The sequence below is a fragment of the Triplophysa dalaica genome, chromosome 20, assembly GCF_015846415.1.
Source record: "Triplophysa dalaica isolate WHDGS20190420 chromosome 20, ASM1584641v1, whole genome shotgun sequence".
NCBI lineage: Eukaryota > Metazoa > Chordata > Actinopteri > Cypriniformes > Nemacheilidae > Triplophysa > Triplophysa dalaica.
In genome coordinates, this window is record NC_079561.1 from 752415 (window position 1) to 1040772 (window position 288358).

Consider the following 288358-nt stretch of genomic DNA (forward strand, 5'->3'; position numbering starts at 1 on the left):
GGACGCACTTTAATCTCGACTGCTTTGATATCGAATAAAGCAACTCGAGGTTTCTCTTCTGTCAGCTCATGAACACAGTTCAAGTTGAAGTTGTCCACTTTAACAATCAACTGATTTCAAGAGTGCCAAATCACTACAGAAAATGTGCTCATTTATTTACATAATCTCTTATTTATTCATAACTTTATTGACTTAACAAAGTCTCACATGTCCAACTTAATCATCACACAGCAGCCAGTGTGCCAGACTCACTTTTCGTTTTTTTTATCTCACAAATGTCTGTCTTTCTCTCTCTCCCTTATCTCTTTCACTTCGGCCCTCTGTTATTTACTCTCAAACAAAACACAGACTGGTTTTCTGAAAGTCGGTGAGACCTCCAGAAAAGGGTTCGATTGCAGGTTCGTGAAGAGTTTCCAGAATTCTGACTTTTCTCGACCTGAAAACACGCACACACACAGAGGAAGACACAAACTCAACCGACCCCCGATATGGACATCCAGTCCAAAGCCTATTCTGCAAGTGATCTGGCAGCGCTTTTAAAAGTGCCTAGGTGCCGAGGGGCGATTGGGCTGTATTTTTGGAACAGCGTTGGGATCTGGTAGCCTTGTTGGGACTGCTAAAACATATCCTGCAGCACCAAGTGCAAAGAGGGGAGGCAGGGAGAGGGGAGAGGGGTCGAAAGCCATGAAAGACCACTGGCTCGACGATTCAAATAAATAGTAAACTGGGAAAAACCTGTAACTTAAAAAAGCAATAATCCCTCTCCCAAGCAATTTAAACAACGACACGTTTTAAAAGAAGTTTATTCATTTACGATACAAGAATAATAACTAAAGCAAAACAAGATTTAAACATTGTCGAGGATATACTTCTCAAGGATGCGCGAGCACTACGCTTTTGTAAGTTCAACACAAGTGAAAGCTTTTTCAATTTACGCGTTTATGGAAAAATATTTAATTCTCTATTATGATCTTAACGCAGGGCTTCAGTTCTTCTTTTTAAGTCGTTAAGTGTTCATTTTTACATTTTAAATTGTTAAGTTCAGAGCAGTTTCACTGAAGAGTGATGAGTGGAGGTCGCTTTGAATTTGATGATGGCGGCGCGTATTGTGGCGGATGGGAGGGTGGTAAAGCGCACGGGCACGGGATCTGCACCGGACCCAAAGGACAAGGAGAGTTCTCCGGATCCTGGAATTACGGGTTCGAGGTGGTGGGAGTCTACACCTGGCCGAGTGGAAACACCTACGAAGGGTACTGGTCGCAGGGAAAACGCCACGGTTTAGGTGTGGAGACCAAGGGACATTGGGTTTACAAGGGAGAGTGGACGCACGGATTTAAAGGGAGGTACGGGACGCGTTTTAGCCAAGGCAGTGGTGCCAAATACGAGGGCACTTGGAATAACGGATTGCAGGACGGTTATGGCACGGAGACATATGCGGATGGCGGTAAGTCTGGAAAAGGATCTTGTATAAATGTGAACTCGCATATTAAAACTTGGATTTTATGAGATTTAGAGCAGTGTTATTACGCCACTCTAAGGATTCTTGTAAACTTGTCTTTTCTTAAGAAAATCTCTATTTATTCAGTGTAATTATCATAGATTCACTAGTGAACTTTAGTCGTGTACATGTATGGTTTACAATCTTGGAATCCTGGTGTGGCCACAGATGGTCTTTTGGGTACATGCCCATTGCTGAGAAACATTTGCCAGTGGAGGGTGGGTGGTTACAAATCCTTTTCTTTTTGAATGTGTGGCATGAAAATGTAAAAGAACCCATTCACAAGTGGCAATTATGTCCTTCACGTACCCTCCTGCGTTTCCAACAAGACTTCCATTTCTCTTCAATTTCCAGACTTGTTTTTGTTCTTTCAGGCATTAAGTGTCAGTTTAGTCACTCTCTTGCATTTCTTTCTAATAAGCATTCTTCACATTACAGATAAACATTTAAATGCAGAACTTCAAAAAGCAAACAAAAAGATACCTTTGTCAGAATTCACATACTTTTGTGTAACGCTGCCTTCATTTACTTATCCTCAAGTTGTTCCATATCTGAATATCTTCATATTTTTCGTATGGAAGTAAACGATTGCCAAGAACTGTTTGGTTACACGTATTCTTTAAGTATCTTTCTCTGTGTTAATCACATCAAAGACATTTATGTAGATTTGGAACAAGTCGTGGGTAAATAAATGATAACAGAACTAGTATTTCTTGGTGAACTGTGAAGGGTGTGCCAATAGTGTATGTCTTCTGTATACTGTGTCTTTTGAGCTGGTAGCTGAGTCATCACAGTTAGCTATGTGATTAAGGCACAATAATAGCCGGTCTGTCCCTTAGGACTAATGGAGCTCAGACATGTGTTGCATGACAGGACCGGACACACAAGTCCCTATGACAAAAATAACTGCACGTGGTTTATTACTTCAGACAAAGATAAGAATCATATGGTTTGCCAGCGGTACCGCCGTTAATACCATCATCTCACGTGTCTAAAGTTATGTGTACAGTAAGTTTAAAAGTAGTTTAATGCAATCTTCATGGTTGCTTGTAGTTTCAATTTTGTCAAGGAATATTTGGAGTATTAAATTAAGTGTTTGTTAAGTAATAAATCTTTCACACTTATTATGGGTATGCATTGGTGCATCATAGCATGATGTATTATATGTTGAGTTATTTGTAATTCTTTGATTATAAAATGTGTCAGTTTTGTTTGTAGAGCACCTTTTACTGTCCAAAAGATTTTCAATGGGCTGAAGCGCATTGCTTAAAAGCTTGTTGAATCATGAGAGTTCCTGTTTAACAAACATCATTGTTTCTTATAAGTCACCTGCTGTCTTAAAATATTGGTTAATGTCTAACATGCTTTGGTTATTGTCACTGCAGGAACCTTCCAGGGCCAGTTTACAGGTGGCATGCGACATGGCTACGGCGTACGCCAGAGCGTCCCTTACGGCATGGCCGCCGTGGTGCAGTCTCCTCTCCGAAACTCTCTAAGCTCCCTGAGAAGTGAACACAGCAATGGCACCTTACCGCAACAGGACATACCGGTCATCACCACCACAAACGCGTCCGACCAGGAAGCCTTGGTCAACACGCCCCTTGGGCCATCCCGTGGTGGCTTTGCCCTCACCCTTCACGTGGACCCCGACACTGTCAAGCCAAAGAAAAGAGGCCTTTTCCAGCGTGGCTCGCTGCTGGGCAAGCTGAAGAAATCTGACTCGAGAACATCTCTGTCCAGTCAGAAGAGCAAGATCAGCTTTTTACGCAGCGAGTCAGCACTCAGTTCCGCCGCCAGCGATGCCAATTCAACCATTAGTCTGGGCGAAAGCGAAGGGGAGGGCGAGGGTCACGAGTTTCCCCCCGTTGAGTCGGATATCGACGCCACCACCACTGAAGTCTACATGGGCGAATGGAAGAACGACAAGCGCTCGGGTTATGGGATCAGCGAACGCTCGAGTGGGCTCAAATATGAGGGCGAGTGGCTGAACAACCAGCGTCACGGGTATGGATGCACCACCTTCGCGGAGGGAGGCAAAGAAGAGGGCAAGTATGTTAACAACATGCTGGTGAAGTCGGTGAAGAAGAAGGTCATTCAGTTGAGGGGCGCCAAGATAAAGCAGAAGGTGGAGCGGAGTCTGGAGGGAGCTCAGAGGGCGGCTGCCATAGCCAAGCAGAAGGGAGAAATCGCCAACTCAAGGTGAGAAGATATATAGATAGGAATGATAAAAACCGCTTTGTTGACACTTGATAGCAAACTGCGTCTGTCAACGTCGTTAAATGCACGTATGATTATCAAATGTTTCTGTACAGTTGTGTAGACCCAAACATAATAATTGCAAAAGTCAGACAATACAACAAGACCGTTGCTAACACAGTTACCATAGTTTTAAAACTTGCCATATTGAGTTAATACAACAAATAAAAACACAAACCAACACATTCTCAATTGTAAAAGGTTATCCCATTTCTTCAGGATTTGAAATCTCTGCGATGTACTATTCTGGATAATACATTGACAGCAAGAAATGTTGACCTTTCCAAGATGGCAGACGTGTCAAATGTAGCATTTATGTAATGTGTATTCATATCTGTATAAATCCTTTGACTCTGACCTCGTGTCAGACGCTTGAGTATGAGTGATGTGAACTACACAACACTGTAATACTGAAAAAGGATTTTTGTTTCAAATGTGCCTTACATGGCTCTTTACACACCCTCAAAGGGAAGCTTAATCGTTTATATGTGTCAAATGTTCCATCTGAGCTTTGTCTAGTTTGTAGCATGTTCTCATCCATTCAACACATACAGTTCATTACCCAAAAGCAACTTTGGATATGTTTGTGCGTTTTCTTCATCTAAACAAAACTTAACTTTGACTACTCCTGAGATGTAAAAATCTTCATTACCATTAACCATTTAACAAAAAAAGTAATTTGTGTTCCTGCTCTTTCTATCTACTGTATGGTGTGTTGCAACTGTACTGTTATGTTTGTTAATGTTTTGGTGTTGATTTTTCTCTCTCCTCACTGTCTGGCTTGATGTCAGGAGTTTATTTGTCTTAGCTCGTAATGCTAAGATCAGATTTCTGTCTACACAAAAATGTCTGGTCTTATATCAAACATTTAAATTATGACATTGATGTGTTTAGGAACAATAGGCCCTTTGTTAGAACAACCTTTATGCAACCCTCCAAATGTATGCAACTTTTTTGTTATGCTGATGTTTGGCTTAATAATTTGCGATGAGAACAATGAAACATTTTCCAAGGTTATCATGTGCAATCTAATTTAAGTCTGCTGTCAGGACGTCGTCTTTAAAATCATTTTAATGGGACGAGCACCAACACATCGGCGTGCGTCTATTGCCTGAGAGAACCCAGGGCTGTTTGTCTTTGGTTTGTGGATCTCCTTACAAGGAGGAAAGATTTTATCAAAGTCACCGCACCTGAAATTGCCCCGCTGTTTATACGAGTGAGGATAGAAAAGATAAACTGCAGATGCTGTCAGGAGCGTTTGGAAATCTAAATATTTTTCACGGAGGTATTATTAGTGTCAGTGTCTTAGACTCTTCTACATGATATGTGGAGCCGGTCGAGCCATAAAGACGCCATGAATAGAAAAGACATTCATGCTCTTCTAAGAGTCTGTTTGTTCTTGCATTTGGAAGAACATTCTGGAGACTAACAGTGAGGTGGCATGGTGTTGATTTTTCTCACCACGTCTCTATTCTGGCTGGCAGATCCATGTTGTGTCGACATTAGTTTTTTGGCGATTCAGTAAGGCCTGATGTGAAATTTGGTATTCTTTACATGCAAAACGTGTCTTTTTCACCTTCACTAAAGTCTTTTGTTCATCTCACATCAGTCAGCACTGGTGTTAATACGGTATACAAGGAATGTGCATTGATGCTGGATGTGAGTTGTCATAATGTCAAGATTACAGAACAAACATGATATATAATATTTGATGAATTTTGTTACTTTTGAGATTCACATTTTGTACGCAAAACTGTCCCACGTTTTACTCCTTCTGTCTCTAACCGTAAAAAATCCAACATGCAAAATGTTCTCCCTACAAAGATAAATAAGTAACTTGAACATAGCATTTTAAGTAAAAGAGTCAAATGATTGTTTTGCATTTACTGAACAAAATGAGCCTAAACATGTTTCTAACAAAGATTATTTTGTTGACTGGACTCAGTTTCTCAAGTTTTTTGACAAAATGCGTCAGAAAGTTTTCCCAACTAACAAAACAGTGTATTCTGAACAAGCAATATTGCAAGAGTTTGAAAGTTCCCAAGATGCTTTGCAGCATGTTCAATTCTGTGTTTCTAATTACTTTTTCTTTTAAAGATTAGAGTTTTAGTTTTTGCTGGCTTAATTTATGCTTTAATATCGTTGTTACTGTTTGTTATCTGTTGAGTTTAGAGTTCTTTTAATGAATGATGGTATTTGATTGACACCATGGTTGAGATTTGTGTGTTCAATGTTGATGTTGAAATGACTGTAAAGCCCGCATCTAAACACTCAACACAAACTGCTTAAACAGTTATTTGATCAATGTTTGGGTCTGTTTGAGTCAGAAAACATTAACAATAAGACAAAAATATTTGTAACAATAACAGTAATTGGTGTGACAATAAAATCTTTATGATAAAAAGAGGAAATCAGCATTACATAAAAAAACTAATTTAAGTTGGCTAAACAAAGGATCATTACTTTGAATAATTAAATAATATACGTTGAGTCAACACAAAAGTCTTACTGCATCAGTTTGCCACATTTTTTTATGTTGGCTCTTTTTTCTTTACAGTGCTGTAATGGTGCTCGAGGTTACATTTACTTTACATAATGTGAAACCCCCTGTCTGCAGCTTAATGGCCTCCCGTTCCCAGTTCCACCAATGTGGTGAGATCAAAGTTAAAAATAGTGGACAGCGTGCGGTTCGTTCATTGGGGTCCAGGTCCAGGTTAACTTCTTTGCTCTATGGTGGTGTATTTAGAATAGCAGAGGGTTCTGAGTGGAAGTTGAGGGTCCTGGGGGTCGTGGCTCTGGGTGTAAATGACGCACTTGGGTCTGGTGTCAGAATGGAGGCCTGCCTAAAAAAGGACAGGCACTGTTGCTATATCACAATCACAGAAGAATGCGACAGCTGATAGGCCCCAGCTTCTCAGACAGTAACACAGACAGACCTCGTTCTTCAGTTAAAAAACTCGCTAGATGATGAAACATCCCAACATTAGATATATATCTGTGCATAGTTTTATGTAGTATTGACTTCAATAAGGAAATCAATCTTGTTGGGGAGAGTAACATGTTCTGCTATAAGTATGCGTGTTGATTAGTTTCATCTTTTTTGGATGTTGTTCATTTTACAGCTTCAACCAAACAAAATCTCTTTCCGTAAAGTCTGTAAGATGCTTCACTATTATTTCATTATGTACTGTAATAGTTTCATTTGAGCTTGTCTGGGCTTTAGCTGAGAGGTGCGTCAGCAATGGTGTCAGATCATTTTGAGGACATAAATATTGTCCAGCCCGCAAATAAGTGAGAAGGCTTGAAGTATATAAGTGTTCAACCTCATGCGTAGTTTCTCAGCTCGGGCTTCAACACTGAGAGGAAGTGTTCTGTTCTGTTCTGTTTTCATTGCAGTGGCTCCCTGTTAAGCTTTGAGTGGATTTTAAAAGACTTGTTTTACTGTATAAATCGCTTTACAATCTTACCCCTGCCTACTTCTCGAGCGATCTCTTAGGTCTGAACATTTAAAAACTTAAAAATTGCCAGAGCCGGCCCTGTTATGGAACAACCTTCCGATTGTGATTCATACAGAATCTTCTCTGTCTTATTTTAAATCCCTGTTGAAGTCGTACTTATTGGATAAAATTAAGACAAGCTAAAATTTTGACGCCTTGCTCTTGTTTCATTATTTAAGAATTTTTAAATTCATTATATTTATTATAATTGTAGCGGCACAAATATAACCACAGCCGCTAAGGAGCTGAGTGAGGAACTTTGTGACTCGTCAATCATTGTAACTCTTGCATCTTCCTGTTTATCAAGCTACGATAAATATACGGTCAAAAAAAAATATTCGCTCCCGCATCTTTCCTTCCAAACACATACCGCCACAGGTGTTTAAACATGACATGATTCAGGACACTCCCCCTTTCCCCTCATCACATGAAAGGCACTTCACACGCCTCCTACAATAATCCTTTTGTAAGAATCTGTTATTCTGTGTTTTGTTAAATTTATCATAAATTTGATGCAATCAAATGTCAGAAAAATGAGACCAGTAACCAGAAGAATTGATGTTATGGAATTACATAGCTGAAAATGTTTTTGGTTTAATTTAAATTCCAATTTTAAGATTAGAAGTTTTTATTTGGGGGATGACAAGCGGTGCACCCAACACGAAAACGTTTGAGAACCACTGGTGGTGTGTGAAAGTGGCCAACATTGTGTAGATTAATCTTGTAAATAACATAAGACATGTCAGAGGGTGGATCCATGTTAAAGGAGCAATGTGCAGATTTTAGCGGCATCTAGCAGCGAGTTTGCAAATTGCAACAAACATCTCACTCCACCCCTCGCTTTCGAAGCACCAAGGCAACAAAAACAGGACAAAGATGTCGTCACGTTTTCGCTGCTTTGCTGAGAGAGATATGATATATATGAATTGCGTTCTGTAGAGCAATTTTTTAGAGCTACTGTAGAAACAACATGAAGAATTTCATCTACAGTGTGAGAAGATATAACTCATTCTAAGGTAATAAAAACATAACGCTTCATTATCTAAGGTCTTTATGGACATCTGAACACATCATTATTTTGTTTATAGGGTTGGGAGAAAAATCGTTTCACATATGAATCGCGATTCAGTCTTCTAGCGATTCAAATCGATTCAATGTCTGACAACAGAAAATAATAATTGAATGGCTTTATTGGGCACTTATTTGCAATAAAATACAATATGTGACGGTTCAAAGACCAGAAGCCAAAGTGCCAACACTAGTCTGACTCTGAGTGCAAATGCAATGTAATGACGTTTTTATATGCTGATTGTATGTCAAGGAAGGATTTTGAATCGAATTGTGACCCTGAGAATCAATTCTGAATCGATCGCGAGGGACCAAAGGATTCCCACCCCTTTGCATTTCTGTCAATAGATCCTCCAAAAAAAATCACTCACTGGACCTTTAAACAATATCGTGTATTGTCATTCATTGTACAGCTTCGGTGGGGTCAGTGATGGGATTCTGCTCAGCTTGATTTAATCTTGAAGTATGTGAAAAAATATGATGTTTTTGAGAGAGAGAGAGAGAGAGAGAGAGAGTCAAGTCAACTACTTTGACTCCAATTGAACAGTTTTCTAACAGCAATGGCGGAACTTCCCGGAAGTTACTAGAAATGCATGGAACTAAACAGACCAACTGAGGTGCACTTCTAACCCATTGAATAATAAAGTGAAAGAAATTTTAAAGAGCAAACACAAAACATAACTTCCTGCAACTATCTGAAGGCTTCACGTGACACGCAAACTTCCGTTGGCACAACTCTCTCTCTCAATGGCTCTGGTTGTGACCTTTACCTGTGATTACGAGATATCTGTCTTCCCCTGTTCAAGGAGATACTGTAGGACTTGGTCTTGTATGAGTGAAATAGCTGCCCGCAGAGATGTCCACCAAGTGTCTGAGAGATTTTGATGTTTCATAATAGAACAAAAAATATTTGTTCTACTTTTTCTAGTCTACTACTATAATACTAAAGTATATAACTATTATACGAAATAAGCTGAATATTGTTAGATGTTTTTGATGGTTGTGGTGCACATTAGACTTGCAAGTCAAAACGACTGATTTTCATGTATGAATTTGTAACTATCTAGTAAACTGATCACATCATTTTCACTCTGCGGTAAATTGAGATTTGTATTAGATTAGGTTCTGCACGAATGAATCAACGCACGGCAACAGTCTGTCTAGAACAGACCGATACATCTGCGCACATGGCTAGGCTTCACAATTTATTAAAAGCTTATTTTTAGATATTGATATTAAATATTGATACTAGTAACTTGTGAGTGCTTTTAATCAATTAAATCAAAATCTTTGTTTGCTGATTTGGGTACAGCAAAGTGTTTCACACTCATTATACTCACTATACAGTAATTACTTGACTAGACAGTAAGATAGTTGTGGATGCATCTTTTTGATTCAACACTCGTTCTTTTGAGAACCACATTCACAACAGGGTCTGTAAGCGGTCGTGCTATTTTAGACTATTTTAGATAACATTACATTACAGTATGGAAAATACCTCTGCACCGAAAAATAAGTAGGGGGTTTCTCTTATATGTGACACTGGACAACAAAACCAGTCTTGAGAAGAACAGTAACATTTTTAGTAATCACCAAAAATACAGGGTATGGGTAAAAATGACAGATTTTTATTTTTGGCCCAAAATCATGAGGATATTAAGTAAAGATCATGTTGTATGTAGATAGTTTATAATTCCTACCTTAAATATATACTTTATTTTTGTGAGATGGTCTGCTACAGTGACTCAACTTCAAATGCGATTTTCTCAATATTTTGCTTTTTTTGCTTTGTAAAACACACCAGATAGTGTCCTATCCTAACAAACCACATATCAATAGAAAGCTTATTTCTTCAGCTTTCAGATGATGTCAAAATCTAAATTTTGAAAAATTGACCCTTAAGACTGATCTTGTCGTCAAAGGTCAAATATATTCGTTAAATGAGCAAATGTTCATTAATCATGTTAGTGTGAACATCACAATACACAGAAATATTTTTTTGTTGGATAGACCAAGGGTTTTCAACTATGATGTCAAGGACCCCCAAATATGATGAACCTTATGGGAAGGACCCTCATCTGAAAATACATATCCAACTATTTTTGTATGTACAGTATAAAGAAACATGTTTGATAAATAAGTGTGATGTTCTAAAAGTAATGTACAGTTTTTTTACAGTCATATTTTATTGTATTTATTGTATTTTACTGTATTGACTTTCATAGTTTTTTCATGACAGCTTTATAAAGAACTTTCTAAATAATACGCATGAAGCAAATAAGAAGACATGAACACTTAGAAATAAAAATATGCACTTTGTCCTCAAAATAAATTCTGGGGACCGCTCGGAACCTTCTGGAGGACCCCTGTGTCCCTGGACACCTGTTTGAAAACCCCTGCCATAGACAGTAAATATCATCATAATTGCCAGTTATTATCTTTTGTGCCATATGTGGAAAGATATTGGTAAATACAAAGTTTTTCAATTAAAATGAACATTTATTGATCTTCTGTGTGATAGTTTTTCTTTGTCATCATCAGCATATAACATAAATAATTGACATTTGCTCATGAATCATTTTGTATTTGTAAATGCACACAGTGTGTGCGCTAGAGAATATACGGTGGCTTTCCTTAAAGTGGCACAGCAGTACTCGTATCTCTCTGTGAGGTGCTGGGTGTTAAAAGATTGATTTATTTTAGTTCCTGCTCAATGGGAGAAGAGGACACCCTCTTCTGCTTTAAATAACTCCAGGCCATACGACCCTCGCCACACATCTTCCTCCAGGAGTTGATTCAAACACTCCTTGGTTTCTCTTGAATGTTTTCATGTCTTAGTGGTTTCCAGTACTGGGACGGTTCATGCATAGGCTTCTCTGAGGGGATATTAATGTTGCTTTTGTTTAGTGCAGACAACTGCTAACCCCTCTCTCCAAATAAAGACGAGGCAGGAATGTCTCCAAGTGCTCTGGGAAACATTATTCCAAATGCCATAAAGCAAACACTCGGTTGTCTTTATATCCAACCAACAGTACAGTTGAACTGCATCAGACCTGCTTGTGTCTTTGTCATCATAGGACATTACCGTTGTCACTAAATCTGAAATAAACACAGCTTTCTGTTCTTAGCGTGGCACTGAAACGCTGCCAGAATGAGTTGTGTTTGTATCTGTTGTTGGTAGGTATTCACATTACATGCTTCTGGATTTCTATTTTGGTTTTATTGATGCTACAAAATCTGGTATAAAACCTCAACCACAGAGCGTGTGCTGGCAACCCCAGAGTTCAAATACTTTTACTCATTCAATATTTACCATGAGTGTATTGTATGTCACATAGAAAAGTATAGACAGAGATTTAAAGAGCCACGAAACACCAAACAACATTTATTTAGATGTAAACATATTTGGTTTTGTTGCACATCATAGAAAACACTGTTAGCAACTGTTAGTTATTATGATAGAGAAAACTAGTTCATTTCTTGCTTTTTTGCTCTATTTTTGCCTTGCGTGTTTAAAATCCTCATCTGGCCAACATCAAAGGATGTGACATGGCGATGTACTATAGTACATCCAAAACGCGTCTGTGTATCGTTATTATTCATGAGACTGTGTTTTCTTGACAAATGAGAAGATATTTCTCCTAATTATTCACAACAGCGCCTTGTGATTGGAGCGCTCGTCTCCCATGCAGGAACCTTCGCCGGTTTTTAACGACTCTTCTTCTCACAGCGTTCAGGCTACCTTTAAATGCATTTCTCAAAAATGACAGCGAGGTAGAATGTAGATGAAAGGGGAGGTTTCATGACACTTTAAATGAATGTGTGTTTCAAGTTTGTTTAAATTCTAAGGAAAGCATTTGTTAATACGCTCCTATCCTAGTTAAATGTGAGGAATCATTAAGTCATTCATTGAATGGACTCATTTCTCAAACAACTTTTAGTGCTAAAGTGCTATCGTCAGAGCCGGAGATTGGCTGAAAAGACTCCATAACGGTAAAACTCAACATATTGACTCTGGGGGAGCTGGAGAATGAGACTATTTCCAAATAGAGTGGAATGTTCCTTTAACATACCTAAACAACGACTGGGGAAAATTACATTTCTGTCGAAATGTTCTCAATAAACACTAGCCACTGTAAAAAAGCGGCTCTTATTCCACGGATAAAGTGAATAATTTCACGTTAAGCATTTTCTCCCGCGTGAGTCCAGGCTATACTGTAAGGAAGAGAAGAATTTACGTACCTGAACAACGACCAGGGACAACCAAATTATTTTATATCACCTACGTATATCAAACACAAGCATGATATCAGAAAAAAATTCTGTTCTCAGTTTTAAATCTTAAGAGATATTGACTGCAGACACGGCATAACTCAGACTCAGTTTGAGATATTGTTGATGCAAGAGACTTGAGCAGAAATTTCCATTTGCTGTCCATTTAATCTCATTTATGTCTACAAGCAATATTAAAGAGATGGTTTAGATTGAGAAACAGTTTAGATATTGCAGTCACATCAAATTTACTCAAAACTACAAATATGAGTCTAACCCTACATGACTTTATCTCATTTCACAGAACGGCTCATGCCAAAACCAAAGGAGACGCCGCAGAACAATCTGCCCACGCAGCCAACAATGAATCTAGCATTGCCCGCGTGGTTGCCAGAGAGCTTTCTCCATCTTTTCATCAACCAGGTAGGTAGAAGACTCTCAATGTAGCAGGTACAAGCGTTGATGCAGGTGAAAGTTCAGATTTACAGTACGGCGGCAGAACAGACACTGCCGTTTATGGCCTCATGTGAACATCTCTTTGTCCCGTAGTGCTTCATTGTGTCTTTTTTAAATTAAAGGCACAGCAGCAACCCGGCAATGGACAAATGATTTAGTTTAAGCCAATAGGAACTTCAGAATGAGTCAAGTGTATTGTGCTTGCATTCTAATGCATGTGTCACATCGTGTCTCAGGTCCAGAGTATCTGAAAAAGCGTGCCCTGCAGGAAGTGGCCGAGAGTAATGAAAACGCTGACACAGGGATGCACGAGCCGGTGTTAGGCGAGGATTCCGCACCAACACCCCCGGACAGCCCATTCATGCACGAGAATGAAAGCCTGAGACCAGGCTCCGCCCCTCCGCGCACCCCCTCGCCCACTCCCGGCATCATCCCTCGGGCCTCAAGCAAAGACGCTCCAAACCTACTGAGTCCTGGTAGCTGGAACGGAGAGAAGACCAGCAGAGGCAGCAGTCGAACAGGCAGCAGGTCCAGCACTCCGTCCTCCAACCATGCCGCTCCGCCTGCCCTCGCCCCCGAGGACCGGGTCCCGTCCCGTACCCCCAGCCGCCAGAGCATCAAAGCCGAGCAGGGATCCGACATGGAAATCCAAACCCTGCAGAAAATGAAGATGGAGTCAAAAGCGGCGGAACCCACCCATGCCGCCACACCGGTAAGAACCAGCCTCGTCGTTTCTACTGACGATGAAGAACCGCCTCGCCACGCCTCCAAGCCGCAGGCCAAAGCAGTCACTCCTGAGATGAAGCCAGCCCAAGTCAAACACAGGGCTGAAACAAAGGAGCTCGTGTATGAGCCTCCGGCCTCTGTGATGGTAAGCAAGTCAGAGTCCATGACAGAGGTGAGGGAGGAGAAGAAAGCAACCAACAAATTTGAATGGAAACCTTCACCGAAACGAGAACCAACCCCTGCCCCTAAAGCTGCTCCGAAGCCTGAGCCCATGCCAGTGCCTACACCAGAACCCAAACCTCTGGTCAAGGCGTCTGAGAAACCAGTTGGCAAGGTGGAGGCCAGGAATGAAATGAGGCAGAGGTCAATGGTGAAAGTCCCCAGTGAAACGGCACAGGAGTCGATGGAGCTGGATGAGGTACGACAAACAAGTCTAAATGCTTTAGCATTATTTCTGGTAACAAATGAGGTCCTGTGTGAGTATTTAAAGTGGACATGGAGGGTAGTTCAGTCCTTACTACAAAAATGTTAGGAATTTTTATCATATTGGTTAAAATATCACACTGTTCATGCACATGCAGATAGAAATGTTTTACTTTAGATTTCTTTCAAATGATAGCATTCATATTTTTTAAGGGATAGCTCACCCAAAAATGATTTTGTCCACATTTACTTTCTTCCTGCCGCAGAACACAAAAGAAGTTCACTTGCCCATTCACTTCCATTGGTTTTATGTCAATGCATAGAAGTGAATAGGTCACATCGCTGTTTGGTTACCAACATTCTTCAAAATATCTTCTTTTGTGTTCTGCGGTAGAAAGAAAGTCATACAGGATTGAAATGACAAGAGGGTGAGTTAATGATGATAGAATATTGCATGTTCACTCCTTGTCCCATTTAAAGGTGCAGTTTGTAACAATTTTAAATTAAAAATCCATAAACCACTAGGTGTTGTTATATATTATGTTAAGCGGAGTACTTACAATATCTCAAATGTTTCCAATAACTTGTAAATTATAAGAAAATCTATATTCTAAACAGTGATAAGGCGGTTCTGTGCAGTCCCCTGTCAATGTCGTCATATCCGCGTTCCCCTTTGTTACCATTTTTACTGATGTAGAAACCGCATGACAACAGTGTCGTGGACAAATGCTGAAGTAGAGTCTAGTGTCTATCAAGCCACTCACTTGTTTCGAGCACTCACTTATTTATGGACCACAATTATTCTCAACATTTATAAAACTTTACCTCATCTGCTAACATGATTTCTTGTTCTCATCTGATTGATGGTCATGAACGGTGGAGTTGAAGATAACGGATCCCGTCATTCCACGCTCCTTCACAGCGTCATCAAGCCACGGCATTGTTGTTGTTCTGATCATGCGCCCTCTAGTGGCGGTTTTTACAAACTCCACCTTTAAAGTCTGAAACATTAAATTAGGATTCACACTCAACTATGTCCCTTTAAGACTCATAATCTATAAATTTATAAGATATACAAACAGCTGCTTTGAATGTGCATCTTTGAAATAACCAAGGTGCAATTTGCTTTCAATAATAACTGAATGTCGATTCTGCGCACAATGGCCATTCTGTGTTAGCATCAGATGTCCTCCCAGCGGGCTGTGGTATGAGAGAACCCTTTCTTCTTAACTCAAAAGCAGACTGGAACACGTCTGCTCTGGCGACCACAGCTGAGAAGGACAGATTGGGTTTCTGGACATTCAGCCCTGGCTCTAGTCCTTCAGCCGCATTTTTCACAATCTGCGCAAGGCTGAGCCTCGAAATGACAAATTCTCACCTTGAGAAAGTCCCTTGTGTTCCTTAGAAACCCAATATCGCTTTGCATTGCAGTGACATCTTGTGGTTAAGCATAGATTCTGGTCAGCTGTTGTCCGTATAGTGTGCACATAAAACCTTACAGCGATAGGATTAAACAGGTTTTTGGTTTTATTATAAAGGTTTATTTTCGCTTATTTCTACAGTATTGTTTATGATATTTGAAATAAAGAACACTAACAGACATTTTTTCTCAGGCGCCGAACACGATTATGATCTGCATGGTTATATTCCTGAACATTGGTTTGGCCATTTTGTTTGTTCACATTTTGTCATGAGGCAACAAAGCGTAAGGTAAGTTGCATTTATATACTGTACAGCAGCGGAAAAAATCAAGAGAGCAATTCAAAGTTTCTTTTTTATTTGAAAATGTACTATTTAACGGTATGTGTATAGGTAAAATTGTCATTCTTGTTTCATTCTGTGAACTACTACCACATTTTTTTCAAACTTTTTACTGAAAATCTTATTTTTATTTGAAGAAAAGTCAGACTGGAGAAGCAGATCAAAATTAAAGAAAAGATGCTCTGTATTTTTTCAGACCTCAGATAATGCAAAGAAATACAACAACAACATACATAGGTATTTTGGAAAAGTTCTAGAAAAATAAAAATTTTAGAATGGTCTCTTGCTTTTTTCCACTGCTTTAGTAATGTTCATTGCACCGATAGACCCTCAGAATTCATTCTATGAATAATGCAAAAAAATGTTTAATTGACTGTTCTACCTTGTGACTTTATGGGTATCATTTCACCTTTTTCCAGCCAAAACCACCCAGGTGAAAGAATGTAGCGTGTGGAGCTGTGACGATGCTGCGCGCTCCATTAGCAGCTCTGTTGTTGTGATATCGAGTTTCAGAGAGTCCCTCCTGAGCTGCTCTAAAGATGGCCGTCATCTGCAGTTGGACTGAGTTGTCTGACCGTGAGAGAGAAAAGCAACTGTACACATTTGCTTGGAAGGATACCGCTGCATTTAATAGTTCTGTGGAAGTCTAACTCCGTTCGCTTGTCAATAGAGAAACATAAATATCTGTTGTAAGGGCTACTTTGTATTGTGTACATGTTAAAAATAATATATAATAATAGGACATGTCACTTGGCATTTAATATTCATATTTGGAGAATAAACATAAATACAGTTATGACATAAAATGGATCAATCCTGTTTTTCTGTTTATTTTAGTGTAAAACCAGAACTCTATGATATAAGACCGGGTGGTGTTGTAACCAAAGTTTGGTTTTGAAATTCTATATGGAAATGCACATTTTATCAAATGTCTTAAAATCCCCCTCCATAATAAAGCGCAACATGCCTGTATAATAAAAGTGTGCCATTAAAACATGCAAGTATATTCACAGCGAAAGAACAAAAAGTTGTACAGTATTCATCGAAATGGATCGTTTGCTTATGAAATGCTTACAAAAATGTTGTGGGAAAGTTCTACTGAAAAAAGGTATAATCAAGACAAACATGATGAAGGTATCATATTTTCTGCAACCCTCCTTTACAGATCTAATGGATCTCAACAGTTGATCTGAGATGCTGAATCAAGAATGTAAAAACACAACCTTTTCTTGAATGGAACATAACAAAGTGTGTTACTGTGAATTTGTGACACTTTGGTGTCAGTTTGTGCTTGAAGTTCTTCCTCATTTTTCTGCCTGTATTAGAAATAAAATAGTATGCAACAATGTTGAAACCGGGCTGTGCAACAACTCAGTGCAAATGTATGTGTCCTACATTTTATATGCATGTGTGCACATTTGTGTGTTTTTGTACATTTCTTAATTATTAACTTTCCATCAGCACATTTGTTCTGAAAATAATTTCTAATTTCATAGTTTTATATAATGCGCTCAGTTTAGCCAACACAGAATAGCAAATAATACCTCGCACGTGTGAAGAGATTATATTTAATTAAACTCTCCAACAAAATGTTATTTGTTTAATAAATAAAGGGATATAAATTAAACTCAGTATTAATTCAAATCTCTTTTGTTTATTCTGTGGAGCTCTATATGTTACAAATATAGGTTTTTTGATTAAATATCCCCAGTGAAATTTATGTTGTTGTATCCACTAGCTTTAATATCATCAGACTGTTTTAGTGTTATTTTAATCATATAGTTTAAGTTGTCCTGACAAAAATCTCATGTATAAAGACAAAAGAGAATTGTAGACGCACAATCATATTTGCAATAACCATTTCACTTCAAACATCAAATTCAAATAAATGTTTTTAATCTGCAAAGCTGTCATTTTCTAGACTTTTCTCTTTATTACAACTTAACATTGTTACAGTGCATCTCTGAATTTTCTGCAGTTTTTCCTTCTGACCGCTCAAACCCTTGAGACTTGACTTCCGTCAACGTTGTATCTTCTTACATCCAAGGAACGGCAAACAAGGGAGAACAAAGAAAATATATTTAAACTTCACCTGTCCACCACTTTGACGTATCCTCCCCTGACAGGGTCTGAATGCCAAGACCAATTTTAGATTAGGGTGGTGAACCGGTCACTCTTCATGTCTCTTACCCTGGAACATTCACTTGGATGTAGTGCTCTTTTGCCAAGACAGAAGTATTAAATAATGTTATGAGCAACAGACAGCCTACACAAGAGATTGGATGAGAACTGACATCTACACTGCAACACTGCCCCCTGCATGAAACACTTCAAAACAGACCAAACTGAACTGTGATGTGGGGCATTTCCAAGCTTAACTATTTTAAACAGTTAATGAAATTATATTTCTAGGATAGACTAGTGAGCCTAGAAACAATAAGGGAACAACAAACATTGAATAAATTGAATAAAAGCCATGTGTTTCAATTAAATACACTTGAACAAGTTGGCCAAAGTTTGGCTTGAGAAGTCATATTATAGTGATAATTCTCCTAAAACCAAAGTAATGACAACTAGACACTTTACAAGCTTAATTTATTAGCATATAAGTGGAATTGACCTTTTACTGAAGTTCAGAACTCAAAGGAAAGTAAAGAACATACAAAAATGACGGACAAGAAACATTTAGAAACAAAAGAAGAAAACCTAATACTCTTCCCCCTCATCCTCCCCTTCCACACTATCAGCACCAACCTCCTCATAATCTTTCTCCAGGGCGGCCATGTCCTCTCTGGCCTCTGAGAACTCTCCCTCCTCCATACCCTCACCCACATACCAGTGCACAAAGGCACGCTTGGCATACATCAGATCAAACTTATGATCCAGACGGGCCCAGGCCTCAGCGATAGCTGTGGTGTTGCTCAGCATGCACACGGCCCTCTGCACCTTGGCCAGGTCACCACCCGGTACAACAGTGGGGGGCTGGTAGTTGATACCCACTTTGAAACCAGTGGGGCACCAGTCCACAAACTGGATGGTGCGCTTGGTCTTAATATTGGCGATTGCAGCGTTCACATCTTTGGGCACCACGTCACCACGGTACAGCAGACAGCAAGCCATGTACTTGCCGTGACGTGGGTCACATTTCACCATCTGATTGGCCGGCTCGAAGCAAGCGTTGGTGATTTCAGCCACAGTGAGCTGCTCGTGGTAAGCCTTCTCTGCTGAGATCACTGGGGCATATGTAGCCAATGGGAAGTGGATACGAGGGTAGGGCACCAAGTTGGTCTGGAACTCAGTTAGATCGACATTGAGGGCACCATCAAACCTGAGAGAGGCTGTGATGGAGGACACGATCTGACTGATCAACCTGTTGAGGTTGGTGTAACTAGGACGCTCGATGTCGAGGTTCCTACGGCAGATATCGTAAATGGCCTCATTGTCTACCATGAAGGCACAGTCAGAGTGTTCTAGGGTGGTGTGTGTGGTCAGAATGGCGTTGTAGGGCTCTACCACAGCAGTAGAGACTTGAGGGGCGGGGTAGATGGAGAACTCAAGCTTGGACTTCTTGCCATAGTCAACAGACAGACGCTCCATCAGCAGAGAGGTGAAGCCGGAACCGGTTCCACCACCAAAGCTGTGGAAGACCAAGAACCCCTGAAGGCCTGTACACTGGTCAGCCTGAAGGACGATATTTAAAGAAAATAATTTAATTCATCTACACACAATTGCATGTTAAATCATAATATTCTTTTGTTTTTTTTAAACATACCAATTTGCGAATCCTGTCTAAAACAAGATCAATGAGCTCTTTGCCGATGGTGTAGTGACCACGAGCGTAGTTGTTAGCAGCATCTTCCTTTCCTGTGATGAGCTGCTCGGGGTGGAACAGCTGACGGTAAGTTCCAGTACGTACCTCATCTGTACACATGGATCATTAACAAATGTTAAAAACCTGACATGAGTGATAGAAATGATAGAAAATGAAGTTTCCTCCTCTCACCGATGACGGTGGGCTCCAGATCTACAAACACAGCCCTGGGGACGTGCTTTCCTGCTCCCGTCTCACTGAAGAATGTGTTGAAAGAATCATCTCCTCTACCGATGGTCTTGTCGCTGGGCATCTGCCCATCCGGCTGAATGCCGTGCTCAAGACAATAGAGCTCCCAGCATGCATTGCCGATCTGTACACCAGCCTGACCTACGTGGACTGAGATACACTCACGCTGTGGAGAAAAAGGGCACAGCTTTAAATCAAAAAGCACTCGCACTAGAAAGAGATTAATACTATAGTTACTGTATTCACACAATGATGACCAATGTCTTCTTTGTGCAAATGTTTAGGCTCTACAAAGTTACCAACAGGCTCTTTGAAGTGCATGTCATTGTGAACATTTATTTTATCATACAAACCTTTTGTTTAAGGAAAAATGCCTTTGATGCAAATCAGAAACTGCTGCAGATGCAAAACCCCTGACCACACAAACAGCTGATGATACAGATCAGGCCTTATTTCAAAGGGAGGGGCGCGCCTCTATTCTGTTGCTTCACTGATGCATTGAATTGTTAAACCAGGAGCACACAGGCAGTGTTACATGATGTTATCTGTCATTAAAATAAGATCCTCAATTACTACTTAAAGCTAATTTCTCGTTATAAGTTAAGATGAAACATAACAAGACGTGTTCTTGACAGGTTTTGTGAGGTACACTGTGAAATATTTTAATACCAGTCCGAACAAAAAAGTGATGACATACGTCTTAAAATAAGGAGGTTGGGTAGGGGGCATCACAGCCAAGTTCAACAGATAATCCAAACCTCAATTGGTACAAAAAACATTTCACAGCTTTAGACGGGACACTAATGGACAAACTGAAAAGACTCAAGCTTAGTCACGAGGAAACCCACTTAACCCGAATGACACAACAGCGCAAGAATTTCATTAAGTTTAACCCGACCCCACGTGCGCCTGACTCACTTCCGGTGCCGGACCCACTTCTCGCGCATCACGATAGAGAAGTGACTTCGCATTATCGTTGGAACAAAGGAGGATATGTGTACAGTTGCACATCCTCTTCACGATCGACGTTTGCGATTTATCTTTATTTTTAGATAGAGGCAGAAAACGGGAAATTTTCCACAAGCTTCTTCTAAATTTCCTTTTAAATATTAGAAGAAAAACATTTTTTCCCCCTGAAACGTTTAACCGGTAAAACTCGTAAAAGTAGTGCTTTGTGAAAATAAGGATAAAAGTCAAGTCACGAGTTACAGTGTCTAGACAACTGAATAGAATGACATAAAGCTGTTTTATATATAAACGTACAAAAACAACAGATCACTTATAGTAATTAAAAACTGGTAAAATACGGAACTTAAAAAGCAGTTCAAAGACAAATAACTTCATGTTACCACAGAATTTTTGAATTATTAACGAAAGCTCATGACATCACTTTTAAAAGGCGAACGTTACACAACGAAGAAAGATTTCTTACCATGTTCGAGATAGGAGTATTGGCTCAAGGAAGAAGATTGAATAGGTTTTCTGTTATAAATACTCTCACAGGTTGACTGTTATGAGTCGGATGAGAGAAAGAAGTACCCAAAAATGTGGGGTGGGAGTATTTGTACCGTTCCAGTCTGTCGTCACTAGGCGGAGCGCGTGAGGAGACGTTTTGCTTTCCGTCGCACGTCTATTGGTCTATTTGAGATTTGGCCCCGCCCCATTGGCAGATTCCGCCTTTTGAAAGATAACCTCATTCGTGAAGATTGTAAGAGGAGTGACGAAGCTGAGTGAAAACGGTTATTAATCATAAGACAGTTTAACTATCATTAAAATGAAGATAATGATGTTCTTTTGTTGTTCTTTTACGAGCAAATAAAAGTATTTTTTGTCTTTAATGTGTATAATGTTGGGTGTGATGCACTTAACAATTACAAGCATTTAGCAATCTTTTTAACCGTTCTCTTAAAATACTTTAATTGTACAGTACCTGTTAGGCAAGTCTTTATATTATTTAGTTACAAAAAATATATTTTTAAAAGCATTGATGTCATTACTTACACATTTTGTGTGAGAACACTGTAACAGCCTGTAAATGGTTTTAATCTTCATAAATGAATAAGGTATGTGCCACCCCTACAGTTTTCTTGTGAAGAGGGAAACATAACGCTTCTTTCATAACATTTGCATGAAATGTTATATTTATGTACCACGCGCTTACAAAGACTATATTGTTCAGATGAAAATGTATCTGTAGAGATCTTATCTGTTTTACACAGAATCATCATCGTAACTTTCATTATTAATGCTTTCATATGGTTGTCATTTTCTATAAGAATGCTTAAAATGTCATTTTATTTTTAAGACTAATTGTTATAAAATGATGGTTGGTTTATAAAACATCTGTCCTTTAATTTTTCTGGTGTTTATAACAACATTGTTTATACAGGCAAAATGAAACATTAAGTACAACCTAGATCAGGGATCTCCAACCTTTTTGTAAACGAGGGTCACCTGAAGAGATAAAATCATCTAGAGGGCTACTTGTTGATAAAATACTTTCAAACTTTAAATATGTGATCCTCGTTTTTCAGCTCATTGGATCAAATTGAGTTTTCTTCACATATTTTTGCACTCGAATATATTGAAGCTTAAAACGTGCTAATAATAACATTTCATGACGATGTATAGAATATAGAATTCATGCGGGCCACCAGGTGCCCGCGGGTAACACGATGGAGTATATATTGTTGTGTGTGTGTGTAGATATATATACAAATACAACAATTAAAAAATTGACACAAATTTGTTAGTTTAAAAAGGAGATTTATTTTTTTCAGAGATGTAACCATGCCATTATTTTTTGTGGCTTTCACTTTTTGACCTCCTCAAATCATGATTTCAAACTAAAAAATTTAATATTCCTCTCCCTCCTCCTCTCCTTCGCCCTCAACAGAATCAACACCAACCTCCTCATAATCTTTCTCCAGGGCGGCCATGTCCTCTCTGGCCTCTGAGAACTCTCCCTCCTCCATACCCTCACCCACATACCAGTGCACAAAGGCACGCTTGGCATACATCAGATCAAACTTATGATCCAGACGGGCCCAGGCCTCAGCGATAGCTGTGGTGTTGCTCAGCATGCACACGGCCCTCTGAACCTTGGCCAGGTCACCACCCGGTACAACAGTGGGGGGCTGGTAGTTGATACCCACTTTGAAACCAGTGGGGCACCAGTCCACAAACTGGATGGTGCGCTTGGTCTTGATGGTGGCGATTGCAGCGTTCACATCTTTGGGCACCACGTCACCACGGTACAGCAGACAGCAAGCCATGTACTTGCCGTGACGTGGGTCACATTTCACCATCTGATTGGCCGGCTCGAAGCAAGCGTTGGTAATTTCAGACACAGAGAGCTGCTCGTGGTAAGCCTTCTCTGCTGAGATCACTGGGGCATATGTAGCCAATGGGAAGTGGATACGAGGGTACGGCACCAAGTTGGTCTGGAACTCAGTTAGATCGACATTGAGGGCACCATCAAACCTGAGAGAGGCTGTGATGGAGGACACGATCTGTCCGATGAGCCTGTTGAGGTTGGTGTAACTAGGACGCTCGATGTCGAGGTTCCTACGGCAGATATCGTAAATGGCCTCATTGTCTACCATGAAGGCACAGTCAGAGTGTTCTAGGGTGGTGTGTGTGGTCAGAATGGAGTTGTAGGGCTCTACCACAGCAGTAGAGACTTGTGGGGCGGGGTAGATGGAGAACTCAAGCTTGGACTTCTTGCCATAGTCAACAGACAGACGCTCCATCAGCAGAGAGGTGAAGCCGGAACCGGTTCCACCACCAAAGCTGTGGAAAACCAAGAACCCCTGAAGGCCTGTGCACTGGTCAGCCTGCAAAAGAAACATAAATTATATCTATATTCCAATAGATATAATAGTATTTATTATAGATCGTTTTTATTGAGTGTGGGTGCTGCTGTACTGCTACCTACCAGTTTGCGAATCCTGTCCAGAACCAGATCAATGATTTCTTTGCCGATGGTGTAGTGACCACGAGCGTAGTTGTTAGCAGCATCTTCCTTTCCTGTGATGAGCTGCTCGGGGTGGAACAGCTGACGGTAAGTTCCAGAGCGAACCTCATCTGTACACATGAATCATTAACAAATGTTAAAAACATTTATTTGAGTGATAGAATCTTAAATGATAAGATTTGAGGAAAATCCTCTCACCGATGACAGTGGGCTCCAGATCTACAAACACAGCCCTGGGGACGTGCTTTCCTGCTCCCGTCTCACTGAAGAATGTGTTGAAAGAATCATCTCCTCCACCGATGGTCTTGTCGCTGGGCATCTGCCCATCCGGCTGAATGCCGTGCTCAAGACAATAGAGCTCCCAGCATGCATTGCCGATCTGGACACCAGCCTGACCTACGTGGATAGAGATGCACTCACGCTGTGGAGAAAAATTCACACAACATTCAATGGTTGTTCCAGCAAGTCTTTCCACTGGAGTTCCATTTAATTTCGCCTAAGTGCATTGCAGTGAGATATTGTGACAGAGGAAGTGATCACATAACACCCACAAGCGACCCACAGAAGCCGGTTTACTGACTGGTACTGTGCATCAGTTGCATTAGGGATGCAGCCTACACCAGCACCATGAATATTTAACAGCGTCACCCACAGCCCTGAAATAAGATGCGACTTCTAGATATTTCACTGTTCTTCCGATTTTAAATGAATTTGACGTGATAAAACTGACGCAGAAAATGAACACGTCCTCTGGGAGGCGCCGGATCTCATTTTTTCGATGATTCAATGTGACACTGCACCGGACTGCGCGGACTCGGTTACACCCAGATATCTATGCGGTCCCTTTAATGTCTCGCGCCTTCGTGCATCACATCTCTAAAACCTTCTTGGGTTAAAAACGACGAACACCTTCAATTATCTACTTACATTAGTTAAGATGTTCACAATTTTACGCGTCGTGAATCATCTCATGCCACTGATGCCATTTCAAACACGTCACATCTGAGTTATTATGGATTGCAGAGGGGCATTTAAAATGATGAATATACACAGAAATATTATTTTTTCAATATTTCATTTTTTGACCACCCGAAGCGACAATGAATATTCCACACTTATAAGTCGGATAAAAATGGTGATCTGTATAAATAAATACCGTTTAGATTGAGATTCGGCTTACCATTGTAACTGGTTATTTAGATGGGCCGGGTGAGAGAAATGTCTTCGCGGTGAAATCTTACAGTTCGACAACGAGGGGTCGATGTAAGAAGAATAACGTAATGGTGGTCTGACATCACTTTATATATGCGCGTTGCCCTGGCGACTGCGTCTCCCACATTTTATTGGTCAAATGTGGGAAGATCTGACTAGTACGGAAAACCGGGAGCCTTTTGATTGGCTGTGAGGAAGATCAGGGCGGGTCAGCCGCCTCCCAAAACCTCACCCAGTTACACAGATACACAGAATCACGCTTTGCGGTGATTTTCATTCAAGATGTTTATTCGGGAATTATATATGTTGTTCAACAGCAGCTACTACATTAATGTTTTTTTTAACATCTGACAGAAAATTATATCTTTGCCAATGTTATTTTACCTAAGCATTTATTGTTATCATTAACCCTGCCATAAAAATGGCATATTATATCATACAATTTTACGAACTGTTTTGGATACAAAAAAGCATTACAGAAAAGCGGTTATGCACCTGCATCTTTGTGTATCTTGATCAACCCATTCTCCATCTGTTCTCTTTGATACCTTCTGCCCATCCTAAGAGTTTAGCCTGAGGTAAATGAGGATCTTATTCGTCTTATATTCTTTTCCAGTTTTTGACATTTGTACCTTTGTGCTAAAATCATTACCAATCATAATTTCATTCTAATGTTCGGTTATAAATGTAGGCCTTTGGGTTGACAGGCCCAGCACTGATGTGAGGAATATGGACCAGGGAATAACGGACACCAAACCCCCAAGTCCTCCTTCCAGGTTCCGTCCGTTGCTAGGTGATGAATAATGGAGTTGTAAACCAGTATCCTGGAGATAATACACAAATCCACATTAACTGCCATTATCTATAGATCACGTGACCCAGGATGAATAGCAGAACTCAGGGGGAGGATGCAGCTGCCCCATCAGGGAATAAGAGGAGGACTTCTTTTAACTCCCTCTCCTCCATCTGTTATCCAAGTACATTCGGTCATCTAGCATATCTCATAGATATAATTGTCAACAGAGCTGTGACTCAGGTTGGTTTTACATTGCTTGTAGGGTCCAAGACATATGGCAGTATGCATGGGTATTTAGTACATATATAACATTTAACATTGATATAAACTGTGATAAAATCAATGTTAGGCTACATGCCCCCTAAAATCATTTTTTCCATGTATATTTTGTTGATGAATAAACTCTGTACAATAGGTCACATTTATCAGAACATAAAAGTACATGAAAGAATGTGAGATTGAAATACCATACATTTTTTTTTCTTGATTTTTTTAATAACTTTTGAACTTTTTAATTTATAACATGAAACATTATTTTTAGTCTCTGAGTCACAATACCATGATGTAGCCTTTGAAAGACAATTCTGACTTGGGGATGTATGTTTCTCCATGATTAATTGCTTTGTTTCATATTAAATGACAAGCAAGCACATATAATATGAGTTATGTTTACGTATAGAATAAATATTTTAGAAAGCTATTCAGTGCTGTTATGCAGGATTCTAACAAACAATTTAACATATCAAATTCTTCACTGATTACCTTTTAAAACACAGATCCTTTCTAAAACAAAAGACTACAACACTTCCAAAATACATTTGGTATTTACTGGGTATATTACAATGAATAAATTACATTTATACTTTTACATTTATAATATCATACTTTATACATTGTCTTACTGTAATACACAATATATATCAATCACTGTACACTACGCACATTGTGTGTACATTCGCTGCTATTTATTTAGTTATTTGTAAATTTTGTGTCATTATCCTGTGTACACTACCCACATTGTGTACATTTGCTGCTGTGTATGATTATTATGTATATTACGTGTCATTTGTAGTGTTCTGGTGTAAAATTTGTACAGAAATGTTTACTGTGTAAATATGTAAAAAAATGTCTGTCTTACTGCCATGTTGGTTGGAACTGCACCCAAGTTTTTCACCTACTGTTGCACCTGTGTATATGGTTGAGTGACAATAAAGGATTTACCATTAATTGATTTTTTGATTTTGTAATGAATAGATTTATCACAGCTTGGGCAAATACCACTGCACCATTCTCACTGTCCCTCCCATTCTCCCATTGACAACATCAACAGAAGAGAAAACAATAAGACTGCAGGGCACACAGAACTTATTTTATATTGTGAATGATATTTCTGCCCTTCCATGCACTGTAGCTCATTCATATCACAAGGCTAAAAGGATTATTATGGTTTGTTTTAGATGTGAAGCAATGTGTTTACACGATTTAAGGTTCAAAAACTGTATATTCCACATACCTTTCATGTTTGTATCTCCTCTTTGCCCCGCCTCTCTGAAAAGGGAGGTGTGTTCTGATTGGCCAGTTAACCAGTGAGTAGTGATTGGTCTAATACTGCAAGGGTGTGAGGGAAATGTAACGCCTCTGACCATATTTGGAACATCAGGTTCCTCTTCAATTGAATTTAGTCAAATCAGACCACCGACTGATGTAGATTTGTGGTGGTGTGGTTACACGAGGCGTTCAGGCAGGTCTGGATGAGCATTCGCTTTTAGATAGAATGACTCTTTTGGCGCGAATAACATGACTGCTTTAAGAAACATTTATTATTGTTTATATTAATTTATTGTATTTATTGTTTTGTTAAATGTAATAAACTGGTATTAATGCCCTTATACATTTGGCCCTGTTATGTTGCAGACTTAATGTCAATCACACTCTAATACAGTTTTTCTCAATTGTTTACACACAAATTCTGGTACTTCAGACACAATGACCACAACATGTAACTCATTCACCAACCCCCTGAACCAATTCTGCTAAACTACAAGCACAGTTCCTGCTTTACACTCAAATTGCAGTTCTATAAAACACTTTTTTCAAAACACTACACACAATTCTCTGCTTTTGGCACAATTTTCATGCAGAAAATATCTTGTTTTCACAAGGAACACACTGCCATTCAAATATGCACACTGACTCATCACAAGGGCAAACACCCGTCACACAGTTTTACAATTAGCAATCAGAGCTTTAGCATAAAAAGGCAACAGGTGAGCTCTTCTGTTTTGGAGCAATGGATGCCAACATTGGAAACAGAGGCAGAGCCAGAGGAGTGAGAGTTAGAGGAGGAGTACGGGGAGGACGAGGACGGGGATGCCGAGGAGGACGAGGAAGGCCAAGGACTGTAATCTCTGATGAGATCTGAGCCACTTTGGTTGATCATGTGGTCAACCATGGTCTAACAATGAGGGAGGCTGGGCAAAGAGTACAGCCACATTTGAGCAGGTACACTGTAGCATCCATCATCCGGACTTTCCGAAATGAGAATAGGTAAGAAATCTACTCTCACTAGAAAATTGCAGTACTGCAAATCAATACAGTACTCAATGAGTACTGTTCTGTAGGACTGTAAAAATTCTGCAAATTATGTTTTAAGTATTTAGGAAATGTATACCTACATTGTATTTACAGTATTTTACTATTTGTTTGGCAGAACTGAAAGATTACCAACACAAGGTGGTCGGGAACGTGTTCTGTCTCCTGAACAGGAAACTGAAATCATAAACATGGTCCTAGAAAACAACGCCATAACATTACGGCAAATACAAAGAAAAATAATAGAAAACAATGACATGTTTCAAAGGGGGGGCACGGTGGCTTAGTGGTTAGCACGTTCGCCTCACACCTCCAGAGTTGGGGGTTCGATTCCCGCTTCCGACTTGTGTGTGTGGAGTTTGCATGTTCTCCCCGTGCCTCGGGGGTTTCCTCCGGGTACTCCGGTTTCCTCCCCTGGTCCAAAGACATGCATGGTAGGTTGATTGGCATCTCTGGAAAAATTGTCCGTAGGGTGTGAGTGCGTGAGTGAATGAGTGAGTGTGTGTGCCCTGCGATGGGTTGGCACTCCATCCAGGGTGTATCCTGTCTTGATGCCCGATGACTCCTGAGATAGGCGCAGGCTCCCCGTGACCCGAGGTAGTTCGGATAAAGCGGTAGAAAATGGATGGATGGATGGACATGTTTCAAAATATTGATAGGGTAAGCTTATCAACACTTGACCGTGCCTTGCGCAGAAATCATCTCAGGATGAAGCAGGTCTACAGAGTGCCATTCAGAGAGAGTCAAAGAATTGCGATATAACTATGTGCAAGTGAGTCCCACAATTGATGCATACTCTCAACACTGTATACAGTAAATTATACATATTTCAATATTGTAATCATAATGATTGTGCTTCACAATATTGACCACTCCGTGTCTATTTCTGAAATTGTCATGTGTGTTTCAGAGAGTCCTTGAGGTCGAGGTGGCTGCAGTGGAGCACCAGTTCATCTTCATTGATGAGGTTGGGTTCAACCTCACAAAAAGACGAAAGAGGGGAAGGAATATCATCGGCCAGCGTGCCATTGTTGAAGTCCCTGGCCAGCGCGGAGGGAACATCACAATGTGTGCAGCGATTACCCACCACGGCGTAATTCATCACCATGCTACCCTTGGCCCCTACAACACCGCCCATCTGATCACATTCCTTGACACCCTACACAACACACTCATTCCACCAGATCAGGTAGATGGCCCAGAGCAGCTCAGGTACGTTGTTATTTGGGACAACGTAAGTTTCCACAGGGCTGCTCTGGTTCGTAACTGGTTCACTGCCCACCCACGCTTTTTAGTTGCTTATCTCCCTCCATATTCTCCATTCCTCAATCCTATTGAGGAATTTTTTTCTGCCTGGAGATGGAAAGTGTATGACCGAAATCCACAAACGCGTATACCTCTTCTCCAAGCAATGGAGGACGCATGTGGAGATATAGCAGCTGATGCTTTCCATGGCTGGAATCGCCATGCTAGGCGATATTTCCCCCGCTGCTTGGCCAGGGAAAACATTGCTTGTGATGTGGATGAGGTGCTGTGGCCAGACCGCAACAGAAGAGAGGATGCAGCATAGTTTTTTTTGTTTGTTTTTTACTGTAACTGTATACAGTAAATTCTTCTGTTGTTTTGTATGTAGTGTATGTGCAACTTTGTGTTGGTTGGGAATGGGATGTACACTGTGTACATTGTTTTTGCGAGAAAAATAAAATAAAATTTACAGTAAAAAACAATATTCTCAAATATTTTACAACACACTCATGTTTGTACTCTGTGTAGTAAGTGTAACACTGAACCAAAAAAGGCCTAATTCAATTACAGTTTTTCTCAATTGTTTACACACAAATTCTGGTACTTCAGACACAATGACCACAACATGTAACTCATTCACCAACCCCCTGAACCAATTCTGCTAAACTACAAGCACAGTTCCTGCTTTACACTCAAATTGCAGTTCTATAAAACACTTTTTTCAAAACACTACACACAATTCTCTGCTTTTGGCACAATTTTCATGCAGAAAATATCTTGTTTTCACAAGGAACACACTGCCATTCAAATATGCACACTGACTCATCACAAGGGCAAACACCCGTCACACAGTTTTACAATTAGCAATCAGAGCTTTAGCATAAAAAGGCAACAGGTGAGCTCTTCTGTTTTGGAGCAATGGATGCCAACATTGGAAACAGAGGCAGAGCCAGAGGAGTGAGAGTTAGAGGACGAGGACGGGGAGGACGAGGAGGACGAGGAAGGCCAAGGACTGTAATCTCTGATGAGATCCGAGCCACTTTGGTTGATCATGTGGTCAACCATGGTCTAACAATGAGGGAGGCTGGGCAAAGAGTACAGCCACATTTGAGCAGGTTCACTGTAGCATCCATCATCCGGACTTTCCGAAATGAGAATAGGTAAGAAATCTACTCTCACTAGAAAATTGCAGTACTGCAAATCAATACAGTACTCAATGAGTACTGTTCTGTAGGACTGTAAAAATTCTGCAAATTATGTTTTAAGTATTTAGGAAATGTATACCTACATTGTATTTACAGTATTTTACTATTTGTTTGGCAGAACTGAAAGATTACCAACACAAGGTGGTCGGGAACGTGTTCTGTCTCCTGAACAGGAAACTGAAATCATAAACATGGTCCTAGAAAACAACGCCATAACATTACGGCAAATACAAAGAAAAATAATAGAAAACAATGACATGTTTCAAAATATTGATAGGGTAAGCTTATCAACACTTGACCGTGCCTTGCGCAGAAATCATCTCAGGATGAAGCAGGTCTACAGAGTGCCATTTGAACGCAATTCAGAGAGAGTCAAAGAATTGCGATATAACTATGTGCAAGTGAGTCCCACAATTGATGCATACTCTCAACACTGTATACAGTAAATTATACATATTTCAATATTGTAATCATAATGATTGTGCTTCACAATATTGACCACTCCGTGTCTATTTCTGAAATTGTCATGTGTGTTTCAGAGAGTCCTTGAGCTAGAGGTGGCTGCAGTGGAGCACCAGTTCATCTTCATTGATGAGGTTGGGTTCAACCTCACAAAAAGACGAAAGAGGGGAAGGAATATCATCGGCCAGCGTGCCATTGTTGAAGTCCCTGGCCAGCGCGGAGGGAACATCACAATGTGTGCAGCGATTACCCACCACGGCGTCATCCATCACCATGCTACCCTTGGCCCCTACAACACCGCCCATCTGATCACATTCCTTGACACCCTACACAACACACTCATTCCACCAGATCAGGTAGATGGCCCAGAGCAGCTCAGGTACGTTGTTATTTGGGACAACGTAAGTTTCCACAGGGCTGCTCTGGTTCGTAACTGGTTCACTGCCCACCCACGCTTTTTAGTTGCTTATCTCCCTCCATATTCTCCATTCCTCAATCCTATTGAGGAATTTTTTTCTGCCTGGAGATGGAAAGTGTATGACCGAAATCCACAAACGCGTATACCTCTTCTCCAAGCAATGGAGGACGCATGTGGAGATATAGCAGCTGATGCTTTCCATGGCTGGAATCGCCATGCTAGGCGATATTTCCCCCGCTGCTTGGCCAGGGAAAACATTGCTTGTGATGTGGATGAGGTGCTGTGGCCAGACCGCAACAGAAGAGAGGATGCAGCATAGTTTTTTTTGTTTGTTTTTTACTGTAACTGTATACAGTAAATTCTTCTGTTGTTTTGTATGTAGTGTATGTGCAACTTTGTGTTGGTTGGGAATGGGATGTACACTGTGTACATTGTTTTTGCGAGAAAAATAAAATAAAATTTACAGTAAAAAACAATATTCTCAAATATTTTACAACACACTCATGTTTGTACTCTGTGTAGTAAGTGTAACACTGAACCAAAAAAGGCCTAATTCAATTAAGTATTTTACATTCATCATAGTGTTTTACATTGAGCACATCAGTGTTCAGCTGGTTCTTATTAATGTCTATACAAATGATGGTTTGTGTGTGTCATTTGAAAACAAAATCCCATTTTGAGAAGAAATAAGATTGTTTTGAATGTAAAGTTTCATTTTGCTGGAGAACTGAGGGGTTTTGCCCATTGTGTGTGTTTTTTTGGATTTGTGTGTAGAGTTCTGAGAATATGAGGCATGCTTTCAGAAAATGTGTGTAAACAATTGAGAAAAACTGTAAGTATTTTACATTCATCATAGTGTTTTACATTGAGCACATCAGTGTTCAGCTGGTTCTTATTAATGTCTATACAAATGATGGTTTGTGTGTGTCATTTGAAAACAAAATCCCATTTTGAGAAGAAATAAGATTGTTTTGAATGTAAAGTTTCATTTTGCTGGAGAACTGAGGGGTTTTGCCCATTGTGTGTGTTTTTTTGGATTTGTGTGTAGAGTTCTGAGAATATGAGGCATGCTTTCAGAAAATGTGTGTAAACAATTGAGAAAAACTGTAATATGAAAATCTATAACATAAAGGAATTTTCCGTTGTTTTACTTGTATTTTACATTTTGCACTGCATTAAATTACATTTTAGCATGAATGGAAATGTCTCAGATTCTGTTTACTGCAGTGCACAACTCATTTAATCAAGGACTAAAAATCAATATCGCCAATAAGTCAGGCCTTAAAAACACCAGCTATGGGACAAGATGAAACAATGTCAAGTCAAAACATAACTGTATGCACATGTCAATGTATGTAGCTTATTACATGTTAAAGGAAGAAAAAGAGAATAAAATGATCTTGAAATTACCTTCATGTTTACCTTCGCACCACTAAATTTCCCTTAGAGGGTTCCAAAGAGTAGTCATTACATTATTTATCTGCACTTATAAAGGTAGAGACAAGGAAACACTAGCCTATGTTAAAATTGGTCGAAAGGGATGCAACTGTAATCCTGTTTTAATCACCCAGCGGCACTCTTTCTCTGGAGCTAGACTGTATTTGCTGACGACTGCATTTAGCCGAAAGCTATTAATTAGGTCCGGCAGTTTCTGTTCAACGTTTGCTCACTGATGCACACAGCTCTGTCTCACCTATCCTTTTCTCAAAATTGCAGATTTGAGAATCCCCTGCAGTGGTCCAGACAGACACACTTCAGAACAGAGTGAGAGAGAGAGAGAGAGAGAGAGAGGGAGAGAAAAAAAGAGCAATAGAGAAAGCTAGAGAGAGAGAGTTCTGTTCACGTGACATCGGCCCAAAATAAGAGAAAGAGACAGAGAAAGAGAGAGACAGAGAAAGAGAGAGATAGAGCGATAGAGAGAGCTATAGAGAGAGTGCGAGAGAGAGAATTCTGTTCACGAGACATCGGCCCAAAATAAGAGAGAGAGACAGAGAAAGAGAGAGAGAGAGATAGAGCGATAGAAAGAGCTATAGAGAGAGTGAGAGAGAGCGAGAGAGAGATAGAGAGAGTGTGAGAGAGATAGAGAGAGAGCGATAGAGAGAGAGTGATAGATAGAGAGTGATAGAGAGAGTGTGAGAGAAATAGAGAGAGAGCGAGAGAGAGAGAGTGATAGATAGAGAGTGATAGAGAGAGTGTGAGAGAAATAGAGAGAGAGCGAGAGAGAGAGAGTGATAGATAGAGAGTGATAGAGAGAGTGTGAGAGAAATAGAGAGAGAGCGATAGAGAGAGTGTGAGAGAAATAGAGAGAGAGCGAGAGAGAGAGAGTGATAGATAGAGAGTGATAGAGAGAGTGTGAGAGAAATAGAGAGAGAGCGATAGAGAGAGTGTGAGAGAAATAGAGAGAGAGCGAGAGAGAGAGAGTGATAGATAGAGAGTGATAGAGAGAGTGTGAGAGAAATAGAGAGAGAGCGATAGAGAGAGTGTGAGAGAAATAGAGAGAGAGCGAGAGAGAGAGAGTGATAGATAGAGAGTGATAGAGAGAGTGTGAGAGAAATAGAGAGAGAGCGATAGAGAGAGAGTGATAGATAGAGAGTGATAGAGAGAGTGTGAGAGAAATAGAGAGAGAGAGATAGAGAGAGTGTGAGAGAAATAGAGAGAGAGCGAGAGAGAGAGAGTGATAGATAGAGAGTGATAGAGAGAGTGTGAGAGAAATAGAGAGAGAGCGATAGAGAGAGTGTGAGAGAAATAGAGAGAGAGCGAGAGAGAGAGAGTGATAGATAGAGAGTGATAGAGAGAGTGTGAGAGAGATAGAGAGAGAGCGATAGAGAGAGAGTGATAGATAGAGAGTGATAGAGAGAGTGTGAGAGAAATAGAGAGAGAGCGAGAGAGCGATAGAGAGAGAGCGATAGAGAGAGTGCGAGAGAGATAGAGAGAGAGAGAGAGAGAGAGAGAGATAGAGAGAGTGTGAGAGAGATAGAGAGAGAGCGAGAGAGAGAGAGTGATAGATAGAGAGTGATAGAGAGAGTGTGAGAGAGATAGAGAGAGAGCGATAGAGAGAGAGTGATAGATAGAGAGTGATAGAGAGAGTGTGAGAGAAATAGAGAGAGAGCGAGAGAGAGAGAGTGATAGATAGAGAGTGATAGAGAGAGTGTGAGAGAGATAGAGAGAGAGCGATAGAGAGAGAGTGATAGATAGAGAGTGATAGAGAGAGTGTGAGAGAAATAGAGAGAGAGCGAGAGAGCGATAGAGAGAGAGCGATAGAGAGAGTGCGAGAGAGATAGAGAGAGAGAGAGAGAGAGAGATAGAGAGAGTGTGAGAGAGATAGAGAGAGAGAGAGAGAGAGAGTGTGAGAGAGATAGAGAGAGAGAGAGAGAGAAAGATAGAGAGAGTGTGAGAGAGATAGAGAGAGAGAGAGAGAGAGATAGAGAGAGTGTGAGAGAGATAGAGAGAGATAGAGAGAGAGAGAGCGATAGAGAGAGAGTGATAGATAGAGAGTGATAGAGAGAGTGTGAGAGAAATAGAGAGAGAGCGAGAGAGCGATAGAGAGAGTGCGAGAGAGATAGAGAGAGAGAGAGATAGAGAGAGAGAGTGTGAGAGAGATAGAGAGAGAGAGAGAGTGTGAGAGAGATAGAGAGAGAGAGAGAGAGAGAGAGATAGAGAGAGTGTGAGAGAGATAGAGAGAGAGAGAGAGAGAGAGAGAGAGAGATAGAGAGAGTGTGAGAGAGATAGAGAGAGGTAGAGAGAGAGAGAGAGAGAGAGAGAGAGAGTTCTGTTCACGTGACATCATCCAACAAAATCTAGGACAGAGAGGGAGGAGAGAGTGCAAATAGGACAGTGGATGGCCGTGGTACCATGAAACACTGAGCCTAATTGATTGACAGCATCTACAGTGTGACTGCATTTACATTAAGCTGTTTTACATGTAAAATGTAACGTATCGTTTATTTGGTAGAATCTACAAATATTTGTAAAAAATCATGTTATCACTTTATATGACTATATTTACTTTGCTAAGATATTTTGCCCTTGCAAATGTCATTTCAAGGCTTCTGTTGATGAAAAATAGCTTTTAGCATTTTGCCTTTAAGAGTAAACACTAAGTTAATAATATGACTCTTTTTTGTCATTGCTGTTTTTTCACCTATTAAAACTAAAACCTGAACATACATTTATAACAGGAAAAATCCGTTTTCTATGTCATGCATGTGAAAGGACCTCAAAATGTCCCACTGGAGACACAGGACACACACATGATCTACTGCTGTATGACTGACGTGCACGTGATGATATGTCATTATTTGTAGTTTTTGAGGTATCCCTATCCCGATATGAATGACATGAATAACAAAACAACAAACGCACAAAACACTAAAGGAATGTTCACTGGTCATTTATCTGATTTACATACCGGTGAGCACAGGCCGACAGTCTCTTTAATCTCCGATTGATCCTTCCATATTCTGACGTCATGACATTTCCCTCCCCCAGACATTGGCTCCTCCCCCTCAGCCTCAATCTTGAATAGGTACTCTCAGTATTCTCAACAATAAATAAATTTCCTGCCACTTGATACTCGCCTCATCGCTTTACCACTCCAGAAAAATGGTGAGTATGTTTTTTCATTTTATTCAATCGTAAGGTGGTTCTATAACAAGCAGTTATTTTCGCCTGTACATTTGCATACGGTTTAATCCTCTTCTGCTGCTTTTCAAAGCGGCTCAAGGGCTTTTCATCACCATTCCTTAAAATGGAGGAAGGGAGCGCAACTCTACGGCGTCGTGAAAAGATTTCTAATTATGCATATTAATATATATAGCACAAAATGTGAGGTCAAATGTTTGCGGTCACACAGGGTTCTGGTTGTAAAAACATTTGCAAAAGCGCACCAGATCACTCACATCCACACATTCATTCATAATGTAGCCGTTATTATCGGTTATAATGTTGTTATTAAAATAAGCATTCGTTTTTTAATATGCATATACACCTTCATGTATGCAGAAATAGTTTAATAGTGATATATTTCACATTTCACTTTCATCCTTTAGTGCGTAACGTTACACCTGTTTTATTACGTGCATTGCATTCGCACTCGTATCTCACATAATGCAATGACATGGAAAAATATATAATGATATGTTTTATTGTGATACGAACTAAATGCAAAAAAGAAAACGGTGTGTAATGCGCATGATTTAACGTTATTTATGTGCTCTGCACAATTTTTTCGTTTGCATTTCCAGCGTTGTTATAAATCACAGCGTTTTGTAATGAATGATTTTGATATAACGTAATGTCAAGGAAATTGCACAAAGATAATGCAAATCGTGTCCTTTGTCGGAGATTGAGCGAGAATTGAGATTTGCATCCTCCCCTCCTCCCATGCGCAGTGGGAGTAAACTGGGTGGGGACTGCAGCTGTCTGCAGAAGCTCATCTCTGTTCTGCAGCAAATGACTGCATTTCTATTCCTGTTCAGATTTTCAGCTGTCATAGTCTCCATTGCAATTTATATTGAATTGTATCATCATTTTGTTGAGATCTATTTATCTAATTAATATTATATTCCAAAATCATATTTGACATAATGCTGTTGAGATGGAAAATAATTAAGAAAATATTCTTAAATGGGGGAAGAATTAAGTAGAGGAAGAATTTTGTCAAAATGTGTATTGTTCTGGTATAATGTTTATTAAGACACGATCGAGCAAGCTGTTACGGTTTGGGTGGGGGCTTTGCTCTGTTCCACTGTCTACCTTGAATAAAGAGGACTGGCTCCTTTGTTCTTCCTTTTTGGTGGCCTCCGAGGACTTCCCCTCTTGTATGCTCAACCTTAAAGTAAATAAAAATAGTTTATGGTTGTTGAAGCAGTTGATTACGTTCTTCATTTAAAAGGAGGCGTTGAGACATTTACAGCACATTTGTGATTCAAGGGAATCTCAGTCAGATGTCTATTGTTGTGCCCAAATGCATGCTGATGTCAAAAGAGTGACGGTACAAAAGAAGCAGGTGTCTTTGTGAGCATCTTGAAAAGCGTCAACTGGCCGATCATGTTGTTAACAATAGAAACTGACTTACCTTTTCTTTTCACAGCGTGAGTGCATCTCTATCCACGTAGGTCAGGCTGGTGTCCAGATCGGCAATGCATGCTGGGAGCTCTATTGTCTTGAGCACGGCATTCAGCCGGATGGGCAGATGCCCAGCGACAAGACCATCGGTGGAGGAGATGATTCTTTCAACACATTCTTCAGTGAGACGGGAGCAGGAAAGCACGTCCCCAGGGCTGTGTTTGTAGATCTGGAGCCCACCGTCATCGGTAAGAGCACTGGATTTCATTTTATTTCCAATATAATTGGAGTGGTGAAGTGGAGATGGTGGTCTAGTGGGTTAAACCACTGAACTGGTAAATCAAAGGTTGCTGGTTCGATCCCAGCAGCCACCACCAGTGTATCCTTGAGCAAGACACGTTGCTCCAGGGGGATTGTCCCTGTAATAAGTGCACTGTAAGTCGCTTTGGATAAAAGCGTCTGCCAAATGATTAAATGTAATTGAAGTTCTTTTACTGAGGTCGGTTTTTTGAAAATGTTTTCTGATCTGTTCATCCAGACGAGGTACGAACCGGAACTTACCGTCAGCTGTTCCACCCCGAGCAGCTCATCACAGGAAAGGAAGATGCTGCTAACAACTACGCTCGTGGTCACTACACCATCGGCAAAGAAATCATTGATCTGGTTCTGGACAGGATTCGCAAACTGGTAGGTAGCAGTACAGCAGCACCCACACTCAATAAAAACGATCTATAATAAATACTATTATATCAATTGGAATATAGATATAATTTATGTTTCTTTTGCAGGCTGACCAGTGCACAGGCCTTCAGGGGTTCTTGGTCTTCCACAGCTTTGGTGGTGGAACCGGTTCCGGCTTCACCTCTCTGCTGATGGAGCGTCTGTCTGTTGACTATGGCAAGAAGTCCAAGCTTGAGTTCTCCATCTACCCCGCCCCACAAGTCTCTACTGCTGTGGTAGAGCCCTACAACTCCATTCTGACCACACACACCACCCTAGAACACTCTGACTGTGCCTTCATGGTAGACAATGAGGCCATTTACGATATCTGCCGTAGGAACCTCGACATCGAGCGTCCTAGTTACACCAACCTCAACAGGTTGATCAGTCAGATCGTGTCCTCCATCACAGCCTCTCTCAGGTTTGATGGTGCCCTCAATGTCGATCTAACTGAGTTCCAGACCAACTTGGTGCCGTACCCTCGTATCCACTTCCCATTGGCTACATATGCCCCAGTGATCTCATCAGAGAAGGCTTACCACGAGCAGCTCTCTGTGTCTGAAATCACCAATGCTTGCTTCGAGCCGGCCAATCAGATGGTGAAATGTGACCCACGTCACGGCAAGTACATGGCTTGCTGTCTGCTGTACCGTGGTGACGTGGTGCCCAAAGATGTGAACGCTGCAATCGCCACCATCAAGACCAAGCGCACCATCCAGTTTGTGGACTGGTGCCCCACTGGTTTCAAAGTGGGTATCAACTACCAGCCCCCCACTGTTGTACCAGGTGGTGACCTGGCCAAGGTGCAGAGGGCCGTGTGCATGCTGAGCAACACCACAGCTATCGCTGAGGCCTGGGCCCGTCTGGATCATAAGTTTGATCTGATGTATGCCAAGCGTGCCTTTGTGCACTGGTATGTGGGTGAGGGTATGGAGGAGGGAGAGTTCTCAGAGGCCAGAGAGGACATGGCCGCCCTGGAGAAAGATTATGAGGAGGTTGGTGTTGATTCTGTTGAGGGCGAAGGAGAGGAGGAGGGAGAGGAATATTAAAATGTTGAGTGAATGTCTGAAACTGAAGACAGTAGACCGTTAATTTACACACAATATACATAAGGTATTAAGTGTAAAGTCTACTCTTAAATGTCAGAGACAAACTCTTGATCAGTTGTCGTGTTATTATGGCCATTATGATTATTATTTGTGGAATTTTCTTGCCAAATTTTGAATTGTGACGAATAAAGTGAAGGTGATGTTGAAACCCTTTGTGTGGCGTTTTCTTTCATCTTTGACGTGAATTGGACTAGGTTTTTTCTTTAAGGAATTCTGCTAATCTGCTTAATAAACAATTTTAAGAGTGCACTTCATGACCTTTGACAGGTTTGGCTCTTAAACGCTTGGGATGAAGGAAAAGTAGATTAGTGGTCACACAGTAGACGGTATTAAGGCCAGTCGGGGTTTCTGGAGAGGTGTATGTGTGTTACAGCAGCAATAACAGTCAATCTTATTTCAAAAAATGAATTAAAACAGGTCATTTTAAAACACTTCATTGTAGAAATCTTTTCTAAATAATTGGAAATGTGTCATAGTGCAATTACAGGAGTGTTTCTGACATGGACGTGTGACAAAATGAAAGGCAGTATTGTATACATTGTCATATTTTATTCAATTGCATTAGAAAATAAATGAATGGCTGGGAATTCATTCCTAACTTGTATAAGATTTGGGTTCGATTTTTGCGTTTTTCGCATCCATAGCAAGCATTGCAAGAGCCCTTTCTTAACAATTCAGAGACACAGTACAAACGAGCGCCAAATACAGAAAAAACGCATACGAAAATTTCGGACTATATGTGCAAAGACCTCAAGACATCTCACACCATTCCTCATTTATGACCCGGTGTCTGCTGGTTCAACAGGCCCCAGAACAGGACTGGCACAGAACTTGTACCGGCACTTTTAGTCTGGCACACAGCTGGGGCTTCAATCAGCTTTTGATAGCCTTTAAGACGCCTGGAATAGTGAGAAAAAAACGAGGCCAGTTAATGTTCACACTGATTTGCTTACGTATTAAATTATTAAATGAAAGCTTTCGTGTAGCTCAGTGATAAAAGCATGGCACTAACAACAACAAGGTTGTGGGTTCGAATCCCAGGGGATCGCACATACTTAGAAACAAATGTATAAGATAATACAATGTCTCGCTTTGGATAAAAGCGTCTGCCATATGCATAAATGTAAATCTTAAAAACCCCAAAGGGATAGCTTGAATAATTCAGCAGCTATACCCGCCAAAAGATTTCAGAAAATTTTGTATACAAATACAGATACGCGCTCGTCAACAAAATCAGTTTAAGTTCACATACTTGTATGCATAGGCCACAGAGCCCAGCACTGACGCCATAGTCAAGATTCCCGATATGACAGCGATCACGCCTGCAGATGCAAACTTGGAACCTGCTGAATGTAATTGAGACATTGATTTATGATGATTTATCAACACAATAAGATCTAGGGATTGTGTTGAATAGCATACACAAATGCACACTTTAAAGCGAACGTACCTATGTTAATATTAACCCTGGCGTTTGCGACTGCCAGACTGTCATCATTGGTCATAGATACATTGATACAGAAGATCCCGGAGTCATTGAAAGAGTGCCTGAGGATGAGCTGGCAGTCTGCGGAGGGGCTTACGGCAGTGCAGATGGTCATAAACGGCACATGACAGTCTGCATCTGACACCACAGTGCACACTTCAGTGGGGGGGCTGAACAGAAAGAGGTCATGTGATCTGCATTAGAGCTCACGTCGTATTGCATTAAAGTCCCTCGTGGAATAAACAAACCCTTTTAGACTCTTGTAAGATGACGCTTCATATGCAGTATTTTCACCTTGTAAAAATGCACATTTCATTCAGGTCGAATGCTTTCTCACCTTCCTTGGCAGGTAACGGTGAAATCAACAATGTTACGCTCCATCTCTGTCAGCAAAAAACCCTCAGCTACAGCCACCTGGACAATCTGCACACTCTCGATGCCCTCTGAGAATGTTAACATGCATCATTTATCAAAGAGAAACTCTAATACGCCTCATAGAATATAAAACATAAACCAAATCTGACCGATTATTTCAATCTCAGTGGAGAAAGATCCGTAGCGGTAAATCACACAGCCGTCTGTGTTTGCTGCCTGACGCTTTATTATAACTCGTGCCTGATCTTCAACTGAGTCTTCTTCCAACATCATCTCGGTGACCGATGCTTTAAAAGTTAATTTACATTTTAGTTTTTTACATCAAAAGTGACTTCGTTTTATAAACGGAAACTAAAAACATGAAATTCACCGGTTGTTTCAGGCGTATCATCAACAGAGGCTGTAGGGTTGGCTTCAGTTGGCTGCTTTGGCGCACAGGATGGATCCGGTATGGCTGCTTGGATGACAATCCGGGGCCTGAAGGTACCAGATGTCACGTAAGTGTGGGTGACCGTGAGTTCTCTGGAGATAACAGTCCCACTGCGGTCTCCAAAATCCCAGTTAAAGGTGACATCTGATTGGCTCAGGTATTGGCTGGGGTCGTGAAGGGTGATGCTGAAGGCCACAGCCCTATTCTGGATGAATTTCTGGTCTTTTTCATCTTTGTCGTTCACTTGCGTCAAGGACACAGAGAAGGGAATCTGATCTAGAAACATACAGAGTTTGGATCTTATAATAAGTTGTTCAAATGTACGTTCAACATTTAGTAAACACACAAATGGTGAAAACCTTCAGCCAGGAAAAAATTAGGAGACCATCCATATTATGATTTAATCAGCATTTCTAGATGTATTGTGGCCATTCCAGTCCAGTGTCTGTTGAATTTGAACAAAATCGAAATCCAGGAGTGACATAAAGTCATCCAACAGCAATGTGAAAGAGTGACGGCTTGACAAGACACATGGAAACAGTGAGAAAAATCTTTTAGCACTTAGCCTTTTCTATGTTCAAATATTGTATAAAAGTGAATCTGAACTTGTTTTCTTTGCAGTATTTGAGGTCTGAAAAAATAAAGCGCATCGTTTCTGTTATTTTGACTTGTTTCTCCAGCGATCTACGCGAGACTAGTAGTTCACAGAATGAAACAAAAACGATAATTAACCTAAACACATACATATACATAGTAAATTCAGAAAAACAGAAAATAATTTATATTATTTTTTTACTGGCTGTATGTGTGTATACAGTATATATATATGTTTTAGAAAAGTAATTGTGAAAAATATCTTTGGAAATTCTTTGTGAAGTAAACAGTGATCAAGTAGAAACTGCATCATACAATGCAATTATAATTCTTTACTTGATGGTTCACAACCTTAACAGGTTTGAATTTGGTCCCTTGAGCGTGAAAAATGTTTGCAATATTAAAGGTGGTGAAATTCTTCAGCAAACTCTAAAATAAAATACAGGAGTTAACAAACTACACCGATTTGAGCTTATTTATAACAACCTACATCAATTATTTAACACTGGTTAGAGTTGGTTGTAGTTACAGTTTTAACTCTTTTTAAGTCTACGGTTTTTAAGTCTTTAAGAGTATCAATGTGTTAACACTTTCAATAGTTTAAAAATAACTCTATTGGGAGTGGAACCCATGAGACACTTTTAAAGTGTTAAAATAAACCCCCGTAGAATTATTTTGTGTTTTCATATTTTGCTGTGTACTCATATCTCTGTTTTTTAAGAAATGGTATAAACATTTTCCCAAAGTGTACAAACATGCATAAAAACATTACATTTGCTTTGGGTCATTTAGGTTGGACAAAGATACTCATATCATTATCTGAGAAGAAATATTGATCAGTGTTGACGTGCTGTTTGCATTACGCTGACCTGTGATACTGAACTGCGTGGTGGCATAACCAATAGGAATAAATTTATCTCTCTTCCTGTAGTGATAGATGACAACATCCATCGTATAAGAGCCAAGAGGAACATCATCTGTGGCGATAGTCAGTGATGAGGAAGGGCCGTCGCACACCTGCCAGTACTTCTCTGTGAGACACAATAAACAATAGTCAGGTGAGACAAACCAGGACGTGAAGTCTACCGTAAATGAAGTGTTTGTTCCTACCCCAGGTTTTCCACACAAAGACGTAGGGAGGTTTCTTATCCCTGAGATTGTGTAGAGGAGCGTGAGGGAATGCATCCACTAAATTCCCTTCAGGATAGACAGGTTCACCCTCACGGAGCTGCGTGCCTAGATCGATCATCAGACAATCGATTTTAAGAGTAAAACAGCCGGTCAAAATATTGACATGTTATACAAAGCATTCGCTTGGAATCCAACTCATGACCTTTGCGACACGTTGAGCCATGAAGCCCTGAACATACACTGTCAACTGTGTAAACAGTATGAACCATTATGTTTCTATGTTTATTGTTTACATTTCTGTAACATTTGGGAAAAGATTGCAGAAACACACCATTGATTGTGATGTTTTCAGCCCAAACCACTCGTCCGTCAGACCGGAGTTTTTGGTGTTGAGGGAACACGATGTCAATCGTAAAGGTGATTTTGGCACCGGTCAAGGTGGGTGCATCATTACTCACATCAAACTTCACTTCTCCACCTGCAGACGTACAGTAAGTGAAAAAGATGGAAGAAAGACAACAGTAAACAGCAGTCCCAGAGCAGAAATGACTTTATATTGTCTCTATTACCTCTCCAGCTGGTTTTGTATCGTGGATCTCCGTACTTCCACACAGGAAACTGTTTTGTATTCCATATCTGATATGGGTTGAGTCTGGAATTTGTGTTGGTCCTGTCAACATGTCCTTATGCAACCAGAAACATAATCAATATTTAAAATAGTGTGAGCCCTTAATCCTCCCCAAGAGGACCAGTGACCTACGATTGTACAGTTGGTGGAGGAAGATAGAGGCGAGAGAGCTTGAGCGGATAAAGATTTTCTGCAGTGTTACCCCAAATCTTTTGCATGTGATGCTTAGCTGCGCATGTGACCATACTTCTGGCACTAATGCGGAAGGGAGGGCTTTACTTTTTGAAGCACGCAGGCATTATAAAAACAGAAGGCAGTAAAAAGAACTTAAGCATCATAAGACAAAAGGTTTTATGTCGCTTTAGTCAAAACCTTGAGTTCTGGTAGCCTATCATGTATTTGGATAATTAATATGCTAAAACAGAGCAATCCTTTATGTGCTCTGTCATGTCTAAACACGTTTTAATAATTAAACTAATTTCAAACGTTATATGAAATGCAACTATATTTTTTAAGTCAGTTTAAAATGTTTCATTGAGATGACATTGAGGAGTTTTTTGAGTCATGTGGTAGATCCATTCTTTAAAAACTCATTTAACTTTCATGGATTATTCTAACCGGAAAAGATCTGATGTCTGATCTTCATAATGTCTACAGATGAATATAAGAAGGAGAAGGAAGGAGGAGATAAGGACATCTGCCTGAAGGCCTTAAGTATGACACAAGAGTGTTTTAAACTCAAAAGCTCTCCCACACAGAACAGCTTTTCTTAATTTTACATTCAATATACATTGTAACTGTAAAGAACTGTAAAGAATTTCTGTAGAAATTTCAGCATTATTGGCAGCAGTTTACCAGTAATTTACTGTAGATTTACATTTATGTAATCTACCGGCAGCAATTTGTTCAAAGATAAATGATCAGTAAACATTAACAAGTCGTTATCCTTACGGAAAATAACTATAAAATAACAGCTTCATGCAAAGCATTCTGGAAATCAAAATTAGAAACAAAATGCTGAAAAAGGTTTAGATTTCTGGCTCCCAGAATGCTTTGCATGGGGTTTTATTTAATCGGTATGCTGCTGTAAAGATAAAGAGTTTTTAATGTTTAATGTTCATTTATCTTTGAACAAACTGTTGCCAATAAATTTGATAAATATAAATCTACAGTAATTTACTCGCAACTATAGGTGTAAAACTACAGCAAAAATGTGTAGGTCTATCTTTTTAAATGACTTTGACTCATAATAACCTTTTTTAAAGCGGTAAATTCAATGGTCTTCACGGATTAATATTTATGATTCCTTCATCTTGCTATTATTTTTTCAACGGAACACAACATTGAATATTATTATAGCTACAATAACAAATACATGTAATATAATATGCATAATGTTTATAGATAAAAACATGCACGTTTACTTACTTGTTAGGGTCACAGAAAAGCAGGACAACAGCAAAAGTCTTGAAAGCAGCTTCATTTCTCCACCTTAAAGAATTCTGCAGTCTTCCACAGGGGCCTCGCTCTTTATATAGCAAAGCTTAACATCTCTGAATGAATAGCCACTCCCAAACCCCTAAAACTACACACACGCAGTATTCATGACGATGGAGTTATCAAATGATAAATTAAAAATGATTTGCAAAACGTTAAATAGGTAAAAATACTACATCTGACGTTTAGGGAATTACATTTTATTGTGACGGTCACATTAAGATCAATTTTGAATACTAACAAATGCAATAAAATGAGTTTTGACGCATATTGCTTCTACAGTTAATCATGTGTTCATTTTGAGATAACACAAGGAATGATGTTTAATGGAAACATGTTACAAGAATTTAAAGCTTAGAGAAGGTTTGCCAGAACTTTTATAAATAACGTTTACAGCAACCGAATCATGTGAGACGACCGACTCGAAGAACAATGAGCCCTGTTCAGATCTGTACTCTCATTCACTGAGTATATACTGAAGAACAGCCTCAATACAACAAACACTCATTCACAGGTTCACTTAAGAGAAATTAAGACATTTCTTTCTGACACAATAATAATAAATTCATATTATAAGATTAAACCTTTTCATTAAAATACCTACGGCTGTAATCCGTAATGTCTGTATTAACATGTGAATCAAACAATAAGTTACACATAATAGCTAGACAACTATGCCAGGAATGTAAAGTTCATCAGGATTACACCAGCTCTTGTGACTTCTTGCTTTACCCAGATTTTTAGTATCAAAAAAATATACCAGGTTTTAATGTTTAGCGTTCCTTGTGTTCTCATGTCTCTTTATTCCAGCACTGAATTCAAAGGCAAACCACTAAGGTATTGACATCAGGTGGAAGCAAAAGTGTAGTTGTATAAAAATCAGTCGTGTAAGAAGCATGTGCAGAATGTGTCACATTATAATATTTTACACTTTTGTTTTTTATAAAGACATCGACAAGTATGTTTCTCATAAAGCATTCATTTACAGAGTATATCAACCACATTTATAAAAGGAGTTCACAAAAATGCAAACCTTTACTTCTGACAAGAAACACCCTAACAATTCGATTACATTCAAAACCTGAGTTCATGTGGTACCACTATAAAACAGAAAACAGTATGTACATTTGATAAAACGCTTTCTTCTGAGAGATGCAAAGAAAATACAGTGGTGACATGAATTGCATTAGACCCACACAAATGCCTTCTCTTGAAACTAAATTGGTGAACATGCTGTTAAAACTCTCATTTTGACTACGAGCATCAGAAAGCTTGATGAGAAGTGCATTATATATAGGGGAATATATGCCAAGATTATGGAAAAACATCTTTTATAGCTTAAATTGTTTCATAGAATTCCACAAATGGCAACATTGGGAAAACGAGGTTATTGAGGAATCCCTGCTACAATCTTAATCAAAGAACGCAACATTTATTCAATCCACTCTCACAGTAGAAATTCCACGCTTCACGTTCTGTCTGCAAATTCAGCGATGAAGAGGCATGCCATGAAATCCACGGGATGAAAGCAATGACATAGTATCACAGGGATCCGTACTGTGATCTGCATTGTTGTGCTATTAACTGCATTCAATTACAAATTTGCTGCATGTACATGATTTCAGATATGAAGACTTGATTGCTTTGAAACATGTTTACATCCAGCTTCAATTAATAATGTGAATGATTTCACGAATCATGGCTAACGGATCTCTTTCCCACATGCAAAAATGACGTTGAGTGTAGTAACCTTCGTTTTTATCACATGATCACAGTTAAACAAACACACATTGCATGTTAAGCGTGCACTACATTCACTCGACCAGTGTCAATGAGCTATTGGCCAAAAATGAATGACAAACATTCAAACAAAGGCTAAGACACACTACAAGACGTTTGCTCAGATTTTCGGTCTGGACTCAGAAAGTCTGTGCCAGTCTGCACTTTGATCAGTTAGTGTGTTTCTACCTGAAACTTTCCAAAAATATCCATTCAAATTTTAAAAGACTTGTAGTGTATTTCAGCCATTAGGAGATCTTACAGTAGAAGGCCCATTTAATTTGATGGGAGACAAAAATTCAAGCTATAATTCATAAAAATGTGTAACGTTATGCATTCATAGAAATATTCAGGCGTAGATGTAGTTAGAAAGTTTAAGAATAGATTTGCTCTGTGCTTCATGTAGAACACTTGTTATCTGATCAATTCATTAAAAAGGTGCAATAAAAAAACTGACAGCAATATATATTTCTAGAAATGCACAGATACTAAAGATCTCCACCAACACCAATTAAATCTGCAGATACCGATAGTTTGGTGTTTATATTAACTCGACTATACATTCTTTCTGAATGTGATTTTCATATAACAACTATTAATAATAAACATCAAATTGGTGATACACCGAGGACAAATTCATAGCATTTCCCCGTCCTCTTTTCAATCTCATCCTGATCATTACTGCTTTTAAACTATTGGCCAATATCGTGAAAACAAAAAAACGCTTTAATGGACCAATTACTGCATGATATATTTCTTCTTCCCATTTGTTTTAATCAAATTAAATACGTAAATTCTGAATAAAGGACATATAGCAACTCCCCTCCATAAAACTTCTCAAAACCGACCCCATTTGGGTTTTCGTTAAAACTAAGAAAAACACAACAAATGAAACAGGCATAAGCAGGACATACTGTTTTAGTGTAAAATGAATGAGTGATTTTCTACAACCATTTAAAACAATGACTGCATTTGAGAATCCTAGATCAATCAGACATACTTGGTAAGTTAGGCATATTCTTGTTTTTGGAAAAATGTAAAAATAGGTTGTGTCGATTTCAGTCATTTACAGAATGAATACAATAAAGTTACAAAAAAAGACCACAAATATTTACCAAACAGAATAATAACATTACTTCAGTAACTACTCATATATTAGGAACATACACTTTGATGCAAACATGGGGATTTGTATGTCCGTTTTTTTTTTAAATACAAGACTTGTCAAGTAAATGCAGACTGGGAAGCAGGTTATATAGGACAGTATAAAAATAAATCCAGATATCATCTGAGATGCATTCAACGACTGCTAATAACTACTGCTTTAAAAGGCTAATAATAAATACCACAGTTGATAAAAAAGACACATATATTGTTAGCAAGACTTAAATTCATGTGTAAAACAAAAAAAACATGTATTTTCCTTTTTGTGTTCAAAGTTCTACTCGTTTTAAAAAGGACTTGTCCCTCTCATTCAGTTATACATACCCTTGATCCATTATGCATTTCAGTTATATAGCACTGTTATAAAACTGAGCGACATCAAAAATAGTATGTACATTTTTTTAAATAAATAACATTTTACTTCTTTTTTTTGCAATATTTTGTTCTATTTTAACATTATTGCCACAGGTGGGTTTTGTGAACACTCACACAAAACGAAAAGGACACGGAGGGGGAAAGTCAGACATATAAAAGGCTGAGATGGAAGGTACACATTACCTTGCTGTCAAACTGAGCATCACAGAAAATGAGACGCACGAGAGGAACCCAGAAGGACGGGTGATTTGATCAGCGCATGTGGACGGATGGCGAGAGCAGTGGAAGTTATTTGGGTAGCGGTGGCATGGGGGGAGGCGGTTCTGATGGGAGGGGAGGGGGCTGGGTTCCTCCACGAGCGCTACTGCTGTATCGGTACTCTCCGAACTGAGAGCGATAGTCAAAAATTTGAGGCTGTGTCGGCTGCACCCCCTGCGCGCTGAGCAGCGAGTTCAACATGTCAAACGTGTCCTGGTAATCGTTGGACTGACCGCCCGCGTTGTGGCCGTTGGTGTCGGCCTTATCCGCCTTGGAGTGTGAGTAGTTTCCCTGATGGTGCGAAAGGCTCAGCGAGGGGAGGATATCTGACCCGTGACCAAGTGAGTGGGAGGGCATGCTGGGTAGGGGCGGGAGCTGAAATGAGTTTCTGGAGGATTTGCTAGCTTTCGAGGGATGGGTGCCTGCCGAAGGCTCGGTCCCGTGAGTCCTTTTTCTGGATGAAGAGCTGCTTCGCACAGAGTCACCTGAGACCTTTTTGCTACTTGCACCGGTAGAATGTTTATGTGCCGAGGACGAAGATAAAGAACTGCTGGAGGACGAGTGGTGGTGATGATGGTGGTGATGATGGTGGTTGGAACGCTCTCTTGGTTTCTCTCGACTTTTACCGTCATCTCCTGATCCACCTCGCCTTTCCGGAACTCGTATTCGCACCCTAATGTCGTGTTCGGACCCCCGGCCACTGTGCCCCCCGCTTCCCGATTGGCCGGCCACAGGGAAGCGAATCGACCGTTCCTCCACCGGGATCTTCAGGACAATCGGCGAGGGGTTGCCAGAGTCAGAGGAACTAGAGGTGGACTGTTGTTGTTGGTGATGGTGGTGCTTATCCTTTCTTTGCTGGTTCATGAGCGCCTGGGCGGCTGTGGCGTATCCCTGCTTTACGCTGGCCTCCATGTTCAGTAGGTTACGCTTCTGCGCTGCCAGCTCGTCCGCGTGTTTTGCCCGGTACTCACTCAGAGAGACTTTGGCAGGTGCGTGGAGCTCATTGGAGGTCGCCAGCTCCTTGCCAGGAGGCTGCCACTGTTGGGATGACGCTCCGATGTTGAGATCATCTGCCGAGGAAGTCGAATCTGAGTGAGAGGCAGAGAGGCTCATCAGCCCAACGAGTGAGGTGTCAGATGATGCCATGGAGATCATGTTCATAATGGCTTCTGATTGGTCACCATCTTGCGCTTTTGACTTTTTGGCAGTTTGACTCGCTGCCTGATTCGCAAGAAACAAGAGACAAATTAAAGGATGCAGTTGGAAGTCAGAATACAAAAAAATTGTTAAATTAACCAAAAAAGTATGGTGTGAAATCGGGGCAAAATTCATACATGCACGGTGTACACCATCCACCCCCCATCCAGAATGAACAAATTTTAAATTAAAATGGGTTCTAACGCGTTCTATTGTCTCGTCAGCGTCTGGTGTAGACATGGTGTTACCGTAAAATGTATTACTATGTTTAAATGGGTCATATTGCGTAAATACGTGTTCTTCTGTGTCTTTGGTGTGTAATAAGTTGCCCATGCATGTATTAGACACGTAAAATTGCTAAACTTATCGGAACAAGTATATACCTATATATATATACACACAAGAATATGCCCAGGCCTGGTTGGAAGAGTGCTGAGAGGGATTGCTTTGCCTACGTTAACTTCCAAGCAGTCGCAAGCAGCGGGGGCCATCGGGCTCGGGCACAGCCTAGAGCAAGCTGGATATATGCGAGAACGCCCTAAAACAAATTGTTTTACGAGGCTGAATCCATCGGGATCCATTCGGCCAATCACAACGCACGGGGTAGCTGGCCAATCAGACCAGCGGTTTTCAAATCAATGAGCTTAGCTAAACATCGAGGCGTTTCAGAAAGGCAGGCCAGAGGAGCAACAGAAATGAACGGTATGTGAAAACTATTTGTGAAAACCGCGTAAACACACTGTATCACACCAAATAAACACAATAATGTTTGTTTTAGTCAAACAGACTTACTTTCCAGTTTCTAATGCGTTTTAAGCGGCTGGGTGTCTTCTCCAGGATCTGAAGGAACTCATTAGTGAGATCTGTTGAATTATAATCAAAATCTTTAAATCATGTGATAAAACATAATTTGAAGTTCAAAGATGTTTTCTCTTATACACTCAATAACAATCAATAGTTACAAAATCAGTGTTAAAGCCCCACTGCAATGCCATGGAACACGCAGCATTATTTGATGATGTAATATCGACTAAACAATGTAGAGGGCGTGAGACATATCGAGTGGCCCCGCCCCTTTTAAAATAACCAATAGCTTTTCGTTTATGGCACAATCAAGCTGTTTTTTTTGAGTGCACGTGCCAATGTCAGTTTTGAACACTTATGTCTTCTAAATGGGAATGTTGTCAGCGTGTGGGCACATCTCAGTTTACCGACATCCTTACGTCGAACATACTTTTAATAAGAGAATGTTCATTATGATTCCACTGGGGATTTAAACTGGAAGTAAACTGTTAAAGTACACAACAAACGCAGGAAAATCTCTATCATAGCCTCCCACATCCAGGGTTTTTCCTGCATAGAGAAATTGGAGGCCGCCGCCTCCATCAAATGTCATGCCGCCTTAGACTCTCGCCAATACTATGTTGGGTGTCTTCACAAGAAATGCTGCGTGCATTTAACAGACTGTCATTTGTAACTGCAGTTGCGGCATTACGCCACAGTAGAGGCGCTGTTTCGTTATCAGCACACTGAGGCACTAAAACAAGAGCTAGCTGTGATTCATGGCTGTTTGTTTGGCATCCAAGTACGTTTAATTTCTTGAAATTTCTTAAATTAACATGACGTACATCATTGTAATGTCTTTAGCTGTGCAGTTGGATCGTTGAATTAGCGTATACTGTACACAGCGACTTCTCCAGAATGAATGCACATTGGGCTCAGACTGACTCGCACATGAAGGACTCATTTAAACTATTGAACTTTTCAGTCACTAGCGAATATATAATCATTTAGTAAGACTAGTTAATTCAGTTGGCTTTAGTGGGCTGAAACTGATAAAAAGCTTTATTTGATTAAAAATACATTTCTGTATGGTTGAATAAAAGTAAATTTTATATAACTTAATAATTGTCCTTTTCATCTAATTTGATTAGAACTTTTATTATGTCAAAGTCACTTTGGTTAAGCCACTTAAAGGTACGGTAGGCTTTGTGTGTGTGTACATAACATTATCAGGATCAGGATGGCACCACCTGCAAAACCCTGCACATCTGTAGCATTCAACTTTCTTTCAGAACGGCTCCATTTACATACCATCCAACAGCTCAAGGGTCACTGTAGGGTCAACATATTCCCACCAGTGTTTGCTGTCTGTGGAAACTGGAATCTCCCAGTTGGACCATTTGCAGGCCAGATGAATACAAATGCAGGCTACGATGGGTGGGCTGTACTGCAAACAGAACGTAGTCAAGTGGAGACTGCGGTGATGAGATCCCCAACGATAACCGAAAACACACAAAAAAGAAAACCATCTGAGAAATCATTACTGAAATCCATAACTCATCCACATGAAAAGAAAACACAACATTATTGTCTTTGTAAGATGACCTCAATTATTTCAAGCGTTGTGCGCTAGTTGTATACTTAAGTTAAGCAAAGATATTCGACGCATAGAAATGTGCAGACATCGCAAAATGATCATCTTAAAGATAATACAGTATACCTGTAAAAAGAATATCATACCTGTTTGTTGCCATGAAATATGACGCCTGAGCCAAATCCTTACTCGCTGTTACCACGCCAACAAAAGAAAAAAATGACAAAATGAAACAACCAATTCTACGCCAATGTCTAATATTTCCAAATGAATGTTTGCCTTAAAACACGTGTGCTAAACATCAATGTAATGTAGGTTACGGCTAAAGAGCCTTACCTCGGACAAGCTGGGTGCACTTGACAACATGTGTGTGGGGATGATCAATGGTGATCTCAAATGCTGAAGAGAGAAAGGCAGATAAGAGGACTTTAGTTTAGGATTGAACTTTAGGTGAAACGTCTACAGATATATACATGAATGAGTGAGTGAATCACAAACACAGGTGTTCCTGTGCTCGAACGGTGAAACACGGTTTGAGGCGAACTCCATGCAAGTGCCTGTGGGCAATTTGGTTACAGTCAAAATCTTACAAACAAATGACCAAAATGGCACCAGGAGAGAAGTGCACGTCACTCAAACTGCTGGATATCAAAGCAAAACAGTGGCAATCGGGCTCTTAAAATTATTTTTAAAAATACACAAAAACGGCTCAAGTTAGGGCTGGGCAGTATGACAGTTTATACACCACAAGAATTCATGTGTTATATCGTTACGCAGTGGATGTATTTTCAGGGGCATTAGTGGGCAGAATTGCTTTGTTATGGCACTCAAGAGGTACGGGTGAAAAAAACGATTTCAGTCAAAACATGGAACATGCCATTACGTACCATAAAGTTATGTTGAACTTTAATGCGTTCTACCATATTAAGAGATTTGATTATATTGTGATGTATGTGCTGTAAAAATTTGATCATACCACCCATCCTTAGTTGACATCATTAAAAAACAGAAAGAATTCCAGTCGACAGGAAAATGACAAAGGCGAGACAATAACAATGAATCCTTAAATTGTCTTGTTGACTCCTGGGAATGTGCAGTGAATGTGGTTATTTGGTGCATTTCTCTAATATGGTGATTCACTGACCCATTCTCACCCCTCCAAACTTACCCAGGGTCTGGAGTATAATGCTCTCAAGAATGACCAGGTCCTGGGCTTGTTGCAGGTATGTCTGAGATTGAGAGGACAGGCAGATTACTCACATGGTCTCTTGGTCATGGACTACACGCTCACTCCCTCCCATCAAAACATCACGACCCTCTTTGAGCAACAAGCCATTCAGCACCTTATCACACTAAATATGGCAGCATGAGAAACCCACATAACGCTACTGAAGGATCTTAGTACCAACTTAACAGGAAAAATACAGACGATTATAAATATGCAACCTAAGAGGAAAAAATAAGTTTTAGCAGAAGTACAGAAATTTTCTTCCTCAGACTATGTGGGTCACACGACCTGTTAAAAAAAGTGGCGTTATTAAAAAGTCAAATTTGATCTAAGTATATAGACACGCATGCTCTGAAATTTATTTAGAGAATCAAAAAGCGAGCGTGAAATAAAAAAATCCACCACTCACAAAGCACCTATGAAAAAAGCCATTAAAATATCAATTAACAACCAAGATCACATGAAATACCTGCATGGTTTTAAACCGACTAGCTCAGCATAGTAACGGTGCAATACTTACATCACTTCTGGTGTCTGGCGGTGGGTCCTGAGGATTGAGACACGCATGAGTCACCTTGATCACATGCTCCAGCTTGCGGGGCTGTTCCTCCACCTTTGCTGCTAAAAACAGAGCTGCAGGGGCAATCACCTGTGAACCATGTGACATTAAAGGGGTGATTTAACGCTGTTTTATGCATTCTGACTTTTGTTAAACGTGCCGTCTTCTCATGCTTAACATGGTCACTTGTCAAAAAAGCAAGTTGGACGTATTACGTAGTATCTCGGTGCTCGATACACTCCCACAAGGCTCGTATAGGTTTGGGAAAGTTTTTTTCGAACATGAAAAGCAGTTACGTGACAACACTTCTCCCAGAAAAGCATGCCCTTGGCAAGGCGAAAGATATAGTCCCGCTTACGATCAAGATTGGCTGCGCTGTGGGCCTGCAGCTGCAGCTTGTTACTCTTGCGATAGTGAGAGAAGTTGAGGCGTGTTTGTTTGTTCAGAGCATTTCAGTGTTGGATGTTATATAAATGGTGGAAGTAACGCTGGATTTGCAGATTGTTTGAAACTGATAGAGGGAGCGGTCCCCACGCTAAAAGATGCCAGACATGAAGCGCACGCGCTAAGTGAAACTAAGTCATATGTCTGTGTTTTGTTGGCAATAGGCGCATAATGTAAACAACACAAATATATAGCAAATCAACAGTTTTGGAGGTATAACGCGATGATGTATTGTGTGCTCGTGATTTAGTTCCGCCAGAGGTCGGTACAGCTGTATCTCTCTTTCATAAATGTGATCAAACTAAATTAGAAGATACAAAGCATGCAATACTACTCTACAGGTTCTCAAGATTAATATGAGATTGGCAGAAACTGCACTTTAAACCGGACCTTTAAGATATAATGCATTCCAGACAAGCAAAAAACTGTCAAAAAACACCTATAAATATGAAAACTTACATTTCGATGGAAGCGGGTGAAGGACTGAATCATGTAGAATCGATGCATATACACAATGGCAGTGTTTATTGTGAGTAGTGACCTGTTCGTCTCAAATTAAGGATTATAGTGGCCTTCACAGTTCAGTAGTGAAAAACAACAACACAGAAAGTCAAACCTGTGATGTTTCAAAGACAGCTCAATACCTCCAAATGCATTATTGTAGACAATAGCTTAGTGAGTAACTTGCATGAAGCTGTAAAAGAAAGTGGACAAGAGTCTTACAAGAAATATTAATTTCCTTAACTAACGGACATTAAGACCCTAAAAACAAAGCTGCACCACTCATTTGGTCTCCTAAATGGCAATAAATAATGGGCAAATAAAGCTATGTCTAAACATGATATTAACCAGCATATGCATGGATTAGTATAGATAACATACAATCAAATAACGAACTTCAAACAAATCATAAAAGACCTAAACGATGTCAAAATGACCGTGGGAACAAGTGACACCGGCAGCGCTTTTGTTTGGTGGGAAACACCAGTTAGGCCTCGAGGCCTAAACTAAGCCAAAAAAATATAAACTAGGAAGCAGAAGTGCGTTTAACAGGTCCCACTAAACTAGTAACGCAACACATATGCGTGTTAGACGTTCCCAGAAATGTTTTAAATCATAATAATGGAGAAACACGCCACCATTCATGCCGCCCAAACCGGCTTCAGTTTCGAAAAGAAGCGACGAAATGAGAAAGATACACGTTGAGTCGCTGTCCCATGTCCTGCAGCAGGTTCGCGGCTTGCTGTCGGTACGAGAGCTCTTTGTCGGGATCAAGTCCCGATCGACGAGACGGACTGTTTTCGATTTGTTCGCGCGTGAAGTACCATTTATTGTTATTTACCGAAGGCGAAGGGAACGAAGCCGCCATTACTGAGAAGGACGATGTTTTAAAATCTATCTGCGTCACAGGAAGCACGTCATCGAGGGGTCGACCGCGACGTGATTTGACATTGAAGTTCCTGTGTAAAAAATCAAATAAATCGTTTTTTTCGGATTTTCTAACATTTGTTTTAGTTTTTAAAATTGATTTCATAGCTGGATGTAACTAACGTAATTTATTGTTTATTGTATCACATCCTAAACATAATGGAAGAATCCTATATTTCCACTACAGATTCAGTACGGGAATAAAAGCCCAAGCTCATGCTAAAATATGTTTTTAATGCGCCGTTTTCTGTTCGAATATGATAACGGAAAGATTACTACTTTTTATTTTGAGGGTTATGGGCTAATAATTATGAGTAAACTACTCACAACCAAATTATAAAGCAGTCCACACATACAATAGAACTTCGGAGATTTTTTTTTTTTTTAAACGTATGACAATTACTCCTTTAGGCTGTAATTTATTTCTGAATTATAGTACAATTTAGTACCACCATTTTGAATACATTGACTTTTTAAAAACATTAAATATTTATTATTTCAAATAATATTTCTGAAGAGCACTATAGCGCCACCCACTGAAGAACACGAGAAAAAACAACCTGTGACGAATGCGGAAGCGTTTGTGCATTTTGTTGAGCTGCTAATACACTGGCGTACAATTAAATAAAATGAGCGATTCAAAAGTTAAGAATACCAGCTCTGTTCCTATTGATGGATACAGCAATGTCCGTATTACATCAGTGTGGACTTTTCTGCAGTCTGTAAGTTTAAATTCTTTGTTTCGGGGTTTAGAAAAGGCTAACGTTACATGTGAATCTTGTCTTTCGGGATAGATCACGTTTAAAACAGGGGGAAGGGATCTGTTTTCATTGTATTTGATAAGAACAATACGTCGATGTTTTTTAGGTTGACTGGTCTGAGTCCTGGCTGATGGGGCTTCTGGCGTTTCATGTCATTTGTTTTGCTGTGACCGTCCTGAGCCGCAAGTACTATCGCCTTCAGATCGGCCAGTTTCTTGTGATGGGTGAGATTTTACTTTACTTTGTTACACACAGTTCCAGTTAAATATTTCATTAGAATGCTTTATCACGGTATCTGTAACACGTAACGTAATATTTTTTGACTAAAAACAAGATTTATTTGCTTGGGTCAGTTTTCTCATCAAGAAAATGCATTTGATTCAAGAATGTTTAGACATTTTTACTGGGAAACAAGAAAAAAGACAAAGTAAGAAAGTCATTTTTTGCAGTGTAGTCTTATGACTCGTGTCAGATTGCTCGGCCAAAATATAAAATCTTTTTAGGAGACACTTTAGATTGTGTTTCTTTAAACAAACATTTAACATGTTCTTTTCTCTCTTTGCAGTTGCTATGGTTTATACTGCAGAATATTTGAATGAACTGGCAGCAATAAATTGGAGGTGAGTGTCCACCGAATACAAGGGTTGAGGGTCACATTGTTTTGTTGTTTATGAAAGAGTCTGTATTTCTGTTTCTAGGTCTTTTTCAAGGTTCCAATATTTTGATTCGAAAGGAATGTTCATATCGCTAGTTTACTCCATCCCGCTTTTGCTCAACACAGTTATTATTGTGGTAAGCATTTCAACTTTCCATTTAAAACGATGATGTCGTACTATTAGATGTTTTTTCAATTCTTACAGAATTCAACAGAAATTTTAAACAGATTTTCTGTGTTTTAGGCTATGTGGGTATGTAGGACGTTTTCGACTATGGTTGAACTGAAGACTGTGCAATTAAATAGAAAGGCTGCCAGAGAGAAGCAAAAGAAAAGTCAATAGAAGACATGCAGAGAGACGGGACATGAACCGGACACATCCCAGTGGTGGAGGGAACATGTGGCACTCTCATTGAGATTTATACTGCTGATGGACAATTTCTCCACCTGCTAACATGCACAGCGATAAGACCTTATCAAAGGCAATATTAAAGAATGCCACGGATTTTACTATACAACTGCTTTTTGTGTATATATGCCATTTCAGTTATGTTTGCATTGAATTTTTAAAACATCCTTGTCTTTGACTTTGGTCATAATGAATGTGGGAATGTAAATTGTATATTTATGTCAATAAACAAGAATGCGTTTTTTAAGACATTATGGGGGGAAATTTTCGGACTCATTATTTCTTCTTGTTAGATTTTCAATAGTCAATTGTACGTGAAATAACTTCCTTTAACCAGAAGAGGGGGTTATCTGCCTATTGGCCAGGGTTTGACATAGAATATTGCAGTGCACCCTATACCAAAAGGATGCATATGTTATTATAAGTATCATAAGCAGTGTTTGGTGTAACTGCTTACTAAGTAATTAGTTACTGTTATTTATATAAGGGATTACTTGTATTTTTTTGCAATTTAATTACATTTGTAATAAAACAAAATACTTTGTGTAGTATATGCAATGTGCAATAGCAGAATTGACATCAAAATTAAAAGTCTAACTTTAAAATGTGTGCTTTAATGTATTATTCTCACATTTGTATACTTTGGACAGTTAAAATTAATACTTTATTTAGTTTTATATTATTTATCTGAATTAATTAAAAGAGCCGTTTCATGTCTATCCTTGAATCACTGAACTCATTAAGGTTGATGTAGGATATAGAAAGTCATTAAATGCCTTTTGGAGAGAGTAATATGTACAGTAATCTAATGACACTTGAATAACTTACCCAACACTGATCATGAGTAATATGGAACAGCTGATTGAACAGTGTATTTAAAAAAATATGTCCTTGATAGTTTTATGTTTAGAGTTTCTGACCTTTAATATATGAAATAGCATATTTGATCGGTGTAAAGATGAGGATATTGATCAGGTATGCTTTATGAAAGTGTACTTGTTTTAACAGCAGCCAACATACAAGTCCGTACTGGCCTCTGAGACCACTCTCCCAAAAGGTCAATAAAAGCACTGATGCCGCCACCTGAAAGTTTAAAGAGTGATTCTGTGTTTTAGAGTTTTGATGTGTGTTACATAACTTTCTTTCCTGCACTTGTCAGACTTCACGCTGACAAACTTTCCCAAGGTCCTGACATTGTTACTGTATGCCAACAATTTTCCAATTAACCTGTTCTTATAACTCCCGACTCTAATATAATCACAATGTTATAGAACTAAATTCCTCCCCCATCTTTTTCTCTGATGTCTGTGCAGCTGTGGATCTCACACACATCATCTGCAAACAATCCGCCTTAAAAACTCCGGTTGCTAAAGAGTCCAGTTAAAACAACGAGGAATGGACAAATATGCTCATATTTCTTTGCACTTAACCTCCTCCTCCCCAGAGAGACAATAGATGGTTTGCACATCAGAGATGAATGATGAGTTTTTAACGTTCCACGATATCAGGCCGACAGATAAAACGGGTGTAAAAATTCCAGTTACACTGATAACAGCGCGTGACCTTGAGAACTTATCTGTTGTATCTCAGATGGTCTGATAACCTTACCATTTTCTTGCATGTGATGTGAATATCAGCATCCATTATTCCATCTATTTATCAATTGTTTTAGTCATCAACCTCAGAAGTAAATATCTGTTTTCTGGGACGTCAACGAGTATTTGTAATCAACGTCATCATTTCCACTAAATGAAAATATCTCTTACATTACGATAAGTGCTGTGGGGAAGAGCAGTTCCGGTTAGCGTCACAGTACTTCCTGGATTATCGCGGGAGATCTGGCAAAATATTCTGACAGGCGTCAAAACCTTGAGCATACATACATACATGTTTTTAATTAATTAATTCCTCAATATAAGGTATTAATTATGCTTTCAAGAAACCCTTAAAGGGACAGTACACCTATAAAGTCATTCAATCAGCCCCTCTCCCAAAGCTTTATTTTGATTTGCCTAAGGGTAAATCACTTTCTTTCTTTCGTGGAACACAGGGATATAAGCGTACAAGGATATTGGACAACATGTTAGAGTCCGACCACCTCAGTCACCATTCACTTTCATTGTATGGAATGCAATGCAATGAAAGTGAATGGTGACTGAGGGGAAGCCCTAGCATTTCGCCTTTTGACCTCCAATGAATATAGAAAGTCAATACCATGACAGCATGCACAGTAAATGGTGAGAGTATTTGTATTTGTAGGTGAGCTATCCCTTTAACAGAGGTTTTTCTCAGCTGTATACGAGTGTGTCTGTGCCGTCTCCAGTTTCTCTGAAGGAATCACTCTGACGACACAGCGCTCTGACGGGAAACGTAGCGTCGGGATCACATGACTGGACAAAAGTGTGATGCAGTCAACGTTGGGGATGCTGGGAAGGCAGAGAGACCTGATTAGCTCTTAACGGCTGCCGAATGGTGTGACTGCCCTACTGTTCTGATAGCCTTCAAACCATCCCACAGGCGATCGATAGCTGTGATACGGTTACAGTAAACCACGCTGAGCGTAGAGAGCACAGAGAGGCATGCTGACAGAGAGCATGAGACAGGTTTATCCTCTGTTGTGCGAAAGAGATCAAGTGCAGGTGTTACTGAAGGAGGACAGTCATGCATCTGTCACGAAGTGAATGTATAGACACCAGAAGCTACTTTGGGACTATGCTTAGAATTGAATTGTCGATACTAGCACTTAATTTATGAATCATGACATTATTATTTCATGCCAGTACTTTGAAACTGAATAAATGTAAGAGATAAAGTTAAACGTCCAGTGTGTGAAATTTAGCGCCATCTAGCTGTGAGGTTGCACATTGCAATCAACAGCATGCTCCACCCCTCCCTTTAAAAGCACTACGGTGGCTAACAATGGACAAAGATGTTGTCACGTTTTCATTTATGCATTTAGCAGACACTTTTATCCAAAGCGACTTACATTGCGTTATCCTATACATTTTACATAGGTATTTTGCAATCCCCTGGGATCAAACCCACAACCTTGCGTTGTTAACGTAATGCTCTTACCACTGAGGTACAGGAAAGCTGTAGCTCAGGGGTAAGAGGTGGTTTTCACTTCTTTCCTGAAAGAGATAATATATTTATGAAACACGCTCTGTAGAGCAGTTTGTCCATTAAGGGCTCCTGTAGAAACAACATGGTGAATTCCATGTAAGGGGACCCGCGGTGTGTGTAGATAGAAATTACTCATTCTATGGTAATAAAAACATAACGCTTCATTATGAAAGCTCTTTATACACACCTGAACACATATATTATATTGCATTTCTGTTAATAGATCCTCCACAAAAAAGTCACACATTGGAGCTTTAAGTGTACTGTATGTTTTATTCATAATATGCAGTCTGAAGTCTGGGTTCATGCTGGTTTCTATCAGTATGTGGGTAATACAGATACTCTGCCAGGCCTAAATGATGGAAAACAGATATCTAGATGAAATCCGCCAAGCTGCCTAAAGCAAGAAATTGTAATTTTCGCTAGAAACAGTGAAGTCTTAAATAAATATTATTTGAGAAAGAAATCATTAAAATTCACAATCAAGATACAAATTTCTATAGACTATTGTACTGAAAGATTAAATGCTAATGTGGGGAATATGTGCAATATGAGAATAAAAATAACTTGGACTTGGGCCTAGCAACCCCTTAGCAACTGTATGGCAACGGCTTGGCAACTTTCCACAACACATTTTATTCATGTCTGCGTTGTGGGTCAAATGGTGTGGGAATGACCCAACATTATATGTGCCTTGCATGAAAGTTAAATTTAGCCCTGGTGCTAAATGCAGAAGTGATTGTGAAGCTTCAGTTGATCTGGGTTATGTCTCATCCACATGTGTTTTTATTACCAAATCCAATAGGTCATTACACTTACTCATGGCTTGTGTGTTCCAAGAACTTTATCAACGTCTCTGCGTGAAAAAAGAATTCTTGTCCTGATCTGATTCTGGGAGCCCAGAAAGTCTAGAGAGGAGCGGCTCTCATGTTTCATCCGTTTCGTCCTTTTGCTCTCTTGAAGTTTATCCTTTATTTAGACTTTATTATTTGGGAGAGGCTATACAACGATTTATTTTCTTTCGGGGAGGAAGAAACAGAACATTCCAGAACTGAACAGATATGTACCAGTCACTTTTCTCCGGGTTGGCTCTTTGGCCTGAGCTTTTTTTATCTAGACAAGATGTTGTTGAAATGGGCGTGTGAACAATCACAAATTGTTTTTCTTAGACAGCGTATGATTAAATAAAGAGTTTAATGCCTCCTGATTCCCAGATTATCTTCTGAGAAAAGGAAATCTCACACCCTAAACAATCTCTCTGCGCTCAGATTTGTCAAGTCTACATCAAATGTTGGAGATTTTAAAGGTCCACAAATCTAAAGCTCAATTCTCACTTTTTCAGACATTCTTCTGGGAAACGTCTTCTACTTTCCATCAGAAGGGGGTGAAGTGGGTGTGTCCGTCTGTTTCCAAAGATCTGACCACTCAACGGCCCACAGTTTGACCTTCTCTTCTGCTCCCTGCCATCTAATCTCGTTCTGTCCTGTATCATGTTAAAAGGACTTCCCTCCACAGAGCATCAATAGAGATGATAAAGGGTTCTCTGTGACTGAATATCGTTGTGTAGGCAGACTGCATGTATGACCTCTTTGAGAAGACGTTTGTGTGGGTGGGTGTCGGGTGCATTTGCACTTTAAAGGTTTAAGACGGTACAGCGATTACCCTTCGGTTTGATAAAACACACGGACACGCTTTTATGTTCGACCCACATGTACTGCTTTCTGACCTTTATATACAGGGAGGAGGGAATTCTGAACGAGAATAATAAGGGAAGATAGATGTTGGCAGAATAAATGAGACAGATATGAGAAACGAGAGTCATCCATGACTGTGTGCCTATTTGGGTGATGCCGGATCATCAGACCTCAATTCGACTGCTGGTTTGTCAGAGGTATTGTTCAAAATGTAATATTGTATTTTCAGATTTGAGGGGAAACATGCCTTGTCATCTTTCTGAATGTGTCATCTATTGAGTGAAACTCTATAGAGTGAATGTTGAGATTTCGTCTCATGTTTCTCTGGACCTGAGCTTTCTTCTGGATGAAGAGATCTCTAAATCATTTTACTTCTCTGAAGTTATCGATACCATATGAGGTCATATTCTGGTAATGCAGAAACACACTGAAACTCTTTTAAACAAAATATAATCTCTTGATAAATCACATCTGTATTTGGAAATAAGGCAATAAATCCACATTTCTGTACGCTATCAGATCTAGCCGGTTGACATTTTCAGTGGGTCGCCATCTAATTGGTCAACCAATTTGTCGAGCAATGACATCATTACGATTGTGAGTTCAAAGCCATCGGACGCATCGCCAGGTTTGGCCATGATGTTCGTCTTCATTTCTCACAACTTGAAGCATATTTTGGGGATGGAGGGCCGGAGCCATGTCCTAACGGCTAGCTGACAGTGTCACGGTTTGTTTTGACAGAAGCAGGCTGTGTTGATGCAGAAATACAACAAAATGTTAATTAATGTGAAACCAGGGGTGAAAACTTAAACAATGGCTCAGGACGGAGGGTAAATGTTAAGAGAGCATGATGACAGATGAAACAAAGCCCAGAGATGTGGTTTTTTTATCTGAAGAATGTGTCAGATCACAATAGCTTTCCTATACATTAAGTCATTTAGCAGACGCTTTTATACAAAGTTCAGGGAGCAATAAAGCGATACGTCATACAGGAGCAATAATACAATAGGTGCTCATACAAAGTTACTAGTTTTAACAAAAGCCAGAGCAATACCTTGGTGGTGTGTGGCGCTGTGTCATAGTTGAGTTTCAGTTTGCGTGCTGTTGTTGATGTCATCACAGTTTTTCTATGTCATTCACATAAAACATGAAGGTCAGTGTCCCTCAATAACCTGAGTCACCGATGGACTGATCAGATAAGTTTGCAAAAAGGGAATCAAATCAAAAGTTCTCTCCTGAAGTTCATGTTCATGCTTGTAAAATTAGCTCCTGACGGATTTGGAAGTAATGCAGGATCTCAATGTCAAAGCCAAATTACTTACTATTTAGTCTGTTGTCACGTAAGGGATAATCCACAGCTAGCCGTGTGTTAAAGGTTTTTAATGCACAACTTGAAGGCCTGCACTGCAAAAAAAATCTTGGAGAAAATAAGTCTTGTTTTAAGTGAAAAAATATGAAATTTCAGTGAATTTGTGCTTTAAACAAGCAAAATGATCTGCCAATGTTGTAAGAAAAAGAATTTTGAATTGAGTGACCACAAAAAAGATAAACATTAATTCAAGATTATTTTTCTTACACAATTCTATCAAATGTAATTGTTAACGCGTGTTATTGAAACAAAATTCTTAAATGTTTTTTTAAATTTGTTTATATATACTGTGCGTCTTCAAACTCTCTCCAATGTAACCAAACATTGCAAAGTTAAGTGAGTCACTCACTCCACTCGTAAATAAAAATCATTAAGTCTTTTATTCAAAAAATGTATATGAATTCTTTTCTTTTTAATAAAGGAGTGTTGTGGGAGAAAGGGGTAAACAAAAAGATGTTTGTTGTTTGAAGTGGATTTGGGAAACACTGCAGAAAGAAATCCAATTTAATATAATATTTATCATGTACATTTTTGCCAAAAGTTTGCTGCATGAAGGTAGACAACTTTCAATTTGCTGATAAAATTTTTGATGGGCTTCGGGGTCTTTGTTTAATGGAAATCCCATTAGATGTGGCAACCCATGTTTGTCCGAAGGAGTCTTCCGGAAGAGTCTGTGTTTGAGGACGTGTCTCAGAAACAAAGCGGTTGGTGAATCTCTTCAAACAGACCTGATGACGCAGGAAAGAGCCAAACAGCAGATCAATTCAGTCAGAGAAGAGGAAGACATGAAAAGAGAGAGGTGATTTCGAATTTTAAACATGTCTCACTCAGCATCAAGGAAAGAAGATAATTACACAAAATTGCCTCCCTGTTTGGGTCAAAGAAACCCATTACTGTAGACAAACACATTTACAAGTTTAATGTCGCATGATCTCTTGTTTTTCCATGACGTTCCTCTATGAATCTGGTAGGCTGATAGTGATAGAAGATCTGGCAGCTGGTCATTATTAGAAGATAAAGACGAGGAGGGTGATGATGTCATCAGAAATGCCTGATGACTGGACATTATGCTTTTTAAACAACAACCAAACAAATGAATACAATTTTTATTTGATTTTGTATTATTTGAGAAGAGACTGCAGAGTTAAATGAGAGGAATGAAACCAATACATAAGTATTTTGGGAAAACGGTGAATTTCACAGTTTGGCAGACTTTTGTGTTCATACAATGTAAGTCAATGGTAGCCAAAGCTGCAACATATCTTGTGTAATACCTAAGTATAAATGTATAGAATAATACAATGTTAATCGCTTTGGATAAAAGCGTCTGCCAAATGCATACATTTAAATGTAAACGTGTGCATGCATGTGAATTTTGGAGCATGTTCAGTTTTTATTTTCTTCGACTCAAAAGGTGGTGGAAAGTTTTCAAGTGTATTGCCTGCTTGTACTTGTGGGTCTTTTTGTGTGTTTATGTGCACTGTGTGATTTAGAAGATATACTGACTGAGGTGATGAGTGACAGAGCTTGTCCTGATCTGAAGATTTGTATTAATGTAGCAGAATTATTTGTTCATATACCTGACATCTGTGGATAAAAGCTTACAGTGGCACGCAGCCAGACTGACCAAACACCACAATAGGCCAAATCAAAAACAGAGTCTAAGAGCTCCCAAACACATCCGTGTTGAAATAAACTGCATATGCTGGTTTGGTAGGTTTTAACGCATGGTACCTGGTTTGTGCTGGTTTAATGACCAGTTAAGTACCAGCACGTTGCCAGTTCAAACCAGCACAAACCAGCTGCAATGCTTTAAAACCTACCTAACCAGCGTTTCTTCAACTGGGATGGTTATGCAAACCATTATCATTGTCTATTTAATATCTGAGATATATATTAAAGAGGTCATATGACACGGCTAAACCGAATATTTTCATTTGTTTGAGATGTAATGTAATGTGTAAACATGATTTAAGGTTGTAAAACGCTGTATTTTCCGCCTCTCTGAAAAGCGAGGTGTGCTGTGATTGGCCAGTTCACCAGTGTGTAGTGATTGGTGGAATACTGCGAGCGTGTGATGGAAATGTAACGCCTCTGACCATATTTGGAACATCGGTTTCCTCTTCAATTGTACTGACAGGTACACCACCTTACTTGTGTATACATTTGGGCGGTCTTATTCAAATCAGACCACTAACTGATGTAGATTTGTGGGGGTGTGGCTACACAAGGTGTTTCAGGCAGGTCTGGGTAAGCATTTGTTTTTACATAGAATGCATCTTTTCTTCCCACACTTTATTTTTTTGCAATTTTACCTGTCTAATACATGCATGAGCAACTTATAACACACCACAGACACAGAAAAACATGTATTCTTGTCATATGACCCCTTAAAGGATTGAGTCGATATTTGCAGCAACATTGTGATTATTCTAACATGTTTTGTTGCTCCATTTCTTAAAAAAATGTTGTGATGTTGTGAATCATCATGTGATCACACAACAATGGGGTTTAAGATGTTTTAGTCCGACAGTAGATCATGATTATAACAGATGATTGTAATGTCTTTATTAGTGGATTCATCATTAAGTAGCGAGCGTTTATTTGATTGTAGCATGTGTACGTGCTAAATGTTGTGAGCCAGTGGGAGAACGCTGAGTGAGGTTTTGCTGGACTCAGCGCTGATAGTGTTTTAATGACATGGTGGAAGCCCCATTTCAACACATTACTGATATCTAAACATTTATTTGCAGCACTGCTCAAAGACAGAACAGACACAAGTTTGTTTAAAAAGATTGTTTACCTAAAAGTGAAAATTCTGTCATAATTTATACCCTTTTTTCATATCAAACCTGTATGACTTTCTTTCTGCCACAGAGCACAAACAAAGATATTTTGAAGAATGTTGGTAGCCGAACAATGGCAGTAACCATTGACTTCTATTGTACGGACACAAAAGGGCGAGTAAAGAGAACATCATTTTCATTTTTGAAGTAGAAGAAGTTCATTTTTATAAAGCGCCTTTCCACAATCTCAAGGTCGCTTGTGCACTTTCAAGCAGAAATACATCTTCAAACAAACATACAAATATACAGGAAAAGGTGCAAGATTATTGATAATTCATTTCAAACAAGTATGTTTTCAATTGTGTTTCGAAGATGGATAGAGATGAAGAGTTACGGTGCGATATGGGTAAAGAATTCTAAAACCTTGGGCCATTAACATTATGTGACCTTCAACCTGCAGTGGACAGTCTAAACTTGGGAATGCTAAGAAGCCCCAAATCAGATGATCTAAGAGACAGAGTTGGCATGTATGGGTGAATTAGGTCTTTGATATTGCCAGGTGCAAGACCGTTCAAAGCCTTAAATGTCAACAGGAGAATCTTAAACTGAATGTGTGAGGAAACAGGTAGCCAGTGAAGAGTGTGTAGAAGTGGAGTAATGTGAGCACAGCGCCTGGTCGTGGGAAGTACCCTAGCAGCAGCATTCTGGACTTACTGCAACCTTTCATATGTCTGTATCAGCCAGATTAAGAAAAGAGAAAAGACGTGCAATATTGCGCAGATAGAAATAACTTTTAACCACTGCAGCAATATGAGAGTTGAGTGAAAGAGATGTGTCAATCAGGACACCTAGATTTCAAACACAGGTTGTAGGTTTAATAAGAGCCCCATCAATGTCAAAATATAAATCTTCTTCTGTAAGTGTAGCAGGCAAAGTTGATTTCCCCATAGGCAGTGGATAAATACATCTGGATATCATCAGCATAAAGATGAAAATGTAGACCATATTTACAAATGATGTCACCTAGAGGCTGTATATAAATAATGAAAAGTAATCGACCGAGGACAGATCCATGTGGAACACCTTGAGTGAGTGAAACAGTAGGAGACCTTGCGTGGCAAAAAAGTATTTTCTATGGTTGAGATATGATTTGAACCAAGAAAGAACAGTGGCCTTGATGCCAAGTTCTGATAGACGAGTAATGAGAATGAGATGACAGACATAAGTCTAGTAAAATTATTATGTTAGTAAACCCAGAAAACGTCAATAGTAGAATATCATTCATTGCACGAACAAGTGCTTTTTCTGTGCTGTGTGATGTGCGAAAGCCAAACAAGAAAGGTTCAAAGAAATCATGTGCACTTAGATAATTGGGGGAACTATCCATTTAATAGCTGCAATACATTTTGAGATTCTGACCTATTAAAGATTATATGAAAGATATTATTCCCGTTTGTGCAGGTGGACCACAATATTACACCTGATTATTTGTAAAGTATTTATTTTTAATGTTCATTTTCATTTATTTATATTTATTTTTAATAAATGAATATAGAATATTTTAGCAATATTAAAATATTGTGTTTTTGTATTGCAAAAGTCATGGGTTTGATTCCCAGGGAACGTACAGAATAAATGTATACCTTGAATGTTCTTTGTATAAAAATGCAGCCAAATGACTGAAAGTGAAGTCAACTTTTTATTATCTCACTTCTTTTTTTGTTTTTTAACTATAAACTGGACCAGTTGCCAAATAGGAGTTGCTGAAAATAGATTTACAGATTTGACATTAGAAGCATAAGAAAATGGTTTGGCGTTAGGCCCTCAGATCATGGTAAAGTTTTGCCTTTACTTTTTTGAGTGTTAGTGCTGTTGCTATGGTGATGAGGGAGGGTGGTCATTAACAACTAACAGGATGAAATGGAACTTGTCTAGATAACTGTTCTTGAATGGGAACTAACTTGGGCTGCAGACAGGACATTATGAATTTATTTTATCCTTTCACATCCTTCCCGTTCTAAGTCTGGGCAGATAATGATAATGTCAGAATGTCTTCGATCTACTTTGTGGCTTTAATGAATGGAATTGTGAAGTAAAGGCCACGGGCTGATGAAGTCGGATTGGTTGAAATAGCGTGGTAGTAAAAAGAAACAGTCTGATTGGATGAAGCAAGACTCTGGGAATGATTCTGATGGATCGTATGAAGGCAATGAGTGACTTCAGAGATGTTCAGACATGAATAATCACTCAGATGAACGACAGACTTTGCCGGCATTAGGATGAGCTCATATCGGCTACAGCACTTGTGTATGGTTAGGAAATCCTTACCAATGATTTTCGTTTTGCAGAACACAAAAGAAGATGTCGAAGAACCCATTGACTTCCATTGTAAAGACATTTCTCAAAATATCTTCTTTTGTGTTCCACATAAGAGTCATATACAGGATTTGAACGACATGAGGATGAATAAATGATGACAGATTTTCTTTGAGTGAGCTATCCCTTTAGCTCCTCATGAGCCAAATGAGATGTAAAATTGTCTTTTGTAGAGTAAATAAATTGGCCTGTAGCTGACCTGTAACATCACACGTGGAACTGTAGGAATGATAGTCTGATCCTAACTTAGGTACATGATGTGCATAATTCAAATCAAGCACAACGAAAAACGTATCTTGCTCCTGGAAAATTGATCATCATTAGTTCATCCAAGATGCGCAAATAGATTTTTTTTAAAGGCATTTGCAAAATAAAACATATTTGATGAATTTTTGCAGGTATTAAATACAAACCTCTCATTACTTCACACCTTCAACACCTGTTCAACAGACCAGTCTGAGCACCACGCAGCAGGGTCTTTGATGAACACACCTGATGTTTGGGAAAAAGCTAAGGGCTCTGAGGACATAAAAATGTATAAATGAAGCGGACCTGTCACATAAACTTAAATAAGAGAAGATGTAGAAAATGAGATGGATGGTAATGTTCAAACCAAAGGACAAGGAACGTCATTGTGAGTCATTGTCTGACCATTGAGGTCTAAAGGTGAGGACACCTTCTGAGTGATGAGAACATGATGTCTTGGCTAGCTGATCCTGAATCTGTGTAAATGTGCTTAGCACTAAGGGAAATAAAACAATTTGAATCATCTCACTTTGATCTCACCTGTTGCTCCTAATGTAAAGTACTGACTCATGCAACCTCCCTTTCTCACGTCATTGGTCTTGCTAGGAATGAAGAAAACAGGAACATTAGGATGCAATATTCAATCTGATTTATTGTTATCTGCTTGAGTACTGTCAGAGCAAATGTGTAGCTGGAGGGTCAATTAAAAACACATGTAAATAGGTGTGGATTACAGGCTGTGATGTCTCACATGGATTAGGTGAGGATTGTAGTCTTCAGTGAACATCCTTGTTGGTCATGAAACAACATTTATGGTCAAAGTTATATTGCCACTTTTCGTATTTTCTTTTTTTTACTTTTTAGGAAAAACACCCCTGCTTGAACAACTTTGTTTGGCTTTATTTATAAATGATCAAGAACTTTTTCATGTAGAGAGCATGCACCACGGTTTACATACACTATGCACATTATATCATTACGTTAATGGTATTTGTTGGAAATAGTTTTTTAATTAATTTATGTTTATGAATTAATTTAAAATCATGTTTATTTATTATATATGACACTATTTATTGTATAGATTTTTAATCTATGCTTAGTTCACATAACATCTAGCTCAACAAATGAAACCAGGATTATATTACACAATCACAGTCACCCGACAGGCGTCCTCTCAGGAGAGTTTGTCTGTGTCTGTGAATCGTCTGGTGCGCGGCTGAGACTGACGTCAGGAGTTAACCCCGATGAGTTCACAGACCTTCCAGAGGCCATTCAGAGGAAATGAATAATTCAATTTTGAATAACCAAAGTATCACTTAGCCAGTGGCAGCGTTTCCAAAATTTGGTTCGGGGAGACCCCCTGAATATTTGGACTACAACTCACAGATTAGTTGACAAATGTGTCTGGAGAGAAACATTCACTGGGTTCTTTTCAATGGATGGAAAATTTACTGCGCACACATTGACCTCCCCAAGAGCACATACATCACATTAAATATGTTTGAATCACGGACATACTGTATGTGAAATGAATGTTGAATTAAGTTCAAGGTAGTTATCTTAAAAATATTCAAGCAATATGGAGAACGACTTGGCTTTAAGTTTTCTTGTAAGTCTTAAACCATTATGAGCAAAATTACACCAAGTTCACATTTGGATTGCCTTTGTTTTTATTATGATAGGGGTGTGATCTTGTCTAAGATGCAATAACGGGTCATAGTCCATATCTTTTTAAATTGAGGCAATTGCAAAACAATAGTTTTTGGAAAAAAAGGGATTCCACTTTAAGTTTGAATAGCTCCTCAAATATGATGGATTTGTATGGAGAGCAGTTGAAATAACATAAAATTCCAATTTTCCTTGGTAGTCCAAAAAATTCACAAACTCCAGAGCAATGCGAGGTAAAACAGAGGCAGCCATTTTGTAAACGAGCACATTTTGAATCACTTTTGAGTTATGCAAAAACAATTGGAAAGCGAGTGGCCTGTTTATCCAGTACGATTGAACCAAAGCCGAGCTGTTTTACCTAAATGCAAAGCAACGGAAGGCAGAAGCACATGAACCTGAGAGTATCAAAGAGAACCATCCCCCTCTTCTCAAGTTTTCTGGTGGAATAGACAAAATAACCCAAACTCATTGTATCTGGGATTATGGGATGTGAAAACAAAAGCAAGAGGCATCAAGTAGCACAGAGATGTGACTAAAATATAGTGTTGCTTTGAGTTTTAATAGAGACGGATAGTTTCAACTGTTTATGAAAGGAGTCAAACTGATGGAAGAATGGTCGATGAAGCTCATCTTGAGTTAAATCTAAATCTGCGTTTAATTGGTGTTACTGTAAATGTTTAACCCCACATCAGAACTGTGGCTTGTGGTGGATGAGAAACAAGCCTTCACTGTTATTTCTGCCATGTTTATTTTTACTGTAACTCGTGCTTGTAATGCAAATAACCAAAAACTGAAGTGATGCCACAAATGCTTTATTTAGATTTCTGATTGCCTACAATCTAACTACAGTTGCACGAGAGAAGTTCTCGCTCAGATGTTGCACCTCCACCAGATGTGCCTCATCTTCAGAAAAACACATCAAAGACTCTCTTTCTTCTTTTCTGTGTCTCGACGAATCTGCAAACTCACGCACTCTTATGAGGACCACCAACACACTGATAACTCCAACCCATGTTCCTTAAATGACACACCCATAACCGCTCAACACAGTGACCCGAAGAACATGAGCCCCTCCTGTCTCGACAGCTCGAATGGTGGTCATAGGACATTATCATAAGTTTCATCGGAGCACGTTTACTCAGAAGAGAAAAAGAGCCGTGACATTGGGCGTGAGAGATGAATCCCGCACAGAGATTGGTGTCAGATGAGCTCATCACTATTGATAGTAATGAGTCCAACAGCGAGAGCCACAGATACATCAGATCAAATGCTTTAGGTCATTACCGACACACGTGTGCGCTCTCTCACTCACAAACCAGCCACGCAATCACAGATACCACACGCAATCACAAATATACAAAGTAGCACATACCCACGCACACGAAACACAAATAGAACCTTGTTTGACTTCAGTCTTCTTTAAGGAAGGTTTCACCCAAAAATAAAAATTCTGTCATCAGTGACTTACCAAGATGTCTGTTCAAACCGATATCATTTTTTATTGTGCACAACTCAAAGAAAGATATTTAGAGGAATGTTTGTAACCAAAGAGAAACTACTGTGGTAGTCAATGGTGCCCCAGAATTAACTGGTTTAAAATATCTACTATTGTCTTCAACTGAACAAATACATTTATAAAGCCTTTTTATTTTAAGTGAACTGGGCCTTTAACTAAGACTTTCATCAGAAGTAAAAAACTGCAAGAACAAGAAAATCTATTTCATAATTGTATGCAAATAACAACAAATACATAAATAACGTTAAATAAAGAAACATCATGAAAGTTGTTTTAAAACACCCAGAACATTATGGCAACCGCAAAGCAATGCACTAAAACACTTTGAATATCTTAGCAACCACATAGCAACACCCTGGCAACCACTGATAGCACCCCAGCACAGTGTCGTGCAGTTTTGCATGAGCCATCAGCACTCGCCTATTTACACGCCATTTATTTACATATATGAAGCCTAAATAGACGCACACAAGAGTGACTCTCATAAACACATGTTCACAGCAGGTTGCCAAATTGAGTTCTGTTCACTTTAACAGTGTTAAAACAGTGGCAACATCTGGCAACACTGCATGTTCACTTAAATTACATCTGCGTGTTTTTATTGTGCGGAAAGCCTTTGCTTTGTTTTTGAAGAGAAATCATCAAGGTGTACTGCATTTTTTTCTCTGACAGAATTTGGCGTTTTGGTGTTGATTGTTTGTTTGTTAACAATCCTGCTTGCCTGCCAATCTTGAAACATCTTGAATCATCATGTCTCATAATTATGGGGTCACAAAGACAAACAAACCTTTCACCAATAACATCCTGCATTAAATGACTGTTGAGCATCACATACATTCAGTGAAATTCAGTTATACATGTGGCGGACACATTTGTGAGCTTGGATAACAAAACCAGTCTAATGGGTACATTTTTTAGAAATTGAGATTTTTACATCATCTGAAAGCTGAATAATTATGTTTTCTATTGATGTATGAGTTGTGAAGGACAATATATGGTGGAGATACAGACAATTATGACTTTATGAAACTATGAAAAAAAAATATTGAGAAAATCACCTTTGAAGTTGTTAATCTGAGGCACTGTGACAGGACATCCACTCACAAAAATAAAGTTTTTATATATTTATGGTAGGAAATTGACAAAATATCTTCATGGAACATGATCTTTACTTCATATCCTATTGAATTTTTGGCATAAAAGAGAAATCTATAATTTTGACCCACACAATGTATTTTAGTCTTTTACTAAAAATGATCCCGTGCTGCTTAAGACTGGTTTTCTGATCCAGGGTCACAATTAAAAGAGAGTGTGTTCAAGGCTTATATTTAAGTTTATTTAAAATGTAATACATTCAATTTATTCAACTTTACAAATGCTAAATGCTCACTTAACTGTCTGTCATACTTTTTATAATTCATTTTTTCTTCATGATAAATCTGTGTGGAGATTATTAAGATCATATGGGAGATGTTGACTTTTCTTTTCAAACATATAAAACAGAAATATGTGGGCCAGCAATGCTTTAAAAAAGTAACAGGACACTGAATTTCACAATATTCCTATTTTTTAGATTCCATTCCCACACGTCACGCTTGTGCTTGTGTATGTACGTGAGAGGGGAAGACGTGAGAGAGAGACTGATATGCCTGAGATCTGCTCATCTTCTTCACTTCTCCTCCACAGGTGGCTCTCTGAAACTCTTCCATCATGCCAGTTGATTTTGGCGTGGTGAGGTTGTTTTTTGTTGACTTTTGAGAGAGACGTCTCCAGCACCTCCTGTGATGAGTGTGGCTGCTGCTCTTCATTCTTACAGCGAGCGCTCAGCAAGAGAGTTTAAACAAGACCTCTACTCTCCGCTCCATCACTTCCCATCAAAACTATTTTCCTTCGGATGTGTGTTACCCTCCCCTGAAGTTCAATCCCGCTGCAAATCATGCACACACACATTTCACCGAACACATTTGAACTCGGTTACGAAAAACCTGATGTGTTGTAATTTGCGATCTTTAATTCTTTCCATATTTCATCTTGTGGCTGCGCACCACTGAAAACTTTGCAGAAGGTCTGATGGTCAGCAATCTCCCTTTAAAATCAGCATGAAAAGACAATCGACGCTGTTTTTTGTTGATACACTCTCTTGGTGTTATTGTGAAAGGTTCCAGTGCAAAAGAAGGCTTTCATAAAAACGCAACAAACTCTTTTTGGGCTGATGTCAAGCCTGCTTATTTTTCGACCCTTCACCTCCAAGCACCTGTTACCTCTCTAGATCCAAACGATTCCCAATAGATAACATCTTAAAACCTCCCAACCATTCTTTTTGAACATCTTGTTTCGCTCAAAAAGTCATCCCATTGTGGGAATATAATGGGTTGTGAATGCCAATTCATATTGACTTCAAACACCTTTTCTCTCCGAGTGGTCACACCCACGGGCACTTTGCGCAGATCTAAAATCCATTTGTAAATAAGATTAGTAAAGGCTACATACCAACATTTGAAGCGTTTGTAGTTGATTAAACTGTGTTTGTTTTTTACATAAATTGAACAAAGCGTTTGTTCTTTCCAGGTAACACAGTTTCCAGGTGCTTTTAAAAGAACTTATACGCAATGAAAGGGAGTAATCTGTCTTGTTGAAGACCAGAGTATAGATTTCATTTTGGTGTATTTTACCTTGGTTACTAAAAATGTCCTTTCATTTAATAAACAAACAAGCAAAGTAAATAAACCTCACATCTTCACATTTGTCTTGTAAATACTTTTTCGAACAGCTGCCAATAGCATTAGGGCTTTGTCACCTTATATTTGCCTTTCTTTAAGAATCTAAAAGCAAAATGGGAAGGACTAGAGATTTTAATACGTCTTGGTTCAAAACACTGACCATCAAGCACCCGACAATTTTCTTGAATTCAAGCAGGCAGAAAAATGACATCATTTCGATTTATCCCCTGATAAAAAGTGTGTGATTTCAATCATAAACAAATCTGACCGTAATTAATTGAATGAATTAGAATTTATTGTCATTGTTAATAACAACAAGACAACAACAGAGCAACCTACAATGAAGTAAGAATCCATAAGATGCAATCCACTATATGTGATACCATTTAGTACATTATTAACAACAAAAACAAAAATCATTGTCCATACAACAATTACTGTCCATGTAGCAACAAAGCAACCTTCAAAAAGAATAAGAGTAAGAATTCATAAAGTACCGTCCATTTTACCCCTTAATACCAACTTGTATGAACAAACAGACAGCAAGGACAGAGGTTGTTATCTATGGGATTCCACATGTGTCAAAAATGTGTTGATTACGTTGTACAATACAGTTGTCTATGTCTACTGTCATTGCCTGTGTTTTATTTGTTTTTGGTATGCATGTACGTATGTGTCATCTGTTTATGTCGTCCTCCCTGTCGTCCTCCCTGTCGTCTGCATATGTCGTCCTCCATGTCATCTGTATATGTCGTCCTCCCTGTCGTCTGTATATGTCGTCCTCCCTGTCGTCTGTATATGTCGTCCTCCATGTCATCTGTATATGTCGTCCTCCCTGTCGTCCTCCCTGTCGTCTGCATATGTCGTCCTCCCTGTCGTCTGTATATGTCGTCCTCCCTGTCGTCCTCCCTGTCGTCTGTATATGTCGTCCTCCCTGTCGTCTGTATATGTCGTCCACCCTGTCGTCTGTATATGTCGTCCTCCCTGTCGTCTGTATATGTCGTCCTCCCTGTCGTCTGTATATGTCGTCCTCCCTGTCGTCTGTATATGTCGTCCTCCCTGTCGTCCTCCCTGTCGTCTATATACATATATATAGTCAATAGGACGATAAGGACGACAGAACAGGACAACATTAAAGATTACAAAACAAAACAACAATAAGGACGACAGGAAAGAAGACAGAGAAAAGGAAAGAAGGATGACGAATTAAGACGACGTCAACAGACATACATGTCAACGTGTATGTTATACGCGAGTATAACATACATGTCAACATATACCGATTCAACTGAACAAGTAATCAATGAAGTAGAAAAAAGACAAATGTAAAGAACAAGGCATAAAGTAGTCTACAATTATTTGTCACAAATGGAACCCCATAGTGATGTGCTATTTGATGTCCATGCTGCAATGCATAAACGTTTGATTTGAGTACGTCACATTCGATTTGAATTAACACGTAGCACTTTTCAATTTTACGAGATGCGTTTCTTTTTTCTATAATTGGCGAGGACTGGTGTTTTGGGGTAAAAACTCTTTCATGATTAAGAAGACATCCATTGAGCTTTCACGTTTGAATCGAAAGTTTCCAAATTATTTGTAGTATTTGTCACAGATCAATACAAGATAACACTTTGAGATGTCAGTGAGCCATCACGTCTGTTAGCGGGTGAGACCATACACGCCTGTGAACTCACTTGGGCTATTCTTAACCTTTCGTTTTGATATTTAACTAAAGTCCCCTGCATGGCACCCGAGACCGCTGTACGGAAAAGGCTTTTATGATCACCTTATCACACACAGGGTTGCTATCCTCTGGATGTCGTGCTGAAACCCTCAGCGGCCGCTTTTATGAGCACTTCACCTCACTGATAAGATAACCAAACGTGTTAACCTGTTTCCATGTAAACCACGCCAAACAGTTTGGAGTTTAACAAAGACCTGGCATGTTGTTATATGTTTTAGAAAGCCGCTCGGGCGCATATCACCAGTTGTGACCGGGATGGGAGCCAGAGAAACGAAGCCAAAGCTCCACTTCTCCTTTGCTTTAAGGGAGTGGTATGAGTGAAAGCAAACACAAACTAATCCTGAGAACTGGAGTACGGGACTCAGTTTTCTCTGGTCTGCGTGGCTGAACGTTGCTCTTCTGCATTACCATTACGCAGAATAATTACATCAGCGGCGGTCACTTCCAGGCATTGATCCGTAACTCGAATCAACCCTCTGGAGATCATAGAAGATGAAATGCTGATGTATGTGATGGAGTGTGAGGGGGAAACCTGACTTTTAGTCACTATGGGTGTTCCAGTCTGTGGGACAGTTCCTGGTATAGCCACATCTCTTCCTACAGTTTGCTGAGTGCTCTAATGACATAGAGGAAAAGGATGCTGCGCGCGAGGAACGGGAATCCGGAGATGCGTTGCGCGCGTAACGCGTTTGTAATTAAAGACTCGGCGATGTAACCCCAGGAGGGACGAGTCCTTCCGTCCACGAGACGCAATAAATTGTCGTGACTCTCCGGCGAGTGCTTCGAGACGAGCGCGAGGAGCTTTGGGGAGTTTACACAAGTACCGACAGCATCAGGACTGAGACTGACCGCTGACACGTGCGCGCTTGAGTATATTAAAGGACTATTTTCTTGGGACGCACACTCTCCCTCTCTCTCTCTTTCTCGTCGTATCCTCGCGTGGGTTATATAGACACCGAGACTCGACAAATACAGCGCGCGCTCAGGACACCTCGAGCTGTCAGATTGACGGAAACCAACGACTCGATACGAGCGTCCACAGGTAGGTTCATTGGACACTTGCTATTACTTTATCAAGCTTTTTTGTGACCAAAACCTGCAAATATTGGCAAATGTTAACGTTTTTAAGGCATGTGAGAGTCTTAGTGAAGTCTTTAAACACGTAGCCGAAGCTCTTTAATATGTTGTCTCGAAACAATTATTACAAATCACACAAAAAGTCGTTTAAATCAATAGATCAGTTACATGTTTGCGAACACTGTTACACTTACAATTCTATATTAAATGGCGTTGATTTAACTGTACATCCGGATTTGATCAATGAACTTTTATGGGCTGAGAGAAAGTGCATTTCCGTTCACAGTTTCGTATTTAATTTAACCAGAATGCCCTGATAAGGGCAAAGACTGACAACTTCCTCCATTTAACATTAGACTGACCCCAACTTTATTTTATTGAAAGTTCAACGTTTTATTGAAATGAATGTTTGAACTCTGTCACCAGCGATCTCGAGGATTTTGGCTGCGCGCACTCTGGTTCCAGGAGCGATGCGCGCGCTGCGGGCTCCAGTTCTGGTCGTGGGGCTCGTGTTGTTCATCTGCACTACAGTGCACAGCTATCCCAGCATAAACAAGGGCGAAAAAGACGAGAAAACCTGGTTCAGACGGATAATGGACATCATGAGGAAAGTGGAAAACAGTGTTGGTGACGGGAGCGCGCATTCCACGTCAAAGGACCGTCATAATCTCAAAACGAAGACAGGCGAAACAATTTTAGGTAAACTGAAGTTGTGGACAGTAAATGTTAAGGAACAGTTACAAATGTATCAAAGTCATTGCATTAAATAACAAAAAAGTTCAATATTCATTTCAAACAATAGTCTTCAAAATGTATGCAAATATTTGGACACGTTTTGGTTGTCAAAGATAAATGCAATATCTGTTATGATCTACACCTGTGAATGCCGGGCTAGGACACTGGTGTGAACTCGACAACTACATTCATAAATCCACAAAAAATACTTGTGAACCTCTTGGTTCAGGTTATTAAAACTTTAGCTTTGAGAAACCACAACCGGCTTGATATTTGTAGTCAAATGGAAAGACATTCATTCATTTGTAACTCTAGCTAAAGTGTTAAAATACATCACAGAGCGTCTGTTTCTCTGGCCTACATTTTCGAGATACAGTCTTGACCGCAAGGACACAAGTCAAAGTCGTAACTATCAGAGCATTAACTGCAGTAGTTTTGCATTTCACTTGTTCTGGACACACGCACATGAGTCATGCTGGGGTCACACGTCATCATTTGTGTTCTGCAGTAAGAAAGTCATTCAGGTTTGAAATGACATGATAGTGAGCGAATTATGATAATAATAATAATTCATTTTTCAATAATTCAATTAATTCAAATCAATTGTCTATAAAGGTTGATTTTAAGGCCATGTTTGACAGCACCTAGCGACTGCAGTGTCCTCAGATGGTCAGGGTCAGCATTCCATTCAATTATTGAATTGTTTATTTTCAAAACATCAAAGTTCATTCTTAAGACTTTCAGCCCAAAATCAGGTCTGAAACTACAAATATATGGTGTAGAATACATGCAGTTTATGTTTCATTCAAAAGTTGATCTGATGTGGTTATTTAACAGCATAAGAGAAAAGCAGACCTCTGTGCAAATGTCTACCGCATATTTGGCTAAACACCTATAGTGTTGAATGAAGTGTTGAAATGTTGACACGAGTGTTTAACACTAGGTACAGGTGATCATAATCTGAGGCCTGCTGTTAAAAAAACATAAAGCATTCTCATCACTGGGGAATGTTAAGGGGAGTGATTTGTCTGAGGTTCAGAATCGACCCTTTCAAAGGTTGAGCGGATATCCAGGATTTGACCTTTGAAGGACTGTTTCTTTCTCTTGATAGAAATCTTTCCCAGAGACCTCAGAAAAAAGCAGAGGATTATACATCATTTAACAGGTGAGAGGCGACTGACTGCATGACCTCAGAAGAATACAGGAATGTAGGGACGTCAAACTTTAACCTGCTTGTTTTTCCTTCCGTAGGTCCCCTGTATTTCAGTGCGAAATGCAAAAAGCATGTCTACAGACTGTATCACAACACAAGAGATTGCACCATGCCTGCATGTGAGTACACTCACTTCAGAGACCCCTATACAGAGTAACACAATGTCACAGATATGCCTTTTTATGTAGAAAATGTGGTCAGCAAATTCATCCTTTTTACGCGGATTTTACTTTTGTCCCCAGACTACAAGAGGTGCGCGCGGCTCCTGACACGACTAGCAGAGAGTCCAAGGTGTCAAGAGGTTTAACTCCACCAGGTAAGACATTTGAAGTCTTTGAACTGTATTATGCCGGTCACAAGTTAAAGAACACTTGAGCGAAATGTTCTTAATAAAAACTTTTGATCTGGAGGTGTACGCGTGAATGTCTGAAATTAGTTTCGTAGACAAATATATCATTTTTCAAGCAAAAATTATTTTAATTACAAAACTAAAATTTTGTCTAATGATCAAATTAATGACCAAATAACGAAAAAGAGCAGCCAATAAGAGCTTAGAATTGATGGGAACTCTTTAAATATTGTTTAAATAGCATCTTCGAGAATCCTCAAGAAAATGCTTGTTAATATTACAAGAAAACATTTCTGTAAATTCAAGGCAAAAGGTGACTAACTAAAGAAAATACTTGTGTTCTTTATTTTTTTAGTTACAGCATAATTCCCATAGTCTCATTATTTCATCTCATAATTTTGATTTCATAAAAATAAAAATATTATAAAATTATGAATAAATGTCCAAACATTTTTGACATGTAGTGTATACATAGGATTTGCGATGTCAAATAAGTAATATTTAAAGAGTAATAACTTAATTATAGATTTGTTAAACTTGTGGACAATGTTGAGAACCACACCAGGGAATTTAAGGTATTCCACATGTTTAAAGAGCACACATGCCGTTGAAGCTTTTACAACTGAGATTCATACCAGGATTAAATCATGATTACAGATACACCTGCGTGCCATCTCTGTATATGATTTAAGCAAGTGCATGATGTCGCAAAAGTCTGAACTTATTACATTCCATTGCTTTTTTAAAGCACCTTGGGGGAAGTACTATGTATCAAATCCAATAAAAAAAATTCACGATAATGTTGCAAGGAACACATTTTTTTGAAGCATCCAACTGGACACGTGTATTTAAACCTGGCAGAGTCTGAAACGGCCCTAAACTTCACTTCCTTTATCAAGCAGGTTGAAGCCAAACCCAGAAAAAAGCAGTCAAAGTGCCTTTTGGACAAGAGAAAAGAATTTAAACCAACACGCAACATTCCAACAAATCACCACATTGAGTCCAAAACACAGTTCTGCCTCTCCAGAGAACTAGAAAAGAATCGAGTCGTAAACAGCCTCAAAAAAAAGGGATGCACTTGCCTGAGGACATAACGGTGGACTCGACTCGCCAAGACGAAAGCTGCAAGAAGTCAGAGAGCGAGGAAAGCATCTGGCCTAATGAGTTATGAACCCTTTCGCCAAGAGAGAAAAACATCTCACCACAAGAAAGGGACCGTCTTGGTTTTGCATTCCCTTAGCATCCGACAATGGGATTTCAGTGCTGATCGACGGAGTTGGCAGCGAGAGAGCCTTTGTTTTGTCTGTGCTAGCACTGGAAACCTGCATGAACGTTTTATTTTGCTTCCGTTCGCCAGCAGCACATTAATGAGACTGGTTGATCTTTGCCGTAAATCTGTGACCAAAAGCTTTTCGTATTTTGGCCAAGAGTGTACGACTGTGCAATATAGTCAATATATTTTGATGTATAGAGTATGTAAATATTGTACAAACGAGACCTATTACAAACATATAAGCATCTGACGTGCGATGGGTTCGTTAGGATGTGTATATTTAAGAGAAAATATATTTAAATAAATTATGATTGTTTAAGCTTTGGGGTCCTGAATGGGTGTTGTGAAAGTATTCTTAGATCTCCTCCACAATGTCAGCATCTCCTAATACTTGATCTTTCTTTTAGAGTCTCAAGTGATGTTATCGCTCACAGCAGATGCTTTTTTGAATTTCTATTTGGCAACAACACAGACTGTTGGAGAAATTGTTGCCAAATGTCTCTGTGATAGTAGTGAACGTGTATCAAACCATTAATAGACTGAAAGATGGAAGGAGAAATGGAGCGACAGGCTGCATCTGTATAAGATATTCTAATAGAAAAAGGGGAGGAAGTGCAAATTATGAAATATAATAAGTTCATTTGTCCGTTTCAGTTAAACAGGTTTATAAGAGTAGACTGCGTGTTTGTGTGAGGTGTGAAAAGACTTCAGATTTCTCTGATTTCAGTATTAGTTTATTTTGGATGAACAGAACGGTACAGTCAACAAAATCAGTTTATAGATGCTCAAACCTGCATATTACAACTTATTTTACACTTAAGACAAAAACATTGCAAGTGTTTATTCTGTGTGTTTTCCTAACAGAAAAACTTCAGTATCGTTTGCAAGAGATTAAAGTACAACTAGCACTGTGTGATCAGGTGGGAGCGCTGCTGGGGACGTGCACACGTGTGTTATGAGTGCTGCTCCAGAAACGCTTTGCAGCATCTCACACACTGTTCATACACCACCTCAAAGTCTTTATCACTCCCCTGCAAACAAAAATAACACAAAAGAAACAAACAAGTGGAAACATTGTTAAAAGGAGGACGCTAACTTACAGAAGCTTATTTAACCTTAAAGGAACATTCAACTTTTGGGGGAAATTTGCTCATTTTCCAACTCCCCTACAGTTTATAAGTAGATTTTTACCATTTTGAAATCTATTCTGCTGATTGCACTTTTAGCATAGCTTAGCATAGATCATTGAATCCAATTAGAAAATGACCAGAGTTTTGATATTTTTCCTATTTATAACTTGACTCTTCTGTAGTTACATTGTCTACTAAAACAGGCGGAAAATGAAAAGTTGCGATTTTCTAGGCCGATTTGATTACGAACTATACTCCCATTCTGGCGTAATAATCAGTTAAGTTTGCTACTGTAACATGTGCAGTGATATCAAACACGCTAACTTCAGTCAACATATACAAGTTGCCTAGCTTGGGATTCATTTCAGGCGCTGCGTGATAAAACTCAAAATCAAAACTCTTTGGTCATTTTTGAACGCGATGCTACTGGTCTAACTGCATTCAATGATCTATGCTGAGCTATGCTAAAAGTGCTATCGCCAGACCCAGAGTTCAGCAGAATACATTTCAAAACGGTAAAACCAAATTTTTTAACTCTTGATGGGCTGGAAAATTAGCATATTTCAACAAAAAAGTGGAATGTTCCTTTAAAGGGATAGTTCACCCAAAAATAAAAGTTCTGTCATCTTTTACTCATTCTCAGAATGTTCCAAACCTGTATACATTTATTTGAATTGAATATCTGTGGAAGAATGTCAGTAACCAAACAGATCTCATCCCTCTTTGACTACCATAGTATTTCCTTTCCCTACTATGGCAGAAAATGGGGGATCTTACCAGATCTGCTCCGTTACTGACATTCTTCCAAATATCTTCCTTTGTGATCATAAGACATTTCTACAGGTTTGGAATAATCTGGTGGGGAGTAAATGATGACAGAATTTTAATTTTGGGGTGAACTACCACTTTAATGAGAAGGTTAAAAGAGACCAAAAAGTATACAGATTTTGGATATGAAACAAACAGAAAATAAGAAATGCAATGGGACCCACGACCCCAAACATCACCACACACAGAATTCAATAGTAAATCTCAGCTGTCTGGATGCTTGTCACTGGTGTAAGTTGTGAGAAACTGAACCACACGTTACAACAACACAACAATATGAAACAATTTGAAATGTCCAACTTGGTAAAAGATTGGTATCTTCTATGACGTCAGTGTGATTGTGGCCAACACGTGTTCCCAAAATGTGTCCTTGTTGACCTCAACAGATGTGTCTTGGAGAAATGGTGATTTAAGGGATGATGGTGTAATTCTCAGTTAGGGTGTGCGTTTAGGTTCTTTCCATTTTATTTCTCAAGATATAAAACATATTCGCTCACATACTCCCTATAATATGTCCAGCGTCTCCTTCGCTTCATCATTTTTGCGGTTTCATAAGTCAGCTAATCCAAATCGACTGTGCTGTGTAATATACTTGTGTTTGTGACACTGCATATTCTGCCATCATTTTCCTGTAGCTCAGGGGTAAGAGCATTGCGCTAACAATGCAAGTGTGTGGGTTCGATCCAAGGGGATTGCACATACCCTAAATATAAATGTATAGGATAATGAAGTCTCTCTGGATAAAAGGGTCTGCCAAATGCATTAATGTAAATGTAAATTTACGAACACTCACGTTTCTCCAAACCATTTTCGGTCACACTTATTAAATCAAGGCATACACATTTGGAACAACATCTGGATTAGTAAATGCCGGTATTTTCACTTTTTGGTCAACTCTGACTTTTAAGAAGTTTAACAGTTTTACGTTGACTTTGTTTTTACAACCAGACACATCAACCACAACACACGCAGTCAGAGACTGAACCTACGTTTTCTAGACCTACAGAACAAAACCAAAGCAGATTCCCAATAACACAAAGTTATCCAACTCTCCATTTTGTCCATAACCAACAGACAGCAAATGCAGCTAAACTACCATCCTCTCTAAACCTGCATGCAATTAACCTAACTAACAACGCAGTGCAGCACTGAAATTGACACACAAGAATAAAGTACCAAACAATCATCAGAATTAAACATGAACAGAACCGGAGCGCATTTGAAGGGGTTATTCTGCAGTTCATTATTAATGATGTGGACAGTGTTTGGGGCTGGACTAATTCTGAGGGCCCTATTTTCAGGATCTAAGCTCATGGTCTAAAGCACACGGCGCAGGTGCACTCAGGGTGTGTTCGAATCCACTTTTGCTAGTTAAACGACAGGAAAACAGTCGACGCACGGGCACATGGTCTAAATGGGTTGTCCCGATTCTCTTAATAAGTATTGGGTGTTTTTTGGGCATAAAGTACAGTAAACCAATCAGAGTCTCATCTCTCATTCCCTTTAAGAGACAGTTGCGCTCAAGCCATTGGCGGATTCCCTATTTGCACGGCGGACGAGAGCAGATAATCCACAATAATCATCTTTAACAGTGTACTCCTTTTATCTTTATATTTGGCATGTTTGTGCGCAAATGAGCGCAAATGCAGGACGGAAAAATGAGAACTGCGTCGGGCTGAAACTGGCAACTACCCTTGCGATAGGGCCCAGTGTCTCTGTATGTTTGTGTGTCGATAAACCCCTTTGACCTTATGGGTACATTTCTGCTCCCCGTGAGACAAATACCTTATAATTCAAACTAAATGATCAGATGTTTATATGAGAATGTAAAATGCAGAGGTTTTCTGTGATGGTTGGATTCAGGGTGAGGATTAAGGACTAGAATATACAGTTTGTGCAGAACAAAAATATCACATTTATGGAAAGACCCCCAAAAACATGGAAACAGACATGTATGTTCGTGCGCGTGTAGACTTACATAGTACGGGTCTTGAATTATCAGTTGTTTTTCGGGGTCATAGTTGCCAAGCAGCTCAATTTTGGCTTTAGATTGCTTCACGCTGTTTGCCTTCTTATTCAGATCCCTATTTAAAAAACATCCACACATAAGATTCCTGCCTGACACTCCAACACAGTTATTAAAATAATAATACAGTTGGACCAGAAAAGTACTGTGACCAAGAAATCTCATGATAATTCCCTAAAGGATCATGGTATCTATGTAATATACCGTTTATAAAACTACTTATTCAAGAATGTGAGCTTGGAAACAGTCAATGATATTTAACATGCCCAAGGATTACAAAACTCATTCCAACATACACACAGACGATAACTAAAGAAATCGCAACACACCCCTGGTGAATGACAGCTTTTGTAAGTGATCATGACTACGAACAGAAAGAAATGAATACAAAACAATATAAACAAAAATATAATAAAATTATAAAATCTCTTTTAAAAATTATCTCTTTTAAAAGAGACCCCACGTGAATCTGTGGATTAAGTGCTAGAACTTTATGTCTAAACAAAAGGGGTTTTTATGACTCCATTAAACTGATACTAATAGTTCTACTGAAGTGGATGCTGGGATAGTGAGATAGTTATTCATATGCCAGCTTCGGACAAAAGCTGAGACCCAGGACCCCAGAGCAAAGGTGAGGAATCTAAAGAACTCAGTAACCTGCTTAAAAAGTGTTCGGCTTAAAACTATCCGGCCCCCGATGCAATCCCTCTTCAGACTTCTCTTTTTCTTTCACGTTTTATTGATGAAGGTGTGGAGGCCAAAGCAAGCGATTGTGTATGAGAGTGCATGGGGATGATACGTTAGGGTGCCAGGACCGCCCTTAATAGGAAGACATGCATTTTGAGAGTGGAACAAAAAAGAAGATATTTTGAGAAATCTCTCAGTGGTTTTGTGTCCAAGTCAATGGGGGGCGATGTTGTTTGCTTACTAACGTTCGGCAAAATATCTTCTTTTGTGTTCTGCAGAAGTGAGAAAGTCATACAAGTAATGACAGAATGTTCAATTTTGGGTGAACTGTTCCTTTAAGCATCAGTCAAAATAAAGGCGTCAGGTGGGAATTAGTCACATTGGTTATGACTCCCAAAAGTCTTAGAGCTGCTTATCGCTTCAAACTCATGAGAACTTTTCTAGTGAGAACAAAAGAATTAGGCATGGGCCGATTGCCGGTTTCAAGGTTTGTCGAGGGTAAAAAACTGTGGTGTCAAAACCACTAAATTTCCCGTTATATCGTTCCTGCAGTAGTCACAGTTTTACTCAAAAATAGTGCAGGAATCTCTCAGGTTGTTTGCAGTGAAGAGTGTAGCGAGTCACGTGCCCCCCCCCCCCTCCGGTTGGTGTAAGCAGTCAGTGAGTGAGAGTCACCTGTGTGCAGGATTTCCCCGTCGAAAAAGACGCAGTTAAAAATAAATGCTGCCATCGTTTTGTTACAAATATCAGCCTAACGCTATGAATTCAGAGGCTGCGTCTGTGCACGAATGCAGCCCAGAGAAACAGATAGACAGCCTAACGGAAGTCTATTTGAATTATAAACAGAGAGCCTCTTTGCAATAACTAATCACATATTGAAAAACTACAATAATAAGTTTTCGCTAGAAACGCATTCAAAAGTTGTTGAAAGTGAAAATTAAAACTACGCTCTAACGGGCGTTTAGGCCGCCATTTTTTTTTTCTAGCTTGGGCTTTCTCGACCAATCACGTCATGTTGCATGTTGTTATGGAAATACCTGGTCTCTGTCATTGGTTAGCTGTGAAAATGGGTGTTTTTCCTGAAAAGTTGAACTTTTTTCAAGCTCAACAGACGCGTTGAGCTGAAGAAAAAGATGCCGACACTGATGTTTAAAAAAGCGCCCAGGATGTATATTCCATAAGATTATAATGTTAAACAGACGCTAGCAGCTTCAAAAAAGAATTCAAGTCAGAATAAATACTATATGGCTATCTACTGAGAAAAATAACATGACTAATCTACTAGCCCAACATGAACTAGTTTGAACTAGGTGAACATGCTTACATTCCTGCATTATGACTTGGACTGAAAATTAAATGTATAAAGAAAACATGTCTCCAAAAACATTGTTCAGCTGCAGGTTTGGTGACTGCTTTTTTACAGAAACTGTTTTAATTGTCGAGATGCAGGTTGACGCTCACTTGAGTGACTGTATTTTTTTTTATTTAATTAAGAAGAACTCAAATATTTATTATAATGATTTTCAGGTTTTCAGTGGAAAAACATTGTTTTTATTTAAAAAATAACACATTGTAGATATGCAATAGTAATGCCGTGGTAGTTTTGCTCAAGGTTATCACACCGTCAGAATCTCATACCGGCCCATCCCTAAAAAGAATATAATAAAAAAGCTACTTTCAGAAACACGGTCACGCCAGAACTACATACCTCATGTTGCTTTCGTCCATGCAGAGAATATAATCGAACGTCATGAAGTCATCGTTAGTGATCTAAAGAGAAAAGCACACACGGTAATTAATGCAACATGCAATTCAATACATTTCTCATGTCACTAAACACGGCTCAACGATTCTCAAACCCACATGCAGCTTATTTTCCTCTCTACTTCTTCCTGTCTTTCACTGAATGAGGCAATTCTACAGCGTGAAAAGCTTGGACGAGATCCAGCCAACTTGAGCAAAGACGGCACGTCTGTTCGAACATTCGCTTCCCTCGCCCAAGACCCGTTGTTATGAAACAGATCAAAGAACATCTGTAGCTGCGTGTGTATGTGTTTATATGTTGAGCAAGAACCAACATTATTCATCTGGGATTGCTGTATTGCTGGGAGTCAATCATGGTAGGAACGTACTTTGTAAATTTAAACCGAAACGAAACATGAACAATACATATGCGTGAAGCTTTATTAAAGACATATGACACGGCTAAATCATATATTATGCTTTGTTTTAGATGTACTGTAGATGTACTGTTTACATGATTTAAGGGGGGAAAAAACGCTGTATTTTCCACACACCGTTCATGTTTGTTTCACTTCTTAGCTCCACCTATCTGAAACGAGAGTTTTTTTTACAAAACTCATGGCTCTGAAAAGCAAGGTGTGCAGTGATTGGCCAGTTAACCAGTGCGTAGTGATTGGTCTAATACTGCAAGCGTGTGAGGGAAATGCAATGCATCTGACCATATTTGGAACATCAGGTTCCTCTTCCACCTTACTTGAGTATACATTTGGGCATTCGTAGTCACATTAGACCACCAACTGACGTAGATTTGTGGGGGTGTGGTTACACAAAGCATTTTAGGCAGGTATGGTTGAGCATTCGATTTTAGATAGAATGACTCTTTTGTTCCGATACTTTATTTTTTGCAATTTTACACGTCTAATACATGCATGAGCAACTTATAACACACCAAAGCCATATGACCCCTTTAATGCACAAGATTTTATAAAACAATTATGAACATGTTTTCTTGCATAATCTTCTGTCTGAGCTTAGCTTTGCACAGCCTTGCATAAATCTGACCTATAAAGGCCGAGGTAAAGCCTGTCCACATGACTGGAATATTTGACTGACGGCTTGAATTTTTGGGAGGAAAGCACACCAGTTAGGAGTTTTACAGTCAGAAGCCAAAGCATGTAGATGTCAAGACCAGAACGGTGACGGCGAACCACAAGTTTCAGTATTCTTGTTTACACCCTGTAAGTGTATGACTTGCTTTCTTCTGTAGAACACAAAAGAAGATATTTCTGAAGAATGTTGGTAACCAAACAAAACTGGACCCCATTGACTTACAAACTGCTGAGACATTTTTTTTTTAATTCTTCTTTTAAGTTCCACAGAAGACAGAAGTAGTCACATACAGGTTTTGAATGACAGGTGGGTGAATAAACAACGGCGGAATGTTTTTAAGGTTGAACTATTCCTTTGTTTGTAAAATGAATGAATCAATAAATTAATTGTTAGTCAAAATTATTGTAACCAACATCTTCACTTGTTAGGACACCAGAAAATCCTTTAATATGGTACAGGTGGTGGCTCTGTGATGTAAGTCTAGTAGCAGCAGCTATGAATGATGTATTACAGAAAGCGATTCAAAACATCAAGCTCTCTATGGAACTTCATCAGCAGCACACGATAAAAAAGCGCTCGGGGAGAATGAGAGGTCAAAGACAGAGCCTGGATGTCTTTCGAAATCAATTTATTTGCGAGAAATGTATAGGAATAAAGATAAAGATACATATCTGTGTCCAGTGTGTGACAAAGATGAAGTTTCTGACTGTAAATTAGGATTAGATAACGTCCGCATGAGCTCTCGTGCCAAACCTGGCTTTATTTCGCTGGTTTTTATGAGCGAGAGTGACAGAAGTTACGGTTTCTGAAATGCTTGCTGTAACCTAGAGATGATTAAATGCAGGTTCGCACTGTGTCCGTTGATACATCAATGAAAAATTGGACTCGTACCTCTCCTTCTCTTACACAAACACACGCACATCTGCAGTACCTGTCTTGCCCTGTGATCTGTCTCTATGCCATGTTTCCTGAGACAGGCCAGACCACGGGTGTCAGGAGCGCTGCCAGTATTCCAATCTGAGGTGGCACCAGAGTCTATAACCCACTGCAAACACACACACAGAAAACACCGTTCTAGCGTTAAGCGCTAATGCTAATCAGGACCCCACCTGCCGCGCCACGTGCCTCATGGACACGTCGTGTCTCTTCATGCAAGCCTGGCCGCGGGGATCCGGGGGGTTTCCGATCTCATAAGTGGATGTTGCCGCACTGTCTATTCTCCACTGAAGACACATATACACATACAGCATTGATGATAAAAGCAACTCTGTGCAACTCTGTGGCACATTATACACACAAACAAAAGAGTAGGATGGCATTTGGTTAGATAGAAGTGAGGTTAGACCATCCACAGGTCTGATGAGTCTTCTTTACTGGATTCAGCTGAAGAATCAGGCCTGAAACATTCTCTACGCAAATATGCAAACGCTTAAATCTATGCAAGATCGATTTTACGCGATTGTGATTCCAAGATTGATTTTCAGATCAGGATTCAGTGCAGGCCAGTAAATTCATTTTCAGGGGAACGACTCCTTTAAGGCCACGGACTTTAGGAGGGTACGTCTATTGCCCCTTTGAGGTTTTTAGAGCCACAGTTACACAAGAATGCATGTTATATATAACAGGATTAAGGACAAAAATTGTGTTTGCATATTTGTATGTAGTATGTTTCTGGCCTAAACTTTGGGAGTAGACACAATAACTTTGGACTTTGGCTGAGCAGCAGTTTGATCCCGTTTGTCAAATAAATAAAGAACATTCTCTCATCATAATAACAGCTGTCAGAGAAGACATCAATGATGCTCGATCCTAAAAGAGAGAAAGCAAAGCTGTGCCAATGCCAATTGCCAATTGCATGTTCCAGTCCTTTCCTTCAGGGATAAGATTCAAACAAACAAAACAACAACATTCCTCTCAATCTGTCTCAGAATTTAACAAACCCACCATAGCATCAAAACGTATTCACAATCATTTAGTTTAACAAATTGTGTAAATTTACATTAGTGTTTCTTCAGTAATGCCATAATCTTTATTGATTCTATGTTTCAAATATTCCAAGTGTCATATTTGGGCAAGTTTAGCAACCTACAAGAATCTAAATAACATAATTGATAATGGCACCTTAAATAAGATCCAAGATGAACACATGATGCTTTTTTAAATTACTTATTTTAAGATTGATAGTGCAGAACCACGTACCTTGTCCGCCGCTCCAGTGTCTGTAACCATTTTCCTGAAAACAGCCTCAGCTATTGGGGATCTGCAGATATTCCCTGGATTATTGGATGAAGAATAATAGATGCAGTGTTTTAAATACTACGTTCATGTGTTTCATTGAGGCTTCTGTTAGTTTAGATCAAACTCAAAATGCTGACATTGTCAAGACTTAACTATATAAAAAAATCAAGTTCACTAAATAGGGAGACAACTTGGGTTAATTTGACATAAGACACTGACAGTGAAACTAATGATCAGAGATAAACTGAGTGATGGATACAGAAAAATACAGTCTATCTTTAAAGTAAACAGTCAGTGACGTAACGTTTATTGTATTAGTTTTTAATAAAGAGAACAAACAAATGTTTGCCACGTTTCTTTACTATTACATTTATTAAATTCAATAAAATTACTTCTATTACTTCTATATACAACATCCATTTTATCGATTTAATTCTCAAAAAGTAGAAAATAACCGTCAACAAGAACAAACACTAGTCTCCAACAGCTGATTCTGATCAGACGGTTGACTCGCGTTGTATTATGGGAAATATGCGTGAGCAGTGTCCATCGGATCCCCGCTCAAAATCAGAATGCATTGTGGGTAAAAATGTGTGAACAAATGTAGGGAATGAGTTGTTAACTCAACATTTAGACAACATTACAGGCAGAGATATATAGGAGGTGAATTCAGACACAGCTAGACTTTGTGCCCGTATGTATTTCTCAAGAAAGCAGGACATCTTGACGTTTCACGGCCGACCACCCAGTTCATCAAACCTCTGTGCCCTCACTTTGTGCTCAGGTGTTTCATTTATTTCCATTTTTATTTTCAATAAGCACATCATTGAAGCATGACGTGAGGCTCATGTATCTGTTTCTGATCATTTTCCCATACATTTTATAACAGACATGTGTTGTATGTGATTGAAACCAGCTCAGCACAGCAGCAAATTAAACTTAATCCCTGGGAGATAAATCTGAGTTTAAAATAATGGAGCAACAGAATTAAAGTTAATCTAGGTTTAGTGTAAAATTAAAACATGGATCAAATGATAAATTCAATATAAACATGATTATTTTTAAACATTGGTTTACAGTTTGGTGCAATAGAATGATTACATAAATGTAGTTTTTAATCTAGATTTAAGACTAATCCTTGTTGGTGCAACCCACCCCAACTGTCACGTTTAATAAAACGTCAGTATCACCTGAGGTGGTTTCATTTATACCGGTTTATTGTAGCATTTATCAAGCGAAATATTCTGCGGTGCGGCTGTCTAGACCAGCTCTAATGTTGCCTTGTGTCACGCCCGTCTAAACGTGACATAAATGTTACTGGTTTGGTTATAAACTCTCTTACCCAAGCACACGAATATTACAGACTTTCCACTGGAAGCCGCCATGTTGATCCGTAAAAGACATCCGCGTGGGCGCTGGGGTGTGCCCGCCGTTCTGCCTGATGTAAATTCAACATGCTCAAATTAAAAACGGATGTTTAAATGCGTGATTAAATGTTTAAATAACGTGATTATAAATTATTATCAAAAGCTATTATTAGGTTTATTTTGTTGGAGAATACAGTACAATTTGATATTCTTTTACATTATAAATTAATTTCAGAACACTACTTTCGATTTTGCCCTGTAAGGCATAACATAAAATGTAGGCTAATTAATTATTAAACCTTTATTTTCACTATTTCAATTGTTGTAAGGAGTATGTAAACACCGTAGACACACATGAATCACCCTCCCAAAATTAATCTGGACTGGAAATTAGAGAAAATAACCTGAACTTTCTTTTTGGAAGAGTAACATACGTCTACTATCTGTTGTCTTCCTATTTACATAAAGAAGAAGTCACAGACAGGCAGAAGACAAAGCAATGACTTTTGCAGGGTTTCAGACTGCTATCACTAAATGTGTCAATCATAGCAGAAGGAACACATCCTGACAACTGAGAATGTTGCTGTCAGATGAGGTTCCCCTTGGTTCTATTAGGAAAAAAGGCCAGGCCTTCAGACCAATACTTTGGTTACAGTGCTAACCCTCATAACCCTGTGCTTTACCTCTTTTAGTATGCCATCTATTGGTTTCACAGAGATACTGCATTTATTAACAACTCCTTTAGACCTGTGTGCAATAAATCAGTGTCATCTATCTTCATATTTTTGATTCTAGTAGGAGTGTGAGACGATAAAAGTTTATGTTTAGAAGTTAAAGAAAGTGCAGCCACATAAAACACGTGCAAAACTATTTAAACTGTATCATCATTAAGGTTCCAACACTTATTTCTCAATTTTCAAGATTTAAACTCTTCAGAGGTTCAAATGTGAGACATTTATTGCAGGTGTTTTTGAGGTATGCTTTAAGTGAACTTCATATATGCATTAAACGTTTTTAACAACAATCCATACATATAAACAAATCAGACATCTGCCCGGTTAACCGAAATTCTATATCGTGATTTTTGCACAACGTGTGAGTGAAGTGCGCTAAAATGCTTCTGCATCTGAAAGCCAGATGGCGCTCTCGTGCAGAAACTCCAAATACGCACTGCAGAAGAAAACCATAACACATGTAGTTCTAGGAAATGTCCAAGGACATGTTTTTATCACTGCTCCTCAAGCCTCCTCAGGTATTTTCATGATAATAAAGTATGTTTATAATGATCATGTTTGACGGGTGTTGCTTTTTTATATGTACTTAGTAAGCGCCTCAAACTCGCACTGCTTTTAGATCGAGCTGTATTTCCTACTGATCCCAGAGCCGTGATTCACGGACAAGCCACAAATAAATTAAATCGATACCTTGTATAATCGCAGCCAGCTCGATTTCAGCGGGATTTAGTGGTGACCGCGATTAACCGTGGACATGTCTAACAAATGCAACAAAATCAAAACTCTGGTCTTTAAAAAGGACACAAATCTGTTCTTCTCATTTATCTGCACTGCTTATATAACATGTCTCATGTATAGGCTTATGTACTGTATATCAAAAATCAGTTCCTCTTTTCCAACCAGTTTTTACCGTTTCAATCTTAAATGTAGCTATTTTTCATTTTGGTTTTGAAATGGGCCTATAGTGACTATTTTTCTTTAAATTATATATGTCACTTTGTGACATCATAATGGAATGACATATTTTAAACCGTGGCTTGTCCAAATACCCCTTGGGCAACTTGTATCCTCTTACCACAAATCTTTTCAAGTGCATTTGTCCTACATCTCCAGTGTCAGAGCTTGTGCTGTCTCGACCTGTAAGTGGGTGGAGAAAGGTGAGCACATGCACAGGTAAGAGTATGCGTCAGACTCAGCTCTATCAGAAGGCTCAACATTGCAACATGTTTTGATATGCTTCTACAAAGCAGCACTTGGATGTGAAGCGTTATACGGACTGTACGCATTTGTTAACCTCGACCAGATAAATGCTTAAGAAAACGCAAGGATCGGCCGACGTGGACGCGTCGCGCATTCTTGGGAAGGGTCCCGAGTTCCTGAGGAAACAGATTGAACGCGAAAACGAGGGGAATGTGGGACGCGTCAGCGCTGTGGAGAGACTGGCGGCCAGTAAACCGCAATACGTTAAAAGTCAACAGGTAGGCAGTTCACCACAAGAGCCCGTCAGCCTCGGATCTGCGCTCGTGGGCAGTCAAAGGTCCTCAAACGGGCACGGTTCCGTTAGGAAAGCCAACAGCGTCGATGTTGAGGATGCACCGAAGCGTCAAGAAGAGACCAATGTGGTGAGACGGATCAGCTCGAAAAAACGCGATTCGATTCTGTTGTACAGACAGAAGTGTGAACTCTTGCGAGGGTCCCCCGGCGGAATAAAAGCACTGATTAAAAAGTCAATTAATGGCAAGACAAGCGCGTTTCCCGAAGCGCAAAGTGATCGTTTCAATTGTGAGACTGAGCTTGGCTCCACGCGTAAAGAGTCTTCGTTCACTTCGCTCGTCTTAAACGGGTCGACAAAGCTGGACCCGCGATCACGTGAGTCAGGTGACCCACCAAGAGCCCCTTGTCACCGGAGAGTGGCCGAAACCCAGGAGCAGGAGGTTAAGAGCCGAAGGGGGGTGGCGCGCTCCAGCTCCGACATCAGTTCGCGCTACTCGAAAAACTTTGTGGACTTCGACGTCTTCTTCAAGTACTGCGGCCTCGAGGGAGACGTCATCGAGTCCATGGGCAAAGAAAACTTCTACGCGCGCTCGGACGACCTCGGCTGCAGAATTCGGAGTGTCAGCGTTGAGACGTCGGAAGACGCGTTTTCTAACAGCAGCGGGCACAGCGACGGACTTCAGGAGGACGAGCTTCAGGAGAAAGTGAGCCAAGGGTCATCCGTCGTGGAGCGCAACGCGCGCATCATCAAGTGGCTTTACAGCTGCAGAAATCCACCAGATTCACCTCAGATTTTTGACCCTGTTTAGTGTTTACATAAACTTGGATTATGTCAGTCGGTTAAGCCATTTCTCCAAAATACGCTTGATTCTGTTGATACCTTGTTTCCACTGGATGCCACGTTACTTGATTTTTTTTTATATCATTCGTTGCATAGCCTGCTATCTAGTTCTGGAGTTGAGACTTTTCCTGCATGATTTAGGTTCCCCCTTCCTTTCACTTCATATCTTGTTCTCGTGTTTAATCTGGGTTTAATGAAAGTGGGCCCGAGGGCCAAAATTGGGTTCTAGCTGTATTTCAGTGTTATGTGAAGAGTGGGCTGCTTATTCATTTTTACTTTCATGATAGTTTACAAAGACATTTAAAAGTTTACACTAAACAGTCCATCATATATGCCTTTCGGCAATGGAATGCACAAAATAGCATCTGGCCTTGAGATATGGATTAACACGGCCTTAAACAAACACTCGACTTCTGTTCGTTGGGTAACAGGAAAGAGTGAAGAAAAACTGTTGTGTTCACACCCTGTTTGGGTGTGTATCATTGGTGCCACTGTCACATAGGTTATAGGATCAGGAGTCCTGACTGTCTCGTCATATCTTCTTGACTCAGTGAAAATTCATCAAGTCGTTTAATGTTTGCACAATAAGGTGCGAACATTCATACCACCTGGCACGCTATGTGAAAATCATATTTAAACTACAAATGGAGCTGTAAGACATTTAAATAAAAAGTTTCACTGCAAACTATTTCTGTACATTTTTGTATGCTCTCTTGGGCTTATAGCTCTCGTAACGTGTTTAACATTAAAAGCAAGACAAAGCGCTGAATATTGTTCATAAAGCAGACAAATCAAAAAGTACCTAATGACTATAAATGTATAATTACTGTAAGTCTAATAATTAAATTAATTTATTTTTAAATGTCTGTAGAGCACAGAAAGTAACCCCTCTAGCATGCAGACTTTTGGGCAGGTTTGATCTTGCATTGGGAGTGTTTTTGGCCTACCTAAAAGATCGGGTATTATGCTATCTCATGCCTTCCCGCTTCTTAACACTGTCAAACTTGCTTGCTTCTCATGCTTAACATGGTCAACTTGTTAAAAAAACCGAGGTTGAGGTGTGACATAGTATTTCTGTACCTGATAAACTCCTCCAGCACTCCAACTTGTTTCAGAAAGTTTTTTAAAATTCTGGTTCCCTATGGGATCTTATTCCTTGTATTGGCCTTTCTCCCGGAAAATCACGACAAGGCGAAAGAAAGAGCCAACCCACGAGCCAACCACCTCCAGTAGCTCAAGTTTTTCCGGAAATAATCGTACAGCTGCATCTCTCTTTTATAAATTTGATCAAACTAAATACTCATGGAAGATATGACGCATGCAATATAGGCACTCGAGATAAATATGATGAAAAATAATCTTGAATTAAGGTCGACCTTTTTCATAGTCACACAATTCAAGATTTTTCTTACCCCATTGGCAGATTTATTTGCTTGTTTTAAGCGCAAATGTTTTTTTTTACTAAAAAGGTCATTTTGCTCATCAAGACAACACATCTTGATTCAAGGATTCTTTGACATTTTTACAGGAAAACAATAAAAAAAAAAACAATTATCCAGTGTATTTTTTATAGAAAATGTGTGATAAATGATCAGTATCTTTTTTCCAAGTAAAAAACATGTAACAGTTGAGCTTAAGTCATTTGTCTCTGCACATATTTACCTGATAAACACAGTGTGAGAAATATTGGCTGCAACTAAAATAGTAAAGTCCATCTCATTCAGTTTTTATGTGATTTTAACTGTAAAATTGTGGGCTTATTGTTGATGTGGGTGATTACTGTTGATATTCATGGTTTGTAAAAACGGAGGAGACTAGAAATGCACATTTTTAGCACTCCTATAAAAAACAGCAGTACTGGAAACGTTCATTTTGTGATGTTAATATCCATCTTACTCCGTGGTCCATTCTCTCCATCACATAATCAAAACACGACAACATGTGCAGAGTCCGCGTCACGTGCATGAAGCGGCCTTTACTGAGAGCTCAGAGTGATCGACGGGTCACAGAACCAATCAGCTTGGGAATTGCGGGTAGCAACAAAAACAAAGACAAACGCTTTGACCAATCACAGACGACAGGGGGCGTGCCGTACATTCCGCCGTTCTGACTGTTTACTTCCGTCAATATTCAAAGACAAGCAGAAAATTATCAACACAACAAAGGAACCGCTGTAGGTAAAGTGAAATAAAGGTTCGTTATCACCTCAGGTAAAGGGTCATACGAGTAAAATAACGATAGAGGTGGAGATTTGTGCTGTCTGTGATGTTTTGTCGACGGTTAGTGAGATAAGATTTCTGGCAGGCTTTCTTTTCGACTAAATGTATTGCCTGTAGATGTAGAAAGTCAGCAAGACACATTAAAACATGGCTCTTTTATAATCATTATTTACAAACAACAAGCTATTTGTTTTTTTATTAAACAATGATGGTAAAGGAAACAATCATTTGTAACAATAACCGTTATATGATGTTATCATGATGACATTGTTTCAGATTTTGACCATTGATCTGTCTTCTGATATGTGTCAGATAAGAGTCCGTTGTGTTCAGGAGCAGGTGGAAGAAGATGCCTTTCTTGGGTCAAGACTGGAGATCCCCAGGCTGGAGCTGGATCAAAACCGAGGACGGATGGAAACGCTTTGAGTATTTCGGTCACAACTTGGGAGATAACATCAATGAACTTGACTTGGATGTGTAAGAAATGCTTTAAATTATTACAATGCGTGTGTCAGAAACCTTATAGGATCTTTTAAGTCATTAACATTCTGATTTACAGAACTGATAATCCAGAGTAGACAGAGGTTAAAGGGGCTAAAGCGTCGGATCGTCCCGTCTTGGATTCAAACCTAAAAGCTTTGATTATCAGCCTAGATCTTTAACATTAGACTGAACTAAATATAGCACTCCGAGGTATTTTGTTTTGAAAGTGACAGAATGCATTATTTGAGGTAAGAGACAAAAGAGGAAGCGTGTGTGTGGCATGTGGGAAGTCTGGTATCTGTGTTTAGAGATGGTGTGTGACGGCGTTGCTGATTCTTGTTTGGAGAAGCGCAGAAATGACCACAACACACTGGTTTTGTATTTATACATGTACAGAGTCGGCGCCAGACCACGACTAACAAGTGACTCCCAGTGGGATCACCATCATTAATACAAACACAGGCAAAACTACCACATCTGTGCAAGGGCACACTTACAGTGAACAAGATAAACACACATTTCTTAATTAACACACACAGTCACAACAAAAACAACATGTTGACAATTATAACCTATGACGTGATATAATGCTCTTTTTTTACAAAGTGAACACATAGGTTAAGCTACCATTTAATTTCCACTTTAAAAAATAATAATAATAACATTAAACGTTTTTATTAATTATTTTCAGTATGTATTACATGAATTTAAAACTGTGTCATGTGGGGGGGCACAACAACCCGGTAGGGAGGGCATGGCCCACGTGTTGCCCCCCTTGGCGCCGGCCCTGTACATATATTTTGTATTTATGTTTATTGAGCCAAAAACACCTATTCTTACTGGTTAGACAGGCAGACAGACACACACACACACACACACACACACACACACACACACTCTTTGCTCTTTCTGTGTGTGTTGTGTAGTCAAAGGACACAAATGTACTTAATATTATTTATTTTCTAGGTTGGACAATGATAACAAGGAGAATGTCTTTGTGGGAGAAGTTTGTGAAGTAGCTGCCAAGAAAAGAATAAAGGACTTTTTCAACAACAACACAAAATCACAATGTAAAATTCCATTACATTATGTGCTTGTATTAATGTGCTTTATTTAAATATACTCGTAATATCCTACTATAGATTTATACTAAATTATCATCATAACTAAGATCACAAGTATTAAAGTAACTGCCAGGTGTCTAAGGCCTGGTTTCACAGACAAGGTTTAAGGCTAGTCCAAGACTAAAATAAATGTGTGACTGTCATAACTGAATATAACTTGCCCAGAAATATCTTTAAATATGTTAGTGCCATTGTTTTGTCTCGACATTCACACCAGTAATGTATTCTTCTAAGGGATTTTTGTAAAAGCGACATAAATATCTTAATTCAACTAAAGCATAGTCCTGACTTAAGATAAGCCGTGTCTGTGAAACCGGGGCATAATGTAAAAATAAATGTTCATTTTAAGCAGTGCTGAATTAAACATGCCTACGTGTTGACCGGCAACTAATAAAATGATTCTCAACTAATCAATGGGAATAATTGAATAGAACCAAATGTTTATTCTTATTTAATACAAATTGTTCCTTCTGTAACTTCTGTTTTATTGTTTCTCTCAGTTTTGTTCCAAGAGAAATGGATTTATGTTCAGAAGGAGAGTACGAGAGAGGTGAGGAGTTGCATCATGATGCCAACGTATGACATCTTGGAGACGTTTTACAAACTAGTCAATACAAGACTTCTTTATGTTGGAATATCCTGTTATGTTATATATTCATAAAAAGAACCAATAATGGAATCAAATGTGTTGCTCGCATATGACAATAAATGAGCGTATTGTTTACTTTGTTCATCAGTTGTTATACATTATACAAGGTCATTTTTGAAGGGTTTTAAACAAACGTGTGTTGTTGCAGAGACACGGGTACTGTACTCTCGGCGAGGCTTTTAATCGTCTAGATTTCTCCAGTGCCATTCAGGACGTGCGCAGATTCAACTATGTGGTCAAAGTAAGATGTTCTGTGTTGCTGTAGAGTTCCTCTCATTCCAGAGGCGCTGGTGCCCATTCCTCTATGACTTCTCACTTTAATGTTTACTGTCACGTCGTAGCTTCTGCAGTTGATCGCCAAGTCCCAGCTGACGTCTCTGAGCGGAGCTGCACAGAAGAACTATTTTAACGTCCTTGAAAAGATTGTGAGGAAAGGTGAGAGGGCTTGAGTCAAAGAATTTGTAGCATTATCATTGCGTACTGTAAGTTGTCTGTGCTTATTACACGGCTCATTTGAATTCTTGATTCTGATTGGCCAGTTGCGACATTCCAAGGGTTGTTATTTTCATATAACAACCGCTCAAAACTATAAAACCCTGTAACCAATATGCTGCAAATCATTTTGAGAGGGGCAGTTTAATATAACACAATTTTTTTTGTATAAATAAGTCTTTTAATAACATATATGACATTATATTTACAAATATGAAATATGTTCATGACGTTTGAACGTCATTTCTAACCTTAAAATAGAAAGTAACCGGCTTTTCCACGCGGTAGGTCTGCATTCGGTAAAAATGAGCTAATCAATATTTCAAATTCACATCATGTCCAGTTTATTTCTCATGTGGCAAGTAGCCGCGTAATAAGCGAGGTAATGTACACGCTGCCAGCTGTTAAAACGGTCAGTTCTGGTCCTTTATTCTGATTGGCTGAGCAGAGTTCTAAGCCGTTATAAAATACCCCCCTATATAACGGCTAACATAGCCTAAATATCATTTTATTTACGTTATTTCATGAAACCTTGCTACACATATGGATTAACTGTTTTATAAATACAATAAACCCCGCGAAGCAGTGGGTTACAGTGCATTGTATAACGGCTAAGGGGGTTTTAGGCTCTCTGCTTCGCGTTGTGCAACAACGCTCTTAGCTGTTATAAAATGCACTGTAACACACTGCTTAACAGGGTTTATTGCTTTAATAATCCCCTTCAGTGTGATACAAATCCTCTGCTTCACGTCCTGATCACTGTCAGGGATTATTTCTGCGATAACAACCGGCGGCCTGTACATTATCTCTTACTTGAAAACAGACTAGTTGCTGTAGCCAAAACATTTAGAACACATAGCGACTGAAAAGAAATGAAAATCTGAGATTAAAAGTCATAATTAATAAACACTAAAATAACATTTGTAAGAAGTGAAAATAAACATGAATAAGACATTCTGGACATTTACTGAACAAAAGTCACTAAACAAATGAACAGATTTGTAACATTTATCAGTTTAATTCTACTTTGTTTGAAATGTCACATTTTTGTTTGATGTTTTATTTCAACGAACAGTTCTGGATGATCATCAGAACCCACGACTGATCAAGGCGTTGCTGCAGGATCTCAGCTCCACCCTGTGCATCCTCATCCGAGAGGTCGGGAGGTCAGTGCTGGTCGGCAACATCAACATTTGGGCCTGTCGTTTAGAAACTATCCTTAACTGGCAGCAGCAGCTCAACAATTTACAAATTCCAAAGGTAGCCTTTCAACCGTGTTCATATCGTCTGTTTCCCTGTGGTTTTCAAATGAAAACAGTTTATTCACCTGATGGAAAAAAGGCCTGTTTATTTAAAGTAATTTAATGTTTTTAAAGTAATGATGTCATACAAATGTTTTTTTGGCAGAATGTTTCTAAAGGGATGACACTAAGCGATCTTCCTCTGCACATGCAAAACAACATCCTGTACAAGTTTACCGATGCCTGTGACATCATCAACCTGGGACAAGCCACACCAACGCTGCTCATGCTCAGTGAGGACCGGCTACTGTGGAAGAAACTTTGCCAGTTTCATTTTGCAGAGAAACAGGTGGGATGGTGAAATAATATTTTAAATGAATTGATCTGGATTTAAATGGATTTTAATCTGCAAATTTCCATATTGATGTGGATTTCAAATACAAATTGAATTTCTTTTCTATTACAAATGCAATATACATTAAATTTACATTTATTCATTTAGCAGACACTTTTATCCAAAGCGATTTACAGATGAGATTTACAAGCAATTAGCAATTGGAACAACAAAAGGACAACAAATCGCATAAGTGCAATAAAAAACTGCTCATATAGCCCATTATTATTTCTAGATATCATTTTTATATCATATTAAAAACACAGCTTTAAAACCAAAGGCTGCTTTAACAAGTACAACATGCAGTCAATGGCCTAAATTGACCTCAAGATGGCAGCACAGGAGCCTTATACACACATGTCCTACAACAGACCCAAAACTAGCAAGAGGTCTCTGTTCCTCAACTGCACTCACAGAGGTCTCTGTGTTTGTGTGTATTTAGTTCTGCAGGCACTTGATTCTATCAGAGAAGGGCCATGTGGACTGGAAGCTGATGTATTTCACTCTTCAGAAATACTACCCTCAGAAAGAACATTATGGGGACACTCTGCAGTTCTGTAAGCACTGTAGCATCCTATTCTGGAAGGTACGTTATACGCCTTGATCTGGTTCAGACGTGTTCAAAGCTCACTTGGCTTTCCTTCATCAATAATACACATTAACTGTGAAAGTAAATGATGTCTAAATGATTCAATGTTGTGTTGTACTCGAACTGATAGCATGGCGTACAGAACAGACTCAATTAAACGTTGATATTCAACAAATAACATGCTTTGTTTGAATATAGTTTTTGGTTATTTGAAGCCTGACAGCATTTATGCAAATTTACTTTCATTGAAATGACAGAAATTTTGAATTTGAAATTTGTGTACTTTTTCAATGTCACCTGCATTAGTTTAATTCCAATAGTTTAAGATTCCCTCTTCTATAATATCGGCCCTCTTCCTGAACCCTTTAACGTTTGGCCTTTTTTCCTTTCCTGTTCTCCTCCTGGTTCCTTGTCTCCTAAAGGACAGACACCTGGCTTTGATCTTTAAGGTACACACCAAACCATATATCAACATGCCAGCCATTTTAGTTTCTATCCATGTCATTGTTTTATTTGATTGGCGATTTCTACCTTCATTGTCTCCTTTTTTCTTTCCTTCCTTGCACTTTCAGTCCAGATCAACTTGATCCGTCATGTCGATCTTGTTTATATTTGAGTGGACGTATCTTTATCAATGTCTTCTGTATTTAAGTTCTGTCTTACATGTGTTACTCATCATAATTGAAAACTAACGCTTATAAATAGAACATTCACTAGTCTTTGTTTAGATATCTAACATGTCTTTTGATGTTTATGCTATAAACATGACTGATACCTCAAGGCATGCACATAGTATTTTATTTTTCTAAGCGATCAGTCTTTTGAATGTCATTTCACTGCAAAAATTACTTTCTTACTTAGTCTTGTTTTCTTGTTTTCTAGTAAAAATGTCTAAACATTCTTGAAACAAGATGCGTTTTCTTGATGAGCAAACTGACCGAAGAAAATAAGTTTGGTTTTTGGTAAAAAAAATATGAAATTTCTGTGAATTTGTGGGGGTTTCTTACAAAAATGGTGGTAAGAAAAATAATCTTGAATTGAGTGACTAAGAAAAAGGTAAAGTTTAATTCAAGATCTTATCCCATTTCTTGGCTTGTTTTAAGCACAAATTCACTGTAATTTTGCTCATCCAGAAAATGCTTTTTGATTCAATAATTTGAAGACTTTTTACTGGAAAACAAGAAAGAAAGACTAAGTAAGAAAATCATTTTTGCAGTGCTTAGATGATAAAATGGGTAAAAATCCAAACACTTACACTGAAGAATGAATCCCAACCAAACTGTATCTAGGGAGCAGAATTTTATTTTGAGCTAATTTGACTAAAACCAGTCAGTACCACCACCAAGAACACACTAACATTGTGTTCATGTTATTCCAAAAATGATGTGACTAAAGTTTTACACGTTTCCCTTCCTTACAGGACTCGGGACATCCTTGCACAGCAAACGATCCAGACAGCTGCCTGACCCCCGTCTCACCACAGCATTTTATTGACCTCTTCAAGTTCTGAGCGTTCTTGGAACACTTGGGAACGGAACCTCTCACCAAGACTATGAACTTGATTAAACATTCAACCTTCAAATCCATATTTCCTTATTCCACCGTTTAAGATCACGTCTCTCATCTCTCCGTCATTCCCTTCCGACTGTATTTTGTGCTTCAAAGGCCTGAGAGGTTTTGACGATGTAACGAATGATAGTATTTCTTTTACACCCTAACTTTAAGGGCTTTTAAAGAAGACGTCACGATTTTAGCGTATGGGTGTTGTCCTCTGTTTTTGTTACTTGCTGTTTCCTCAAATGATTAAACTGTTTCGAGCACGGATGGATTGACGAAGGACAAAATGAATAAGAAAGGTTGCTTGTTTAAAAAAGAATGACAAACTTGGGAAAGAAAACGTCTGGGAGAATCCAAGCAGAGACTGCTGTCTTCATGTTTGCTTTTTTGTTTCGGTAGCAATGGAACGCATGTTAAAGGTAGCTGTAGCTCAATGTTTACGTGAAGTCTCGTGATGTTTGGTTCTGCTGTGCGTATATATTTGAGGTGTCGACACTAAAGTATACATTTGCTTGCATTTGCTGCACAAAACAACTTTATACGAAACACTTTTGTCAAATCTGTCATGAGCGCAGATGAAATATAATGTAAGCTTTGCTATTTATAAACAAATGTATTTTATATCCTTTCTCTGAACTTTGTAATATTCCTTTACTTTTTCAGTAATATACATGTCATTGGAATGGCTAAACTGTAGGATGTGTTTGGTTCTATCAAACCTTTAAAGAATTACATAAAAGGATCAAAACGTTTGGGAACAAATGTCTTTTGTTTTTAAGTATTTTGATTGGTTTATTTTTAAACATTACATCTAGTTTTTCATGTCCAAAAGAACAAAGATCCAAAGCTAGTAGCGAGTAGAAAAGACAAATAAACATCTTGCAAGTCTTGAAAGCAGTAAGCACAGGATATTGATTAAAAACATCAAGAGCCGAGAATAAGATAATGCTCTTTATTCAGATTTTCAAGACGAAATCATCTTTACACCTAAAATTACAACAGCGTAATTTATGCAAAATCTTAAAATCATTCAATTCGTTCAGTAGTAAAAGATCAAAACACTGTTGGAAAGGCCCCGAATGGAGAGAGGAGGAAAATGCCAAAACGAACGAGTCGTAATTGCTTTAAAACTACATGTTACTATGACGACAGCTAAAAGCAGCAAACCCATTTATTTATAAGATTATACAAAAAAAAAATCAGGCATGTCAAGCATTCTAGCAATTTGTATGTTAACAGATTTCGTTCAAGACTTGTAAAAAAGACAGATTGTCATGATCCTCATGTCGGGTGTTTAGATAACATCTCGAGATCACGTTTTCCCTGGTTGCTTTAAGACACTATAATCAAGACAACATGACTTGTTGAGGCACAGCAACCATTAAACCCAAAATGCACTTCATGATAAGACGTCCATAGCAAAGGGTTTAAAGGGGATTTTTAAGGCGGTGACCTCTGGGCACCTAACACAGGTGTGCTCACTTCATTCCTCAAGTTCCACTGTAATCCACTTCAGTTCAACCTGATTTGTGATTTGATCAAATCGGCCGGTTCTGCTCAAACACTTCATCTCCAGTGACAGGACTGATAACCTTCACATACGATTCACACCTTTATCTTCCTTTCGGCCTAGAAATTTCACCGAATACTTTTGTGGCACAATCGATATAAGCTATTTGGAATAACAGTGATTGCATAGAGAAAAACATTGACAGTACATTATGATTGCAGCAGTTATGTTAAATCAGCAGGCAGTAGCGACTACATGGGTCACAACATTACTACATCATTTCACATTTATGCTTTTAAACTACATAACGGAATAAATTAATCAACTAAATATAAAGACATAACCTTTGGATAAGAAGCATAGACACTCACTGCCCCTGTCTGTGAGCGTGGGTATTGCAGCCTAAATTCATTGAGCTCACAGTTGTTTTCATGCTAAATGCCTGTGTCAATAAAAGGAAATGGAGTATGTAAAGGCCAAAGGTTATATTCTAAAGTAATCTATGAGATTACTGTCATTGGTCACTATGAGGGGTCAGCTGTGTTTTAAAGTGGGGTCAATTTTGTTTACAAAACTAGAAAAAAATGAATCATCCAAACCGCCATCATCATCTCTCACTAAGGCACTCACCCCAACTCAAAAATCATTGGCTGTCCCATCACAGTTGGCACATGAGGGGCGTGGGTTATCACACAAAATAAAATCATACAAATCACTTAAGCCCCTCCCACGCGCCCTCAGAGAGGCTGGCCGGGCTTCGCCGTCGAACGGCAGCCAGCTTATCCCGAGCGCGAGCCGCCCACTGGGTGGGGCCTCCCTGAGTCTGCGACTCCGTCAGACTGGCGTAGCGAGATGAGTCCTCCTCCAAACCCAACCCCACCCAGGACGGCAAACCCAGAGAATGTGGGAGAGACAGAGAGAGAGGAGAGGATAGAGGGGAGGAATCCATCTTTTTGTCAGACTCTCGCTTTTCTTCCTCCGTTCTGTCGGTCATCTGAGGAGGTTCCCAGCCCTCCATCTTGTCCAGCTTTCTTGTGGGTGTGATCTGCTTCATCGTCATGGTGATGTTATCCCACAGACAGTGAGATTTGTGTTCGGGGTTTGCTTTGCTCTTATCGTCGTCCCATCCTTTCTTGGCAGACCTGAGGGAGAGAGAGAGACAGAGAGGATAAATACAAGAATGTATTTCTTATTTTCTACAAAATGAATATATAGAGAAATATATAAATGAAGAGTTTGGTTACAAAATGAGATAAATTTAAAATCTTTCAAAAATCATGTTTTTTGGTCCATTCCAATTAATATCAATCAAACGCCACATGGTTTGTTTTGGTTTAAGCCAGAATAACAAAAAAATACAACTATCAAACACAATAAAAACATCATAATATAATAAAAACATGATATTTGAAAAATAAATAAAATGAGTTCCCATTTTGGAACCAAACTCTTCATAAATATATACACATACAACTTCTACCAAATTCCGATATACAGGTTGAATATTCTTATATTGAGAAACTATATAGACTGTCGAGTTTGTGAAAACTGTGGCCACAGAAGAGCCAAAAATGTTCTGTCCAAACACTTTCTTGGCACACTAACTGCAAATGAATAACTCTAAACAAACTCAAGATGTTTCAGAGAGCAGGCATGAAAAAGAATCTCCATTTATGTCTTAGATGAAGTTTAGCATTAATGAAAGGGTACAAGCTAGACGTGCAGTTCGTTATAGCGTCTGCACAATGTTTGGGCATGAAGTTGTAAATGGCACGAAGCAGACGCACACGCTGCAGCGGTTGGGCACTGGGGCGGTTTCCATGTCAACAACAAACTTGATGGTCGCATGGCTTATTTAGAGGTACACTGTGTTTAAAGCCGTACATACACATGGAGCTTTATCACTGCTGTGTAAAGATGTCTTTAGATTTCCATCATGTATGCATGTTATTTTTTGCTTTTGTTAAAAACGCTTTCTTCAATTCCACCTTTATTTGCAGAAGGAGCTACAGTGTATTGACGGTTTTGAAGCAACAACATAAACAAACGTTACAGAACATGAACTCTTTTGTGAGGCCCTGTGAATTATTTATATACGGTTATTTAATTATTCATTATTTTTGAATAATAAAAGGAAATTACGTTAGCATGTTAAAAGTATGTCTAGTTTGTATTATTTTGGGTTACCAGTAAAAGAACCGTTACTTTGCTAAATGTGACAAAGTTACACAACCCATTAAACAAATTGTTTATTTAATAAAATGATGGCTGCACAATAAAATAAGAATATAAATGAATATTAATAAAAATAATAATAAAACATTAATAGTTATATTATTAGCCACTAGCCAGACCGATAAACAAACAGGAAGTTAACTTCGGGTCAGGCATATGCGTCCGATGAAACCGTCTATAAGTAAACCATTTATAGCTTGATTTTTAAACATTGCTTTTATTTCTATAAGAGGCCTAACATTCAAGAGTAGAAGACAAAGGTGAAAAGGTAAGAATCCTTTTGAGACTTTATCATCGATGGCAAACCATGTACTTGCATTTGTATAATTATTTGGAAGGTCCTGTATTCTATTTTAGGAATCTCTTTGTTCACAAATGTCTGATAAAATTCGTAAAAAGACCAGACCTTCAACGTCACAAAATGTCAATCTAAACATGTTAGTGTTTGTTCTGCGCTTCACAATCCATTCACTAGACATTTCGAGTAGACGATGCTCATCTTACCCTTTTCTGGGAGAGAGAGTGACTCCTGTTAGCAAAATGTGTTCATCATCCTGAGATGGAAACAACTTCTTATTTCCTCTTTCTCGCTTCGATTTAACCTTCTTTAACTTCAAATCCTACAAAAGAGATCAACAACAAAGTCAAGCAAACCACAGTAAATGAGTTCACATTGTCATTGGTGTAAAGCTTTTATATTATGTAGATATAAATGATATCTTCTCTAGATTCTCAGTGAGAGTAAAAGTTAGTTTAGATAGAGCACTAAATCACACTAGATGGTGAATCCATCAGATGTCGTATGTGAATGACAGACGGCACAACCGTAATAACAGGAAAAGGCCTCTGTTGATCATTCAGATATCTCAGTAGACGTGTGTGTGTGTGTGTGTGTGTGTGTGTGTGTGTGGGGGGGGTCGTTTGGCGAGCTGACACATTCCTTCATATTCACTCCCGCCTGGGTTCAGTCTGACCCTCAGGATTTTAAATACCGGCCCGGCTTTGCAGCTTATTATATAAAATAGAACCTTTGACACAATTTCTCGCACCCTTTCATAAGCCGTTCAGTCTCCGGGGTTGGCTTTACATAGTGCGTCCTTCCCTTGATTCCTGCTCGAGTGAAAAACAAAAGGTCTAATCTTACGAAAATGTCCCGGTCATATTTCATTTCAACATCTAAAGGGAACAATTTCATACAGACTGTTAACTGACATGCGAGTACAGTCTGTACCGGGGCTGGGCGATATGTGATACCATTGCTAAATAATGTGACACGATGGTGAAAACAATATTAAAATATCATTAAAAACTATAGAAATAGAGAATTCACATTATTTCGGAGTAAACAAAGCTCCCCTGCTGAAAACAACAACAATAGAAAAGCCAATAGAAACCATCACACAAATTGTGATGGTTTCCATAAAAACTATATCACGAACCACTAGCTTTTTCCAAAAAAACATTACAAAAATTGGGCGTTATTCCAAAAGCCCACCAACAGAATCCATTGAAACCAACACAATTCCCATTACGACCATTACATCTATTACATTTATGTTTCGGGCAGGAGGGACTACTTTCTCTCTCGTCTCTCTGCCACCTGCATTTATCTAAACTGACTTAAGAATATTGCAAACCCCTGCGATATGCAATATGCATATTGATATTTTGATAACTATTTTTATTGATAACAATATATCTTGCTTCTCTAGCCTGTACATTTTTTCAAGTGATGTCACAAACTCAACTCATCTTAACTTTTTTTTAAGAGCGCATTTTACAATTTTCTTTGTTACAAAGCAGCTGTACATGAGATATATTGACTGTAAGCAAAACAATTAAAGTTAAACCTATAAAAACAAGAAAAAAGTGAAAACATAGAAGACAGACACACACAAACACACATACAAAACACTACACACACAAACAAAAATGTACTAACACACATACACACAAATGCACAGACACACGCACAAAAGCACACGCGCACACACAGTGAAAGCACACATTTAAGATAAAGTAGAGAGACAAACTTCACAAACATAATGTCATAAACTTTTTATCTATGTAAAAGCTTCATTTTATGCATGTAAAAGATTATTATTATAACGATGAAAGAATATATTTGAAACAAATATATAAAAATGTATCATTTTTGGACGAAAAGACATTTTATTAACATTCACCAACAGCATCTTCTTTCAAATTGCATTTTTCTTTGTGTATTACAGATTTTCTTGCCTGCATTACACGACAAATGCTCCAAACATTAGATCGGTAAAAGCACAGGATAGTTTTATTTGGCACTCACTGCTTTGTTTCAAACCCAAAACCTTTGTGCTCAGTCCCTCCTTCATCCTAAAAACATGTCATTCATGCACACTCACATTCTGTGTGTTCCAGATCAAGCACATGATGATTATTTAAGAGCATTTTGTGGATTAGGGCACATAAATCATTCTGTGATAAACAGACGCTCATCTTTGACTCATCTCTGACCTCAGATAAAGTCAGAAACTGTATATTACATGCGTTCCGTCTCTTGGTCTCTGGCCATGTCCTAATCTGTCTTGTCCTCCTCCTCTCGGTCCGGTTAAACATGCCTCAGAAATAAACAGCTGCCACTAGAACTTAAAGTGCCATAGCTGGAGGACGGAGCAGAGCTCGAATCTGTGAACTCTCAGCGTCTCAAAAGTGATTCATATCATGGGAAGTCTCATTCTTCTTCAGCTTTTGAGATAAAGACTTCTTTGTACTGTACAAACGTATCGTAACTTGTAGAACTCGAAACTTATTACCGGTCCAAATTGAGCATTTATTAAAATAAGGTAATTAAAGGAAGGAGGGCTGTAAACTATAGTGGACCCCACAGAGCATTCACAACCGGCGTACAACTAGTACTCAGTGAAATCCGACTATCTTGCCTTTCATTGCATCCATAAAGAAATAAGAAAGTTGCCTAAAACATAAACAGCGTTTTATAACCCTCTTGTGCGTCACATCCTGATGTCGTTGCCATGGTATTGTTTGGGACTCAACAATTGTGAACATTTCTGTGTGTGTGAAAGTGTGTTTGTGTGTGTTTACCTTTGTCGAGGGGCTCAGAACTTCCTCCGTTCCCTCAGACTCTTTATCCTGAAATGCAAAGGTACAAAACAATGAGAACATACACACACACTTAAACTCATTAATCTGTACATACACACACACACACACACACACACACACACACTCACAAAACGCCAGGAATATTTTTAGCTCGCTAATGTAAACAAGGTCTCGCAGATTTTTGGACGGCCTTGGAAACGATCGTGTAGTCTTTGACTCAGACACACGGCAGTAATGCCTTCCAAAGGCAAAGCATGAAAACTTGATTGAAATGAAATCGAATTGAACAAAAACGTTCTTATCATCATATTGCTTTCATAATTTTAACATAACATTATGTTGTTGCTTTTGCACAACAGTGACCCGTATATTTGTTTTTCCCAGTAGTCCTGACTGAACTTCATCAACGCTCATAATCATTTCTAAGGTGGTCAATAGACAGCCAATCACAATCGCTGTGACATTCAGCTTCCTGACCTCATCCCCTTCCTTCCTGCTCCACCAGCACTATGACTCTGAGAAAGTGAGAGAGAAAGGTCTACCACTGATCTTCTACAGCTATGGCAATTGGCACACGTACCACCATAACCAAGATAAGGCTGACCGGGCAAACCCTGAACATTGAGCTGTACAGTATGTACCAGGATGGCACTGCAAGTGCATTGCATTGTGGGATAAAATATTCTTGTAAACTTTTCTGTTTAGTTTGTCTGAGCATTGCACACTATAAGACATATTATTCAAACGGCTGACATTACATAGTCTAAGTATCATTTTATTAACGTTATTTTATGAACCCTCCGCTTCGTGCGTGACACAACCCCCTTAGCCGTTATAAAATAAACTGTAAGCCACTGCTTCTTGGGGCTTATTGCTTTATTTTGCTACCTTAAGTTGTTAAAGGGTCAGTTCACCCAAAAATGAAAATTCAGTCATGGTTTACTTACCCTCTTATCATTTTGAGCCTGTATCACTTACTTTCTTTGGCAGAACACAAAAGATATCTCGAAGAATGTTGGTAATCAAACAACGGTGGGACCCATTGACTTGCATTTGAGACTCTATTCTATTGATGTGAAGGAGTGACACGGTTGTTCAAACACCAACATTCTTCAAAATATCTTCTTTTGTGTTCTGCCAAAGAACGTCATACAGCCTTAAAGAAATAGTTCACCTGAAAAGAAAAACTCTGTCATCATTTACTCACACTCAGATTGTTCCAGACCGGTTTCAAGTTCTTTGTTCTGCCAAACACAAATGAAGATATTTGGAAGAATGTCAGTAACCAAACAGATCTCTCCTCCCACTGACTCCCACAGCATTTATTTTCTCTACTACGGCAGTGCTATGGTATGAGATCTGTTTGGTAACTGACATTCTTTCAAATATCTTTCTTTGTGTTCAGCAGAACAAAAAAATGTATACAGGATTGGAACAACCTGAGTTGTTTTACAAGTCAGATTCACCTTTGTATTTTTGAGTTGATGCAACTTGTAAAATTAAACTGAAATTGTACTTAATTTGACGTTAAATTAAGATTAAGACATAGTTAGTTGAAATGACTTGTGTTCAGGACCTGAGCAGATTTGGAGCTCCACGTTTCGGGTTCATTGTCTTCAGCTGGTGGCTTCCTGCTCTACATACCAAGTTCTGGGTAAATGAGCGTGCTAACAGTAGAAGGAAGCGGATCTCACTGAAATATCCTCATTGTAGAGTGAACAGAACATTCTTTGCTCTCTAATCCATCATCCACAACCCCAGCACCGCACAGGACGTTTCAGGAGGAACATCTTCTGGACAGAGCAGTATATCTCACTTACTGTAAGAAAAACTATAATGGTACCAGCATCCACATAGTAAATCAATACTTTAAGAACTTAATACTGTGGTGCTTGTTGTGCTTTGAAAAGTCATCCTACTGTTAAGTGCTCAGCATACTACAATTGAAATCGATAAACGACCGCCTCTGACCTGATTTCGAACAAAATTTGTTCCAACAGAACTCTACGGGAAAGTTTGTGTTGGCCGGTAAAAACCCTCGAGCCACTATTGGTCCATGGCCATTACGTAATAGGTGAGTGTGTTATGTAGTGCCACCCGGTCTGTGGGAAATAACACGTCATTTTATTTTGCTTACGTCATGTAAGTCTCCCCTCCAGAAACAAAGGGGTGTTGTTCGAAAACACTATACCATGTCTCAACGTTTGCGAGCTTCATTTTACCCAGAGCCATTGAGAGAGAGAGAGTTGCATCTTCTTCTTTGACTCCAATGGAACAGTTTTTCCACAGTTTCAATAGTTCCCGGAAGTTACTGGTTATGCATGGAGCTGCGACTAAACAGACCAACTGAGGTCAACTTATAACACATTTAAAGACAAAACCTATTTAATGAATAAAAAAATGAAAGAAATAAAACATTTAAAGAGAAAACATAACTTCCTGGAACTGAATCTGAAGGCTCCATGAATCACGTGACGCTCCAGCGTTTTGTACTTCTGTTGGCAGAACTCTCTCTCTCAAAGTCTCTGGTTTGACCCCAAAACTCAGAACGAAAGAGCAAGTCGGCTGGACTATACCGAGCCCTTTAGTGATGTAAAACTATTATTTTCCAAAGTAACTGGTGGTTAACTGGAAACTTCTTTAAACCAGTACAACACATCCACTGGAGACTCCAGAGACTTGGAGTTTGGTCTAGTAGCTTGACTATATCACAGCTTTTGGCTACGCTCTCAGACATGTTTGTAAAATGGATTCTGTAAAGAAGAACGTGACTGTGCTGACTCAAGGCCGTCTGGGTGACACGGTCACATTCACTGCAGAACACAGTTGGAATCACTTTTTTGTGTGTTTTTTAATCAACTAAAAAGGGGGGGTTAGGAAAAGAAGGCTTATCTACACTGTACCGTCTCCTGCTGTTACTCTGTAAAGACTTTATCTGACTCTTGCATTCTAACAGATGAGAGAACGTAACATCAGTACGGTATGTGCTGAATGTCACTAAGCTGAAGATATTGCTTATTTAATCAAATGTTTTTATCCTGAGAATTTTTTATACATTTTGTTTCGGACGGTAAAGTCTGCATGTAAAAAAAAAGTACACTCACAACTTTAAACAGCTTATATAAAAATGCCACAAACCGCAAATCTGTTTGGAATTCATATAAATTTGAGTCATCTTTTATGAATGATCCAAAATCTGTCACTGTACTCCTCTCAAACCCTCATTTTCATTCTTTTTTATTGCTCCACACTTTTATTCCTTATTGTATACTCTCCTTTTCACACCCTCATGTATTGGTGATTGACATCACGGGTGTTTCAATGAGTTATGCCAATACATTTATCCTATGTATGATATTGCATTCTGTCATATACCATGCAACTCCTAAAGTCATATTTTGGCAGCTAGAAAAGAAAATCTGCTGATATTTTATTCACTTCCAACACCATCAACGAGGTAAGTGACTTCAGTCATTTTTATTTTTGAGTGGACTATCCCTTTAAGATCTCATGCTCTCATTGTCCCATGTGTTTATTCTTCCTGTGCCCTCCTTTGTATACTCTCATTCTTATTTTACCCTCTTGATCTCTTATATTTATAACTCCCATATATTGTCATTATGCCAAGCTTTTATTTTTGAAACAGTGACAATGTTCCTTTAAAGGCCAGGGGTTTTTTAACGGGGGGCCGGGGGGGACTCCAGAAGGGGGGTCCTGCAGAAGGTCCCCCAGACTTTTTATAGGAAAAAAGATTAAGCACAACCTGATAAAAGTCAACAGTGTTTAACTACTTTTTTGCGATCGGTAGTTTCTAGAATTGTATATGTTTTAATCTTTCTAGTGCTTTTTTCTCACTCGAAGAGAAATAGTTGTTTGGAATTTAGAAACAAGTTGTTGTCTTTATAATATCCTATTAACCATTTATCTAACAAATTTTAACAGAAAAAATTAAGATAAAAAAAAGTTAATCACATTTGGGGGTCCTTGGCATCATTTAGTTTGAAAAATCTTCTTCCACTAGATTTATGGGCTATTAGTTATCAACCACCAGATGAAATCTTTCTCCCTTTAAACTACATTCTCATTAAACTGCATTTATGAAAGGAAACATGAGCATTGGTTGTTAAACAGGCCATTTGCCTATAAGCTTAAACTGGAGTTGACTTTGTCTAGTTTTCCTACTAAAAGCAGAAACCGGACCAGACACAAGCATATCTGATCTCTCAGGTTTAAAGCCCACAGGCAACATCCCACTCACCGTCCTCGCGTGCTCGTGATGCCACGACACGTCGTCCTCCTCTGACGCTTCGTCCACCAGCACTTTGCTCTTGCTTTTCTTAAACATTGCGTTCGAGTCCAACTGTTTTTCAAAGACAAAGTAAATCCAAGTCCATGAGATGCCAGTAAAGAGTGTTCGTGGGGCGATCGCGGTTAAACGCCGGATTGGCGATCAGAACAATAAGGCGACTGTGATCGCTGTGTCCTGCCCTTCACTCGCGGGGAATCACGATACCCCACATGCACACTTTTCCCGGCTCACTTCTATCTTCTGCTGTGTCTGAAGAACGCTGTTGGCTGAAGCACCTGGACCGCCGCTCCTCCCATCACGGATCCGGTTGCTGCTGATCATCTGGTTGTCATGGTAACGTGGGCGGACGGATCTCCCCCTCGGGCCCTCCCACCTGGACAGGAGGTCTTGTCGACAACACGGTCAAAAGTGGCTTTATCAGATTTTGTGGGATATAGCTACCGTGCAACCAAAAGTTTTGTACTTTAAAGCCCCTATGAAATGTATAAATGTCACAATTCAGTATAAAACCACGTGTCACTTATTTAAAGTTGTATTAGTCATTGAAACAGAATAACAAGGTAAAAGTCCACTGAGGACATTTTATTTCAATACACTTCCATAATGTTCTTAAAGCCCTTTATTGTCACACACTTTTTTTGTACTTAATATACTAAAAATATCTTTTTTTGTACTTCTACTCATGATGTCACAAAATAGCACGGTTGAGTAGATCTTCTTAAAGCGACAGTTCACTCAAAAATAAAAATTCTGTCATCGTTTACTCACCCTTGTGTTGTTCCTAATCTGTATGAATTTCCTTCATTATTCAAAACACCATCTTTTGCGTTCAACAGAGCAAAGAAATGTATACATTTTTCCTATATGGTGGTCAATGGTGGCAAAAAACTATTTAGTAAATGAAGACAGAATTTTCATTTTTGGGCGAACTGTCTCTTTAAGTTGATGTTAAAAGGTACAAAAAACTATTTTTTATTAAGTACACATTTTTTCTGAATGTGCTTTATTTATCTGCAACTGGAAAATACATTTCTGGATAAATGTTGCCATGAAATTCATGCATATTTGGGTACTTTCCGAGGACAGTGTGTTATTGTGTTGATGTGTGTGCATAGATGCATTAATGTTTGCACACTTTAAATGGAAAATGCACTCTTTGTAAACACGTGTTTAAATCTCCGTGTGACTCTTTCCATTTGAGTCCATTTTATCAGCATTTGTCTCGCAAATCAGACATCAGTGGTCTACATACATATCTCCGGTACATAATGTGCCCATATGTATTACATTTTGTCATGCTTTTAATGTAAAGAATATGCTCTTTGTTAACTGCTTAGAGAGTCGACCACGTGCACAATACTTCTATGATCTCATGACCTGATTTGTAAAGTAGATTTGAAAATGATGAATGGTAATAGTGAGCAGTAGTGGAAAGCAGGTCGATTATCTTAAACATGGATGCAATCTTTTTTTCAATTGATGTCAAGCACTTTCAGTATTTCTGCTTGAGCGCTCACAGATTTCACTTCTCACTGAATTTCACAGCAGTTTGTGCTAGAATATTACAATTTACACGCAACAAATAAATCAGCCAAGCTTATGTTATTCCTGTAGCTCAGTTGTGAGCATTGAATCAGCCACACAAAAGTCATGTGCCATCCCCAGAACACACATAAGTATTGCTTGAATGCACCTCAGGTTGGAAAAAAGCCTGAATCTCAACCAGCATCTCTCACAGGTATGTTTACAGTAAATATACAGTATGTGAATTTACAATCTTTGTGAGGTTGTGAGGATTACGATGTCCGTGCAAATAATCTGTGAGAAGTATAAACTGAAAATACAGTAACAATAATTGACCTAAACAACTCCATATGATTATTTGGTCATATTTACAGCCGACCCCAGTTCTCATGTCAATATTTTATTAGTTTGACCTCCTACAAACACATTTTCTGAAGGTTAAACACCCCTATTCACTGACACTGTTAATAAGTTTCTTTTTTAAAGCCCTATTTGATTTCTTTCCATGTGAGGTGGCGTTGATTTACAGTACATAAACAATCAACATAATAACACTGCAGTTCATTGTTGAGCCTTTGACCAAAAGTTCACTGTTCGGTGGTTAATCTTCCATCCAGTCACGCCTCTAACAGCGATGTAGAACTTTATGTCATTGCATGCTGACTCTTGAGGAAAATCACCTCTATTCTCTCTTTCTAACCAGTACACACGCTCATTTATCTATACACACAAACACTGCAATGGTAGAAGACAGATTACCTTTAATGATGGGAAAGCAAACATCATCAGATTGATATTTATCAAAGTTGCACGACTAAATGACACACAACAACTCGCAGTGTCTATTTGCTGCATGGCTGTATGTTATTGTGTTGATGGATGTTTGGATAAGAAGTGATTCAGACAGGTTGATTCTGGTAAGGATTTATAGAGATTAGTTCCTAAACTGGGTCAGTCTCGTCACATATTAAAGACCACAGGTGACTGTCTGGAATATCACACACACAAAACAACTCTCACTTCTGTCTCATATAAACAAACACATGCATAGTTTGGTATTGTTGTGATCATTTATCTGGACTTTAAGTTCTCTCAACAGTTTAAATGATGAAATTGTGTTATTTAGATTTTTACAGATGATGTTGCAGTGATGCCCCCTACTGTGTAACTTTATGAGCAGATTTTTAAAAACACTTTTTTTTCTTTTAGGAGGGTTAGTCAGATACATTCATTCAGTGACATATTCATACATAGTATTTTATATATTTGAATATAGAACAATACATCACAAGTCATTAAAGTGCTCAGAGTCTTAAAACAATCGTAAGATTCACTAGTGTCATATTCATCAAATTTAAGAAAACAGTGTGTTATTTTTCATCTATTTGTTTTACTTTTTACTATAAAGTGCTTAATTATTTTTAATTAATTCTTATTATTGTATATTTGCATTATGTTTGCACCATGTGTACACTTTCTTCTGCACTAAGCTCCTGTCACCAAGTCAAATTTCTTGTGTGTGTAAATATAGGCTACTTGGTTATAAAGCTTCTTCTGATTCTGATTCTGATGATGCAAAAAAAAGCCATCAAATACAATTCACAAATTATCAATACAGTGCTCGCATAAAGGAATCTGAAGTATAATCGGATTTTCACAAGATGAGCCCTCTTAAGACACCTTGACAGATCAACCTGGAAAACACCATCCACACACAAACTGAAAGAATTGGTAATGCTCTTATTCTCTCATCTGTTTGCTGGTGATGTTTCTAAATAAAGCTGGTTGACCTTATGTTAGCTGGCAAGTGTAATTGGATTTGAAAAAGGAGCAGATCAAGGCATTTTAAGAAGGTAAGCTCCTCTTCTTAATGAAGGTCTGTGACGTCATGGGACCGTTACATGACTCAGCGTCACATCCACATTAATCCTGTCAGAAAACAATCACATGCGCTGTCGGTGAGACATTCAGAGTCATTACGTAAAGCAATGCCAAAGCATCACCATTGAAAGTATATCACTGTCCCACTTAGGTACCTAAATACAGTAAGAGAGAGACTCTGCAGGTCAGTGTTTTGTGTGGGCATTCGGATGTGATGCACGCCGGCGTTTTTTCCTGGGTTACACTTAGGTTAGCAGGCCAAAGTGTCTAGCCGAGATTTTAAAATGCCCGCCGAGAGTTCACTACATCCCTGCATGCGAAAGCTTTGAGCCCATTTTGGAAACACTGTCCTACTCTCAAGAGCTATAGAATTATAATGCAAACATTACAAATTATGTAGGCCTATGAAACACAAATGAATACAAATGAAATACATACACTTAATAAACACTTAAACAAATAAATACACTTCTTTGTACATGAGAATGATCTGTACATTGGAATTCCACATTTTTTAAAGAAAACAAACAGAATAACTAAATATATAGCCTTGAAAAAAATTAAGAGATCGTTCCACATTTTCATTTAATCAGCAATTCAAGATATGTTGTGGCCATTCCAGTCCAGTGTCTGTTAAATTTCAACTAAATCAAACCTCAGGAGTGACATAAAGTCATCCAACAGCAATGTGAAAGAGTGACAAGACACATGACGACTTTGGTTCAATCCTTTTTAAACCTTTCCTATAAATACATGTAGAAATATTACTGTTGTATTGCTTAAAAGTGAATCTGAACTTGTTTTCTTTGCAGTATTTGAGGTCTGAACAAATACAGAGCATCTTTTCTGTTACTTTAACCTGTGTCTTGAGTTTTTATTTTCTCCAAATAAATGCAAATATAAACAATAGTTTTATTTGACATTTGGTAGAAATTTTGTTGACATGGTGTCTTAATGTAGGCCCATGTAAATCTGTTTTTTAACTTAAACGATGGGTCTTTTTTCTGATAAAAGATAAAACAACTACCTGAAAAACCTAATCAAGAGTTAAGATGGTGATGAATATGACATGATGAGTGTCTTTAAATGATGTACAAGTCCTATAATTTAACCTGTATAACTGATTTTATGAAGGTGACATTCTGAAACTGTCCTCTTTATAGACTAAAAACCTGGTAAATATTCAATAAAGGAGAATTTAAACTTACAAAACATACTTATACTTGTATTGTCTGAACAAACAAACCTGTTTTATCTGCATTGTGAAATGTGAAATTGTTTCAACATAATATGGTAACGGTGACCTTCTGGATATCATGATAAAGCTGTACAACAGTAGATATAAGCAGAATATTGGGATCGATTCATCTTTCGAGCTTCTCTAATGTAGACTTTTCACCCCGGTGCTTTGTCGACCCATACTGTACTGCCAGACAGCATCTTTACATTAAAATGATTAAAATGTATGTTGATGTCTTCCTAAGGCACTAAATCAGAGAATAGTTTGGAAGAGCCTCACTGAGAAGGGGCCATCCTCACACCCAAACCAAGATGATCAGCTTGAGCATGATGTGGCTGTAATTGCAACCGTTGGACGGTGGGAATGAAAACAGATGTAGGAACGGACACAGTCTGTTTAAGGAAGCCCAGCTTAAAAGTATACAGATGGCGGGTGTGTACCTTTAAACCCTTTTCTCATGTTTGTGTCTCGCTTCATCGCAGAAGGTGTGCGGAGGGCTTGTGGTACAGGGTCAGCTGGCGAGAGCTGTATCCAGACATTCCAATTCCCACGAGCCCGAGCAGCATGGCAAAGCGGGGCACAAATGGGCCCTCCCGCTGGGGTCCAGCTCGTGCCGCCTGAGTCTACAACAGCGTATGAGCAATGGTCAGTGTTCACTGATAAACACATTCAACGGAACAAGCATGAAAAAGTAAAACACATTTTGTCAAGCTTATTACGAAAATCCATGGAAAAATTATATTACAGTTTGTTTGCTATTTCAACGGATATTCTCTTTGATTATGTTTGTGGAAGGGAAACAAGTTTTCAAGCCACATACCTGCAAGTATCGAATATATCCAGGTGTCAGGAGAGGTATGCGGAAGAACATCTCAGCGCCGAGGTCTTGTTTACCTGTGCAGTCAGAGAACCCAAAAGCTCTTGATCATCCACGTCTCATCAGACACAGTCTTAAAGCTTTGGATGCTTATCTAGCAGGTCACATGTCTGCTTGAAATCCTGTCTGTCTTTTTTAAAGGAACGGTGTGTGATATCATACAGAGACAATAATTATTAAGTCATTTATAGCAGTTTCAAGATGCAGGCGGACCAAACAACACTTGGGTTGGAGGTCGATTATCAACGGATGTACTATAGACAAACAAATCTGAGAGGGAAGAGAAATGAATGAATGGCTTCATGTGTTTTTACGTTTCCAATGAAGCGGAAGAAATCCACAGAGTGTCGTTCGCAGCGCGAAAAGCAGAATAACTGAAGGGAGAATAACTGAAGGCAGAATAACTGAAGGGAGAATAACTGAAGGCAGAATAACTGAAGGGAGAATAACTGAAGGCAGAATAACTGAAGGCAGAATAACCTGCCTTGACTTCTGAAAAGAGTATTTTTGAGCTGCTGTAAATGTGAATAGTTGAAATGTGTTCGAATTTACATGGTTTTTATTTCTCATAAATTAATTAATGCATGTTTAATAATAATAATAATAATAATATATTTTTATATAGCGCCATAATGGTGTCTGTATAATCGATGAAGAAAGAACAACAAATACATTAACAGACCATCAATAAATCACACATAATATGCATAAAAATGAAAAACATGAGATAACAAGCAGAACATTTGCCTGATTAAAGCTTTGTGTGCTTCATTGAGCACTTTTGATGCAATTAAGAGGTATGATATATGACCCACCTTAATATGGTTAAGTGGAGCATACTATCTATAAGGTACATGATACCATAAACAAACCACAGAAAAGTCACTTCAAAGGTCGTGTTAAATATTTTTCCTCAGAGAAAAGATTAAGCAAAAATGATAAAACTCCACCATGTTTATCTGTTTTTATTGTGGCTATGCATAGTTTCCAGAATTGTTTATATTTGTATCTTTCTAGTGACTTTTTCTCACTATAGTTTCTTTCTTTGGACTCAAAGTGAAAATGTTGCTGACTATTTAGGCCTGGAAAAAATGTGTTGTCTTTATAATATCCTATTTACAATTCATCTAATACACACACAAAAAACTATAGATTTTTTTATAGATTGTTTTCTATTTTACATAGGGGGTCCCTCACAACAGGTTCATCATAATTGGTGGTCCTTGGCATAATAAAGTTTGAAAACCCCAGATCTAGTGGACATATTTTTCATATTAAGTGTAAAACACATGGTTGCAATTTGTTTGCCAAGCCCCCTCGCCCCCCACCCCCAGAAGCGCGATATAATCGAAGTTGTGATTCTTTATATTCACCGCAAGTCTGCCTCATAAAATTAATATATATGAGCACAGTCATCACTCATTAAATTTAAATGAACACGACTCTAATTAATATTCATGAGCTAGGCCGAGCGAAACTGGCAGCATTTGTTGTTCAACCTGCAGATGACGTCATCACCATGCGCCAGCACCACGTTAAGACCCGTCGGAGGAATAACGCGGGCCAGATTTGACAATTTGAAAAACATCATTAAAGGATTGTGAAGTGAATTTCCAGCGAATAAAAATATGAACTTATATCTCGGAAGCATTTCAGACATATAGCTGCGCGTTTTCTTTCGGTATGTTTCTGAGTGTCGCAGTCTTATTTTTGAAGAAAACGAAACCTAAAGCCGAGTGTTGATTTCTCCGTGAGCCTGTTCTAGACAAAGTTGATTATTGAACGATTGTCGTTGTGAAATGTCTAAATAAATATGAATGTTTAGATACATGTGTTAGAACGGAGAGCTTGAATTGATTATGGTTTATTTTGGCATAGCAGAATCACATTTATTTTGTCATAAGAGCAGATGGATGCTACATAAAGTTGTGTTTGAGGAAGTAAACATACTGGAAATAATATCACGTTAGCGCACTTTTCCTGTATATATTCTGCACCTGTTTTTAACGGACTGTAACATGTGACGTTATAGCGATTGTTTTGATTGTAGAACTTGTGAAATTGAAATCGAAACCAAACCTGGGTGTTAATTTCCTCTATTCTTTTAAAGCTTATTCTGAATATTCTCTCCTTGTATGTCATTTTCTATATGACACGTGTTATTAACATAAACAGAGATTGCCCAAACATTCAGTTAAACAGTTATTCATCAGCTGCTTTCATCCGATTGCTCAGTGATGCTGCCTTTCCTTTTGCTTCAGTCTGTTCGTGTGTTGATTTCATGTTTGTAATTGAACGCAGGTTCTTGGTCTTCTTGAATTCACCATGAAGAGAAGAGCAGAAGCATCAGTAGACCCTCCCAAAAAGAGGAAGAGTCTTCGTGACGACACTTCTGATGAAGATGAGGAGTCTTCTCAGAGAACCACCAGTCAGGGTAAGAGAGATCTGTTAAGGTCAAAAGAGTTTAGATTTTTATTATGGCTGTCAAACGATTAATCGCATACAGAATCATTTTTTGTTTATGTAATATATGTCGGTGTACTGTGCATATTTATTCTGTATTTATGAACACATACACAAATAATATATATTTAAGTAAAATAAAACGATTAATAAACGTTGATTTAAAATTTCAATTATTAGTAAATATATTTAAATATTTTCTATATATATATATACAAGTATGAGTATGTGTTTATAAATACAAAATTAATATGCACAGTATACAGACATACATAAGGTAAACACAAACCGCGATTAATCGTTGTCAGCCCTCAGATGACGGGTGTTCATTTGTCATGTTCTCTAAAACAATAACAATTGATAATTGTTGTTAATGTTTGTGGCTGTTCTCTCAGACTCCAGCCAGAGTGAGTCTCACAGTGATGTTGAAGATCCCAAACCCAGTTTCTCCAGACCGTCTGATTCCCAGAATGCCCAGAGCAGTGACGCCCCTGATCCAAACTCTTCCGAATTTTCCATGTACAACAGCGTCTCTCAGAAACTCATGGTAACATAATCACTTCCTGTCACTATTTATTACATTTGATTTGATTTAAGCACATGAACAAGCTTCATGGTCATATATAAGTGCTGAATGTCATATCATGTGCTGATATTTGACCATTAGTAAGGATTTGAGTTTGATCTTGCTCTTTTTTTATTTTTTATTATTTGAAATCTTTGTTGTCTGCTGTCACACACATGCTACCTGACCTGTATTGAAATGGTGTTGTACTCTCTTTCTCACAGGCTAAAATGGGCTTCAGAGTAGGCGAGGGTTTGGGAAAGTACGGTCAAGGGCGGAAAGAAATTGTAGAGACATCGAACCAGCGAGGGAGGCGAGGTTTGGGTCTAACTCTGAAGGGCTTCCAGGGCGACCTCAACGTAGACTGGCAAGATGAACCGGAGGTACTGAAACATCTACACAATTTTTCTACAATATACATTTGTTTCAAATTTAAATGTATAATTTGTGTCAATGTAGCCGTAATGTGAGATGATCAGGACTTCTCCATTGCTTTTATCTACTTTTTCTCAGCCTAGCGCTATAGAGCAGGTGACATGGTTTCCAGAGTGTTCCACAGAGATCCCGGACACGGATGAGCTGAGAGACTGGATGGCTGTGGGACAGGTATGGAAACACATACATGATAAATGGAGTCGATCGGCCTAAGGTAGTCTTTCATTCTGCTGCGAACTGATCAGGATGTTCAAATTTGTGCTGCTTTTCTTCAAGCTTCTTGTTTCTTCTGTGTTTCTTAGCCCCCCCATAATTCTTTGATCCTTTTTATCAATAAAGTCCAGTGCTTTAGTACTTTTAAGCATTTCAGCATCCAAAATATACACATAAAGATGTACACATTTTAACCTAAAAGATTGAAAAGTAAAAAGAAACCTAATGGATGAAGTTTCCAGTTTTTAAGCTGTACTACAGTAGATAACCTGTATTTACATGAACTTATTTTATTTTCTTCAGAAAAAGCTCAAGATTGAAGATGAAACTGAATTTTGCTCTGAGAATTTACTGCACCTGCTGCTTCGTTGTAAGGTGGGTGCGTTGCTTTTGTGTATTCGTGATACTTAGCTTGGATTTTTTCTGCCTTGTTGGACCAGCATGCTTTGCACTTTATCTCATGTGTTATTAATTTTGTCTTTTTAGTCCGTGTTTGATGACTTGGAGGGTGAGGAGATGAGGCGAGCTCGCACGCGATCCAACGCTTATGAGACTATACGAGGGGCTTTCTTTCTTAACAGGTGGGTCTCTTCTCCACGCATGCTTGGACTGTAAAATCACACGTTTCCTAAATCTTTCCATCTTTAACTCTGTTTTTCTCAGAGCTGCTATGAAGATGGCAAACATGGATCATGTTTTTGACTATATGTTCACTAACCCAAAGGACTCTCAGGGGGTGAGACCACTATTACGTCTGTACCATCAGGCATTTAAATATGTGCCTTCAGAACATTACTAAAGTGGTAGTGTATGTGTGTGTGCGTAGAAGCCTCAGACGCGAGATAAGGAAGGAGAATTGTTGTATTTTGGAGATGTGTGCGCGGGCCCGGGCGGATTCTCAGAGTACGTGCTGTGGCGGAGACGCTGGCATGCCAAAGGTTTTGGGATGACCCTTAAAGGAGCCAACGATTTCAAACTGGAGGATTTCTTTGCTGCTCCCAGTGAGCTGTTTGAGCCCTACTATGGTATGTATATGTGTATTACCAAAGATTTATGCATTATTACTGATACGGAGAGAAAGAGGCCTCTGACCTTGGGTGAAATGTTGTATACCTGGTGTATTAGGTGAGGGTGGGATCGATGGCGATGGTGACATCACACAGCCAGCCAACATCAGCGCATTCCGTAACTTTGTCCTATACAGCACTGAGGGGCGGGGCCTGCACTTCCTTATGGCCGATGGGGTGAGAATGATACATTGAACATACCAGGGGTGAAATGTGGATATATGCTCACGTGTGTTTCTCCTCCAGGGTTTTTCTGTGGAGGGTCAGGAGAACATTCAAGAGATTCTGAGTAAACAACTTCTGCTATGCCAGTTTCTCGTGGGCATGTCTGTTGTCAGACCAGGTATCGTGTGTTTTTTCTTTGTACGGATATGAATGTAATCCTCTTGGGAATTGTATTGTATTACAAGATGGGGTCATGACTGTACAAGCTTACTAGACACGTATCTGTATTCAGTTATGCGATATATTGTGGTAATGAACATGCATTGTGTTGTTTTCATGCACATTTGAAAATACTGTCAATTATTAAGTAATTTATGATCTGAATTGGCTGAAAATGGTTCTTTATTACTGGTCTGAACAGTTGTGTTGTTTGCATTTGAATTAGTGGTGGGCATAGATTAATTTTCTTAATCTAGATTAATCTAGATTAATTCCAAAATTAATCTAGATTAAAATGGCTCATTTGAATTCTGCCGAAGGCATTCAGAATATGTGTGCTACCCAAATAATGACTAAAAGTAAGTCTTTGAGAACGGGTTTCTCAAGCCAGGTGGCGCATTAGACCAGGGGCTCATCTCCTGTTTCCAAAATGCATCACAAACTGCTTGAGAAAGCTGTTCTACTATGATAATTGGTGATGAAAATAAATTATGTTCAATAAGATGTACTTGTGTTTACTTCCGCATTAGCTAAGGGATGATTTGCGTTTAGGTGGTACTTGAGACTGGAAGAGCTCCTACAGTACATTTGCATTTAGTCATTTAGCAGACGCTTTTATCCAAAGCGATTTACAAAGAGTGAGGGAGCAACAAGCGATATGTCATACAGGAGCCATAATACATTAGATCTCAATACAAAGTTACTGGTTTCAACTAAAGCTAGACCACTACCTGTTGAGAGAAAGTTTTTTTTTTAAACCAATTCCGCATTGCACAAGGTGCAAACAACCTTAGTCTTGTCGATGTTTCTATTGGGAAGATTCTTAAAAATTAATATTCCCTGAAGCAAACCCGGCGGCTTCATAGCTGCATCCATGTTAGCACGTCACGTTTGATGCGGTAATTTCACAGTAACGTTATGTTGTGTTCAGACCAAACGCGAATGGCGTGTCAAGCGCGAGTGATTTATATGTTAATGCAAAGAGCCAATAGACCTACTTGCGGCGCGAATCGCGCGAATGAAGCCCTGGTTATGAGATGATGAGCCGGCGCTAAGGACGCGAATGAAGCCCTGGTTATGAGATGATGAGGCGGCTTCTGCTTCCGCGAATGACGCGAATCACGCGAGTTGAAAAATCTCGTTCTTGCCCCGTACAGTGCAGTTAAGCTGGTATACATCCGCGCTAAAATATCAAGGTGAAAGTCATCATAGCTTGCGTAGTATAGACCCAGCTCCCAACCCAACTTTGAGAATAGATTAACGGCGACATTTTTTTTTATCGCGCGATAAGAGTCTCACTGCGTTAACGGCCCACCACTAATTTGAATCATTATAAAGTTATTTATATTAGGGTTGTTACAACGTTTTTGATAATGAAACATGTCACAAAGAGAAAAGACCAATTTGACACATATTTTTTCTTTTTCTATACATTTTGTATACTGTCATTCTGGATTCTTTAAACCATGATCATCATGTCATCTGAAATTGTACCAGCCCTAATTGTATTTTTATATGTATTATAATACAACACAATTTATTGTAACATGTTAGATAATGTAAAAACTGTTGTATATAAATATAACAATTTTTAAAAATATATATTTTCAAGTTTTTAAGTTGTCAAACCTTTTGTAAGACAACAGTAAACCTGTTTTTGTAATATATCTTCAAATTCACAAAAGGATGCCTACAGATATATAGTTTTTCTCCTCTGGTAAAACATACAAATTGTAATTCATATTAGTTGACAGGTGGGCCATGAATCACTGCCATTCAAACAAAGTGTGTCACAATAGGTGAAAGGTTGGGGGACCCTGATTTAAGCCTTATAAATTGTGTTTTTGGTCCAAGCCTTCTTGTGTAATACTTGTTTTCCACAAGGATTTTCCTTGCTGCATTTCATTCATTTTGTCCCCTATGAGTTTCCATGGCCCTTATACAGACGATTATTATCGAAGTCTCTTACTGCAACCATAACACTTTACTCTTGGGATGATCAACAGTACACTCGAAGATAGACATTCTCGAAGAGACATTTCAAATTTAATTGATGTATTTAGATGTATTTTGCAAGGATATGTTATAGATCTAGCATCTGACTTTTGTTTGAAAATGTTATTTATTTTTCATGTATATACATACACTTGGGACACTTGACGAAAATGTTTCTGATTATTTTTTTAAACTTTTGAGGTTTTGCTGTCTGAAATTAGTTCAGTAATGACAAAAAATCATGTTTTTCATGACAAAACTAACATTTTTGATGATTTTTCATGGTCAAACTTACAGATTTTATGGTTGTTTCATGCAGATGTCTGTCTTTTGCAGGTGGACATTTTGTGTGTAAAACGTTCGACCTGTTTACCACCTTCAGCGTGGGCTTGATCTATCTGCTGTACCTTTGCTTCGATAGGATCTCGCTCTTTAAACCCGTCACCAGCCGACCTGCCAATTCAGAGAGGTACGTGTGTTCTCTTTGAGCTATAAGGGACGAGTACGAGATATATCAGGGTATATGAACGCTAATGGTCAGTTAATGCTGAAAGTGTACTTAAATACATTTCTGTAGGTGCTTCATCCTTAAATGTGGTCTTTCTAGAACTTGGACATGCAAGAATTAGTTGAGACCTAAACCCTCAATCCATTTTATTTAAATGATCTGATTTATGAAAATTGTTTATAATCGTTTGTCGTTTTGAATCTCTTTATGAAGAAGGATTATTTTTTATTTGCATAATAAGTTAAGTAAGTAAAGAAACTTTGCACGCAGATATGTGGTGTGCAAGGGTTTGAAGCCGGGCGCAGATGCGGTGAGAGACTATATGTTCACCATCAACCTGAGGTTTAATCAGCTGAGGAATTCAGACAGAGATGTCACAGAAGTGGTCCCTCTGGAGATCATTAAAGCAGACACAGATTTCTTCCAGTGCATGATCAACTCAAATGAAAGGTATCATCTCCCTCTCCGGCTCTCTCAAACACATACACGCTTGTGTTTTATTGATGGAGCTCTGATCTCTGTCTTGCAGCCATTGTGCGGTTCAGATCAAAGCGTTGGCTAAGATCCACACTTACGTCAGAGAAGCGTGAGTCACACTTTTTGTCTGGAAGTGTTCACTTCATTCTCTCTTTTATTTGTGTGTGTGTTTGTGTGAACAAACATTTATGAGAACTGTGTGTGTATTTTTTGATAGGAGTCTTTTTGAAGCCAGGCAAGCAGATATCCGGAAGGAATGTCTGAAACTGTGGGGGGTGAGTTATGTTACCGTTGCTTTTCAGTTTCACAAGATTATTCATAACCGATGAATGAAAAGTTTGGCATCTAACGGTCGACTGATTTGGATTTTAATGGCTCTGAGGAGACCTTACAATATATTGCAAACAGAGAATTCAAAGAAGATTGTTTTGGTGCAATAAAAAGACATTTGTTTGTTGCGAAGGAATATTGTAAATGCCTGTTTGTTTGTTTCAGATTCCTGATAAAGCGAGGGTCACTCCATCATCATCAGATCCAAAAGCAAAGTTCTTTGAGCTTGTGAAGGTAAGATTGTATGTTTGTGTGCGTTTACAGTTATAAGGTTTATTATGTATTATGCATAAATCATTTTGTGTAGTCGCAGGGGTCTGAAATGGATAGTTTTAATACCAGACCAACTGCGCTGAACTCAGTAAGTCTGGATAAACTACAGCACGTCCTGGACTACAGGTGCATTGTGGGAGGGGGAGAACAGGTCTTTCTCTTGGGACTCGGGGTAAGGAATATTTCTACATACGTGATATTTACACAACTCACAGCTTATGTATATAGTTCTGGATCTGTGTTTTTACTCTATAGACGACAGCAGTCTTTAAAGCGTGTGTTTGTATGTGTAGAGATCTCAGATCTACACTTGGGAAGGTAAAGCGCCGTTACGCTGGAGAAAGCTGGAGAACTTCAAACTGGAGCTGCCCAGAGACACACTACTGAGCGTAGAGATTGTTCAGGAGCTGAAAGGAGAGGTGAAAAAAACTGATTGTAAAGATAAGAGCTGTAAATTATGGGAAGGCTCTTTCTGCCATTGCAATAAATATATGAAATGTGTGTATATACAGGGTCTAAAATTAAGATTTGGCTGCATTTGTTTATGTTGAATTGTTGGGAAAGTTTATATTTTATATTCATAAATTGACTCTTAATGAAATGTTATTACCACTTGTAAACAGCTTTGTAGGGTGCGCTTATTATCGGCTCCATAGACTGCTATACGAATAAATGTTAATGTATTTTGCAATTTTATTAATTTGGAAATTTAGAATCTTCTTTGCATATCAGTGGCACAAGCAGATATGAGATTTCTCAGTTTCTATTTCTCTGTATAACTGCATCTGATTCAAACAACCCTTAATAATCTTGTTTCTCATCATTTAAATGTGCGGGTGTAATAAGAGATTTCACATTCCACATTTGTGTCGCCATATGGAGTTCTAGAGTTTCCACCAATGTAAAAGTCGTTAGATGTGCTAATGACGACAGATGTTTTTTTCTAGTGGATGGTTTGTATTGGTATGATAGTTGCATAAGTGTTTCTTAGGTTTAAGGGACTAAGGGTTGAACTATTACTCTAACATTTGGAAATAAATCTTTTCAAATGATGCAGTTGGAGAGTAACTCTATAATAGCAAAACCTAGCCCGTCAATTTGTGAATGGCACTTGTCAAGTTTCATTTCTGGATTCTGTATGGACATTAAGTTTATATTTGTAAAATATGTGCTCTTACAGGGAAAAGCTCAGCGAAGGATCGCCGCTGTCCATATTCTTGATGCTCTTGTTCTCAATGGGACTGACGTCAGAGATCAGCACTTTAACCAGAGGTCTGAATCAGTGCACAACATATTCCAACCTTAATCTGGGTCTTATTGAGCATTTTTTGCCATGCATATAATACAGTGTTGACAATGCTGATCTAGAGCTATCCAATTTAGAGATATATAGGCAAAGGAATTTTGAGATATTTTTGTCTCATTTATTCTTGCGTGGCCAATGTGTCAAAGCTTCTATATAACCCTGTCTCTCGATAATTCTGCAGTTCCCCTAACGTGTTTTCCTTTTGCTTTGTTGCAGAATCCAAATGGCAGAAAAGTTTGTGAAAGCTGTGTCCAAACCCAGCAGACCTGACATGAACCCCATCAGGTTATATTCCCCCATCTCTCTATCTTTTTCTGTCTCTCTCTCTTTGTGGTCGTTCTAATTACCATGTTAATGTGTCAGTGATTGCCCTGGGGGGCAGGATGTCCTATGAGCACAGCGGTGTGCAGTATGTAAAATTAATGAAGATACTGTGTTTTACTAGAGCCTACACAGGACCTTTCATGTTTTACGGTGATATTGCACATCAGTATGCTTGATGTTGGCTCGATCGCTCAATCATTCTCTCTCTCTTTCTGACAGAGTGAAGGAGGTGTACAGGTTAGAGGAGATGGAGAAGATTTTTGTAAGGTATGTTCCATAAATCACTATCATGTAGAATGAGAACTCATGGGTGATTTAGACTGGATGCAGATTGAGTAAAAAAACTCTTTTAACTTATTTGTATAAAAAGATCATATGGAAGTTGTTAGAGATGATGATGCTAATAATATAAAATGTTTTTATATGTATCTTCTCCACTCTTTAGGTTGGAAATGAAGATAACTAAGAGTTCAGGTGGGATGCCAAGACTGTCATACACGGGCAGAGATGACCGTCACTTCCTCCCCAGCGGTCTTTACATTATCAAAACTGTCAATGGTGAGAGAGGAGCGCAGTGAGAAGAAAATGTGAATTGGGCAGTAGCTTGGGCAGTCATTCATATATGTTTTATCATTTATGTTCCTTCAGACCCGTGGACAATGGCGTTCAGTAAGAGTTCTAAAAGGAAGTTTTTCTACAATAAACAAACTAAAGAATCAACTTATGACCTGCCGCCCAGTTCTGTCGCCCCTTTCCAGTGAGTAGAACAGTCCTGATACAAGGCTTTCTCTATTTATTTTTTAGTAACAAAAGCACTGTAATTATACAAAATAAACAAAGAAATATATGAAATAAGAGAAAGATGATTAACAATAAAGCAATTTGATAATAATAAAAAAAGGGCATTTAATTTGCACTTTTTTGGTGTTTTAATATTTAATATGGTTTTAAAATAAAAATCAAGATCAGTATGGCAGAAAGTACGTCACTCTATTGAAAAGATAGTTCACCCAAAAGAGAAAAATTCTGATATCATTCATTCACTTTCATGTTATTTAAAACCTGTGAATGACTTTTTCTTCTGTGGAAAACGAAAGAAGATATGTGGCGAAAACCTTGCCCCATAGACTTCAGTCGTTTGCTTTTACAAACTAAAGAGCAAAACGAAATTATTTTATTTGAACACAGAACATTCCTTTAAAATGGTTTGCTACTATTTAAAAATATTTAATTATATCAAATATGTTCTGTTCTCATGCACAAACACACCTGAATGTATTTATGTCTTCTCTCTCTCTTCATTTTCTCCTCCTAGTGCATGTCATCAGGACAGGCTGTTTTGGGCTTGGGAGGAAGGCGTCAGGGTTCACGACTCACAGACACGGGTCAACCCTGACAAACTTTCTAAAGACGAAGTGCTCACCTTCATCCACCAGCACTGTCAACAATAGGAACACGTACACACACAAGTCATACTCAAGGACATTGGGTAGACCGTACGTTCTCCTCACCACCAGGGGGCACTGTAGCTTCTGTAAGAGTCAGCAGAGACTCTTCAAAACATTCAAATTCTTTTCCTTCACACATACTATCCCCCTTGAGGTAGGCAACGGGGCGTCTCGGTGCCCATTGGTGTGTATCCGCGTGTGGGTTATCTTCACTGGATAAACCTGTCTGACATTTTTTTCCCCATCGTTGTCCCTGCTTTCTCTCCAGAGCTTCAAAACTTTTGCTTCCTTACAAGTGACACAAGTTGAAAAATATAAGGTATATTAGAACCTGAAATCTTACTGACCACTTCACAAATGACAGATGTCTAACCATAGATCCCCATCATCAGTGCAAAGCAGAAAGACGACCACATTAAACAGCATGACCGCTAGGATTTGGTTTCTGTGCATGTGTTGGACTGTTGCCTCGGGTCCTTCTGGTTTCTATGTTTTTCAGTTTCTAAAAATAATGTGTCTCCTACTTCCAACTTTGGAAAAGCATTTCAAAGCCTGTTTATGATGACATTAAACTACTGAAGAAGATTATTCTTAAGTAATGATGGCCAGCTTCATTCTTTGTTTTAGTAATCTGATGTTTGAAAAGATTTTATTTAGAGAAAATTAAAATAACGCTTTTGTTTTACGATTCTCACGTCTCTAGTATTTATCAGCAGATATAATTAGTGTTTTTGAGACAAAAGCTAGAAAGACCAAGAAAACATAATGTTTATTTTGTGCTCCATTGTGCCACGAGAAAACGGTGGCGGAGGATTTGGAGCTGGGAGCTCTGCTGATACGGCACTGTTTGTTTCTGCTTGTGATGTGAATCCACACAATCTGGAAGAACAGACGCTTTGAATGAAGCGCTTGATCAATGAAAACACAAGCGCCAGAAGAGAATGTGATTTTTCATTTCGTGAACGACTGCACGTCTGTTTAAAGTTGGCACCACTGTGCCAGGGTGTTGTGGGTGGTTGAGTTTTAAGAGGGCGTCACTTCAAAATAGTCCTTCCTTTGATGTCAGCCTGAAGATGTTTTCTCCTCTTTCCAGGTGAGAATCATACCTCTTATCATGTAGTCATTGCACACCTCTCCTTAACAACCACAGGATTTGAGGTTTTATTCATACCCGTGGAAATAAAAGTCATGCTACAGTTCTGTTAAAGGAGAGAATGGAGAATGACATCCGATTTATTTAATCACGCTCATTCAATACGTTTTCATATCTGTATTTTTTACAACAACATGGGGATCCATCACCGTGACCGGCATGTTGTTAATCTGTGTGTTGTGTATCTCGCTGTGTGTTTTTTATTTATTCTATGCTTCAGGGTTCCGGCATCTCAAGGACAGCAGGACACGGGCAGTCTTTTGTATGCAGGTGTAATGAGGCTCTTCCACACCCTGTTTCTCTATCCGTCTCCTGCTTTGAGTTTGTGACTGGAAAGCTAAGCAGAGATTCACCTTATAGGACAATTACATTTCCCTGTAGATGGGTTCAGGTAAAGAGCTTCATCTTATCTGAGGATGCGCCTGAGTAACCACACCGGGGACGTGCGAAAACTCTCGTCTTCTGTCGTCTCTCTCTTGCTCGCTTTCCTGGCCACGACTTTCAATGTGCTATTTCCTAAAAGCTAGTGTGACCCAACATGCTGCCAATCACAAGCGGTTAGGGAGAGTGTCGAGAAGATATAACAGTTTGTTTTCCCGCAGGGTATCAGACTTTTATTAAAAATAAGTTAAAATTCTGGTCACTTGAAAGATGGCTGTAGACTGTAAAGTCTACACTGGCAAAAATCACTTTCTTACTTGAGTCTTTCTTTCTTGTATTCCAATTAAGATGTCAAATAAATCTTGAAGCATTTTCTTGATGAGCAAACTGACTTAAGAAAACAAGTCTTGTTTTTAGTCAAAAAATATAAACAAGCCAATAAACAAGCCAAAACATGGGGTCAAAAGTGATCTTGATTTAAGGTTTACCTTTTTCTTAGTCAATCAATTCAAGATTATCTTTCTTACCCCATTGGCAGACTTTTTTTTAGCTTGTTTTAAGCACAAATTCAATGAAATTTCTTTTTTTTTTGACTAAAATCAAGACTATTTTCTTAGATCAGTTTGCTCATCAAGAAAACGCATCTTGATACAAGAATTTGTTGAAGTTTTTACTGGAAAACAAGAAAAAAAGACAAAGTAAGAAAGTCATTTTTTGCAGTGTTATAGACCAGATGATGTTGCTAAAACACCTTTCATGGTTTTTGCATGCTTTCTGATCAAGTTTTGAACATATTAGCATGGCACTCTTTGAAGTGTCTTCTTGAAATCAAACCCATGACCTTTGCGTTGCGATCGTGATGCTGTCGCCTAATGTGATCACTGGATATAGTTTGACTGTATCGTTGCAAATCGATGCAGTTTTGGAGTCACCTCGATGTGAAGAAATGTCAACCTGTTACTTATATAACTTCATATTTTTTTGAGGGCTTCTTACAAAACCATAGTGGTTGGGATCGTAAGATGTTGCTTTAATGTGAACAGTTGCGGTGCTCGTTTTAACATTTATATCCCCAAAATGCGGTTTAGGTACAAACCATCAGTTTACATCCTAATGCCCGATTTGTTTGTGTATATTTAAGGATGCTGTAAAAACGCTCTCTGTTTTGTATAGTGCGACACATCGACGCGTAACATCGTTTTAAAAACTGGATCTCTGAAAATCGTTTCCCACATCACACGATTAAACGTCCCAAAGGCTTCACATCCACATCAGACACCACATGTCATACATAATGGATGGATTCTGTAATATTAAAAATTGATGTTTTCAATTTAAGTTTTCAAAGCGGAGTCTGAGCGAAGGGCGGGAGTCAGTCAGTCAGTCAGTCGCTGTACCTGCCGATCAGACGCGCGCATCCCTCGCAGCCGCGCGCGCTCTTTCCTCCAGGTGCGCGAGGGGGTCAGACTCAACGGACCTGAGGATGCTCGCGCGCTGCAAATGATAAGAAAATAAACACAGTTTGGTTATAATATATCACAAACCAGCGAGAAGCAGAATTTGAAGTGATCTTAAGACTTGTTTCAACTCCCGAGGAGCTGCAATGGCATCGATCGGGGAGTTTGATCCGTTGAACAGTATCGTACCTGCAACCAAAATAGAGATCACGGTATCATGCCGGTAAGAGCGGTTTTATAAGATTTGTGTTTGACGGATTTACAGCTGAAATTTCTCAAATGGATGTTCACGTTATAATTTTTGTCAGTGGAAAAATAGTTGAATAATGTACGTAACTTGATTTACGTTCCGTTGCGTTGCGCTTAAATCGAAACGAGCCAAAAATATGAACTATTAATAATTTAAATTGTTTGAACAGTCAGTTCTCCTGTGGTATCACTTCTGCTCGGAGATCAATATAAATACATTGGTTAATGAATATGGCTTTCATTCATTGCCGTTTTATAAATACCACGGTATTTCTGCGGTAGAATCCTGTAGCTTCTTTCAGAATGTAATTATCTGTGTAAGACTGTGTTCAATTTTAGTCAGATCCCTATCTAGGGTGCATTTTTTGGCGTCGTAGGTGTGCGCGAAGTACTTCTGCTTGAGGGATACGGTTATATAAATGCTTTTTTAATGCACATAACGTTACACATAATTATTGTATTGGTCTTTGAAGGTTGGATTTTTTTATGTTTAATTTAGTATTTTTTTTAATTTATGTTGAATTGTATTTTTGATTATTTCAAATAGTAGTTTCCTATTCTTTACTGGGCAAAACACCTGGGTGCATTCAGCTCCAACCCGCATGATATTAAAGGAATAGTTCACTTTTAAAATACATTTTCATGATCATTTACTCACACTCATGTCATCAAAGATGTTTGTGTATTTGTTTCTCTAGTCAAAAAGAAATGAAGGTTTTTAATGAAAACATTGCAGGATTTTTCTCCACATAGTGACTTCAATGGACTCCAAACAGTTGAAGGTCAAAATGATACTTTCAGTGCAGCTTCAAAGGACTTTAACCATACCAGTCGATGAATAAAGGTCTTATCTAGAGAAATCATCAGTCATTTAAAAAATAAAATAAAAATCTATTTGCTCTATAAACACAAATGCTCGCCTTGTTCTGTTCTGCAATGCGCATTCATGACTTCACAAAATACATAATTATGTTGAAAAGGTCACGCTTGACGTAGGCGGAAGTACCGAGTCTGTGTTTACATATTACATATTACGTGAAGTCATGAACGCGCATCGCAGAACAGAGCAAGGCGAGCATTTGTGTTTATAAAGCAAATACATTTTTATTTTAAATGACCGATGGTTTCTCTAGATAAGACATTTATTCATGGTCTGGTTTGGTTTAAAGTCCTTTGAAGCTGCACTAAAACTGTCATTTTGCCCTTCAACTGTTTGGAGTCCATTGAAGTCACTATGTGGAGAAAAATACTGCAATGTTTTTATCAAAAACCTTCATTTCTTTTCGACTAAAGAAACAAATACATAAACATCTTCTTAAATGACATGAGGGTGAGTAAATTATCATGAACATTTATTTTAAAAGTGAACTATTCCTTTAATATTCTTTATCCCTAACACACCTTTACGTTTTTATAATTTGCTTGTTTGTTTTAAGAGTCCGTATTTAGAAAGGGCAACCTTTTTTAATGCCTGGCTTACCTCTTCACTTACTGCGTCTCTCCGGACTGCCCTCTCCTTGTTGGACGGACACCACTGGCAACAAACAACAGCACAGACTCTTTCCTGAATAATGAATGTGTCGACTGCTGAAGCTGTCTGTGTGTTTGCATAAAGCCTTCACTTCAGACACGGCCTGCCCAGATAGCCGAGGGAGGTCTCTTTATACACGAGACACATCTGCGGCCGTCAGGCTTTGCCCGCTGAGCCTTCAGCTGTAATTTGGCTGAGGTGGAAGAGGGGATAAGAAAATGGAGCAAAGTAGTACCTCACGGTACATATTTCATGTGTGCCCGCTGGGAGACTAACGCAACACATGTGAATTTATTAGAAATGAAATACGGCAACAGAATGTTCACAGGTATTCATTTATGGGTGTCCGATGGGTTGGTGCTTTGCTTGTTGTGGAGTTCCCTGTTGCATCTCTGGTGTTTTTTGTGTAAAGGGTGCAAATAGAGTTTGTAGAACTTAATCTATTATAGTTTACAGAACAAAATGACATCGAACAAACAATATGTTTATCCATATTTTGCTTGCTAAGTCGGGGGAACTGACCAAAAATGACAGACTTGATGAAAGTCAAAAACTTTATTCAAATCAGATTACACATTGATAGCAACAACTTAGTTTGTGTCAGTGCATTATGCTGGCAAATTGTGGAAGCTGTTCGCAAGGGAAGCCAATTCATCAAGGTTGTTTGTCACTGTCAACACAGACTGCACCAGATGTCGTCGTGTCACTTGATAAGAGAGGGTCTCGTGAGAAATCAGAACGGGAGAACATGTTAAAGACCCGCAGGAGTCTGCTGTGTTTATCAGGGAGGAACTTGTAAATTCATATCTTTCAGATAGCGGCCATATTTAAGAAGCAGAGGAAAACATTTCCCCCGCATATTTATTAAACATACGACTCAATCTTGGCAGCGCGAGAGGAGAGACACTGCACCGTAACGCCGGTCTGATTTCCTCTGAGTACAGAATTCACACTCGCATAAAAGAAAAAGAGCAGGCTATGATGGTCTCCTGTGTTCTGCAAGTTTGAATTGTGCATGCGGCGGTCTTTGGAAGCAGATTCGGAGATTGTCACGTGTCTTGGTGATTTTCTTAAGTGTAGTAATGAAATTGGGCTAATGTCATGGGTGTAGATGCATTGGCTTACCCAAAATAACATTTTATTTTACAAAATAATGTCTTCCATATAAAATATTCCTGTGTCATTCTGAGCAAGGTCGTCCCCTTTAGTCAAGGGATCCCCCTCGTATACGGTGCACATACTCCCCGTTGACGTGCCAGAGCTTCAGGACCGTTTATTCGGGTCGGGAACGTCACAGTTGGCGTCACACCAGATGTCAGGCAATACCTCCTGTTGCTCAGAGCCGCATCCTGCAGACTGGAGATGGAATCGATTCTCTGCTCAGCCGGATGGATTAATGTGCTCTCCGCTGTACTTTTCTAGCCTTTCTATTTATTCCACTGATACGATTCTCCCGTGAGAGAATATCTTTGGGTTCCTGTTGCTGGTCGTCCATCACTGCCCATCCTGAAGCTGTCTGGTTTATTTAAATGCAGCATCAGAGACTAATAACACACTGATGGATGGCCAAACCAAAGTTGAATGGTTTTTGCTGTCGGAGCGATGGAGTTATGAATAATTGCTTTCAGTCAACAGCCACTGGGTTTCAAACCAGGTGGTTGGAGGGGAGGGTTAAAAATAAGAGCGTGTTAAGAGGTCATATGAAAAGTTATTTTGGAGGTAGAGCAGGTTATTACATTTTGGTAAATATATTTACAAAGCATTGTTTTAAAAGATGGTTTGACCATATACAATTTTTACTGAGTCAAATTTTATGGTCAGGAGCACATGCATGTACCTGTCTGCTCTCCCTTTATTTCGCCCAAGTCTTTATTATGTTTATGATGTGCATTAAGGGGCAGTCTCCCAGACAAGGATTAGTTTACACCCGGACATGGCCATAGTTAAATTGGGATAGTTAAGTAGTTTAAAAAACTAATTTACCAAAACCACATTTCTATGTGCATCTTGAGACAAAACATTGGCAGTGGTATATTTTAAGACATGTCAGTGAGTTGATTTCGTTCAAGGCATCTCTAACATTTATACAGGCCCTTTTCACAATGACGTATCTTAACTTTCCGCCTTTTCGCAAAGCAGTGTTTTATAACATCCATCTTGCAACAAACAAGAAGAAGAAGTTGAACTTCCGTTTTGCGATAGATCATCCTGCACTGCGATTCGCGCGAATGAGGCGGTGCAAATGACGCGTTAACCAATCAGGAGCTTGCTCTAGTTGTGATGTGATGACGACGTAGCGAGCGGAGGCAGAAATCCGAAACAATAATGGAGGAAAAAATCATTGTCGCTGTATGTGGATACCCTGAGCTGTACGATACTACGAAAGAGTCTAACGAGTCCACGCCGTATTTCAGCCTTCCATAGCACATAAAGCGCAGATACCCTCTCAACAAAAGCCATGTCAGCCATTTCGCAACGAGACTGGAGCCGCCTGGCAGAAGACCATCTCATGACACCAATTTGCGTCAGTTGTAAAGTAAATTTCACACACGAATGAAGTTAGTAAACTAAAAATGTTCAAGTGTCCAACTACCTGTGTGTGTTGAGATGTCCTGCTAAATACCCATCCATGTTCCAGGAGGCAGGGTCAATGTCACTTCTGGGGTCATGATGTCACTTACACAGGAAAAAGTTTGTTGTGGTCCCTTTCTTTGTAGTCTTTAAAAAGTAATTTCTGTTAAAGAACATTTTTTTGTGAACTTGGCAGGTCTTGTTGTTATGCTAAAACCGCTATACTGCTCATTAACTAAATTTAAAGAAGTGACATTTCACCAGACCTCCCCAAACCATTGTTGTCAGTAGGTCTTCACAATAAGTTATCCAAATATTGCAAATGTGCACACAATTTTTTTTTCCACATGATTTTCAGACCCCAGGAGGTTATGTACTGTTTAGTTCTAGTTTACAGTTGATGCTGAGAACAGAGTAATATGCGAACGAATGCATGTGCATGCTCTGACGTGTGGAAGATTACATCATTTTCAGTCTTTAACATTTTTAAAATGGATCAGATATTGTACATCACACTTTTCTTCAGTGGGAATTAAAACATTTAATGCAAACGTAAAATAAAGTCTAGTTAAGGGATGTTTTTGCCAATGAACAGAAGGAATCAGATGATTAGTTATGAAAGGGTTGGCAATGATTTATCAGTCCTCATAAGACAGAAAACTGGGTCAGTTTTGATTTCCTGTTGGCTTTAAATGTTCATGACCTTCATTATTGATGTTTGGCTGAGAAAAGCTGAACTTGCTCATCAACGAGTCTGTTTGTTTAGATTAAAGCTACTTCTGTTTTTCCTCACATGGACAGCCGCTTCATTTCAGGTTTTGGAGACTGGTTTATTATTACGGCATTCATTTTGTGCCATCTGTGATTTTCAGCACTATCATTTTTTTCTTTCTTTCTCCAGGAGTTTGCTGGATGCTGACACATTTTCAAGGTCTGCACCGGGTGAGTCCTGATCTGTTGTCATAACCTCTTCATGTTGTGTGGCTTGACAAGTCCACAGTGGACAGTGGCTGTGTTTGTGTCAAAAGATCCTACATTCTCTCAAGTTTACAGAAAACGGAATACTGTCAGTTTCCCACAATGCAATGCGCTTGACCATACAACGTGATGAGCCCAGCACTCTACCATACTACAATTTGAGATGTTTTTAATCGTAAAGTGCATCGATTTAAATACTTAAAGATGTGTAGTGAGGGGAATGCGAGTATTTCCTTCTAAACAGCCATCGTTTCCATTGCACAGCGTTATAAAATTGAATGTAGTTAACTCAATTTAAGGTTTTGCATTTACATACTTAGAGCTGTGTGATTCTCTTGATTGAATAATGGGCATATCATCATTCTCAGAGAGATTTATTTACTATTCTTAAGGGTAATAAAACGGTCGTCTTGAATGGTAATATGAATGTGGCAATATTTTAACATCACATTATTCTGAAGGGTCAAAGCACACAACATTTTCTCCTCCCAACAGATGTCACACGCACAGCTATGAATGTTATTCAAATGAATAATTTTGCTGTTGCCTTGAAAACGAATTCCAAGGTTTGAGATGAGGTATTTACAGCTATTCGGTACGAGAAGGCGTTTCTAAAAGTATGGTACTCGTAGGGCGTTTATTTTTTTTCTCCTTTGTCTAGAATTATCAAAGGCCCACTTGCCTTTCAAAAGTAATCTCAGAGTTCAGAAAATAAAAAGAAAAAGAAAAGCCTCTGATTGAAACTTGTCTGTTTAAACCTGCTCGAGTCAGAGGAGCCTCAATTATAACATGTATTAATCCTGCACCCTCATGCTCACAGCAATCAAACGCTTGACTGACGTCTGAGTCGCTGTAATTTACACTGAGATTTATTCCAAATCAGTTCCTCGCTTGATCTAGCAAAGGTCATACCTGAATAGGTGTCTGTGCTCTTCCTGAAACGCTTTTGTCCTCTGATGATCGTTCCGTGTAATTTATGTGAAATCGCTAAACATTTTCTGGTCCGCTGTAGTTACTGTAGATTTCTGTAGACTTGAAAATAATGAATTTGGTCAGTCTCATCTCGTCCCATGCCAAAAGATTGTGACGCGTAATGCTTTGCTCCAAATAACATTTGCATCACTGAATAGATTTTCTCACTGGATTCTCTGAAATAATGCCTTACTCTTATAAAACCAGTGGATTACTGCTTCTCGTCGGGTGGTTCTTCAATCCTTTAATGCACAGCTAGCCGTGGATTATCCCGCTTATACCATGGTTATTCACCAAGGTAAAACTTTTATTGATGTATACATTGTCATTTTAGATCAAACAGTTGAAAAATATGCTTATTTCATTTCAAATGTAATCAAACTGATTGGAGTTACCCGTGCGTTGAAGGCTTTTAATGCACACCTTCCAGCCAATCAGAATCGTGTATTCAGACAGACCATGGTATAATACTGATTTAATTATTGCAATACTGAACTTAATCAACTTAATGTATAGATTTGACTCTGTTTTGTTGTTTAATGCAAAAGAAAATGTCAAAATAAAACACTTGAATCTTTGAATGTGTATTTTTCACAGGTGTTTTCTTAATGTGTTTTCTAAAACACTTTATTCTGAGAAAATGTTTTTGTAGCTGCACTTTCAGTTCTAGTCTGTTGTGGCTTGTGACATTTCCTGCTGTAAAGATTATTGTTTGCTCTTTCTGACGTTTTCATGTTTTGTTAGTGAGATTTTTTTTCAAATCGTGCACTTTTAACACTTCGTTTTTTCTCGTTCTTTTTGTATTTCATTATGTTTGCACTTGGCTTTTTCAAACTCAAAAGCTCAACTTTTCTTGGTTCTTGGCACAAAGCTCAAACCTATTGGATATAAACGCTTGTGGTTATTTTCCAGGCGTTTCTGAACTCATCTTCAACTCTGAAACATAACAGGGTTGCCATGAAAATGTTCTGAATGACCCTCGTGTTACCGTCTTCGCAAAGGGATTACAACTGATGGCTCTCCCGCAGATCTTTGTAAAAGCTTGAGGTCTGTGAAGAGAGAACGTATGAAAGAAAAGGTTCAATGTCCAAATTTTAGCATTCCTCAAGAGCTCTCTGGACCGTACGGTGTCTTGTCGAGAATGCTTGCAGACGCAGGCGTCTACTCGAACTACCACCCCCTGAGTTGCGGTCCATTTGTTAGTCAGAGTGTTTCCTGTTTGGAGTCCTCTTAAATGATTGAATGTAAAAATTGATGAGCTGAGATCTCACACCTGCTGCTTCACGATTAGAGTGCGCTTGGAGTTGCGATTAATGCAAGATTGGTCACGAGCCATACAGAAGTTGCTTCTCCAAGTCATTTAGATGGTAATATGGAGTCATCGATTAAGATTCTCCTATAGGTTTATTTATGGAAACTTTGCACAGGTTGCAAGACGTCATGCTTTCAGATGAGCATTTGTGTGTATTTTTGTGTGTTTACTGGGTTCATTTCCTTTCGACTATTAATTTTCCCCATTTCTCTTGACAGTGGTTGTCTTGTATGTTCAAGGAATTGGTACTAAAGAGTGGAGAGAGGTGAGTATGCTTTTGTTTTCTTTCGTTTTTCGCACTGTGATATCGATTATCATGGTCCATCTGATGCAGTTTTAGGATCAAAGGCCAAACCCTTCCAGCCCTTATATTGATGCGGCCCATTCTTGTGCTTTTATATCCACCATGAAATCTTGGAATTGTCAGTTTATTATCAGATTTCTGTATCTATCAGTCAATATTTTCTCATCCACTTTTTTGTGGATGTCCTGTTTTCATTCTTTTATGTTACGTGACGATTGTCAATTGAGCGTCAAGACGCCTCTGCACCATCCTGAAGATGAGTCGCACGACTGACTTCAGATTGAAATTGTTGTTGAAAAATAATATTATGAAGTTCTACTGCATCATTATTTGGATGTATTTTTTATATTGGAAATAAGCTAATTTACTATTGCAATTATTTATTTACTTACTCATTGTACAAAAGTGATTTACAGAAGCGAGATCCTTAAATATTTAGTCTTTAGATCCAAAAATAACTGCACGGCCATTTTAAGAGTTGAATGAAGGGAAAGATAAACAACAACATACAGTTGTTTTCTTTAGTCTTTTTAAGTCTGAAAGTAGTACCACATGAACACACTCTTTAAAAAAATTGAATATATGATTTCATTTGAATTTATTATCAAATTTATTACATTAAAACTGAATAATTCATTATTGTAATGTTGATGATGATTTTTAACAATACCAGAGGATTCAAAAATTGGTTAATTGAATTGTTATAAAAATAGCAAAATGTTTTTAATAAAGAATCCAAAAATTAATACATTAAAATGAAGTATTTAGTAATCATTTTAAGCAGTACTTTGTATTTAGAACTGTCTTCTCACTCTATTCATGTTTGACAATATTGATAGCTCTGTATTGTCATAAAGCAGCTTTACTTTATATCTATTTCTGACACCCCGGGTGTGAAATGAGCAGGTTATGTCAACCACTCAAATGCTCTTTCTTCTTTCAAGGACTTATGTAATAATTTCTGTCCTCTTCTATCTCTACTGCCTGTGCAGAATGCTTGCTTGAAGTCTTTGGCAAAAAAGGAAGGCATTTTTTTTTTCAAGTGTTGCAAATGTATTGACTATTCTATAAGTAAACCATTTGAAATACAGTGAACAGAAGTTAATACATGCTGTGTTAAGTTAAAGGGATTGTTCACCATACAAGCAAAACTTTCCCCCAGTACCCCAGCTCTCTATTCTGTGGAACACAAGTGGTTTTGTGCGCCGTAAATATGTATTTGTTGTTTCAACTAGTAACTTTCAGCAAGTTACCAGTTTGCCTTAAAACTAAGCGTTAATTCAATGAAATAAAAAAAAATGTATTACATGAATTTGATGCAAAATTATTAACTAATATTTTTAAGTTGAATTTACAAAACAATTTGAGGCAGCTGGGTAACTTATTTTTTTGAAGTCAAATCAACAAAAACAGTGTGTCTATAATGGAAGTCAATGAGCCAACATTCTTCAAAATATCTTCTTTTGTTTTTTCACTAGAATGAAAGTCATACAGCTTTCAAATGACATGAGGGTGAATGAATGATGAAAGAATAATTTTTTTGGGTGAGCCATCCTTTAAATTATACTTATAAAACCTTTTGAACATTGTTTACAGCGAGTGTTGCCTTTGGAAACTTGAAGAATGAAGCGCTCTAGACTTCTCGAGAGATACATCCCTTTCCAGATGGCATCATAAAATATTCACAGAATTTTTATATAGCTAGCGTGTATCTGAACCAGGCATTTTTCATGCGTATCAACTCACAAGTGCCCACTTACATTGCAAGTATACATCCTAACCCGTGCATAGCAACCGCGTCCTAAACAACCCTAAACAATTATGTACTGTAGCAATGACAGACCGACTTCAGGAAGTCCTCCAGAAGCAGATAATGGAAAGCATGGATACTAAATTGATAGGTGGGATTATGTGTCTAGGGCGTTGAGAACATGATCTTGGGCTCTGAATCTGAGTTAGGAATCAATAGTTCATTACTCTGGTCCGTCAGTGAGCTCCGCCGAAGCTCCTGCCCGATGGGAATTACTGTCTGATTGCTTCAGGGATGTGTTCGTTGGCAGGAAGCTGTATGAGTTCAGAATCACACTGTGAGATTCTATTCCTGCCCCACATTCACGCAGCGCTCGGGCTGTTTCTGAGCCTGCATAAAGGAGGGAAGTTTCAGGGGTAATTTTGATTGCGATCATGAAAAAGCGATCATAGGAATTGTTATTATTCTTGGCACACCAGTGTTTCATTCTGTCTAATTCAGCTGTGCACATTTTCAACACGGTTGAACAATTCACATCAGCCTTATTTGGCTCTCTGTTCATCTCTGTGTGACGTTTTGTTGTAGATTTCTGAAAGAGATGGTGGGTTTTTTAAGGGCAAACATTTTTAAATGAGTGGATGGTGTCATTTTTTTTACAGTATGTATGCTTGAACTCGTCTAGAAGGGTGTATCCATATAACGTTTAGTAGTATTGCTATGGAAAATAAATAAAAATAATGCAGAAGTCATTTTATTGCTTTTTTCTGTTTAGATGATTTGTTCTTTCTTGTTTTAGTTTGGTAGAACAGAAGTGATTGACAACACTCTAAACCCAGACTTTGTGAGGAAATTTGTCTTGGATTACTTCTTTGAAGAAAAGCAGAACCTTCGATTTGACGCGTAAGTTGATGATGATGCTAAAGGCCTTTTGTTTCAGGAAAAAAAGCACAAGAAGAAGTATTATGATCTTCTAGTGTCTTAAAGCTGTGTAAACCCAACCTAATCTTAACAGTTTTACGAGGTGGCGAATTTGTTTTCATTCGTATGATACACTAGTTTGTGGTAATTTTGTTTGGGTTAGGGTTTTGTTTGCAAACCAAGCCGGATCTCACAGGATTTGTTATTATTTTACAAGGTGGCTAATCCGTATGAATTAATATTTGAATATAACAAAAACGCATGATTATTTGAAAAAAAGCATTAGGGTCCACCCAAATGTAATGTCACTGCAGGGAAAGTTACCGTGAAATTTCATCAGCAATTTTGCCTGATCCTACAAGAATTCCCAACAATTTTACAAGGTGGCTAATTCGTATGAATTTGTATCACAGACCTCAATGTGAATTGTACGAAAACGCCATACTGAAGCCCCTCCCCTAAACCTAACCGTGATGAAATTATATCACAGAAAAATATATGAATAACATTGTAGAAATCCATACAAATTAGCCATCAAGTAAATTAGTTAAGAATTGCTGTGAGCCTGTGTTGGGAAATCACAGATATTACTGACATTTTAAATCACGTTTGCTTATTTCACACAGATACAATGTGGACTCCAGAAGCTCAAACATGTCAAAACATGTAAGCAAACTTTGTCCCACGGTGTTTCATGGATGATGATACAGTGTTTCTCAACCGGAGGGTCGTGATCAAAAATGTGCCGCAGGTCTGTTCAGATTAGGTTGAAAACAGTGCTTCATGCAATGGATAAACAACTTTGGAGAACCTTATAATTGTGTATAGTTGGAATTGCACAATGAGTAGGCATACCTTTATCACTGTCGTTGTCCAGCATTGTGTCTGGACCCTGAGGCAAAACCAGTTGAGAACCACTGTGCTAATGAACCATGATGCAATGTCTGGTAGCTTCAGTCTGTTGCCTGGACAAAATCACAAGTTGGGTTAATGTTTTCTTTGCTACAATTGATGAGGACAACAGAAGGTACAATTAAATTATCCTTTGCTCATTTCCAATGTCATGTTTCAAGGGAATGCAGTTTGTTTTTATTTCTCATTCTCAAAAAGTGTGTTCTTGTCATGTTATTTCCTTTGTGGAGAGTTCAAAGCCCCAACCTCTCTGTGTCCTTTACGGAAGTATGTCGTAGTTGTCAAAGTCAGTACCTTTGTCTTGTTTCGTTGTTTTATTTCTTTATTTTTTGGGCTTGCTTTTTGTATGCATTGCCGTGTCATTGATTCACCCTTCCATTGCTTAGAGTTTCATCAGCCAGACCTCACCTGTCTTTATACTCAGTGACATACTGTATCCAAGGTGAGTCCTCACACCGTCTTTCTGAGATTGTCCTGACAAGGCTGTCACTGCTGATTTGTGTTTTTGAAACGGGAAAACCACAGCACTGTGTGATCTACCTTCATCATTTTCTCTCTCGCAGTCATTTCTCGGCCAGACTTTCTGCACTCTAGGAGAGATTATTGGGTCCACCGGGTCGAGGCTGGAGCGGGTGCTGTCGTAAGTTTTAAGATTATTTTCACCCCTGTTACAAATCCCAGTCCCAGAAATGAAATTCAATCATTTACTCACCCGTCACGTCATTACAAACTCTATGACTTACTTTATGCCGTAGAATGCAAAAGGTGAATTTTTTTAAGGGAACCCAGTGTTTAGAGAGATGTATGGCTTAATACGTTGTAAGAGTTTAACACTACTAGCATTTGTCGTTAATAACACATACATTTACATTCTTTAAAAAAACCTGATTGTAATACTCATTTTAACCTAAGTAGGCCGTCATGACTTTTATGATGACGTAAAACGGTGCTCGCACAGGCAGTCAAACTGAACACAGACACAGTAATCAGTTCTTCAGTAAATATTAATCTATATTATAATAAGGCTAAAACAATAAAGAAAGAAATTAAAGACGCTATTTGGTGTATTTTCTAACATTTCTATATTGTCGGTCAGAAACAATACAAACATACATTACATTTTAATAACCAAATTCATTTGATGTCACATATTTTGATGCAAAGAAATGGTGGCCTCCGAATACAAATATTTTTTCAAAGTTAATGAATACTGTGACGGTCACACTTTTCTTATTTCAAATTTATAAAGTCAATTGTTAATATATTAAGGTATAATGTACATCTCCCTACACCCAAGGTTCCTTTAAAGAATGTCTTGGCCAAGTGGATGTGGGAATACTATGGTGGTGGTGCAAATGATTGGTGTAGTCTTCCTGTTTGGACGACTTGTATTATTTATTTTATGATGCTTTTTGTCATTTCAATAACATTTAGAAAAGTGTCCTTGGCTTTTCTTCAGAAAATCACGTTGCGGGTCTCATATAAGAAATATAATCATACAGATTTAAAGCGACATCAGGGTGATAACTGAACATTGTAAGGTGAACTATTTCTTTTTAAAGTAGAAACAAAACCATGGAAACTGACTTTTATGAATTCTGCAAAGCCCATGGGGTTTCTATTCAGGCCTCAGACTTAACCACATCTAAGGCATGAGTTCATTTCATGGCCCAAGTGAGCTAATTTATTTAGTAAGTGGCCTCACGATGATTATGAGACAAAAGCTTTGATAAATTGAGCTTTTTCGCACAGCTTGTGGTTCGAAATCTTTCACAGTCTCCAGCTTTTGACGCCTCTTCGAAAATCGATGCTTTTAACCAGTGATGGTGCTTGTTTGGGTTTTCTCAGAAGCACACATTCTGTGCCCTTGCCAATCTAGAATTGGTGATAATATGAACTGATTAGGGTTAAAAAGAGAAAGTAATGAAGTTTACGTCTACGTGTGGTGGAAGGATGGGACTCTGCGTCTCGAGACTGTGGCATTTCAACACAAGCTGCCACTGTCCAGCATATCTGGGTCACATCAATGATCTATTTCAGGGGCACGAAGTAGGATGGGGGAGAGATGATGCCTTCAAAGGGATTTTATTTGCATTTGACTGTACGGAAAAGAACATGAATGTTACATGTGAGGTTTTACAATATTATGTGAATTTTGGATTTGGAGCAATGTGAATGGTGTTTATTTGTCTATATTTGTCTTTTTGAGTTTAATTTGTGACCCAGACTGCACGTGAAACGATGTTAAAATCTAATTATGAGATAACAAGCATCAAAATTATAGATTTTAGCCAATCATTTCTTTTTTAATGTAATCTTTGATATGGCCTTACCAAGTCAATATTTAAGATATCCAGATTGTATTTTCACATAATGTTCCTTACATCATGAAAGAACAAAGTAAATCACATAAAAATGACTTTAGGTGGTTCAAATTATCCAAGATTACTTTGGACGTTTTCACACATAAGGGTTTGTTTCGAAACCTGGTGCGTTTTCTCTCTTGGTTGGGTTCGTATAGGCATTTGTGAACACTAGGCGCTAGGATCCGCCCCAAAACAATCGCTCCGAGACCGCCTGAACAAGGTGATCTCGGCCAGATTGCAAACGAACTCTGGAGCACTTCGCTAGACATGATAAAACCATCCGACCCAACGGACCAAAGAACCAGACTGTAACACACAAACCAAAGGGATTGTTTTGCTAATGGCTCCATGTTCAAAGTAAGGAAGGAAGGAGATGGGAACCTGCAAACGTTAAACCAAACTTTTAATAAAATAATCAAACAACAAAATGAAAGAAGAGTGCTGACAGCTCCCTCATGGTCGACTGCCGGCCACACAAACATAATAAAACACAACATAAAATCCAGGCCTGGCTCTCTCTCGACCTTCTCACATTTTATGCTTCTGAGCTCTGCCGTGAGAGATGCGAACCTCATTATCACTCGCGTGACCGGCCGGAAAATAAACCAATGCACTCTGACCAATCGAAGTAGAGTTTACTCGAACGTGACTTTTCTTAAGGGAGACATCATATGAAAAGCCGGACTGAAGGGGGGTGGGGTGCGCTGTAACTCATTATCATTTAAAGAGATGAAAAATATCGAAGCCACAACTAGACTGTGTGACTAACCACCCTAATAACATGAGAAATAGTTTCTACAGTAAGTTCTTTCTTAAAGCTTGTTTTATCCCCGAAGAGCCGGAAGGGCGCAAATGTGCTCCGCATCACAATGTGTGTCGAGCTGTTGTTTGCAGTCGAGTCTGAGGGTGACACAGCAAGGGGTAAAAACACAAAATAGGTTGTCTCCTTTTGGCCTTTGTGTCGCTCTTTCTGCTTCTGTGTGCAGGAGGACAGCAGGATTAAGAGAGAGGTTGGCGGCACTAGGCATTTTTTAGTAGGTCAGCACGTCTCTCTAAAGAGCTGGTGGGCAGATACTGTAACACACTGGGGTGGAAGTGTGGAAGAAGAGGTACTACTCTATTACCTGCCGGTTTCTATGACAACCCACCAAGACTAGTGGCTTTTCAATTACACAGCATTGCATTTGGGCAAATACATCTAATTCCCTCTGTTTTCACAAGATAAGGCCAGGGAGTCCTTAGGACGGGAGATGCCACGGGATGTTCCGAGAGGGGGATTAGTGATTCTCGGCCCCCTCAGGCTTGATTCTCTCCAGTCTCATTTCCACATGGATTTCTGGAGAGAATGTGCGTGGTTAGATGAGAACCGTACAGTAGTGTCAGGCTCAATGCTGCCGAACCCAGTCAGAGCAAAATATTTTTAGACAACCTGGTTTCAGTCCAGGAATGTTTGAGATGAGAGAAGGCATACAAGGCTGTGCAATAACAGGACGGAGTTGTGGGTATTTCGGCTTGGAGGTTTTAAACGCAATCTTAGGTTTGAAACTGTTTGAAATATGCTCAAAAAATGTGTTTTGGATGCGGGTAGAGACAATCGCTGTATCAGAAGGAGGGTGATTTGTCTGTGGACACTGCTTGAAAAACATTATCTAATGCTACGGCCGTGTGTTTTTATACGCACTCGATCAATCTGTTTCATGTGAAATTTGCAATTTAACTCAACCCCCCACCACACACACACACACACACACACACACAACACACGCACACACACACACACACACACTGAGGTCCTAATTAGCCGAAAAGAAGCATGACATTTTCTGTGAAAATACCTTTGGTCTTGGAGACATTCATCATAGCAGCTGTCAGGTGTTTATAGTGAGATGTATGAGGGTGAAGAAGTGTGTCTAGATACACCGCTGAATACTCTACAGTCACTACCTGCTTGTCAGGCTTGGACTTAAGTACCTATAACAACTTTAGAATGAAAAACACTGATATATTCTCTAGTAACATATCTATATACTCAAGTGATTTTATATATTAGGCAATAACATTCATGCATAAAAAATTGTTGAACAGTTGAACCAAAAATAAATATTCTTTCATAATTAAATCACCCTTACGCCAGATGTACTGTATATGACTTACTTTGTTCAGCTAAACACAAACAAATCATTTAAAAAAAAAAAATCATATAAGTCGGCACTCAAAATGTCGAAGCCCCCAAAAATCCCATCCATTCATCATTAAAGGAATTTAAAGTCAAATGTATTGGTTCCATTGAGTTAATAAAGTGTGTCTTTTGAAGCAAAACAATAGGTGTGTAAGATGAGAATTACTCATATTTGGAACTTATTTAGCGATATTGAAAGCATAAAAAATCACTTAGTTCAAGTACTTAGTTCAAATCTCTTTATTTTAGCATTCCTCTTGACAACTAGACACAGAGATTTGATGTTATCAACATGCTAACATAAGAAAATGTACCACTAGTATGCAGTAGTGGATTCAATATCGCAGATGGCAAAATGATGACGTTTTAAGATTATAATTGTTTTTGTTCAACAGAAAAAAATAAGTTTAATTTTATTTTATTTATATAGTGCTTTTCACAATGTGGATTGTTCCAAAGCAGCTTTACAGAAGAAAAACATAAAATGTAAAACACAGAACAAGCAAGATCATTCTAGTAAATAATATCTAATAAATGCAGTCTCCTGGTGAGCAAGCCAGACAACACGGCCCTGTGTCGAGGAACCCAAACTCAAATGAGAAATAAATGGATATAATATTTAAACTTGGCTTTTATTTTTAGATTTTTATGTTAATTTTAGTGTTAAAATAGTTTTAGCAATTTTGGTGTACGCTTTTGTCATTTTATAATTTTTTTATGTTATTTTTGAGGCAACATTTCAATTTTTCCTTTGGTTAAGTTTTTCCCAATCATTTTTAGGTCAATATTTTATTCGATTTCAATGAACAGAAACGTTTTAAACATTTTAATTTGAGTAAACTAACATAACCTTGCTTAAGGGTGTGAACGATGAGAGATTTTCCTTTCTGTCCGTGCTGTTCCTTTAGGCTTGTGCGTGCATGTTGTATACTGTACAAGTCTGAAGTCACATGAACTAGGTCTGTGTTTATTATGTATTCGAGAGATGATATTATTTTAGGTGAATGTGAGGATTGAGCTTATTTTAAGACCTTTTTTTCTGTACACAGCTGTTATGTTTGACCTTCAAATGAGTATCTGGCTTATTAAGAGGGCTCAGTCACAGAACCACAGGCTTAGAAGTTAAGCACAGTTCTTGATTCTCGACCCGGATTTGTGTGTGTGTGTGTGTGTTGAATCCGTCAGCTAGAAGACCTGCAAACACAGTGTGGCCTTTAAAATTCATTATGCATAATCAGGTCACATGATCGCAGTCCTTATTTGGAACACTCTCTTCAGATACATTTCGCCAGAGTCCCTTTTCGACAGACATTTATCTGCTTTATAATTGCTCCGATATGCACTTTTGCGCTGTGTTTTAGTGCTTTGAGTGGTGTCGGCAGCAGTTGAATTTTGACAGCAATTAACCTGACCAAACCAAACAACGTTAATGCGAACGCTAGAAAAACCTCACCATTTGGGTATAATTGGACCGCTTACTCATTCTCTTGCATGTGTTCCCATGGCTGAACCGCAGCGTGCTTCAACAGCGCAGTGTATAATAGAATGTACAGGTCTCTCAAACTGTATTTTTAGAAGCTTGAATCTTCTAAAATTCATGTAATTTGCCCTTCTGAGGCACCATTATGTGAATGATACCATGATACCATGAACAGCGTTTCAGGATTTTGTCACATCTGCATTCGGATCGAAGAGCTACAAGGACTGAATAACAAATTATAGCAATATGCCATGAGAGCTGGTGTGTTAAAGTAATTTTACATTAGCCCATAATGGATAAGGGCTGTTGTTCTGCACAGCGCAAGGCAACAGCAATATTATATTTTTGCAAAGACGTGAAAGATATTTCAGATTTAATAGCTTGTTTAAGTGTGCTGTTACTTTTCTTAGCAATCAGATTTCTTATTTTATGAAGAGATGCACGAAAAATGATCGGCCAAATCGTTATCAGCCGATAAAGGGTATTTTTTATGTTATCGGTATCGGCCGATAAAAAGTGATTTTTAAAGTTATCGGTGTCGGTCGAAAAAAAGTGATTTATAATGTCATCGGTGTTGGTTGATAAAAAATCTTTTTTTAATATTATCGGTCGATAAAAAGTGATTTATAATGTCATCGGTGTTGGTCGATAAAATTTTTATTTTAATATTATCGGTATCGGTCGATAAAAAGGAATTTATAATGTCATCTGTGTTGGTCGATAAAAAATAATTTTTAATATCATCGATATCGGTCGATAAAAAGTGATTTATAATGTCATCGGTGTTGGTTTTTTCTGGAAGAACATCTATAATTTGTTTATTAAAAATACCAGAAAAGTTTGAAGGTAAGATAATCAATAACTACAGTAACTAGTTTGGTACACGATTTTCAGGGAAAAAGAGAACCAATGGTGACCTTGTTTTCCGCGATGAATATTTTCAAATAGAAGCCGTTTGCTTTTTGTTTCAATCTTAGGGAATCTCATATTAATATTTAGATGCTGTATATGGCCAATATGTCGGTTATCGGCTTCCAATGTTAAAGAATTATCGGTTACCAGCCAAAATGTACATATCGGTGCATTTCTAATTTTATGTTTGATGGATGCTAATGGTTTCCAAACTTACTTTACACACATAAATATAAATTCATTTTATTTGTAGCTACACATCTGAACTTTAATACATTGATTTTGAGGAATGTCTTGCCACATTCATGGCTCATTTACAGCGGTGTGTACAGTAACAGGGGCTCAGGATTCTCCGTTCTAATGCCGCTCAGATTTATCTGGGCTGCACAGGACTTTGATTACACATGCAGGGATGTTTTTGGCAGTGACACACTAAAACTGGGGGATTTGAAGCTCTCAGATAAAATCTCGACGCTTTTGTTCCGTCTGTCAGATATGCTGCGTTAGAGAAGTGACAGCTCGGCTGGAACGAAAGAATATTTGCTTGTGCGACCGTGAATTTTATAGCACAATTGAGAGTAAGACATTCAAGTCATTCTTAATCCAATAATCCACTTTCTTTCTCAATGTTAAATGTCTTTCATTAAAGTCCTTAATTGATATCTTCACTGCCGTCGTTCAGTGGTTTTAATTTGATCTGCCTTTCTTTATATTTCAGTATTACTTACAGCGGTGGAACTTTCTTTTCTTTTGGAACCCTCATTCACAGCACAAGCCTGGGCTGAAAACCATCTCGGCTCACCTTCATAAATTGTTTACATAGCAGCAGGAAAGAGAATCTGAGAGTTAGCGACACTGACAGCTGTCTTGAGTTACACATTGGCTAGTACGGAGTAATGAGTCTATGGTTATGATGACCAAACCGTGAGGTTGAGCATGATGAGAGTGTGTCTCGGGCTGGACTTGAACCCTTCAGACGCTCGACTTGGTCTTTGTGTGAATCCACTCGTGAGATGTCCTTGTGCTGTATTCTGCTTTTATCCTATCACTGTTGTTTAAGATTTTTTGATCTCAGGTCATTTCTGAAAGTACGGCATGCCGTTTCAATTTTGAAAAGGTTCTTTTGAAAAAAAAAACTGCATAACGTCAACCAAAAATTAAACTTACAGCATAATGCTTAAAGGGACAGTTCAACCCAAAATAAAAATTCTCTCATCGTTCATCCCCCTCAAACCTGTGTGACTTTCTTTCTTATGCAGAACGCAAAAAGAATATATTTTGGAGAATGTGGGTAACCAGACAACACTGGACCTCATTGACTTCCATCGAATGGACACAAAGCCACTGAGACGTTTCTCAAAATATCTTCTTTTGTGTTCCACTATAGAAATAGACAGGTTTTGAATGACATGAGGTGTAAACAAATACATGGACATTTTAATGCGAAATGATCCCCCGTTGTAAATTATATTTTTATAAGCGTTTATTTAATTACATTGGTTGTAGCTCAGCCGACTGGACATAACACGATAAAACGTTTCCAGCAGCTGAGAGTCATTTTCTGCCTTCGTGTCACCTCTGGCCTTTTCCACAGATGTGCTTCGTTGAATCCTACCTGCATGTCTGGATCTGACATGCGTCTCCGGAGGGGAGATGAGACGTGTGGTGGGCCGCCTGTCTGTCTTAAGGAGATCTTCCCGTCTCGAGTCCTATTGGAATCATTGAGCTTTAACTGGATTTAGGTGGTCGATATGTGAATGTGTGTGTGCACATAAATGGAGGGTCAAAAGGCTGAAAGTATCAGGGAAAAATAGCCACCGAACTGTTGCGGTGATATTGGTTCCCATGGAAATGCGATTTCAGCCAATGGCATGAGACCACTTAGAATGTGGTTTAAACATAATGAAAATGAGTCTGTGGCCATGGAGACGAATGTGATCTTTAAAGCTTGAATCAATCTTCTTATTTGTATTTCTGAATTTTATAAGAAATGTCTGGACTACCCAGGCGACAGTGTAATGCTGCTGGATTGTTTAGCTTCACATCATCTATACCTCCAGTCGCTATGACATAAAAAAGCGTACTTTTTTGCTACTATTTTTTGCGACACATCACTTCATGAACGAGACTCGTCTTTCTTACTGTTGATGTGTCCCTCACATAATTCTCAAAAGTCTCTTTCCATTCTCTCCCACAGGCCTGTAATGTTTTTTCCTGACGAGCCCTCATCACCTTTCTCCCTCGTTCCGTACACTTTGGCTCATTTCAGGTGAATCATGTTCTTTTCAGGGGTTTGATGTGGGCTATTCAACGACTCAAGTGGTCCGCCATTACCGCCATTGCAATCCAATTGTTCGGCGGAAAGCTCTTAGTGACAGAAAGAGCCCGTGCGGCTCCGTGAAAAACACACAAGAAACGGAGTCGTCTCATTTGTCCTGATTTTGAGTGGGCTTGTAGTGTGCTTATAACTCTGGTTTGGGCCCGACTGAACTCGTCTTTAAAGCATTACCCCACATTTTATATAAAGTTTAAAAGCTTTTATCTTTCTCTAGGGGCATTCCAGGGAAGAAATGCGGGAACATTATCTTCACAGCTGAGGAACTTAGCAATTGCCGGGTCAGTACAAGACTGTGCGTTCACACATACACACATACACACATGCACACACACACACGCACACACACACAGCCTGACTCTACAGTACCTTATATCAATGCCTGAGGCACTGTATTTAAATATCAGAGGTGAAATACTTTTTTTGCTGAAATCAGGTACTAAGAGGCTGTAAAGGATCTCGCCAGTCATGAAAATGCACAGATTATATTTTACTTTGAAATAAAACCGATTACGTTTTGTTAAAAAGAACAGTTTTTTATGCATGTTTTTTTTCATTATGCCATTGATTTTATGATAAATAAACACATACTTGCCATTATTCTTATTCTAATGCAAATTAATCTCATATTATTGTAATGACAACAAAAACATAACAATGTATTTCTACGGTAGACATTGTAAAGTCTTCATGGTAGTCCGACCTAGGTCATGTCCTGATCCCACACCCTCATGCTCCTTTCTGCCTCCACTGTTTTATGCACATAAAATAATAAAAGCTAAATATATTTACATATATATTTATACATGTCTATATAAAAAACACAGTATTTACAGCACAAGTGTATCTCTCTTGAAAGAAGAGACTGGTCTCATTACTGGCATTACACTGCAAAATTGACATTCTTCCTGAGGATTTTTGTTTGGTTTTCTAGTAAAAACATTTAAAACTTCATAAATTAACAAACATTTTACATAACAAGAAAAATTATTTTAGATATCTAGTCTTGTTTAATGAAAGAAAATTTAAGACAAAATAAAAATACAGTTTTAGAATTATGAGAATGATGTTTACAGAACAATAGCATAGCAAGAAAAGAGACTTGGTGTGCTTCTGAGTTTGCTTCATTTATTGTCAGATAAACTAAAGTCAGATAAACCAGACTCTGCTTATCACTAACACTTCAGGACAGACTGGGTGTTAAACTGATGAATAGTCTCGCCTGAGACGGAAACGTATTTGCAGAATAAATTCTAAAGTAGCGAAAATTAAAGCCACAAATTTCAAACATAAAAATACTTCCCCTTAAGTATCCCATGATGCTGGGGTTACATCACCATCAGCAGCTGTTTTCTTATTGGTTGACAGTCCGAATGTAGCCATTTTTTTTACGAAAATAATGAAAAATGTAAATTACATTTTAAATAAACAAATGAAGTAATAAAACTACAATAGCATTTTAGCAACAAAACATTTTATTAGGAGTATAGAACATAATTCTGCATCTATTTTTACACCTATGGCCACGCCACTGTCATTAAACCCACATTTATGTCACACTGCTAAACATTTGGGGTTTAAAAATAATCACATTTTCCTTATGCACATATTTTTTTCACCTCTTTGATTTAGAGGTAAAGTGTGAGATCGTTGAATAGCTCGATTTTTTTTGTCACGATATCATTTCAACCTGTCCATTTGAATACTTCCATTCATAGCTTTCAGTCATTCAACTCAAAATGTCTTGTTACAGGCGCCTTGAGCCATTCCACAACGCCACGTGAATATCATTTAAAATGCCATAGATTATGTATATGTATTCAATGTCCCCCCATATGTCCCCCCTGTCCTTGTCATAGCATGTAGCTACAGGAAATGTTTGAGCATCGCATAAGCACAGAGTTCACTTCAAATACAGCTTCACCCTTCCCACGAGACACCGGCCGGCAGGGTTTAAATGGCAGATGAGCCTGTCCTGCGTCACCCAGGTTATAGTTTCAGGAGGCTCTCCAGACATCCTCCTCCATCAAGTTCCAATTAAATCTGTTGCATGTGTGACGTCCCTCCTGTTCCCAAGAGAGCCGTTATTCTGAGGAGAACAGCACCAATAAATAGATAAACACTGGAGACCTGCGCTCATCATTAATATGTATGAACCAATCACTGTTCTCCTCTAACACCAGAGTGTGTCCTCTCGGTGGAATTGATTTCTCATCCTAGTATTTTGCCTTTGTTGTGTCCTGAACTTCGGCTCCGGGTGGATGTTAACCTGGGTCGCCGATTAAATTGCATTGTGTGGGATTTAATGTCTTCGGTGTGGAATTGGCACCCAAACCCAGAGAGTCATAGGTTCAAGTGATTTGTTTGTTTGCTAGTGAAATTTGTTTGTTTTTGTGTTGATGACACCAGGAATATTCCCTTTGTGCATCTCAAAGTAATCCAGGTGTTTTATAACAGGACATTGCCACCATGCAGCTCTGCGCTAACAAGTTGGATAAGAAGGATTTCTTTGGGAAGTCCGACCCCTTCTTGGTGTTTTACCGAAGCAATGAAGACGGCACGTGAGTAACGAGTGACGCCTCAAAAGTGTTTTGGTGTTACTATCAATAATCATGTCCTGTATCTAGGGATGCAACGATCATGGATTTTCTTGGTACGATTATAGTCTGAGTAATAATCACGGTTGCACGATTATGACGATTATTATACATACATGAATTTACATTTCACTGTCCTTGACAAAACTTTTACAAGCCCGCCACAAAAAGTAATAAAAAATAATAATGTCAAATTATCAGTTTGTTTTTCATCTGCAATCTTAATTAATAAGCTCATAACACCACCTAACTCTAATAATAATAATCAGTTAGTAATAAAATTAGAACAAATGATCAAATTATGAGCTATGGCACAAATAAACTTAATAAAGTTCAGTTTGGACTAACTGTGGTTATTAGAATCAAAATAAATAAAATAACACTTGATAGTCGTCACACTATACTGAAATATATATATTCAACCATATTAAGTTATTAACTCAAGTTATTAAAGTTAATGAGTCAGGAGCAGTGAGTGTGTTTTGTATTAGTTTTTTGTTGTTTGATGAGCATTAAAAGATATATTTATCATGCCGCTGTCCCTTTAAGAGCGAGTGTGCACGGATCACATGCTTTTTGTTTCCCCACTGTTTTTGTTTACAGTAAACTAAAATGGATTTATCGACGTGATATAGAGCCTATTCGCTAAATAATAGCATAAAATAAATTAAATTGGCTCAATTTGTGTCAGGAGAAGACAGTGAGTTTGAGCTTGCTCATACAGAATGTACTCTTCCTCTGAGCTGTCCTCGATGCCACGCTTCTTGTCCGGTGCACTAAAAATTCTACTGTGATTTGGCTGTTCTGTAGATTTACGATCTGTCACAAAACTGAAGTGGTGAAGAACACTCTGAATCCTGTGTGGCAGCCCTTCACCATCCCAGTGCGAGCTCTCTGTAATGGAGACTACGACAGGTATGAAACAGATGTTGCGGTGGTGTTTTCTTCCATTTTGTGACTTATATTCTGGAATGAAGAAAATGTAGGGCTGGGTTTGAATTTGTCCTTCTGGAATTGTCAACCCCCCAGGGGTTGACATAGGTCATGCAGAGAGGAGATGGAGAGGGGAAGTTAATGTATTTATTGAAAGATTATGAGGGCGTCTGAGTATAACAAATAATGACCTGTACAATACATGGTACTGTTATATTGATCATTTTGAATAAACATTGCAATCTTACATTAAAAATAATTAGACAATATTAAAGGGATAGTTCAATTAAAAGTGACAAATATTTTGTCTCTTGTCATTCCAAAGCTGTATGGCTTTCTTTGTAGAACACAAAAAAAGATTGTTTAAAAAACGTTGATAACCAAACAATTGAATTCCATTGTATGGACACAACATTTATCAAAATATCTTCTTTTGTATTTCCCAGAAGCAAGACCCTTATACAGGTTTTGAACGACATAAAGTTGAATAAATAATGACAGATTATTTACATATATATAAATAAAACACAACAAAGATGTATTAAAGGTGAAAGTTTTGGATTCTCCAGTGAGCCAGCTTCTTTGTATTTTTATCACCAACATGTCAGTAATGTTTGACATTTTGATAAAAGTCTTTCTGACAGGAAAGTGTTTTTGTTTTGTTACACCTGGAAAGATTTTCCTCAGGCTTGAGTTTTGAGGTGTTCAATCGAGACATGAGGCCGGCGGTGCCGTGAGGTGTGGAGTCGAGCAGCTGTGTCTCTGTGGCAGTCAAAATAATCCCAGCAGTCTCCGGCCCGATGCTGGTATTATTTTGGACCGGCTCTGTAGACTCTGCAGGCTTCCATCATTCTCTGACCTTTCCAGAAAACTCAGGCTGTCTTGCACTTCATTTTCGATATTGACTTGCTGCGAGATTTGATTTGTTTGTAATCTCTACAGAACAGTGAAGGTTGATGTTTACGACTGGGATAGAGATGGAAGGTACGCTCTCCTTCATACCTTGCTTTCCCTTGTGGGTTATAAATAATTGTTTGTGAATACATAAATTATACCTCATAACAAGAACAACTCAAGGCAAATTGATATTATTCAGATTATGTATTCTTAGCACAAACTAGTGTTCATTCTTATTCACTTTTTATATATTGCTCGTTAAAATAAATGTTTTTCTTGTGTGTTTTTAGTCATGACTTCATTGGAGAGTTTACCACCAGCTATAGGGAACTGTCTCGTGGACAAAGCCAATTCAACGTCTATGAGGTAACAAAAATATATTTTGTTAATATTAAATCTTTGCACAAACTTAACTTCGATAGACCTCCACAAAGAATCAATAACTGTTGAGTAGTTTTAATTTAATTTAATACAACAATTTTCAATTAAATATGTATACAAATTAATAATAAGATAAGTTAAATCTAAAATAAGTAGTTATATACAGTGTTTGGTTTAACTGGTTACTAAGTAATTAGTTACTGTAATTTAATTACTTTTCCTTTGAAAAGAAAAGTTAAGGTATACTCAAATTTTCCTCTAATTTAATTATAGTTACCTCCGATGTAAGTAAATGTATACTTTGTGTAATATATATGCGTGTGCAATAGTGGAATTGACATCGAAATTCAAAGTCTAACTTTAAAATGATTGCTTTAATGTATAATTCTCACATTTGTTATACTTTAATTAGTTAATAATACTACTTTATGCAGTTTTATATTATTTACTTGAATGAACTAAAAAAGAGCCGTTTCATTTCTATCCTCGAATCACTAAACTAGTTGATATAGGATATAGAAAGTAATTAATAATAAGTAATTAAAATCTTTTAGTAGAGAGTCATTGTACAGTAATCTAATTACACTATTGAATATGTCATTAGTAACTAGTAATTGATTACTTTTTCAGAGTAACTCACCCAACACTGCTTATATATTACTAGCCAGACCGATAAGCAAAAAAGACGGGAAGTTAACTTAAGGCCATGCACATGCGTCCAATGAAACCATCTATATATAAATACAGAATGTTTTCTATGTTGTTTTTCACCAGTTAACATGAAATAAGCATGAAAAATAAAGCTTAGCTTTAGAGTTAACTTAAAATTTGATAAATGTACCCAACACGACAATTTGTGTCCAAACTCAGAAAATGTAATGAAATTGAGTACTATTTTGTTTCAGAGCATAATGTGAAAACAGCAGCACAAAAATATCTGTTTCTCCCTCTTAAACGGAGTCAGGTTGTGTTAGATGGGATTCATAAACATGTTTCTTGAACCATATGAAGGAAAAACAAGTCACTACATTTCGGTCATATTCATCCTGAGGTGCGTCTTTGTCTCTTTCAGGTTTTGAATCCGAAGAAGAAAGGCAGGAAAAAGAAATATGTCAATTCTGGCACGGTACGTGTGAATGAATGACCTGTCATGTGCTTTCTTCCTGTGATTTATTTTCATAATGACTTCCATTATCTCTCTCTTTCTCTCGACCTCTTCCTCTCTCTTTAGGTAACACTTCTGTCCTTCAAAGTCGAATCAGAGTACACATTTGTGGACTTCATCCGGGGCGGGTGAGTGTTCTGGATGAGTAAGGCATCAGAAACAGGCTGGTTTGTAGTTTTAAGAAAGGCTTTGATGGGAATCCATGTAAACCATCACTGGAATTCTGGGCATTTAGAGAAATACAGTTAAAACAGATTAACTGTCCAGGTTCAGGACGGACGGAAATGTTTTTTAGGAATTTACATTCTCGTGTGTTGAATAGCGTTAATGATTTGGATTAAGCAAGACTGGAATGGTTGATACTTTTTGCCTAAAAATGATGTAAAAATGATAAATGCATTTGCATCATTATAAATGTTTATAGACGTTTCCATTTTTTCTTTACGCTTGTCAAATAGTTATAGTACATTGAAAATCTGGCATTTAAAGGTGCAGTTTGTAACAATTTTGCAGTAAATTATCCAAAGACCACTAGGCTGGTGTAATATATAATGTTAAACTGAGTACTGACAATATCTAAAATGTTTCCAACTACTAGTAAATTGTGAGAAAATGGCCATTCTAAACAGTGATATGGAGCTGTGCAGTCTCAACTTTATTTTATATAAGCGCTTTTTACAATTTCATTATTTCAGTGCAGTCACTTGTCAATGACGTCATATCTGCGTTCCCCTTTGTTACCGCCTTTACAGACGTAGAAACCACATGACAACAGTGTCGTGGACAAATGCGGAAGTGGTGTCTAGGGTCTAGCAAGCCACTAGCTTGTTATGTATTTATGAACCACAATTATTCGCAACATTTAATAAACTTTACCTCATCCGCTAACATGATTTCTCGTTCCTGTCTGATTGATGGTCATCAACGGTGAAGTTGAAGACAACAGATCACATCATTCCACGCTACAAGCTACGCCATTGTTGTTGTTTTGATCGTGCGCCCTTTAGCGGCGGTTTCTACAAACTGCACCTTTAAAATCAAATTTTTTACCTGATAACGATATAGTATAGTAATGTTAGAATGTTAAATAAATGAGAAATATTACTTCTAAACAAAGAATCTTTACACTCAAGTTCAAGTCTCTGTCATTATTTTCGACATTGACCATGTTACCTGCTTTGTACAAAAGGTCAGATTTCCTTGCTTCTATCAAAATAGACAAGATGCTTGCTCTTAAATCATAATGGGATTACATGTATCATCGGGTTTTGTACAAATTAAGGAATCCATGCAACTGTGTTATTATTAAAACAAAAGGACTACATTACAAATATTCAGAGGGTCTCGATTTTTCATTCAACTTTGCACTCCAATAGTTATGCTGTTGATATAATTCATAATACAGAATTTGACATAGGAAGTAAAGCAAATACAAAAATGATGCTTGACTGTATACCATGTACAGTAAGGCCAAAGGTGATGTCCAGGGGCATATTTCAATGCACCGTCACGCTACATCAAATCAAAATGTGAACTTAACTTTGAAAAAAATAAATGTTGAATATTATTGAATTTGGGTTTTATTTTATCTTGTGATAATATTTTGTAGCCATTCCCCTGGGCCTTGATTTTTTGCCAAGACGAGTTAAATTCTCAAAGCTGAACTTCAGGTTTCACTCCAAACACAACTACACATCACACATGGACATTTTCTAAAAAATCTTTGATAATATATTTAAGAGTCAAATTTTTTTTCTCTTTATTTTGAATACAGAACACAGCTCAACTTCACTGTGGCTATAGACTTCACCGCGTCTAACGGTAAGATCATCTTCATTGACTGAAATAATGGATCAGACATCGCCTTAATACCCCTTTATAACGTCTTTGTCTTGTATTCCAATGAAATATCTAAAGCATTGTGTATTCAAAGATTATTTTGTCACTTGAAACAAGACAAAACACTGTTTGAAGGATAGCTTTCGCCATGTTAGATTGAGAATGCAACACTGATGTTGATTGATACTGACGGCAGGAAACCCATCACAGCCGACGTCGCTCCACTACATGAACCCGTACCAGCTGAATGCGTACGCCATGGCCCTCAAAGCCGTAGGGGAAATCATTCAAGACTACGACAGTGACAAACTCTTCCCCGCGTACGGCTTTGGAGCCAAACTCCCACCTGACGGAAAGATCTCTCATGCCTTTCCCCTGGTGAGAACGCCTTCATCAGCCGACACATGAAAGATATTCATTATTAATGCCAAGCTATAGTGCCATCCATTTTTTATTTTGCATACATCCAACATAAAATAACAAAAAATGCTTTAGGCCAGTTTAAATAAGTAAGAATGAATATGAATTATTCCTCATGCACGAGTTTTGGAAGTCTTACAAATGCATGTGTTCTCACCCCGTAGAACTCCGACTGCGAGAACGCCAACTGCGTCGGCATCGAAGGCGTGCTGGAGGCATATTACGACTGTCTGAGGAAAGTGCAGCTGTACGGACCCACCAACTTTTCCCCTGTCATCAACCAGGTGGCACAGTAAGTGAAACCATCCTCCTGCAATTGACACGGCCGGCGGTCTATAGCACGACCTCTGACCATCTCTCTCTCCGCCCTCGTCTCACGTGCTGAACTCTCACTGTCAACATCCACTTGTTATTCACTGGAACGCCTGTCCTCTCTCCACACACACATGCGCTCATCCAGACTTCTGTGTTCTACGAATGCTCCTCTCTCTACCTCCTGCTCAACTACAGTCGTTGTTCGATGTTTAAGCAGGCGATGACAACTTGTTAAAAGGGATGTGTTTTCCGACACAGGTATTAAATTGACTAGGCATAATGCAAAGCTTTCTTTCTGGTTTATTTGTGACCTTGGATCACAAAACCAGTCGAAGGCCGTGTTGAGACTTGACTTCTTTTTCGAAGCTGCTAGCGTGTGTTTTACATTATAATCCTATGGAGAAAACCGTGTTTTCAAAAAACGTCCTGAGCGCCTTTTTAAACGACAGTCTTTTTCTGCAGCTTTTAAGTTAAACAAAGTTCAACTTTTCTGAAGAAAACGCCCTACGTCAAACTCCTTTTGTCGAGCAGGAGCTCTAAAAAAATAAAATGCCGGCAGAAACGCCGGTTGGAGCATAGTTTTGTATGAATGTTAGTTAAACTTTCACTTTTAAAAACTTTTGTTTGCATTTCTATAAATAAAATTAGTATTATAATTTTTATAAATATAACTGTGCTTCGTGCACAGAAGCCGATGAGGAAGTGCTATTTGTAACCAAGCGCTGCCAGCGTTTTTTTACTAAAAAAGCGCTTTTGTCAAAAAAGACTTCAAGTGTGTCCACGTTAGCACGGGAACATTTTTAGTAAAAGACAAAAATAGATTTTCTTTTATGCCAAAAATCATTAGTATATTAAGTAAAGATCATGTTCCATAAAGATATTTTGTAAATTTCCTACCTTAAATATATAAAAACTTTATTTCTGTGAGTGGATGGTCTGTCACAGTGATTCACAACTTCAAAGGAGATTTTCTCAATATTGCGATTTTTTTGCACTCTCAGATTCCAGAGTTTTAAACGGTTGTATCTCAGCCAGATATTGTCATATTCTAACATCTCATACGTCAATAGAAATCATATTTATTCAGATTATGTAAAAATCTCAATTTTGAAAGATCGACCCATAAGACTGGTTTTGTTGTCCAGGGTCACATTTCTCAAAACTGAATGAAATCATTAAGCAGGCTTGTGGTTTGGATGTCAAACCCAAGCATATTAACATAACACATTTATAAATCAATACCAATTTGGCATCTAGGCCTCCCCTGATAAATCACAGTGTGGACAATGGCGATCACACAGTATTAGAGGTCATTGAAGGAACACGACCCTATAAAACCGAACTGTCAAGTAACCTTGGCAATGTTTGGGATGGAATACAAGCGTTCACAAAAGAACAAACCGTAATGTTAACTATAGCTTTAATACACATTCCATTTAATAATGTGTCACATCAGTGTACCATTCTTCACAAACATAACAAAAACCTTGGCGTTTCGTCAGAGGGCCTTTATATTGCCCTTGTCGCTTTCAAGGCCTTTCCAGATCCAAGTAATTCTCTCGATCTAAAGAAAATCAAAGAGGTGCTGGAGGAGACAGGTATTGATCGAGCATCACTGAAGTGGTCATGTTTAAGCATGTGGTATGAGTCGGCTGTCTCTGTTAGTATCTTCTTCTGTGCTATTACTGAGTCACGGACAGATTCAATCATAAACATTAAGAGAGATATATAGAGATAATGTGGTATTTGGAGCAATGTTTTAGTGAAATGTAAGTTATATATCGTATTATGAATAGATGGTGTGAGATGGTGGTCTAGTGGGTTAAACCACTGAACTGGTAAATCAAAGGTTGCTGGTTCGATCCCAGCAGCCACCACCAGTGTGTCCTTGAGCAAGACACTTTACTCCATGTTGTTCCAGGGGGATTGTCCCTGTAATATGTGCACTGTAAGTCGCTTTGGATAAAAGTGTCCTGCCAAATGACTAAATGTAAATGTAAATGAATACGATATTTTGGGTAAGATATGTTCTTATTGAGGTTTCTATTAATCGAAAGGTATAGTTCAACCAAAAATGAGAATTCTGTCATGAATTACTCTCTCTCTCTCTCTCTCTCTCTCGAGTTGTTCCAAACCTGTGTACATTTCTTTATGTTGTACACAGAGAAAGATATTTGGAAGAATGTTAGCAACTGACATTTCTGGGACATCATTGACTAATATAGTAGGACAAATAATTTTGTTTGATTTAAAACAAAATAAGAACTTTTGAAGAATTTAGGAAAGTTCTGGGGCACCGTGGACGACCATTTACATTTTTTCTACTATTGTAGTCAATGCTGGCCCACAAATGTCAGTCGCTGACATTCTTCTCGATATCTTTCTTTGCATTCAACCACACAAAGATATTGAGACAGGTTTGGAACAACTAAATAGTGTGTAAATCATGAGAGATTTTTCATTTTTGGATGAACTGTCCCTTTAAGGGATCAGACAAATGTGTCCCAGCCTGTCAAAACAGAGCCAAAATCATTTTCTTGTGATTTACGGTTTTCTTCAAAATCATCCTGTAATGTAAAGAACATTCTATCTAATGAATGCTTGAAATCAAACATTGATGCTCATTTTCTCATCATTGGATTGAGACTCTTGCCTGGTTTTTACATGCTGGGTCACATATCATTTTTTACTCGGCGGACATTGAAATTGAAGAAAAAAATCTAAATGAATAACTTAAACGAAGGACCCAAGTCAACTCAAGAGATATTATAGAACACAAAATCATTGTTGTAATATCATTGACCTGGACTATTTTGTTTGGGGTCAGTAAGAAACCACCGGCTCTAAAACCCCTAGCAACCACACAGCAGTGCCTTGGCAACCACCCACATCTCACCTAGCATCTGGAGGCGTCTTATGTGCAGCACCTCTCACATTGTTCTCAGTTTTGCTTAATTTCATCAAGTTTTACTCCAATTAGTGATCCTGAATATTTTTCCCAGAAATAAATGAAAATCTTTATTATTTTCTGTCTTTGACGCATTACACGAAGTTCAACAGAATGTTGTTATTTTCCAAACAATGAATGTAAAAGGCAACCGGGGGCTGTAAAGCTCAATAAAAGTTGTCTGTATGACTCATGCGCTATATTATTATATAAGTCGTCGATAGCGTTTTGTGAGGGATAGACCAACATGTATTATTCAGATATATTATTCAAAGTCATTATTCAGTGAACGCTTCGGTACCTCTCAAATCTCATTTTTGTGATTTGCATATGCGCATATTCAAATCTGCCGTGTCACGATCTATAACTAAGTAGGCACTCGAGAAGCAACGATTTGCTGATTTTTGATTCCTTTAAATCTAAGAGTACATTGTTAATTTTGTAAATGTCCAGGTGCGCTGCGGAGGTGACGGACGGCTCGCAGTACTTTGTGTTGCTGATCATCACAGATGGAGTCATTTCCGACATGGTGCAGACCCGAGAGGCGGTGGTGACCGTGAGTCCGTTTGGGTTTTGTGCTGGAACTAATATTTTTATCAAGAACACCACAATCACATTTTGCTCTGTTAACAGGCGGCGTCTCTGCCTATGTCCATCATCATTGTGGGGGTTGGTCCTGCTGAATTCGATGGTGAGATTATAGACCGCACCAGGAACAAAGATGGTAAAACATCAGGTTATGTAATTTTTTACTGTTTATGTAACAGCTATGGAAGAGTTGGATGGAGATGAGGTCAGGGTGTCCTCCAGGGGACGTGTTGCTGAGAGAGACATTGTCCAGGTACAGTATAGTCTTTATGATGTTGTGGTAATTATGGGCTTTTTTTATTTGAAAGAGGTTCAGGCGTACAGTGTGAACCAAATGCAGGGTGTAGATGAAGGTATATGTCTTAAAGATTAAAAAAGCGACAAAATGAAACCTATTTGCTTGAATTCTGGAGCCATATACTGTATTCTACATGAAGGAACCTATTAGTTGAAAATTATTAACACTTTCCCATTAAATAATGGGGGATTCATATTTGAACAAGATTTACTAGGGATGCACTGATAGGATTTTTTAGGCCGATATCGATTTTAACAAACAACTATTGGCCTATACCGATATGGGTCAACTGCATACAGTACAATACTAGCTAGTTTTTTTTGCATTCAATTTTTTTACTGAACATGAATTGGATCCATTTAACGTTTTAAGAGAGGCACAACAGTAAATGTGCTTTAATTTTAAATGTAAGTTAAGATAAAAATACAATAAGACAACATGATTCAAAGGTTATTTTTGCTCTCAAATATTTATTTTATTAAAAACATTAACACAAATTTGACATAAAATGGATAATTTCTCTAATATATTGAAAAAAGTCTGTGCTGTTGCTATTTACTGTAAATATTCTGCTCAGATAAAAAAAAAAATTCAGACATCCAACTCATTGCCTCCATGAAGTTAATGAATAAACCAGGGACATATCAAATCCGTTTGATTTTTATTCCTAAATTCCGTTTGATTTTTTCTCGAATTCCATTTTTCCTGCTTTAATTTTTCTGGATTCTGTGTTTTCTTTTTTGTGGTGTACAACTATATTAATACAAACCATATATTACATCTCATATTTTTTATTTTGCTGTTTTAAGTATACTTACCTTTAATTACTAGTTTTGTACATTTTTAGTTGCAGGTTTGATATAAGGTTAACCAGACTTTTATTTTGACGACAGTCTAAATTATTTCTCGGCATGCGTCAAAGTTCGACAGCAGCTTCACTGAAATGAAACGGTTAAATGACCCTGAGGTCAACTCTGTTAGAGCAGCACTGATTCACTTTGTGTTCGCATCTACCAGATGCTTAAAAGTCTCTACAAAACCACACCACTCATTCACACGCAGAACAAGCAGATTACATATTTAAACAGCAGCTGAATAATTAATAGCACAATTCATAGAACAATTTGAATTTCATAAGCTGTTCAGTGTTTCTTTCTGCCGTGTTTGCTACTTTCCATCGATGTTTTCCGCTTCACGGAACTCAAAGGGCCCTCATAAACCATCGGTATCGGGCCTTTTCATGCTATTGCCTTCTTTAGAATGTTCACCAAGCTGATCTTCAATTTACACTCCGAGCACCACTACATGAACACAACATGAATACAACATTTTTTTAAACGTATTTGATCGAAAACCCAAAATATCACATTTTCAAAGTTGGACATCACTTTTGGCCTCAACTGTGTTTGTTATTTGCAATAGGGGCTGGCTGCAGCCGATGGGGCGAGTGGAGCTCAACCCAAAAGCGTGAATACGTCACCTCCACTCGAAGCCCGAGTGGATATACGTCACCTAATTCTGACCTCAACCCGGAAGTCATTTATTAAACGGCGCTTTTTTAATGTCAATAAATACTTGTAACGTTGTAATGCTACAAAATTATTGTTTTAGTGTTATTAAATACCTGAAATGTTACTGAATCCAGACATTGCTACATTGGTTTGTATTTATAAAGTAAACATTATATTAGTTAGCATTGAACAATAAATGATACATTAAATAAAACATTTTTATAAAAATGAAAAATGCGAAAATTTAAATATTAAAATATTAAATATTAAATTTATATTTAGAGCAAGATAACACACGAAACAGCCACAGTAAAATGTGAATAATTTCCACAAATTAAGTATTAATTGTTTTGAGGAAAAAACACAAACTACATTTACAAAACACATCCACTGCAAGTAACAGTAAATAACGATCAATGAACGTTCTTCTTCTTTCCTTTTAATGGTGGGTTGCGACCAAATCGAATAAATCAATATTTACCGTCAAAAATATATAAATCCATCGTGTTTATTCATCCTTTTTGTGTAATTTCTTGGAGGCCAAATGCGTTGTGCTTGCAGTGCACGTTAAGCGTCAGTCTGCAAGTAGTGTAGGGATGCTGAGATAAAACTACCCAAGTTAACGTTCGAAGGAGAGCTCAGCGACGCCTTTTTGCCCCTTCTTTATTACCGATTGGAGGTGATGTATTTCCTGTTCGAGAGTGGAGCTCCATCGGCTGCAGACAGACCCCTCTCGTTATTTCTTTACTATGACGGCAAACTTGATTAAGAACCTTTTCTCAGGGTTTTGGTTTAAGGTGGAAAGGTTGCATTATTCTGAAGCAAAGTGAAATTCCTTATCAATAAATTCATAAATAATCTCGACCATCATGGCCGGCCGAAGCCTGAGCTTTGATTTTATAACAGTGGCAAATTATTTTCAGCCTTATCTCAACGTCGTCCTTCGCTGTGCACGATGAAACGTATTTCTGATGTGCTCCGTTTCCTTTGTCTCCCGTATCTCCGATTCAGTTTGTGCCGTTCCGGGACTACATCGACCGATCGGGGAACCAGGTGCTCAGCATGGCGAGACTGGCCAAGGATGTACTGGCTGAGATACCCGACCAGCTGCTGTCATTCATGAAGAGCAGAGGCATCGAACCCAGACCGGCCCTCTCGCCCTCTCCAACACCACAGATAAATGCCCTCCTCTGATCCCAGATCACTACTCTCTTCACACCTTCTCAACCATAGCTGTGTATCTGTCACAGGGAACGCATTTTTCCTTTCTGCATCAATTAGCGGTAGCACATTATGTAGTTACACATTAATCAACGGAAATCAGGAAGGTGTTATTATAACGTGTAGTGTAACGCTTCGTCATCAGTCACAGTTTGTGCTTGCATCCAATGGAGAGTTAGATGGGTCAATCTCAGGGAAACGGTCAAGGATGTTTCAACCCAAAATCAAATGAAAATAATGCAGCACCCCCCAATTCTCACAATTGTATGGCAAACACATTACAACAATAGAAAAGAAATGTGTTCACCGTAATGTCATTCAAAACCTGTTTTTGACTCGTTCTTCTGTGGAACAAAGTCTCAATGGTTTTGTGTCCATACACTGGAAGTCAATGGGATGCAATAAACATTTTTTAAAATATCTTATTTTGCTTTTGCAGAAGAAATATCTTCTTTTGCAGTTTTTTTCCCCACAGAAGAGAAAGGGTTGACATGACATGAGAAAATGACAAAAGAATTTTCATTTTTGGCTAAACTATCCTATTAAATTTCACAAAAGTAATGGCAATGCAAACAAATCCAAATTATTCTAAAAATAGGACCTTTTATTCTACTAATGCAAAATATCAATCCTCACTTTTTTCTTTTGATTTCGGGATGAAATTCAACCCCGACATTTCTCCGTGAGATTCACCCGGGTCTTGAGAGGAATTGGGTACACTCTGTGCCATACGCTGTAATACCCAAACGCACACACGCAGGTTTAACTTTCATCATGCCTGACATCTTCTCATTCCTCGTAGATTCCTAGGCCAGGATAATTTTGTCATTCTCACCGCCTGATTTCGAGGCACGGGCACATACTTTCGAGTGTGTAAATATTTTCCAATTTTCGCTCGGTATTGAAAGGAGGTAATAAGTAGCTACGCCTGCCAGGAAAACAGATGCCCGTGCGAGAACGCCGACGCACACGGAGCCCCCCGCACACCAAATGTGGATACGGCTAATTACCTGCTGAAAACTGAGGTGCCAATCAGTGCAATTCAACCAGAGAGGAAGATTGAGAGAAGAAATATCTGGAGTATAATCAGCCGAGGTTAATGGGCACAGGAAGTAGGTAGATGAAAACCATGACATCATCTGAGCGACAGAGAGAGATTCTTTTAAAGAGGTGGATGAGAAAGGTGAGTTTCAGAATGAAAACGTCCAGGTCGTGATCACTGCACAACAAAAAAGGAGATTTTTTGTTATTTTGCACCGTGACGTTTTAGAATTAAAATCCCCAACTCTAATTCTGCCCCAACATCAATATAATCAGTAAAATAAGCAATAAACATATTTAGTACAACAAGCTACCATGTTTACTTTCAAATGCACTTTATATATAATTAATCATTGTTAATCACATTACAAAAATAAGTTTATTTATATTACGACTGATAAACTTGAGAAAATGTCACAATGCAAAATAACCTTTTGATTTGGGGCTGACATTCACCCGTGCGCACACTGCCATGTTTCAATTTCCGAAAGAGGATTTTAGACTGAATGTTTGCTGAGATTGGAACCTTCCACCTTTCGGAAATTAAGCTGTATATAATATATAGCGCAATAACATTTGACATGCATTATTACATATCACCGCAATTTATCAATGTATTATTTTCAACCCTTGTTGCTGTGATCAAACGTTCACGTAAAATGCCATTCACCGTATTTATTTCTATATTTAAATATTGAAAGTGTTGCTATACTGTAGATTTCAATGTTTGTTTCATAGTAAAGACAGCTATAGTTAATACAGCTGCTTGTGCCAAAGTACTATAACGTCAAACGTTCCTGCCAAGTTTGTGTAACAATATACAGTATGTAAGGCAGAACATTTTATATCTCCTTGTCGTGTTTTTAATAAAGCATGGATGTCTTGTGTCGACTTCTGAGGAGTGTAGCATGCTTATCTTGAGGGTGGATGGATGAACGGTGGAGATTTTGTAATGGTTATGAACCCTCGCAGTTCAGTTAAAGGATGTGGATCTGAGTTGATTTTACCAAAATTGTGAAAACAAAGCCAATAGCCTAGTTAAAAAGACAGACGGCAATAAACAAAATTTGTGAAGAAGAACCTTGCTCATACATTTTCCTTGAAAGTGCATTACTGGAAAGTTAAAGTAAACAACTTTATTTTATTATTTATTTGAACATATAGAGAGATGAGTTAAAATTATTTTCAGAATATCACAGAAGCTGTTCACGGACCGTGAGTTCCTCTTACCCTGTGATATTCCTTCGAATTGACCAATCATTTGGTTTGTCTTCCTGAATTATTGTAAAATGTGATGAATGGGATGAATATGTGACAGAACAAAGAGAAACTCACAGCTAATGAAGTCTGTGTTCAGTATGAAGAAAGTCAAATCTAGATTTGAAACTAGAAGTTTTTTGGCTCTTGACTGGCATCTTGTGGTGAGCAAGTTACATGATGAAATATTTCCATTTCCTCTATACTCTTATTTTTCTGTCTGTTCTATTTTGGTTCTCTTTTCTGTTTTGTGTGAAAACGGTGTGTAATCTTTGAGAATTTGGCAAAGCGGTTGCATAAGAATGCTGATCAATTGACCTGTACAGTCCTGAATGATAAACTGCATATGCATTGTGTTGCAAACTACGTGCTGGTCCCTTTGGGAAATGTAGCATGTCACTATTAAAATGATGAATAGTTCAGCTTGTCTTTCTGTAAGGAGTCTCCAGTGTTGATCAGTGTGAAGTGTTGATTGTGTGTCACACTCAAGGGTCTCTTGACATCTCTCGAGCCTTCTGCCGTCCGTCCTCAGTGTCTGCTTTGTTTATGCATATTTCATCCTAAAGCCTATTAGAGGAGGACATTTAAAGAGATTTGAATTTCCCCAAAATGACATTCCTGTTTAATGTTCATTCACCATATATAATAATAATTCTCTAATGTGTGATACAGTATGTTGCATATGACTGACAGATTGCTGGATTAAAGATTATGCTTTGTTTTAGCATCTGGTGAACAGTTTGCCTGGCAACATGTTCGCCTGACTCCGGTTGTTTAATGTACCCTGCAGATGAGAGACCCCATGTGTGTTATTGTAGGTTCTCCTCTCTTTCCCATGAGTCTCCACAGCCGAAAAGAAGCAACTCCTCTAGCAATTCTCAATATATAATATTCTCACCAATCCCCGTGAGAGAGAGCGAGAGAGAGATAGAGAGAGGGAGAGAGAGAGGAGAGAGAGAGGGAGAGAGAGAGAGAGAGAGAGAGAGAGACAGACAGACAGAGACGAGCGAGCGAGCGAGAGAGAGAGAGAGAGAGAGAGAGAGAGAGAGAGAGAGAGAGAGAGAGAGAGAGAGAGAGAGAGAGAGAGGAGAGAGAGAGAGAGAGAGAGAGAGAGAGAGAGAGAGAGAGAGAGAGAGAGAGCGAGTGCAAGAGAGCGGGAGAGCGAAGGAGAGAGAGACAGAGAGTGAGAGTGACAGAGAGAGAGCTAAAGAGAGAGAGAGAGAGAGAGAGAGAGAGAGAGAGAGAGAGAGAGAGAGAGAGAGAGCGAGTGCAAGAGAGCGGGAGAGCGAAGGAGAGAGAGACAGAGAGTGAGAGTGACAGAGAGAGAGCTAAAGAGAGAGAGCAAAAGAGAGTGAACATAAGACAGAGAGCGAGAGAGAGAGAGAGAGCAAAAGAGAGAGAACGAGAGAGAGAGAGAGAGAGAGAGAGAGAGAGAGAGAGAGAGAGAGAGAGAGAAAGTTGCTATACTTGGTAAGGGAAACTTTTCTTCAGTTACTGTCCAAAAAAATAAAAATAGCACCAATATTGCTTTTGATCATATTCATGCTTAAAAAAACAAGTTGCTATAAGAAAAATATTTATATATTTTGCTTTAAAGATTTGAGGTTGGCTCATTTGAGTTGGGTCTAATAGCACCCACTAAGAACCCCCATCAACAACCTTGCAATCCCTTATCAACCCTGTAGTGATGTGTGAAGACCACCCAAAAGACCATAACATCAATTCTTCAGTATAGAGATCATTTTGTCCTGCAGTCATTTTTCTGCCCTCTGCACTGTATGCATTCAAAGCAATGGCTGTATCTTTACAACGTGAGCTGTTATCTCAAAGGTCTAGCTTCTATTTCCTCCAGATAAGATAATATTTAGTCTCAAAGAAGAGCTGTAAGGTAATGATCGTACCCGAGTAGCTATTGTGAACACAGAAGATTGATCATCCGCTGCAGAGGACATTTAGAGAGAGCGTGAAGAAGCAGCGATGAAAGCATCAGAGAGGTGAGTGTTTCTCATTAGAGTGGAGAACTGTCGAAGAACAGCAGACGCAACCCCCAAAGCCACCGGAGGATCCTCAGGGACGCAGATACTCGAGCTATAAAAAGGTAATTAAATACTCGGCATGAGCAGAGGAGTCAGCAAATCAATTAGACTGAAGAACTCTGAAGCCTTCCTGTTGTTTTCTGGGGTGGAATATATTTCTTTTTCTAGATACTGTTTATAATGTCACGTGGGCAAGTTCATGAAAATGTCAACCTTGAGATGTACACCAAACACTCATAGTTTGAGTTTGACACATACTGATGAAAGGTCAGATGCCGTGTGAAGAGTCTCACTTAAAGTTTTTAAAGTATAATTTTCCATAGTCAGGTAAGTGAATGGTCACATCCACAACGGTCCTCATAATGTTCCTCATCAACTGGTGGATGAAAATTTAAATATAATCCTTTAATTTATGTTCTATAAAGAGCCGTCCCTTCATTTGTTGGGTATTATTGCTTCTGGTTCACACATTTTAATTCACAGAAATTCTACAAAGTATGCTGTCTTTTGTAAAAATGTGCATTATTTTTTGTCACATCCGTAACAAATTATTTTTTCTCTCTTATAAAAAGAGTAAAAATGCACATACTCTCTTAAACATAAAGGTGCTTCACGTGCCATAGAAGAACATTTTTGATCTAAGTGGTTCCATAAAGAAAGAACCTTTAACAACCGAAGAACCTTTCTGTTTCACTAAAGGTTGTTTGAGGTGAAGAAGGTTCTTCAGATAATTCAAAGGTAAGAAAGGGATGATTCTTTAAAGAACCTTTGACTTAATGGAACCAAAAATGGATCTTCTATGGCATCGCTGTGAAGAACCTTTTAAACATCTTTACTTTTAAAAGCTTAGACTGTTATTAAGCTGATGTCTGGACTCTATCACCAAGGGGGGAAAAAATACAAAACGATGATTCAGGATATTGGTTAAAAAACATTCTCTGAGAATTTAAGTTTTGACTGAAAATCTCACATCGATAACGCTGGAATCGCTCATGTTTAATAACACACTTTTTATAATTTAAGTGTTTCATTTCGGGTATAATTTGAACACTATAGTGCATCAGTTTTATATTTTAGTAAAGTGCAATAGTTATTACTTAAGAAATGTAGCTGTAAGAAATGGATTTGATTCCACAGAACAGGAACAGTTAAAGGCATCGAAAATAATGATTAACCCCCAAAAGAAAAAGTAAACAATAACAATCATAACAATAAATAAAATAATCTTAATAAAACATTAAAATAAAATAAAAATTAATTAATAAATCAAAATGGTACAAATAAATCAATTAAATACAGAAAGGTTTTGACAATTCTATATATCTTCAGACTTTACACGACAATACAGGTCATCTATGACAATATGTAGCAAAGTGATTGGACAAGAGGGGGTTAAAAAAAATCAGAGCTGATATTAACTAGGTACGTTCCCTTTCATTGTTACGAGTTTTAAATAGATTTACATTCATATAGATTAACATTTATGATTAAGGTTCAACAAGTGATGGAAGGTTAACACTTATCTTCCAGCGTGCTCATGGATGAGAGAGGATGTCGTTTATCATCGTAGAGTTCACACAAACACATGTAGGGTGCACAGAAGGTGATGTCCCATGTTTTGAGGGCAGCAGATCTCGCTCATAAACATAAAGTCTTGTTAAACGACCCCTCGTAACGCAGGAGGCGCCGGTGCTCCCGAGGAACATTGTCTCCCAGGCCCAGAGGAGGAAGCAAACACAGAAGAAATATTGTGTTTTTTACCAATGCGGACCCAACTAGTGGTCTTCCTCCATGACCTGTTTCCCATTACCGCTAACAAAACTACTGGCTTTGAGGAAAACACAGAAAGCCGATTAGAGAACTTCAGTAAAAAAAAACAGGAACGCTTTACAATGAAGTCACGCTAAAACATCAAGTTGGTTAATTCAGTGCCATTTTACGTAGGTTCAGAAATACAAGTTGTTTGTGGATTGAAGTTTCATGAGGCTTGGTAACATCTCCGGTGAGATTCATTTAACACGCCACCGAGTTTCCTGCATGCAGATGGCTTTAGGGTGTTTATATATTCAAAACTTATTTATTTTCCCTGGAAAACTAACAGCAGGACACCGTCATTCAGAGCCGTGACGCTTCGCCTGCTTTTACGAGGGAGCGGAAAGAAATAAGGCAAACGTGTTGAAAATGGAACATTTCGGAAAGGCTTTCAAGGAGACTGGAACAAAAAGCGTCTTGTCAGAATGCTGTAGTAGGTCAGACGTAGTCTTAGCTCAGAGAAACTGGACAAATATCAAGCGAGGCTCTGAGGGAGACATGTGTGTACTTAGCTTCTGGTGAAGTGTGTTCCCTGTTAGTGAAAACAGCGATAGATGGCCTCATGTTTCCACTTACCTCATCTCCAACTGCTTTTATGCCATCGTTTGTTGGAAGATGTTGTTTAACATCAGCAGAGACACAAACACACCAACTGTGCTTCTGTCACATTTATAAATAATCTGGTGAACACGAATCATCTGTATCTCAACAAACTGTTGTTGTTTTGACATGAAAGCATCAAAAATGCTTGTTTGTGATAAATATTTGACTACGCAAGCTTTCTTGGCTGGTCTTTAATATTACACCTTCAAGGTATTCGATAGGATAATTACACATTTGTAAACATTCAATGCGCACGCATCTTGGTTGCAGAAAAACCCGGAGAGATTGCCTTCATAACAACTAGAGAATTACACGGATACAGTAATACAAAATAGTTTGATTATAGAAAACCTCACTTAAAATATATAACACGGATGATTTCGTCAGTCCAGCCTGTTTGTGACCTGTTTAGCTTAAAATGACATATTCAATGACGGTATTCCATAGGAAATAATTCCATCATTTTTGCTGTTGCAATTCCGACATTCAACAACACAAAAAACATGTTTTTGAAGGAATTGTCTCCTCCGTTTCACTCGTCGCTAATTTGTTTCCACTGCATTTCTGCAACCAGTATGCGCGCGCAGCTGCAGGGACGTCACCGTGACGTCGACTCCAAATTGGTGTGTGACCCAAAACATTAGAAGATACAAGCAGTCTCTGCCAAAACTTAGATTTAATGTCCCGCCCTAACTTCCTGTTTCGGTGGAAATTCGAGAACGCACCTCAATTGTTATTGCAACTGAAAACTTAACTCCAAGTTTTGTTCTTTTTAATTTATTTTGTTTTATGAATCCTTACTACTCTTCACTCTTTACGTCTGCCTGAAACATTTAACCGATAAAAGGATTAAAACGGAGATATGACTAGACTTTGTAACTGTCAGTAATCCCTCATTACTCCACTCCAGCACCTCCATAGACCACCTTGGAAAATGTAAAAACCGCTTATCTGATGCCGGTCCAGAAGAACCCGTTTCGTTTTTTTAACACTACACAAAACATACGCACCACATTCGCTTCCTAACTCTATACATTAAGTTTGATTTTGGTTATAACATGCAATATTGTTCCTGACAATATAAAAAAACACAATGTCAATTTTGACAACTCATCATGTTTACTTATTTAAAATGAAAGTGTTTTTCCTATTTCTTGAGAAGTACAGCCTATGGACTTATGCGTGGCAGTGACAATATTCTTTTGTTTGATCTGCAAAATCAGCAAGTTGTGCAAAAGACTCCAGCACAGGACACCGATGTACAGCGCTCAGTGTGATCTGTTTGATCTGTGCAATGGAGAATGAACTGAAGTCACATTTATTCAAGAGCATCTTAACCAGTCACTACACCCAGCGTGAGTCAGGACAAGGTGAAATGATTAAGCGTCTAACAACAGGACGTCTGAAATAAATATTAAAATATTCATCTGTAGAGCTCAGTAACATGAGGTGAGCTCCCCCCTCGTGTTATCTGCATGCTGATATGAAAACAGGTTAGTTTACTAGTTCATCCTGGCTGTGTATGAGAGGCCTCTCGTGAAGGGCGTCTCCGTCGACCTGCAGTCTTTACGAAATTTGCCGAAGCTCCATCATCTTGGCTTGGAATATACAAGTTTGAAGACATTTTTGGTGCATTTTTTCCATTGGGCCGTTCTGTGGATTTGTGATATACATTTATATGTGCATTTCCTTATGATCAAACCTTTTATTTCTTGCACTGTATGTTACAAGAGTACTTGATATTAATTTATATTAATGGTCTGTGCTTTGGAGGTGATTATTCACTTTGACTGTCTTCATTACATTTTGATTGACTTCATTTGCCTTTTTATTATTTTTATTCTATTCTTCTTTTGACTTTTCTCATTCAGCAATTCAAGCACATCTGTCTTGACACTTAAAATCCTCTTAATCTGCAGTGCAGTGGGTGTCACTATAGGGGAGGAAATTAACACGTCCAGGTTGCGAGTATTTAAAGGTATGTAAAGAACTTAAATACTTTATTTTGACCCAGAATTCAACCACATGGAAATTACCTTCGTTCATAATGACACCCTACTGCTGACATTTACATCATAATAAGCACCTTCTGCACTCCCAGCGCCACCCAGCAAATTGTTCCTTTTTTTATTACACTTGATTATTTACGGACAATGGACAACAGAGATAAAAATATGAACAATTTGATAAGAATAGAAATGTGTTTGTCAGTAGATGTAACAAAGGTGTCAGGTGTTAGAGATAGGAAGGTTTCAATTGTCAGCTTGTTTTTGTTGTTCATATGCACTTCTGACGTAAAAGAGGCTTGACAGGATCACAAGTTGACAGTTCAAAGGTTTCTAGAGGTGGACTGAGAGAAGAATTTAACCACCATAAAGAAGTAAAAGTCGATGTTCTGATGACAGCGCTTGTCAGCAAATAAGCCTTTATCTGCCGATACAGTCTTCATAGACTCAACAAATTCTTCTTTCATTAAGGTTTCTGTTGCTGACGTTTTTTCAAATATTAAGTTCAGCTTAACTTCTATAGTGCCTTGCACAATTTTGAATTTCATTATTAAATAATAATAATGATGATAATTAATATTAAAAACATACAATAATAATAATAATAATATATAAAATTAAATAACATTTTAATAACAAAATAATGTGATGAAAAATAATTTAAGAAAATGTCAATTTTGTATTTCATTATTAAACAATAATGGTGATGATGATTATTATTATTATCAATAATTAATATTAAAAACATATAATTATAATTACATTATATAAAAAAAGATTATGTAATGAAAAATTATTTAAGCAAACGCAAATAGTACTAAAATGTCAATAAAAATTATAAAGTCTCATTTCTATTTTAATATGTTTTAAATCTATTCAATATTCAAAGTTAATCCCATTAAACAATACGTAATGGTCTTAAAATATTCATTTAAGTTATCAACCATATATTTTGTGAATGCATGTAGATATACAGTATGATCATAATATATATCATGTATCTACAGTGATTGTTATGCTTCTCTCTGAGATGAAAACAACACAGACCCCCTGCGTATCCGTGCTTTGAACCTTGACCAGAGAGGGAAAACAGCGGTTTCCATTCAGTCTAAATCTATTTGTTGACCATACTGTGAGAAAAAATGACCTTGAGGACAATCAGAGTACGAGTGCCCCTTGAACTCAGGGTGTGTGTTGTTTTTCTGGGGTAAACATACTGAGAAAAGTAAGACAGAGAGATTTAATCTCTCCCAGGAGAGAGTAAGAGTGGCCTACAGTGAACTGTGGCGAAAGCCGGAGCCCTTAGTATTTCTATTGTGTGCTCCTGTACAAATGAATGTTTACAAACACAAAATTTAGAAGAAGCACACAGCATTGTGTGAGGACGGAGCGTGGGACCCAATCCTGTCCGCTTGGACCAGAGGACTGAGTTAACACATGCGGTGGTAACTATGGACTGAAGTTGTGTGGACAAAAGCTGCATGATGATTCAAAAGAATTTCCTTTTATATTTCACAAAAATAACAGCATGTGGGTTTCTTTATTACTGATCCTATATGATTAATATCTTATCTCCAGGATATACACACACAATCTGGTCTGCTGTCATTGGAAGTGGGTGAAAGGCTGTGCGGTAATCCTGTAAATCAGATGCAGAGGCACACTTAGAAGCTTAATACACATAAACGAGAGCAAGTTCAGCATAAGCAACATTTGCATACAGAACACATGTTACATAATATGTTTTGTAGTCTTTGGGGAAGTTATGCTGTAAATAGTTTTGTTTGATGATTGGACCTTTTCACATTACATTCATCTTGTCCTCTCTGGTTAAGTAGTGTAGCAAAACTTGGGGATTGACATTTAGTCTGATCGTGCCTGATAATGTTGTATGTTATGGAAAGAGAAATATCTTGTAATCTTCATACACAGTTTTGTGAGACGACCTATTTTTGAGACTCTGAAGAATTTTTAATTGTAAAATTAAGCGGCATTTGGCGGTGAGGTTAGGAATTACAACCAACGGCTCACTCCACTCCTTCCCTTTCGAAGCACTACTGTGGCTGACACAGGACAAATAGGTTGTTATATTTTCACTTCTTTGCCATGGGAGATAACGTATTTACGACACACGATCTGTAGAACAGTTTGTCTTTTTAGGGCTACTGTAGAAACAATATGGCGAATTCCATGCGGGGGTCCCGCGGTAGGCCTATGTATATAGAAATAGCTCTTTCTAAGGTAATAAAAGGTCTTTATACACCTCTCAAGGCATAGCTATGTGTATTATGTTGCATTTCTGTCAATAGATCCTCCTTAACCTATTGTCCTCAGCAGACATGGGTAGCCTCTTTTCAATGAACAAATCAGTGTTTACCTGTTCGCCCACTGGCACCAGTAGACTTGTTATCCACCACTCAAGTGCATAGGGCCCTGAAAGCTTGGGGTCCCCAGAGTGGTTACAAGTATTAAAATCATTTGACGCTTGATTTTTAGACACTCCGATATACCGGTGAAGCGCACGTATCAAAGCTGTGTTCAAAAACGAAAGAAAGTAAAAGAAATTATCCAATAATAATTTTATGAATATAGCAAAACAATGCTATGAAAAGAAGAATATACACCTTTTATTTTTTAACACTGTAGCTAAAAGCATTCTATATTATTTGGAATAAAACAAAGGACGCTTTTTTTATCACAAAACCAAGAAGGGTTATTCTTCCAACAAACTGAACAGAATTTTGTGCTCTTATGTGGTTCAACGTAAAAAAATCATTTGAACGTTTGTATATTTGTTTGTATATGTCTCATTAATTCCATGTACTCAATACTGCTGTGCAATACAAACAAAAATGTGAGGCCTTGCTTAGTGCCCCCAAAATGGTAAATACGCCCCTGACTGGCACCGTAACTTCCCGCCTTTACCACAGTACAAGCAAATTTTCATTCAGTATGTGTTAAGTTAGCTTAGACTGGTCTGATCCTCCAACTAAAAATACACTGTGTGACTTCATCATGCTGCAAGTGGAAAACAACAACACCTTGTGTGTGAGCAGTTGCCAAGATGCCTCTCATGTATTCAGTACATATCAATATAGCTTATTCTTCTCATATATATTAAATATAATAATAAATATATCATTTAAATATTTTTTTCTATTTTCCTTAGCTGTTGTATATTTTGTAAAATAACGAAATTCACACGTTCACTTGTCTAGCGGCATTAGTTCAATGTTTTAAACCTTGAAACGTGAATATGGTCTGCTATTTATATGACTAATTTATTTTCTTGCTTATTGAGCTCCGGTCACTCCCTGGAAGAAAACTGGTCTTTCTCTCCTCCCAAACCTTTAAGTTTTTGTTAAACCAGGACATTAAATATTTTTTTGTGCACGAACGTAACACGTTATCGCATTAAAGCGCACTGCATTTGATGTGTCGTTCCGAAGGCATCACTGTGTGCATTCAAACTTTTGTGTTTTATTTGTTCACAGTAAAGTCAATTGTGATCAGCTGCCATTAGAGCAAATATTAAAGATCAGATCCAACATTATTAATCAAACTGTGACTTCAGACACTCTTTATACTCTCATTTTTTTCCTGATACACTAATACTCATGTCAGACAAAACTGCTGAGTAAAACAATATAAAAATGTTTGTAAAGCTTATATTACTCTGAAAAAGGAATGAAATACAAGTTACTAATGACATATTCAATAGTGTCATTAGATTACTGTGCACATTACTCTCTCCAAAAAGTATTGAATTACTTATAACTAATTATTTTCTATATTCTACATTAACCTTGATTAGTTAAATGATTAAAGAATAGACATGAAACGACTCTTTATTAATTCAAATAAATAATATAAAGCTACATAAAGTAGTATTATTTACTGATCAAAGTACTACGAATGTGAGAATTATACATTAAAGCACAGATTTTAAAGTAAGACTTTGAATATTGATGTCAGTTCCACTATTGCACAATTGCACACACAAATATTACACCAAGTATTAAGTTTCATTACATTAGGAGTAACTGTAATAAAATTACAGGAAAATGTTGAGTAATCCCTTACTTTACTTTTTCAAGGGAAAACGAATGAACTCCGTAACTAATTACACCGTGTGTTGAGTGAGTAACTCTGAAAAAATAATTAATCACAAGTTACTAATGACATATTCAATAGTGTATATAGATTACTGTACAAATGACTCTCTACTAAAAGATTTGAGTTACTAATTACTTTCTATCCCACGTCAACCTTCATTAGAAGTGATTCAAGGATAGACATGAAACGTCTTATTAAATAAATAAATAAATAAATAACAACTAGATAAATTATTCTTGTTAACCGATCAAAGTATTTGTAAGAAAGATAAATTAAAGCATTAATTTTATAGTTAAACTTATAATTTTTTATGTGATTTCCACTATTGTATGCATTACACAGAATTCAGTTTAATTGCATCAAAACTAGCTGTAATTAAATCCCGTACTTTACCTTTTCAAGGGAAAAGTAATTACATTACAACTAATTACTTAGCAACTGTTTAAAACTGTGTCTACTGGTCGTGTTGGCTTCTTATTGTGAGATATGATGCGTATTATTATGTGAAACCAAAAGAAAACCATTCAGTCATACTGGAATAAGACTCGAAACACACAAACATGAGTTTGTCATGCTTCGTTTTGGTGTTTGTAATGGAAAGCATTCGTTTTTCTTCAGCGTGGAAGTTCAAGTTCGTCTGTTGACGGAGTTATTGTGTAGTTGTTCTGGCTGCAGGTTCAATGACGACAGAAGGAAAGAGACTCGCCTACTTCTACAGCTGCACCAATCCGAGCGTGTCGAGCAGACGAGCCTTCAGATGCCTTCTGCACATCGACTCTTTTATAGCCCACAAGACTGCGATCGTGTGACAGCAGCACAACACCAGCGAGCCTCCGAGAGCATGATCTTCCATCAGAGCCGTGCTGTCTCAAGGGCACATTTATCCACAAATGAAGCATTCGACAGAGAAGAGAAACGGATCGTATTAGAGCTGTAAAGATCGAGGATTAATACGAGTCTTTTAAACGGGTGAGTTTGCACGCGTTTCAATGCTTGAATTAGTTTAATCTCGAGGAGTCGCGCGTGGGGATTTGCGTGCAGACATTTGCGCTGACGCGCTGGAGGGCAGTTCGCGTAATACCTAGTTTTTAGAACAGGTATTTTTGTCATGAACCATGAGTATAATTGTATATTTGATCAGCCTTATGCTACAATTATGTATGGGCGTTAATGGCTGAACTTTAAACGTGCAAAAATAAGCGGACTATTTAAAATGTCACGTGTCGTAAAGTAAAGTTTATAAAGTCGCGTTGTCGCGTGCTTTAAGTTTTAAAAACGGAACTTCTAGTGTGTATTTCACACATAACTTATGAACAATAATAAAAAAGATGATTTTAACGTTCTTTTTAAGCTGTTGCGTTTATTTAAACTGCAACATGAACGCTATTGTATAGTCCCCCTTAGTTAAAAAAAAACATAGGAGGCTGAAAGTGATATTTGAAGTGTCTCGTGGTTTGACAAAGAATGTCTCCCGAGTTTCCAGTGGACACATGCTGGTGTTGACACTCGCGTCAGGGTTATTGCCGGTCATTCGACAGGGGGCGCTAAAGTCAACTCGGCGATCGAGGATCATATGCAGATCTACATTTTCAAATCTGAGTAATAAACCATCACATCTGACCGTCTAATGAGAGATCTAGACTGTAGACTTAAATCTCAAGTATACAATGCAAACTTTTCTCACATATATGAGTCAAATCCACAGATATTTACACAAAGTGAATGACTGTTGAATGTATGAACTGCATTGAAGTCTTGCAAATATTTAATTGGATTCAAATGAATCATTTAAAATGAGTCAATGAATAGTTCATCACCTCTCTATACAGAAGCTCATTCTCCTTTCCTATATCAATGCGCGATGAATTACAATAGTATATATTCGATTCGATATTTTCGCATACGCTTATTATTTCCATTTTTTACTTAATAGGTTTATGTAAAATCTCTGTTGTAGTGGTTGTGTTGGTCACTGGAGTTATGCAAAGAATGTCTTAATGACTTTTGATGTTTTTAAACAAACAATGTTGCTTTCTTTAATGTCTGTAATTGGGCTTTCTCAATAAACCAGAGACAAAAGCATTTATATTTATGCATCAGCTAAACCTTTCAAAAATGCTAAAACACTGAGTTACTGATCATAGTATATTGATTAAACAGAGAGTCGCTTCATGAGCTTTTTTGGCTGGAGTCTTGGTTTCCATTTACCATCTGTTTCCAATCGCACACAGTATTCCAAGACTTGTTTTGAGCTCACAATGCTATCTTGTTTAAATAGCGGTTTAGAAAGACATCCTTACTGTACTTTTAATGTATGCAGCCATTACAGTAAATTGTTCCCAGCGTCAGGCAGAGGTAGTTGTTAGCCTAATGGTTTGCTGCAGGGCCGCTTTCTAAAACTTAGCACCAAACTCTTGTGGATAGAAGAGAGCTACGGTTGTATTCAGCATCATTTAACACTTTAGGAGGAAGCTGATCTCAAGTGAATCATTAGTAGGCGTTGATTACCGTAATGCACTTTAAATATTGTAGAGCATCTGTGACATTTCCTATTTATTGGCAATCCCAAATAATAATATTTCCTTTTTCAAGGACGAAGAAAATCCTGAATCATTCACGCTGCGGACAGGCAGTAGCCAGGAATGGTGGATCACTTGCTGCTTGATGAAGAGACTTTTTTTTCGTACACTTTGCCGCCAACCCACGACCTTTCGGATATGGTGACAGACGACGGCGTGTATCATATGCTTCCGTCTCCATTCTCAGAGGACAACCTGAGCGACTCATCCAGCTCACGTTCCTGCTCCAGCCCCGAGTCTCAGGTCCTTGGCTCCAGTTGTGGGAGCACCTCGAGCGGAGAAAGTCAAGATGGCCTCCTCGACTTCCTCCACTCTCAGTCCACTTTGAGCCAAATCTCCTCGACCACAATGTCTCCCATGGTCCCTCCCGTCCTTCCCATGGGTCTGTCATGGGAGTCGCGACGTGACCGCACCGCCAAAGAGGAGTGCTTTGAGTTTCCAGTTTTCCCAGGAGAACTTGAGGACCACGCAGGGCTGCTGTTTCAGCCCACGCTGGAGGAGATCGAGGAGTTCTTGGAGGAGAATATGGAAGTCGTGGCCTTTAAGGAGGAAACCAGTGAGGGGTTGGTGAACAGTTCTGACAGCCAAGGAGATGCGTCTGAAACATGGGCCCAAACCTTAGACCAAACCGTGCCTGTCTCGAGTGACGTAGTCACAGCCAACGCCGAGCCCAAAAGTGAACAATCCTCACTAGCGACCTCCACAAACCCTCAAAGTGCGCTGAGAAAGGAGGATTCATCTGGGAAGGATGTGGGAATGGAGAGTCCCGGCGTGCCCGTGATTCTACAGCTTCAGCCCGTCCAGGTTAAGCAGGAACTGAACCCCAAAGCCGCCCCGTCAACACCACAACCTGCTTCGGACATCAAAATAACACAGCTCCTCGTGAACATCCAGGGTCAGACATTCGCCCTGGTTCCTCAGATGATCCCCCAAGCCAGCCTTAACAGCTCTTCCTCCAAGTTCGTCCGCATCGCCCCAGTTCCCATCGCTGCCAAACCCATGGGCCTTGGGGAGAACGGAACGGGAGACGGCCAGGGTGCAGGACTCATGGTCGGCGGACACAAATTCCAGAAAAGCTCAGTAGCTGATCTTATAAAAATGCACAAGTGCACTTTTCCTGGCTGTGCCAAGATGTACACCAAGAGCAGCCACCTGAAGGCCCACTTGAGGAGACACACGGGAGAGAAACCGTTTGCTTGCACTTGGCCTGGCTGTGGATGGAGGTGAGTTTTGAGGGTACCACTTATAACCAAGTCAACAGAAATCCACATGAGCAAAAGATCATGTCATATTTATATTCCGTATATAGTCATGATCATGTGTCAATCTATCAATAAAAGTCTCAGTTTGCTGTAATAGCACCATCTCTTTGGCAGAATTACACACATTGCTCTAAATTAAGGGCAGAAATTGCTAAAAAGGAAGATTTACTGTGAGTAGTTTCCGTACGTTGTATTTTAGTTCTTAAGTGGGGATAGATTTACATGACAACAAAAATGACCGAAGATTTTTTTCTCTTTTTGAGGATAAGTTTCTCTCATAGTTTTTTCAAAGGAAATAAATATCAATGCAGTCAGTTTATTTAAAACAAGCAAAACATCTAAATTTTGTTTTATCTTTCCTCATACCTGATTCTAGTTTATTTTTCTTACCCCATTGCAGATTTGTTGCTTGTTTCATATTTAGATTTACTTGATTCTTATATATTTTTTCATAAAAGAAGAACAAATATCTTAGTCCTTGTCATTTAAATGTATCTTTTAGATATCTGTGCTAGAAAACAAGAGAAAAAAGCTTAGTAAGAAATTCAGTTTTGCAGTGTAAGCAAAAATAACATGGATTTTGGATGGGTGAGGCAGGCAAAATATGATAAAGAAATCACTTCCAGTTGTCTGTTATGTTCTTGAAACTTTTGAAAAATGATTTATTTTAATATCTTAAGCAATGTACTAATCTTTTACTCGAGTACAGAATTAAAGCTTTCAGGGTATCTGTGTTTGTATAAAGTTGGCACTTCAAGTTGTAGTCATTGCACAATGCAAAAATTGAGTTTATTAATTGAGTTAGTATGTTTGTCTTGTTTTCCAGTACAAATGTCTACAAATTCTTGAATCAAGATGCATTTTCTTGATGAGCAAACAACCTTGGCAAAGTCTTGTTACCCAATGGGGTAAAATAAATAATCTTGAAAAAGAAAAAGTTAAACCTTAAGATAATTTTTTTTACCCCATTGGCAGATTTATTTCGCTGGTTCTAAGCAAATATTCACAGAAATTTCATATTTTTGTCTTAAAACAAGACTTATTTTCTTGGGAAAATAAGTCTTGTTACAGGAATTTGTAGACCGTTGTACTGGATAACAAGAAAAACATACTAAGTAAGAAAGTCATTTTTTGCAGTGCAAAAACAAGGTAGCAAAAACAATCTTTATCTTGGTTTACAATCCATGAAGAAACTTCATACTCTTATATGGACACCAGCTAAATATTAATATTTGCTTGTTAATGTTATTCCTGGCATTTGAAGTATTGTAAAAGATCAGCCTACATCCTGGATTTGTAGCAAATGACTTTGTAATTCAAAAATATATACTATGTAATGAGTAAATTTAATTCACATTTTGTCTTGTGTTATCTGCAGTTTGGTGATAAGATAAAGTCTTTGAAGAGGCGGACTTTGGCCTGTTCACTGTTTAATTTGTTTACCTTTTGTCTATGTTCAGCTTGGGTCCCTCTGTATAGGGCCTGAATAAAGTGTAAAGTGCACCCGGGCTCATGGTGAGGTCAGGATTGACAGGACAGATAAACCTTGCGATGGTTGTCAATAGCATAGTTGTTGGTAATCATATCGACTTGGTTGTTAGAATTAGTTGAAAGAACTTTGCAGAGTAGGGTGTTGGTTCTCTGCCTTGTGAAAATACAAAAGAAACATAATGAGGGTGTGTTTGGTGTTATGGATCTTGTATTTGGATTGCAACATTCTTCGGTCATCTAAGATATTGTACCAGATTAAGCTTTATTCCCAAATTCAAAGTATTTATCTGAGATAATCCAATGATCCCTTGATTCATTTAGATTCATGTCTGGCTCTCCAAGATTTCCCAATTATTCAAATGGCAAGTCAGCAGTGTGGTGAAAGGCCCGATTGGTGAAATAAGATAAGACTGGATTGGTTGAGAGGTCTGTTTATCAGTGACCTTGGTTAGCCTTGCTTCTGTATAGCAGTTGTGGTTTTTTTAAGTTGCGTTTTCTGCACTAGCGTCTGATTGAGTCGGTAAATGGATGCAGGAAAGGCAACAAAGGAAAAATGCCTCAAATCTGGTAACGGCGATGCTTCGCCAGCATTTTTAGCATTCCATTGGTGCTCCGCAAATAAAATTGTCCAAGTGACACGAATACGCACGAATCCTCACTCGTGCACAGATTGGAAGTTTTCTAAGACATAAAAGCACGATTGAATGGAAAAACACATTATTGGCTTAGCACCAAGATTCCTGGGCAACCTTAAAATATTTTGCGCTCGCGTTCTTTCGCCATTCTCAAGCACAGACAGTCAGAAGGTTCAAACACCAGGAAATGCACCGGCTACTGTATGTACAGTTCTAACCTACTCACAATAAGTTAATGGTGGATAATACCTGGATAGAAAAACACGGCATGCTGTAATTCAACTGACACTGTTGACAGTATCAACATATGCATGTAGCGGAGTAAACCAAAACGCTTTCATGTGACTCATGTTGCATTTTCCATTAGGTTTGAAACCGAAAACACAGTTTTGCAGAGTGAAAAGAATTTAGGAGTTGATGGTATTTTAGTGTAGTTACACTGTAAGGAAAGCAACAATTGCCTATGACCAGTGTGATGTGTGCACACATATCTGTGCCGTTTCGGGTGCGTATGGGAACATGCTGGAACAGCTCAGTTTGTGAGCTCTGACGTCTTTACTAGGACAAGCGCCACGTCCCATCCTACCCCAGAAGGCAACAATTACCCCTCTACTATCCAATCCCTACATACTGTACTTGAATGCCAGCTTTACTCACATACCAACACATTAACTGATGTGGTATTTCAGAATGTCAAATACTTTGAGTTAATACTCCAAAGGTGGGTTATTCGTACCATAATATTTAAACTGTAGTGCTTGGATTCTTATGGTGGCGTCCTTTCTTTTGAGTTTGAGATTTGTTAGTCGTGTTGTTGCCATAGGGGCTTTATTTTTGGATCCAACTTAAAGCTTAGATATTACCATTAGCGTTGCAACAATTGCATACGTTTCTTGTCTTAGCTTGTTGGTAAACTGTAAGAAAAGCCAAGCGGGAGAGAGACTGGTTTTTATGGCTTTGCAAACACTCTACACATGTTTCTGGAACATTGGAAACAGATACCACGGTTTCATACTGTGGCCTAAGGGTTGAGGCGGCACTTGATCTCCTGCTTTTCTCCTTTTAAACAAAAGTGCATGCATCCACAGTTATTAATACGTAATGTGTGTATCGCTGGTATTGAAAAGATGACAGTTATTTTTATTCCAGACACGTAATTATTCCAGATTTTGCAAAAGTCTCCATTACACTGGTCCGTGCCGGGTTATATGGCTTAACTTTCTGACTCGGAGGAAGTTGTCAATTGAATTAAAAAAAATGCTTCTATATTTTTCTAAGAAAAATATCCATCCATTCCGGTTTTTGGTTGAACTTTCTAAGCGGGATGGTTGCTCACAGAAAACATTAGCAATTGTCAACGTGGTGTAAATCTTCTCAGTTAAATCGAGCACCGGGTTAAGCCCCGAGTTAAATATAGTTGCTCATTAGATGTGCTCCAAGCTCCATTTGGTGTTGGGTAGAGAAGACACTGAACGATTGTTTGACATGTTTAATTGACATTGCATGCTCACTTTGTCAGCCTATGAGACTCAAAGGCCGCGAAAGAGATTTCTCTCCATGCTTTAATGGTTTTTCGGTTACTCAGTAACTTAAGCAAGATTTTCATTCTTTGCTTCGATTACACAAATAGGATTTACAAGCTATGATTGCTGTTTCAAAAGCGCAGTAGGATTGAATATTGTGAATGGACAAATGTACGCGTTTCTGATCTGTGTGGCTTATTATCGTGTATTCAATCCAGTTAAATGTGATATATTCAAGGAAGAAAAATGTTGTACATGATTTGACTTTTCTTCAGGAAAAAAGTAGTCATTCATTTTTCTTTAGCTGGAAAAAATGGGATAAGTGTGTACAATAAGGCCAAGAATTGTATTTTTTTTGTCATTGTATTTCAAATTGAGTGTAAATGAAGCATTTAGACCCTATTCCATATTTAACCACATCCATAAATCAAAAAGCCAGGAACAGAAGTCAAGCCAGTGTTATTTCTATAATTCACGTTGTTCCAACAAAAGTAGTTCCCTTATGCTCGACTGAGCAAGCCCAAAACTGAACTGGGCCACTATATTATCATTAATATCTCTGCATTCCTGTTACAGATTCTCCCGGTCGGACGAGCTGTCGCGACACCGCCGGTCTCACTCTGGAGTTAAGCCCTACCAGTGTCCCGTGTGCGAGAAGAAATTCGCCCGCAGCGATCACCTGTCCAAACACATCAAAGTCCATCGCTTTCCACGAAGCAACAGGACAACGCGAACTACACACTGACCCCACACAACCCCCCACCACGGAGAGAGAGAGATAGAACAAGAGAGAGAGACCCATTCATTTGTGGTACTGTGATAATTTATTAAGTGAGGCTCATACGAACTGAAGAAGAGTTTGTACTCAAAACTGTTACTTGACTCGTCGGCCTCACAGATTGAGCTTTGTAGATTGTATTTTTGTAGCGTCCGTGAACGTTTTCTTACGAGAACAAATTTTGCAACGTTCAGAGTATGTTTTTGTACTTGGAGGTATGAACTGTTGATGCATTTGCCAATCATCAAGATTCCTCGTGTCGCCGTTTTTCCCCCAACGTAACAAGTGTTTAGCTCCTCTAAACAAAAACAAGAAAACCTCGGGTTCATTCGAACTACTGATCATTGGTAGGATTGTGCCAATATAAGCTATGGGCAAACGTAAAGAGGCTTTTTATGTTGACTTTCTGTTGTGTGCTTGCAAGCTGTGAAACGCCTCTCGGTGAGACCATAGAGCGAACCAACGAAAGTCAAAACACGCACATTTGTTGTATGTCAACTGGCTTTCTGATCAGTATTGAAATTATTGGAAATATTTCAGTTGTTCTCCTTTTTGCTTTTTCATTATATTGGTTGCGTCATCAAAGACTTCTAAGAACAAGATACCTTCCGGGCCTTCGTGTTATCTAGATGTTTGCAGCTGGGGCCAAGATATTTTAACAGCATGGCAAAACACACTTCCTTTTTGTATCGCGACCTGAAAGATGACATGATCTAAATCAGTTGCTGTTGATATCAAAGCTAGGTCAATCTTCACCCTTGTTCAATCAAGTACCGAATAACTCTCAATTCTTACCTGCCTGGAAAAATCTTTACCCCCCCGGACTACTTCACCATCTGCCAAGTCACCCCGGTGACGGAAAGTGGAATTGCAAGGTGCTAACCGACCTCAGCCGCAAGCTTCCACATACATTAGGGGACGCATACAGGTCAAATCCTCACGCTTGGGAAATGTAGTCTGGGCTCCATCTGGAGTTTAATGGGGACGTTCTTCATGGGAACTGTAGTCATGGACACAGCTTGAGTGCTGATATGGCATGTTGACCACATGTTTGCTACAGGAATGCATGTAGTTACTAGTTGGGTGCCGATAACTAGCGCTAATATTTAACGAAAGGTCTTATTACGTGTTGTATAAGGATTTTACATCCTTGAATATGCAACTGGTCTATGCAGTCTGTTTTGCCAAAACAATAGCCGAAATGGAAGCATCTACAAAGTTACCCAGAGTGCCTCAGGTGATTCTTTGATTTAAATTTGCTCTTTGTACAGGCACATACAGATGCATCCACATATATAAAACGCAGTATATATGGTTCCTGTACAACAGGAACTATATGGGTTTCTGACTGCAGTTTATAATTATGGTGACATGGTAATCGTTGTGGTCGGGAAATTTGATCTTGGATCAGATTTTGCAGAGTTGGAAGAGATTAGAAGCATTCAGTCCTCTCGCAGCTCAGCACAGGACCAGGACGGGTTCCAATCCCTTTAAATGAAATATAGTGTCCAACACATTTCTCCACATGTTTGCTATAAAAGTGGATGTTTTATTGCTGTTTGTGCCTGTTTGACCTCAATACATACAGGACCTTATAGGGATAGTTTAGCCTAAAATGAAAGTCTTTTATCCTTTATTCACTGTCATGTCATTCCAAACCTTTATGACTTTTTTCTTCTGCCAAACACAAAAGAAGAGATTTTCATCAACGCTGGTAAACAAACAACATTGGACCACTTTGACCTCCATCGTGTAGGCACTTCTCAAAATATCTTCTTTGTGTTCCACATTTCGAAAGTCATATATAGGTTGGATATGACATGGGGGCGAATAAATGATGACAAAGTATTTTTTGGCGAAGTGTCCTTTTAAGTACGTATGAAATCTCATAGTTTGTTTTCCCTGTTTTTAAACGTGCGCTTAATTCATCTCACATGAGAAACAACAGATGATTGATTTCATAGTTCATAGCCCCACCAATCCAAATCACGTTACACATCCATGTTGATTATTATGCCGATGGCCTGTGCGGTCAATGCGCCCCGTTCAGGATCACGACACGTACAGACTAACACACGGACAGGAAGGCGGAGGCTGCGTAACGATGCATTCCTTACTGTCGACAGGAACTTCTCGTGAAACAGGTGCTTATGGCCACTGAATGTATGTATATTGTATGAACAGACTTTGTACAAAATGATGGATCAGAGTGTCCTGGATATTCTTTTACTGACGTATCTTGCGTCTTTGATTGTATAAATGTCCCCTGTAAAATGTAAACCAATGTACATAAAAACAATTCAATATATATATATATATAAATATATATATATAAATATTATATATTTTCTTGATATTCATCAGATGCATTTACAAATAAAGTGAAAATAAGAACTTGGAGCTGTTTTGAAGCTGTATCTTGTTCTTGTTTTGTTTACATTTACAATTTTTGAACAGGTCCTGATAGATTATATGAAACACACCCTTCACTAGTGTTTTAAAACCAACACTCCTGTTGAAAAAAACAGCATATGCTGGTTTGGTATGTTTTGATGCTAGTTTGTGCTAGATTAAGCTGGTCATGTGCTGGTCCATAGCTGATTTAAGATGGTCAAACCAGCATCAAAACATACCTAACACAGCATATGCTGTTTGAGTCAGTGAGTTGTTGTGTTTAAACACAGTTTTTCAGTTAGTTTTCTCTTCCAGGTAAACCACTATCATGGCGGAGCCACCGGTTTAGTTTTAGTTTAACTATTAGTATGTTTCTAGCTTAAACTAAAACAATGCACACATGTGTGTTTGGCATTCACTCTTATCTTTGCATAAAGGTATATTTTTCTCTCATACGCTGAGGTTCATCAGCGTTGGCATCATGGGATAGAAAAGTGTCCATCTGATCCACACTCATCAATCTCAGCGGAAGTAGTAGACCATCCGGGTATCTCTTGCCTACTGTTTTGTGCATATTGAGGTTTCACACTACTCGTGACTCATACTCTTTTTGCCTACTATATAGTATGAAAGTGGACGATTTCAGACGCAGCGCGTGTCTACACCGGACTCGATGCGACGGGGCAACTGCTTAATGGGTTGCAGACAAAATTTAAAACTAGAATGTGTTCTAATGCGTTTCTAATGTCGCGTCTGGTGTAGACACAGTGTAAAAGTGATAGTTAACACAAAAACTTAGACTTATATTGGATTTGTGTCCGTGCACTAGAAATGAATGATACCCGCCATTGTTTGGCTACCAAAATTCTTCAAAATATCTTCTTTTGTGTTCTGCAGAAGAGAGAAAGTCAGGTTTGAAATGACATGAGGGTGAGTAAATAAACAATGTGAGAATTTTCTTTGGGTGAACTGTCACTTTAAGAGCCACAATGCTCACAAACTCTCTCTTTCTCTGTCGCCCCACACACAGAATAAACAAGATTAAATATGATATATATCTCTTTTACAAAAGATAGTGTGATAATACTTAATTTTCGCCAGTATAAACAGCCCTAGTATACTTAGAAAGATGATTATTCATGACATAATAATATTATTGTATATTGCGTTTTACTTTCAGGGTCTGTCTAATGTCGGCGGGGTAATGACTCATTTAGCTTTGCATCTTCTTACATTTAATCTTAACTTAAATGTTCAATTCAACAAATGTGACACCCCCCCACTAACCCCTGTTACTGAACAACAGCACTTTATTTATTATTTATTTATTTATTATTAAATATTGATACTTTTTAAATCGGAAATAAATATGTATATTTATTGTAAGACATCTGTCTCACGCAGCACAAGATACTCATATTGTTTATGCTGAGTCACTCTGCATAAGGGACGATTGAGCATCATGCTCATTAAGAAAACTGCTATGTAATGCCGTGATGTTCATAGCTGACAGCTCCAATTCATGCTCCTTTCACAGACCCCCGGACCACATGTGGATCTCCTAAAGATGAGCGGGAGGGAGGGGCCTTGAGGAAAAGAATGTGGTGAAACGATGATATTTTTTACGGCCATCTGTTGGATAGCCTCCCTGATGCATGTCAATCCTCAGTCCACTGCCAACATCTCTAGACGTTAGCTAACGTTTTGTGAAGATTCTGGAATTGGTTACTGAGAACCAAATCTTTTGCTTTTTCTAGTTTTACAGCTGGAGGGCCTTTGAGCACTGTGGCAAATCCTGATGTGTTGCCATGTTTGGGAATTGATGTAATTCTGAGCGTGTTGCTTTTTGATTGACGTGCCATCTTCTCTGTTTTTAGGAATGAATAATAAAGTCCGCGTTCATTCATATTTGACTTTTATTTCGGTCCGTTTTTACTGCGAGTTATGTTCCTCGAGCGATTTGATTTACAACCTTTCCTGGAAAGCAGCCTGTTTAATGGATTTGTTATATGATTTCATTTCGGTTTCAAGCTGTTAATCAGTCTTCCGGTGGTGGTTACAACACTATATTTTCTCCTGGTCTTGTGCACATGCAGTGGTCCTCCAGCTATTTGACAGATTTATTTTAGGAGCATTCACGATGGTTGGGAAGAGTAGATCCATCTGCCATACCGCTGAGGTCACCTCCGGGCGAACACTTGACAGTGCCGTGACTTATTCCTTTAATCATTACAAACTACCGTTTACTCATTTTTCAGGATGATTTTTTCGATTTGATGTCAAACAGTGTTGAACTTTTGTGCAACAGGGTTAAACATTTCAAAGCAAAACTTCTCACTGTTACGAAGGTGTTGGCTTCCTCTCCTTAACACTCCACAATACGACTCTTTTATAAATAGTAGATTCGTATTTTTGTCGGTCTATCTGTCTTCAGTGTCGGGGTGGATGTGTTGTCCAGAAGAATGGTAATAGATCAGAGCAAGCCATTTTTAATTCTCATTCGGACAGTTTGACAAACATGTGCGAGATGATTTATGAAGGTTGCCTCAGATATGGCCTTGCTTGTGTTCCACGTGCACATGCTTCCGTTATAGCTCGCAGCTTTGCGGTAAACATTTCTTCTACTTCTGACCGCAACATTACCATCAAATTCATCTCGGGTAATACAACACAGATTTAGACTTTGTTGCTGTGGTCAGTTACCGTAAAGCTAGGTCAGATTTCACGAAGGAGGGGTCAGAGGGTTCGATTAAAATGCGCACACGCTTGATCTCTTCTTCTGTATCTCAGTCTACAAACATATTGAAGGAAGAGACGTTGGCACCTCCGTTTGCAACCCGAGACGTGTTATTTTCTTTCGCAAATAAAACTGTCTATCCATGTAAATGATGGTTAGTCTGAGAGACGATTCGAATGAAGCTTTGCTTGACTTCTGGATTGTAATCTCTTACACAGAACAAAACTGACTGCAGGGAATGAAAGCGTTTGGGCTTTGAAAATGTAGTCAGGGTTCAAACCTTGGCAACCGGTCCTCTCCCTGGCGAGTACAAGCTTGATAACAAAAGTGCATTTGTTAGCTGCAAAGCCCTTTTTAGCCTTCGCAGTTCAAAGAAAAGGCCATAGATTGTGGAATAGAAGAGGACAGCAACACAATACAAGATGTCAGCCAGCATGGGAAAACTCTGTCCGGTGTCCTACATTGCTGCTTTATGTATGAAGTCTACACATTTGTGTGATTGAATATTTGTTTCCGACAAATGCTGCGTACGGCGTTACTGTATGTACTGCACTGAATAAACATTAGTTTTTGCACTCTGAATGAATAACTCACTCATAAACCCTCTGTTCCACTTAGATACAGATTAAGAAATATATTACCAGCTGACTGAGGTTGGCATAGGAAGGGGTCATCGTTAAAAAATATGGTGTTACAAGAGTGAAGAGGAGGGCAAACACACACTTTACTCTGCTGAAGGTTATTGGCTCCCAGCCTGTGTGTGTGTGTGTGTGTGTGTCGGAGAGAGAGGGAGAGAGAGAGAGAGAGAGGGAGAGAGAGGGAGAGGAAGAAAGAGGGAGAGAGCAAGAGAGGTAGAGAGAGAGAGAGAGAGAGAGAGAGAGAGAGAGAGAGGAATTGAGGGCGAGAGAGGGAGAGGGATTGAGAGAACGGGACAGAGAGAGAGAGAGAGAGACACAGAGAGAGAGAGAGACAGGGATAGAGGGGGGAGAGAGGGATAGAGGGGGGAGAGGGTTTGAGAGAGAGAGAGGGAGCGAGAGATGGAGCGATAGAACAGGAGAGAGAGAGGGAGGGAGCGAGAGAGGGAGCGAGAGAACGGGAGAGAGAGAGAGAGAGAGAGAGAGTGATTGGATAAGGTTGCCGTTTGTTGTGCAAAATCCCTCATCAGAAAATGGTTTTGAGGCTGTTTAATATTGCATAATACCTCATGTCACACAGCTGTGCAGAAATGACATCGCTGTGAAGTGCATTGTAATCCGTCTGGCATGTTATATATCAAAATGTGTGTTGTTTTTGACACACAAAGATGTGTCATATCTGACTTTGCTTTTTTAAGAAAGCTTGACACCTTAAAAACAAAACAGATTTCAAAACCTACTGACCTCCTGTTGAACTTTGGAGTTCAGAATATCACTACAACATTTGCTTAGTCTTTAGGAGCACACGCGCATATCTATGAAGTGTGCCGACACCGGTCTCAGTGTGCTTTCATAGATTTAACTGAGTTCTCGAAAAGTAATATGAGAATCAAACATTTGCTAGAGAGATGCTTGCTGCATGTGCTTTATTTCCCAGATTTATATTGTTTTAGATTCAGGGCCAAGATTTTGGCAGAATTGGAATGGAGACGCAACACATTTATTTAATGTGCAAAAGTAAATACAAATGCCTTAAAAATCTAAAGTTTAAATTTTTACTGTGTTGTGATGAACCCAGAGAAAGATATTTGGGAACGATAGCAACCAAACCATTCTTGGCCACCATTGACTACCATAGTAGGAAAAAAAAGTTCCCCAGAACTGTTTGATTTTTTACATTCTTCAAAATATCTTCTTTCATGTTCAACAGAAAAAAGACATTTATGAAGCAATTTTTCTAAACGGTAGTAAGTGGTGTCCAATAATTGTTTGGTTACTGACATTTTTCCAAATATCTTTCCATAAGAACAAAGACATTTCTACAGATTTGGACCAAGTCGAGGGTGAGTAAATGATGACAGAATATTTATTTGTGCATGAACTGTTTCATTAAGAGTGTACAAAACAATGAACTCTTCTCCCTCTTGTTATGTAAATCCAATTGTTCTTCTATCCAAACAATTCATAATTATAGTTAGTTGCATTTTAGTATTTAAACTCGACATTGTTTTTCCTGGTTCATCTATGTATTAAGACGTATTTGTCCCTGTCAAAAATATCAGTTCTGATCTTGAGTTCAAACAAGAAAAACTCTGACGCTTACTGACGCATCTCTGTTCAGTTTGACCAGACACAACTATCATGCTATCCTCTGTGTTATTGATCGTGTGTTTACAGTGACGCTAAAGGCTCAGATTCAATCAATATTTGTCTCTGTGAACCTTCAGTGTTCAGGTAACAGTGACGTGAGTGATTTCTAAACAGTCATCTCGCTGGCAGATAAACGGTCCAGAGGGACAATTGATGAAGAACATGATCATGACACAATTCAAAGATTTTTTCACGCTGCATTACATAAGGACACGCTGAAAGTCTTCCACCATGTGTAGTTTAAATCTGCTCTGTACTTACTCTTTTGAATTTGTTAATGTTTCTAATTTTGTAATGTTTAAATTATAAAGTAATGTGTGTAATTTTTAAGATGACATTTTACATTTATTCATTTAGCAGATGCTTTTATCCGAAGCTTTCAAAGCACTTGAGCTAAATACAACACTGTAGTTTACCAGGACATGTTTATAAAGACTCTCGCTTGGGAAAGAGAAAAACGATGAAGTCATTTTTGCTGTAAAAATCATCACCAAAGTGAACTGCAAAAATGATTTCAACCAGGTTTTCTCATCTACCATTGGTCAGATTAAAAGAGGGTCTCGTCCCAAACTCATGCCGTTGGTTTCGTAGGCATTGTTGAGCTATTCCGAATGCCATGACAAACTGAACTGTGTTTTGAGAGCTCTAAATAGCCAATGTGTTTACTTCTAACATACAGATGACTTTCTTACTGTTGTCTCTACACATTAACTAGAACAGAAGCTAATACACCAGTGGAAAAAAATAAGAGAACATAAAAAAAAAAAAAATCCGAATTGACTATTTATAAGTATGTGTTTAGGTAAAACGATCATGTTTGTTTTATTCTTTGAACTACTAACAATATTTCTACCAAATTTCAAATAAAACTATTGTGTCAAACTGGAGAAACAGGTTAAAATATCTGAAAAGTTTTTTGGGTTTGTCTTATGTGGTAATTTGGATTTTTATCACCGTTTTCATGCGTCACTTGAGGTTTGCTTTGTTGAACAGCAATCTAGAATTGATCATTAAATGAAGATTTGGAATGGTCTCTCATTTTTTTCTGCGGCTGTATTTAAACATATACATGTTATATATTTATCCTATAGGAAAAAATGACTCAATCTAACTCAAAAATTTAAAACAAATATGAGTTTTTCATATAAAGTCGCTAGGCTTTTGCTCTAAAAACAACTACACATACAGTACATTCTCTTGGTGGTGTATCACCGCATGAACCCGGTCTATGTGTCCATGACGTCACTTCACAGGTGCTGTGATTTATGATGTCAGTATTTTTTGACCCATTTAATGCATCTATAACTTAAGCAAGGTGGCTTCGGGGAAATTCATGAGGGTTAAATTGAGGTGGAACGGCAGTTTAGGAATGGACTTTTTCGAGTTGTCGGGGCAAAACTGACACCCAACAGAGATCACCTGCTGCTCTTAAGTTTGTTTTTTGATGTTTATCTATTTGTCTAAAGATTTTTTCGATTTCAGTGAATTCTATACAGGGGTATTTCATACACTAACATTACTGTTTCCCAAAAAATCCCAGAGCTTCTTAAGACCCAATAACCTTGGCAACCACCCTAGTAAGAATCATGGCAGGTTTTGCGCAGGCAAGCACGAATGTAGTTTTTATGTGCCACTGCTTGTGCAGTTAGGAGCGTAAAAACCTCAAACAGGCTGGTTATCAAAGGTCATTGTGACCCAGGGCCTGATCAGCCAAAAAACACTTGACAAAACTCAATAAATAGCTGTAAACTTTTTGTAAATCTGTAGAAGCAATCAAACGATACTTCAACTAAAAAACCCCTCACCCCTAAATAAAAGAAAAGCCAATATCAGCACGCATTCGTAAAGAATATTCCCTATGGACCAACTACTGATCACATAATAAGATCTCCCTACACAGAGACACAATTCAGAGAGAAACAGAGCGATCGTGCCAATATGCCTACGGAGAATTACTCAGTGTTGTGTAACATTACACAATGGGCTCTCTTCTACCATCTAAACTTTGAATAAAGTTTTTTCAGGTTTTTGATTGAGGTGGAACAAGGCTCACGCGTCCAATGAAAGCCGTGCTCATTTTGCTTCGCACAGGATTTTGTGAATGCCAGTTTTTGGCTGATCTTGTAAAAGCCGCCCACAGCTGTACGTCTTAATAGATCTGTGCTGAACGGTGTGACGTGTTCACATTTGCTGAAATTGGATTGAACAGGCCGCATGATCATTGCTGAGTCATATTTTCAGGTCCAAATCAGAGATGTTGCAGTTTTTATTCCGTCCAGTGGCCTTTTGTTTGGCACTTTTGTAATGTAAATGTACAACAAAAAATTTACTAGGTTTATCATATCAATGAGGACTTTGTTTGTAAGCACCCTATACAGTCAAAAGCACTTCAAAATATTTCTTGAACATTTCATTTCAAAACCATTGGCATTACTAGGGTGTTGGTGCTCCATAACAGTTTCCAGTCTCTGGGAGGCCTTTCCATTATGTTGGAACAGGACTTTGGGGATTTGGACCCATTCAGGCACTAGAGCATCAGCATCAGGTACTGATGTTGGGCAATGGGGGTCTGGCTCACAGTCAGTGTTCCGATTCATCCCAAAGATGCTAAACTGGACTCAGTTAACCATTTCTTTACTTTGTGTCCAGGGGCGCTGGTATGCTGAAACACATTTTCCCATAAATTATCCCTGCGTTGGAAATCAGCTACTCTCATTCTATGAAAAAATGCTCAGGTTTAATAAATGCTATGTTCAAAACCTCAGTATTCAAAAAAACATAACACCTGGCATAATACTCATCAATTGGACACTATTCGATTATAGGAAGTTACGGGAGATGAGAAGTCCACACATTAAAATGTTAATAAATTAATTACCTATAAGTGATATATAAATGTATTTATTGTATTGTATTTTCATGGCTGTTGTTAGTACGTCATGGGTAAGCGAATGTACAGGTCATGTGATAGTAAAAACATACTAAATGTTGTATGTCCACATTGTATTCATACTGCAGCCATGCATACATAATGTTCTGATGTAATGTTAGATTTGTTTTTTCTAATTTGTGGATGTAGCTTGAAACATATAGCTTGTATATCCATGTAGTACCATTTGCATCTAATGTATGTGCAGCAGTGTAAAAAAGTCATTGGATACACGTTCCCTATGGAGGCTACACGTGAGTCGAATGTAACTGAGCTGGCTGAGAAAACGTGTAAGCAATCGAGCATAGGCCCCTATCATAGACCCAGCGCCAGGCAGGACACAAAAAAATACACCGAAAAAGACCGATCAACATATCCTGCGGAGTACCAGAGTAACCATGTAGTAATTATTTACACCAGAAGGGGGGGCTGTAAGCCACACTTCTAACTTGGTCACGAGGCGATTAGCGATGAAGATGAACTAGGAGACACGAGAAAGTGTTATTATCAAATATCAAAAGACTAGAGTCAAAGTTATCGCATTCAAAATGCACACGCGAAGAAAGAGTGGGTGTCTATTCCCGCTGTAGTTTTGTTGCTGCTTCCGCCATGTCGTGGAGACGCTGTGTTTCATTACAACTTCTAAATTGGGTCTTTCAAATGAGGACACAATTAGAAATAAGTGATTACGTTTTATTTACAACACTGTTCCAAAACAGCACAACTGCAAAATCTGAGTGTGTGCAAAGGCTGTTTATAAAAAGTGGGGCAAATCCAACTTTGTAAGCACAATCTGCTTAACTGGTTAACTAACAGCCTGTAAGTATGTTTTCATTATTAAAGAATTTGCAACTGACTATTAAAACGTTAGATGTTTGTCGGTCCTACGATCACAAACTCAGAAATAGTTTTATATTTACGAGGCTGAATCCATGGGGAGCTGGACCCCTGCAGCGTGAAGTCCTTATATTCAGTAACTATGTCCCTGCTGGCTGTAACAAAAGTCTGATTAATCCCGAATTCGTGTTTTGTCCATTATGCACATACACATTGTTTGCCAACAAAACACAGACTTATGACTTAGTTTCACTTACCGCGTGCAGTTCATGTTCGCATCTTTTAGCAATGGAACCGTGCCATCTATCAGTTTCAAACCATCTCCAATTCCAGCGTTACATCCACCGTTATTATAACATCCATCAATGAAATGCTGTGAACAAACAGTCACACCTAAACTTTACTATCACAAGAGTAACAAGGAGCACAGCGCAGCCCATCTTAACGCAGGTCAGATAATCTTGATGGTAAACGGGTCTCGCCTGCATTTGGCTCGTGGGCGGGTTCTTTCGTTCGCCTTCCATGCTTTTTAACAAGTTCACCATGTTAAGCATGAGAAGCCAGCACGTACAACAGTGTAAAGAAGCCAGAATGTATGACATAGCATGAGACCGGATCTTTAACAGCAAACCGCGTAAACACAAATGTTTTAAACCAAATACACACAATAATGTTCGTTTTAGTCATCCAATATGACCCCTTTAAAGTATGATTTGTCTTGCACAAAATTTTGAACTTTACCATTAAGTTCCATCGTTACAACACACATTCCCTTGCATATGGCTCTCACTAATCATTGGTGTTTCGAGTCAGATCCGTGGGCGTGGCTTGTTGGTTTTGACTAAATCTATGGTGTTTCATGTTTTACGAAACATTTACCCTAACCCACACCCTAACCTTACTCTTATCATCTAAACTACCTATGATTGTTAAAATTGACAAAAAACACGTTTGGGTGATGACGTCAGACACGAAACACCAGGGATTTAGCCCCACGCATACTTTGGTGAAAGAGATCTCTCTGCTGCCCCCAACAGCCATGGAGTATCTTTGGCATTTCCATTATGTTAGTTCAGGGGTGTCCAATGTCGGTCCTGGAGGGCCACAGTCCTGCAGAGTTTATCTCCAACTTGACTCAACACACCTGTTTGGAAGTTTCTAGTCTGCTTTCTGAGACCTTGATTAGCTGTTCAGGTGTTTGATTAGGGTTGAAGCTAAACTTTCCAGGACACAGGACCTCCAGGACTGACTTTGGACACCCCTGTGTTAGTTCCTTCCCAGCATGCAGCACAAGTTGACCTTGGAGTCTGCAGTAAGTCTCCCTGATGTTCATTCAGTTAATGATTTATTATTTCAAACATTTTGCCCTACATTCATTTATTTCATTGCATTTTTATTTTTATACCTGCACTTCATTAATTATATCATAATTCATTATATTACAGTTTCAAAGTCTCTGGGGTTAAAATCCGAAGATGCACCTACAGGTATGAGCATGTAAATATGCTGTTTTGTTTTGTGAATGCCTGTTTTTTGTACTCTTTATGACACTTTTATTCTAATGAGAACTTCTTTTAAATATCTGGCTCTTGTGGAAGTTGCGCTGACATAAACCCTCTCATCTCTCTTTGTACTCAAAACAAAATGAGATAAAAAGACGACACAGATAAGATAATGGTACACATTGCACCTTGCTTAAATCGCTCTGTAAGAACACATAAAAAATGACCCGCCTAGATGGCTTGAAGCACACAAGAAAAAAGTAGGCCGTGGGCTTCTGTTTGTGTGTGTGTGTTACTGGGGAAGAACTGGAACGAGTCTGACAAACATCTTTTGAGAGATGATGGATCATTTTTATCATCTTTAACATCATTTCTGAGAACTTTGATATTGTTGATTGATGCGACTGCCGTCCTAAAAACATTTCTCGGACAAGTTAATGATTAAAATAGCTGTGCGTATGTACTGTAGGTCTGCTGTGTTTTTGAAAGCAAAAGGGAACGTTGGTACGTTTTGTGCCCTCTGTAGTCTCTTCACTGCCAAGCACATCAAATTTGATCTGTGTTGTTTAGTCTTTGGCACCAGACGGCCTTTTGTGGTTGCGTTCTCAGTAGTTTTTCGCAGTTTCTCCTCGATCGCTTTTAAAAATAAAACAAGGCAAAACAAAATCAGATGGAGGTGGTAGTGGCCTGTGATATGTTTTTAAATATTCTATTTTAATGGTTCGTCATGTGGCTCCATCTGTTCTGTAAACACCCCACAATGCACTGCGTCATCTCTCCCTTCTCACATATATTTTATTTTTAGACCCCTGTAATAAAGTGTGGATGTGATGTCATCTCACTCGGCCAATCAAAAGCCCGAGCTGTCTCTCACAATCAAGATGTAGTGTGCGTATCACAGAGGGGAATGATAGAGAAAGTACAAAAGGGGGGTAGTGGCACTTTCTTCTCATTCATACAGCAGAGCCTGCACAGAAAACTTCAGCTGGATTGTCTTTCCTCGCTGTTGGGAGGGGGTCGTTGCTGGGGCCCTTCATCGCTGGCAGGGGTGTTGTGGGGCCCCTGTATCCCCATGCCCAAACACGCTCCACAATTCTTTCAGCCTGCAAGTTTCAAAACAAGCACGTTTTGGCTCCGCCGGGGACTGTGCAAAAACTCCCATTTAAACAGGGCTGGCAAAGTACACTTTGAAAAACACTTCCTAGAAAACCACTTTCAGATTTACTGAACACAACTTTCTTTTTCCCCACCGCAAAAATACTGTAGAGAGGTTGTATTCAAGGGGCCTTCATCCCAAAATGAGAATTCTTTCATTATTCATTCACCCAATGTTATTGCCAACCGGTATGACTTTCCTTCTTATACAGAAGTGAGATTTTTAATTCATTGGAATTAAAACCCCATTGAATCCATTGTATTGACAGAAAACCACTAAAACGTTTAACAAACTATCTCGCTTGTTCGACAGAAAAACAGGTTTTGAATGACATGAAGGGATTTTTATTTTCGGGTGAACTGAATTTTGAAATTCTACCGATAATAGCTATAACAAAGTTTTGCACTGGAGTAATCAAAAGATCTTTATACCACTACTTTACTGCAAAAACATAACTTTACGATCATCTATCATGTTTGGTCAAAATGTCCTTCCAGTTTCCTGTTTACATCAACACACTACATAAAACTACCCTTTAATTCAATTACATGGTTTGAGTCCAATTAAATTGTGTTCTCTCATTATGGCTTTGTTTTTCCTCTTTGATGCCCCCTGTGCCCATTTGCCACCTCAGTGCGGCACAAACGGTGTCCACCTGTGGTCTTCAGCTACCGGTCAAAACTCCTCACAACAGGATCCTGTTTGCATCTCACTGATACCCACACGCTGTTTTTTCCTCCCTCTCTTGCTTTACCACTCTCTCTGCCTTTCCCTTTTCTCTCTTTCTCTCTCTCGCTCTCGCTCTCGCTCTCGCTCTCTTAATCTCAAAACACAAACACAGAGCCCTTACTGTGAAACCCGTTTGCAAACATGTTGAATGGTGTCGCCTCTCTCTCCATGTCCTTAGAATACTTTACGAACAGTCTTGCATAAATGAATGTAGCGTTTAATACCTGGATTTTGTCTAATGACATCATTGCCTCTTCTTAAAGGAACAGTTCGCCCAAATTTATGAAGCAATTTATCATACTATGGTAGACAATGGTCAATGGTTTAGATTCAGGGCCAACAATTTGGCAGAATTGGAATGGAGACGCATTACATTAATTTAATGTGCAAAAGTAAATAAAAATGCCTTAAAAATCTAAAGTTTAAATTTGGCTAGGTTGTGATGAACACAGAGAAAGATATTTGGAAAAATGTCAGCAACCAGTTCATGGCCACCATTGACTACCATAGTAGGAAAAAGGACAATGGTAGTCAAAAGTGCCCCAGAACTGTTTGATGTTCTACATTCTTCCAAATATCTTCTTTCATGTTCAACAGAACATGAGAGCAATTTTTCATACTATGGTTGTCAATGGTGGGCGAGAACTGTTCGATTATAAGCATTCTTTCAAATATCGTTCTCTGTGTTCATCAGAACAAAGAAACTTATACAGATTTAGATCAACTCGAGGATGAGTAAAGGAAGGATGACAGAATTTTTTTGCGGGGTGAACAGTCCCTTCAAAGCTTCTAGATTTGATACTGGCAGTATAATATTTACTAGATGTAAGCATGCAGGGAAAATCACACAAGCAGCACCACCAGGATTAAACTCAAATTTTAAAAAGTAAATAAACTTGATTCTAAATAAACTCACTTGTTTTACCACAAACCCACTTTTGAGGTCTTGGAAAAGATGCCTTCTTAAAAAAGATAGGAGTAAACACAGCAGTGTATGAGCAGCATATATACAGCAGAGTATTTCTGTCCTTCTAAGTAATGTCCATGATATGGACGGTGTGAATATTTTAGCTATAGTAACAGTAATTCATACATAAAATGTATATACTATATAATTTATACATAAATACAGTAAATATTTTGATAATTGCTATACTTACTATATATAGAAAGCCAGATATAAATGATACCTTGAATAAATGACATACTTGTTGAGGAGTGGTTCTTAGCGTTTGGACTTTAAATTTCATCTTGTGGATATAAAAACAGGTAAAAATCTCATCAATTTATAATGAAGGAGAGACATGAACCAAAATATAAAATATAAAATATTATACCATGGTCTTTTTGAACACTCGTTTCTGATTGGCTGGAAGGTGTGCATTAAAACCCTTTAACGCACAGTAAGTAAGTTTGATTACAATTTGATACCGCTTCGCCTCGGGTGGTTCTTGGCCTCCACGCCGTGCATTTAAACCCTTTAATGCACGGCTAGCTGTATCCCTTATTTATATGGCCAGAATAGTGTTTAAAGACTTGCTCAATGGGGTCCAGTGTTATTTGTTTACCAGCATATTTCAAAATATCTTCTTCTGTGTTCTTCAAAAAAAAACATAGTCATGCAGATTTGGAATAAAATGAGTCATAAACTCTCCTCCTCATGAGATTATGACTCTTCCCCGAAATTTTTATTTTTGGGTGAACTATCCTTTAAGAGCACCTTAGAAACTGTACAGTATAACACTGACCTTTACGAACAACCCCCCAGACTTTCTTAGAAAAATATAAAAGTGCAGTTTGCTATTCTAAATTCTGACGAAGCCAAGGTGTTTCATAACTGTTTTTAATTTCTTTCAGTCGGTCATTAAATTTTGATTAGGAAAAAACTGAAGTGTGAAATGGAAAAATGGAGTGCAAGAAAAAAGAAAGTGGGGGTGTCAGATACAGTGCTGTATGAAAACCGCAGAAACTTAATATCCCTCGAGAGCGGGCCTGACAAAACAGGCCAAGAGAATGAAAGCATTAAAGAGCCAGAGATTCAACTATCACTGTGACAACTGTATCCAAAAACAAGAAGGAAACCGAGGAACCTGTGTAGTTCCGCCCCCTCCCTCACTTGATTTCAAAGATAGGTGATAATGACCCGCGGTTACATAAGAGATGGAGACAGAGAGAGAGAGAGAGAGAGAGAGAGAGAGAGAAAGAGAGCAAGAGAGGCCCTGTTCAGCGTGAGGGTGCAGGGGGGCCTTTTCTGTTTGGGTCTAAAGAATGCCCATAAATGCCCCTTTCAACAATAATTTATGAGCTCGGGGACGTGAGGTCTGTGTTCTAATTTTTTTTACATTACCTTTTGTTTTCCTTTTCTTGTAAAAAACAACTCCCATCATGAGCCGAAAGGTGAAGGTGTATGAAAACGCATACTGTATGTCAGGGTCGGTCTGCTCTTTTGAAAGAACTTTTATGAACGTGTGGACCCCACTGTTTGCAGTTAGTAAGGGGGAACGTTTTGAGCAATGGTTGCTTTTCAATCTTACACACACACACACTCGATAGGGAATGTTTAAACGCATGCAAAACAAACTTTATAGCTTGACGCTTTTGCATATTTTTGTAATGTAAAGCAGATTGTAGAAGTTTGTGTTCTGCCCATGGTTTAACTCCAAACATAAAATACAAAAATCCATGAACATCTATTAAGTTTCTATTGATTATTATCAAACATTGAAAGCGTATCAATGAAATATTTATGCTTTTGTCGATTTGATTTTTTACCTGTTTTCACCTCACGAACCTCAAGAGCCACATGCTGTGCTTTGCTAAAGATGAGTTTCATGTTTGCCCTTAACAGATTTGTTTTTGCAGTGGAAAATAAAGTGGAAACAGTGGGTTCTTTCATCACGTCCTTACAGTGTGTGTGTGTTTGTGTGCATCTGTCTGTGCCTTAGAAAGCGAGCGGGCTCGGATAAAGTAAACCCCATCTGGTTTCACAAACCCCCTGCCTTCTTATAAACAGTACAGTATAGGCTACATTTTTGCAATTATTTTGTGTTTGATTATTCACTTATGAGCCAACAAAAAAATCAAAAGTAGCTCATGATCTAATTCAGCTGTTCACATCTTGGAAATTATGAGGAATTATTAACTTATGTGGTGACACCCAAATTGTTCCATCTGTTGCTTTGTTGTCGGTGGCATAAAAATCTTTAAACCCCTTTTTTGCTGTGTTATATATGGTATGTACAGTATAGTCCATATACGCAATACTGACTTTGTAAGCCACATGGGCTGTGAAGAATTCTGTGAAAATGTCAACTTTACCACCAAAAAATGTAGTTTTTACCAGCGGTTTTTACTCTGGTAACAGCACAGATTTTAACATTTGGTGGTTCAAATACCTATGTAAAGCATTTGTTTTATTTTTAGTACATGAAAGGTAAGTGACCTTTTCAGGATTGTCACACACTAACGCTACATACTGTATTTATCATAAATGGACACATGAAAATGATTATAAAGTAACTATTTGATGTTCTATAAAGAGGCATCACTTCTCCATTCATTGGGGATTATTGCGTCAGGATTGTGCATCTTAATTTACAGAAGTCCTTCAAAGTTTATCGTCTCCCAAAAACCGCGTCCTTTTTTTGTCACATCCATAACTCATGCTTATTTCCCTTTTTTTAATAGATTTTTTTTCATAGACTGACATTTTTGATATTTAGACTCAGAGTTCAGTAAAATATAAACAGATGGTTCAATATAATCGTAACAAATTCATTCTCTGAGCATTTTTATGTCACATCCATAATGCTGGAATTGGCCACATGTGTTTGAGTTGATGAAAGTGCTTACCTAGTGTTTACATTGGGAGCAGACCTTGAGGTTATCTGACATTAGACAAACAAACAAAAAGGCCAAAAACATGCTCACAAGAGTGTATGCAAGAGTTAGCCTAAATTAAATTATGTCAAACTTAAACTCTTCACGGACACTTTAAGAGCAGTTCCTTCACTGCGGGACATGTGCTCTGGGGTACACAGGTGAGTTTACTGCTTAAATGGGAGGTTTGTGGCATTCCTCTTACACTGTACGCTAATCTGAGTTGTTTACGCACATGACAGCGTCAGAGAGAGAGTGGAAATGTTCAAAAGACTCAAGTGACTTAACCGTTTGTATGTTATGAATGATGGGGAGCTCATTTCATACACACACACACACACATACTTAAAAAGCCACGCAGCTAAATATATGAAGCGTTGAATTGTGACAGTGTTTTAAGCATCTGAATTAAGATTAAGAATAACACATTAATCACACTTTTTTTCAAGCAGCCGTGTGCTGTGAGTGAGAACGGCTCTTTAACACCTCAGACAGGTTTCTGTAAAGCGGCGGCCGCACCCATCATCAACGGCTTTGAGGAAACGCAGGTCTGCTGGTCGGAGAGAGACAGACGTCCAAGCTTGACGTCAATACCAGATACATTACATTTAACCTCATTTAAATGAAAAAATAGTTTTGGTGTCAATGTTTGGTTGTTTGAATCACAGGACACAACCACTCCCCTGAGTCACCAGAATCAAATGAATCAAACCTCAGAGTAATTCATCTCTGGGTCCTAATGGTTGTTGCACAAAATGAAAAAGATTGCTCCAAAAGTTATTTTACACATTTTTATTGCATGTTGTTTCTCAAACAATTGTATTTATTTATACAATTAGCTTTCCTGTGGGTCAGCATGGCACTGGCAATGCCAAGGTCATGGGTTTCTATCCCATAAACAAATGTATATTATAATTAGTGGTGGGCCGTTAACGGCGTTAACGCAGTGAGACTCTTATCGCGCGATAAAAAAAATGTCGCCGTTAATCTATTCTCAAAGTTGTGTTGGGAGCTGGGTCTATACTACGCAAGCTATGATGACTTTCACCTTGATATTTTAGCGCGGATGTATACCAGCTTAACTGCACTGTACGGGGCGAGAACGAGATTTTTCAACTCGCGTGATTTGCGTCATTCGCGGAAGCAGAAGCCGCCTCATCATCTCATAACCAGGGCTTCATTCGCGCGATTCGCGCCGCAAGTAGGTCTATTGGCTCTTTGCATTAACATATAAATCACTCGCGCTTGACACGCCATTCGCGTTTGGTCTGAACACAACATAACGTTACTGTGAAATTACCGCATCAAACGTGACGTGCTGACATGGATGCAGCTATGAAGCCGCCGGGTTTGCTTCAGGGAATATTAATTTTTAAGGTTGTTTGCACCTTGTGCAATGCGGAATTGGTTTAAAAAAACACTTTCTCTCAACAGGTAGTGGTCTAGCTTTAGTTGAAACCAGTAACTTTGTATTGAGATCTAATGTAGTATGGCTCCTGTATGACATATCGCTTGTTGCTCCCTAACTCTTTGTAAGTTGCTTTGGATAAAAGTGTCTGCTAAATGACTAAATGTAAATGTACTGTAGGAGCTCTTCCAGTCTCAAGTACCACCTAAACGCAAATCATCCCTTAGCTAATGCGGAAGTAAACACAAGTACATCTTATTGAACATAACTTATTTTCATCACCAATTATCATAGTAGAACAGCTTTCTCAAGCAGTTTGTGATGTGCATTTTGGAAACAGGAGATGAGCCCCTCGTCTAATGCGCCACCTGGCTTGAGAAACCCGTTCTCAAAGACTTACTTTTAGTCATTATTTGGGTAGCACACATATTCTGAATGCCTTAGGCAGAATTCAAATCAGCCATTTTAATCTAAAGTAATCTAAATTAATTCCAAGATTAATCTAGATTAATCTAGATTAAAAAAAAAAAATAATCAATGCCCACCACTAATTATAATGCAATGTTAGTCGCTTTGGATAAAAGCGTCTGCCAAGTGCATAAATGTAAATACAATTTTTTTTATTTCGATTTTGTACTTTTTTTAAATAATATAAAATAAATGTTCTACATTCTTTTGATAGAACTTTCCTTAAAATTGCATGAATCATTAAAAAAAACTTATTCATGCTGTTTTGTACAACAGCTGTCTTGAGAAACATTTTGCCCAAATTTTGGGCAAACATTCAAATGACTTGACAAAAGGACTATGGTGACTTAGCAAAAAAAGGTTTAATTATATAGTATTTATTCATATTATTTTATATTAATAATATTGTATTGTAATATACATTTGCATAAGAGTTTTATCTTTATTTTTTGCTATTTCACACCACGGGACACATTTCAGTTTATTCGTCTACTACCCATATACAGTGGAGTGTATCAATATAAAGCAAATGTCATGCAACGCAGACAAGATGTATAATCGGATTCAAATGTAAAAACGAAAAGATAATTGAGGCGTCATTTTGGGCATCCACGAGGAAACGGGTTTAGCTGTATACGTCAAGATTTTGTATCGCCGTTTTGCGAGCTAGAAAAAAACCCATGTTTTAAACCGGGTCCTAGAGTGGATGAATCTGAAAACGCCACCGTTGCGTTTATTTGTGTACAGCCGATCAGCATATTTTCACGCAAAGTTTATGCGCATGATCCAAGTTTTATAAATCCATCTCTGTGGCAGAATTATAACGCCACATAATGATTTGGCGTTTATTTTAAATCATTTTGAGTTGGTTTAGCGGTTTCGTCTGTATGCAGATATGTCTTGAGAAGACGCGGTTTAAAGGAAAAATAAAGACCAGAAAGGCTTTGTGTGGATGTGGCCTTGGATTCCAAGACTGATAAAACCTTTGCATAACCTTATTGAACTTTACAGCATATGAAATGCTTCAGGCTCATGGTGGAGTTACTAGAAGAACCTCTGACAGTCTTACAGAAGCTCATGGGTCCTCAGAGTCCTTTATGGATGTGTAGATGTTTTAAAGGAATGGTTCCTCAAGTATCTTATATTTTATCTTACAAATACATTGTTCTGGGCAAATCCAGAATGCTGCCTCCTTGCCAGAGAAGGATGATGTGCTGAATTTTATTGATATTTATTTCTTGCATATCGTTGTCTTGTTTCAAACCAAAGAGTTAAAACGTGGAGCCCATTGGACTATTTCTTTTTATAGGGTTTCTGGTAAAAACAAGGAGTGACATAATGTTCTCCTGTTTCTCTCCTTAAGGACACAGCTCTGTATACAGTAGAGGCCAAATCTGTGACATGCTAAAGAAATTGTCCAGACATTCAGAGTTTCTTCCACTTGAGCCAAGGAGCTCTGGACGCTTGGTCACTTTTCTGACAATTGCTCTTCTTGTTCGGTTGTGCTGTTTGGTAAGGCAGCCTGATGTTAGTAACATCTGGAGTATGCCAGTTGTGTTACAATAGACTTCACAGCTCCTAAGAAGGTGCCAGTGTTTTTATTGCTCTTTTTATGAGTTCTTTACACCTAATGACATCTTCTCAAGGTGCCACAGGGAGCTCTTTAGTATTAAAGATAGCACATGCTCAAACAAATACAGCAATGTTTTGATATTGCCACAGAGTCACAGTGTTTACCTTTTTTGGGTTAAACCAGCCTTTGAATGGTTTACTTCTGTGGTTCCTAAAGTGGGGCACATGCACGTACCCCTGGTGACGACGGGGCTGCGCAAATTTTTTCTTTGATTAAAAATAACATTCAAACCGAGGTTATGTACTTCTCACAGTCAAACTTAGATATGTATGTGAGCATACTGTACAAACAACACAATGCTAATGTCAACATGAAGTAAATGGTGCGAACCAGGGGCGATTCTAGGTTTCTTTATTTGGGGGGGGCTCAGCCTCCAATGGATTTTATATATAACTATATATATATATATAATTATTAGATGTGCAGCTGTGAACCGAAGAATTCAATGTGCTTATTGCGCTAAATAAATAACGGAACGCATCCAGTCACCATTTGCATAATAAGAGTTTTAAAGAGGACTGTAAAGCGATCCCGAATTCCTGTACAAATTACATAATTACTCACAATTTTTAAGGGGGGGCTGAGCTTCAACTTTAGGGTGGCTAAAGCCCATCAAAAAAGGGCTTAGCAAAGAGGATGCCCTTAATAATGGAACGCATCCTGCCACGGTTTTTATAATAAGAGTTTTAAAGAGGACTGTAGAGCGATCTCGAATTCCTGTACAAATGACATTACTCACAAATTGTTTAGGGGGGCTGAGCTACAACTTGACCAAAGCCCACCTAAAAAGTGCCTAGCAATTCCACTGGTCCAATCTAATCTATATTTCAAATATCTACAATTAAATTCATTCGCTAAACATTCTCTACCACACTTTTAATTTCTGAAGTTAGTCTTATTCCTTGCTTAAGACTTGAGTGGATAAAATCCATCCAGTGAGGCTTACAACAGAGAGTGCTGTAGCTTCAGTGCCCAATCAATCCCAATTCAATTATTCAATTATAATACCCAAAAATAAATAATGTACTTAACCCAATAAAACATGATAACATTATCAAACATGATTTTTCAATATAAAACTGTATTTATCTGTTTTTGCAAAGAATCTCTTCATATTTTGTTTCATTTTAGCATCACAATGCTACTCCTGCACTTGAAAACAATAAATGTAATAAACCTGAATACTCTTGATTTATTGCATCCCAGAATGGCTCGAATTATCATTACGAAGCTAAACCTCCACATCCTGTGGTGCAAAGAATCTCATTTCTCAGAACATTTGTATGGCCTAAATTAAAGCTGAGGGATTTTTAAGTTCCCCACCGTTCCCCACTGCTTCCCTGCGGCCTGAACTGTCCGAGCAGTAATTGCTCTTGGCTGACAGTAGTGTGTTTAGGTAAAACAGCTACCAGTGAGTTTGAGACCAATTAAAAAAGAACAGAGCTCACTGTATATCATAGTCATCATTATTATTATTCCAGGGTGTAAGAGTAAAAAGGAATAATACAGTTCTGTGTCATTAAAGACGCTGAAAGTAATGTTTACAGTGATGCTACAGAATTACCATAAAGCATTTGCTTCTCTAAATGACCCTTTTTACTTAAACAAACTATTTCTTCTTGTAGGCTTTGGTATCTTTTTTTAACGATTGACGGTTTTAGCGGCAACAATATTAACATACGTTATGTTGCGCACACTTTCGGTAGACCTCGCAAAGAATAAATAACGGTTTGTACAATTTGAATATGAATGATTATAAATTAAATAAAAAATGAATTGTTATAAATATAATCAAACACAGACAAGAAGCAGTCTAACACACATCATTTGTGATGGATCATTTCAGATTGAAGATCATGAGCCTACATGAATTTTAAAAAGAAAATGACCCACATTGACAAGCTATTTACTTTAAGCGCTGCAATATTTAATGAAAAAAAATTATTGTAATTTTTATTTTCGCTGGGACTTGAAATGCACATTCAGGACAATAAAACAATTCGTAGAACTATTGAACAAATTGAGACAATACAGCTGCTTATACTCATGTTGATGAGCAAATGTGCCGTGTTTCAGAGCCAAAAATACAATGTATTAATAAAAGATGGGGTAAGAGAGAGAGGTTAAATCAAACTCGGGTTCACACTAAACTATCAAAATGTAAAGCCAGCTCGAGCGTTTGTTTTTCTGTGTAGTAGAATGAAAGAAGACATACTTTGCTTTGACAGGTGCTGTCACGTGTGTTTAGACCAATGTACAGTATGCGAACACACGCTCAGCTCAGTCACAGTGGTGTGACAGTCAGCTGATATTAATGGTGGAATACCAGAACCCCCCACCCACTGTTTCCACAAGCTTTCTGACACCGTGCCAAAATCGCAGTGACCGGCGAGCCTCGGGCTGTTGCTTTGAAACCTCACAGATAGAGTTGGCATCAGTTCTGTGATTGAGACACGAGCTCAATCTGCTGATTCAGTTGTATTCACTTCTCAAGGTTTATTCATTTAGTTGCTCTTTCGTACATTATTAAAAAGCGCAGCTGCAGTCTCAATGATGGATGAGGAGTGTTTGTGTAATTGCAAAAGCATGTGATGATGGTCTTTGGAATTGTATGATTCTCTGTGGTTTTTAAGCATGCAAATTCTGAAGACATGTGGTCCTCCAAGGACGTTTGGGAGAGGTTTGATCATATTGCATGCCTCTGTTTTGAATATGAGACATTCCTCGCTCTTCCATCCGGATCACATTATGGACACATGGTGAATCTTCTTTGAAACTGTGACTTGGGGACAAGCGTTGTTTCTTTTAAAATAGTGGAACTAAAGTCAAGCTACTGTTCTGAAATGGAAGTTTGCTAAATGAAGCTACAAAAAAATATAACAAACTACTTCAAAGCTACTTAAAAAAACTTTCTCTCCTTCTCTCAACAGGTAGCGGTACTGTAAAAAAATGAGGCAACCTGATGCAGTAAGACTTTTGTGTTGTCTCAACGTATATTATTTAGTTCTTCAAAGTAATGATGCTTTGTTTAGCCAACTTAAATTTGTTTGTTTATTTAATGTTTATGATTGATAATTTAATGATTGTCTTATTTTTCTAAGAAAGATATTGTTGTCACACCAATTAAATTTTGTGTTAAATTAGCAAAATGAAATATTCCAATTACTCTTTAAGTACTGGCAAATATAAAAACTATATATATGTTAAAAATATACTTTTTGTAAATGTTTTCTGCCTCAAGCAGACCCAAACTTTGATCAAATAACTGTTTAAAGTGTTTACACACAATTTATGGTGTTGTGTCATGCATTTACACATCAACATTGAACACACAAATTTTAACCATGGTGTCAATCAAATACCATCATTCATTAAAAGAACTCTAAACTTAACAGATAACAAACAGTAACAACGATATTAAAGCATAAATTAAGCCAGCAAGAACTAAAACTCTAATCTTTAAAAGAAAAACTTATAAGAAACACAGAATTGAACATGCTGCAATGCATCTTGGGAACATTCAAAACTCTTGCAATATTGCTTGTTCAGAATACACTGTTTTGTTAGTTGGGAAAACTTTCTGACGCATTTCGGCCAAAAACTTGAGAAACTAAGTCCAGTCAACAAAATAATCTTTGTTAGAAACATGTTTAGGCTCATTTTGTTTAGTAAATGCAAAACAATCATTTGACTCTTTTACTTAAAATGCTATGTTCAAGTTACTTATTTATCTTTGTAGGGAGAACATTTTGCATGTTGGATATTTACAGTGTATGACATCTCACTTATTGCTCCCTGAACTCTCTGTGAGTCGCTTTGGATAAAAGCATCTGCTAAATGACTAAATGTAAATGTACTTATGGGTTTCTTTGCCTAAACTTATAACTTTCCAATTGCATCATTTATCATTTAATACGAGCTAGGACAAAAACACTCTCATACAACCATGTTGAAAACTGAGGATTGGACATCAGCTTTTCTTCTCATATCGTGACAAATTTATTTAAATTACTACAGCCCTATGATATTGCCCAAACTTATTAAACAGTCATGAGTGAATTGATCAAAGCTGTATCAGAATGCAATGCTCCAAAAACATATTTGTGTCCGATGTAAATGACTTTGTCCAGAACGACAAGTTTGAAATGATCTGGCTCTGGTTAAAACAGAGGGAAGGACTCTTTCTGTTACCCGGGATTATTTTACCTTGTAAACATGGTCATTTATCTTGATGGGGTTTTAAATTCTGATTTGCGGTGCATGAGTTCTGTGTTTTACTGTATCCATCTGGATTCCAGGCGGCAGGAGCAGTAACAGAGCTGTGGTTTGAAAGCTCGCAGTACTAAAAAACATTACGACTGCAAAACTTCATTACATGTTTTCTTAGCACAGCGTGGCCCGAGGCAGAAACGCTGTTTCCTGAGCACGCAGGGATTCGGCCCCAAAAACACGCCGGCCAACACTTTCTTATATTCACTGTATGTGGTTACCACACACTATTATAAGCATTTGGAATAGACCTGCTTGGTTGTGACTGATATGGCTTGAAAAATGTGTTTTTCAAGCCATATCAAGTATACAGTATACAGATAGTATACAGATATTTTATCTTTGTCTTTAAGAATTGTGGTCTGTTTTGACTGGATGTACTTTCTGTATCAGGGTAGTTTACATTCCTGTTAATCCATGACCTATGTGAACATTTGTAAATCTTTGATTGTTTTGCAATAGCCTACACTTAAAGGGACGGTTCTCCAAAAAATTCATCATATTCTCACTCTCATGTCATTCCATATACTGTATGACTTTCTTATGCGGAGCACAAAGGGAGAAATGTGGAAGAATGTTATCGGCCCTCATTGACTTTCATTGCATGGACACAACAATGCATTCTAATAATATTCCAGAAAAAATCTCTACATGTCTTCTATTCTGAAAAAGTAAAGAAACTATTCTCACATCTTCAGTTGAGGTTTTCACAATAGAAGGAAAGTCATACCAATTTTGAACGACACAATGATGACAGAACTTTATTTGGGGGGGTGAACTATCCCTGTAAACATTGCATTTTGTACTCATAATAGATAGTAAAATAATTTTGTATTCTTCTGTTTCTGATTTAATTACGTCATGAAGTCCGTTATAACTCGTTCAAAAGTTAGGCTTGGATTTTTTTATTGAAATACTTTTAAAATACTTAGGAGGAAACTTTAACTTCCAAAGCCAAGGCTGGATACTTGATACTTGAACAATCCAGTTATGCGGATTAGTTTTCATAAACAGTATAGCACTGACCAAATAGCATTGTGAAATTCACAGTACAGTAGGCCTCCATTCAACTCTATTTATTTCACAAAATATCCACTTTAAATCCTGATTACCATATAACTACTGTAATATTACATTTGCTTATTTATTTTGCGCACTCGTTCATTATATGGGAATCTGAATGAATGTTTACCGCAGTTCCAAAAAGTCAATGGTCTGGCCGTCTCTAACAGCAGAGATTAATGCCAGCAGCCGCAGTGTTTGTGTTCTTTTCCCTCTATACATTCTTAAGCCTCTATTGTAGTTTCTCTCCCCGCAGAATTTTCTGTGTGTAACTGTGAATAGTTTAAGCTTCTGTACTGTGTACTGGGATGGATGTCTTAATTTAAAGGGGCAGATTTAATTCATCATCATGGAGAGATGTTTTTTTATGCACCATTGAGACAAAAGACATATTATTCTGCCACGACAGCATCTTTAAAGCATGAGCTTTTTTCTCGAACAAGTCAAAAGTTTTGCGTGCATGCGGATGGAGGGTGTCAATTCTCCTTTGATCAATTGACAGACAGACACACACGCATGTGATTTTACTTGCGAAAGATGCATTTCTTTGCAACACAACAACCCACATTTGATGGTTCATGGTTATACAATGCTCAAGTCTGTCTTGCTGTTTACACTTAATTGATCAAAATATTCCTTTTGTGCATTGCATGTCTGGCTGGTCAACATGAAATGATCCGCGTCTGATATCCATATGTCTCTATCACTCCAGAATGGGTTTGCAGTCACGCAACAACACCCTTAAATGCATTTCCTTTAGTTTTTTTAATTAGAAATGGGTGTATTGTATTTTGTAATGGTGATACTAGACATCGCAGGGAGACAGAGCGTGAATTGTCTGCTTTAAAAAAAAAGAACTAAAGCTGGCAGTCCAGAGCTGATGTTGTGCCAGAGTCTCCCATCTGAACGTCTGGGGGTGAAAGAAAATACTGAATCACACACAAACAGAAGAAGGGTTTTGTGCTGCACCGTATCATTTGCGCTGGGCTTTTGACAATGCCTCTCTTAACAATTGTGGCTTTGACAGTTTTATAAAAAGACGAACGGTGAAAATGAAAAGAGAATGAAGGTGTGAGCAGTTAGTGACACCTGAGAAGGTGACGAGGATGAAGGAGGAGAACAACAGAACGTTGTACAAACAATCTGTCTCATGCAGCTTAAGAAGTTTGCTTTGCTTTGTCTTTCTCTTACCAAACTATCACTGTACCAAGAAAATGTTTATATTCAATTTTAACAAAATAATTACTCAAGAACACTCCTCCTACAATTGAAATATCCCAAATGAATGCATAGAGAAATGAACAGCTTTACTGTTTCCTCATTAAACCCTGAAGTCTGACTGTAGTCACAGACTGTTAAGCGTTTCCTGGAAAGATATTTTCTAGGAATAATCCTAAATGAAACTGTATGGAATGCAGACCTGTTGGGTCAAGCATGAGTGACACGTTAATGAATTGAGTTTCTGTAATGCTCACTTGTTTTATTTATTTACATTCTGCATCAGTTTTAATGGCAATTTTTCACAGCATCACAAGAGCCCAGCAGATATTTAACTCACCCTGATGTTGTTTCAAACTTGTGTGATAGACTAAAGAACATGAAAGTGGGTTTTAGGCAGAACGTTGTTGACTGACAGCCTCAGTCCCTATTCACTTTCATGGCAAAATATCTGGAATGAATGTCTATTTACATCGCCCTGTTTCACAAAAATAATAATCAGTTATTATTTGTGCTGCCTGATTTCATGGGAAATGTGTGTTTGGTTTGTTTTTGTCTTTAAACTATGTAAAGATAAGTACTTAAAGTTAACTGCAATAAGATGTTCAGACAGAGATGGCGATAGAGCGGCAAAAGTTATGGGTTGCAGTAATATTATAGTAAAATTAAATATTATATTTGTATTTTATTATTTTGTTTATTTATTTTATTATTTATTTATTTAGCATCTATCTATCTATTTGATTTGATTTAATTTTATTGCATGTTCCCCTAATTGCCTGATTCCCGGGTAATGTTTATTTTATTTGCTTCATATAGAAGCATCTTCCAAATGCATAAATGTAAATCCAACCTCTGTGCCCAAACCAAATCTGAATGCTTCTTTATCTGGCGTTTAATTCAAATGCTGCCTCCCTGATTCAGAACATTTGTTTTTCTCATCAGTCTTCTGAAAGGTGACATTATTTCGCTTCCAGAAGTGTTCAACTTTTCTTGGCTTTGAGACTTCTGGACACTGGCCCTTAGAGTTTTGCTTTTTATCTTTCTCCTGCATCTTTCATCTCATTCGTTTACTTCTCTCTTCCCTCATTCATTAAATGTCGGCGTTTGGGCTTCTTTACCTCATTATTTTCCAGATTTGTTTAGTTTGGAATGGGACATGGGTGTGCTTTCTGCACTAATAGCTTTAAGTGCGCTTGTTTTCACAGTAGAAAATCAGGTTCTATGGTCGAAGGCTATTTTTTCCCCTTACGTAGGTTGGAGCTGCAGGTTCGGCTCTTGGGAAATGCCATCGCAAGCTCAAGTCGCAGAACTTAAAGAGCCGGCTGTGTAGCCTGATTCATGAGAAAACTCAATAATGTTTAAGTTACAGGGACAGCGATGGCATTCAGCTAATGGTGGATCTCTCCTCCAAGCACGACTGCTGGATGACAAGGCAAAACAATGTATTAGTGACTGTGCATATGAGTCCTTTAAAGGTTTGTTTGAAAAGAACACACAACCTTTTGTTCTTAAAGGCATTGACAAATAAAGCAATAAGCCCCAAGAAGCAGTGGGCTACAGTGCATTTTATAACGGCTAAGGGCGTTATGGCACGACGCCAAGCGGGGCTTATTGCTATTATAAAAATGTTATTCCATATGCATAGCAAGGTTAAATAAAATATAATAAATAAAGTCAAATTAAGGCTACGTAATGCGGTCAGCTGTAATAAATGGGGGCACTCAACCAATCAGAACCAATGACTGACCGTTTTATAATTAGAATTTTGGAGAGGGATCCAGTTTTGCATTGACCAATGAGAACGACCAAAGAAAGGTGCATCCATTTGTGCTCAGACCTATCCGTCACACAGTGTACTTGGTTACCAAGAATGTCAAGAGCTTACTTCAGATAAAGTATGATACACGTGATGTTTAAAATGTCAAACACAATACATAATGGAAATGTTCATTGTGTTTCAAACAGATACAGCGTACATAGTGTACATAGAGAGATGTATGTTTCATAAAGGCTGTTTTCTAAAAGAAGGGCCCAATTGTGACAACCTTGACTCGTTAGATCATTTAGTGTAGATTTTAAGACCCCGGGACCTTCACTACGGTCTGTGGCAGCTCTGCTCACAGAGGGATCATCTTACTGTAGTTGGAACCAGTGGATCTAGTGAGACTTTCTGAGAGAGCGAGAAGATAGAAAGAGAAAATTAAACATTACCACATGGCCAGCGGAGAATCATGATGGAGCCCAGATGTGTATGTATGAGAAGAGCCAACATTAGCTGCCTTTGGACTGAAACTAGACCAGATTGTACGTAATTTTGTTGTCCAACACTGATGGTTTGGAGCGATTGTGGGGATTCGAATGAGGCTGATTGCTCGCTCGCTGATCCTACGGATTCGAAACACATACAGCCATTATGGAGGAAGGTCAAGGACAAAGAGTTTGTTGATTTAATCCAGGAAAAGGTCGTGCAACGCTTTTTTATGAACAGTCTTATTCAATCTATGTACAGAGACACTGTAAAAATAAAAATGTTGAATAAATGTGAAATGCTTTTGAGCAGTAAAATTATGCTGTACAGTCCAAATGATTTTTTGTCGTCTTGGTTTACAAATTTTATCCCATTTACATGCTAAATGTTTATTTTAAAGGTGCAATGTGAAACTGTAATGAGTGTGAAATGCAATGTTCCTCTGTGTTCAGAGGTGTATAAGGATGAAACGTTATGTTTTTATTACCTTAGAATGAGCTTTTACTATCTACAAACAGCATGGGGACCCTTGCATGGAATTCGCCATTTTGTTTCTACAGTAGCCCTCAATTGACAAACTGCTCTACAGAACACGCTTTGTAAATATGCTTCGGAAAATAAGCGAAAACATGACGACATCTTATACCTGTGTCAGCCAGCGAAGTGCTTCTAAAGGGAGGGGTGGAGTGAGCCGTTGGTTGCAATTCGCAACATCACAACTAGATGCCGGTAAATTTCATACACAGGACATTTAAGAGAAACGTGAAAATTAAATGAAACTCTCATGAGAACTCGCAAAAAACTCTTGAGAGCAATACATTTTTCCTGTGATGTCACTTTTATTAATGGATAACTTTATTTATTCAGACTCGAAACAAATATGTTAACCTCTAATAGAAAAAGTTGTATTATAGCATTATAATTTTGATGAATTCAACTTATTTAGGATGTGTGTGGGCAGAAAACAGTGCAGAAAAAAATGGGCACAACTTATGTAATAGTCGGCTGTTGTTGAATGAAGCCAGAAATACCATTCCAGGGGCCATCATCATCTTGCATATCATGGTTAATGTTACCCTTCCGTGGGCTGAATATTCCTCTCCGCCTTTTCCCCTCCATTTTAAGAGTGTCAAGATGCCAGTGTTGCCTTTCCAAGAGAGGCTGTGGCCAAGCTGCTTCAGTCCGCTGTAATACCATAATGACTGTTCCAAATTACAACCAGAAGATAGAGGACATTTGCCATTCACTGAGCTCATCTATGATTGGCTGTGCATACACGCATTTGGCTTTACTTGCACAAAAGTGCTAAAACAACATATCAAACACAGTTTTATAAATCATTTCGTCATTCATGTGTTTCAGTACAGGTAGAGAATTCAGCGAGGGAATTAGAAATTGTACGAACACATCGCTACAGCAGGCTTTGGCAAAGGGAGACTTGAAATAAAATTGTATGTATTTTTTATAATGTGTCATATACTATTTGCCTTTTATCTGTGATCCAAATCTCTTAATCTTGAATTTTGTACAGGTTATAGTTTCAGCTAGCCTGGGCCTGTTTGTTTAGCAAGTGAAGAACAGGTTTCCTCGTGGAAGACATTCACGTAAAAAACATGAAAGCAAGTTTGACTTAAAACTGTGACGAAAGATCCTGACTAAATACGGGTTTATTCTGTGTTAACAGACAGGCGCTTACAATAGTTGACAGAGCTGGTCTGACCAGTTCTGTTAATATACACATGGCTACACTATAAAAACTATTGTGTTGGAATCTGCACAGTGTGTCTCTGTTATACTTTCATTCCGTGGACATCCAATGTCCAGACAATAGTACTTCTCGGAAAGAAAGTTGGAAAAAGGTGAGGTTTGCCTCTACTGTCACCTAATGGAATTACAAAATGTCCAAATGGGCAAAACCTTGGATAAAAATGTCCACAATGTAGTTTATTAATGCTCAGAATCAACCAATTTAGACCAAAACAGACGACGTGAAAAATATATATTTAACAAAAACCAAACATTTTTGTAAAATGTATACACCATTTGTGTGTTTTGAATTCTCAGTATTTTCTCCACTTTGGCTCCACAAAAACACAGATGTCAATACAACGATTGTTATTTAGAAGCAAAGCACTTGGTCTGGATTTATGGCGGAACTAAACCAAATAAATCAACTTTGTTTGTGTATTGCAGCCTATATGTTTCATTCCATAATTCGGTCCCACTGCGATATAAAAATTGAGTGCTCAATAAAACTACCCAGTCAAGCGTATTCTCTTTAAAAGATATTTAAAATGAAGTCACTTTAAAGATTTAGCCAATAATGAAGAGCAGAACTCCCAGAGTCCCCAGAGTCATTGCAGCGAAAAGATGTTCCAGATGAGTGTTGCGAGTTCTTTCAGTATCCTCTCTAACATCAGACACTTTGACTTTTAGTAAGAACGTTTTTCTTTCTTAGAACAGCATAACTATTGGAAGTCAGTGGTCTGGTCTGGTCTGGTCCTAAAATTATACAAATACTACTTCATGATTTTGAAGGTGTTGTGTGTAACATTAAGGAGGATCTATTGACAGAAATGCAATATCATTTATGTGTTCAGGTGTGTATAAAGACCTTTCGTAATGAAGCGTTACATTTTTATTACCTTCAAGCTATTTCTATCTACATACACCGCGGGTCCCCTTACATGGAATTCACTATGTTGTTTCTACAGTAGCACTAAAGGGACAAACTGCTCTACGGAACACGTTTCATAAATACGTTCTCTACTTCGGCAAAGAAGTGAAAACGTGACGACATCTTTGTCCATTGTCAGCCACCATAGTGCTTCGAAAGGGAGGGTTGAGTGAGCCGTTAATTGCGATCTCTCCACTAGATGCGGCTAAAATCTCCACATTTCTCCTTTAATGCACTCATGCACCTCATGAACATCATGTTTTGTATCCTTTAGCTTGAATCCTTTATGACTACTTACAAAGGAGTTTGTTTGAATGGTGTACTGTAAACATAAGCAACAGTAATAGTGACGCTCATAGTCATTATAGGAACTGTCACCTCTGTTTTTTTCTGACAGTTCTCTCGGGGTTTGATTGACAGTGAGAATGTCTGTCTGCACCTGTGAATATGGTGCTGTAATACTGACTGAAAGCTCAAGGCTCGCTCTGTGAGCTGCTATTCAATGCCATGACGTCAACGAACCGCTCACCGCCCCGGGGAAACTGATTGCTGACACTTTTTTCATCCTTGCTGCTCTTGCTAATCTGTTTTAACTGAAAGAACAAAATCATTTTGTGTGCGCACAGCAATAATAAATATCATTTTAATAATAGTTTCCTTTTAGGTTTTGTCATAGAATGTTTTGCCCTGTTTTGGGTAAAATGTCTTATCAAATATAATTACTTGAGAACCTGAAATGAGTAATGTTGTTCCAATGGTGTGTACAAAATTTCTCCCAAATATCTAATAAACTATTGTTAATGTTTGCATTTATTGACAGAAAACGAAAAACAGGTAAAAATAACAACAAATCCTGAACCTCAAATACTGCAAAGAAAACAACTTCATGTTCACTTTCAAGCAATTCAACAGTAATATTTGCACATAACCTAGTTTTCATGTGTCTTGTCATTCTGTCAGTCTTTCACATTGTTGTTGGATGACTTTATGTCACTACTGAGGTTTGATTTTATTGAAATCCAACACACACTGAACCTGAACGGCCACGTGATGATTTGTCTCTTCATTTTCTCCATGGCTGCATATAGTTTGTGAGGTTGTTTAAATAGTAATATGGTTACATCAGATGCTCAATTTGTTGCATAAATCATTTCATCATTAAATTGAGTAACAATTGAATCAATTTGATGCCAGAACTGTAACATTTGACATTTCAAAACGTGAAAAAAATCTCCTCAGGAGACATTTATCTGTGCTAAGAGTGCAGCGTGCTGCAAGTCCAGTGTTCATCGTTTCATCATCCGCGTGTTGTGACATGGATAACATTATGCCCATAAAACCGGATGACTCTGATTAGCACCGTCCCGCCAGATTGGTGAAAGTCTTGTTTGCACCGTTCGTTGCTCTCCAGGTTTGGAGAATAGAGCTGAAAATAATACAGCAGGACACCAAAACGCTTGTGCAAACTGGAGAAGTCAATACTAAGATTGAGAGAGAGAGAGAGAGAGAGAGAGAGAGAGAACGGACACTTGGCAGTGGTAAGAAATGTGAGCAGCTCATCAATCACTGTGTAGTGTTATGTAACAGAGCTCTGTTGGAGAGGGTGGAGATCCACACAAACAGCTGCGGCCGATCTGAGCACGCTAGGCAGGAGAAAGCACCGCTGTGGGAAAGCAAAGAATTGTGGGAGTTTGGCTGAAAACAGTTACACAGCATTTCTCCTTCGGCTAACATCAGGAACAGCATACAGAATCATTTTCATATTATTATGAACTCTTCCCAAACTTTTTTGCTTTAAGCAACAAAAAAAAACTTACCTATGTATACTGTGGTAGGCTACACGGGGCTGGCTTTTTTATAGCACTTGTTTGACTTATTTTGTTCCAATTGCTTTCATTGTTTATCTCATCTGTAAGTCGCTTTGGATAAAAGCGTCTGCTAAATGACTAAAGGTCCACAGAACCTCCACAGTCTCATCAGTACACCATCAACACCTGATCAGAAATGCGTTTAATGTTCAGCGATAACTTCTGTAAAATAAATAAAGTCACTTTTAATCAAAAGCAGCCAATAGCATAAGAGAAAGACAGACTCACAAATAGAATAAGTGAAAAAGTAAAAAATGAGATCATTCACAAGATATTTTAATACATTAAAGCGATAGTTCACCCAAAAATGAAAATTTAGTCATCATTTACTCACGCTCTTGACTTTCTTAATTCCACAGATATTTTAAAGAAAATTGTAAAACGAGCAGCACAAATCCAATGCAAAATATATTTTGTGTTCTGAGGAAGAAAGAAAGTCATACCATGCCTGAGTAAATGATGACTATCACTTTAATGAATTAAAATATCTTGTGAATGATCTCATTTTAATTGTTTTCGCTTATGCTTATGAGTCTCTCTTTCTCTTATGCTATGGCTGCTTTTTTAATTGGAGTGTTAAAAGTTTAACAAAGCAAAATCAAAACCTTTATTGCTAAGAAACACCAAGGGTATACCCATCATCCTGCAAAGATGTGCATGAAAAGATTCCAAAAGAAACATGAAGTCACATTTGCTTCATATTTATGCACATGCTCTTTTCTCAAATATGAATTCATTCATAATTATTTCCCAATACATTTAGGAACTTTGTACATGGATAAAAGTGTCTGCTAAATGAATGTAATAGATATAGAAGTGGTGTTGGATTTAAGTCTCCACAAGGAGTTCTAAGCATTGGTCAAGACACTCCTGATTATCAGGGGATAAATCAGGCACTAGTGACATTGTTGTGAGAAAACAATCACTTGTCCCGAGAAACCAGTTCTTAAAATTCAATCATTCACAAAATAGAATCTATCAAAATGAACTTGATAGCATACTGCATGTAAGTGAGGGTGAGTAAGAGTTCCTCTTGGTAATACACCTGACATCCACATTCAGCACATGACCTCAGAGGTCTGATATCAGATCTATTTGATCACCACAGTCACTCGAGAACCTGTTATAAGCCCTGAGCTCAGGGTAATGCAAACGTTCACATTACAGGCACCTAATTGTCATCTACGCCTTTAAATGAAAAAGAAAATGATATTTTTGATTGACAGTATAATGTAAAGTCGTGTTTATTTGCATGCACTTTTTACAATTTGTATCATTTAGGAGCTTTACAGAAAACCTCAAAATATTTTCAAGCGGTAGTGAACAACTGCTTTTTAAGATCCTCTAAAGGGATGTCACGTCATTGCAATTTCTCTTTTCTGAAAAGCCTAGCAAAGATGCTACTAAAGTCTATGGAATGCCATGATGCTAATTCCATCATTTGTTTTAATCTTTGAACCATCAAATATGTTTTGCGTCATCGGTTCCCCGACCCTGATACCACATGTTAAGCTACCGCATTTCAGGAAAGTTCAAGGGTTATCTGCTTCGCTCTAACTCAGTGTTCTCAGTTCTAGTATGCTACTAAACATATTTATTTTTGGTTTTAGTTGAAGCTTTTATGGCAAGCCGAATTAGCTTTTAATCATTCTCAGGATAGGAATTTTGATATCAACAATTTAATTTTTACTAGTAGAAATTCTAATGATTAATATCAAGAATAGCACTTCTACTAGTAAAAAATGAATCGTTGATATCAAAAATTAATATCCTGAGAATGATTCAAAGCTAATTCAGTTTGCCATAATCTTGCCTTGTAACGTTTTGTCCAAACTGGCCCTGTTTACTTGTTACTGTGATTTCTTTTGATGTGACAGCTTTACGGGGCATGTTTGAGGCAATCCACTCCGAGGAAGCAATTATCCATCTTTTCCTGCTTAAAAAGTGGAAGAAGCCCTTGTCAACATTTGAATGAAGTACTACATACAGTACATCTGCCGTATTTCACTCTTTGAATTGTTGCTGAACATTATAGAGCGCCAGAACACGGTTATCTTTGTACTTTTCTCTCTCTGTTCATTGTCAAGAAACTGATAGTTGACCTTGCGTCTTGAGCAAATCACATTGTTGAGCTCTCCTATGAAACTCTAGATGTGGGATCCCTTAAGTCTTAGCATAAAACTCTGTGTCAATATGCTTTAAAAAAAATCATTTTTCTCTATGTAATCTCATTGCTGTCTAGGAAGAGAATCGAGACACTAAAGAGATCTCGTTTGTGAGGTTTGTCGTGTTTATTGGCTTCTCTTTGCTCTGATGTTTGAGATGAAAGAACAAACAGCTGGGGTGTCTGAATCCAGAGGAGGAGTGTGGGAGGTGGCGTAGAGTGAAAGTTAAGCATTGTGGGTAAGTGTTTGTGTGTGTGTGACAGGTGTCCACTGTGTCTCAATGGAAAGGGACAGCAGCTATATTTAACACGTCTGACAAGTTTCCATCGCTCCTGTCAGGCTACCGCATACCCATAATTACAACGTGAGAGGGTTTCTAGTTTACCGAGAAGGATAGTATTAATCTTGTTTTTTAACGTCAGAGGTCCACGAGGGGCATTGTGGGAGTTCTTGTTTTGCCTGTAACTCATCTACCAACCCGTTATTGTGCATGCGTTCTGCGTTCTGGTCTTTGTGTTTCTTGATTATCATGCAAACCCTGTAATTCAATAAAACGGCTTTTCTGACCCAGATTAATTTACATTTCCATGATAATTACTAAAACACAGATTTTGTCTGTTTCCTCGGTAACATTCATGTGGCTCATTTCCATTCAGCCATGAGGTTCACGTTATCCTGTATTTTACTTCCACCTAGTGGATGGAACCGGTATTACATGGATATCAAAAATTGTTTGTAGCGGTGTGCTTCAATATAGTACTATACTAAAGTATGTACATTAAACATAGAGTGCAGATTTTCTAAATGCATATACACAGACGACACAAATATGTCATCATCATATGTAATGCAACAAGTGCACAAATGCACATAGTGCTATTATGCATTAGCCTACACTTGACCTTCTATTTAGAGAAATGAACCAGAAATGAATGAAAATGACGAATACAATTTATTTAATATGATAATACCTAAATTACAATTGCGCTATTTGATGAGTTTATGCAAAAATAACACCGTTATTTGAAACATTGAGAGCATAATAATGCTCACTTTTTCACTTACATCAGGGGTGTCCAATGTTGGTCCTGGAGGGCCACAGTCCTGCAGAGTTTAGCTCCAACTTGACTCAACACACCTGTTTGGAAGTTTCTAGTCTGCTTTCTGAGAGCTTGATTAGCTGTTAAGGTGTTTGATTAGGGTTGAAGCTAAACTTTGCAGGACACCGGCCCTCCAGGACTGACTTTGGACACCCCTGACTTACATCGACTATACTTTAGCGTTTAGAATTTCATTTCCAGTTTTATGCTGGAACAGTTTAAATACGAAATCACAATCTTTAGAACTTTCATGCAAAAATAAGGTCTGAGTGACAAACTTATAACAAAATCAACGTAACCCTGTTTGGAAACATGAACAACATACTGTACTGATTTTTGGAATAGATGTGATCGATGGTTATAATGGGAATTGTATTGCTTTTGATGGAACAATATGATAGTTTCTGTTGGTCTCTATTGGTGATATGTTGGGTTCTATTGGTGATGTGTTGGGTTCTATTGGTGATATGTTGGGTTCTATTGGTGATATGTTGGGTTCTATTGGTGATATGTTGGGTTCTATTGGTGATATGTTGGGTTCTATTGGTGATATGTTGGGTTCTATTGGTGATATGTTGGGTTCTATTGGTGATATGTTGGGTTCTATTGGTGATATGTTGGGTTCTATTGGTGATATGTTGGGTTCTATTGGTACATTAAGTGGCAAGTGACAAATGGCAAATGTTTTATTTCAAATAATAAAACTAAACTGCATTTTTAAAACAAATGAATAATATAAAAGGTTTATATTTAATATACAAACTAGTACCGTCTGTGCTTTTCTTGGATTTTTTTGCGTTTAAGAAATATCAGCATGTCCACTTTTATGTTTGCAGTGAACACAGCGGCCTCTGCTGTTCAATACATGTAGTGCGATTCGGTTCACACCTCAACCGATTTGAATCGTCACACATTATAATCGATTATCAACCGGCTCACGGCCTACCATTAAATAAGTCCCAAAACACAATACAGGAAGAAATTGTGAATTTTATGGTTGGTGGATGTAAACAGAGTATAAAGTGACCAAGTCATATACTGTGCCCTAACACACATTTGCATAATTCCACTAACAAATGAGGTCTAAAAGCTGCACAAACCCAAGTTGTCACAAGCGCTGTCATTTCCAATTTACAGGTTGTAAAGTGACTGTGATATGTGTAAGGAAAGAGTTTAATTGGATATTCTTTGAAGGGAATGGAGTGGTGGGTTTCCCTGTCAACACTATCTTCTCACTGGCAGATGAGGTCAGACAGGAGGGGAGTGCTTTAAACTGCCAACAGGATGAAATTTAAGACACTCTCCAAGCCCCCCCCATCTGTGACTCCTCCAATCCCAACTCACGTGGTTATTCTTGGTGTCCTCAAGATTTATGCGGTTTAAACCGATCTTTCCTTCGCTTTGGGCCACTGTGATAGGTAAGACTTTGTGTTGGATCTGCATGACGAATTAATGCTACACCTGTTACTTACAGTAAAGCAGGATTTGAAATATATATATATATAATATATTGGGACATATAAGTTTATGTGCTTGTTAAATCCACATCGTTCATACTTTCACTTATAACTTGCAAGGTTGACCTTTGGAGGTTAGATTCATGGGCAGCTGCAGTGAACCACATGCACGGGACAGCAGTAACATATGCACCTGCAACGTGATCATACCATTCAACCTTTAAATTAATTTGTATTACAAATGACATTTAGTATCTGGTGTGGACAGATAGTAACTGTAGGTATATTCAAAATGGTTATTTATTATTATAAGTCTAAGTAGATCAAAACCCTGTTAGTTCATCAAACTAATCTTTAAAAGTATGTTACGCTCGTAACAGCATTTCATGCCTGTTGTATGTACATATTTTGGTATATTAACATAAAACAATATATGTATTTCATAAAATATATGTAACATAAATAAGAAGTGACGAATTCGCTCATGAATATTAATTAAGCGCGTAGCTTTCCGAGATTCGTAGCTTACGAGCGTCCAGTCACGTGATTCATCAATATTCATGAGCCCTGCCTTCTTTGTGGTATGATTGGCGGATTCGCTTCCTATCTAGGAAGTTAAAGATCTCTAGTAGTGATTGAACGCGCGTAAGCATTTTACAGTGAATAATATCGATATCGTTCGCGATGTATGATGTAATATCATGAATATATACGCAAACGAACGTCTACTTTGAGACGGTAGGCTGTGTTTAACGTGACATTCTATTGTTGATGTGGAGCACGCGACAGTATGATGATGTAAGACGCGATCAATATTTTGTTGGTTATAATCAACGTTTGCATTTTACATTGTGTATTTTAAGCGTGCGATGCATTTATTTGTAAAAATACTTTTCGAGTTTTAAAGCATGCATCGGTGATATCTCTGGTAATGCATGACTTGAGATTGTCATGGCAACATGTTATCAAGACATATGAATTCTAAGCATCATTAGCATCATCGGACATCCGGTAGATGTCTTGTTGTAGATAGGTTAATATGCTCACATATAATAAAAAAAAAACATAAGTGCATAAGATGCATAGGTCCCATATGAAAATGAACAATGGTTTTATTACAGTTACTAGGTAAGATAATAGTAAAACCATAGTAAGCACACATTTACCACTGACACACTACAGTAAATATACAGTAGATATAAATCTGTACCAGCATTGATGCCTAAAATGTGTCTGATTCTCTGTTGCTCAGAGGCAGTGGAACGGAGACTCCAACATGCCAGCAGACGAAGTTCGACAAAGGAAAGGAGGAGGCCGCAAAAAGTCCAAGAAGGGTAAAGGGAAGGGGCAGGGTGGCCTGGATCGGACGAGTAGTCTAGATGACCAAAATGACCTCCTCTTACCCGCTCCTGCCACACCACCCAAGAAGGTTGTGGAGGAGAAGCCCAAAACAGCCCAGGCGAAGATAGAAGATGAATCCGCCATCTCTATCTGTCTGCAGGTGGTGTTCCCCTACCTGCTGGCTGGGATGGGGATGGTGATGGCCGGCATGGTTCTGGACAGCGTTCAGGTGAGACAACTGTCCTTTTGGCATTTCTTTATGGATATTTTGTCTGTTGCTTGACTTGTATTATTGCAATCACATTTACTATCTCGGTCTGTTTTGTATTATGGTTATCTCAGTCGTATATGGTCCTGTAGTGCACACTTGGTAATGCAGAGGGCATGGGTCTGAACCAAGGGCCAATCTTCCGGTCTCTCGTGAAACCAACACGCAAGTGCCTAAAACTCCAATTCATCGACTGGCCGCTAGAGGCTGACTCCAAAACAGAGCAGAATCTCACTGAGCCCCATGTTAAAATGGCCAACTTTACAGCACAATATAACATGTTTACTGCCTGGCACAATTTTTTTTGTTGATCTATACAGGTCATTTTACCCTTAATAACAACTCTGAGGGGGATGATTTTTTTTATAACTCATCCGTTTAGATTATATTAAGCATATAAATTCTGCATAATTAAGGGCGTGGCCAATTGTGTGACAGGTGTCCATTTAGCTGTCGCATGCAATTTTTGTTGTGTAGTTTCAGGTAATTTAACTCAAGAGAAAGCTGTAAACCTCTGTAAACGTTTAAATGTCGACCGCCCATACGTCAAGCTTGGTAGACGTATTTTTTTTCTGGAACCATTCACGTCAGCTCCACCCACGTCCTGCCTCTTTGCCCATTTTCGATTATCCGACAGTGACGCCCTATAACGCTATGCCAAGATGGCGAAGATAGGCTCCGCCTCCTTTAAGCTTCATTTTTACTCTTCACAAACCTACGGGTGACGTCACGGACACTACGCCAATATTTTATACACAAATGCACTGTAAGATGGTTTGCATTAAAGCATCTGCCGAATACATACAGTTATTATAAAAATACTATATTAGCCATTAAGAAAAAACACGATTATCTCTCTACCAAAACTAGTGTACTGTAAATATGATGATTTAAGTTCCACAATGGCCCAAAATGCACAAAGTCGTCAGATAAATATAAATATTTCTAAAAGGGTTATAATGGTTGCTACTGATCTTGGTTTCAGTATTTCAGTGTCTGGCTTTGGCAACTAAAATGGCTGTTTTAATTATCCAGTGAGTCAGATGGTGATATTTAGTGACAAGAGTGTGAATAAAAAGAATGAGATCGTTTTTCAAGGAGAGAGTTGAGTTTAATCATGGAGCAGTATTATAGAATTACAGCTGTCAAGTGATGTTGCAAGTTAACCAATTTATTGATCATTAAGAAGTTTTGTTTGGATATTTGGAAGGGATTGATATTGTGTAGTATTGCAAAACGCTCACATGTACACTGATAAAATCTGGTTATTTTGTTATTTATAGGAGTGAATGAATGCTGTATTCTACAACCACAATAATTATGAAACTACTCCACATACTGTGTGTTTTTTGTTATACTTCATGTAAATATAAAAAATCTTTCATCATTTACTCACACTTATGTCATTCTGAACCTGTGTGACTTTCTTTTTCTGCAGATTAAAAAAAAGATATTTTGAAGAATGTTCAGTAAGGGGCTGTGTTTACGCCTGCTGCCGGCGTATTTTTTCAATTGATCAGTTGACTTTTTTTTCTGCTCAGCGCTTGTGCTATGCAATTTTCCCCAAATCAGCATACGACCGGACACCCAGAGTTGAAAAATGCTCAACTTTGGGCAGAACGCTGCGTTTTCAGCCGAGCTCCTGCCGTTTTCAGTCGCGAAAATATGCCTCGGTGGACACAGCCCCTAACTTAACAACAATGGCCCACAATAATATTGTTAATTTTTTGTATTTTGTTAGTTTTTCAGTAAACTTAATATGATGGTTTGTGTTGAGTGCATTGCTTTGTGGCCCCTCTCATGATTTTAAACTTAGAATTTTAATGAAACCAAAAAAATATTAAGTTATTCAATGCTGGAAGTGGTGGTCTTGTTCGATTGCATGAACTTTATGATCATTTTCTATATTTACTAAAAAGCCGAAAAAACCGGTGACCATCTTGGGGTCCCCAATGACTACTTAGTTTTAGCCCAAATATATAAAGTGAGCATGGAATAGAAGTAGCGATGGTCTTCCTTTCCATATGGTAACGTAAACCCAAGTGAAACAGCTGGAATACACAATGGGAACTAGTTTTTTAGATAGTTAGTCACCTTGAGATGTATGCAGTATTATACAGTACACTATATGGCCAACGTGGCATACTGCAAATTCACTTTTATTTTCACACTTACATTTGTATTCTGTTCCAAAAAATAGTTGAACCAGACTACCAACTCAGAGATCCAGTAATGTCCTGCCAGTCTTAGATGCTTGAGATCACACCGGTTTATTAAGGATGTGGTTTTGCTGCGTCATTGTGTCGCTCACGACTGAGCAGTTTTCCTCGAGCTGAATCATTCCTCTTACTCTCTACGTCCTGGCAACCATCACGCCCATGAGTGATCCAACAACTAAACTCCATGGGCTGTCACTCTGTCTTTGTTTCTCATACACACACGATCTGTCTCTGCTGCCTGGTCCCCTCTCGGGCTGGTGAGCGCTCGGCTCATTTACAGCTGATAAGACTGATAAGAGTTCAGCGCCGCGTCAGAGGAGGCAGAAGAAGACAGGAAGAGGAGGATTAGGATGGGGACAGACATGGGACATTATAAGAGAGAAACAAGCGTCAGACGGCAAGGCCTGTTGCACCAATGAGGAGAGGACTGCCCACAGGAAGAAACGCCTTCAACATGTGTTTCTGTCACGTTCTGGACCTGTTGGAGAAGACAAATTGGGGAGCCCACGCAAACATATTCTAGAGGTCGTAGTTCTCACGGACAACAGCCTGAGGTTGAGGATTGCTTTGTTTGGAGATCGCATCAACATCTTCATCTTAAAAATTAGGACGATGGTCTCATGGGTGCATCAGCACAGTTTGTTGGACTAACAAAATACTAATCTGCATATTAGTTTGATTTGAAGGACCTCCTGTTTTTCTGAGAATATTTGTGGTAAACCTCATGTTATCTGTCTGGAGGTGTGCTTATGTTCTTCTGAACTTTAGTCATTATGAAAGGAACGTCTAGCCGCGCAAGGTGCTTCTAAACTTTTCAGGGACCCAGAAGCACCCCGTTGAAAGTGTTTACATTCGCTCACATCGCTCAGCGGTGTGGAATGGGGTAACAGAGATGGTGTTCACACAGTTAGAACTGGAGCTCTGTTATCAGGGAAAGAAGCTCAGAGGTTTCAGCTGCAAGCTCACACGCTCGGCTCATGGCTTCCTGCCGGAGAGCTCGTATGTCATCATGGGTCAGGTCTTTCTGCCGTACCTGCTGGGTGGTCTGGGGATGGTGGCGGCCGGTATTGTCATGGACATTGTTCAAGTATGAGCGTTTTAAACCATCCCATGTGTTTTTTAACTCTGGAAGTTTTATCAATAATAAGGCTGAGAAATGAGAATACTCAGATCCAAAAGTGTAGTCGAAGTAAACAGGGGTATCGGAAGATAAAGTATTTTTTCTACACAACATCATATAAAACTTAAGGAGGAGTGTACCATGATGTCATGTAAGGGATGTGCAGGCAGTCGGTTGTTATCGAAGAAATAAGCACAGACAGTGTGATCTTATCTCGCGATAACAGCCGGCTGCTTGTACATTATCCCGCTTATTACACGGCTACTTCGCACATGAGAAAAAACTGGACATAAAATGTGAATTTGAAATATTTGATCAGCTCATTTTTACCGAATGTTGACCTTTCGCAAGGAAAAGCTGTTAAGTTTCGGTTTTAAAGTAAGAAATGACGTTCAAACGTTAAAAACAGCCAATTTGGTTTTATCATTTGTAAATATAATGTAAAAATAAATTAGATTTATTTAATTTGTCCAAAAAACCTGTCAAAATGATTAATTGCATCTGGGTTACTGTGTTACTGTGTTATTCGTTTTGAGAGGTTGTTATCTGGCAATAACGAGCCTGCAGATGTCTCGACTGGCCAATCAGAATCAAGCATTCCAATGAGCCATGTGATAATTGTAAATAGTAAGCAGTACTATGGATTACGAATACAATATATTTATCATCATTTTACCTTCGCCAGAATATGATGAGCAAATTTTGGGCTAGGCCACATGAAAGAAAAAATACTGTAGTTGTATATTATAGTATTTACTAGTATTTAATTTTATTTTTAGTATTTAATTTAGTATACTGTCCTATATACAGCATACGGTTCTTTAGTCAAATAACTGGTACTGTATAACTATAGAAAATTTATTTACTGAAGTATACTTTCAGATTTACTGAAGTAAGTTTCAAAAACTAAAATATCAAGAAATTGGACTAAAAAATGTGAACCTCGACAACAAAACCAGTCTTATAGGTCAATTTTTCGAATTACTTTTTACATAATCTGAAAGCTGAATAAATAATTCATAATAATAAAGAATAAATACATTTCTATTGATTTATGAGTTGTTAGATTAAGACATCTGATATACAACCTTTTAAAACTCAGGAATCTAAGGGTGAAAAAATCACAATATTGAGAAAATCGCCTTTGAAGTTGTTAATCTGAGGCACTTTAACAGGCCATCAACTCACAAAAATAAACTTTTTATATATTTACGATAGGAAATTTACAAAATATCTTAATGGAACATGATCTTTACTTAATATCCTAATGATTTTTGGCATAAAATATTTTTTTTTGTCTTTTACTAAAAATGTTCCTGTGCTACTTAAGTTTGATCCAGGGTCACAATTACTATAGTAAATATTATAATGTTTTTAATTGAGAGCGCACAGAGATTAATGTAATTCTCGTTTAACCCTCATAAATATACAGCCGCAGAAATGTTTTATAAGCCATTTCAAAATTATTTTCAGTTTTTCTGAATGTATTATTTATAGGTATGTGTTTAGTTAAAATGATCGTTTCTCCAAAAGTTCGGATCAAATATTTAGATTTGCATTAATTCGCAGAAACTCGCAAAACTTTCCACATAACTTTTTATGTGATAACCACAGTTCTAATGTATCTTGTCATGCTGTCAGTCTTTGCTGTTGGATGACTTTTTGTCACACTACGGTGTGATTTTAGTGGGCCTCTCTGAAGTTTGGGAAGCTCTGCTGTAAAGTCTTCCAGGTTTTTAGACGGTTGGCATGGACTGTGTTTTGTGTCTATTTATTGAACTCTAATGGGGGCGGCTGAGTTAGAAGCAAGAGAATAACATCTCTTGTTTCTAGAAGGCTGAGAGAGAGAGCAGCAGAAATGGGCGAGTTCCCAGGACAGCTCTGCTTTGGCCGCATGTGTGGTAAAAATACCGGCCCCTGGCAGGCTGGCACCAGTCTCTTATCTGTTCATTTAAACATTGCGTTTATTTTTAGAGACTTGAGTGGTGAGCGCTTAACTCGTAATCTGACACATACTAAATATGGCACAACATCAAGGAGCCATTCATTTTCAGCGTGTCACTTCAAGGTTTTTGTCATAGTTTGAGCATTTCACGATGGTTTACGAATTTGCTGATGACTAGATGCATAATTGAATTTATCTTTATTCTGTTGTGGTTTTCAGAAGATGATGAAGAGCTCAAATTTGTGGTCGTAACATTCAGACTGCGACGAGTTGTCACATAAGCATCGATTCCAGATGCCTGTCAACATCTTCTGGAAAACATCTACGTGAAATTCTTAGGCTGTGGTTTTGCTGAAATAGAAAATCAAGGACGATACTCCTTGTCAATGTGCAGTGCTGTGTTTCACAATAAAATTGTATCGTGGATTAAAGTACGGCACATTTTGGCAAACGTAAAGGTCGATTTTAAACCAGAATGCAAAATATCTTCTATGTTCTTTTTCATTTTGGAGTAAACTGTGAGCCAGACATTTCTTGACAGCGTTTATGAGATCAGCCCTTGCGATGATGTTTTGTACAGTCATATGTTTGGAAGGAGAACAGTCATGTTGGTGCCAAATATGAGTACAAGGTGTTCGTCTACGCTGTGCCTCTATGATGTTTTGAGCACTAGGTCAAGATCAGCACAAAGAAAACACAGCCCAATATGAAGTTTGAACACATTTCTCTGCACGTGTGTTTCAGCATTGGGACGTGTTTAAGGTGATCACAGAAGTCTTCATCCTGGTACCTGCTCTGGTCGGGCTGAAGGGAAACCTGGAGATGACTCTCGCATCCCGTCTATCTACTGCTGTACGTAAAACCAAACAAACAGCTTGTTAATGCATTACTGTATGTGTATCTAACTTTAGTATATAACAGGCAAGAGAGGAGCAAATATGTCTCACAATGATTTTTTTTTCCGGAACAGGCTAACACTGGGCAAATGGACGACCCCAAACAGCAGTGGATGATGGTAACATGTAATCTTGCCCTTATTCAGGTGGGTGTGTGTCACAAACACGGATAAAAACTTTTAATGCACAGTATTTTTTAAATGTAAACTAGGGATTCACCGATATGTAAAATTTTGCAGATAACAGATAATTCTTTAACATTGGAAGCCAACAAACGATATAATGGCTGATCTACGGCATTTAAATATTAATATAAAATACCCTTAGACTGAAACAAAATGTGGACAACTGCTTTAATTTGAAAACATTCACCCAGGAAAACAAGGTCACCATTAGTTCTCTTTTTCTCCTGAAAATCATGTACCAAGCCTACTTTACACTTGTCATCGAATGTTTTGATAATAGCAGTAAATGAATGATCACGACAGAATGACAGTACTGTACTGTATTTTAACTGCAAGCAGTGTGCATATTATGTAGTTTAACCAGGAAATTATTTATGAATTATTGGCTTTAACATATCGGCCTAAATTTAATTATCGTCCGATTCCGATAACATTAGAAATCACCATTTATCGATACCGATATGGCCGATAATTTATCGTGCATCCCTAATGTAAACTGTTGTTCGGGAGTCTTTATATGACTCTTTCTTTTGGGTAACTCGATAAAGATATTTTGAGAAATGTCTCAGGAATTTTGTGTTCATAAAATGGAAATCAATTTTTTTTATTTTCTACAAAATAACTTCTTTTGTGTTCTATATAAAAAGGAAAGTAATACAGATTGCGAATGACATGAGAGTGAAGTTTGATGTTTTGGTGAACATGTAACATGTGGTGAAACAAAGAAAAACTGTAATTTTTTAATAATTTGGTGTAGAAACCCATCAAATACACATTACAAACATAGACACACATTCATTGAACATTAAATAAATGTAGACTAATATAAGCAATTATGAGAACTTTCTCTTGAATATCAATGAAAACTCATTTTAAATCCTGAAATAATAAATGAAGGATGATGATCTTCAGGCTGTTCTCTTCTACAGGCTCAAGCCACTGTGGTGGGCTTTCTTGCGGCTGTGGCGGCTGTGGCGCTGGGTGCTGTGTCCAGAGGCGGTGTGGAGCTGGACCAGGCGGCTGTGCTGTGTGCTAGCAGCGTCACCACCGCGTTTGTGGCTGCACTGTCTTTAGGTTGGCCAGACTTAAAACTTGAAATCTTGACTGCATAGGAAATAAAAAGTATATTCTCCATACTCTATATACTCTTTGTAATTCTGACACTTAAATGCGTTTTGCTGGTCTTGTGCTCTCTCTTCAGGTCTGGTGATGATTGGTGTGATCATTGCTTCAAGGAAGGTGGGCATCAACCCTGATAACGTGGCCACGCCGATAGCAGCCAGTCTGGGCGATCTTATCACTCTTTCTCTGCTGGCCGGAGTGAGCAGCACGCTGTTCCAATACAGAGGTGAGAGACCATGTGCTCATGAGGTCATCTTGACCATCATATCACCCAATCACTGCTACTTTTAGAATCAAGATTGCTTCATATAATGCAAATACACATTAAATTATTGAAACTCAAATATTAATATTACATATCGCTGCTGTATCTACCTTGTAGGGGCGGGTGAAAAATTCGATTCCCATATGAATCGCGATTCGGTCCTCTAGCGATTCTTATTGATTCACAGATTTAAAAAAATCAGTTTTGTAGTTAATTAAACAATCGCTCGGGCAATCCAGAGACCGCACATCTTAAGCTCAGCAACAGCGATGGCGGGGGGTAAAAGAAATACACCCTGTCCTATTTTTTAGCAAGGGCAAGTTTTGGGAAATACTTCGATTTGATCAACTCTTTGGTAAGATGGAGCTTGACAAGACATAGGCAATATGCAAGCTTTGTTAAGCGAAGGTGAACACTGAATGTACAGACTCGCATCGAACGGCATTGGCTTTTCTGGGAGAATTGTCCATTAAGGGACTAAGAACCCTTGTTACGAAACGAGAATCCATGTTCGAAATAAACGAACCCTGGCTGAGTGTACCAAAAGATTCCATGTATCTTCATGTTTTGTGATTATTATTATTTTTGCCACAAATTATTATTATAAGTCACCTTTTATGTTTGTCATTAGGTTTTGCAAATATATAATCAATAAAATGTATTAAAATGTGTTCTTCAATAAGCAACGCAGTATTTAAAGATGAGGTAACAAACGCAGTTTCATCTGATCGTATATTAATCTTGAGTACCTATACAGTAGTAGTATTGCATACTTCATATCTTCGAAGAGTATTTTGTTTGATCAAATTTATAAATGATAGATGCAGCTGTAGGATTATTTCCGGATGAAGACGAGCTGCTGGAGGCACGGGCCCACAACACATGAACGCATTCAGTATAAGTTTGTGTTGTTTACATTATGCACATACAGCATTTTAGCACTAGGACCGAACCGTCCCTCAGTTTCAAACCATCTCCAAATCAAGCGTTATATCCACCGTTTATAAAACATTCATCACTGAAATGCAGTGAACAAACAAACACGCCTCAACTTCCATCATCCGAGTGAAATGGCATTGATAGGCGTGCTCTCTCTCACGCTGGCTGGTTGATGCGTGGGCCTGCTCTTTGGCTGGATGACGCGTGGGCGTGCTTTTCTGGGAGAATTGTCCAATAAGGGACTAAGAACCCTTGTTATGAAACGAGAATCCATGTTCGAAATAAACCTTCCAATGCCTTTACGAACCCTGGCTAAGTGAACTGAGCACAGAAATACTACGTCATACGTTCAAGTTGTTTTTTGACAAGTAAACCATGTTAAGCATGAGAAGACGGCACGTTTAACATTGTAAAGAAGTCAGAATGCAGGATGTTACCTCCACCTTAATCATTAAAAAAACTATACAGCGAATTTGGACAAATGCGGTTTGGGACATTAAATGGTAAAATTTTTTGTATTGACTACATACTAAAATACAGATTATTAGCTAGGATTATATTTGCACGTATACACTTACACACTTATGGGAAGCCTGTGTTTTAAATTTGAGATGTGCTTTCCGCATTTTGCATTGTCGCAAAACAGTTTACAGTAAATTTAAAGCAACGAAGCTTTACACTTTCACAGTTATTACATTAAGGCAACAGAAGGGGGCAGCAGCAATAAGCTTAAATGTTACTTTTGAACTCTGTAGACTTTTATCTGTGTAAATGAAATGCTGTTTATCAAAGATTGAGAACTGGAAAACCTGTAAGTTATGTTTGGAAAGTTATTACACGCACGTGCAATTATGTTTCTGGTGCACTATAATAAGTGTTACTATTAAGTTTCTACCAACCTTGGTTTGGCTAAATAACACAAATCAAGTCTTAAATGATGTTCTTGTAAAGTCTGTGTTGTTGGCATTTGGCATGAGTGTAATATAAATCATTTGTGTGTGTAGATGTGTGGTATTTGTCCCCGCTGGTGTGTGGGTTCTTTCTTCTGCTCATCCCACTGTGGGTGGTCATCGCCAGACGGAGTCCACAGATCAAAGAGGTTATGAAGTCCGGCTGGCAGCCTGTTATAGTGGCCATGTCCATCAGCAGGTACAAACACAGACACAAAGACACGCTTGTCATCATATTCACATTCATATCCTTTATAATAGATTTTACTCCATCTTAAAAATGTTTACAAATGTTTTATATCCAGTGTCGTATGCAAACATAACGTTAAGTAAGCCATTCAATATTGACTGAATTAATTTCATCTTTCCAATGAAAGTTTCGGTGGTCTCATTCTTGATAAGACTGTGAGCGATCCAAAGTTCGAGGGCATGGCGGTCTTCACGCCAGTCATTAACGGTGAGTGTCATTTACATTCTCATTCACTTCACATTCATCAATTCTTTTTGACAAGCTACTTATTCCCAAAAGAGGTGGTTTAGAACAAAAAAATGACCCCGAATAACACGTTTATTTGCTTAATTTAATGCTTTTTCTCTTCTTCCCTCATCTCAGCAGAATGGATTTTAACTCTCATTCTCCACAGTTTAAATTACTGGTGGATAGAGCTGTTAGACTCAAAAACGTGCCAAAGTAAAACCAGTTTCATGCCAAATCATCACAATAAATCAGTGTGCTGGATCTCTTTGCAAATTTCTATTTTAGATAAAAGAACTTGAGTATTTAGATGGGAGTTTAAATAGCCGAGCTGGAAACCCCAAGTTGAGACTGCGAGAGGTCGAATTTGTTTGGATTTTCATAAATGATCATTAGAGGAGATTTGTGAACTTCAGCAGTCTGGTTAAGATTTCCCGTCTCGGGTCCCATTTCTATACAGCTGCACATGTGCACCACCAATATTTTGTCCCTTAAAACAACAACTCGACTCGAAATCGCACCATCTTGATCTAGTTTTAAGAGTACAAACCCATCATCCATGATCTCAGCTGGAAACGTTTCAGACCACTAAAGTCCGGCTACAAACTACCCTTAATGAGGAACACTAGGTGGCTACTATTCAAGAATACTAATTCAACACTTCATTATTTGTTTTGATATACTCTCACGGAGGAATTCTCTCCCGCATGCAGGCTGTCAGACGGTTAGGACTATGAGCTCAAGTTAAAACGTGGAAAAGCTATTAATTGTGCACATAATACTCTGATGGTGGTGGAATATGTAGAAAAATGCATATTTAAGTCAGCTCACATTCTCGCCCTGGACCCTTGCCTGTCACATGCGTACTTCTGTTTGTTTTTTTGAGGAGGATTTGAGACTTGTAATGGTGTAATGATTGGACGGGTGTGAAATTCTTTGGTCTTTATTCTCAGGTGTTGGAGGAAATCTGGTGGCCATCCAGGCCAGTCGCATCTCAACTTATCTTCATTTAGGGAGCATACCTGGAGTTTTGCCCTATAAGATGAGACAGCACTGGCCCAACCCTTTTGTCACATTTTTCTCCTCGGGTAAGGTCACTTTGAAACTAAATCATCTCATTCCTTTGAGATGAATTAAATCATTTGGATTATTCGTAATCATTTTAAATGATTGAATGTGGAACTTCTGTGTCCTCAGGAGTAAACTCAAAATCGGCTCGGGTTCTGTTCTTGCTGGTGGTGCCCGGTCATCTTTTGTTTCTCTTTGCCATTAATATGCTTCAAGGAGGTCACACTGCCATCACTCCTGCCTTCATCTGCTGTTACCTGAGCGCTGCTCTGCTTCAGGTAAGAGTGTTAGTGGCGTGTCTGTTTTGCAAATACATTTAAATACTTTAATCCTACCTTTGCAAAAAAACTATAGAAAATCGACCGAAATGCAATAGAAAGTTAATGGATTTAGTCATAATGGGAATTTTATTTGTTTTAATGGAATCAGTAATGGCGTGGACTGGATTCTATTGGCTGGGTGTTATCTGGCAGATTAATACTCTTGAAATTCCCCAAAATACTACTAAATATATTTAGTTATGGTTTTAATTGTAAAAGCTAAAGGTTTAGTAATTGTATTTTAATGGGAACCATTACACCTTCTGTAATGGCACTATTGGGTGTTTATTGTTATTAGCAGGCACAAGAATTTATTGACATATAATAATTTTAGGTTAAAATAAGTAACTTCACATTTGATTTACATTTTTATTGAAATTAGTAGTTTTGGAATCAAAAAAGGTTTTCAAAAAGTCTATTCATGGTTTTTATAGTGAAATGTGTTTATCGTGAATCAATCATTCATTCCCTTATTGTAGAGAAAATTACAACATATTATCCTACAGTGTTACTAAATCCTCTTGGAGATCCTTGAAAATGTTGCTAACAAAATGCATTTTCCAAGTATTGATATTCAAAGATGATTAAAGGCAAAAAAAATTATAGCATCTAAAAAAGCGTTAATTATGATTATAAATATATCTGTGAATTTAACGAAATCTTTGTATTTTTTTAAATGTATGTATTTTTGATAGACTCTAATACAATTAACTGCTTGTGAAATAATTTGAATCTTGTTTTATCGTCTCAGGTCGGAATCCTTATTTATACGGCTGACTTAATTGTACGTTTAATGTGGAGGAAAGGCATGGACCCAGATAACTTCTCCATCCCATACCTGACTGCGCTTGGAGATCTGTTAGGTACTGGTTTCCTCGCCATGTGTTTTCATCTGGTCATGTTAGTGTAGGGGCTCGGTCTGTAAGACGCTCGCCTCCATCATCACCGTGGACTTGTGCTATCTTTGGGGCCGCTGTCGCTCATGCTGACTGCAGTGACTTTGAAGAAAGAAGAGTATGAACTTTACCTCTGTGCTGACAGGATTGACAGAAACTGACAGGAATCTCAGTCCGTTATGTTATAGTTACACTTGATATTTAGGTGTGTGGTCCTTTTGCTAAGACGCTGCTTTCAGATCACCAGTATGTTAAGAGCTACTGTAACTTTAGGTTTTGACATCACACAATTTAAAGTGCCATGTATAAATTCATTTCGAAGTTTACAAGATGTAAAGACCCAAAAGGATTCTGGGCTATAATGTTTCTTGAGTGAAAGTATTTTAAAACTGAATCAGGATCTGCTTAGGGTACATGGTAAAGCCTCGAAAGTTTGACGGAGGTCATTCCTTTGCTGTTTTACTAAAAGCATACAAGGTTAAACATGCTGCTGGATATTTTTACTAAATATGTCACAAAATATACGGATGTCTCACAATTTGTATTTTTGTTGCGTTCTGATTTTTTCCTCAAGCATGCTTAAAATCATCTCTAGAACAACTAGTTGTTTCATTCATATGAACTTAGGACAACAACAATGAAAATGTGGTAGTTTTATTCGAGACATTTGTAATAGCTTCACTCTGAGGCTGAATCAAAGTTGTTCACATAACTTCCTCTACAGTTTATGTTGTGGCCCCTAATACAGTTACACCAAAACAACTCCAGAAATGTTTTTTCGCTGGAGCTCGTAACAGACAATTTGTTTCATGACATTTGAAATGGATGGATCAAGACCTCATGATGTTCGCTGTTTGTTGAAATCCAACTGAAACCTCTTAATGCAAGATTCCATACTGACTAGTGCACATTAGCATTCACAGTTATGCAGGACATTACCACAAGCTTTCAAAACAGGTGCAAACTGTTAGTTACATCACAGGGGCAAGTACGGTTTGTTACCACACAAACAACAGTTTACCTTGTAAAAGCTCACATTTATTTCTTCCGACTCTTTTCTCCTGCTAGAATACATTCATACATTTCAAATAAGAATCAAATAACTTTTTGCTAAGACAGAGTCGTGTACCTTTCAAATCTGGAAGTATTTTTTCTTCAGGTTTCCCATTAAAATGTTATAAACAGATGCATTGATGAATGAATCCTTCTGGCCGTATTTGAAATGGAAGACATCAACGCATATTGTGACTTACTGTTACACTAGAAAACTTTTCCAACAGTACATTCCAAAAGGTTATGTACTGTTGCACACAAGGTACCCGCTGTGCACCAGACTATGGATCTACCCTAAGGCAATTCCTGTCTATCTGTCGGCCGGATATTAGCCAGATATTCTTATGCTTATCTCTTTCTCATAAGATTTCTTCAGCTGTAAATATTAGTCACCCTTTCCAGTAACTGAAAAGTAACTATTGCAATTAAATGTTTCATTCCTGTGCCAACAAATAAAACTGCACAGACAGTTCTTGGTCCAACCAACAACACAAGTTTGGAGTGATTCTGCTTGAAACATGTCTAGAAACTTGTTTTTACAATTTTGTTTGGTGCTGGTAATGAATTTACACGTCACCTTCAATTAACCAAGTGTTAACACACAACAAGAACATTTCATTCGCTCAAATTAAAGCAGGACTCAGCCGTACTTTCCAACCCTGTTCTTGGAGGTTCACCAAAAAACAACATTGTGAATGTCTGTCTTATCTGCTAATAAGGTCTTGGAGCTCTCTGCTAGTGACCTACTAACAAGGAGTTAAATATGCTGTGTTTGATAAGAAAAACATCCAGTATCTATTGGGGTGCCTCTTAAAACAGGGTTAGGAACCACTGCCATAGTGCACTTGCACATAAGGTCTCTTTCTTAAAAAAACATTAAGAGTTTTAAAGGATGGATAGCATTACAGCTAAGCATTTCATTAAGTATTATTCACAAACCAAAAGTTGGTACCCTCATACAAACCTTTATTGCACTTCAACTCTTATTAAAGATTAATAAGACGAGTGATTCTTTCCAAGACCCAACTGATGTTTGACCTGCAATGCTCAGTGGGTAGTTTGAACCTCACCCTGCATCCATAACTCAACAAGAGGAGCAGTGATGAGGGTCTACCTTCCCCAACCGCAGCTATGCACTGTTTACCCAGCCTGACGCATGCTAAATAAAGGGGTGACTCTGTGAGAATGTATCATTCCAGAAGAGTTAAACCGGTCGATGTGGAAAGCCTGGGCTAGTTCATGACTAAAAGAAGAGTCTAAATTCATCCCTTTATTTCATTACCTTGACACTGCTTTCTTATCCCAGTTTGGAAAAAAAAACTGTTTACACTTATTTAGCATTTGATTTGGACAATACGTCCCAGGTGAACTGTGTGGCGTTATGGTGCGAAGTCATATCCACAGAATGCTAGATGGGAAGCTTTCAAATCTTAGGAATTGATTCAAGATCCAAGTCAAGGCTTTGCTGATTCCAGTTCAAGAGCGAAAGCTACAATAAATATGCTATTTAAACGGTACCATAAATATCATTTGGGTGATGAAGATTGAAGGAGGTGAAACATTCACGGCATTTGTCGGTTGATGAAGAATCCTGCTTCACTTATCAACATTAAGGACAAAGGCACATACTTTGAAATCAGTCATCAGCTATAACAAAGCCAAAGAAATTACAGACAGTATTTTGTGAACTCCCATGGGATTCAACACCCATGCCAGCAGTTATGTATTCACAACACTGAAATTTGGCTTAAGGTAGTCAGGGTGACGTCAAGGCTCTTCCTCTCCAGGTTCTGTTAAGCCGGCTCACTCCAGAGTGATAAATAAACCCCAACGTACACTTGCAAGAGACATTCGTGTGCAAACAAAGTCGGTTTGGGCACCAGATAAACCACTGCGTTGTGCAAAACCTCAACTCAACTTCAAGTATGCCGGCACAGAGTAGTTAAAAAGTAAGAAGTCCATTCGGTAAAGGTTAAAGAGTTTCTTGTGGTAAAATGGACTAATGTTGTCGAAGAACTTAGCGGCCATGTCTCCCGTGGTCCTGGTGCTTTTGGAGCTAGTCGGGAATTTGGCCTCTCCGTCCGCACCTGCTACCTTCAACAAGTAACGCGAATCCTGCGCAAGCGTCTCGTATTTGCCTACCACTTCATAATGAATAAGACAAGGGTGGCAAAGCGAGTGAACCCGTTCCCAATGTTCATTTAACGGTTCCTCTCTCTGTGTTTGTGGGTCTACTAAATAATACACAAACTCCTCAAATGAGACATCGTTGCCTTTTTCCAAAGCCTCGGACTGAGGGGCCAAACGGTGCCTCTGGATGATTTTGGTTCCGTAGCGTTTATGAAAAGCTGTGTTGTAGCTACGAGTGAACTTGTTGCGATAGGCAGAGACGAGTCTTTCGAAAGGCTCACGCACAAAGATGAACTTTAGGTACGTGCGAAGGCGCTTGTTGATCTCGGATGTGGAATACTCCGAGAGCGAACGCAGGTTGCCCGCTACGTGAGCCTCGTTGGCCGGAATGGCAAGTGGCTCGCGGTAGCGGCCGTCGCCTGTTAGCACCATCATCACGCGTTTCCAGTTTGTGCACGCCACTTTAGGAACATAGCAGTACAGTAACTTGTGTTTATCGTCAACTATGAGGTGACGGAGATCTTCTGGGCCGAGCACGCGTCTTTTATGCGTGTGGGTTCGACAGGTTTCCTCCAAGAGTTCCCGTCGGCCCTGTAGAGTGGCCTGAACCGCAGAATGATCCAGCTGAAAGACAAAAGTACAAGATTAGGAATTTGATAAAGCTTTGTATTATCAAAACCAATTTTTAAAATAAACAGCTTGCTAATTTAATAGTTCACCCAGAATAAAATTCACCCTCATGTTGTGCATAACCTGTATATGACACTTTCTTTTAAAATGTCGCAGTGGTTTTGTGTTCATACAATAGAAATGTTGTTTACCAACATTCTTCAAAATATCTTCTTTTGAGTTCTGCAGAAAAGATAGACTCATATAGGTTTGGAAGGACAAGAGAGGTGAGTAAATGATGAAAGAATTCATTTTTGGATGAACTGTCCCTTTAAAGCAATGCAGATTCAATTATGAAAACTTACAAATACAAAAAAAATTATTCCATCAGTGGATTAATGGTTTCTTGAATTAGGCAAAATAAAAAGGAACACTGAGGAGGAAGAAAAACATGTTTTGCGACGAATAACAGTTCATTGCATTATGCAATGGAACAAACACCACAACGGCATAAACAAGATTTCTTGTCTGGAAAAACAAGTCTTTATATTATTGGTCAACACAGAGGTCTTTTCACACAAATCTGGTGGCTGAAACCAAGTGTGGGTTTTTGAGTAACTTCATTTATAGAAACCAAATATTGCAGGACATGCAGACAAAACGTATGTGTGTGACATCTGACAAGACAGTTGCTCTGTTTTCAGAAAGTCCATAAAACACAAAGCAGTTATGGGTGGAAACATTTTTCCTCAAGGGACGACTCACAGGTGGCTTTGATATGGAAAGAATACAACAGAATTAGAATTGGGAAGGCTTTTGTTTCGGAGACCTTTAAAGGAACACAAAAGGTTCCCTTGGTTCTTCTCTCATTTGACTTTTTAATGAACATAACACATGCTTATTAAGTTAAGTTCAATCAGCAAAAGAAGATTTCTTTTTGCAATCAAGAATGAGGTATCATTTACTTTAGGTCTTTATGAAGTGATGCTGTATATAAAATGTGTGTGAAGTGAGTCGCGGCAGGAATGTGTGAGGTTGTTATTTTAGTAATTCATCTTCCCCTGTCCGGAATGCACACTGTCCCTATTTTGAACAACCACCAAAATAGCTTTTAAAGTATTTTGCCATTTTTATTGACTGAAAAGTTGCTCGAAGCTATTTAAATACATACCTGATCATTTTCCTGTAGTGTTTGTAGAGGACTTCTTCCTGATTTAACTGGGAAACTGGTTTGACCCGAAACCTGTTCGGAAACTGCAAACACACCACGAAAAAAAAAGATGAGAAATAGCAAAGAAACTAAATAAAAACAGCAAGAGTTTTAACAGTAACATATATAGACATATATTAAATATTCTTTTAAATATACTATTAATATATGAAGAGTTTTGTTCTTAAATGAGATAATACATTTTTTAATTCTTCAAAAATCATGTTTTTTTTGGTGCATTCCATTTACTATCAATCAAACTGCAGTTGTGATTTAAGACATAACAACTAAAAAAATACAGCTTGTAACACAATAAAACACAACAAAAACATGATAACATAATAAAAAACATGATTTTAGATTTTTTTCCTCATTGTGGCCAAACTCTTTATATAATATTTATTGTAATATTGAAGTAAATGAATTTACAAAAGCCAGTTAGCAGTAAAAAAGCATGATTGAACAGAGATGGTGAATTTATATATATATATATAAACTGTAAATGTGTTCATTTTTGCTTGTAGCACTTTGGCATTTTTGATGTATATAAAGTGTGTTCCAAATAAAATGTATTATTATTATAAATCTTAATTAAGCGCTGTCAGCAACAACCTGGCAACCACCCAAAAACAATGCTACTCAACGCCACTCAAAAATCTTGTAACACCTTAGCAACGCCCTAGCAACCACCCAACACATCCTAACATTGTGCTGTTTTGTCAAAATGGACAACACTTCTTGCATTTTGATCAGAAACTGTAAATACTTTTCTTATATTCATTATTTCGATATCAAGCTATAAAATATAATACCTGTTAATTCTAACCACACAGCTTTCTCTGCCTGATCAGCCATAAAATTCCTCCCTACATTTGCATTCTCTATAGGAACACTGTGTTCTCTTCAGTCCGAGTAAATCTCCCCCTTTACTCCCCTTCCCACCCGACTCACACACATACACCCCCGCCGGCAAACGTAAGTGATTGGTTTTGCACATGTGCCAGCTATGTCAAAGGGATCCTTTAACTGCTCGAGAGAGCGCGAGGGCACAGTCTAGGAAATCGGTACGCTGGAAGTGAACAAGCGTGTTAAAGCACAGACGATCTGGTAAAACTAAGATAAGTAGGTGCAAGGGATCATATAAGGAACCATATGAAGAAAACAGATGATATAGTGGAAAGAAGGAAAAGGGGAGGGGTTTGAGTACATATACAGACTGAAATGTGTTACTTGAGCGGAGCACTTCCCCAGTCTTTATATACAGCCATTGAGTATTCAAATATATATGAAAGGTCTCTGCAGTTTCATGCTCTTTTCAAAACCATATCAAACAGCATTATACAAATCATTTTTTTATTAATAGTTTTTGTACAGCTATTAAATGAAAGAACACACAGAATACAACACAGAATCTGTTTGACTGTACTGCCATAACAGCTGCAATCCAGTACCTTAGCATTTTTCCCATAGACTTTTGGAAGATCGTAAAAAATAAAAAGGTTTATGATGTTTACACGTTTTGTCTTTGAATATCATCTTTACAAATCAACCCCACATTTGTTATTTTTGAAGCCGAAATACAACCGTCAGAAGTAAAAAGCTTACACAATGCTATCAACAGACAACACTTAAGGTTGCTCGATGTCAACGTCACCACCACCAAGCCTCCGTCAACTCTTTCAAACTTTATTAAAAATGTGTTCCTGGTAAGTAATTATGAATGAATCCACATCAACTTTTTAAAAGATCTGTGCCCATGTTGCATTATTTGTGAGCTTTATATGCGCGATGACGTCTAACGTCCTGTCCCCGCTAAAGGAAGTATCACTTTTGGCTAAATTGTTAGCAACAGTGGTTTTTAAGACATGATAAGGCTTTAAAAAACAACAAGCGGGTGTGTTTTATGTTATTGAATGAAATGTGAAAATTTTTAGAGGTTTTGTTTACCACAGACCTTATTTCGGGCGATTTAACAAAAACCCATTAAAAATAACTTTGAAGCGATGGAACCGGATGTCCTAAAATGCTAACTCGCAAAAATACGTCATCTCTAAGCCTCCCTATAGTGAAGTCTAGTGGGGTAATTAGCAACACCAAATTGATTTAAGATGAATCTGAATCCTCCTATTGGTTAAACTCATCTGATTGGTTGAGCCAAATGCCGACACGACCACTCAAACAAACCCCTTAAGTAATATTTCTTTACATTTTTTCTGGGAAAATAAGCTATTGATTATATAAACTAACTTAGAAATTGCTTATTTTCAGTTGCCTTGACATTTTAAACTTAGATATGAAGTTGTAACAGTACTACGGATAATATTTGAAGTATTTTAACAGAAAAAATATACGCCACCTTCAAATATCCTTGGAAGATTTGGCGGATTCAAGTGTCTTTATTATCTTTTCAAAAACCGTTAAACCCTGACTTCCCCCTTAATAAAAACACATCACTATAAAAACAAGTGCAGTGCTATGAAATAGTGCAGGCATAGCAGATCTATCATCGCAAATCTACATGTTTTCGCAAGATATTTCCTACTAACAACCTGCAGATGAGAATCATTTTTAGAGGAAGTCCTAAACCGCGCGAAAGAGACCGTTACAAGCCGTCTTACCGCAGAACATCTTGAATGACAGTTACTTCCTCTTTTAACTTCATCTATTTATTTCAGGAACATTACCAGAATAACTAAGAAAATCTGAGGTTATTAAATGACGCAGTACATCAGAAACAACTAAACGATTTCCTCTTAACAATACTGAGCTACGATAGCCACTAAACAGCTATCGAAGGTGGGCAACAATAAGGCCCATTTTTTAACCTTGTTAGTATGCACTAAAAGCAAGTTTCCTGAAGTCAACCGAGACCGGCGGCGGCAACAACAAAGGTTGTTTGCTGGAATGCTTCACGGGCTCGCAGCCACTTGTGCCGGCTTGAGAGGGTTTCGCGAGGACATCGCACAAATCACCAGGCTTTAATCGAAAGTTCGCAAGGTAACGGGGCAGGAAGCCCTCCTGCTGTCCCGCAGCTGATCGCTTACTAATCAAATTCTGCTCCGAGCTCGTGGGGAGAGAGAGTCTTTGTTCAACGCTGTGGCTTTTGAACTTTGTTTTACTCCTGAAATTAAAGGATTTATTGAGTTGTCTTCACAGCTGGTGCTCTCACCCCTACAGTCTTAATATAATTAGGCTTTGATACACTATAATGTTTAAACGAATAAAGCAACAGCTTTGGGAAGTATATTCCTCTGTGACATTTACTAGCTCCCAGGAAATGCTTGAAACAGCACATGTAAATTTATGCTTGACAGCTCTTCCTTCATGGATGCTATGATGTAATCAACAGGAAAAATAAAGTAATTAAATGCTCAAGAAATTTTGCTCATAATAGAAAATAGTAAATAATATGGAAAGTAAATAAAACAATCGTCAGCAAAAAAACATAAATATAGAATAATGCTTTATATACAGAAAAGGTCGATCTACAGAGAAGTTAAATTCCAAAATAACATAAAATTTGCATAAATACTGTCATATTATCTTGACTAAACATTTTTGGGAATGCACTGGCTCATACGGTATATTGGAATATATGAGTATGCTGTGTATTAATCAAGGGTTCCATCTTTCAACATAGGAAAATGTTGAATGTTGAAAGAATCCCTTATGTATATTATTCAATATTACACTACACAAACATTTGAACAAAATACAACCAACCGAATAAAAATGTTAAACTATGATCTTTCAGATTTAATTATACATGCAAGACTTAAATATATAAATAATAATAATAAATATGAAACCGGAAGTGCTTCTGTGCCACAATTTGACAAGTGGTCTATAGGAATAGGAAAATATGTTTTATTTGTATAAGAGTGTTGTCATATGTACCATAATACAAAGCTGAAAGTTGCAATAAGTAAAGAAAATACAAAAAGAGCATAAATGAGTAAATGAATTAGTCTATTCTTCACCTCTGTGTTAATAACCCAAATAGTCAAAAATTCTATTTTTTTACATTTTCTAGGACCACTTCCTGGAAAACACTTTAGAACCTGGTGGAACTCAAGAAATCGATGCCCGTCTATGTTTACAGGAATATGTCAGTGTTAGGTTTTTAATTAATTTTACTTTTTTGTCTCCTGTTGGAGGTCTTACTAGCCCAAGTATTTCATTTTTTCTTAAGAGTTTTAAGGAAATTGGTTGTTTCATAAAGCGCTCATTCGTCTCAAGACTTCTGGAAAAGTAGAACGTCTTATATGCCGTAAAGCAAAATCCATAACAGAATGAGGAATGTGCTTAATCAGAGATTTGGATAGAGTAACATCCACTCAGAGCGGCGCAGCGTGTGGTACTATACAGTCCTCCATTCATAGCGTGAGCTTACTCCCATAACTAAAGATGACATTTTAAGAAGATAGAGAGAGAAGTGTAGAATTGTGGTTCAAGTTGCATAAAGAAAGACTCATACTTCCTCCTCAGGGAGTCACTCGATCCCTGAATAACAGTCATGATTGTTTATCCCAAATCCCAAACAATAGAATTAGTATTTTGGACAGAATTTATTAAGGATTTGGTCCTTTTCCCTTTCCAAGTCCCAAAGTGTGAAAAAAAAACATATGGAAACCAATAAAGAGAAAACACAACAAACTTAATCAGAACTTTGCCAACATCCAAATTAATGGTTTGGCTATCAAACAAACAGATAGTCACCTAGCATGATACAACTCATTTTATCAGACCTCCAGATCTCCGTTTGATTAAATGACCACAAACATTTCCCAAACATTTCACCAGCACCATAAATCAAACCATCGTGTGTACGGTTCCTCGTAAAATATAAGACATGTCAGCTGGGAAACTTGGCTCTGTACGCAGCAGCTCTGGGACTTACGCAACTTTATGGGTAGTGTAATGGTTGGACAAAACATAAGCGATGCTGATGACGTCACAACCAAACTCATTTGCCTGTAGGGCCCAATCACAAACTGCTTCAAGACGGCAAGACGTTTGCATATTTCTGCAAGAACCGGCTGAAAGGACTGACTGATCATTTGTATGTTTGCCACATACTATCTAACATCAAACAGACATTAACCTAACCTTTACTTGCTCCCAACAAATCTGTCCCAGTATGAAGTCTCGGATTAGAGCAACTTGGGTGGTTCCACTCAAAATCAACAAGGTTAATGGAAACCTGTATTATCAATCACCTCATTTGACTACAAGTAGAGTGATAATGGGTAGAAGACATGTAAATTATTTAGGTTTATCAAAAAGGGAACATTTTGGCTGCACTCATCCAGGAATTCAACATAGTTTCATTTGGGACTTCTGGCACTGTGTAATGTGACTAAACCTTTAGGGTTCACAGACGGCTTTGTTTCAGGGTCCTAATAAAGTTTTCCGACTGGCCGGTGAACGAGTGCTTGAGGTTTGCATGACTACTTTACAATGAGCTCATGTTTTACAGACAAGCTTTTCGCTTGTATTTTACAGAACTAATGCGCACAACTTAGTATTTATACATGAAAGTGTGACAACTCCTAACCTTTACATTTATATTTTGCATTGTGGCATTGACTTTCCACAAACAGAACTTGTGCATTTAAGATATTTTAATTGGTCAACAACATTATTTTTAACACAAGATCTCCTACAAGTCAAGCCAGGTGGGCAATTCCATGCAAAAGTCAACCTTGAAGGGATAGTTCACCCAAAAATGAAAATTCTGTCGGATCCCATCCCCCATTTACTGCCACAGTAGTTAAAAAAAATATTATGGGAGTCAAAAGGGGATGAGATGGGTTTGGTTACTCACATTCTTCCAAATACCTTCCTTTGTGTTTAGAAGAACAAAAAGGTTTGGAACAGTGTGAGGTTGAGTAAATGACAGAATTTTCATTTTTGGGTAAACTAACCAAGTTTTTACCATTTTTTTTCCCCATACTTATAGGCCAAATGATAATTTGGTAAAATGATAAAAAAAATTAAATACCCATTTGAAGTCTCTCTAAAAGTTTTTAAAGCATATTTACCATAGTCTACAAATTGTCAAATCCATAATGGGCCTTAATTCTCAAAAACGAGCACATGAAAATATAGTAACTATTTCATGTTCTATAAAGAGCCATCCCTTCTCCATTTGTTAAGTATTATTGCTTTTGTTTTGCACATTTTAATTCCCACAAATCCTACAAAGTATGCCGTCTCTCCGAAACAAGCATCCTTTGTTAACGCATTCATTTTACCCTCTTTTAAAACTTTTAAAAAGCATAGACTGATATTTCGATGATGTCTGGACTCTACCATCAGGAGTTTAGTAAAAAAATAAAAAGTGTTACAAATATATTTATTTGTAATATTTGTAAATAACAAATATAATACATTCTTTGAGAATTTATATATCAAGTTTTGACTAAAAATGTCAAATGCAGATCATTGGAATTTCCCAGACGCATAGAGAGCTTATGAACAGACAGGTGAGAATCAACCCACATAAAGTCAACAAAGTCTCACGGGAATTTGTGAAATCGTCACAAACTGAAATCTATTAATTTGTGTTCATCAACATAATTTCCCTCTTTTTTCGTGTCACCCAGCATGACTTTCCATCTAAGGTACTTAATACGCTATATCTTTCGCATGTATAAATATATATCAACGCAATCTGATGGGAATTCACACCTATTTTACAAGGTGGCTCAGTCATGTAAATTCCTATTTCCTACGATTTCCATTGATCATTGCTTTGCCACCTCGTGAAACTAGCATTTTTAGCTAAATTAGTCTTTGCGGTGTTGTGTTGGTTAGCCAACTCCTAAAGTATCTGTGACTTCTTTTGATATCAGTTTAGAAATATATAAATACACGCGGTCTGTGTAATGAAAAACTGTCCTGCTGGTGACACGAAAAAAAGAGTAAATTCGTTTTGATGAAACCGAATGAATAGAATACATTTTGTGACAATGTCTTGAATTCCCGTGAGACTGGGTAGTTAAAATAGCTGTAAATCATGTGACAATCGCGATGAAGAAAGCCTTCCATAGTTTTATGATTATCCTTGAATAGGCAGTTTTATCAGAGCAAACTGTGAGCGAGCGCAGTAAAACTACGCCTGGCTGGTGAAATGTCAAACTAAACAAGCAGAGAAGTGTGACGTGTGGCGCATTCAGCAGTCCTGCGTCTGCAAACACAAGGAGCAGAAACCGATGGTGCTTAGATTAGTAATGACACTCCGTGCACATTCGGCACATTAAAGGAGAACGAAAATGTGACAGTTTTCGGAAGCTGTCTGAAACGATGCTGTGAGAATAAAATGCCAATAAAAATCATTTTAAGAAGACAGAGACATTATGGCTTTTATCTAAACTGACTTACAGCACAGGTATACATCAAATTTGGGTTTCTACAATCAAACTCACAATCTGTTTCAGTCCAGCAAGACAAACCCATTTTGACAAGAACTAACCTGACCACAGTTTAGTCAAAGGATGTGACTAATGTATCAGAGGACTAGTAACATTCAGTTTACTGGAAAAGGTCCTGTTACTAATATGATCTCTGGTCTGACTCACTGACCCATAAGGAAAAGACAAGAAGCCTCATATGGTTCTCATGGACATACCGCTACAAGTTTATTGGCTGTTTCTCACCAGCCCCCTTTAAAGTTTTCACTTTGGGTAAAAGGAGGCCTATCAGCAGAAAGGAAGGTGGAAAACAAGATCTGAACATCTCTCCTATGGTGTATTTGATTACAAACACCTGAATAAATACTGCATGCGCAAAAACACATGGATGGATGCAAAGCGGCTGTGGTTGAAGATAACACACAAGTCAAGAAGAGTATAATTTTAAAGCCATCATTTATTAAAGTCCGATTATGTGACACTCCACCACCAGTCAAAAGTTTACACTTTAAAACGTCTCTCTTGATCTTGTAAACCTAATTATTCCGAAAAACTTCTTAAATGTTTGAAAGTTGTAGTAAAATATGAATTTCAGGACGAACGTTTTAATTAAATAACTAAATACAGAAAATTTGTTCCAATGCGTCAGTAAACAAATTTCAATGTTCAAAACTGTAAAGCAAGGGTGGCTTTGAAGATGCTCAAATGTGAAACAATTTGTGTTTTTTCATCGCTTTGATGTGTTAACTGTAAAATGTTACAACACTGTAGACGTAAAATGTTTGACTCACATGTAATATATCTGAACTTCCTGCAAGTCTACTTGACGTGCACGTATACATCAGACATCTGTGACCCTGTGACCGCTGAAGATCCGGATGTACGTCAGAGCAAAAGTTCTCGCTAACGGCGAGAAACCAGTCAAGAAAGATTTCAAAAGCTTAATGCACACGGCACCCATATGAGTCCTCTTCAAACCTGAACTTGGCGAGATCCTTTAAGAATCATTTTACTGCGATTCAATGCGTGTGAAACAATATCTATAAACACCTGATCAAGAGAGACAAATGAAAGATCACGTGACGCTGTTAAGCTATTCGCCCCTGGCTGTTTGACTTTCTGGGTCATATCCTGAACCAATTCTGCGCAGTACGCACCGTAAAGCTCTTGAACTCCACATTGACAAGTCTAGGCAGGAATCAATGGGCCACATATTCAGAGGATTTGTCCTCCGCATTTAAATTCATAAAAAAGGGCATTGAAATCTTGGCTGTATAATGTAACTTCAACAAAAACACTCTGAACTCGTCTGCAGTGTCTTTTCTGGGCAAGGAAAACAAGAATTTATTATTAGCTCTGTCTGTCATGAAGTGTTTGATCTAATCATTAACTACAAGCACATGTCACAGGTTTTCATGATAAAGCTATCAAAGCGCAGCAGTGCCATAAATGTAAATCTGGATCAAAACGTCTAGTGACCGAATTCGAATTCTCCCTTCATCTCTAATCTCACGTCGAGCTGAGGAAACCGCGGGCATCATGGAAGGGTTTAAAAGGTTTGGGAACGCCCCAGATTCTCTCAGGGGGGTTTCACAAACATTCCAGGGGCACTTTTCCGCGCTCTCTGCTTTGTTCCCGGTGGGTTTGAACAGCCTCGTTGTGTTCACTTGCTCTACACAGGCTAAAGTCCACATGTGCACTCTGAGGACAGACTTCTGTCCTTTTAAATCTGTGGAGGAACCGTGGGTACGTGGCGTGCCTCGTACACACACTGGGCCGTGCTGCCAAACTTACCTTGACAAATGGCAGTAATAAAAAGACACTAAATCACCACACAAGGCGTTTTAATCCTGACGCCGTTGTTAAACAAGACAAGTGCTTCTCATCTGGTGTATTAAAACGCAAACCACTTCTTAATTCTGTTCTGACAGCAGTGATAATGATGAATCAGCTAAACTAAATCAAATTGAGTTCAACTCAATCTCGCCTTAAAAGTCCACAGTGTCCGTGGTTAACTTGATTGGGATGTCTAGACGTGGGAAGAGCCGACAAAAGTGTATACTGTATCTGTCAACTTACGTTAACGTGTCGTCACGATATTTGTGATGCGGTTACGCATTAAAAGCAAAAGATCATGACAGGTCACGTTCTGCTAGAGATCAGAGGAAACTGTACACTCAAATGCATAACTCCGTTTGACTCACCTGATCTTGAGATGTTTTGAAAGTATAAAATAAGTATAAAAAAGGACCCGACGCACGTCGCCAGAAACACCCGACCCGCTTTCCGCTTTATCATTGTGATATAACGGACAATGCCCGACTCTCGCCCGGCGACGGAGGTCCGAGAAGGGCTCAACAGTCCCGATAGCATCTATATGGCGAGTTCCTCATTTCAGAAGGAAACAAACTACAAACAATCCAAAGGAACTGACGCGTGAACAGTCTCGTTCTGTATTTCACCCGACACACTGTTTCGCCCAAAGCAGCCCGCGCGTCCGCCGGAGAATTGAGCGCTTGTTTCAAACTGAGTGTTGCGCGATTCTTTCAACCACCCGAGAAACTTTAAAGGGCGCGTCCTCGCGCACATTACAGATAAATTCCATCGATCGCCTCTGTCTCCTGCTCCGCTCCGTCACATGTTGCTGTTGTCAGTAGCGCTCAACTTCCCCAAAACATGGAGGGCACACGGTATCAAAGTTGTGTCTATGACGTCACTCGCACTCGTACTGAGCGGAACCTGCGGGCGTGCTTGTGACGTCACCACCAGAACGCCTTTGGAAATTCGAACAAACGTTTTTCCAAAAAAAATATTCACCGTTTTTTGGAGCGTTCAGAGGTGAGAGAATGAATGAAACAACTTTACTGTGAACTTTAATATTACAGTGATTGATTTGCAGAAATCTAAGAAATTATATAATCTTTATACATTTTAAGACGATTTTAACCATCTTCTAAAAGAAACACACTGTTAACATTTATTCGTGTCTACTTTCTTCATAAATGTCCAAAAGCTTTTAAAATCGTACTTTTAGTGACATCTGGTGGTAAATATCTGACATTTGACACAGATTTCTCTGGTCTGAATTATTAAAGGACTTTTAAAAGATTATTATTTAAAGACTTTTTACAAACGAGGCTCAAGGCTAGTCCCAGTCTAAAATCTAAAACCTCTCTTAACTGAATATAACTTGCCCAGAATTATCTTAAAATATGTTAGCGCCATTTTTTGTTTGGCATTTTTGTTTTTGTATGTAAGGCATTTTTGTAAAAGCTTTGGATATAAGCGTCTGCTAAATGTAAATAGCTTAATTCAACTAAGGCATAGTCCTGGTTTATTATTTTCCGTGTCTATAAAACCGGGTGAAAATGTAGTCCACTTTGCTTAGGGATTGTAAGGTTTGGAGCAAATATAGGCTAAATGTGAATGCAAATTTGCTGAAATATGACTGTAAATTTGATAAAAAATCTGCTAACTTGGTAAGGTTAGCATGAGCTAAATTGCTACATACCTGGTTGAACTAGAACAAAATACATTGGAGAGAACTAGCGTGGTTTTACTGTCCCAAATTCTCAATGATTCTATGAAAACAATGGGTGATGTCAGCCTTGTTGATTTAGGTCAGAGTCTATCTTATAGAAACAAGTTCACGTTGATTCAAAGTCAAAATGACCTTAACTGCAGCATACAGTAGATGTTTTGGGACACAACAACACTATTATTGTTATATACGCAATACAGCCTGGCAAGTCTTGAGTTTCATTTCGAGTTTCATTGGCAGAGTGACGGGTTTCATGTGCAGTGAATGCAACATTATTCAGGTCACATGGGGACTGAACGGGTAAACAATGAGCTTTAGGACATGACCGATGTGTCAATATATGTGCATACGCATTGCGAGCCCCAGCTCTGCTGTTTCCAATAACATAACCAGTCTGAGTGGTGACAGAAGCTACTGTATTTACTGGAAAACTGCAGCTATATTTGGTTCCAGACCTACACACTCGCTTCATTCTCAAAACGTCTGACAAGCGTTTGTTGATTTCCAGTCAGAAAACTGGCTGGGCTGGATGGTTGTTTGCACAATGGATTGTATCGCTGTGTGTCCTTCTTGCCGTTTAATAGAAATAAATCTTGCATTTCATCACTACACACTGATCAGATCAAGGGAGATCAATTATCCCAGAAAGAGAGAGAAAGAGAGTGTGAAAGTTCACAGGCGTTAGTAACTGCTTTTATTGGGTGACATTAACACTTCATAGGGTGTCTGAACTTTAATATGTTTGATATGTTGCCTTGCCAAACTGACGCAGAAGCTACCCTATGTTTTTGTTTTCATCCTCTAGGTCTAATGTGACCATCATTCAGTTTGATGAATGAAAATGTTCAGTTTTTTTTGCTGTTGGCTGATAACCTACAGTTTTCCTCACACTGACTTATGCAAACATACAAAATGCATTGAGTCGCTGATTCATATCTCTCTCGGGAAAACCAGTTTCGTCGTCAGGTGGTGTGGTAACCGATTTTAGGGCTTTGTGGTTCAGGAACACAAAAGCCATCGCAACGTTGTCAAGTTTTCAACATGAACTCTGTGCTATCACTGACTGTTTGGTTGGTAATGCTTGTCTCGTGGTGTCTGGTGGTCGACTGGCATAAGTGGAGACTGAATAAGTAGCGTATGTTAATAGAGAGTTGAATGGATATAAAATCAGGTTACAGTTAAAATGACATGAAACTTTACAGAACTACACACAGCTTGAGCGAGGGTTAGTGAGTTACCAGATAGCACAGGTGCTTCTGTATGATGTCTGCTAAAGATCTGAAAAACATCTGCTGCAGAATCATCTTAGAAAGGCAGTTTTACACACATTCTAAATCATGAACGTCTTACTGATATCAAAAACCGTCTCAGATAGGGATGCATGATAAATTATCCGCAGGAAAATGGTAATTTTTATTTAATCGGTATCGGCCATTAATACAATTTATGCCGATATATTAAAGCCGATAAATCATAAATAATTTCCTCTGATTAAATTGCTTCATCTACACGCTGCTCCCGCTTAAAATACAGCACATGACTTTCTGTCGTGATCATTAACTAATTGCTATAATTAAAACATTTCTGATGTAGATTCAGTATTTATGAATGTGTAAATTATAGGAGCAAAAGCATATTGTTTGAATCAGACTGTTGTCTTAATGCTTTCTGTCTTGAGATCTGTTAGACATGTGGCTATTAAGAACATTTTTCTGGGTTGATCTGGAAGAACATCTATAATTTGTTTATTAAATAAAAATATACCAGAAAAGCCGTTGTCCACTTTTTGACTCTTGTCTCATACTAAGGGAATTTTATATAAGGCAAGGCAAGTTTATTCATATAGCACATTTCATAAACAAGGGCAATTCAAAGTCTCAAAGAGAAGTAAAATGAGTCTTTTAAAATGCAAACGATTTAAGATCACAAATTCAACTTTAGATTTTAAGAACCAATAAAACAGCAGTAAAATTTATAAAAAATGTGAGTGTACATATAAAAAGAATAAGGACAAAAGAAAAGAAATTAGATATAGAAATGCAGTTGATGTAAACCAGCACAATGCTCAGTATCTAAAAATGAATATATAGATACTGTATATCTGCCAATATATCGGTTACATTTCAATGTATCGGTTATCGGTTATCTTGCCTAACAGGGCAGTGTTTGCATGCTCACCGGGAGACTGCATCTATTTATTTATTAGATGTTATTTATTAGAATGATCTTGCAATCTTGAAATTATCATTATCAGCCAAAATTTACATATGGGTGCATCCCTAGTCTCAGAGCCGTATTGCAGATGACCAAACAATAATAATAAAATGTTTCGCAGATGTTAATGCAGACATCAATTAAACATCTCTGAGATGTATGTGTACTGTTTGTGTACAGAAACGTTTTGAATCATGAAATAATTGAAAAATGCTTCTGCCCTGTTAAAAATGACTTTTGTTTTCTATTTGTTCCCTTTGGGGGCAACAGCAGAAGGTATAGTTTTGTACTATTTTTTGACAGTTTAGTCCCCTGATGAACTGTTGAATACATTACAAAAAACTTTTAACGCACAGCGCCGCATCCAAGCAATTCATGTCCAATAAAATTCAATTTAAGTCCACAAGTGCTGTTAGTCTAAACATTACCAGAGATATAAAATGCACTTTTGAATCTTAAAACATCAATAAAATAAATAAAGTAACGTTTGCTAATGTATCATTCATTTTTAAGTTTAAGCCCCACTCCATGCCATCTTTGAAGACATCACTGAGCAAATAATCACTCCCCCATTCCTCTGCATTTATAAATATGGCTCTTTAATGTCAGATTTATCTTGCGTCTGTAATGCTTGTTTTGGCAGATGTTATATTGTCTGTGTGAGTCAGCAAAGTATCATTTAGCCAGAGCTTTTCTCACAAAGACCTTTGTTTGAACTCATTTTATTCAAGAAGTGCTGCTTCATATGGACAAAATAATTAGAGCCGATCCATGACCTTCTGACCTCTGCTGACCCCTGACCTGGCGTCGGTCATTTGGCTTGCCTATTAAAAGCAGCAGGATTGTTCTATGACCTCATGAGTTTGTTTTATTAGAGCTTTAATACAATATCATCATATTACGAAGTCATTTGTCTTATAAAGCAAACTGAAGATGAGACAGAGTTTAATACTAAGAAAGTTTTCAGCATTTGGCTGGGTAATGTGTTACCTATGAATGATGTGCCGTATAGACACTAAACACAGTCTACAGTCAGTGAGGATTTCAAAAAAGAGCTACTGAATCAACTGGGCTATACTCACATTTCAGTCCAGATTGAGAGACACGTGTGTAGTTTAATAAAATTCTGTTAATCCCAGTGTCAGTGGACTGTGAAAAACTCAAGGTTTTATTTCACATTAAGCATGTCCCTGAAGGGGGAGCACCATACTGAGATCACATGATTAGCCAAATACAACAAATAAAAACTCAGTATAAGTCGGACACACAGACATTTTCTAAACTGGCATCGATAATTTAAAATGTAATTTGTGTAATGCTGCATCCATACACACAAACATAACTGCCCCTTTAAATGTCCAGAGCTTGAAATATAGCGACATCTAGCGGCAAGATTGCGAATTGCAAACAACGGCTCACTCCACCGCTTACCCTTCCCTTTCGAAGCACTATGGAGGCTGACACATGACAAAGACAAAGATAGACTTTAGAATCTTGTTTTAAGCCCATGTATATAAACAGTTCCCTTGGATGTTGTTGCACCTCCCATGTGTTACTTTTAGCATCCCTAATGTCTCACTGCTCTCTGTGCATATGTCAGCCTAAGCATTTTTAGCTACCCACATACCTTCAGTTACCCATATTTGGATTTATTTTAAATCTACCTTTGTGCGACTTTGCATACATTGCATAGCTTGGAAAAGTCCCAGATCTATGTATATCTGTAGGTTGTCATGGTCTTCGCATTACAGACAAGAGACTCGTAGAAATAACCTGGGAGAGTAACCTTGAATCTAAATAGTTATGCTTACACTCAAAAACCACACTGTGGAAAATCCAACTCCCTACATAGACAATTTATCTCCCTACAAAGATAAATAAGTAACTTGAACGTAGCATTTTTAGCTAAAGTAGTCAAATGATTGTTTTGCAAATACTAAACAAAATGAGCCTAAACATGTTTCTAACAAAGATTATTTTGTTGACTGGACCAAGTTTCTCAAGTTTTTGGCCGATATGCATCAGAAAGTTTGCCCAACAAGCAATATTGCAAGAGTTTGAAAGTTCCCAAGATGCATTGCAGCATGTTCAATTCTGTATATCTCATTACTTTTTCTTTTAAAGATTAGAGTTTTAGTTTTTATTAATTTATGCTTTAATATCGTTGTTACTGTTTGTTATCTGTTGAGTTTAGAGTTCTTTTAATGAATGATGGTGTTTGATTGATACCATGGTTGAGATTTGTGTGTTCAATGTTGAGGTTTAAGTACATGACATTTAACACTTTAAATAGTTATTTAATCAAAGTTTGGGTCTGATAAAGGCAGAAAACATTTACAAAAAGTATATATTTAACATATATAGGGTTTTATATTTACCAGTACTTAAAGAGTACTTGGAATAATTCATTTTTCTATTTAACATTATTCATCCACACAACAGAAAGAAATTACTAACAGTAATTGGTGTGACAATAATATCTTTATTAGAAAAATAAGACAATCGGCATTACATAAACAAACAAATTTAAGTTGGCTAAACAAAGGATCATAACTTTGAAGAATTAAATAATATACGTTGAGACAACACAAAAGTCTTATAGAAATAGTTTGCCTCATTTTTTACAGCGGCTCAATTTTCTTACACTGTATAGATTAATATTTTAATGCACAACACTACACTTTAACTTCATTTATAATGCATAACACTACAATTGAAAATCTTACACATCGGACCTTTAAAATCCTACTGTAAGTAGCTCCTTAAGCTCCTGAGCTTTATCAGGGGCTTTCATTACCCAGAAGTATCAAGAAGCTTTCTTTTCCAATGAGATAGCGACAGACTGGTCATGTGTGATGAGAGAGGTGACAGATAGATCTGAGATAGAGAGGACACCGGCTGAGCCCAGACTGATTGGTGAGAGATGCTACATAGAGATCAGAACACGACTGCAGTTCATACAAGGAATCAATATTAATACAAAAGAGTTGTTTTACAACCTCTGAGTCCTCGATCTGATACCACACATATAATAAGAAACACGACAAGAGAGACAACTTCTTTTATACAGCTTCTCACAAACACCTCTGGCTGAGAATTACATAATGATTTTATGTCTATAATGTTGCACATTAAGTGGACAAGAGATGTGAGCGGTTAAAAAAGTGCAGGCCAACCTCAGATCTGTCAAAAAACGCATGTAGTGGAGGATAGAGTCAACAGTACACTATCTCTGCCAGCAGATGGCACTGTGTGCCCTATACAATTTAAGAATAGAGTCTGAGCCATTCGCAATGCAACCAATGATAGATGATGAAATCTGAGATATTTCTATACAGCTGGTTTCTCTGGTGCATTTGTACAAGTTTACTTTTGTTCATGGATTGAAGCTCACATGTATGTTTCCATGTGTTTGCATGGAATGAAAATTTCTCAGTTGTGTGTTTTCTTTTTTGATTCTCTGCGCAATTGATGTGTAGGCCTACTGCAAATTACAGTATGGCACCTCTGAGCATAATTTAAGTACGGAAGAGTATTAGGGATAAGCAATATAAAAATAATAAAACCATGTCGAGATTAAAGTCAATACAATGAGAGATTAAAGTCTTTTTTTCGAGAGAGAAAAATCTTTACATTTTAAGAAAAAATGTCGAAGTGAAATTTGGAGAATTAACTCACATACTTTGAGAGTCCTTGTGGTTCGTGTATATTTTCAGCATTATTTCGACATTTTTCTCAAAACACACGACTTAATTCTCAAAGTATAATTAGTTTATTCTTTAAATTTTTATTTCGAGTTTTTTCTCAAAATGTAACGAATTTTCACTCGAAAAACAAGGACTCTCGGAATGTATTGAGTTTATTCTCAACATTTTATTCTCGAAAAACTGCGGGTTTAATCTCGCACTTTAATCTAAATATGGTTGTATTTTTTTATTGCTTGGCCCTAATACTCTTCTCTATTTAAGCGATAGTTCACCCAAAAATAAGAAAAATTCTCATCCTTTATTCACCCTTTGCGTCGTTGAAACCTAGGACTCTTTCTTCTGTGGAACACAAATGAAGATATTTTGAGAAATGTCTTGGCGGTTTGGTGTATATACCATGGGTCTCATGTTGTTTGGTTGCCAATGTCCATGAATTATACACAACAAAATGAATCTGTTTGCAGTATATACATACAACATTAAAACACTTCCACGGCTGCTAGCTGTTATTATTTTCCAGGCTTGACTTTATTATATCTAGATGTTACATTCTATAAAATGTATTCCATAACCCTGTATGGCCTGCAGTGGAATGAAGATCAAAGGCGTTCTGATCTCTTCTCTGTCCTCTGCCGCCAGAGAGAAACTGATGTGATGTAAGAGCTCAGAACAAAAGCAGCAGATCATTTCAAAGACACAAGTGTTGAAGATCGGATCAGAACTTTAAACTAGACACTGATGTTAGAGCTTTTCTATCACAGTGGGGTTAAAACGGCCACATATCTGAACTGGACCAGACTCTTTGAAACCTGAATGCATTTTGTATCAGTTGTAGAGTTGAATTTTTAGAAGCGGGTTTCTCCATCTCCAAACAAACAGGTTTGCAAAATGTTTATCTTTCAATCGTTTGGACTTGGACAAACAGAGTGCCCCGTCCCAACTTACATTGGTAAGCACAGTGTCAGGCTGACAGGGATGCATTGAAAATAAATAAAGCAATGTTGTAACAATAATATCAAATGAAAAAATTATATTTGAATGTTAAAACAAAGGTATACCAATACATTAATGTGTCGAAAGCCTTCTTTTAAATGAATGATAATAAAAACATTACATTCCCAACACGTTAATAGAAAAAAAAGACTTGAATTTTGGCTATGAAATGGTGTCACATGTTATTAATTGTGACATTTCTGACATTTTGTTCTGCTGTTGTCATTGCTTTTTGTGTGGATACATTAATGCAACAACCGTCTCACACGCTGTGTGACATTAGCTTGTGGCATCAGAAGCACATGAGCACTTCTCTATTTCATGTAATTGGGTCACATTATGATTGAAAGCAAAGCATTTTATTTAGCGAAGTCAACATTCTCACCTGCAGTGCAAAAGAGCGAGAGCTGAGGACGGGTGATGATGATGATGATGCTGTTATCCCTGTCACATGCACAGCTGAGCAGCTCCTCAGCGGGAACAGGAAAGGTAGAAGCGCCAACAATCTGCCACCAGCTGATTCAACTTGTCAACTGCAGGTAGAGAAAGACACGAAATGTTAAATTAAACTCTCATGTAGTTCGGAACTTGTGAGTGATTCTATTCTTCTGTGGAGCACAAAAGAAGATATTTTGAGAAATGTCTCTGTGATATTAGGTCCCTACAATGGAAGTCAATGGGGGCGAAGTTGTTTGGTTTTGAATGTTTTTCAAAATATCTTTAATTTGATCTGCAGATGAAAGAACGCAGGTTTGGAATGCCACAAGGATGAATAAAGGATGAAGGAACGATCCAGTTTTACTCTTGTAGTCTTCATCTTGTGATACAAACTTATTAAGGAACACTGTGGAATGAGATAAACTTTTTTTAATTTGATAATCATAGGATTCGTTCAGAACGTGATTTAACTTCTCTCTTCGTCCCTTTTGCTGGTCATAACATTTAACCATGTCTTTGTTTTTAACTGCACAAAATTATTTTCCTAGAGCAGCTTAGTATTTAAAAGCTTTTCCACATATTCAAACGTTGAAGTGTTGAAAAGGCTGGACCCTATGTCACCTTTACACAAAGTCTGATGTTATTTGAAAAGCTTTGACCTTCTCTTTCGGCACCACAGTGTGATAAATCATGTGCAATAAAAATGAGTGAAATAACTAGTATTGAGTCTGAGGGAACGTCAAGGTTGTAAACTGCAGAAGTCTCACTGTAATGAAAAGCTTTGAAGGTTTTCAGGTATTGAAAGGCGGTGCCATGTGTGCTGACCTGTACTCCATTCATCAACTCGGCTCTTTCAAACAGACCTGGTTCAACATCTATTATAAAAGCCCCTTCGCCTAAGTTTACACTAAATCCACAGCAGTCAGATCAGAATAAACATTCGTTTTGTAAAAATTACTAAAAAAGACGCAAATTTACTGCGTGGTACTGTGGGGTCAAACATATCAGGGACATGGCATTTGACAATGAAGATCAAGCAATAAAGTATTAATATGATTATCGTTATGTCAAGAAATTTTCCATGTTAACCTCCAAGCGCTTAGCACATTTTATTCACATCTATGGATATTTAACATCTATGGATAAAAATGTAAAAACAAACATGCTATAAGTAACATGTTGTACCTGACATATCCATTAGAGGACAGTGGTGCATCACGGATCAAGACTCAACCTTCATCATCACTCAACGCCCTTTCCTCATTCCCTTTAAAGAGAGGTCAGCTCTTCTGTCGAGCCATAATACAACATATTGAAAGAAATGCAAGATGACATTTGAGGATTATGCAAAACACTTTCGATTAAGTGACGCTGCATCAACATGCCCTAAAACGTGAGATACTGTATTCAACATTTCTTAGTAACCACTAGCAATTTTCCAGAAGAACCGATCAGTATGCTGATGTTGAGAGCAATTCTGCACAGCACAGAATGGACCAAATTGCCCCCTGGTATGGGAAAGTGTTGAGTGTTTCATGGCATTCAAACTTGAGGGCCGCTCCTCCCACAGTGATTGGTTTGTCTGCTCATCATTGGATGTAGGATAAACACACACTCATGGAAATCATCAAGGCTTTTAATTTCCAAATCACCCCACCATCTTATACAGAAAGATGCCCGGAGTGCCCTTACTTATCGTCTTTTCATTGCCAAATTACCACGCTTTTCAGTCAAAAGTGGTTCTTTAACAGCCGCATTTCAATTGGTTGGACATACTCTGAGAACGACAAAATAAAGGATGTCAAAACCCACAGAGAGACTTTAATGTGAGATGGGAGGGAGGTGTGTAATTGGACAAACGCATGCTACATCATAGCGGGTCAAAGATGTTCTAAATCGTTCCTACGCCAAGGTGGTTATGGGGGATTACAGCCAACAGCTGAAGATCCGAAAAACTTCAGTAGTTCTCAAGAGCTTTGCGCTTCTTCTGAGTGATGTATTTATTTACGTACTCATTCTATAATAAAACAAACCTTGACGGAATTTGCTAAGGCCATTTGAAATTCCTCCTTTTCCTTCTCTGTGAATTATCATAAGAAGATTATAAAAGTGCCATGATGACAGAGCAGAAGTCTATCAAATGCCTTTGATCTGGGGGCTCCAGTCGCAGGTACAGCACAAAGCTTTAGACAGGGATTTGCTCTCGGGTGAGTCTTTTTCAAATGATAATTACTGTTTTGTTGCCGCTGCCGCGCCGAAGACGTGCAGATTTCTAGGAGCTGAAGAAGCTTGAAAATCCACCTCAATAAGAAGGAGCATCTGCGGTTATTTTTCAGCGTGGCCTTCCGTTTAATGCAGAGCTTTTTTTTTAGACAGCAGGCCAGTCAGATAACGTAAACGGGTTGAATTTTCTCCGAGTTGCGTAGGAATTCTTTGTGTCAACTTAAAATGCAAATCACAAAACGCAGTTTTTATTGCAATTACACGACCTGAGTAAACTAATCGAGTCCACTAGGTGTTTTTTTAATCTAGCCGATAATGGTTTCCATAATGCATTGTGTTTCTTTGCCGGAGGCAGAAGACAACTTTTATAAACCAGGTCTTTAAATGTACAATCTAAATAATCACTGATAAAGCTGAACATGATGTGTATCCATTTATTATGTTCATAGTTTAAGTATACGGTACAGGGACGGATTATGACTTCATGGGGCCCCGGGGCCAGTTACCTCCAAGGGCCCCCTCCCACAATTTTTCAGTTCTTCCTCGTAGCTGCAGATTCACAGTTATAGAAAGTGAAAGTTAAGATAATAATGAGTATTAAATCTGTCAAATGCTTGCGCTACGCTAAAAACGATCTGTACAGGGTTTATAGAGGTCTAAAACTAGCTACAGAGCCAAAAATCAACAAGGACAAAATTAAGGTGCAACACACGTTTTTAATAAAAGGTCAAATATTCACATATTTAATGCATCACATAAAAAAAAAAAAAATTCTCACCATAAAATGGCCCTGTATCACGTGTCTATAAACATCAAGTCATCAAGCAAAAGATTAAAAAAATGCTATTTAAATGTGCTCTAATTTAATTAATAAGTGAAATGTAATTTATTAGTTTAAAGATAGCTTAAAAACATAATTTGTCATGATTTGTTGATCAATTAATTTTTTACAGGGTATCCACAGAGGACTTGTAGGCTAAGGACCCATATATTAAACATAGATAAATATTTGTTTTCATTATTGTTGGGTTTTCTGTACCAAACTTGAAGCTCAGGACCCCCTCGGGCTCATGGTAGGCAAGGGCCCCTAAGCACTGGACCCATTGGCCCGGTCAGTAATCCATCCCTGATACTGTAGTGTATATACTGTACTAATGAGTTCGCCTAAGGTATCGGCAGGTATGTGACCTTTACAGTTAAATACAGTACTTTATGTGTATATACATATATATATATATATATACTGTATGCAGTACAATAGGTCTGTGTGATCAGAATCATATGCCCCTTTACCTTATATACTGTATGTGAGAGAGAGAGAGAGAGAGAGAGAGAGCGCAGGATAAGACATAAAAAATGTGCATGTCTGTAGATTTCTTTAAATGCGACGGACGACTAAGCAGAGAAATGGCAGTGTTTCCAAATTAAAATTTAAGCACTAAAATTGCTTAATTGTGTGGTTATTTCAGCAGCTTTATTAACATAAGCAATTCCTGGGACACAGCACTACTATAGCAGAAAATTGGCATTCTGGCCAGAGGGAATTAAAAAGCTCAGCTTGTAAACGGTAGACTGAGATTTCTAAGCTAGCGGAACTGACATTTTTAGTTTCTCGCCAATTATGATCCCAGCCTTGTACATCCCTTTGCCTCTTGAACACTTTAAAACAGTATAGATTAACATACACATGGGTTGGAGGAGGATTCATTATAACGTGGGATGTTGAACAAAATCTACTGCCTTGATACCCAATGATTGGTTTTGCTCATATATCGATGTACAGGAATATAATATAGGGGTATATGTATACACATCATATATCCATGTCAGACATATTTAAAAATGAATATAAATATTTGGGATATTAATAAATGTTGTCACCGTCTATCATTAATAAAAAAAATATACTGCAAAAATATATATATTGTATTAATATTATCACATTAGTCCCAAACATTTATCATACAGGTATATAATATAGGGGTATAATATAGGGCTGTATGATACCAAATTTTGGGGGCTAATTTAATAATTTGTGATGCATTTTTTTAATAAAGATAGACTGTGATAACAGTTATTAATATCCCAAATATTTATATTAATTTTTGCGTCCAAATTAACTACCAGAAAATCTTTCTTCCCAAAATCAACAGGAAAGATTTTTTTTCTTTTTCAGTTAACATGTCCCTTAAAATGTTGTCTTGATATGTCCCAAAGTGTACATTTATTGTGTGTTATTAAGCAAACAGATATTACAAAAGTACGATCAGAATTTATTTTTATTTGCATAAATTACAACATACATAACCACAGATAGAGAAGACAAGTTTGACTTCTTCTTTAAGTGCTTTACAAAGCTTTTGCCTTAATATAGCACCTGTATGTGATTACACACATATTCTACCACCATAATGACATTGTGTTATTGAAGACTGAACACGTGTCTTCAGCACCCAAAAATATGCAAATCCCAAACTTTTCTTGAACCGTTGTAACATCCTCTTTATTTTCCTTGCTCGTCTCCCCTCAGTCAAGCTCATCCATCCAGAGCGAACGTGTAAATAAAACGTTTTTGTACGAGATCCATACACCATGTAATCTTGCTAAATAACCGCAAGACACCCGCTGCTTTTTGTGGGGAATGAAGATGATTTGCGTGCTTGCAGACTAAATGAATCACGCTGATGCGGAAATGAAGATAGGACGGGCGCGTCTGGGGCCCGCTGAAATATATTCTTTCTTTTTTTTGTTCAACGCAAATCAATTTTAAAACGCAGCCAGTTTTTGACGACGGAAGCTTTCCGTACCTGAAGAGCAGAGATGTGTCGCAAATATATATTTAAAGGGTGAAATGACTTGTTTTGTACTGCTTTAGGGAGGATTGACTGGGTATATGCAAAAATGACTTTGAATCAGATCTTCAAGTGATGCCTGCTATTATAAAACAGATAGTTCCGGGATGAAACATGATAGCAAAACCGGACGCAAATTGGTCAATAGAGCGTCCCAGCAGTTTAAAATACACACTTGAGCTATATTGGATGACATTTTCAAATAAATATGGCTATAGATTCCAATGCTTGCAACCAAACAGTACTTAGCATAGTAGGAAAATTGACAATGATAGTGAAATATACCTCAAAACTGTTTTACTTCTTCATCTTCTTTTGAGTTCAATGAAATTTTCCTAGTCAATGGTGGCCAAGACCAGGTTACAAGCATTCTTCCAAATATCTTCTCAGTCTTCATCAGAACAAAGAAACTTGTACAGATTTGGAACAACTCGAGGGTGAGTAAAGGAAGAGAGGAATTGTCCCTTTTGGGTAAACTGTTCCTTTAAAGTGTGATTGATCTCTGGCCTCACATTGGCAAAAAAAAGAAAACAGTTGACATTCTACCTGTCTCATGGCAAACCCTTATAACAGTTGGATATTATTAAGGCATGGATCCATGAAACACTCAATCAAACAATTCATTTAGTGACTTAAAAAAATGGAACAGTGTTGATTTTTGGCTTTCCAATGAAGGGCGTGTGGTGATGGACAAATTGCATTGCCCTGTTGAAGCAGGGTTATAGACCTTGTGCCCAATAAATCCCACGCTCCATTAAAAACGCATCTGGAATAGTTTTATTAATTGCAAGGTTATGACACATGGCTGCTTTAATACGAGGAGTTTTTTTAATGCCGCCCATCTGCATATTCAAGCCTGTAGCTCAACTTTCATCAGTGTATTTTCCGAGCTGACAGGAAATGCAATAAATTAATTCCATGTTTAATCGTTTCTTCTGCAAACTCTATGAGCTATTGTTGTTTTATAGCGGCAATTCGTTTAAGGTTTAAGTTGTTAGTTCGCCCAAAAATCTGTCAACATTTTACTCACTCTCGTCATTTTCAAAGCGTTATGACTTTTTTTCTTGCGCAGAACACAAAAGAAGATATTTTGAAGGAAGTTGGTAACCAAACAGCACTGGACCACATTCTGGACCAAAACCAATGCAAATGAATAGGGTACAGTTAAAAACATTTCTTCAGAATATCTTCTTTTGTGTTTTGCGGAAGAAGAAAATAAGAGTAAATAATGACAGAATTTTTTATTTTTGGGTGAACTGTCCCTTTAAGCTCATTAACTTGAACAAGATGATGTATAGGGATACTACACAGTAGTTAAAAGTTATAGCGCTATTCTTACAGTACAAAATAAATATATTATATTCATTCTGTAAAACAATATGGTGTACACATGATTATGTTTGCATGAGAGTGTGTGTTGACTTTTTCTTTCCTGTTCATCTTTTGTGCTTCTCCTGTAAAAACTTTTTACAGTCAGCATATAAACGGTCTAAACTAATATTTCCCCGACAGTCTTTCTCTTCTTGACCCTTACAGTTTGATTTTGTTTGTTGGCAGGCCGCTGTTGGAAGTGTTCATGCTGTAATCTCGCTTTCTAATGCTTTAATGCCTTCCTCACTATAAAGCCTGTAATTACGCTTCCTCCTGGATTTCCATGCACAAACAGGCGGCCTGTGATGGATTTGCATTCATTTATCTCAGCTTCAGTAGTTAGAATGATTGTTTTATGCTCATGTAAGGTTCCTGACCCACGTTTCCACAGATTATTCACTTATTCTTTAATGAGTGTGCAGGGACACAGAGGAATACTTGATCGGAATGACTAACCACAAAAATGATGCTTCGATTAATACAAACATTTGATTTGGCTCATAGTGGGGTTACAAAACTTTCAGAAATATTGTGACATTTTCCTTGAATTGTTTTATTAATACTTTTCAACATGGTTCTATATGTTAACTTCTATAGTTAATCAAAAGTTGTTCTGCTAATATTAGTAAATGCACAATAAATTTACATGAGACAAAATAACAGTTTGATTTACGTAACCTTCACAAATATTAGAAAAAATATGGATAAACAACTAATGTTAAAATTGCTCTTTTATAGTTTAAGATGTTTTTTTGGAGTTGTCATATGTGTTTCCTTTAAGTTTTAACATGTATAGTCTCGGATGTTTCTCCTAAAACATCTATGAAGAAAAAAAACTAAATTAGGAAGAGAAGGTCGTAAAATACATGAAGAGTATATGGAGGTATAAAATGAATGTAGATTTTAGAGGCAAAATAATCTAGATTTGGGCAAATTTGATGAGAAATGTATGAGATCCTCCATCGTTTTGAATTTTGATTTAAACTTGGCAAATCTGAGCTCAGTTTGTGACATTAAATTGAGATCTTTTTAAGAAACTCTAATGAAGACGTTTATGAGATTTCTGAGATGCATGGCAATTTATGCAGGTTTCAATTTGCTATTTGTTTGCATGTCTAGGATAAATAAACAAGGTAGATTTGATCTGTGTTTTCCCTTCTTTTTATGTGACAGTGTAAAACGAAAATGTTCTAATCGAAATCAAAAAAATATTAGTTCCAATCTTTAAAAGGGTAGCGGTTTGACATTGTATCTTCGTGAAGATGTGATATGATGAAGAACACCAGATGAGTAGCCGATCATTGCTCAGAGGCCTGAAATGGAAAATGAATCACGACACTCATGCATAAGACAAAAACGTTGTTACATTTTATCCAGCGACAAAAAGCGCATTCAATTTTAATGACGGTAGGCGACGCTCCTCAATAATGGCGAAATTTGTTTGGCCACTTTCGTAATCGGATAGTGGTAAATACATAATTAACTATGCATGAGTTTGATGCATAAATTACAGAATGGTAGTGGGATTTGAAGGAGGAAAATGTTAGTCACGGTAACTATCAAAGCACAGAGTCAGAAACCCTTCGAAGTGTGCAGAAGATGGGAAAATAAATGTTTATTCTCGGGTCACTGGGAATGTTAATTAGAATGTGTTTTTTCCTTCGCTTTACATTCGGATTCACGAAGGGTGCTTGCTGAAATTGCTATCATGTTTCGGCGTCTCCGATGCATTGTAAATGACAGCTTGTCAGAGGAGAGGACATTTCCAATGACAAGTGGCCCGCGCCAGGATACGGTACCTCGTGATACAGTTTACAACACAACCATGTGAGAAACCTGTAATAGTCATTACTATGTTTCAAAGCAATACCTTTAAGAGGAGTGTTGTTGTACTTGATGAAACTCATTTTTATAGATGTTAGGCAAAACTCCAATTAGCCCCGTACATCGGTTCATCTTCCACCTATACGCACAATGACTGGTTTGGATAAAAGCTTTCGTCTTGGCGATAGATTACACGTAGATTCCATTAAGCTTAACCAAGTGCCACGTATAAATAAATGATATTGTGTTAAGATCCTCTAGTCCAGAAAAATAAAAGCCTTTAGCAGACAACATTTAAGCTATTCATTATATGATGTTGTATTATATTATGAATATTGATAGGGCTAAAATGTGACAACAAGAGGAAATGCCCTCTGGAGCAGTAAAATTCATAGTTCATTAAACAGGTTCTTAATATATTTAGTTGTTTTAAAAAATTAAGCCACCTTTTATGGGAACATTGCACTTAACAATTACAATTTTGTCTTTCCAAAACCCCAAAATGTGTCCTTTTTGTGACACTGGATGACAAAGTGTTAAGGGTCAATATTTCGAAATTGAGATTTTTACATCATCTGGAAGCGGAAGAAATAAGCTTTCTATTGATATGTGGTTTGTTAGGATAGGACAATATCTGTAGGAACAACAAATGTTTACAAAGCTGGAATCTAAGGGTGCAAAAATCTGTAATTTTTACACACAACCTGTATTTTTTGGTGATTACTAAAAATGTCCCTGTTCTACTTAAGACTGGTTTTGTTGTCCATGGTCACAATATGTCATATCATTAATGTGATATATTTTGAATGTGGTGATTCTCTATTATAGCTTTGCATTAAAAAAAAAACAAATCTCTAAAACGAATCACCTCAGCCGTCTGCAAAAACATATATCATATAGTCCTTGACTTGCTTTTAACCATCTTCCGTATGGATGAGCACAAATAAATAAATTCAAGCGTGTAATACAAGCATAAGCAAAGTCTAAAGCAGACGCTCTTGAATTAAAGTTAAAAGGTTTTATTTTACCGGTTGGGGTAAAGAATGCACTTTAACTAAGAGACCTTGTTAAGCTGTACAGAGAGCAACCTGTAAATACCTCTCAGTCTCAATACTGTATACATGCAAGAACAGAAGTACTGCCTGATAAGAGCGAGATACTTAATATTGTTCTGGAGGTCGAGGATCTCATGAGGCAGAGAGAGAAAGAGAGAGAAGCAGAGGGGGTTAATAACCAGATCTTACAGGGTCCACAGCGTTTAAATATTACCAACGACAGGAGACCGCTGTGTGCTCACAAAGTTCACTGGACTGAGAAGGCCATCAGGAGATAGTAGACAATCCAAACAGCACCAAAACGCTTGACTAGATAGAGAACAATGTTAGGAGAGAGTAAATGAATTTCAATTTGGGCATCTCTCTAACCTTCATTTCTTTCAGACTTTTAAAGATGGAAGTTAATTATTTCGAAGAAATGTATTCAAGTGTGATTTAAGTATACTCCTTCTCACCTAAAAAAAATGTTAACCACAAAAGAATAATTTCTTACTAAGCAATTTAGTTTTCTAGTACAAATATCTAGGAATCCTTAAATCGAGATACACTTACTTTTATTTAACATGTTCTAAATATCTAATGAAAGTGACCTATGATAATAAGTCTTATTTATTAATGAAAATATCAAAATAATGCAAATAAAACAAAACAATAAAAAAGTCTGCGAATGGGGTAAAAAAATAAATGAAATAAACTGGAGTTTAGTTTAAAATAAATTCATAATTTTTTTTTATCTTTCACAATAGATGTTATAGATATATGTAGTATCAATCAATAGTCACCCTCGCACACCTTTAGGAAATAGGTGCGTCGGAAAAAAGAAAAACAACAACATTTCAGTCAATGACCTTCATCAGGTATACAAAGTCATCAGACAAAGGCTCACTTAAAACAGAGACACATGACCAATCACAATGGGAAATCATTAGCAATCACAATTAATGGCAATTAATCTCCTAAAGAAATACCTTTGAAATCTTAAAAACAAAAAAGATTTTGAAGGGATTTCTTTGGGAGATGATGTTAATTATTAGTAACTATCTGAAATAATAATATATTATTATTTCAGATAATTTCCGACTGTTACGATTACATTCGATGGGTGCGCGGAGGGCAGAACTAAAGCACGTGCGAACCAACAAAACACATCTTGTACCATATGACTACCGTGTGCGGTTCATGTCTGGCATCTTTTAGCGCCGGGAACGCTCCATCTATCGGTTTCAAACGATCTCCAAATCCAGCGTTATATCCACCGTCACTGAAATGCTCTGAACAAACAGACACACCTCAACTTCTCTCACTATCGCAAGAGTAACAAGCTGCATCTGCAGACCCACAGCGCAGCCAATCTTGATGGTAATCAAGGACTAAGAAAGGTTATTAAGTAACGGTTTTTCATGTTTGAAAAAACTTTCCGAAACCTATACGAACCTTGGGGGAGTGTGTTGGGCACAGAAATACTATGTCATATGTCCAACTCGTTTTTTGACAATCTAACCTTGTCAAGCATGACAGCATTGTAAATAATTCAGAATGCATTAAACTCCATTGCATCCTCCTTTTAAAACCTGAAATGAAATTGAATGCATTTTTTATCAGCAAATACTGTTTAGAAGTGAGTATAAAGCATCTCGCTTTGTGTTGTTACAATATAATCACACATTGGAGTTTGTATTTCTTGAAACCTTGAACGAAGACACATGAATGAATTCATTGTCATATGTCAAAACACACTTTTTACCGATTTGACTATTTTCCCATCATGTTTCAGGGCAAGTGAGAGCATTCCATCTATAGTGACAAAACACATCGCAGCTGCACGCTGGATATTTTAAATAGAGACGCACATGCAACACCAAAGGTTTCGGGGCGAGATGTGGATGTAGCGCCCACCATCTGTTCTTTTGTGTACTCTTTGTAGAATGCATTAAAACCAGCATTAAAGCCTTATTAGGCTTCATTATCTTTAAGTGCCACCCATTGTGAAAACAGATGCGAATGTTTAAATAATGAGGAAACATTTTAAAATGTGAATTTCCAGCGCGCATAAAGGGCTGTGATAAAGACGGCCGCTTGTAGCTCTTAGTTATGTGCTTTTCTGCTGTACCTACCCAAACATCCTTGTGCTGTTAAAGAGAAAACCAAAAGCAAATTATCTTCGAGAATCCAGTCGCAGCCGAGGCACTAAATTAGAAATAGGAGAGAAAAGAGGAATGCTCCATTTTATCTGCTTTTCTTTAAAGGATTAGGCTTTCGTTTTCATATAAATTCTAAACATGTTTCCGTAAGACAAACACTTAATTGATTTTGGACGTTCACTTAGATTAGCAGCTTCACTACACCAATAATGAGATTCACAAGATGAGATTCTTTATGGGAACACTAAAGTAAATACCACACAGCAAATAAACTGTTGCTTCATTTCTCATTTTTTTATGTCAAGAAATACATTACTATTGCTCATGCTTCGAAGTTTGAGCGAACAAACTTTAAAAACATCTCCTGCGCTACTTTTGCTATTTACATGATCAGAAGAAAAGACTTCTCTAGGGATGCTTAGATCACCTAATTACATTCAAGGAAAGACCTGGGCTTATATCATTAGCAGAATATTATAGGGAATTGTTGCAGGTTCTTTTACCTTAAGGTCATGAGCAATCACCTAGCAACCATCCAGGACAACCTACCTACCCCCTAGCAACCTAAATAACTTAGTAACCAAACAGAACACCGTAGCAACCATCAAGAACAACTCCGCAGTCACACAGCAACAACCTAGAACTTCATAAATTCTTCACAGCAACGCCCAAGAAACCAACAACATGCAAAACTTATTCAGGCACTACTCACACTTTCACACATGTGAAGATCTTCTTGGTGATTTTTGTGGTGTTTATAGAATTAGCAGTGTTTAGTTTTTACTGAAGGTAGCGACCATGGAAACATCTTTAGGAACCAACCAGAACGTTCTAGCAACCACCCAGGATAGGCTAGAAACCAACCAGAACATCCTATCAACAACCTGGCACCTACACAGAACACCTTAGCAACCATCCAGAACATCCTAACAACCAATTTATAACCTACCAGAATACCATTTCAACTACACATGACATAATTTTAAACACCCAGAAGACAGGAACCCGCCAAAACTTCCGCACCTAACCTAAAATCATCCAGAATACCATATTAAACTCCCAGACCATCCTAGCAACCAACTTACAACCAGAGGTGGGTAGTAACGAGTTACATTTACTCCGTTACATTTACTTGAGTAAGTTTTTGAAAAAATTATACTTCTAGGAGTAGTTTTAAATCACTATACTTTTTACTTTTACTTGAGTAGATTTGTGAAGAAGAAACTGTACTCTTACTCCGCTACATTAGGCTACAATAAGCTCGTTACTTTCCTTTTGACCTCTTTAAAATTCTACGCGTCATTGTTTTATTTTGACAGAGAGTGAGACTTCTGCCAAAGGCTCTACCATGTGACTTTGTTTCACCAATCAAACGTAGTTGCGCAGTCTCGTCACGTGACCATACTCAATCTCAGCGGTGTTCGGCGGGACGGGTTAGTTTACAGTCGTAGCAAAACTAAAATGTCACAATCAACCATCGGCAATGCAGACACAGCCGAGGAGGAACACCCCTGTCCTCATATTGAAAGCATGTTTACTTTAATAAAAGTGCGAAACAGCAGCTACATTATGCGGTGTCTTCTGTGTCTCCCAAAACAAACGGACATTTAAGCATTCAAAAACTCAACATCTAACTTGAGGAAACATGTAGCGGTTTGTGTTCTAAAATCGTTTTTTTTTTTGCTGTGGATCGACGAATGTTTGTCTTTTAGGTAACATATGTTTTAAACATTTCCTATATATATTATGTGTGGAACGGTACATGTATTTGCATTGAACCGAAATGGTATGGGCGTCACGGTTCGGTGCATACATTTAACTTACACAGAAAATAACTTACACGGTATAAAAATAAATAAAACTCGCGTGCAAATTAATTAATATAATGCAGAACTACTGTTAGATACGTGGGTTCTTTAGGGACACTTAATCTGTAGTCCCGCTTTAGCTCTGAAGCGGGCTGCGTTTGCATTGCAATGCTTTAGTATGTTGTGTGAGAGAGAGAGAGAATGACGTGGGCGCTATCGAAAAGTCACAAAGTGTTTACTTATATCTGTGTGTGTGTGTGTGTGAGTGAGTGTGTGTGTATGAGGCGTGGGCAAGATCGAACAGTGGAAACATAAACATTTTCCATCATTTTGTTTATGCAGGACATCATTCAAACTGCAAAGTGTTGAAGTTACTGTTAAATAAAATTTTAAGGAAAACAAATATATTAATCTGAAATGTAGCAAATTAACTTTCAAATTAATTGTTATTTTAATTTAATTTAGACTTTTCAGTCATTAAGGACTCCTGTTCACTGAAAAACGATCACAGCTTCACAGCAAGAACCTTGAGAACCAACTACTGTTGAAGCTTAATAGTGACATCACTGAGTAATTCTTTTGTGAAGTTGTTTGTTTCTGCATTTTTTGTCACAAACACACACACACACTCTCTCTCTCTCTCTCTCTCTCTCTCTCACACACACACACACACACACACACACTGTATTTGTGTCTGTCTGATTGAATGCTTGTTAAAAAATAAATCAGACGTTACTCAACAGTTACTCAGTACTTGAGTAGTTTTTTAACCAAGCACTTTTTTACTCTTACTCAAGTAATTATTTGGATGACTACTTTTTACTTTTACTTGAGTCAAATTATTCTGAAGTAACAGTACTTTTACTTGAGTACAATTTTGGGCAACTCTACCCACCTCTGCTTACAACCACGCAGAATACCCCATCAAACACTCAGACTGTAGCAACCATCCAGAACATCCTAAAAACCAACTAACAAGCACTCGGTCAACCGTTGTGTGCATGCAGATTATTCAGATATATTGGAGGAACTATACCGATCCATTTTTATGTTGATTATCTTTACAATTAACTGCAAAATGACCCAAAAAGGATTCCGTACTAATGCAGCCTTTAAGAAACATCCCCTCTGCGCTGTTTTCAATTATGTGGTCGTGTTCTTATATAAAATCGGTTAACAAGCATATCTGTCAATTATTCCATCCTAATACACAGCGAGTGATACCCTTTACACCCGAGCCGCTGACCTTTTCTTTTATGTCCCACATTTCATCTCTCCTCACTGTCCTGGAGCTTTTAGACTGCATCACAACGCCGCCTGAAATCCAGCAATCAATTGAACGAAAGCGCAAACCAATTAAACAATTCCACGAAGCACTCAAGGCTGACAGGACGCTGCTGCTTTCTGTTGCCTAAATGCCATTTGAGAAGAAAAACCCATGAATACATAATTTCACAAATGACTCAGAAAAGGGCCGTTTCCATTTTGTGAAGACGCTGCGGACCTGTTTGCCGGGTTTATGGTGTATTAACAGTTCAGTAGCAAAAGACACCAGCAAAAGGAGATTCTGCACATTCGTTGGTGATCCTGAACCAAAGTTCTTCTCAAACAACCCTACCATAACCAACGGTTCATGTGAACAGCATTTCTAGATGTATTGTAGTTTTTCCAGTCCAGTGTCTGTTGAATTCCAACACAATCAAACCTCATGATTGACATAAAGCCATCCAACAGCAATGCAGAAGACTGACAGCATGACAAGACACTGTGATTAAAAATTTAAATGATCAAAAAAGAAATGTATTTTTGAACTTTTCCTTAATATATGTACATACATTACTGCTGTGAATATGAACTTTATATTCTTTGCATTTGAGGTCTGAAAAAACACAGAGCATCTTTTCTATTATTTAGATCTTCTCCAGTTTTCATTTTCTTCAAATAAATGCAAAATAGGAATAATATTTTTGCTAGAAATTTGGTGGAAATATTGTTAGTAGTTTACAGACTTAAACAAAAATGATCATTTCGCCTCAACACATACCTATAAATAGTTAATGAGAAAAATTGATTTTGAAATGATCTCGTAAAACTGGAATTGCTGTTGTTTGTGATATATCCCTGATCATCCGGACCCTTGGTCAAGGTCATTACCTATGATGCCCATGAACAAAAACAGTGTCGTGGTTTGTGTTTTCTTGAGAGAGATAATTGAGCTCAATTTAAATGTGTCAAATGAAGAGATGTGCACGATCTTTCTCACAGTGGTGGACTCACAGCTTTGGCACTGGATGAAAATCACAAACATTTCTCCAGAACAAATGAGACATCCTTAACAGTTCCTCTGTGATGTTTTAACTAGGGAGCCATGGAAATTTCGAGCAGCTGAAAAGCCCTCATTTATAACAGATGGTGGTTATGATTTTATACTCATTAGAGTCGTCGTCGAGAACCAAAACACTGCGGCAAAACTCTGGACTACTTCAGGGTTTCAAATATGCGTTGAGTTTGAAAGCTTGAACGTTTCTCTTCAGACACCTGTTGAATCAACTCTAAAGATGTTTTAATTCTCTTAACAAGTCAAGCTTTGCTGGCACGCATGGCAACACCGCCAAACTCCTACTCATCAATTAAAGTGTTTAGCGTTAAATGAATTGTGGTGGTAACTTGTAATGAGTTAGCAGCTGGTGTCTATCCTCCTGTAATACATCAATATGTCGGTTTGAGCCCTCTATGTACTTTTTAAAGACATCTCGAGTTTCTGTCGTGCTTATCGTGTGCGGCAGCTCCATAGAAAAACGGACTCGTGGCTCCAACGCTAAACACTAAACGTGCTTCAGCCTGACAAGATTACGCTTTCAAAAGATTTCCTCCATTGAAGGCGCTTTGCTGACAAACACAAATCACTCAACCGCAAATTTTCAAGATTACATGTTAACATGTTGATTCACTAACCGCTGACCGGCTTAAAGCACATCAATGCGCAAACTTTTAATTGGCCCCTCTGTGCATGCGGCATTTCTGATTGTGGTGTCATGAGGAACATTGGGAAACTTTCTCGCTATTGTTAAGTAATTGATATAAAGACTGCAGCGCAAATCTGAGTGTAGCTGAAACAGCGAAATCTAAAGGAGGAGTTCTGATTCAAAGCATGCCAAACCAAACTGCTATCTTATCTCGGCCTAAAACGTGCGTCTGTGCTATCAGTGGGTTTTTTCAGAACACTCATACTTTCATCCATGCAAGTGAGGGGTAGCAGTGTACGGTAAAATGATGATTGACCACAAGGGGTCAGTATTGACTTCGGGGAAATGAGAGAAAGAGGAAAACCATGGATCAACATCAGTCATGAATCTCCTGAACCCCAATGTGAGTTTATACAAAGAACATGGAAATCTTCATCATAGTGCAGCGCATCTATTATGAAAGACCCCTGGGGACGTCCATGGGACCCTGGGATGTAATCAGAGCTACTTCCTGTTTCACCTGTAGGCCTATCTATTTAAACCCAATCTCAATGAATTCGAGGAAGCACTTCATATATCCATTCAACACGAAACCGGTACTTTCTCAGTCAGCTCAGCAGACACTTACATAAATATTACATGAGGAACGGTAATAGCTGAAACAGTCATTGGAATTTAATAGGCTTCCTATTATGGACAAGATCCTTGACCGATGTCTCTGTTATGGTGCTTCAGCTAAACATATCCTCCGTTCATGATGTTCATGGTTTTATGATATCGCCTTGATAAAGTCACATCTAGGGCCGCTAATTGGTTCTGAAAGCCTGCAATTATTCACTTCATTCAGATGTTCACAACGCA

The 288358-nt window shown here is 38.2% G+C and overlaps 18 protein-coding genes across 36 annotated transcripts; 11 read left to right on the top strand and 7 right to left on the bottom strand.

Moving 5' to 3' along the window:
• The first annotated feature begins 618 nt into the window (after positions 1-618).
• jph2 (junctophilin 2) lies at positions 619-17588 on the top strand. The gene is made up of 7 exons (XM_056732545.1): positions 619-899; positions 1041-1444; positions 2884-3697; positions 12896-13014; positions 13284-14191; positions 15810-15906; positions 16377-17588. Exons 2-6 carry the CDS (start codon positions 1066-1068, stop codon positions 15888-15890), a joined length of 2301 nt encoding a protein of 766 aa, XP_056588523.1. The 5' UTR covers positions 619-899; positions 1041-1065; the 3' UTR covers positions 15891-15906; positions 16377-17588.
• A 248-nt stretch (positions 17589-17836) lies between these two features.
• On the bottom strand, positions 17837-21609 carry LOC130408995 (tubulin alpha-1C chain). Its single transcript, XM_056732548.1, has 4 exons — positions 21450-21609; positions 19961-20183; positions 19730-19878; positions 17837-19638 (listed from the first exon to the last, which is right to left on the bottom strand). The coding sequence occupies exons 1-4, from the start codon at positions 21450-21452 to the stop codon at positions 18664-18666; spliced, it is 1350 nt and encodes a 449-aa protein (XP_056588526.1). The 5' UTR covers positions 21453-21609; the 3' UTR covers positions 17837-18663.
• A 1164-nt stretch (positions 21610-22773) lies between these two features.
• LOC130408994 (tubulin alpha-1A chain) lies at positions 22774-25279 on the bottom strand. Its single transcript, XM_056732547.1, has 4 exons — positions 25174-25279; positions 24192-24414; positions 23955-24103; positions 22774-23853 (listed from the first exon to the last, which is right to left on the bottom strand). The coding sequence occupies exons 1-4, from the start codon at positions 25174-25176 to the stop codon at positions 22873-22875; spliced, it is 1356 nt and encodes a 451-aa protein (XP_056588525.1). The 5' UTR covers positions 25177-25279; the 3' UTR covers positions 22774-22872.
• A 5579-nt stretch (positions 25280-30858) lies between these two features.
• Positions 30859-32688, top strand: LOC130408863 (uncharacterized). Its single transcript, XM_056732327.1, has 2 exons — positions 30859-31444; positions 31583-32688. The coding sequence occupies exons 1-2, from the start codon at positions 31115-31117 to the stop codon at positions 32240-32242; spliced, it is 990 nt and encodes a 329-aa protein (XP_056588305.1). The 5' UTR covers positions 30859-31114; the 3' UTR covers positions 32243-32688.
• Positions 32689-36420: 3732 nt separating this feature from the next.
• On the top strand, positions 36421-39966 carry tuba1c (tubulin, alpha 1c). Its single transcript, XM_056732326.1, has 4 exons — positions 36421-36528; positions 38015-38237; positions 38528-38676; positions 38778-39966. Exons 1-4 carry the CDS (start codon positions 36526-36528, stop codon positions 39756-39758), a joined length of 1356 nt encoding a protein of 451 aa, XP_056588304.1. The 5' UTR covers positions 36421-36525; the 3' UTR covers positions 39759-39966.
• A 381-nt stretch (positions 39967-40347) lies between these two features.
• On the bottom strand, positions 40348-45954 carry pmelb (premelanosome protein b). 2 transcript variants are annotated; one of them, XM_056732325.1, is made up of 11 exons: positions 45891-45954; positions 44404-44517; positions 44166-44312; positions 43814-43939; positions 43573-43734; positions 42050-42385; positions 41829-41966; positions 41642-41747; positions 41269-41474; positions 41071-41161; positions 40348-40717 (listed from the first exon to the last, which is right to left on the bottom strand). In XM_056732325.1, the coding sequence occupies exons 1-11, from the start codon at positions 45943-45945 to the stop codon at positions 40591-40593; spliced, it is 1608 nt and encodes a 535-aa protein (XP_056588303.1). In that variant the 5' UTR covers positions 45946-45954; the 3' UTR covers positions 40348-40590. The 2 variants fall into 2 exon arrangements, with proteins under 2 accessions (XP_056588303.1, XP_056588302.1); XM_056732324.1 differs by having other exon boundaries at positions 41071-41164.
• Positions 45955-48638: 2684 nt separating this feature from the next.
• Positions 48639-56747, bottom strand: ccnt1 (cyclin T1). Of its 3 annotated transcripts, none has more exons than XM_056732894.1 (9): positions 56540-56747; positions 55800-55881; positions 54858-54986; positions 54278-54338; positions 53446-53508; positions 53256-53301; positions 52827-52990; positions 51525-51595; positions 48639-50756 (listed from the first exon to the last, which is right to left on the bottom strand). In XM_056732894.1, exons 1-9 carry the CDS (start codon positions 56707-56709, stop codon positions 49566-49568), a joined length of 1977 nt encoding a protein of 658 aa, XP_056588872.1. In that variant the 5' UTR covers positions 56710-56747; the 3' UTR covers positions 48639-49565. The 3 variants fall into 3 exon arrangements, with proteins under 3 accessions (XP_056588872.1, XP_056588870.1, XP_056588871.1); XM_056732892.1 differs by having other exon boundaries at positions 53256-53316; XM_056732893.1 differs by having other exon boundaries at positions 53256-53312; positions 53445-53508.
• Positions 56748-57309: 562 nt separating this feature from the next.
• tmem18 (transmembrane protein 18) lies at positions 57310-58847 on the top strand. The gene is made up of 5 exons (XM_056732895.1): positions 57310-57490; positions 57636-57753; positions 58095-58149; positions 58228-58321; positions 58429-58847. Exons 1-5 carry the CDS (start codon positions 57398-57400, stop codon positions 58525-58527), a joined length of 459 nt encoding a protein of 152 aa, XP_056588873.1. The 5' UTR covers positions 57310-57397; the 3' UTR covers positions 58528-58847.
• A 19878-nt stretch (positions 58848-78725) lies between these two features.
• LOC130409497 (ALK and LTK ligand 2a-like) lies at positions 78726-82804 on the top strand. Its single transcript, XM_056733505.1, has 6 exons — positions 78726-78880; positions 79342-79614; positions 80762-80815; positions 80902-80982; positions 81106-81179; positions 82112-82804. The coding sequence occupies exons 2-5, from the start codon at positions 79386-79388 to the stop codon at positions 81168-81170; spliced, it is 429 nt and encodes a 142-aa protein (XP_056589483.1). The 5' UTR covers positions 78726-78880; positions 79342-79385; the 3' UTR covers positions 81171-81179; positions 82112-82804.
• A 399-nt stretch (positions 82805-83203) lies between these two features.
• Positions 83204-93683, bottom strand: acp1 (acid phosphatase 1). Of its 2 annotated transcripts, none has more exons than XM_056733437.1 (6): positions 93590-93683; positions 92209-92282; positions 91119-91232; positions 88865-88926; positions 86422-86527; positions 83204-83516 (listed from the first exon to the last, which is right to left on the bottom strand). In XM_056733437.1, exons 1-6 carry the CDS (start codon positions 93630-93632, stop codon positions 83439-83441), a joined length of 477 nt encoding a protein of 158 aa, XP_056589415.1. In that variant the 5' UTR covers positions 93633-93683; the 3' UTR covers positions 83204-83438. The 2 variants fall into 2 exon arrangements, with proteins under 2 accessions (XP_056589415.1, XP_056589414.1); XM_056733436.1 differs by lacking the exon at positions 91119-91232 and adding an exon at positions 90941-91054 and having other exon boundaries at positions 93590-93678.
• A 1830-nt stretch (positions 93684-95513) lies between these two features.
• On the top strand, positions 95514-97330 carry fam110c (family with sequence similarity 110 member C). Its single transcript, XM_056733545.1, is given in 2 exon segments — positions 95514-95521; positions 95652-97330. Coding segments are annotated over 2 exon segments (1008 nt in total). The 3' UTR covers positions 96652-97330.
• Positions 97331-98758: 1428 nt separating this feature from the next.
• Positions 98759-106183, top strand: fbxo25 (F-box protein 25). Of its 10 annotated transcripts, none has more exons than XM_056733035.1 (11): positions 98759-98876; positions 99215-99379; positions 100352-100455; positions 101010-101059; positions 101307-101399; positions 101500-101593; positions 102726-102910; positions 103058-103240; positions 103728-103871; positions 104297-104323; positions 105295-106183. In XM_056733035.1, the coding sequence occupies exons 2-11, from the start codon at positions 99252-99254 to the stop codon at positions 105382-105384; spliced, it is 1098 nt and encodes a 365-aa protein (XP_056589013.1). In that variant the 5' UTR covers positions 98759-98876; positions 99215-99251; the 3' UTR covers positions 105385-106183. The 10 variants fall into 10 exon arrangements, with proteins under 10 accessions (XP_056589013.1, XP_056589015.1, XP_056589017.1 ...); XM_056733037.1 differs by having other exon boundaries at positions 98772-98876; positions 99236-99379; XM_056733039.1 differs by having other exon boundaries at positions 98772-98860.
• A 186-nt stretch (positions 106184-106369) lies between these two features.
• si:ch211-225h24.2 (uncharacterized protein LOC564539 homolog) lies at positions 106370-116880 on the bottom strand. The gene is made up of 4 exons (XM_056733044.1): positions 116543-116880; positions 112264-112311; positions 109681-109796; positions 106370-108083 (listed from the first exon to the last, which is right to left on the bottom strand). The coding sequence occupies exons 1-4, from the start codon at positions 116627-116629 to the stop codon at positions 107654-107656; spliced, it is 681 nt and encodes a 226-aa protein (XP_056589022.1). The 5' UTR covers positions 116630-116880; the 3' UTR covers positions 106370-107653.
• A 6752-nt stretch (positions 116881-123632) lies between these two features.
• On the top strand, positions 123633-134588 carry cmtr1 (cap methyltransferase 1). 2 transcript variants are annotated; one of them, XM_056733943.1, is made up of 24 exons: positions 123633-123796; positions 124417-124549; positions 124974-125125; positions 125368-125526; positions 125657-125749; positions 126095-126166; positions 126278-126372; positions 126455-126527; positions 126618-126816; positions 126917-127035; positions 127105-127201; positions 129574-129706; positions 130016-130195; positions 130275-130331; positions 130440-130497; positions 130718-130786; positions 130860-130997; positions 131119-131244; positions 132006-132097; positions 132348-132416; positions 132675-132722; positions 132901-133013; positions 133104-133212; positions 133771-134588. In XM_056733943.1, the coding sequence occupies exons 2-24, from the start codon at positions 124441-124443 to the stop codon at positions 133904-133906; spliced, it is 2496 nt and encodes an 831-aa protein (XP_056589921.1). In that variant the 5' UTR covers positions 123633-123796; positions 124417-124440; the 3' UTR covers positions 133907-134588. The 2 variants fall into 2 exon arrangements, with proteins under 2 accessions (XP_056589921.1, XP_056589922.1); XM_056733944.1 differs by having other exon boundaries at positions 130866-130997.
• Positions 134589-136841: 2253 nt separating this feature from the next.
• Positions 136842-174707, top strand: cpne9 (copine family member IX). Its single transcript, XM_056733681.1, has 21 exons — positions 136842-137117; positions 142147-142187; positions 144726-144772; positions 147358-147461; positions 148106-148145; positions 148504-148506; positions 148955-149031; positions 157881-157944; positions 160121-160224; positions 161071-161175; positions 162136-162177; positions 162381-162456; positions 163544-163597; positions 163703-163764; positions 165411-165457; positions 165672-165853; positions 166060-166187; positions 169611-169713; positions 169791-169848; positions 169925-169998; positions 172566-174707. The coding sequence occupies exons 1-21, from the start codon at positions 137041-137043 to the stop codon at positions 172746-172748; spliced, it is 1671 nt and encodes a 556-aa protein (XP_056589659.1). The 5' UTR covers positions 136842-137040; the 3' UTR covers positions 172749-174707.
• Positions 174708-186317: 11610 nt separating this feature from the next.
• klf15 (Kruppel like factor 15) lies at positions 186318-196314 on the top strand. The gene is made up of 3 exons (XM_056733116.1): positions 186318-186615; positions 188239-189448; positions 193713-196314. Exons 2-3 carry the CDS (start codon positions 188289-188291, stop codon positions 193879-193881), a joined length of 1329 nt encoding a protein of 442 aa, XP_056589094.1. The 5' UTR covers positions 186318-186615; positions 188239-188288; the 3' UTR covers positions 193882-196314.
• Positions 196315-234534: 38220 nt separating this feature from the next.
• LOC130408974 (solute carrier family 41 member 1) lies at positions 234535-249517 on the top strand. Of its 5 annotated transcripts, none has more exons than XM_056732519.1 (11): positions 234535-234736; positions 235191-235508; positions 241576-241683; positions 241802-241873; positions 242842-242986; positions 243114-243260; positions 245243-245387; positions 245566-245645; positions 246617-246751; positions 246861-247009; positions 247803-249517. In XM_056732519.1, the coding sequence occupies exons 1-11, from the start codon at positions 234710-234712 to the stop codon at positions 247959-247961; spliced, it is 1485 nt and encodes a 494-aa protein (XP_056588497.1). In that variant the 5' UTR covers positions 234535-234709; the 3' UTR covers positions 247962-249517. The 5 variants fall into 5 exon arrangements, with proteins under 5 accessions (XP_056588497.1, XP_056588498.1, XP_056588499.1 ...); XM_056732520.1 differs by having other exon boundaries at positions 234535-234676; XM_056732521.1 differs by lacking the exon at positions 234535-234736 and adding an exon at positions 234847-235066.
• On the bottom strand, positions 248586-263143 carry si:ch211-236h17.3 (carbohydrate sulfotransferase 11). The gene is made up of 3 exons (XM_056732524.1): positions 262569-263143; positions 252911-252993; positions 248586-251754 (listed from the first exon to the last, which is right to left on the bottom strand). Exons 1-3 carry the CDS (start codon positions 262735-262737, stop codon positions 250909-250911), a joined length of 1098 nt encoding a protein of 365 aa, XP_056588502.1. The 5' UTR covers positions 262738-263143; the 3' UTR covers positions 248586-250908.
• Between the last annotated feature and the right edge of the window lie 25215 nt (positions 263144-288358).

What these genes read in the sequence shown, in the direction of transcription:
- LOC130408863 (XM_056732327.1), top strand. Translation starts at nt 31,115, where the DNA reads ATGTATACCTACATTGTATTTACAGTATTTTACTATTTGTTTGGCAGA. An exon ending in TGCGATATAACTATGTGCAA is followed by an intron (nt 31,445 to 31,582) that starts GTGAGTCCCACA and finishes TGTGTGTTTCAG; the next exon opens with AGAGTCCTTGAGCTAGAGGT.
- klf15 (XM_056733116.1), top strand. Translation starts at nt 188,289, where the DNA reads ATGGTGGATCACTTGCTGCTTGATGAAGAGACTTTTTTTTCGTACACT. An exon ending in TGGCCTGGCTGTGGATGGAG is followed by an intron (nt 189,449 to 193,712) that starts GTGAGTTTTGAG and finishes TTCCTGTTACAG; the next exon opens with ATTCTCCCGGTCGGACGAGC.
- LOC130408994 (XM_056732547.1), bottom strand. An exon ending in TCTGGAGCCCACTGTCATCG is followed by an intron (nt 24,104 to 24,191) that starts GTGAGAGGATTT and finishes TCATGTGTACAG; the next exon opens with ATGAGGTTCGCTCTGGAACT. An exon ending in TGGACAGGATTCGCAAACTG is followed by an intron (nt 23,854 to 23,954) that starts GTAGGTAGCAGT and finishes TTTCTTTTGCAG; the next exon opens with GCTGACCAGTGCACAGGCCT.
- cmtr1 (XM_056733943.1), top strand. Translation starts at nt 124,441, where the DNA reads ATGAAGAGAAGAGCAGAAGCATCAGTAGACCCTCCCAAAAAGAGGAAG. An exon ending in ACTTCCTTATGGCCGATGGG is followed by an intron (nt 127,036 to 127,104) that starts GTGAGAATGATA and finishes TTTCTCCTCCAG; the next exon opens with GGTTTTTCTGTGGAGGGTCA. An exon ending in TTCAGGAGCTGAAAGGAGAG is followed by an intron (nt 131,245 to 132,005) that starts GTGAAAAAAACT and finishes GTGCTCTTACAG; the next exon opens with GGAAAAGCTCAGCGAAGGAT.
- ccnt1 (XM_056732892.1), bottom strand. Translation starts at nt 56,709, where the DNA reads ATGGCGGCTTCGTTCCCTTCGCCTTCGGTAAATAACAATAAATGGTAC. An exon ending in TCACCCGCTTCCATCGAAAT is followed by an intron (nt 54,987 to 55,799) that starts GTAAGTTTTCAT and finishes CATGGTTCACAG; the next exon opens with GTGATTGCCCCTGCAGCTCT. An exon ending in CGCCAGACACCAGAAGTGAT is followed by an intron (nt 54,339 to 54,857) that starts GTAAGTATTGCA and finishes TCTCAATCTCAG; the next exon opens with ACATACCTGCAACAAGCCCA.
- acp1 (XM_056733437.1), bottom strand. Translation starts at nt 93,632, where the DNA reads ATGGCGGCTTCCAGTGGAAAGTCTGTAATATTCGTGTGCTTGG. An exon ending in TGTAATATTCGTGTGCTTGG is followed by an intron (nt 92,283 to 93,589) that starts GTAAGAGAGTTT and finishes CCAATAATCCAG; the next exon opens with GGAATATCTGCAGATCCCCA. An exon ending in ACACTGGAGCGGCGGACAAG is followed by an intron (nt 91,233 to 92,208) that starts GTACGTGGTTCT and finishes ATGTGTCTTCAG; the next exon opens with TGGAGAATAGACAGTGCGGC.
- tuba1c (XM_056732326.1), top strand. An exon ending in TCTGGAGCCCACCGTCATCG is followed by an intron (nt 38,238 to 38,527) that starts GTAAGAGCACTG and finishes CTGTTCATCCAG; the next exon opens with ACGAGGTACGAACCGGAACT. An exon ending in TGGACAGGATTCGCAAACTG is followed by an intron (nt 38,677 to 38,777) that starts GTAGGTAGCAGT and finishes TTTCTTTTGCAG; the next exon opens with GCTGACCAGTGCACAGGCCT.
- si:ch211-236h17.3 (XM_056732524.1), bottom strand. Translation starts at nt 262,737, where the DNA reads ATGCTATCGGGACTGTTGAGCCCTTCTCGGACCTCCGTCGCCGGGCGA. An exon ending in TCAAAACATCTCAAGATCAG is followed by an intron (nt 252,994 to 262,568) that starts GTGAGTCAAACG and finishes GTGTGTTTGCAG; the next exon opens with TTTCCGAACAGGTTTCGGGT. An exon ending in CACTACAGGAAAATGATCAG is followed by an intron (nt 251,755 to 252,910) that starts GTATGTATTTAA and finishes TTTGTCTTTCAG; the next exon opens with CTGGATCATTCTGCGGTTCA.
- tmem18 (XM_056732895.1), top strand. Translation starts at nt 57,398, where the DNA reads ATGAGCGATTCAAAAGTTAAGAATACCAGCTCTGTTCCTATTGATGGA. An exon ending in CGGCCAGTTTCTTGTGATGG is followed by an intron (nt 57,754 to 58,094) that starts GTGAGATTTTAC and finishes CTCTCTTTGCAG; the next exon opens with TTGCTATGGTTTATACTGCA. An exon ending in CTGGCAGCAATAAATTGGAG is followed by an intron (nt 58,150 to 58,227) that starts GTGAGTGTCCAC and finishes TTCTGTTTCTAG; the next exon opens with GTCTTTTTCAAGGTTCCAAT.
- cpne9 (XM_056733681.1), top strand. Translation starts at nt 137,041, where the DNA reads ATGGCATCGATCGGGGAGTTTGATCCGTTGAACAGTATCGTACCTGCA. An exon ending in GACTGGGATAGAGATGGAAG is followed by an intron (nt 162,178 to 162,380) that starts GTACGCTCTCCT and finishes GTGTGTTTTTAG; the next exon opens with TCATGACTTCATTGGAGAGT. An exon ending in GTCATCAACCAGGTGGCACA is followed by an intron (nt 166,188 to 169,610) that starts GTAAGTGAAACC and finishes GTAAATGTCCAG; the next exon opens with GTGCGCTGCGGAGGTGACGG.
- LOC130408995 (XM_056732548.1), bottom strand. An exon ending in TCTGGAGCCCACCGTCATCG is followed by an intron (nt 19,879 to 19,960) that starts GTGAGAGGAGGA and finishes CCATGTGTACAG; the next exon opens with ATGAGGTACGTACTGGAACT. An exon ending in TAGACAGGATTCGCAAATTG is followed by an intron (nt 19,639 to 19,729) that starts GTATGTTTAAAA and finishes ATCGTCCTTCAG; the next exon opens with GCTGACCAGTGTACAGGCCT.
- pmelb (XM_056732324.1), bottom strand. Translation starts at nt 45,945, where the DNA reads ATGAAGCTGCTTTCAAGACTTTTGCTGTTGTCCTGCTTTTCTGTGACC. An exon ending in ATACAAAACCAGCTGGAGAG is followed by an intron (nt 44,313 to 44,403) that starts GTAATAGAGACA and finishes GTACGTCTGCAG; the next exon opens with GTGGAGAAGTGAAGTTTGAT. An exon ending in TGAAAACATCACAATCAATG is followed by an intron (nt 43,940 to 44,165) that starts GTGTGTTTCTGC and finishes TGATCGATCTAG; the next exon opens with GCACGCAGCTCCGTGAGGGT.
- LOC130409497 (XM_056733505.1), top strand. Translation starts at nt 79,386, where the DNA reads ATGCGCGCGCTGCGGGCTCCAGTTCTGGTCGTGGGGCTCGTGTTGTTC. An exon ending in GACAGGCGAAACAATTTTAG is followed by an intron (nt 79,615 to 80,761) that starts GTAAACTGAAGT and finishes TTCTCTTGATAG; the next exon opens with AAATCTTTCCCAGAGACCTC. An exon ending in AGATTGCACCATGCCTGCAT is followed by an intron (nt 80,983 to 81,105) that starts GTGAGTACACTC and finishes TTTTGTCCCCAG; the next exon opens with ACTACAAGAGGTGCGCGCGG.
- LOC130408974 (XM_056732519.1), top strand. Translation starts at nt 234,710, where the DNA reads ATGTGGAGCACGCGACAGTATGATGAT. An exon ending in CATCCCGTCTATCTACTGCT is followed by an intron (nt 241,684 to 241,801) that starts GTACGTAAAACC and finishes TTTCCGGAACAG; the next exon opens with GCTAACACTGGGCAAATGGA. An exon ending in CTTCACGCCAGTCATTAACG is followed by an intron (nt 245,646 to 246,616) that starts GTGAGTGTCATT and finishes CTTTATTCTCAG; the next exon opens with GTGTTGGAGGAAATCTGGTG.
- jph2 (XM_056732545.1), top strand. Translation starts at nt 1,066, where the DNA reads ATGAGTGGAGGTCGCTTTGAATTTGATGATGGCGGCGCGTATTGTGGC. An exon ending in GGAGACATATGCGGATGGCG is followed by an intron (nt 1,445 to 2,883) that starts GTAAGTCTGGAA and finishes TTGTCACTGCAG; the next exon opens with GAACCTTCCAGGGCCAGTTT. An exon ending in GGAGAAATCGCCAACTCAAG is followed by an intron (nt 3,698 to 12,895) that starts GTGAGAAGATAT and finishes CTCATTTCACAG; the next exon opens with AACGGCTCATGCCAAAACCA.
- si:ch211-225h24.2 (XM_056733044.1), bottom strand. Translation starts at nt 116,629, where the DNA reads ATGTTTAAGAAAAGCAAGAGCAAAGTGCTGGTGGACGAAGCGTCAGAG. An exon ending in ATCACGAGCACGCGAGGACG is followed by an intron (nt 112,312 to 116,542) that starts GTGAGTGGGATG and finishes TTTGCATTTCAG; the next exon opens with GATAAAGAGTCTGAGGGAAC. An exon ending in ACTCTCTCTCCCAGAAAAGG is followed by an intron (nt 108,084 to 109,680) that starts GTAAGATGAGCA and finishes TCTCTCCCTCAG; the next exon opens with GTCTGCCAAGAAAGGATGGG.
- fbxo25 (XM_056733033.1), top strand. An exon ending in AGAAGGAGAGTACGAGAGAG is followed by an intron (nt 101,060 to 101,306) that starts GTGAGGAGTTGC and finishes GTGTTGTTGCAG; the next exon opens with AGACACGGGTACTGTACTCT. An exon ending in TTCATTTTGCAGAGAAACAG is followed by an intron (nt 103,241 to 103,727) that starts GTGGGATGGTGA and finishes GTGTGTATTTAG; the next exon opens with TTCTGCAGGCACTTGATTCT.